The sequence below is a fragment of the Larus michahellis genome, chromosome 6 (assembly GCF_964199755.1).
Source record: "Larus michahellis chromosome 6, bLarMic1.1, whole genome shotgun sequence".
Classification (NCBI taxonomy): Eukaryota; Metazoa; Chordata; class Aves; order Charadriiformes; family Laridae; genus Larus; species Larus michahellis.
In genome coordinates, this window is record NC_133901.1 from 44,949,896 (window position 1) to 45,205,228 (window position 255,333).

At 39.5% G+C, this 255,333-nt stretch overlaps 9 protein-coding genes across 25 annotated transcripts; 4 read left to right on the top strand and 5 right to left on the bottom strand.

Moving 5' to 3' along the window:
* The first annotated feature begins 36,607 nt into the window (after positions 1 to 36,607).
* LOC141744560 (rap1 GTPase-GDP dissociation stimulator 1-like) lies at positions 36,608 to 56,834 on the top strand. Its single transcript, XM_074590786.1, has 10 exons — positions 36,608 to 36,728; positions 38,861 to 38,989; positions 40,229 to 40,354; positions 40,721 to 40,864; positions 44,917 to 45,051; positions 48,237 to 48,362; positions 52,647 to 52,786; positions 53,702 to 53,828; positions 54,897 to 55,025; positions 56,280 to 56,834. The coding sequence occupies exons 1-10, from the start codon at positions 36,608 to 36,610 to the stop codon at positions 56,411 to 56,413; spliced, it is 1,311 nt and encodes a 436-aa protein (XP_074446887.1). The 3' UTR covers positions 56,414 to 56,834.
* Positions 56,835 to 58,657: 1,823 nt separating this feature from the next.
* Positions 58,658 to 106,608, bottom strand: TSPAN14 (tetraspanin 14). The gene is made up of 9 exons (XM_074590792.1): positions 102,267 to 106,608; positions 85,112 to 85,209; positions 75,794 to 75,844; positions 70,456 to 70,602; positions 69,492 to 69,662; positions 66,678 to 66,803; positions 64,956 to 65,000; positions 64,334 to 64,453; positions 58,658 to 62,437 (listed from the first exon to the last, which is right to left on the bottom strand). Exons 2-9 carry the CDS (start codon positions 85,190 to 85,192, stop codon positions 62,366 to 62,368), a joined length of 813 nt encoding a protein of 270 aa, XP_074446893.1. The 5' UTR covers positions 85,193 to 85,209; positions 102,267 to 106,608; the 3' UTR covers positions 58,658 to 62,365.
* Positions 106,609 to 109,706: 3,098 nt separating this feature from the next.
* On the bottom strand, positions 109,707 to 115,759 carry PRXL2A (peroxiredoxin like 2A). The gene is made up of 5 exons (XM_074590793.1): positions 115,582 to 115,759; positions 115,120 to 115,211; positions 111,504 to 111,644; positions 110,327 to 110,491; positions 109,707 to 110,188 (listed from the first exon to the last, which is right to left on the bottom strand). Exons 1-5 carry the CDS (start codon positions 115,757 to 115,759, stop codon positions 110,090 to 110,092), a joined length of 675 nt encoding a protein of 224 aa, XP_074446894.1. The 3' UTR covers positions 109,707 to 110,089.
* Positions 115,582 to 133,294, bottom strand: EXOSC3 (exosome component 3). Of its 8 annotated transcripts, XR_012587502.1 has the most exons (8): positions 133,033 to 133,294; positions 132,836 to 132,925; positions 132,034 to 132,183; positions 131,040 to 131,191; positions 129,457 to 129,544; positions 124,893 to 124,972; positions 124,651 to 124,788; positions 122,007 to 123,106 (listed from the first exon to the last, which is right to left on the bottom strand). XR_012587502.1 is itself a non-coding variant. In XM_074590787.1 (6 exons), exons 1-6 carry the CDS (start codon positions 132,541 to 132,543, stop codon positions 124,704 to 124,706), a joined length of 828 nt encoding a protein of 275 aa, XP_074446888.1. In that variant the 5' UTR covers positions 132,544 to 132,585; the 3' UTR covers positions 123,114 to 124,703. The 8 variants fall into 8 exon arrangements, 4 of the variants coding, with proteins under 4 accessions (XP_074446891.1, XP_074446888.1, XP_074446890.1 ...); XR_012587499.1 differs by lacking the exons at positions 132,836 to 132,925; positions 133,033 to 133,294 and adding an exon at positions 132,271 to 132,585; XR_012587501.1 differs by lacking the exons at positions 124,651 to 124,788; positions 124,893 to 124,972; positions 132,836 to 132,925; positions 133,033 to 133,294 and adding exons at positions 121,888 to 121,992; positions 132,271 to 132,685 and having other exon boundaries at positions 123,024 to 123,106.
* DYDC1 (DPY30 domain containing 1) lies at positions 132,750 to 146,182 on the top strand. Of its 6 annotated transcripts, none has more exons than XR_012587503.1 (7): positions 133,552 to 133,796; positions 134,896 to 135,048; positions 135,147 to 135,269; positions 137,020 to 137,100; positions 138,048 to 138,140; positions 139,772 to 140,886; positions 146,108 to 146,182. XR_012587503.1 is itself a non-coding variant. In XM_074590799.1 (7 exons), the coding sequence occupies exons 2-6, from the start codon at positions 134,902 to 134,904 to the stop codon at positions 139,805 to 139,807; spliced, it is 480 nt and encodes a 159-aa protein (XP_074446900.1). In that variant the 5' UTR covers positions 133,614 to 133,796; positions 134,896 to 134,901; the 3' UTR covers positions 139,808 to 139,830; positions 140,769 to 142,021. The 6 variants fall into 6 exon arrangements, 5 of the variants coding, with proteins under 5 accessions (XP_074446897.1, XP_074446895.1, XP_074446900.1 ...); XM_074590799.1 differs by lacking the exon at positions 146,108 to 146,182 and having other exon boundaries at positions 133,614 to 133,796; positions 139,772 to 139,830; positions 140,769 to 142,021; XM_074590796.1 differs by lacking the exon at positions 146,108 to 146,182 and having other exon boundaries at positions 132,750 to 133,609; positions 139,772 to 142,021.
* Positions 146,183 to 155,300: 9,118 nt separating this feature from the next.
* On the top strand, positions 155,301 to 174,566 carry MAT1A (methionine adenosyltransferase 1A). Of its 2 annotated transcripts, XM_074590801.1 has the most exons (10): positions 156,234 to 156,327; positions 156,445 to 156,554; positions 163,818 to 163,895; positions 164,766 to 164,888; positions 166,613 to 166,725; positions 168,255 to 168,398; positions 169,081 to 169,299; positions 172,340 to 172,522; positions 173,030 to 173,163; positions 173,801 to 174,566. In XM_074590801.1, exons 2-10 carry the CDS (start codon positions 156,461 to 156,463, stop codon positions 173,901 to 173,903), a joined length of 1,191 nt encoding a protein of 396 aa, XP_074446902.1. In that variant the 5' UTR covers positions 156,234 to 156,327; positions 156,445 to 156,460; the 3' UTR covers positions 173,904 to 174,566. The 2 variants fall into 2 exon arrangements, with proteins under 2 accessions (XP_074446901.1, XP_074446902.1); XM_074590800.1 differs by having other exon boundaries at positions 155,301 to 156,554.
* Positions 174,567 to 174,683: 117 nt separating this feature from the next.
* LOC141744566 (uncharacterized) lies at positions 174,684 to 181,895 on the top strand. The gene is made up of 7 exons (XM_074590802.1): positions 174,684 to 177,010; positions 177,315 to 177,511; positions 177,834 to 177,913; positions 179,200 to 179,314; positions 179,996 to 180,102; positions 180,344 to 180,458; positions 181,270 to 181,895. Exons 1-7 carry the CDS (start codon positions 176,985 to 176,987, stop codon positions 181,455 to 181,457), a joined length of 828 nt encoding a protein of 275 aa, XP_074446903.1. The 5' UTR covers positions 174,684 to 176,984; the 3' UTR covers positions 181,458 to 181,895.
* A 1,203-nt stretch (positions 181,896 to 183,098) lies between these two features.
* Positions 183,099 to 208,552, bottom strand: LOC141744568 (pulmonary surfactant-associated protein A-like). 3 transcript variants are annotated; one of them, XM_074590807.1, is made up of 10 exons: positions 208,431 to 208,552; positions 203,263 to 203,675; positions 202,374 to 202,470; positions 200,995 to 201,008; positions 200,216 to 200,413; positions 199,500 to 199,577; positions 196,907 to 198,741; positions 195,775 to 195,998; positions 193,777 to 193,887; positions 183,099 to 185,086 (listed from the first exon to the last, which is right to left on the bottom strand). In XM_074590807.1, exons 5-7 carry the CDS (start codon positions 200,361 to 200,363, stop codon positions 198,365 to 198,367), a joined length of 603 nt encoding a protein of 200 aa, XP_074446908.1. In that variant the 5' UTR covers positions 200,364 to 200,413; positions 200,995 to 201,008; positions 202,374 to 202,470; positions 203,263 to 203,675; positions 208,431 to 208,552; the 3' UTR covers positions 183,099 to 185,086; positions 193,777 to 193,887; positions 195,775 to 195,998; positions 196,907 to 198,364. The 3 variants fall into 3 exon arrangements, with proteins under 3 accessions (XP_074446908.1, XP_074446907.1, XP_074446909.1); XM_074590806.1 differs by having other exon boundaries at positions 200,995 to 201,076; XM_074590808.1 differs by lacking the exon at positions 200,995 to 201,008.
* On the bottom strand, positions 208,074 to 226,522 carry LOC141744567 (pulmonary surfactant-associated protein A-like). Of its 2 annotated transcripts, none has more exons than XM_074590804.1 (7): positions 226,494 to 226,522; positions 219,127 to 219,212; positions 218,375 to 218,500; positions 210,977 to 211,142; positions 210,287 to 210,352; positions 209,370 to 209,447; positions 208,074 to 208,634 (listed from the first exon to the last, which is right to left on the bottom strand). In XM_074590804.1, exons 4-7 carry the CDS (start codon positions 211,125 to 211,127, stop codon positions 208,258 to 208,260), a joined length of 672 nt encoding a protein of 223 aa, XP_074446905.1. In that variant the 5' UTR covers positions 211,128 to 211,142; positions 218,375 to 218,500; positions 219,127 to 219,212; positions 226,494 to 226,522; the 3' UTR covers positions 208,074 to 208,257. The 2 variants fall into 2 exon arrangements, with proteins under 2 accessions (XP_074446905.1, XP_074446904.1); XM_074590803.1 differs by lacking the exon at positions 226,494 to 226,522 and adding an exon at positions 221,496 to 222,040.
* Between the last annotated feature and the right edge of the window lie 28,811 nt (positions 226,523 to 255,333).

Here is a 255,333-nt window from a genome sequence, read left to right on the forward strand (position 1 = left end):
ATGTTGCTCTTCAAGCAAATTGTGGCTTTTTGCTATTTAACAGAGTTTTACCAAAGTCGGTAGAATAACATTATTTCAGCAGCAGGGCCAACAGCCACTCAATTACGTAAAATAGCCCCAAGCCAACACACCAAAAACCAAACCCTCTGGATTCACTAGCCAGCTTTCATCCGGTAGGGGCCCGGCTCCTCTGGGGAGCGGTGGCACTGTGTGGGAAGGGGAGCATCTTCTGAGGAGAACGGAGATGGGGCCACTCTTGAGTCATAAGAAAACACGGATCACATCTGCAGGATAAGCTGCATCCCATTGCATGAAATGCACATCTGCATTTCCTCACAAGAAGCCTGCTTTATAGATAGGCATCTGTCAAACTCTTATACGACTTCCCTGATCCTCATATTCAAAAACTTATACTGTTAATCCCTCTATTCCTGTAACATTCTTTCAAGGTAAGCAAAATACTATCATCTTAATTTAGGCAGAAAATACATGTGATCTTAACTAAAATTCAAGAGAAGACGCTGTATCACCTAGAAGCATGAATCCAAAGATTATACTTGAATGATGTCTTCAGCTGAAACAGAACTTCAGAACCCATCATCTTTGGGCTTTACAGAGTTCAGTTCACATGCATGCTACTCTGCAATTCACAATCTCTCATGTACAGATTTTGTCTCCTAAAATAAAATGCTTTAATTGTTTCATTTTTATTTTTTTAAGAAATACAGTTTGGCAAGAAAAAAACCTAGGGTAAGAGACTTTGTTACTGCATCTTATACCCTACTTGGTCAGGTATAGAAGGGGTAGAGGCTCGGGGGGGGCTGGCCTTTGTTTGTCTGCTTTTATTCAATTATATTAGAGCTGTGTCTCCACATTTTGGCACTAATTGAAAAAGACTCGCCTTTGCAAAGGCTTCAGGGCAAGCAGTTTTGCTGTTCCACCCATTTGTCATCTTTCTTATTTTATTTTACTTGACTTCACAGAACAGAAATCAAATCCTGATCACAGAAGCTATCACAGTGCAAAGAACAAACTCTTCATCAAGGATTATGTGCATTTAAGCATGATAAGAAAAAACATTTTGGAACTGCATTTAGCTGCAGAAGTAGCTCAGGATAGAGATACAAGACAGCATACAAACATATTTTCAGGCAACTACTGGTAATGTTCAATGAGCAATCACACAACAAAAATAACAAGAGCATGGAGACGAAACAAATATTTCACAAACAACCCATTGCCTGAGAATTATTCACCAAAAATACCTGAGAATGGTAACCAAATGATCAAGTGGAATTAATCTGTGGGACTTTTTTTATTTATTTATTTTTAAAAAGTTACATGTGGAAATGCTATCTAATCACAGCAATGAATCTGATCACCTTTCTCTGTTGTAGCTTTTCTTCTATGTGTTGTAGCAACCCCAAAATAAAAAATGGGGGAAATGCATCTATCTAACAAAAGCCAACATCCAAAGAACTAGAAAGATACATCATAAAGTCTGACATTAGTTTCTTGTCAAGAGAAAAATACTCTGTCTCAGAACATTTGGTCTTTGAACTCTCACATGGGTCGAAGTGTTTGATCAACTCTCTCCCTTTGCGTTCACTGGTAGGTAAGTTTTTTTTTTTTTTTAAGGGTTACGTTCTTTATGGGGTGGAAAATCCAAGAGGATCAGTGGGAAGAATCAAGCGTTTTCACCAGTCCCTTCCTTTCCTTTACTAATTAACATTTAATTCGATAACCATTTGTGAATGGAGTGAACAGAAGGAGGGAGATGGCTACTTACCTGCAGATCCCAAATGTATAGAGAACTTCTGTCACGTACGTAAACAGTAGGTATGCTTGAGAAACCATTCGATGTTCCACTTATCAGAAAAGAGTAATGGTCTGGGGATGATGTTCCCAGAAATACAAACCTTGAATGTTTTGGGCCAATGAGGTATTTGGCCCAAACTAGGCCTAGCCTGTTGGGCTTCATCGGGAGCTAAAGCTCCTTCATCAGGAGCTGGAAACACCTAACCCATCTAATGCTGAGCCCTTCACAGGATATGAAAGAATTCGACAGCAGGTCCACCTTCTGTATACCCTCACCAGACTAGAAGTGCTAAGGAGCAATAAATAACTCAGACAATGAAGCGTAGTCACTAACCACAATTCTAGTACCTCAAATCTCTTCTGCATCTGACAAACCCTTTCAGAACCACATTTCTCCTCTCTGAATAAATACTCTTGAAGAACTATTAGGAAACAATTAAATGACCTCTCTGATACAGCAGAATGACCCCAAACATGCACTGCAAGGAATAAAAGTCCAAAACTCAAAAGGCAACCTTGAAGAAACACAAAACTTACATTAAGAACTCTTGCTGCTTCTAGGATTAGCTCATGTTTCATAATGGACAAGCTTTGCAGTTCCAGCCAACCCGGAGTCTCAACAGGAGATAACTCAGACAAAACATAAAATAAAACTTTCTACTGCAAACCCCCCAACATTCTCTGTCTTCCCTTCTTTTCCCAGACCTGATTAAGATATTGATAAATTAATGACTCAGAAGAGCAGGAAAATTTGAAGTAAGGGTGCTCACTTCCTGATTGTGGCCATTCGTCACTTCCCAGCCTTTCTGGGAAGTATTTTGAAGAGGTTACAAGAGCAATGACCATTGCCTTTCCATCTTGGTTACCCCTAGTTCTAGTTCAACAGCCCAAACTAAGATAAAATGATTACAGAAAGATATTACATCTCAACAGCCTATACACAAAATAAAAAATTACTATTAATGTAGTTCTTTGTCAGCAGTCATTACCCTACAATAACTGCCACACAACTTGATGCTCTAATTACTAGCAGTCTCTGCAAGGAGCTCAGAGCTATTTAAAATTTAAGTTTGGAGTTTCCTTTAATCTTTAACGCTATCTTCAGGAACCAGACATGCTCTGTCCCGTCTCTGGTATACCATCTTTCTAGCTAAGCAGTTCTCAGCTCTGCCTCTAGAATTCATCTGCTGGACAAAGGCAGGGGAGGGAGAGGAAAAGGCATAGAAAAACATTTTTATTTCATTTTTAAGAAAAGGGGAGTGCTTAATTGGCCGAGGCTTGCAAATTTCCTCATCCCTTTTCTTCCTAGCATGTGCATGCTCCATTCCCTGAACCAAAAAGCTCACTGGCAATGCTTATGAATGCTGAGACAGCAGAACTGCATTTTCATTTGGATTTTACGACACAGGCATATAACCTACTTTAGCCATGTCATTTACATAAAAATATTCTGCTATAACCTACATACTACAGGGGAAGAAAGGAGGGAGGTAACGCACCTCTCCCCTAAAATAAAAGGATACAATTAAGAAAAAAAAAAACAATAAACAGAAAATATGCAATCCTATGTTTTCCAGACTGTGAACTCCATAGCCTTAACCAATTTTTTGTGCTCTGTGTATTTTTTTCTATTTTTAATTTTTTAAGAGGAAGCAGCGTACAGTATCTGAGTTTATCAAGTCCTGCTGTGTCAGCGTGAAAAGAGGAACAGTGGAATCCGGAATTGAATGGTGTGGGAGGGAGCTGAAAACGTGAAAAGGGAAAGGTAAAATTTACATTTGTTTGAGCCCTTCTGCACCCTACAAATCTGTCACTAGAAAAGCAAATACATTAGGGCACTCACCACAACAAACCAGTCCTGTGTCTTATTTGCACATTGCAGTCAATTAAAAACTAGGAAAAACTAAACCAATTGAGAATCATCCCCTCCCCACCTCCTCTATCACAGACAGATGTAACAAAACCTGCCTGTTTTCCTCCATTTCTATAGTCAAGTCTGTGGCTCCCTCTAAGGGCTAAAACGAGCTCCTCAACAGCACAACCTGCAGCTGGATCAGAATCATCATTTCCCCGAAGCTGCTATTCCATTGCAAAGTATCACATAGAGCAAGAACGAGGGTACGTTCTTCCAGGCCTTCCTTTTCCATACAGCACTAATATCAGTAAATCAGACAATTAAGTGTTTTGGAGCATGGATGGACTTTGCGTGTTTGTCATCTTCTCTGTACTGGTTCAAGACTGATATTTCTACAAAGCACTGCCATAATAAAATGAAAAAAAAAAAAGAAAAAACTTGAGGTCTGTATAGCAAAATAGGAATTAAATAGATAGATTAAAACCTCATCTTTAAGAAATTAAATGCAGCAAAAGAGCTACAAACCAATTAATGAGAAAAGATGTGTTATCATCCTGTCAGTCACATAGCTGTAAGTGAAGTGATGCTAATAAGATTTTAATGGTGTAATGATGATTTACAGCGGCAGAAGCCTCATCAGATAGATAGCTGTTTTTTTCAAATTTCAAATCTGTTACTCCTCAGCCCCCCACAGAAATCAGACAATCCCAAATATACATAGCACTGACAAGAGGGTAACAAAAGGGACAGGAACTAACCCAGAGAAAGCAGTATTTGAAGTCCAGGGCTGCAGACAATAGAGCAATCTGTCATTACTCTACTCTCCCAAGGTTAATTCTGTACTCTGCAACATTACTTGCCCTTCAGAAGAAGTCACATCAGTGATTATTTTTGCCTGGTGGCGTGGCAATCCTACCCAGCAAGATTACTTTCGGTCTATCCCTTTGTGTTCTGTGCTACAGCTGTTGTACACACGATTACACTGGAGCCTCTAATGCCTTCATGGTTCAGCACAATTTATCAGAGATTTAGGAAGCTGGGTAGAAAGGGCAGCACTCCAATTTTTCCTTAAGTTGATAGTAGATATTTGAAATTCTGACCTACATTACAAAGGTCTGAGGTTAATACAAGTTTGTCAACTTTAGGTTTGGACTTGTTTTAATTTTAATACCTTTATAGTAATAAGACATGGATGCAACCCAAACTAGAACATTACACACTTGGTGTTTATTGCTATTAATACACTCACAAAAGCAAAGTACATCAAAGAGCTGGCAAGTCTCATTGTAATTCTTCGAATGGAGAATGAAACATCCACCATTAAAATAATTCAGAGTGAAAACGAGTAAACCAAACAGAAAAAAGTTAAGCTTCCTTGAGAGAGTTCAGCGAGAAAACATGGTACATAGGCTTGCAAGCAACAACTAGTGTCCCGTAAGCCAAGCACTGTCGAGAGATGGGGCAGAGGAAGGGCAGGAAAAAAAAGGCAAAACACTCACTCACACTGCAGTTAACTAAAACACCTCTCGGAACTCCACCATCCTCTCACTCAGATTGTGCTGTCTAATTCAATTGGTATATATCTTATTTACAAAACAGTAATCAAGCCCTTCAGGTCAGACCCTCAGCTACGAATGGGGTGTACTTGGTTGGCAGGCAGCAGGCTCTCCTTAGGAAGCAATTACAGCTCACTGTCTGTAGGGACATAGATTAAAAGGCCCACTGGCAACAGTCTCCAAGGAATTTCTTACTTCAAAGATATGCAGAATGCACTGCCCCCTGCTCTCCTGTTTATGCTTCCTTGCTCATGTCAGATCCTGATGTTATACCTCACTGTATTAAACACAGCGTGTGCTTACACTGCACGCTGCAGTTCAGCTTTGTGCCGTTTAAGTACAGGGTACATCATCCACCTGTTTCTCAGCAGAAGTCTCCATAGCTAAGGAAGGCCATCCAGGGTTCTTCAAAGCAGAACTGGTTGCCTTTCAACTCCTGATCTTAAGGCTCTCCACACTTTTCCTTTTTATTGATTTACCCCTCCCCGATCTTTATAATGAACTGTTAACCTAGGACAAAACTCCATGTAGGCAGCTACCTAAGGAACAGTAGTACAGTCTGCTCTTCTTCCCCTGCTCCTCAGCGCACACCTTTCCAAGACTCAGCTGTCTGCGTAATGACAGGATACATATCTTCAAGCAGGAATTCAATATTCTCCTTTATACAGATTATTTGCTTTGTGTATCTGCAAAGCCCAAGAGAACTTCGGATTCCATGACCTAATTGCTACATGAAATTATTCTAGCATTTGCTACATTTTCAATGAAATTCATTACAATAAGCTACCCAAGAGATATCACGCTCTAAATTACGTAAGTTTCTTCTCTCAGATATATATCAACTTATGAAGATGCTCAGTAAGTTCACCTTTTTCCATCTAACCGTAAGTGCATCAAAATGTATCATGTGAGAGCTAATTTTCTTTAATATACTCCCTGGTACAATTTAGCTGCATTATGTATAATGCAGCAGTCATATCCTATCAACTTCACATCATATTAGACACCGCATTATGGCAGCTAAATTGATTACTTGTGTAATTGAAGGCCACCAATAGGAAAATTTTTAATCATTTAAATGACTCATCAGCTTTATATACAAAATGTCTTGCTTTAGTGGCATCATGCAAGTGATTTTCTTTCAGGGCATAGCATTTTGCCCATTTAAGCCACTTCTTATTCTTGTCATCTTCGTTGGCAATAAAATCCTACAGATTTACAAACGGCAGAGCATATTCTGCATGCAGACTAGATAGGATTTCTTTTGACTATCAGACTCTCATTTGCAAGACCTGATCCAGCTACACAAAGCTAGTTGCCATTCTGGATTGCATCAACAAACTTTTGATGAATTTCTGTTTTGGTTTTTGTTTCTGGTGGGGTTTTTTGTGGGTTTGTTTTGTGTTTAATATTTAACTCACCATAAGAAGCCAGACTTCTCTCTGTTTTCGAGGGTCAGGTAGAAAAATCCACAAACGCTTTAGGCATCACATTGTTCTTTAAAGCCCTTTAATTTTCAGCTTCACTTGCTGTCCAGTTCCTAAGGTGGCAACGCTTCTGGCTGCAGGAGACTCCTAACTTTCTGCTGCAGATCATGTTCAGCACTTTCCATGTCTTCACACTGAGGTGCTGTTCAAAAGGTTTAAAAAGCAGTACCTAAAGTATTCTGAAAATCCCTCCCTTTTACTTCATAGCCTTTTTAAGACCTTCTCCAGTCCTGTTGTATACTGTGAGACAAAGAACAGCTCAGGACATTGTTAAGCCTTACTTGATTTATTTTTATTATTTTTTTTTTTTACTCTAATCATCTTCACAGTTTCAAACCACAAAACCTGGATTAAGCCCGCTGACTCATTTTCACAATACAAGCCTTAACGGCTTTAGCATTCACGTCTGTGCTCCGTTCGCCTGACAGAAAATCCACTCTTCAAAGCTATTTGCAAAATCATGACAGACCCAAGTTTCACAACAGGGATGTGCCTCTATCAATCCCTTATGGTGGACTCACAAAGTAAGAACAATTCTATTTCACCTCATCCTCTCTCCTCTTGTCATATACTCAGTCGTGACAGTCACCTCCTCATTTTCCAACAGTGCCACACAGTGCAGCGCTTTGTGCTTTTGTTTATTTTCTCCCTTCCTCCAAGCTTCTGTAATTTAGATTTCTAATGCTGCTTCCAGCACTAAGCCTCTACCCACAGGCAGCAGCTACCTCCTGAGAAAGAGGACCAGCTCAGTAAGTTTGTCCCCGCCCCTCTCACTGCAAGAGAGGTCTGTACTGTCCTTGTGGTATCCCACCTTTGCCCTCTCCCAACAGGAAGATTAGCTCCTCTACATTCCCAATGACTCAAATACACAGAGGTAATACACTTTATTATATGAAATACATTAGAAAATATAGCTGCAAAATGACTAAAGGACTGAGGTGATTGAGGAAGTTCTTCCCACAGAAACTCTTGCTTTGGAAAAACTGCCACTATACTATACAAGCTAGTTCCTGCAAAGAGACACCTACCATACGTTGGCCAAATTTTCTAGCCATTCTTGACTAACACTGTATTCAAGCAGGTTATGGCTATTGCTCCAGTTCTTTTCTTTTACTAAGTCATCTTATGCCACCTACACACCCTCAAAAGGATATTCAGAGATTTCCAAAAATAAGATTATCTCCAATTGCCACATAAGATTATTTTTATGTGCTCATCTTAGAATCCTAATTTAGGTACCTCTTTATCTTACCATCAGGCAGTGAGCATGCCATCCAGGCGGGAGACAGTATACTTACTACTGTTTCACATTTTTCCCCTCTCAGTGCTACCTGTAGGGATCAGCAGCAGTTCAGATCTCTTCCATTCTCTGCAAATTATTCAATGACAGAAACTGCTGCCAGCTGTCCTCAGAAATCCGGAGTAGGGCTCAGTTAGCTGCTGCACCTCAGTTATCAAAACGTGCTCCAGTCATGGGCACAGTCACACCTGTAATAGTTAGTGTCTCCATTTGAAAGTCACTAACAGGTCACTGCAGCTGCCATTACAGCTGGAATAACGAGAGCTCCTTGAAATTTGTTAGCACATCACTGGTTCAGGTCCTGTGATATTTTCAGGATTCTGATGTCTCATGCTGTAACTCCACACTAGTAGCTGCCATGCTAATAGGTCCTGTCTTCTCTTCCACAGCCCACTTGCCCTAACTGCACAACCAAGCAGCTCAGAGTAGCTCCTCCATCCCGACTGCCGTGAACTCCAGAAGCCTTAACTAAATGTTCTGCTCCAAACTACAAAGAAACTACAAAGGTTTTTTCCCTTAGCTTTCTTTCAGTCCTCTCCTCACAACTCCAATGTCGAGGCCAGGCTGGCACACAATCTTATGACCATTGTCTCCATACTAGCCACAAGGCTGGCCCTTCCATAGAAGCTGGGCTTACATTGCCCTTGAGTGTGTTGCTACCTCCCAGCTAAACCCATTAGGTAGAAAAGACCATTTATTCCTCATGAGAGCAAGCAAGTAGATCAGATCAGTTTATGGAAGTAAAGATGAGGCACCCCGGAATTTAGTCATTCCTCAGTTCTCATAGTTAGCATAATGAACTGCCACCTGGCTCAGAGTTTCAACTATGGGGGAAGACCTGGTCCCTCTGATAAGGCTGCTGAAATGCAATTTATTTACTAGAGGAGGGAATTTTTACATTAATACTGTTGTGAGTTTCATCTGAGTCATCCAGTAGGTTACATCTTATAGATACAAGCAGTTCTTTGATTAAATTATACTGATAACCATTAGTTTCACAGTGAGACTAGTTATACACTAATGTGAAGCTGAAGGCCCAGGTTCACGGCAAGTTTTTGATTTTTCTCTACTGGCACCACAACCAGTTCTTTGCAAACTAAATTAACCATCAACTCTGAGTGTGAGAGTGCTCCAGCCATCCCCATGAAGCCACTTCATTTTCTCCTATGGAATTCAGAAAAGTCATAGATCTGTTATATCCAGCCTTAAGAACAAATGGTACATGGATAACTGGGTGAAGTTCTAACGGCCTGTGATGATCAAGATGATCTAATAGTCCCTTCTGGCTTATTTACTATGAATCTATAAACTCACCCAAGAGTAAGACAGACTGCTCCCCAAGTGGAATTGTCACCAAATAGCACAAAGGAGTTAGCACTTAAACATGATAACTGCCAGAAGGCACTGGAGTAACACAGTACTTGTGTTGATAATTTTATTTAGTCTTTACTTTGATCGTATAAATTAATAATCCTTATAACCATAACTATTATAAGAAATTAAAACAAAGCAGCTTTCTATCCCTCTCCAAAATTTATTGGATTTGCTTGCAGATTTGTCACCAGCAGGGTCTCCTTCCTTTGTTGGCCCAGCTGTTAATGAAAACACAGACTGAAGGAAACACTTAACTTTATGCTGTACAGTCAACTCTAGTAAAGTCAATGGGATTAGCTAGAGTGTGTAATATTAAAAAGCTTTGAAGGTCACTGAAGAAATGGGATCAGACACTGCATCTTCCATGAAAAAAGCCCAGTAAGTCCAAGGGAGTATTATGCGATATGTAGGGGAATAAGGAAATCCCAGCCAAATTCTTATCCTCAATATAGCTCTTTGGAAGCCACAGGGACGATACAACTAGTTTAGCTACTTTCCAAAGGACTCCCCATTCCATAGGTTGTGCTGCTCCATACAATCTATAGAGCAGCTCACAAAAACAAGCAAACGTATCAGCTGAAGGGCAAGCTACAAGGCATCGGCAGGATGCTATAGAACAGATGGCTTATTTAGAGAAAAGATGCATAAATGCAGGTCCCTTTGGGCCAAGAAAAAGTAGGTAGAGCATTATAACAACCTTGAGGCTTCTCTAAGGCTACACAGGAATTTGAACTGTCGCAACTTTGCTCCAGGCCCTTCCCACAGAGCCCAAGGCTATACAAAGAGTTCAGCTCAGCTAAACCGAAGACTAAGTCCTTGAGATTGTCATTTATTGCACTTTTTCCTTTCTATTTCAGACCCTTTTCATATGATTCTACAGAAATATTCAGAGAACATATTTCTTCAGCTGTCATTGCTCCATTACAAAAATGATGCATTAAAACTTCTTATTTTCTGGAAATAAAATCATAGAATCATAGAATGGTTTGGGTAGGAAGGGACCATCTAGTTCCCCCTGCCCGGTCATGGGCAGGGACACCTTCCAATAGACCAGGCTGCTCCAAGCCCCATCCAGCCTGGCCTTGAACACTTCCAGGGATGGGGCATCCACAGCTTCTCTGGGCAGCCTGTTCCAGTGCCTCACCACCCTCACAGTAAAGAATTTCTTCACCATATCTAATCTAAATCTGCCCTCTCAGTTTAAAACTGTTGTCCCTTGTCCTATCATTACACTCCCTGATAAAGAGTCCCTCTCCAGCTTTCCTGTAAGCTCCTGTTAGGTACTGGAAAGCTGCTATAAGGTTTCCCTGGAGCCTTGTCTTCTCCAGGCTGAACAACCCCAACTCTCTCAGCCTGTCCTCGTAGCAGAGGTGCTCCAGCCCTCTCACCTTTGTGGCCTCCTCCGGACTCACTCTAACAAGTCCATGTCCTTTTTATGCTGGGGACTCCTGAGCTGGACGCAGTACTCCAGGTGGGGTCTAGTAGAGCAAGATGGGCAATATTTGCAGTCTCTAGGAGTGATACTACAGACATTCATTATGTAGAACAGGTACTAAATAGCCTATTTAGAAGAAAAAAGCAAGCTGCAGGAAGATGCAGATGGTTGATATAGGAAGTAATTTTGAAGTCAGAGTTGCATTTTAAAAAAAAAAAAGAGGGAGAAAGGAACAGCTAACAGCGCTTACGAACTAAAAGAAAATAAAGGGAACAGACTAAATCCCAGTTTAATAAAGCTAGGTACTAGATTTTAACCACAAAAATAATACTGCAATCTGGACTTGCAATCAGAAACTTCTCTACTAGAGGGATCCCTTTGTGGCTTAAGGACTACAGTGCTGGACAGGTGGAAGCTCTGAAACTGCAGCCAAGATCCAGACTTCCATGATGTTTGCTTCCCAGAAATTCATAAACTTCTAGATTTACTATGGCCTGTTTTCCATTATGAACACATTCTCTTTTTTAATTCAACAGCAGGTTGAATACAAAGGCGGTTCTCCATTACTGATATATCTTTGTATTTTGCAGCTGTTATATTTGAACAAAATAACTCTTACCATTAATGATACCTGATCTTCTCGTGAGCAAGCGTATTTTGTGGTCTTTGCTAAATGTTCAATAAGCAAAGTCATATATAAGCATATGTTTCTGCGTTTACACACTCCTTTATCATACAGGTACTGTAAAAATTTATATATACAAGTCCAGTCTAAAAGAAAAAACTCTAATCTCAACTTTTTATCTTCAATGATATACAGTCATCACCAAAGTGGAATGAGATGAAGAAAATCCGCAGCAGTCTCAGAAGAATACAAGCAGTTCTGAGCATCATAAATACTTGCACATACCCTTCCTTTGCCTTTTCTAAGTTCACATGTACCAGCAACAAATCTTTTTTGTGGATTTACAATGCATTTTACAGGCTCTTCTACACCCTATGAAGTCAACGGTTCAGGTAGTCTCAATCATTTCACATGTTTTCTTTAAAAGAAAAATATATGAATACCAATTAAATTTTTTTAAATTTCCAAGCGATTTTATAATACCATAAGCATAATGCACCAGCCCTTTTCTCTGAAAAAAACCTGCTACTGCATTGCTTTATTGCTCTTCAGATATCTATTTAAAAATAGGCAATTATTCTCTCAAATGATTTAGAAAAGTATTCCATTAACAGACTCAGGAAGATGTCACAAGGAACAAGCTTGATTTGGGTCTCTGTATCTTCTAGAGTTCCAGCAAAGGTCAGCTGGAATGATCCTCCAATATCTTTAAGGAAGGACCCTGGTCACTTTTTATACACCTGAGTTGTAGGATCTACCTGCTTCATTCCCTTGATGTTACAAGATTCACTGCCTAACAAGGCAGAGAGCTGGGATAGAGCCCCTCAAGTCAGAAATCTGTCTCTTCAGCCTCAGCTTGTGCAACTGAAGAAGAATCAGTCTAAAAAAAAAAAAAATCATCTCTTAATGAAAACTACAGGAAGCAAACCCTCAAATACTCAGAGGACCTAAGAAAAGAATTGACACCAAAAATTAATCTCATCAGCGAGGTTCTCATTTTATGATGGAGATCAGAGGAAAGAACAGCAGGATTTACACAACAATAGGTAATTAAAAAGTAGCATAGAAGATATTCAATATTTCACTAGTGTTACTTATTACAATGTTCTTTGAATTCTGGGGTCAAATATACAAGTCCTCTGAGCCTGACAGAGATAAAGTACAAACAACTGAATCTAATGGCTGCTTTTAAACCTTTTCCTTGAGCAATTAATGTACTAGTTGTAGAAAGCAGGATCTAGCTTTCCTTTTGTGCTGTACATGCTGTCACACGTGGACGGAAATAATTAGAAATTATCAGAATGGTTTTGACTAAAAAGAGTTCTGTGAAAGACCAAATATTTCAGAGACTTATCAATAAACATTTCATTAAGAAAGGGTGGTTGGGGCTAGGTCTAAGTGTGAAAGGGAGACATTCTCATTGCATCGGCCCTAATATTGAACTCGTTCACGTACCTGGATTAATTCTTATTTAAAACCTACTTTCAGCAGAGAGCAGGCAGAACAGAAGTGTACATTTGCTCATTCCCAAACCACCTTTACCAGCCTAGCTGGATATGTACCCACAGTCTTCTAATATAAATCCCAAGGTTTCAGTTCCAGAGATTACACCCCAGTGTACAGGTCTGATTGTAGAAACATAAAAATGAAGCCAAAATCTTCCCAGCGTAGAAGAAAATGAAGTGTCAAAACCTCAAAAAAACTTTTCAAAAACCAAGTTGGTGTAGCAAGCTGCTATTGTAAACTTGTTAGGAGGCAAATTATCTTTTTACTGGACCAGATGTGAAGAATGAAAAATCTATAGCTAATTTAAAACCTGCCTGGTACACACAACACCCAGAATAGTTTGCAAACGCGTAGTGGCAGAACAGTTCTCCTAAACAAGGGATTTGCTCACTTACCCTCTATATCATTAGCAATATTCCTTTAACCATTCCTTAGTCTGTAAAAAGGAATTAGAAAGTTCATCAATTTTCTCTCAGAAAGTTTCTTGACCGATGTCCTGAGGGAAAATGGATTTAAAAGTGATTTATATGGAAGGACATGACATCTTCCAGCCTCAACAAAGCTAGAGAACCTGTAGAAAAGTGAATATCCCTTCTCTCTCTCTGCTTTTTTTCCCCTTTCTTTTTTATATAAATAAACTCTCACAGTGAACCAATGACAACTAGGATTTCACCTATGCTATAAATTACAGCAAGAGAATCAAGGAATGGAAATCTGACCTGTATTTATGATAATAAAGGATTCCTAGGTAAAAGAAGGTTGCACTAGTTAGCAATTATACCTGTCCTTTGGTCACACAGTTCTTGTCTCACTAGCAGAGCTCAGGAGCATGCACATTAAGACTGCCTAGGCTTTACTACCTTAATGCAATTCACGGATTTCTAATTCACTACAAGTCAGTTTATTCACTGCCTAACTATTCCAGGGAGAGGGGAAAGTATTAGCCCTGTTTTAACCCCTTTAACTAAAAACTGCAGAGAAATAAATCTTATCACAGAGCAGGTCAGGAGCAGCTCCCTGGGTGCAAGTCTATGCAATGGACTTTCAAGCAGCCTGAGAACTTCCACTGGCAGCCCCTGTTCAAAACCACCAGACTGCCAAATAAACATATACAACAGCAAGAAACAGTATCCAATAAAGGCTTGTGCTGGTCCACTATAACAGGAGTACAAGACTACCAAATTCAAGTGAAACTCAAGAGTGTGAACAGCCTTCTGGGCTGAAATCACAGCAACCATTTTGTCCCAATACCACTCTTTAAAATGGGAGTGCAGGATAATGAATCCAAATCCAGTATGCATGGAATAGAGGAACACACAATAATTTGGCCACCATGCTGATATTAGTGGCACTTATGACTTAGAGCTAAGTTGAATTTCTTCTGTGACACTGCTACAGCACCAAATAAGGCTAGGAATAGTGTTTTGACAACTCTGAAACATTAGTATGTGGGCCTCTTAAAAGTGACTCACATAAAATAAGAAAACAGAGCATTACATCACTACCACCAACTTGAATCTTCACACGCAAGCTTCCTGACTAAACTTAAATCCAGCCAGGGTCATAAACTACCATGTCTATTCCTGTTAGTGATTTCTTTGCCTTCCAGAAGCATCTCTTTAAAAATGAGGACTGAAATGACTGGTATTTTTCATCTGTCTTTTATTAAAAAGGAGAGTTCCTTTCTGGTCCCCAAAATCACGGACTTCAATTCCTTCAGGTCTCTGTCCATAATAGAAAAACTCCAGATAAGCTGCTTTGAAATGTGAGTCAAGAGAAAGGGAGGATAATGGTGGTGGGGTGGTTTTTTCTCAGTTGAAGATACTGAGGCTAAGTGACAGGCATCTGCTGCTTTTCTATTTTCATTTGGTATATTCATTCTGCACTAAAAAGCATAAAAATCTGTGGGCGCATGTATATTTTTATTGCACCAGCACCCCACAAAACAGGAAGCAAAAAGTGGTGCATAAAAACTGTAGCAAGGGAGAACAAAGACAGACAGAACTCTTGAAAAGTGAATAGGCTTGAAGGATCTAGGTACTTCATGAATGCACAGAGAAGGACAACCCCCTGGTCCCTGAAGTACTACAGAGTGCATTCAAGTAGTAAAGAAGGAACAGTAAACAAAGACTGACTTGAGTACTAAAATCCAGCTTTTCACACTTAACACTTCATTCACTAGAAGATATCATCCTTTTCTACATCTTATTTTTAATCATTTTGGTCAAATGCTTTTCCTTGTAGAGTTCCCTGATTATTCATTGTCAAAACACAAACATTGAAAGGATTAGAGAAGAGTTGATAACATCAGCCCTTACTCTTCTCAGTAGATAGTCATAAGCAGACTTTCAAAAGTAATCTGATCTTCAGCAGAGACATTACCTAGAGGTATTCACTAAGGTTCTCAGTCAGTTTACAGCAGGTATAGACACCACCTTTTCCAAGTAAATATGATTACTAATCTGCTTAAAACTGCATGGCATTAAATGACTCCTGGACCCTGGATGATTATTTATACAAAAAGTACAGTCATACAACACAAGAAGATGAAACCGTATTACTACAAATTTATCGCCTCCACGTTTTCATATGATGGGAAGACCCTATTCCAGGGAAAAATAAAACCTACCACATGGACATGGGACACAAAAAAAAAAAAAAGAATCCACCAAAAAAAAATCCACCAAAAAGCCACCACACAACTTGAACATAACTGGAGAGAAACTTTAATGACCCAAAGTTTGAAGGGTGTATCTCTAAAGTGAGTAAGACACTTAATTACACATACAGAAGGAGAGGCAACCACCTTTTTCTTGGCAGCCAAGCAATAAAAAAGGTCCAAAGAGATTCCACGGACAGTTGAACTTGTTTACGCTGAACTGTGGCCCCAACTTAAGGCAATCCATTTTTAAGAAATTCATTTAAAATCTTTGGTAGGAGTGTCTCCATTACGAGCATAAGAGTTGCTGCTTTTAATTTTAATTAGGAATACTAACCTAATTAAGTCTGAAAGAGAAATACGAGTATTCAGATGGCCCACTGCCTCAGTTTCATAAAGCCAGGACTTTTTAATGCATAGGTAAGCTTTCAGTAGCCAAATTCTTACCATAATATTGAAGGAATATTGGTAAACACTACTTGAAAAGAAGTAGCAGTGACAGCAGCAATTCATAGACTCTTTCATTGACATGTCCTTTTTTGCCATCAGGAAATATTGTACTTAATTTCAGAACATGACTCTTAGGTATGCCCTAATACAACCCTGACCAAATTGCCAAAACTCCAAACATGGCCCCTAAATATGCACAAATTGAGTCTCCAGCATCTGCATTATGACCAGAGTGCTCCAGATACATAATATGTTTTTTCCTGGATTTAGGGATATCTGTAGTCCACTCATAGCTGGAATTACAAGAGAACTGTAAAGCACCATAAAATCCAAGACAAACAGCATGTTCAGGTCATGTCCAGCGTGCACAAGAGCATGTATAATAAATCCAGAGCACAGCAGATTGTCTGCTTCTTTCCAGGATATCTTGGACAGAACTCCAGAAACTGTGGTTACTTTTTGTTTTTACAGATAAGAATAAATAACCATTTTCATAATAAATCAAAAGTGTACCTCTAAGTTCAGTAATGGTATTTGCTAATATGGATTCCCCAAAGTACTTCAGAGTAATCTGAATTGCAGAGAGTAATAAATCTTTAATGTCCTCTACACAGCTAGAGCAGCACTGCAGCACACTGGGAGAACTGCAGCCACATCTCTCATAGCACTGTGATGTTGTGCACTACTCCCTGTGTGATGATATGCCCCCATGAAAAGAATGGGACTCACTGTGGATCTTAATGGGATGTTGTACATCAGCTTATTTCCAATTCTTTCCCCCCAGAAGTTTCCTGAAGCACAAGCAAAGGCCTTAGCTCTACCCTCCGACATTCTCACCCTCTGATTCAACTCCTCTGCTTTCCCTTCTGCTCTGTTAGGTTTATTCTCATCATAATTACAGAAATTTCATGCTGAGGAAGTAAGCTGATGATAGTTCCTTTTCTAAAAAATCTTCCAATTTTCCCCAAATAACTGCATCTACTAGACCTGTGAACCAGATTAAAATATCCTTTCACTAGCATTGAAAGGCAGAGAAGAAAAACAGTACCATATACGGAAGCACTGTGTATTCCCCAGTGTAAAGAGTACTTTCCAATAAGTCTTTTTCTGGTATTTTATGACTCGGATCAACACAGGTATCCACTGCCTACTTTTTTTTTTTCCTGAAAAGAGGTAAGTTTACTTGAAGCCGCAACCAAACAAATCACATTTCCACCTTGTAAAAAATTAAAGCAGTAAATTAACCTTCAGATGAGAGATACATCACAACTCAAAATATTCGGTTAACTTAACTTAAAGCAATCCATCAACTAAGAAAGAAACGCTCCTCCATTTACTCTAGATAATTTCTTTCACTGAAAGTTTTCTCATTGGCATCTGCAGAGAAAATAGTTTCTCCACGTCTGTCAGTCCTGGGACGTGCCTAGAAGAGGAGGCATAAACATACCTCAGGTCCCCTAGGCAGAGTCCCTGATGGCCAAGCTTTATTTTGGAAGCTGTACAGGCACACGCTCAGTCTCAGACCCAAGCACATTGTCCCTCTCAGCAGTACTGCCTACCTAATGCTTCACTAGAGCAGACCTTGGGCTTCCTTCACCTGAGGAACACTGCTGGGTCTTCTCACCACTTCTACCACTGACCCTCCACCAGGTTACTGACAAGCTATCTTCTGCTTTTTCAGTTTGTTTGTAAACTTTCCCAGCACAAAAATACTGCTCACTGTGCATTTGTACAGCACCTAGCACAGCCTTCTGCAGTGTCTCTTACAACAGGTTTGCAGGATTATATTCAAACAGAAAAAGAGCATTTTAGCTCGACAATGCTGTTCTATAAATTTGGATTCCCATACTGTCTTATTTTGCCATAACTGATTAGTTTGCGTATAAAAATCACAGTTCATTTGGCACAGGATTTCCATACCTGGCTGCTTGTCAGTGCTTTGTGCGATATTACGAACCTCTGTTTTCCCATTAGTATTCACTGCAGCAAGATGATGAATGACACTGAAGATGAGTTTATCTGATGTGATTTCTTACTTGTCTTCACCCATTTACTGTATACCTCCTTTTGTTTCCTTTGTTGTCTTCAGTCTTTTACAAAGGAAAGCTGTTAATTTTTTTTTCATTATTACCATTTTCTACACATCCATGAGCCTGATCCAGTGTTCCTTTGAAAAAAAATTCCCATTGACTTCAAAAGACACTGGAACTGGCCCCTCTGGAGGCTGAATGCTTCTGACATACCTAATACTGCAGTAATACCACCTACTCACCCCCTCTGTATTTTGTCTCTTTTGGGGCATCACAGTTTACCACGTCTGCCCATGAAATGCTAACATTTACCCCTCTTGCTTGCATTTCAGAAATGTCACAACCTCTGCCCGTGCTGACAGCATGCGGCAATCCTGTTTAAGGCTCGGTCTGCACTCTAACCTCAACCAACAGCAGTACCTTTGATATCCACAAGTGCTCAAGAACCAATTCTTCTTGTCAATCCCTAAACTGGCAGGAAGCTCTCATCATTTTGTGACATGCAGTTTAATCCATGACTGATCCTGGCCCCTTTTAAGCAAAAATACAGGCTATATTTCTCCAGTATCTGTAGAACACTTTTTTCTGAGTGTAACAATGCAAACAACTGATACACACGTAAACAATTTTCCCCATTACAAGATGTAATGTAGCAAAATCTTTACCTTAGGATTTCTATTTTCCAATTCATTTGCAATTTTGCAAAACATGTCATTATAATTGAAAAAAAAAATCCAGAAAGCATTCAGCTCACCCTCCCTCTCCATAAGCCCAGCCAAAGGGACCAGCTTTTTAATTATCTAGCAACAGAGTCAGTAAAACGTCCCAACCTCCTTAACAGGATCCTCAGGCTCCAAACTCATTATCAGATCACGTTTTATCTTTAAGAGTCAGCGATTTAAACTCCCTCCAGTGTTATAATCACCACAGTGATTATAGCTCCGTGGTGCAGTGAAGTTTTAGAAGGCTCCAGACTTGGAGCCCACTGCTACTGCCGCAAACACTGCAACACACAGCCACCGCCAGGCAGCACCACACTGGGAAGCTCAATCTGCTTGCTGGAACAATCTTTAAATAGTATTAACCAGCAGACAGTGTTTCCTCTAACTCATACTGCAGCGGCACTAGGAGGTTGTAACGCATCCTGAAGAGAACAAAGCACTTCCTTTGTAAGCCATCCTAAAAATGTCTATTTGTTACAGGTTCAACCCTCCAACAGAGTAAAGTGGGCTGACAAAGGCAACAGAAAAAAAAAGTATATTTTTGAAACTATTGTTTGAAAAACAGCATTTATTTTTTTTTCTTAACGATTACCAAAAAAAATGGAGAACATTTAAGAAAACATTCTGCTTGATCAGAAACAGTAAGCCAGAGATGACAGCTTCAGGGTCTAATGTCATCTTTGTGGAAAAGAACACTCTCATATGTTTCAACCACCCAATTTGAAAGGTGAGCATGAAGTAGGATAAGATGAGTTTGGATCAGACTTTCTCAAGTCCTTAGCACCCACCCAGTAAGATTCAGGCATTGATATAGTCTAGTTAGACTTTAGAAGTAGCTTCTAGGAGCCAAACATTTTTAAAATGTGGCTAGTGTACCTAGATGCCAATGAGGAAACCTCATTCCTTGGAAATCTGTCCCTTAGATTCAATAATCACCCTCCTGAGTGACAGTAGAGGGAAATTCAATATAAATTATTTTGAAGATCTGAAAGGTTCTCTCCCAGCATGATAATGACTGTGTTTCCATTTCTGTTAATGACATGTAAGAACTGGAAACACAAGCAGCGGTGGAGGATTAAGTAATTACGGAGTATTAGATGCATTTGAAGAGCAGGGTCACAGAAAAAGACAGAAGGAGAAGAGAGAGTGAGCGTGCTGTGGGCTGCTCATCAATCTGAAAGCTATAAAATATCCCCCCCTTATTCACTGCTTGCTAGCTGTAAAGGACAAAGGCTCCCAGTACAGATCAGCTATTCTTTATTGTCCCCATTCTGGAGAGCTACAGCTTTTATGGGTAAGTAAAGCTCTTGTTAACTATAGATAGATATGATCTCTAATACGTGGTTAATTTTCTCTCTTATATAGGAATTGTATGTGATAGAAATAGAAAACTAATTTAGGATCATTTAAATACAGAAGTGTAGTTCTGTGATAAATGCAGTACTACAGGTGACCTGAAATTCTTCTGTGTCCTATTTCAAACAAAGCTTAACACAAAGTCACATGAAAATTAAGGTTTGTTTAAAGAATACTAGAAAATTATGAGTAGCAATGAAAAATTAACTTAAAGCATTGGAACATAATGAGTTCTTATGAATTTAAGTATTTTGAAGGGAATTAAAAATTCATCGTTCTCTACTGACAGAGCAACGTACATCAAAGCCAAGCTGCTCACATATGCCTCTGTGTATTTATTCCACTTTGTCAAGCGCTACTGAAAAGACTGGCACTGCATTTAAGTGGCCTGGCCTTTGAATGTGTTTCTCTATGACTCAACTGTTAGTCTAGGTAAAGCTGGACTAAGCCTTTAGCAACGATCATTCCATGTGAAAGGAATGACATTCACACTGGATTTAACATACACCTTTAGGATTTTAATTTCCATTATTCTCCAAATCATTCAAAGGTATCAGGTAACTGGATCAAAGGGTTCAGCCTTCCACCTTCATTCACATGATGGTAACTTACGCCACAATTAGACCTCATGACATCAGTGGAACTAATCTTAGTATTACTCAACATGTTTAATGGTGAAATAATCTGTCTCTAAGTAGAATATGACAACTAAGCAGCCATTTAGAGTAATTGCCTTCCTAGTCAACTAAAGAATTATTCAACCGAAGTTAAACATCAGTTTAGGGACACTGACAAAAAAGCAGGTAAAAATTCAATTTACACACACCTTAAATAGAGAGATGGACACAAAGTGTAGGTGGACTAAACCAGTGTTACACAGGTATGTTGGCATTGCTTCTGGCTAAATCAGCTCTATTTGTACAAAATTATTCCTGTAGGATTGATTTTCTATTGTGATTCAGGTGGAGATAACTGAACTACTTCTCCTATTCTTACATTGTTTATGTGTACCTGTCCTACTTTCCAAATGATCTGTTCAGAAGGTTTATTCTTTTGAGATATTTGCTGATTGTGGCTCACACTTTATTTCCATTTTTGTTAGTGCCCTTTACAGCATGCATTTGGTCACACAGCACTGTTTCTGTTCCCCAAGTATGAAACTTTGGACAGGACAATAATAAATGACGAACAGAAACCCATACACTTCTAAGCATGGATTTGCCAATGTCTTTTACAAAAGAAACATTCATTCTCATAAAACCATGTAACAATTCAGGCAATTTTTAGATGTAAGCTGTGTTACCTTCCTTACAACTCAAAATATTAAGGCTAGCCTGGACAATATTACAAACTCCTTGCGGTTCTCTGCATTCCCCAGCATCTTGCTATTTGCTTCAACAGCATTATACCCTTAATACGTCAGTACCATAGGGAAATCCCACAGCTGCTGCTTGTAATTCAAGGTGGTTTTTTTCTTATAGATTTTTAAAGCATTGTGTCAGATGCACTTAAATAAACCGGAGTCAACAAAGCGTGTTGCTTTCCCGTACCTAATGGAAATTCAGCCACTATTGTTCTGTAGAATTAGAATCTAGACTGCTCCAAAGCCAACGAAGCTATCCTGACCTGTATGGGCTGAAGAAGGAAAGACAGTCTCAAACAGCGGGGTTTTGAGCAAACTCCTCAAAGTCTTTCTGTGTCATTTCAGCTACATGTTCTTTGTGAAACAAAGCTCTTGCATTTGAGGCAAGACACTTGTTGAAGGCCCATACCCGGTAGCACTTCACTATCTGTGTTTCCATCTTTCCTTCTTTGTTTCTGAACACTTGTTTGCATCACAAGGTCACCTACAACCTGAAAACAACCACTTTTTTTGCTCTGTGGCAATCTGAGTAACTTTTAATATCCATTCACGTAGAACTATCGTTCCCATGCTTTGGGATCCCTCCACCCTCATTTAAAAAAAGCTAAATTAAGTAAATAAAATATAGTGACACTTGGAAAGAGCTGAATTATCTTTTCATTTTTCTAATATAAAAATCTAATTTTGGGGGTGGAGCTTTTTACTAATGAAGAGCCAATTAAAAACAAAATCTATTCAGAAAAAGAGTACTTCATTCAGGACTCAGTCCAGCAAAAGTATAGTGACAGTATATTCCTATTTATAAACTGGTATGGGGACTTTGCTAGGGCCCTTTGTAGACTAGAGTGTAAAATTACTGTCCTGTTTGGTCTAAAAATATTTGGGCATAAAAGCTGCTCAGCTTTACTGAAAGACCCCTAGAAACTCCTTCAAAGACAAGAGTTCCAGAAAGAAAAAAGTAAACACTTATCCATTTAAGACAAATTAGCACATGTTACAAGTTAGAGAATATTTTACTTCTAAGACAGTAAAAAATACCAGAAATAAGTATTTGGAATCAGCACTGTCCAACCTATTTGTTGAAACATCTAGCAACCCAAAAATATTTCATCAAAAGCATTTTATCATTCTTTAACTTATCTGTGCAAGAAAAGTAAAACAGGAAGAAATCTAGTCACAAAAGTAGACCAAAATGCACAAGCTCACTACAGCAAAAGGATCTTATGACTTGTTCAAAGACACTCCCTTTCCCTCCTTTGTTAAATGTTCCTTTTTTTCCTTTCTCCAAATCCCCTCCCATACACTTTGATATACATTTTGATATTGAGATAATTTCTAATGATTGCAAGCATTTCTCCCAGGCTAATAAAGTGAGACAACCTGCAAAGACTTTTGGACCTGATAGTTCTAGGTACTCTCAAAAAATCGTGTATAGCATTATGTAAACATAAGTTTGTGCATGAAAACCTTATTGCAATATTCAGCCCAGGAAAAGATACCCAAGATAGAAGTTATTCATGTTACCTCGTACAGGCCGGAGCTATTGTAGACATTAACTCTGTCTAAAATGCTTTACAACTGAATGTGTGCTAACTGCTTTATTGAATTTTATTCATTAATACATTCAGGGTTTTCTTAAGATGTCAATCTGTAGCAGTCAGCTGCCTTTCAAAGAGAACTGTTTGATATAATCACCCTCTTACATTGGCAGCGGAGAACGGCTGCTGGGAGGTCCCAGAAGTGAGTCCTCCGCAGAACTCGGGCTGCATTCCAGTCTTCCCTGCATGCCCCTCCTTCAATGCCCAGGCAATGCCAGCCCACTTGTGCAGCAGAGCTCAAGCCTATTCATACAGCACAGGTAACTCTAGGTCAACCTAATTAAGCTAAAACAAAAAAAAATTACCAAAATCAAATTTTCAGAAGTGGTAGGACACCTGTGCCCTTCTACATACCTTTAAAGTCTGATCCTTCTCACTCCACTGGGAACGTGCACAAAAGTAACACTTTATAGGAATCAATAAAGTAATGTACCAATAAACAGATTCTGCTGAGCAACTCCAGTTTTGGAGCACAGCTCTAAAATATAGGTCATATATTACAGCAACCCATTACTTGTATTAAGCACTGACAGATCTTGTAAGGCCATAATTTTTAAAATGTGTGTCAGGCCTCAGAATGACTCTTTTTTCAGTATGAGGTATCTCATACTGCATAAAAATAGCCAAACACACTCACCCACACTAAATAGGAAAAAAATAAATCCTAGCACATCCATTATGCAACCAACTTCGAGGCTATCTTCCAAGGATCTTCACGTTCATATGAAGTTATAAAACAGATCAAATACACGTTAGGCTTGACACTATAATACTGATCACTACAAAAGATTCAGACAGTACTGTGGAATAAATACTAAATTGGCTAAAAAATACAAAAGTACAGCATTGTTCACACATTAAGGAAAAGTATAAAATCAAGAGGCTTCTGAGGTAGAAAATAGCCGCAGCTGGCATGAAGGACACAACATCTGTGGTTCCCTGATAAGCTACATGAGGTACGGGACAGGATGCAATTATTCCATGGCTTTACCTTATGATGTATAGCGGATACAGGAATGGGATGATACCATGAAACAGATAAGCTGCCAATTAACTGCCCGCTAGATGCTCAGAGCCAACATTTTGTCAAATTTTGATGAAATGCTGTCTTTTGTGCGAACTTTGCTCATTATAATGTCATTATAATACCAAAACACACCTCCATCCCGAAGGCTACCCGCCTCCAAGGTGCGACCACTCCTTCTTGAGTCTGTGCCCTGAATTTCTCGTAAACTATACCTTTAATTGTGAAGCGAGAAAAATTTCCACCAATCATGATAAAAGTATGTATGACTAAAGTCACTCAAACTCCACCTTGAAGATAACACATAGTATAAAAATAGCCCAAGAGAGGGGGGATACCCAGGGAAGACACCATCGCAAAGAATTACATCACTGACTTCTGGGATCAGTCGACGGGCTGAGCCTCTCTTCCCCCCCATAGGGACGCCTTTGGGTAAAACTTAGATTATACCGAGTGCTTCCTCGGGAAACTTAGAAACTTCTCTAGAGACTCTTTTTTCTACATTTAGAGCCAGGCTGTATCGTTTATAACTTTGTCGCGCGTTTTGTATATGTAACAATACTTTCATTTGCACGTGCTTTGCAGACAGTGTATTTATCACGGGCAATCCTAAGAACCTATATATCTGTTGTTTAAATAAACTGCACTTTTTTAAGTAGCTAGTCATTTTGGTTTCTCACTGAATGCGACCAAAGACTCAAGAGTGGCCATGCTAGTTCAGGAGCATGACTAGACTGAAGGTGCAGTCCACTATTAGTGTATCCAAATCGTAATAGTTTAATACATATTAAACGCAATTGGACTGATAGTGCTGAATTGGGCATCACTCAGAATTTAAACCTAGCCACACCTAGCCTCCCACCTCGGTGAGGAGTGTTAGAACGCAAGGGGGTTTATTTTCTGCCAAAACCGCTTTGCCCCTTTTCACACAACAAGTACCCACAGAAAAAATTGCCAGAATTTACGCAGTTTCCCATTATAGACTGCTTTATTCTGGAAACCTCTGAGATTAATAAGGAACCTCACTAACTGCACTGTAGCTCATGTGACACCCTTATTTTACTCAGCAGTGCAGAGACAAGATCCTCCTCTCTCAATGGCTTTATCCAGATCTTAAGTGAAGTCATACAAGCAATTAGCAAGGACAAGACAGGTATAGGTAGAGGATGAGCTGCAGACAAAAGCTCTGTCCTTTTGAGAACTACAGAAATATACTTTTTTGGGGGGGGGGCATTGTACCAGAGACACAAAGGAGAAAGGAATGTACTTTCAAGTCTGACAACATAGCTTTGTACTACAGCCTCCTAAATCTACGTTATTAGGTGAAGTCTAAGCATAAAAGGCCAATAATTATGTTTGCCTCATTACTTGTCACCTGTCCATGTAGTTACCACACTACTGGGCTCCCTAGTGGGGCCTTCTTGCTCCATCAGCCATGCCACGCGGCTGGGTTTCCCAATGCAGACAGTTCCTATTTAAATAGCAGTTTTTATTCTCTAGACTCTACCTGGTGCTGCTCTCTTCACTGCAGACACGCATTCTGGCTTCAGCTGTGCATTCCCATGCCCCAGCAATACCTACACACCAACTAAAAACATCTACAGCCAACCAGCTGGCTTTGCAACCAGTCCCTGTGGAGAACCAGATTACATGCGCTGCCGTGGCCAGGGATGAGACAGCAGACAGCCGGAGGTCAAGGATGGCACATCATCTTAGCTATCTCCAGCCTACTGTTCTGCGGTCTGCCTCCAACACCTGCCGACATCTTTTCTTACGACAACACATGCTGGGGTCTGGACACCACCAGCTTTCTGGTCACTGTCTCTAACATCCACCTACACTCCCAACAGACCGTTTAGCAGCAATAGTTGAGGACTGGGCTGATGCTTTGATATCAGCACAAAGGCTTATTTTTCCACAGCTGTTCTTCTACTTGGCTGAAAAACCCCTTGTAGGAGTTGTCAGCCAAAGGAAATTAGTGTTTTCTCTGCTATGGAGTCTAATTGGTTTTTCCTCCACTGACAGCTCTTCAAGCTAAATCTAGGAAGCCAGGGAAATTAAACAGAATGCTATTTGGCTGAGACTATGGCCTACTTCCCATACAAACATAATGACGAAAGCAAAGGGCTCCTTTAATTCATTTTGTGCTGCAAAACTATAGAGTGTGAGCAAGTAGCAGGCCCATCATATAAAAGATAATCTACTTAAGATGTATATTAACTGTGTGATCAAAGGTGCTTTTAGGAGACCAACATCATTCATAACAAACGCAGCAAACTAGATCTCCAGTGAGCAAGGAAGACAGAGGGATTTCATTCATTTCCATAAATGAAGTCAGTCAGTTTATATGCAGCTGCCACAATTTGTCCCATTACTAATCTGCTCACATTGTTGTAGTCAGCACGTAGCTTTGCCAACTCTGACAATTTACCCCTGTGTTTCACAATACTTGGTCAAATCAACACCTTTCGGAACTAAACTATGGAAAAAGCTGAACTTTGATTTAAACCATTAGTTCCCTGACCCCTTATTTACAAAGAAAAACTTGAAAACATGACCCAAACACAAATTGTTGTTCATGGAGAAAGTGAGTAATTTTTAAGTACATTACTCATTGCTTTTGAGCATAGTACATTTGTTGCTATTCCTGCAAGTCTGACTTCCAAACCTGAAAGCTAGTTTTCCCCTTCCCTTGAGTAAGGAATTAAAGCATCTGGGAGCTCAGGCGAAGCTGACGTATGTCAAACAGGCCTATTCCATAAGCACTATCACAGTTAAATTATCAGGCACATAAGAAGGCGCATACTCGTACACAAGATTACAACATTGATTCCTTTACACTAAAGTGAATTTTATTCCTATTCTCCATCTCTCAAAAAAAGAAGTAAGTTTAGCAGAATAAGATTAAGCAGCTTTTCATGCTACAGGTCACCTCACCAGCACATATGTTCTCCCTGACTGGACTCGGCTGGCTTTATTCTGACTTATCTCACTGACCCGTTTTAGGTTATCCTAGGATAATCACATTTTTCCTCTTATCTGTTCTCCGTCAGAGTTCTGCACCCAGTTTTCCTGTTGACTCCACAGAGCACAGCATCAGCCACAGGCCAGTAGGATCTGCTTTCTACCCCTTGCCTTCCACACACACATATTCTTTCCTGTATTCCCTCTTCGGTGGAATTCAATTATCCAAGAATAAATAGGCAAAAAAAAAAATAGTTGTTTTCCCACTCCAAATCAATCTCCATATCACAATCAATTGCCATTTTTCTCACCAGCAACAATGTATCAATTTGTGTTACGACAAGGAATAACAGTATGACCCTTTTACCAGGGTCTCTTCCTCTGAGCCTGAATTTCTCTACTAGCTTTCTGCAAATATAATCTTATGATGAGGTGAAGCACAGCAGAGTCTCTTACTGTTAACAAAGAAAAAAGTCTTTGTTCGTGACTTACCGTTTTGCACTTCAATCACTGCACTGTGAAACTCTAAGCTTCAACCACGTAATTCCCACCCAAATAATACAACATTTCTACTCTTCTTTAACTGTTTACATTTTCAAGTTCTTCACTCACTTATGTTTTGCTCAAGTTAAAACTATGCACGGGTTCTCCAAGGATAAGTGTTATCAATTAAAACCCCTTGCTGCATCAGCACACTCCCTTCTTCTTAAATCTCTCAGCCATATAATGAAGTTATCTTTCACCACTCAGGGCAGTCACACTGTTAGTAAGACCCTTGCTCATACACAAACCACTCTGGTCACCCATCTGTTCTCTGATACCCGCTCTAAACAAGCCTGGAAACATGCCTGGCATCAAAGGCCACAGGAGAACGCAGCTTTCTAGCCAAACTGCAGGCCAAACATCAGAGAAATGGTAGGAAACCCTACAGAAATAAAGGCTGAGCAGTGGTGATCAACAGCTGAGAGAGTAAGGAATAGTCCAAGGCCAGCTAATGCACGTATTGTAGACATACCAACACCATCGTAAACTCCAATACCTTCTGCTCCCCATCCCCTTTGCCATGCTCTTCTGTCTAACAGCGGTGTTCAGGCACTGAAAATTCTCTCAGTATCCACCCATAGCAACCAGATGCTGACCATTTATGTTCTATATCTATTTTCTTTTTCTACTTTACTGGTAGGTGGTTACTATTATTCTTTACCTCGTTTTTAACCATTTTCTGAAAAAAATTAATGCCACCCATGACAACATGTCAGAGAAAGAGCATTTGTGGCTGTCCTGGCTGATCTATGACAATTAAGAGAATTTTAGATGTGGATTATAGAAAGTTTTTTTTTAAATCCTTGCGATTAATAGAGAACATTTATGTAAGTACTAGACAGTCAGGCTTAAATTCCTGTTTTCATCATCCTTTCAACTTGCAGCTCAGGCTAAACAATAAAAATCTCCTTAAAACCCCGCCACATTCTCATGCTCTTTGAGTAGTAAAATGTTCAAAGGTGCATCCCACAGGATTACAGGCACTGAACAATGCTCTAAAGAGTTCAGGATGGGTCAACGCAATCCAAAAATACTGCAAAAGCAATGGGCAAAGGTTAGTTTTTGTGGACAAAACACAGTGGGCTTTCCTCTGTTTTCCAGTTATTGCCACACGTATTTTTAAAGCATGCTTAGAAACTGTATGTATTTGGCCATTAACATTGAGAATATTTACCAATAGTCTAGACAAGGAAAAAAGAATATTGGGGAAAATATGGCTCTTTTCAGAGTCTGATAGTGGGCAGAAGGAGAGACTTCAATTCACAGATAATGACATGGCTCCAGCCTTCTAGGACAACCTCTACTAACCATCCATTTCTACTCCTTTCCTCTTTGAAGAGGGTTGCTGAGGGATGCAGGGGCAAGGAAGATACAAAGGTTATATACACCCACTTGATCGTAAACTACAGGACTGCCCAGGGCTGAACAAATTTGGAGTAGTGTTGGATGCCATTCCAAACAACATCTTGGATTTCAATCCCGTGCTACCATACATACTGGATCAAGGCTTAAGCTCAGTTCAGTTTAATTAGACCAAGGACATTCCAGTGAACATCCACCAAGAGAACTGCAAATTAAAATCCTGTCTCAAGCTTTCAAAAAAGTTTCAAAGTATTTCTTCCTGCTTTTCTAATTTTAATAAAGCAGATGTGTCCACAAAGCAGAATTAATTTTTTGTCCACACTTTCTGTCAAGCAACTTCCATGCAGAAAAGTTTTAAAAACCTTAGTCAAAGGAAACCTCAAAATTAACTTTTATTGTGAATTCTTTACAGCTACAGAATAGACATGAGTAATCTAAAACACTGTGTAGAGAAACAAGAGTAAAAAAAAAAAAGCCAGGTGAAGAGTTGTTCATAATTATATCCCTGTCATCCTTAGGATATTGGTTTTAAATTCTCTCCCCAGCTCCTTTTTAATCTAATGATTTTTCTCCTGCATCTCATCACCCTTCAGTGCAGTGACAAAGACACAAACCATATCTTTTAACATGGCTGTAAGTGGCTTTTCATGGAGACATAGATAATAGCTTATCTGATTTATAGGACAATTTTCTTGCCATGGGTTTGAAAGTCTGAAGAGATGGAGGATCTGTTCCTCCAATACTTCTCTTCATGCAGTGAGATAAGATAGCTCTATTGTAAAGAATATGTCAGCCCAGTCTCAAGACGGTTGCATGCCTTTCTAGAGATGGAATATAATAATTCACCACTGAAGAAATTCAAAAACCTTTCCTCACATTGAATTACACCTTTCTCCTCCCTTCCCTGATAGGGCCACCAAAGTCAAAAGACGCAGCTTTTGCTTCCCTTGGTTACAGCAAACCTGCTATAATCATATAGCTGCACCATTAATGGGCAGCAAGAACATAAGCATTTGATCTTATAGGCTTTACTTGCTCCTAACACACACACACACACACACCCAGCCCTTCTAGATTTACAACTTTTTTATATTTAATTACGAAATAAATATAATATCACATTCCCAGACATGGAGACCTGGAGCTTTGCTTCTACAACTATTGCTGACTCTTTTACTTGGCATGCAGGCTCATTTTTTACCATAGGTTTATATGGGAGATGCCATGGAACAGGAATTAGTTTTATTATTTCAGGGAAAAGCGTTAAAAATACTGTGAGAAAACAGAGACTTAGAGCTACATTATTTTGCAGGCAGCTACGTGAGTAAGATTGCAGGTCAACACTTCATTTTTATTTTTTTTATTATTAAATTGCTAGACAGATCCAACAGCTATTTTACGGTATTATGACTTGAAATTTTAGTTTCTTCAGGACTCTTCTTATGCCTTCCAGCTAACTCGACCTGCAGAACTCCCGCAGTTTATCAACATGGACTCTTATCCCTCAGCTGTAACACATTATGTATTTAACAGAGACTTGTGTTCCCTGCCCTGGTGATACAGTATGTTTCCAGAAAACCAGAGCCAAGAGAAGGCCAGATTTCAACAGGAGAAAATAAGAATGAATTATTTTCTCTCTCTTTGTTGAGCTCATCACCAGTCTACATTCTGGAAGCTAAATTACAAACAAGATCAAAATAAATACTTTCATGAATTCAGGTGCAATTAAACAAGACGAAGCTTCCAGCAAAGAAAATCCCATAGGAGTTGATTACTAAAAGTTGAGAAAACATAGCAGGGAACAGATACGTACTGTCTTCTTTTAATGTTCTTTCATCATCTATTACCTGAGACATTACACTGAGCTGAATGGACCTCTACTGTAAACCATTACCATATCTTTATGTTCTGGAAAAACACATTAACTTGTTTTTCAGCTTTGAATAATAATAATAATAGTAACAGTCCATGGAGGAATTTTCTAAAGTACACTAAAAGTAAACAGCAGAAGAATCAATTTAGTATGTGAAATTACGGAAGGAAGAAGCAGCAGTAGACACACAAGGCCAGGCATTAAGCTGGCGTAAATTGTTTCAAAGCCCTCAAATTGGATCATACTGATTTCACACTGCTCAGGATCAGAATAGTAATAAATTATACCAAATGCAGCATTTAGTATTGTAAGAAAAAAAATAAAAAATAGTTCCTACACACGTGAAAGGCTATAAAATGACAAAAACCAAATCAGGTAAGGCATTGCCATTTTAGGGAGGGGCACAATCAGTCACTGAAAGAAAGATGTGTGGGATACCTTCTTCCTCACTCCCTGAGGGCTTTATAGGTCAAAACTTGTGCTGGGAACTGACACAGCAATGGTCCAAGGGGTCCAAAGAGCTCATGCCTCCTGGCTCTTTCCCCACTGCAGACGCCAGATGAAATCTCTGTGGTGCAGCATGTTTTCTGCATTATTGTTTCTGCTCTCATTAGGATGATCAAAAACCAACTCCCACTGCAGAAGTCTGCTTCCTATGTCTCTATTCAGTAGCTTATACACAGATTTATGCGTGACTTAATGATCTAGCCCTTCAAGCTCAGGAAAAAAGCCTTTTGTACGTCAATCTCCAGAGATTTCTAAATTCAGACCCTGCAGGTAATCAGTGAGAAAGTACCATTAGACTTTCCAGACTAGAGCCTGAGTCTGCTTCCCCTGCTTCTACAGCAATTTACTAAAGCTGATCAACAATATTCTGACAAAAATGCTGATTCAAGAGAAAGAAAAACATTCCTTGAGAACATGTTTATTCTGCTAAAACCCTCCTCAGAAGCCAGGTGGGCAGGCACTCCCCCGCTGCCCCAGCAGCTGGCGAGCCTGGCTGGCTTCTTTCCAGCTTGCCTACCAGCCAGGTGGGCAGCGGGCCAGCACGCCAGGCAGCATCCCCCTCCGGGGGAAGAACTACATTTGCAAAAAAAAAAAACCAAAACACCAAAACAAATCGTTCTGTTTTGCCTCAAATTCCACCATGTCAACATTCTGTTTCAGCATGGGATGAAACAGAGTGTCAACAACCCAGAATTTTCTACAAAACAGAAATACCCTTTTCTGGACAATTTTAGTCACAACGTGTACGCGTGCTGTTAATTATTGCCTCCCCACAAAAATAACTGGGTCTTAGAGTGTCCGCTTCAATCCCACTTCAGAAGCATGGACTTAAAGACAACGAGTATTAAGGAATCAGTCCCATGTTGTTTAAATTAATCACATTTTTATAAATAACATACATGATAAAATTCTGAGCATCTGAGAAAAGTATTCAGTATTTTAAGACTGTTACAGTTAAATACTGCCTTCTGCGAGACTTTTATAAAAATAGTCTTTAGTCAGTTACTTGGTCGATTCTGCTGCTTATAGCAATGTCTGGTTACAGACTGTAACCAGAGGGATATTTTTCAAGGACTTTGTCGTCATGCATATGGTGTTATTCTACCGATCTATTCCCTGGAGAAATAACAAAGCACCTGGATTTCTAATTACCACTATCCCAACCTAATGAGTGACCAGTAATGTAGACTGTTCCCTGCTATTTGTAAAACAACCTCCTCCAACTTAAAGAGATCCAGTTGCCTTTTCATCTTTCTATATGTCCTAACTTCATTAGAAATGTAGCTGCAAATATGACTATTGCTCTAATTAGAGGATAGAGTACTGAAAAAAAAATAATCAAATGCATTACCTCATGCCAACACATTTTGGATCTTGATAAGAATGAAGTCATAAAGTTCAGTAAATAATTCATTCTCATAGGCTCCTAATTTATTTCAGGTTGCTCTATCAGCCGTTGTAACCTTCTGCCCACTCCCACTAGATCTAGTTTAAGATCAAAGCTTATTCGACTGTCAGGTTGCTCAGGTGATTTTTTTTTTTTTTCCCACTAAGAAAATTGAATTCTACAGGTAATTCGTTCATACAAAATCATTCATTCAGCAAATTGTGGCAGGAGGACTGGACAGAAATGGAAACCAGAGATTAATGTTAACTTTTTTAAGCAGGTGAAAGGAAATCATCCTTGTACATCTATCTATTCCAGAAGTTTTCAGCCTCTTTTCATTAATAAAGAAGGCAACAAATTCAAAGTCATCTATTTTTTAGAAATACATTGATCTCCTATCAACTTTATGCCTGTGTTGCCCTTAGCACGTAATTTTGAAGAGGCCATAGTTACTTTCAACTACAAAGACTTTCCAAGAGACATCAATACATGCAGCCTCAGTTTCTTACTCAGAATAAAAAATATTGAAGCTTCCCCATATAGGTTTTTAACCTGATGAATCCAGACATTTTTCTAAAGATGGTATGTTGTTTAAAGCACAAAACCAAAATTGTCGCTGTTCTAAAATAATTGCTTTTAATTATTTAAGCCAAAGAATTTTTCTTCTCAAAGGACAGTAACAGCCTTTAATGATGTTCTACTTCCCCTCCCTTTAACTAATCCTCTCTTCAAAAGAGCTCAAGACACTTCTGGTTCTTCTGAAGTAAATTCCTGTATGCATGAAATTAATGCATTCAAATTTAAAAAAAAAATCTCCCATTAACTAATGGATGTATTAAGGAAAGAGAAAATAGTGAATCCAACAAACAACAAAAATAAATTATGCATTATCTTCAGCATCTCAGCTGAAGAATTTCTAGGTCAAGACTCACGACTCATCTTTTTCAATTAAATAGTTTGTGAAATAGAAATGCTATTTTACTATAGATTTGGTAACATAGAATCATAGGACGGTTCGAGTTGAAAGGGACCTTAAAGATCATCTAGTTCCAACCCCCCTGCCCTGGGCAGGGACACCTCCCACCAGACCAGGTTGCTCAAAGCCCCATCCAGCCTGGCCATGAACACTTCCAGGGATGGGGCATCCACAGCTTCTCTGGGCAACCTGTGCCAGTGTCTCACCACCCTCACAGTAAAGAATTTCGTCCTGATAGCCAAGCTAAATCTACCTTCTTTCAGTTTGAGGCCATTACCCCGTGTCCTGTCATTACACTCCCTGACAAAGAGTCCCTCCCCATCCTTCCTGTAGGCCCCCTTTAGGTACTGGAAGGCTGCTATATGGTCTCCTCGGAGCCTTCTCTTCTCCAGGCTGACATTATATTCTTACTTAATAATACTGTAATACTCTTCTTACATTATATTCTACTATAGATTATCCCCTTCAGCCATCAGTTTTCCATTTCTTACATTCATTTCAGCCACTTTAGGTCTTTTTGTTTTCAGGAAGTAGGTGAAGGAACCTTTAGATTAAAAGGGCAGAAGATTGATTTAGAACAAGCCAATAAAATAAATGGTAGCCAGTTGTGAGGACTGGATGTTATTCCCCAGAGTTTATATGGAATTAAAAAAATGAATTGTCAGATCATTAGCTATGACATGCAGAATGCCATTTAAATCAACTACAGGATTACCTGGGTGGAAAGCAGCAAGAGTGGCATGTGTTTACAAAAACAGTTGCAAGGAATGCGGGAAATCACAGAAATCTGATCTCTGCATAAGGAAATTGTAGGATTATAGTAAAGCAGAGAATTACTAAACACAGACGTGATTAAGGAGAGTCTATGAGACTCCTGGTGGAGGAAAGTAATACTCAGTTTCTCTCTCTTCAAACATATTTTTAAGGAGCTGGCATGAAGGTGAATAAAGGAGATACTGTTAACAATGCATTTCGATTTCTACAAACCTTTCAATAAGGTTTATTATTTAGGCTATCTCAGGATATGAGAGAAGGTTATCTCATGAAGTCTGAAGGGCAGAATAAAGATTGTTTTCACAATAAAGAGCCATAATTATTAGAGGTTACCTTTGCTGGAACCTATGTCATTCAATATATTCATAAACTATCTAGAAATAGGAGAATGGTAAAGAGGTTTTGGATTATGTGGAGTACTCAAAATTGAAACCGACTGTAGAGAGGTGCAGAAAAATTTTATCATCCTGTGTGACTTGGGCCACTATCAGAGTAGATATACAGCTAGTTGAACCGCAAGTATTATATACTTGCACACAATTATTATATGTTATTTTTTTTTTCCCAGATAGAATTTATCTCTGCATATTTATGCCTGCCCAAGAGCTATGCACTGTCTGAGAAGTGGACCAAGCCTTTGCCCTCATGCCTTTGGATTAAATGAGTTATTTGATGAGCATATTTAGATCTGGACCCTTCAGGAGATGACCTTATGGTCAGCCATTGTTACTGAAAAGAAATACCAGAAAGAACTGAAAATGTTTTCCATACTGGCTCACCACATTTTTCCATCCCATTCTTTTTAGAAACCCTGAGTCAGCACCTGGAGTACCTTGGCCTCTGTGGAGATCACATAGAAGCTGAAGAAGACCAGATCCTTGAAAGTCTGAATGGGATTCTCCTGGCTCTTACTGAAGATAGCTAAGTATCGCTCCAGATCACTTTTTAACCATTTGCACAATCCAAAAGCACTCACTAGAGGTTTTCATCCATTGTGATAATGTGTATTACAAGAAGTGATTGCTGCTGGAACTATAGCTGTCCTCAGCCTGTTTTGTTGTTTTCCTTCATATACTCACAAATCTACCTGTGACCAGATAAAGCTACTTGTCACTAAAGCACCTGAAGCTGCAGAGAAATTCCAAATTTAACATTCTATTTACTACAAAACAAACTCCTAGGATTAAACTGGAGGTGATCCTATCAGGTCAGGAATTTCAGAAGTATCTCAGTCTCCTTATAAGAAAGTCTTTAAGGTCTCTGCACATCCTCCTGAGAAGATCTGCATTTATTTGAATCTCCTGGCAGACGACAACTTACTACCTTAACGACAATTGGCTGTATTTTTGACAAAAAAAGGGAATTGATGGTTCTAATTGCTAGTCTAATAAAAGATGTTGTGCCTACCTACAAAGTTAATTGCTAGGCCATACCTCAGGAACAGAATCTTAATCCCTAACTTCCCATGCCTTACGCAAGCATCCTTTTACAGTCAGAGAAGATGAAACTGCTTTCCTCTTTGCTTTGCCGCTTGAGCTTCAATTCAGCACGAAGCAGAATAATCAGCTGGACTACACTTGCTGCAATTCAAGCAGATGACTGTTCCTATATATTTAAGGCTGAGACAGCCTTTAAGTGCCTTGTTAAATCAGAACCTTGAATCCCACAGATATCCACTCAGAACTCTAGGAAACAAAGCAACATGTAAATAATGAGTTGCAAACCAACTGCATATATTGTTAACATTCTTATCATTACAGAGCAGAGATCCTTCAGCCTACTTAAAGAGAGTGGGATCTTCCTAACTTTGGCAAAAATCCTGAAGGGCAATCCACGATGCGCAGTGAAAGCAGCCCAGGTGCTTTCAGAGATAGCCAAAAATGGTATGTTGTACCAAAGTGTTACTACAAGGCATATTACAGCACATTAGCTGTATGTTTCCACTCTTGTTTTGTTTCATGGCTACCAGCTATTGGTCTTGCACTTGCAATTGTTTTATTTAAACATGGAAAAAAAAACCCCAAAACTACCACAAGTCCCTCTTCTTTACCCACACAGAGGAAATGAAGAAGCCATGTATTGAAGCAGATTTAGTTCCAACTTTGATACCTCTGCTGGAGAGCACAGACCAAGAAATGTTGCTTCATGCTGGGAGGGCTATTGGCCGTATCTGCTATGATAATCGTAAGTATTGACTTGAGAGAATGCTATTTTCCCTAGCTGTAAAGCATTATTTCATAAAGCACTGTAACCTGTAACTCATAATAATTTTTTTATGAAACCTGAGCACACAACGCACTTCAGCCTCCAGTTAGATACACAATTCACATAGCTCACAGACACCAGGCTGAATGCATCCCAAACACCTCCTAAACTCTGGGCTTCCCCCTATGTTTTTGACTTCAAGGTGACACATCTTTGTCAGAACTGCAGCTGCAACTACAAGAGTAGCAGAGCCTCATACATATCTTAATTTTGCAGAACTGCTTTGGGCTCAAATACTGAATCGCTTTCTCTTCTTCCAAAGTACTAACAGCATCTATAAAGCAAAGCAAATATTTAAAAACTGCATCAGAAAAAACATACTCTAAAAAATAAAAAATACTGAGATACCTATCTATGTAAGAAATGGTCTTCTCTGAGGACCATTCCTTGCATACAGATCTTTGTGCTACAGATTTTTCCATAAAGCCAGTACACTAGCTTGTCTGCAGGTCTCACAAATTAAATATTTATTGCATACAGGAGATAATATGGAAGTTTTAACCCAGTATCTTGTATCCATTTCCCTCTGCCTTCCACCTACCCTCTCTTATCTTTCTAGTGTGAACCTGCGTAGCTTTATCCAGAAAGCTATGGGTTTGCCTCCCTGCGCTGTTCCTATGAAAGCCAAGCATGATAGGTACCTGGTATAGATTCTACTAGCCCCCTGCAAATTAGATGTATTTGCCAAGGAATACCACCTCATAGTGTAAAAAAACCCTTCCCCATAGGGCTACATGCAAGGCTGATACAACTACTATACAGCAGCACTACTACAGCACATGGCCATACTGCAAATCTACTTCGCTTCTCCGAGAACACAGGCCCAGCACAGATTTGACAAGATGACTGACTTTTAATAATTTCTATTACTAACACAGCAATAAATACCTCATAGAAAAATTAATTTCAGTGATTCCCTGATTGAATTACAATTGTATATGCTACAATAGCACCCAGACACTTTCTGGTATCTGTCATACATGCTGTCACCCAAGTTGCAGTCTAGCTCTAAGCAAGACACTGCTGTAAAAGCGGTGTCACTGTACTGTTAAGCAACCATCACTTGTATTTCATAGTTGGCATTCTCAAAATCATTTTCGATATTAAGCTTTCATTCATTACAAGACAAACTACAAAAAGAAAGAAAACAGTTATCAGTGTTTTCCTGGGCAATTCTGCATGCGGATGGAGACAACTGTAGTTAGTATGCTAGAACCAGGACCAAATTAATTTTTTTTACTTACTGTACTTTTTTGACTTTCCTTAAGTCGCATGAATTTACACCTGCTTGAGAACATTACTCAGCCTATAAAAATTCCAAAGATACCTTGAATTCAAGCTGCATGCTGAACAACTAACATTCAAAAAAAATGGAAGACGATGATTCCCCTAGATGAACTTTAAAGCAGTCTGTCTCTCAGTATCCTATAATAGTCCAGGTACTGGTAAATTGTCTTGTTTTACAAAGAATTTTTTAAGAAACAAACAAACAAATCATTATTCTAACATGCAAAAAGCAGGTATATGGACATTTGCTATGCAAGTCAGAACACTGTTGATCCCTGAAAGCGGAGTTGTCACTAGACTATGTTTTATCTTGGGTTTCCAGTCCCTTCCATCTACCTGCCCTTCAGAACAAAAGAAGCCATAGGATAATAAGGCTGAGACTCCAATTCCCTGAGAGAAATAAGCCAAAAGGCTGGCTATTCCTCATTCAATTTTCAGAAACATATCAAGAGATACAGTCCACCAGAACTTGCTTTAGAAGCTGCACCAGTAGTAGATATGCTTGTGCAATTGTCCATACAGGTTCTTACAGTGGCTTAATTCTTCAAGTCAAAGTAGAGCCAGGAGGTCTAGCAAAACTGTCCTGAACTAGCATTTCTCAAACACCTAATTAGCCTGAACCCACAGCACCAAAGCTGTACAAATTCTAACATTGTGAGAAACAACCAGATTATTTTTTGGCAAAGTACCTCAGTTGGATCCTTTTTACTGATTTAATTGGTCCCAATTTAATCACCTTTAACTTCTATGCTTACTATTCCCAGGGAATCTTCAAGAAGACCTGGTGAAGGTAGGAGTAATCACATCACTAGTCCGAATATTAACCGATTATGCAGAGAGTGAACCACTTGTCCATGTTGATCTATTGGCCTTATGTAATCTTGCAGAACTTGGTAAGTAAATGTTTTCGTATCTTGGAGCAAAACATCATCTTCATGCTGTCACTGCCTTTCCATGTCCATGCAGAACGCCCACATGTTTATGCGGGTTTTTTGTTTAGTTTTTTGGAAGGTTTTGTAAGGGTTTGGTTTTGTTGGGTTATTTGAGGGGGTTGAGGTTTCTGATTTGGGGTTTTTATTTGTTTGTTTGGGGTCTTGTTTTTTAAACACTACTGATACCTAATCAGGGACTGGCCACAGTACCTGTGTTAGAGAAGTAACTAGTCTTTCCTGGAGTACCAGCAATTGCTCATACTATATTAAAACAATTAACATTTAATAGACAGGTTTTGATCCAGAAAAAGGTATGGAGGCCGTAACTTCATGTGGTAAATGTACAGTTTCAACTACTTCAGATATGATACATTAAATACTTATTTATTAAAAATTTATTTCTATTTAATAATTAAGTTTATATACCTTAATGAAACAGCTTTCCTTTTCATTTACATAATTTTCAAACCAAAGCCATTTACACTGATTTAAAATACAACTGTCCTTCTTTACACGAGTCGTAAGTAGTGATAGAAGAAAAAGACCAAGTAGAAAAATATTACCACACTTTGTGTATGGTCTGACTACAATTTGGTCTACTGCTTCTTGCATTTAGCAGGAGAGGCAGGGAAGGGGGTATGGTATCACACTGTCGCATCATCCTCTAGTGAGCTCTGTCCTTTACAGATCTCTTATATTACTTAATACCATATTCCATTCAAATGTGTTTTATGTCAGACAGCAGCAAGCTTTAAAAAAAAAAATAAATAAAATTGATCTTTGTTAACATCCATCTTGTAGATGTTTAGGATTCCAGCAAGACTAGAACCATCTAATCAAGGCAGAAAATATACTACTACAGCAAACTGGAATGTGCCAATTTGATACATTAAATAATCATACTACAGATGGATTTATAAGAGCCGGTGGAATTAAGCCAGGATTAATTTGGCAGCTATTATAAGGTCATAGCTACAGGAATTACACAAAAATAGTGTTAAAAGAAAGAAGTGGGGAGGGAGAAGGGGTAGAGTTTTGCTGTCTCGGTGCTGTTGAAAGGAACAGAAGCAACTACAAAAGCAGAAAAAGCATTCAAAAACAAAGTAGTGTCTAATCACTTCAGATTATAGGGAGATATGCTTTTAACATTTAATCAGATAAAAAAAACCATTTAAAATCATGACTTTATCGTATACACAGATACAGCTAAGGAAGCTCTAAGCAAGACAAAGGTTGCTGAACAGCTGGTGAAACAACTGAGAAGAGCAGAGAACCATGAGAGGCTAGAAATTGTCTTTGAGGTCCTGCAAGCGCTTGCAGAAAATGGTAAGACTCCTTTCAGCTTGGGGGAATGAGGGGAGAAGGTGTACTGGTACTTAGCTTACGCTCTGGGTTTAGAGTTTGCCATGGGTTCCTACTAATGGAACCAGCAATCCCTTCAGTGGGAATAAGCACCGACAAGAATCTGCTGAAAATATCTACATACCTGATACAGACTTTAAAGAAATGAAAACTCATGACTGGCAACACAAGAAATGTCAAAGATCAATGCAAAAGATTTGCTCATTCTGCCTTGGTGTCATCCTAGCACCAGAATGCCTGTTATGAACAAAACCGAAAAAGGTGTCTGTACCTGAAAAAAGACTGGATTTAGCTTCCTGCTTTGAAACGCTTCAACTGTGATCTCTACAGATGCTCTGAAAGTGCAGTTGGTGGAGGCGGGCGTGCAAGAGGTGCTGTCTGAGATCCTGCTGAGGCTCCAGGGTAGTTCACAAGCTGAAGATACATGCATTGTGAAGGCTGCATCAGATCTCATTGTCTCTCTGCTTCTTGGAGGTAAAAATGGGAATACTGACAGTCCAGATACATAAAGAAACAACATCAAAAAGTCCCCTTAGCAAAGGAGTTGCCATCTGCACTGTCACTTTCATTTCCTTAACAGGGACACACCTGCAACCTGTTTCATAACCCTTAGGGGAATTCTTCTAAGACACCGCACTTTTTCTAGGAGCCTATTGCTTGCACTGCCATGCTTCCCCTTCAAGCACATTCTATGATTCTACGTACATACACTGCCTCAAGTCGTCTAGTACCACTGTGACTGCTCCTGCACAGAACATAAACAGAAGCACAGGAACTTCAGGCCATTGTAGCTGTACCTCGGGTTGTCAGTTCACACCCTGCTTCTATAACTTTACTTGCAAAGCTGGCCTAGGAGTCAGTTTAAAATTGAAAGCTAATCATCAGATTAAGTTCACATGGTATTGAACCACTCGTGTTTCCTCATTGACTATTCCAAATCTGTGTAAATAATTCAATCATTTGGATTAACAAGTGAAATATAAGAACTTTTCTTGTAATGCAAGTTCTGCATGTATCTATTAGGAACAGACTACATGCACTGCTGACCTAGATTTTTCACTAAGTCTTTAAGCTGGTTGCAGGAACCCCACAAAAAGGCTAAAGATCTAACAGCAATTTAGTTTAGTTGGGCCTGCTATGCTGTATTTCGGGCAACCGATTAAAGAATAAAACATTAAGAACTGGACACCTACACTGCATCCCACAATCCCAAACACAAAGCAATCAACAATTTAAAGGTCTTAAATTATTCACCATCACAACAATCTTTAACACTCATCATTGATTTGAATCTCCCCAAAGTCAGACAGAACAGTTCAGGGATAATTATACACAGACATGAGATGTTCTCTCTATTTATCATGCAACAGATAAGTACATGCACAATTTTTTTGCTAAAGGATGTGGCATCACCTCCCAGAATATTGGTATTTCATCATATCCAAATACATGCAGCTACAGAGACAGGAGCAGAGGCTATTGCTAATTTTACAAAAAATGGTAAGGCTGGCTATTCAATGTCCTTCAAAGATGGAAAGCCACTGCTTTTGAGTGGAGAGAAGAGCAATACTATTAGATTTCATTGCTCCCTGGCTCCAAAACATTAACATTCTTGCTTTTCTGCAGACTGAAGAAGTGCATACCTTTAAGTCACAGATGCTAATGATACTGAAGTAGTTTGAGGGACACAATTGTGAAAAAAGGGGTGGTCAGGTATGCAAGCTTTTGCACCTTTTATTTTTTGCCTAAATCACACATTATTAGAGGGGAGACTCTGGAAGTGTTTCATGGCAAATACATTTGTCACAAATATAAAAAGTAATATATGGTTATCGACATTTTAGGTTTTAAATCACTTTTAGGAAGGGAGGGTTACTCAGACGCATCAGGGGGAAAAAAATAAGTCTCAAGATAAGCCATTTTATCTTTCACACTTTCCTATTACAGAAAGCAACGAGCCTTAGTACTATGCAGAGAAAAATACAGAAAGGCTCTTATAAACAGACTCCTGGAAGGCATGCTGTGCTGAATCAGTCAGCAGAAGATAACCCACCATGTTTTCTGTCCTTTCTCATTGATAGCTACCGCACTGGGTTCAAGTTCTGTTAACAAAAAGGAGCTTCTTCAACATTGTTCAACTTTCTGCATTAATATGTGATTAATTATCATACAAGATTCCCTCACATCTGTCTGTTTAGCTAGTCAGTCTCATCTGTTTTAGGTTTTTTGTGTTGTTTTTTTTTTAAAGCAAGCTATCATGCACATACCTCTCCACCTCCCCCCACATCCTTTCTAGACTCCCTTTCTCCCTTGTCTTATACCTTGCTCTGAATCAGCCATTGTGCATCACGGTTCTAAAAAGGCTACAGAAATGCCCTCAGTGCCTTTAAACTGGCTATCTTCAATTTATTCAGCTGAATGGCTTGCTTTGTCACTCGCTCTTCTCCCTCCATTTTCCCTACAACCCCATTAGATGTGGAAAAAGTGAATAATCCCTTTCAGGCCCCAGTATGTGCCACTGATGTATGCACAGCCTTTAATCTAAGAGGAAAAAAAAATTCTATGGAAATCTGGTCTCAGCATCAAATGACTTCTGAGGCAATGAAAAGATGACAGACAGCTTTTGCAGCTATGAAAGTGGCTGTTCCTATCAGACTTTAACTACGAGCCATTAAATTGAAGGTTCTGCTGCTATCCAAGCAAAAATCCATAGGAGAGAGAACCAATTTGGAGCTCTATGACAATCAAAGCAAGGCAACCACTAATGGGTTCTCCCTATTCGCACTTCACTACAAGAGAAAAAAATGCTCTGCCATTCTTTTGTTTGAAAGGTGGGGGGAGGAGAGAAATTAAGTTCAATTAAGGTTAGTCTATACGAAGATCAAAGTATTTTGCCTGTAGAATTTTGTCAGATCAAAAAGAAATGGTCTGTTTCCAGAGAACCTATTCCCCAAAGAGGACTGGGCAATTTTCCTGATCTCCAAAGATTAGGACCAGGCAAGAGAACATTTGAAGAATCACAAGCAAAAACATCAGCTTTAGAGAATGTATGCATAAATTGGTATCAAAAGATTTTTGCATGACTAGAATTCAAACTATTTCACAGACTGACAATTCTCATGAAAATATCCACTTACATTTTATAAGTGTTTGACAAACTCTTATTTAACAAATGTAGTAATACAGGGGGAAAATATGCTACTAGCTGAAATGCTAAGAGATTAAAGAAATAGTAAGCATTGGTTCAAAAGATGACATGGAGGAGTTTCTACTACTTTGCTGTAGAAATAACATTCAAACCAGCAAAGGTGTTTAAGTGACTAGAGCATTTTTAAGTGGTATATACACAAAAATTAGAAGTTTGTACGTCTTAGGCATGCAGTTAGTACCATGAGAAGCACCTAAAGTTACTTTTGGCTAGATTCTTTATTTGTACGAAGTCTGTATAGTTCCAATGATAATTGTTTACCCCAGGTGAAAATGTGGTTTTCCTATATAGCATTCACACTCTTTTGACATGTTTTAACAAACAGCATTCACATGGTAACAGCAGAGCAATAAGGAAATGCTGACTGGTGTCAGGAATATGCTTCTCCATGTATAATAAACTGTGTAAAATAAAATACAGAAAAATATTTGCCAAATGGCATCTTCAAAACTACTCCTTCAGGAATGACGCAAACCATAATATGCAGGCTTTCCTTTTGCTCTTTAGGAGAAACACTTTCTTGTGCTTCTATCAAGGTGAGCTAAGTAGCTTCTGATACCAAAAGGGCTGTCACCTCTGCAGAGTTGTCAGACACGCACTGACAAAATATTGCAGAGCATATACTGGGCAAAATGGTAGTTCTTTGGAATGTACAAATCTGCTTTCACCAGCATTAAACAGATCAGACCTCTCTAGTTCAACTCATATTTTCCTTTCTTCATATGAGTGTAACACAATTAGACTTCTTGTTTCAGAAAGCGGGTTTCTCAAAACATGTAAGAAAAACCTAGGCCTGATTCTTTTAATAATTAACGACAAATTATTTGATTGAATACAAGGAGTAAGAGTAGTACAAAACTAGTAATCAGACTCCCCATTGCTGGACAAGATCCCTGGTCTCACAATAGCCTCTTAAATCAGTAGAATACCAAAATTGTAGTAGTGAAGATATCCCGTGGAGAAATGGCAAGTGTCACCAGTATTCCACCACACATATAGTGGAAAAATAAAGCAGCATTGAGGAAGAAATTGACTGGAGAACATGTGGGTTTGAATTTGACAGTGACTGTCTGTAAAAAGTGCTCTCAAGCTAAGCTTTACTAGAGGATGTCTCAGCATCAGTTCACAGGTGGCTGATCCCCACTTATCTCTAGAGAGCTGAAGGCTGTAAAAAACAATGCAAAAGCTACAGTCTCAATCTTATCAAGACATGAGAACAGTCACAGCAAAGACTCCCTCAATTCTCAATCTGCATGATTAATTTCTATCATTGTGCTTCTTATCTCTCTCACCTGCTTCGTTTTGCCTCTTTCTTCAGATGGCAACTGTGTACGAATGGTACAAGTGGGAGTCATACATCAGCTTCTGGATCTTTTGGAGAAACACGTAGAGAGTGGGGACGTCTCTGTTCAACATGCTGCACTCAGTGCACTTCGAAACCTCGCTATACCAGGTACAGAGTTTGAAGACGATTGACTTACTGTGATTCTTTGTAAAGATGGGTGATTTAATGGAGATCTATGCAGCTCTAAGTCACCAGTTCCTTGTATTCTGAGGGGCAATTGACCTTTTTTTTCCTCCTGCAGAGACATATATATTTGAATAATTCATCAGGACTTCTAATCTACATAAAAGGTCTAAATATAATAAAGTGTGATCTCATTGCCAGCTGCTGGAATGTTTTCATATTAACAGCATACAGCAGTTCAAGACAAAAACACAGAACAGAGTTTTAAGCTTAAAATACACAGTATGTGGTGGAGTTATCACATCACAGCTGGTAGGGATTTCATAAATCTGTTCCTCTTCTATAAAGCCAATATTCATTGCAAATTCAGCCTTTGCAACACACTTAAGAGCTACAACACTTAAAAGGGGCATACAAGGAAGATGGGGACAGACTTTTTAGAAGGCCCTGTTGCAATAGGACAAGGGGTAATGGTTTTAAACTAAAAGAGGGTAGGATTTAGACTAGATAGAAGGAAGACATTTTTTGCAATGAGGGTGGTGAAACACCGGAACAGATTGCCCAGAGAGGTGGTAGATGCCGCATTCCTGGAAACATTCAAGGTCAGGTTGGACGGGGCTCTGAGCAACCTGATCTAGTGGAAGGTGTCCCTGCCCATTGCAGGAGGTTGGACTAGACAGCCTTTAAAGGTCCCTTCCAAGCCAACCTATTCTATAATTCTACTCGTGATCTTTTGTTAATACGTTTCAGAAAATTGCACTGCTTCTCATCTCAAATTTACTGCTTCCATGTGAAAGTGCATTTCAGGCCAAAAACGCTTTGCTAGAGACTCAACACTACAGCACCCTGCAACACGGTCCTTACACTGCTATACAGTACTCCAGAGAAGAGCACGACACCAACATTACTTTCTGAAAATAAAAGAACTCGAAGTTGTCTGCCAATTTTATTATGTAAGCTAGCAAGTATGCTTGGCTTAACAGTTTTATACATATCGTTGCTTTGAACAAGTGAGAGCCCAGAATATACTAGTTGCTACTTAGCCTCCACTACTTCCTTTTAAAGCCTGATACTCCCTCATTTCTTCTTGCAGATAGCTCTCTTCAGAACTTCACCTATTTCCTTCAACTTAGTTTTGATATGCTTGCAAGTAATTTATTTATAGTTTGACTTACAGTATTATCATGCTCTCTGGATCATAATAGCCAGCCATGTCTGTCTATTCACTATTTTAATAAACATTTCACATCATAAGACCCTCACTGCTTCTAGGTATATTTTATTTCTCTGTGAAGAGATTTTCCACCACCATCCACATCAGCAGAGGCTGTGAAAATTGCTTTTTGGTACTAATAGAACATGTAATATTTCAACCATTCATGCCAGCTACCTTACATCAGTTACAGCCTAACAGAGATATTAGAAGATGATCACAGAATCATGAAAAATCATGGACAGCCAACCCGCTGAAATTAGGAGAGTAACTTACTAGGCAAAACGTAACTATCTTTATTAGAATGAAAAGGTGGATTTTTTCTATAAGCCTAGGAGCGTACCATGCTTAGTTCTCATTAACTTCACTCCTGCAATATGTACAATAGGATTTAATGATTGCAACCAGCAAAGATACCAACTAATCTCATTTGAAAGATAGCAGTTTTGACGTAGTTTCCCTTGACAAGAAGCAGAGGTGATCACATTCTAAGTCACAACAGAACCCCTTCCTCAATGAATACCAAGGCCCACTTTTTGCAATGCCAAGCCCAGGCATACCTTGGGAGTGCCTTAACAAAGCAATAAACATCCTGATCTTGCAAAGATTATAGGATCTAAAACTCCAGAAAAACATGGCTGCAATGTCCAACTTCACCCCTATATCACTGCCTGCTACGCATAGCACCAGCAGATCTTAGTGTTCTTTACAGCTGTACTTTAAAAGGCTCAACTCTGAATTATAAAATATCCATGTATCAATACAGTGTATTTTGGTTATCTGTCCTGCTCTAGTCTATTACAAACTATTTTAGATCTTTCTAAGTGCGTAGGCAATACATAGCACTTTAAATTCTATTCCTACACTGTGCTTTTCCTCATCAATTCATAAAAATATCAGAATATGGAAGCTGTAAGGCATTCCCTCATAATAATACATTACTTCCAGAAATACAAACTGTATCACTTTCAACAATACAGTCTGATACCTGGGGGAAAAAAAAAAAAGAATGAGTGCAAATCCAAATCATAAAATAAAAATTAATTAAATATAGGCCAACACTTGCAAATGGGCACAGGGGAAGTCTTCAAATAAAGCAGTGATCTTAAAAGAGAACAGGTGGTTATAAAAGAATTTGAAAAAAGTTTTATTATGCTTTAGCGAATGGAATCTGTCTATGCCACTGAAAAACAAGGACATTAAGAGCAAGCTACTTAAGTGTCTGCTTCTCAATTTGCCCAACAGAGGAAGAAATAGAACAGGTTTCTCCCTATTTCACTGTCCCGTCACATCCCACTGCCTCAAAAAAAGGTATGCAGAAGATGGGAAGAAAATTGCTCTGGAGAAAGCAACTTTTTGTAGCACAGTCAAGCAGCATTAGGACTCTTTCCAAGCCAAGAGACAAGCTTCTGATTGTTACCAGGGATTACTGCACTAACGACTGGAGCAGAGGTGCAAGAATTAGAAGAGGAATGCATAGAAACAAAGGCATGAACAAGAGGGGATTAAGTGAGCTCAAATACAAAAAGAAAATTAATTCTCAAGAAATACGGTTATGTAAGTCACTTCTGCCACCTAGTTCAGTTAAGACCAGCAAGCATAGGAAAGGCTTGCTCATGTGAGTGGGTGGGTGGATGGATAATCTATTACAACTAGAAAAAGGAAGAGAAACAACAATGCTGTGTTTATCCTTTTTTTATGTAATTCATTACAGGCAAGGCTGAGATCAAAAGTAATCAAAATCATAACAACACTTCATAGGAAGTTTTTAGCTCAAAAGATAAGTTTAAACAGTTGGGTAATCCTCACTTCATTTCAGAGTGCTCTAACAAGTTGTATCTTTTGCTAAGAGCAATATAGAGCATAAAATTCAGAACAAGTTATGTCATATCTATATTTTCAGATGTTTGTCTAGTTACTGAGCTCCACATGAACACCTTTTTTTCCTATTTTCTAGTTGTTAACAAGGTTCAAATGCTGGAGGAAGGTGTGGCAGATCGGATTCAGGCACTTCTAAGGTCAGAGATGCCTCCTGTGCAGTTTAAACTTCTTGGAACACTACGGATGTTAACAGATGGTCAAGGTAGGGAATTACTAATGTTTACTGATGACAACTATGCACCCCCCTCATCCCCTCCCCCCGCAAGAAAACGGATCTGCAAAGAGACTACAGACTAAGTGTTTTGCTAACCTAATTCCACTCAATCTGGAGAGGTTCCAACAGAGATGATGGCCAGAGGCTGCAAGCCTTCCATACTGACCCAGCCAGCCTCAGAGGTAGATGAGAAAGAAAGCAAAAGGAAGAATCTGAGAGCAGTCAGTGAGAAAAGGCAAAGGCCTAAAAGGAAGATGTTTTCCACCAGAGATATATCAACAAGGCATGAGCATGATGGAAAAGAGTTAGGCTAAGGATTTACAGTGCTAAAAATCACAGGAAAGCAAATTAATAGAAGAACTGGAGAGTATAAAAGGATCAAAGGGAGCTGGGGTGGAGAGAGGCAGGAGAAATGAGTTCCTGTCAGGCACCCCAGTCTCTCTCTACATGTTGCCACATTTACCTTGCTGGTATGGCTCAAATGTTGAATTTACTTCACATGTTGAAATATGGGATTGCACTTCATTCAGTTTTACAGAGGTGGATATACAAAGGCAACAATATCACTCTGTGCATGCGATTGCATTTTGAGAAACAAGCAAAATGTCCGAATCACGTTAAGATCTGCTATAATATCTGAATTTATCCTTGGACTTATCTAGCTTCTTACCAGAGTATAAAACAAAACAAGTGTTGTGGGGTTCATTTTTTTTAAATGATAAGTGTTCTAAATCTTTCATAACACTAGAGCAGCTGCTCTAGAGCACTAATCATTACAGACCACCATGATGTGCAATAACAATAAGAAATAGGTCAAAAACAGAATAATAAAAAAGTTATTACCATTTTGTGATGGGAACTGACAGCTGGTGTGGAACAATTACAAATCACAAATTCATTAGTTATATGGAAGGGAAAAAAACCCATACTCTCCTACACTCCATGCTGTAATCATTTACACCACTGCAGACACCCCCTTGATACGACAGCTGCTTGCATCATTCTTCAAATGAATATGCATGATATAAAATTTAGATCTAGCACTCATATTAATTTGCACTGATTCCAGTCCAGGAAAAAGCTGCTTTCACTTATATTTCACCATGGCAGGAAATGGACGTTGAAAGATATACAGAAACTTAGCCTCTTTTTCCTCTCAGGCTTTGAAGGAAGTTATTAGAAGGTCATTTAGCTGAAGTTATACCTAAATTGTGAGGGGGGAGACCACTTAGCTTTTAAAATTGAGACATAATAACACAGATCTAAGTTATCAAACACTAAATCACGTATTTTTTTTACTTTTTTTTTTTTTTACTCAATACTATTTACCAGCCCTAGTATGAAGCCAGAATTTGGCACAAAATGCTACAACTTCTGCATCTGAAACAATACAGATATGAAAGTGTAGAGTAGAAAAAGTTGTAAAAGATTATTCAATGTTTACCCATTCCTTCCTGTAAGCACACAATTCTCCCACCTTTAATTACTTTTTATCCTGTTTACCCATGAGCTAACGTTACCATTAATTAACTCAGCCTGAAACTCTTAGAATACAGGTCTAGTAAGAAGTCCACACTAAATAAGTTCATTGCATTATCTAGTATAAAATCATTACTCTGACAATCACTGGGCATGCTGAGGCCTACAGACTAGGAATAGGTAGGTTTCTTTCTACCTATAGAACACTGCAGTCAGATCTGTCAGCTTCATTACACTAAAGTGATGTTAACATTAACTCCTGGTTTTTCCACTGTTGTGCTTCAGAGGAGCAGAAGAATTTGTGCACTTCAACAGCCAAAGGACTTTCAGCTCAACTGAAAGTTCAGTCACACACACAATTTATTCAAATTTGGCATTTTGTAAATTAAAAGGTCCTCCTGTTCCTTTTAAGAATAACTAAATGGTTTTATCTCAAAGAGCTCTATTGCTGATAGATATCAGGAAGCCCCTGTCAAATTGGGTCCACACACCTTTGAACAACCCTCTTCAACTGGTTCCATTCACCACCCTCTTACAGCTTTCGGTACTAAACTGGATTACCATGATCTCCTCAGACTAACATGTAACATCTGACCTAGAAACAAAAGCCTTTCTGTTATGGGAGGTAATACGCACGTGGTTGTGCAATGATAAGTAACTCTTATCTCAAAACAAACATGTTCAACTAGGCTAGAAGCTCCCAGATTCCTTTTGGTATTTTTACATGTGGATTATTCCTTAGTGTACTAGACAAAGAAAAAAAAGGAAGAGTCTGTCCTTGCCCAAAATAGAAAGAGTATAGGTTGACTTACAGTTCCTGTAAAATATCCAGAGTAATCACGTGGTTTATTGACACAGACCTTCTGGTGCACGGTCTATTTGACACTTACCAGAATACCTCTAAACAAATGCAATGCACAGAAAAGGACAGTTAAAGAAACAGGAGCAGGGTAGTGCCCCTATAAGCCAAACCTATCCCTTCCCTTCCAGATGTTCTTCCTCAAGTCTTTGCTTCAGCAAAGCTCCAAGAGAAAAACTTCTCAGTATCTTAAAACCATGCAGACTTTTCCCCACATTATTCCCCTTTCTGAATTTGCTTCCAAAGGAACAGGGATCTGCCTGGTTCCCTTCTTTCACGTCTGGAATTATTTTAAAAGACTGGAAAAGCAGAAAAAGATTGGAAAAAGCCCACAGACCCTTTATAGCCCTTCTTAGGCAAAGTACACTTCCCACATCTTTCCTTCTTCAGAACACGCAATATGAATTTCATGCTTATCTGCTCTGGTCCAGCATCGAGGGGTGGGGGGCAGGCATGGGACAGGACTCAAGATGACCAAAATGACATCAACAAGAAAACCTCTTAATTACAAATAACTACAAGAGACTCCTAAATTTGAATTAAATCTTATAACCACAGTATATTTTTGCAAACAGAATAACTCTACACCAAAAGTGAGCATCTGTCCTGTGACTATGTTCTGTGACCTCTTGCCTCTCAGTTGCTACATCTGGTGCCCAGTTGGAAGTGCTGTGCATTTATATCCTCAGTTCATGATCAACTGGAACATGTGGAAACAGCAGTTTAGCAGCTAATAAAACACCTCTGTGCTCAAAGCCAAAAGGGTGAGCACTCAATTCCTACAAAAAGACAGCTTAAGTTGTGCACGTTACTACTTCGTCTTTCTCCTGGCACCCTTCACTTACAAGAAAATTCCAGTTGAACCAAAATGTAGAGTTTTGAAGACTTAAGTATTGAACAGAATCAACTAACAAATTACTGAAGCAGTATATACCAGGATGTTCTCAGGGTAGAACCCCTGTTTAACACACTTGGTTAAAATTGAGCATTTCACAATTCTCAGCACCCTTATATCTGCATTTTTCCTTTGCTTAGGAAATCACTTTTGACCCACAGCACTTCGAAGATGTGTTATTAAACTGCAGCTAGATTCATGTGGAATCACGTGTTTGACTGATGCAGTATTGAGAGAGCATGAGTAAAGTTCCTTTTGCTGCTGAACTTCTAAGAGCTTTGGGAGTAGTCTCCCTTAGTGGCAACAAGCCTTAAACCACAGTATATCATTATAGTTCTACTTAGGAAGAGTTATCTAGTGATGTTTTTTCCAAATGTCAACCACACGGATTAATATTTTTAGCAAATATTGAGATAGGGTTCCTGAAACACAGGGGAAGGCAAATTAAAAGGCTCCTCCAAACTGGGGGAAGTTTTGATGATGCCTAAGATACACAGTTGAGCATATAAATTCTTAAGAATTGAGTCACGCAGTTACAGATACACTGCAATTCTGTACTAAGGCTTGGCTTCCCGCATGCTACCAACCGTAATTATCACCATTACTGAGAGCACTGAAACAGCAAGAACAGTCTCTGAAGAGCCCATAATTACACTTGTGCAGGGCTCCAAGAGCAAGTGCAAGAAAACAAATGGGAAAGGGACAGCCCTCATGAAGATTTCAGTATAGCAACAGAATATTTGCTTTCAAAGATATGACGCTGCTCATTTTAAGCGTTGCTTCAACAGTCTCTTATAAATGACAGGTCTATGGGAACAGCTTACTTTGTTCTTTACCTCCGAGAGTTGCCCTAACACAACTAGCATTCCTCAGGTAAAGACTTCCAAGATCCCTTAAAAGCCCATTACTTTCGTTACAGCTCTTCAAGAGCAATGAGCTCAGTCCTGTGGTCCTGGCTACTTCTACATACACATTTATGTGACAGAAAGACTGAGAAGTCTGCTCTTGAATGTCTCCTGATGATGCTTTTTCTCCTCAGCTGATGCGGCTGAAATCTTGGGCCAAGACCCCATGCTGCTCAACAGGCTTGTGCAGTGGTGCAATGCTAACGACCACACCGGCGTTTGTGGAGAGGCGAATCGGCTGCTAGCATCAATCCTGCGTCACAACAGATCCCAAGTATGAGAGCTATTGGTCTGATATTGTTCTACTTTATCCTTCTCAAATATTTTTAAAGCTTGTTGATATAGTTAGGGGTTAAGTGTTAAACAGCACATACAGCTTTATAATGACAAACATGAAAGTTCACAGTAAAATCCCCTCTAGTCTGCCTCAATACCACTAATGGGAAGGTGAGCAGGAAAGCAGTGCTCTCTATAGCCACAGATACTGTACAGAAACAAGCAACATGGTTACTTACTGTCACTTGTCAACTTCTACCCTGCTTAAATAAGGTTTGACAAATGGTAAGTAGGTAAAGCTTTTCTATTTCCATAAATATTAGTTTCAGTTTTCAAATTAAAATGTCAAAGATAACCCAGACCTGTCCTGAACATCAGTCCTCCAGAAGCTCCAAAGAGCCCACTTATCTACCTTGTGATGTATGAATCTGGCATGATCTGTATCTGCTGGCATATTACGACTGGCTTCTGTTTCTTGTAAATCTTGCTGTTGTAACACAGGCATCCCAACCGTGCTTTACTTTGAGGTAGTGATAAAAAAAGTAGATAATATCTGCACATGCTTTGATAAAGTAAAATCAATCTTTGCTAGTTTGAGGGCTTGAAATGAAAAATTGGAATAAGGTGAAATTAAAACTCTTGAGACAAAATATATGTTTTTCTTATAGATATGCATATACATAATTGTAAGTATTGATAGTCCAAGTAAATTAGGCCAGCCCTAAGCACACCTGTATTACCACTACCAAAACAAATGTTACCGCTAGTCTTCAAGTATCATCAGTTTGCACTGCAGCAGGCAAATCATTTCCCTCTATTCAGAGGCTGAAGAGTGCAATCTCATTTGTCTCTTCATTCCACCTTACTCACAAGTCAGATTTCCATCTGTGATATTTTACCTCTGCTTTGACAGGAAGTGGTCAAAGCCATCCAGGAGGCACAAGGAGTGAAGCATCTGGTTTCCATGACAACAAGCGAACATGCTGCCACGCAGAATGAGGCTCTGAATGCCTTGGCAATAGCATCTGCAATCGATCTAGGTATTTTTCTCCTAAAAGCATTTATCTGTGTGAGATCCTCATTAAGAAACACTGTCATGCTGTTAATTCTACATAACACTTAAGCGAAAGCCTGTTTCTTATCTAGATTTAGCTCTTCAGCATTAAATAAAGGAGGTCAGCCATCCAGAAGATCACAAAAGCAACAGGCTTCAGGAAGTGCCTCAAGATTTTTTGTTTAGGGTAGAGTCAACTGATCAGGTTGTGTGGACAGGCACAGTCTGTTGAGTAGCATGGTATGATGCTAGAAACCTACAGGGGAAAAAATAAAAAACAAACACAAAAGGCAAGTAAAGGTGATGAAGGCTAGAGAAAAAGATGAGAAAGTCTAAATGAAGACAAAATCAGGGACAAATTACAGACTTCAATGGTCAATGAAGACTATAAATGGAGGAAATAATGTTCAGAAGACAGACATTTGAATGCAGGAGAGAATAAAACATAGACAACAGGGCCTTGTAGAAGCTGCAAATGAAACAAGCAAGAAAACTATAAAGGCTCTACCTGCTTTTAGTGAGCTGTTTTTCAAAGAGATCAAGTATAATTTTTTTTAGACTTTTCCTGTATGACTGATCAGATTTGAAAATGGGTCTCAATTTATCACAATAAAGACAGTCACCACAGCAATCTACATACATCAAAAGCTAAATTGAAAAGAAATAGTTGACTCGAAATTTGGAATTTCTTATACCAACAAGCACGACAATAAAGAGCCATTTTACTCCTTGTCCACCATTAAGGCTCTCAGACTCAATTGGGCAACAAATGTGAATCAATATTTCTAGCACTGATCCCTGCAAATTTTAATCTATTATGAGCTTATTTTATACAATCTATAGTATACAGGTTCTGTTTTCCAGAATGAGGCCAGTGAAGAAACACTGTACTGAAAACACAGAAATTCTCCAGTAAAGAAAACAGATAACCAAAATATCCCTGTATAGCCAATGTGAAATTAAGCCAGTCAGGAATTTTACATTTAAAAAGCAAGTATGTTAACTTTCTAGCTTCTTTTCAGGTAACTTTTAAATTTGTTTACTTATTTTTCAGAAACCCTTGAAGGATCTTTTAAGGAATCACAGCTAGTTCAAAGCTTACACAAACTTCTACAAGATGATAATACAAGTCCTGAGGTGAAATATAATTCAATGGGTCTTTTGTGCAGTCTTCTTAATTCAGGTAACTTCATTTTAACTTGTCTGTGATGAAAGGACAGATATTTGTGATGAAAACACAAACGTTTTCTCTTACTGAAGTGTGCAGTCAGTGAGTAGTAAAGGATATTAAAGAGATTCAGTCTTTATTGATCACCAAAAATCCCAGTCAAGTAGCTTCTTTCTTTATGAAAAGCTGATTAAACCATCAGTTGAATGAAAAAAGAAAGGCTTTATTCCAGTGAGTCAGTGACATAATCAAGTCCTGAAATAGAAAAATTAAAGCCTTGGAATAAAGGCATCTTTGTCCAAATTCAGCATGCACAAATGTCTGGCAGTCCCACGTCCTGTATCTACCACAGCATTTTGATGTTCAAAGAAATAAAGAGTCTGTATCATCTTCCACAGCCAGGCATACGTTTTTTCTGCCTATGCTTAAGCCAATCAGAAGCTGAGATAAACCAGCAATTTTTGCAACACTGCCTTTGCCCAGCAACTTTTAGTAAAACACATGAAGGATACAACTTCAGTTTCTCTCACTCCATGGTCAGGGAAGACTTAAAACGCTTTGAATAAGATCAGATTCATCCTGGATGTGTGGCACTAACTGTGATTGGTAGTGACTAACTGAAAACCACCACCTTGAAATCAGAAGTCCAAAGATCTTGTGCCAGTTTCTCATATCTTAATACATAAATCATGTAAATTGAAAATAATTATTGTGCTCAGACAAGGATCTGCCACAAGGGGAGCTGCGTTTCAAATTCTGGAGCCGCCCTGTATTAGCAAACAAGCTGGATTTTGCAGTATACTCTATTTTTTCCCTGTAGCCACACAGATATTGGAATAGAGATAAGCATTTGCATCCTCCAGTGCTATTACAGAGTATTGACACAACGGATGTGATCCATAAGACTTTTTTCCAGACGTGTATATACTTGGCTCGTTATAGACTAACACTAGGAGTTGAATCTTGCTAACATGAGTGGCTAACAAAAAGCATACAGGCAAAAAAATTGCTGGAACTTGTCCTGTATTACATTTTCAAAGGGCTTTTCTTCTGTTCAACCAGTTCTTGGAAGTCAAACAGGAGGAAAAAAAAATCTTAACCTGTTCAATACTTTCAGTGGCTGAAAGGGTATCTATTGAGAGAAATTTATGTAAATTAAAGCAGCTCATTTTAAACAGCAAGTACTCCAAACTTTTATCTTACAACAATTGTTGGGAGTCACTATGCCATGGCATGTCACTAAAAGTCAGCTTTTCATCTCCCATTCAGGTGATCTGAGACAAGAAATAGAAGAGGACAAGATTAAAGAAACCCTCGAACAGCTCTGCAGTCACAGTAACGCAAATGTGGTCAAGGAAGCTGTCACAACTTTGCAGGTTTTGAGAGGAGAGGCACCCCACTAATGTCCCTTCTTCCCTGTAGCAACCCTGCGCTGCTGCTGAGGCAAATGCAATAAAACACCAGCTTTGCCAACCCTATCTTGCATTTGTTATGCTGCCGCATAACCAACACTACTGAAGTCCAGATACAGCTCCTGCTTTTAAAGATGTACATACAAAAACAACCCCTCTCATTTGCTCATCTATTTGGCCTACAAATACTTGCATCACTGCTGCGCTTCACCAAGCCACTAACACACAGCAGCAGGAATAAAGTCTGTCAAGCAAGTGGTCTTAGAAAACATCCCATGAGAAGCATCAGGCAGTTACCACTTCTGTAACCCAGTTTTAAGCTGCTTGGTTTTGTAAAACCAGGATATCATTTGCAACTTTTTCTTATATCAACAGGACTTTAAAACCACTACCAAAAAATCTCAAGCTTATATCACGCAAGCTGAAACATCAGAGTTTTAGGTTACGTGAAAGCTGTAGCTTAAACAATGCAAAGGGTCCAACCGTTAACATGTTAAATCCACCAAAACTGTACCTTTAAACCACCTCCCCCTTCAACTTCTAATTTAAAGCTCATCTCTGAGTTTTTACCTCCTAGTGTCACCAGCTATATTCCTAAGTATCTGAGGTCAGTCAGATACTTAGGAATTTCAGAGTTGCAGGTATTGTGATCTGGAATGAGACTCAGTAGAAGTAAAATTTACATGAAACTGCAAAGTCCATACAATGCTTGGACAAGAAACAAATTAAAGCTAGTTAGAATGACAAGTGGGCACGCATGAATATTTGGAAACAGCAGCTGGTATTTCCTTAATTTATCTCTGGTAAGAGAGCCTAGGTTTAACTTTAGATAATGAAAAACTGTAGTAAACCAAATGTTTCTGAACATTTCTGCAGAAACCTTTCATATTTAAAAATGGTCACTTGATAAAAAAAGGTAAGAACAGGACCTATTGCACAACTTGTTCTTATGGGAACTTTTTGAAGCAGTTGTATGTCACAGAGTCACACTGTCAAGACCCAGGAGATCAAATTGTTAAACCCCTGTACTGGTAGATACCGAAGAGCTAGGGACCAATGACTTTTTTAGCCAGCAGTTGGAAAAGTATTGACCTTTAAAAAAATTGTTATAAAGCAGAAAATATTAAAGTCAACAAGGCATCCTGTTCTCAAACAATTTGAGTATAACTGGATTATGTCTGCAAACAAACGTTACAACTTTCTTCCTGCAAAAGCTTTCCCACCTGCAAAACATGTTAGCAGTATTTAGCCCACTATATTTGACACCAAATATCACTTTCAGGAGTACTCTTGAGAAAGGGCATTTCATAAAACCACCCAAACAAGTCACTTGGTGAGTAACATACAAGCAGGTTTTGACCACAGAGTAGGAAAAAAAGAAAAATCAAGAGCTGAACCACATACTGTTTTCTCTAGCTTAAAGCACGCAGTGATATGGGCATCCCACACATTTCCAATGTCAAAATGAGAAAAGAAATTGCTTCAGACAACCGTAACTTCAGAATAAGATCTGCAGTTGTACCTAAACCAGGCATTAGTATAAGATACATCAGGATCTATTTTAAGTTCTATATATACACACACCAAATAGCTACGTTCAAGTTAAGTCACTCTTACCAGAAATCATCCAACCTTAACATTCTACATTATCTAATTCCAGATACTGCATGATTTTAATATAGCCACTATTGGTTAAATGTTTCTCTGACCTTATTAAAATTAAAATCAGGTTTTAATGCATTAAAGAAATGTTAAAATGGTCAAAGCAGCAGACACAAACCTATTTCTGCAAGCCTTATCTTCAAATCTGGAAGTTACTTCCCTTCTGCACTTTGCAGTAGTTTCAGGAACCTTGCTTGGACACAACAAACCATAGACTGTGCAAATCACAAGACAACTGCGGATAGTGGCAGTCAAAGTGCAAACAGCAGTTTTAACTTTTTGGGTGTCCAGAGACTTAGTGATTTCTCTACACCATTCTGCAGCTCTTCACTTGTTCACAGCTTTCCATTAACAATGGAGGGAAAAGCAACAGTGTTATCTATTATTCAGCAGCCCAGACTGAAAAAAAAATAATCAATAATTAGTTTCAGCAAAATATACACACGAACACCAGTGGACTTTTACCATTTTTGTAGTTATCCACAAATTCCAGTCTCAGTAGCCAGTCTAAACCTTAGAGAGGGAAATACTAGCGACTAGAAGCAACAAATCTTAGAAATCAAACTCCAGGAGTACAAAACATTAAATTTTATTTAATCAAATTTAAGGCTTGAGAAAAAAAAAATATACTGAAAGTCATTCAGAAAAAGCCATCGCAGAAGAGACAGAACCTCCCCTTCCACTGGCTAAACAATGTTCAAGCTGCATGATAACTCACAGCAGCAGGGGGAAGGAAGAGGAAAGGATGAAATGGGGAGACAAAAAACAAGGCAATTCTACTTATAAGCCAATTGCCACATCAACCTCAATGGACTGAAGGTACGAGTCTATCCACATGGCACTGTATGAAGGTCACCAAAACTAAAGACCCCTTGGGAAGAAATATTCAGGTTTTCAGGAGGCAACCAAAGCTCCTTTGGTCACTGCACTTTTTTCAGTGCTTATATTCATACTCCTTTTCATGTACAGGGAAACTGTGTCCAAACGCAGGTATATTAATAGAAACAAAAGGGCAGTTGCACTGTCAACCATACTGACAAATAAATACATTGCTTCACAGAAATAAATTGCGCTTGTTTCTGCAAAATAAAAGTGATCACACTGAAAAGTTTCTTTCTCTCAGTCTAGTTATTCAAGTCTGATCTCGTATTTGACATCTTCATTAAAAACTTTATTTCCATTGTAGTGTTTGTGGAGTTGTTCCAAATGCAACCACTGAAATCTCAACATCAACAATTTATCAAACCTCTCTGTGAGATCATTGAATTGCTTCTCCTTCAAGGCTTTAGAAGCAGGCTCACACCCAACTGCTTTTGCTGACGAGACCTTTTTTAAACCATAACCTAAATCTTTAGCCATGAAGTCACTGCAGTTCCACAGAGAAGATGCTAAATATAACTACAGTAGAAAGTGGTAAGGAAGTTTTCCCATTCCAAGTCTGAAATTACACTATTCATGCGTACCACCAATGGGGGTGCACTTCAGAACGTCTAGGGGTAAAGCAGCCTAGAGCCCCAGGGTTTTAAAAATGATACTGAATAAGCACAGAGAAGTTTATCCACAGTGAAAACAAATCACTCCATGAATTTATAGATCCTGAACTTGCTCTCTTGAATTCAGTTCCAAATAACTGGAGCATTGATACAAAGCTGGTGTTAATACGGCCAAAGCCAGTAAGAACAAACTGTGGAAAGACAGCACTTCAATTAAATTCTGTTTTGCATACAAAAAGTACTTCAAAAAGAAACCAAGTATTCATTTGTCTGCAGGCAACTTGGCAAGATTTGCAGACACTGGAATCCAGATCCATGACAATGGCTCTTGTCGGCAGCTAATTTCAGTGCATGAACTCCACAGATATCTTTGACACCTCGATGATGTTCAACAACTGCTGAAATGACTTCCCAGCATCAGGAGATTTCTGTGTCAAAGAGTGGCAAAGGGAAACATACTCCCTAGATGCAATTTTCAATGCAATGTTTTACAAATAAAAAGTTACAAATAGAAAGCATCCTTCTCCAATTTTACATACATCAGATTATTACAGATAACCTTAACAGAGTAAGTTGGTCGATGAGGTGTTGTAGTTTCAAGCACCAGAATTTAAAGCCAAGATTGCTGGACACTGCTTTGCTGCTTGCAAAGTAGCAGTAACAGCAGTGAATTTTTGGCTGCTCCTAATGGACTAGATTCAACAAAATAAGTAATACAGGCCCCAAATTCAAGGTTCCACAAAAGAAATGCCTCTTGCTCTCTGCTCAATGATCTCCTGTTACTGTTTCCATGTTGTACATCAAAGCTAAAAAAAAAAATTAAAAAAAGAATCACTGCACTTCTCATGATTTTACTTTCACGTTTCTCAGATGAGTAATAGCAGGCTGTTTTCTGCTACTGTAAGGAAATCAGGCATCCTTAGACAAGCTTCCTTTTCCTGTTGTGTCTCAATCACTGGCCAGAAAAAGAACTATGAAAGCTGAACTGAAGTAGATGAGAAGTACAGCACTGTCTGTGAAGTGCTTCACAGATTAAAAGCTAGAAGGACGACTGTACAATCAATACAGACACAAAGATTCCTGCTGTTGATCAGCTTTTGCCAGTGAAATGTTTGTTAATACATGCATAATAGAAAAAGCGACATCAGAGCGCTATTTAAAATTTTGGCTTCCTAAGAAAGCCATATACTTTGGAAATACAAGTATTAAATCCTTCAGGCAGACTACATGTAGTAAAATATCATTATAAAAATATATACTTTTCTAAAATTTACACTATGTTAGGCACTGTAAATAAACCTGCTCTCCCTGAAAAAACTGGTGTCACTGGAAGCAGTAAACAATGTTAGTTATATGGCCCACAGTAAAATTGACAACTACAGCTATTTCCAAGAACTTTTTAGTCACATACTTCTATCTTAAAGCTAAAGATACTATGACAAAGTCTTTCAGAGAAGACTTTAGAGAAGAACTAAAGATCCATCTATTGAACTCCCAAGAAGGGAGGACAGGAAGAAGCGAGTTTAGTTTTCTTCCAATAAAAATAATAATAATAAAAAAAATTACTTCAGCAGGAGCAGTTCAGTTTGATGCAGAAAACTGCAGTGAAGAAATTCTGGTTCACCATATTGTGAGCGGCATTTGAACCATGTATTAGAATACAAGCAGAACTGATGATTCAATAGCTTTACAGAAGGTTTAAAAAGTCAACAACTCTAATCTTTCATTAAATGCGCATTTCCTCATTCAAAAAACAAGTTACAGGAGGGATCAATACTGAATTTAAATGTTTTTCATCAGTCTTGATATTAGCAGTTAGGACTTGTGAAGATCAATATAGCAGTTGAGAGAAACTAGAGGAAAGGCAAAAACCATCAACAGCTAGCGTAGCGTGCTTGCTACCTACTGAAACACGCTGCATTTTGGAATTTCTGCAGACAGCACTTCTTAAAGACATTACTGATCAATAAAAAGCTAAGCATTTTTAAAGAGTTTTTTTTCTTCTATAAATAAAGAATATTTACATTTTTTCAGACAGGAAACAGCACCAGGGATTCACACCCCCTTGCCCAAAATGGAGATTTCTAACATATAATGCTACAGATAGTCGGATTTTTCCCCTCTTGAGAAAAGGCTTGTGTTTTTAAAATGGCATGGGTTACTGAAGCTCTGATGCTTAGCACAAGTTCCTGCTCTTGAGACATCTACGTTATTCCCAGTCAAACAGAAATATCCCTACTTCTGCACAACTGAAAAGCAATTAAAGAACTAGACAATCTGTGACTGTTTTCTTTCCAATTTCCAATACCATGATGATTACGGTTGCTAGGTATCTTGCCAAAAAATGACTGCATGAGTCTACATGTAGAGATTAAAATGATTTCAAGATTCTGAAGAAATCAGCACACCTTCTGAAAAGATTATGTTTTGAATTGATGACAGTTGGGAGTGAAAACAGAACAATCTTCACGGTAATCCTTCAAGGAAAGATTTTACAGCAGTTTCATGTCTCCTTGCTACAATCTTTACAATCTGTTCTGCCAATGTCTTGAGAAATTCCATTTCTTCCTCAGAGATCAATGCTGGTGCACTGAGTTGTCTCATTAAAAAAAAGTAGACAGATGTGTATTTGGAGATCTTTTGTATCGGCTTCTAACAAAAAGCATGAGTGGGGTACAATCCACATAAGGCTTTTAATAACAGGAGTATTTCATGGTGCATTTCTTCCACCTTGGTGTCCAACCAATAACTGTAAAATATACTTTTTGCAACACGTCTGCTTTTATGTTCAGAAGGCAATACCTGCCTTGACAGCTTCAATATCAGAAATCAATGTCCTGGCTAGGAAAATCCCAAAAATCTAAAAAGACAAAAAAACAAACCATTTGTGAGATTAAACACTTGTAATGTACCAGTCTACAAAAAGTTTTTAAAAATTAGAGCCTATTACCATTAATCATTATTGCAGAATGAGAACCTACTTCTTATGTGTTCCTATTACACTGTATTGATGTCAGTGCAGCTACTCTTGTGAATAAACATATGCACTCATAAAGTGTTTGCAGGTTCAGATATCATTTCATAGCCAGGATCATCCATCAAAGCATGGCTATTACTAAAAAGTAATAAAGGCAAAATCTTAGAGGAAATAAAATTCATGAGAAAAAGATGTTTTCATGTAACACTTCAGGAGCATCCAAAATAATAAGCTTCTAGATGCCCTAGAGCTGGAAGAAGTCCACTTAGCCAAGCTTACTTGAGTCTTATAACACTTACACTTACCTACTGCTAAAGTTACAAGTCAGGCATTTTCATTCATTCCACAACTTTGGATAATCCAGTCAATTTTCTGATCAAGTTTTTTAAATACATTCACAGTGTACAGTTACCTGTACTAAAATGAAAATCTTGTCACAAACAGTAGTGAGAAGAATCCCAGATTATTCTGAGACATTTAAATTTTAAATTTTAACATTCACTCAAGTTCTTGGGGAAATCTTTCTTTACAAATTGAAGATAAATTCCTAACTCAGCACGTTTCCTGAAACATTCTTAGAAAAACGACGAAAGATTAGGGTGAAGTTTTAAAAGAGCCAAAAGGTTTTTAGATGTAGACAGAATACGTCTAACTCTCAGTCCCACCATGAAATAGTTTAACGCACAACAGACCTAATTTGAAAATACAAGTGATCGTGAAAGTAGTTTCCGAGAGACTCAAAACACGAATAAGAACACCACCACCAAGTTACTGTCAGTCACCACACTGCCAAAAGATTATCTTGAATACCTTCCTAACTGAAGGTGGTGTTCTCAGGACGGTATCTCTCAAAGCCATGGAAGCACTATCAGTAGGTGGTGATAAAACACCAAAAACCAAGCAACAGAGGGCAGTATTGCCATGGCTGGGAAGAGGTATTTTGCCAGCACTCTATGCTCAACTATTTTCAGTCAAATGGAAAACACATTCTGTAGCAGATTTACAAGTCTGTTATTTCCCACTGAAGTGAAGCAGTATCATAGCAAAGAAATTTTGGTAAGTGTAAACAACTGCCACAATGAAAGCAGGATCCACCTTGAAAGAAGTAATCTTATATGTTTTACTGAGAATTTTGGTTCTTTTTCTTTGATGTATCAAGCATCAACAGGGTACTAAAAGAAGTCACAGCAAGTCCTTCACCTGGGTCTGCTAATACCACGTTTGCAACTTATTCACCAATTTCCCTCCTCAACTTTTTTTTTTGAGCAGTAGGCTACACGTCACTTACAGACAGCTGAATGTTAATTTTAGCATGAAGGACAGAACTGTATTTTAGTGATTTTACATTTGTGAGAGAAGGCTGTAGTTCAGACCTACCAAGTAGATGACCAGATCTTCACTCCCTCATGGCATATTGAAATGTAGAAATATATTATTGTATCAATTATATAAAATGATCACATATTAGCATATTGCTATACTAATATATAATAATATACATCACAATCATCATATATGGTATGTATTATAATTGTATTTTTATAATGACCTTCACTACTTTGAGGAACATAATTTCAACAGAGTAAAATTATTCTATCTCAGATATTCTCACTCTGTCCCCCATCCCTGTAATTTTTTCCCATACCAGTCTTATAATTAAAAAAATGCAGTGTCAAAATATTTACTGTACCCCTCTCTCCATAAAGTCTTTTACCCTCAGCAGGTCTGTATCTGCAAACTTGAAACTTTTTTCAAAGTAGCATAACAAAAACAACTAACCTGGAGCAGTGAGATAGCTATGAAGACACCTGCAACAATGTAGATATTTCGGGGTAACCAAGCTTCAAGAGCAAGGATACATCCTTTGACAAAAATCTGATTCTCCCATTCGCTCTTGCTCTGAATGTAAAGAGGAAGAATAAGAATATTACTTTCCGCTCAAGTTTATTATAAGATCAGTCAATCACATGATACAGCTAAACTAATGATTTGTCACTTATGAAGTAATGTTTTTAACCAGGCTCCAGAAATACATATATGCCCAGATTAAAGCAAGGAATGTCGGACAATGATGTTAGTATCTTCCTGCAATTCCTGCTATTAGAATACTTTAGAATTAGCAGGTAGAAGCATTCAGAGTCAGACTATTAGAACTAATAACTGAAATGCACCTCCTACCCTTTTTTGAAGCACACCTTTCCTTTTACCTGTTCCGTCACTTGTTTTCTCCACCCTCCCACAGTACAAGTCTACTTTAAACAAAGGAAAATCTCTACTTGTGGTAGGATGTAGCACAGTCAATTAGTTCTCACAATTTTAAGCTGACATATCTATCAGCAATTCCACAATTTTGCCTATGCAGGCACAGAACGAGACAGACAACAAGATCCCAGAACCTTACCTTCTTTCTGACATCATAGCCACACTGTGTATTCACAACTTTTTGCTGCAAAGCAAAAGAGATTTAAAACAAATCAATTGAATTCTACTAATTTCTGATCACAGGAAGTTTTTCTGTCTTTTAGATTCACAGACAAACCAGGACTGCCTGAACCAACCTTTTTAAGAAGCATTTTTAGTGAAAATGAGCAAAGCACTACCAGAACACAAGAAAACTAATGACAAAGCAGAGGTGTATACTAGCAGGAAAACATCCTCCACCGGAAATCCCAGCTTCTTTTATCGCTTGGATTTTAACTAGCAAGGACTTTTAAACATGAAGTGTAGCAACTGTACTGCCAGCATACAGGTAGGACATCTGCATTTCCAAGATCGGTTTCACGTTAGCTATTTCACAGAACACCGTCATTGTTACCTCAGTGTTGAGGTATCAGGCTCATTTATTTACACCTGCTGTACAGGAGAAATATGCCTTACAACTCCATCATTTCAAGTGGTACACAGCTTGCTATCCCAATCAGTTAAAACAAGTAACAGCTGCAAGCTGCTTGACCCCCTCTCAGTCAATAGTTCCAACTCTCACACACAACCCAGCTCCAAGATATACCTAGTCTCAAAGACAAAACACTCCAGTTGCAGATTCAAGTAGGAAGACCACAAACACCTTCCAGATCACAACCCCACATAAGCCAATGACAGTATTTATCTCCAAAGATACAAAGACATTCCTTTTAAGACATTTTTTGTTTTCTCTGTATGAGACTTATGAAAACATGTATCACACAATTATAGCTTAATTTACACAATGCACAGTGAGTTATATTGAAATATTAGGAGTAGAATCTCATATCAAAAAGATTTAAACATACTTACATCTCCTAAATACAGCACCAGCAACAGAAAAAGTTGCAGTACAGGAATAGTACTGCTCCAAATTAAAGGAGAAAATAATTACTGGGGAATCTGAACATGGAGTATTTCCCTGACAGTTTTTTCTTGCCTGATTTCCGAGACAATCAAAAGCCTTAGTATAACCTACCAAGGGCTATCTGCTCTGCACAAGGATTGCTGGACTGATTTTGAGCTGTAACTATTCCCACTAATACTATAAAGCATGTTACTTCCTACCTCCATATTTTGGCTTCCACTGAAAGGGTCATATTCCTAAAGTTTAATGAACAGATTCAACCAATAAGCACCTAAATCTTGCCAAAAACAAAGAACCAACTCAAATACTTTAAACTGAGTTTGTGCACGAGCACTTCAGCTGCTGATAAACAATCAGCAAATGGAGTTACTTCTACCTGTCTGGCAGAGGGGTGGTGTAACATGAATTGTAACTGGGGCAATCACACTGCTTAGACAGTGCTCTCAGGTCCTTACAAGCTAGATAAGAGGCCAGGAACTCAATGAAACAATGTATTGGGAATAAAAAAAAAAAAAAAAATTAAAAAAAAAATCAGCTACCAATACTTGCAGACTCAAGCCATACAACAATAGCTTGAATTCCTGGTGACAAGTTTTCAGCTGTATAATAGGTTGCCATATTTGCACTCTAAAAAGGACGGAAAAGAAACATGAAAAGAGTTTGTCTGCGCAACAGTAATTTTTGATTATTTAGAAGACCTTTTAAAGCCCCAGTCATCACACGATATTCAGGAAGTACTTCCTTTCATAACTCTCCAACAATATCAGAACAATACAGAGCCAGGAAACAACTTACTGCAGGATCAGGTATACAACAGGAAAAAGGAACGCCGCACTTCTCACGACTTTTGCTTTCACTGCTGCAGTTAAAGTATATGTTAAAATCCCAGTCATCTGGACCTTGGGCACCACAGCAATGGTTCTGCAACAGATATACAAATGCTTAGCATGTGGAGGTATTTTAGAGACAACTGAACAAGTTCTCTGGAATGATATTTGTTCATCATCTTCCCTTTCTCTAAGGCTGTGCAGAATCAATGGCAACATCACAGTAAAAATATGAGTAGTCAACACTGTGGCTCTATGAAATCAAAGCAATACATTGGGCACACTGCTCCTGGAAATAGGTGTCAGCATGACAAGCAAAATCATAAAAATTACCACTTTAGGTGTAATTGCCAGATGTAATCAAGGTACGTCCATGAATGGTGTGACAAAATAGCTTATACAAATGCTTTGTACCCCATTATTTCCAAGTCAACCAAAACCAGAAAAACTATAAAAAGCGTTCCTTCGAATTTGTGACTCCATCCTTAAAATCTTCAGGTTTTCTTCTCCTTTACTGTAAAAAGTGGATCCAAACATTTGTGAATGTACTTCCTTTATTTTAAATGAGAAGGCTTTCATATCCAAATGAAATAACTGGTAAAGTCTCACTAGCTCAAAGGTCTGTTGACTCTAGAAGTGTTTCATGTAAGTTTCTTTACCTAAACAGTGTATTGTAATTACCACAACTGCAGGTTGGGGAAATCCCAACATTTCAAGGAATGTTCAATTCCTGGGACTAATGAAAGCTAGTTTCTGATTGTTATGTTTTGCAGTTTACTGGCCTAGATATTTAAATGAGCAAATCTTTCTCTATAATTTGAGTACTTGAAATGTTATACCATTGTACAGATCTTCCTGGTACCTCATGAAGTTCCATCCTCTTAGGATATCTCTACCATCTCTCCTCCGCCCACTGCCTGTCTTCACAAACCTTGTAAACCTAACTGTCTGTGAGACCACCATAACTTGAAGTCAGTAAATGGATTCAGAAGTTAAGTGGTGACAGACTGGATGTGAACAGAAAGCAGAATTGTTTACACAGTTTTCACAGGAAACATGACTGAAGAGTTGAACAGAATGGTCAGAACAGAAGACACACCAGGAAAAAAAAATGATTTAAAGTCACTAATACATTTACCATGAAAAAAGTAAGAGGTTCATTTTTGTTTTTCAAGTCCCTCCTCCCTCACATCTACACCTTTGTAATAAGCCATACCACCACTAACATGCTAATCTACCTTAGGTAAGGTACTACTTAGAGTATGAGATCACTTACACGCCTGAAAGTTCTATAATTAGCCAGAGCAAGGAGCTGCCTACAAAAAGCTCTCTGGGTCCGAAGGCACACACTGAGAACAGAGCAAGTCAGCCAAAGGAGCATGGCTCTTTAGAAGATGGGCATCAGTGAGGCATTTGAACACACTACTGCACCTTGTTATCCAACCCTTGCAGAACTACACCTGCTACCCAACATTGAATACTTCCCTCCTTCCTCAGTACTTTCAGGTATGAATCAACGACAGACGGATTCAGAGATTTTTCAGGTCTTTCCTTTTTCAGGTTTATTAGCTTGTTAATCTGTCCAGTGAACTCCTTTTAGTAAGCTCATCCTTTAATTTTCATTGAAAAGTATTTAACTGGAGTTCAACTGTAAATCAGCTTAGCGTATTAGCTTGTCTGACTGCACTGAAACTAGATGAACAGAAAGAGCAACAACAGAGTAGACAACACTGAGACAATCACTGGTGGTGATGGCCAGGAGGAGCCCTACCTTACAAAAAGGTTCCCTATAGCACCCAAAGCTAAAGCAAAAACAGCACTGAAATCCACCCAGGTAACTTAAGAGGATGCTTCCATAACAACGGACACAAGAGTGAATGAACAGGATAGCTAAGCTTGCTGGAAATATACAGTTGACCAAACTGGTATCCGCTCTAGAATGCGCTTTGCTATCAAACTGAGCTGTGAGTACTGATTTCTAAACATGATCTTCTAGAAGATGGAAGACAGACAAAAAAAACCTTCTTTCCTAAGGTGGGGGGGGGGGAGGGGGAATATACATAAAGGAGACAACCATTTTACCTCTTCATGATGTACTCTGTTTCTCACCGTATAGATTTTTAAACCACCGTCTTGGTGAAAGAAGAATCACCCTCACTGGTTGTTTCCTGGGCATGATTACAGAAGCAGCTGATCGAGTGAAAGCCACCAGGCCCTTACTAGCACAGGCCTTGTCCTCTCCTGGTGTACATCACTGTCTTCTGGACACTGAAGATTTTAGGACCACAGGAGTGTAAAATTTCAACCTTCCTTGACAACTGCCTGACTAGAGACTAGCCTTTCCCAGTTAAAAATCCTCTTTTGCTTCAAGATGAAGCACATGTCAGAAGATAAGAGGCCCTGTACTGCTTCCCCGTACAAGACTACACTGCCTCCTAAAATAAGAGTGCAGACTACCAGCTCCATTGCACAATTTTTTCAGGATAAAGACTTTTTTTGTCACTCACTTCTCACTTAAAATGGTGCAACACTGACCAGAACCTAGAAACAAGTCAAGAAGGTCAAAAGGCAGATGGATGCTTGTCAGAGCTTCCACATTTGCAGCACTGCATCCCAGAATATCCTGCCTCCCTGATGCTTTCAATGCAGAAAGAACAAAACAGCACACCTGTAACATGGCACCATTACTACAGAATGTTGTAAATCTGTAATAAAAAGGAAAACCTCCAAATCAACTTATTTTCCTAGAACACATACAAGAAGTGACAGGATATGAACTTACAATTTTCTGTAGCGAATCAATGAGGTTCTGGAGGTCAATATCGTCTCGGTAGGATTTAATGTTATTCTCAAAGAATTCCTTGACCCTGTCCCTCACCCAGTCCTGGAACAGGAAAGCCAGAACTGCAGCTGCCAGCTCCAGCAGGAATATAAACATAATTGCTCCACAGAACTGTAAAAAAAGTTCCAAATTAGAAAACATCCATTCATTTTGAATGCATCCCTACTCCAACTCCACCAGAAATGGACACAGAGAATAGGCTAAAATTCTCATTCAGTACAGACAGTGTGAGAACACAGCTTGTTAAATAAGAATACAATGTAAAGAAACTCCCAAGAGGTAGGGTTATCTTTTTGGTTTGGTCACCTGAACTCCAAAGTAAAATGAGCACCATACTACAGTCTTTATGCACAGCAGTGAAAATATTAATAAATGAGAATCTGCAAAACTGGGCTAAAGTAGTCTTGATGTTACTTCTTGGATTGTTTCCAGTTTTAGAACGCTTTGTCCAGCTTAACGGTTTTCAGATATAATGCAAAGAAGAAGCCTCAGTATAAAACCAACCGTTTAAGAGGTTGCACATCAGCCACCAAAGTCCAAGTTTTGCTTAAATTTTTAAAGGATTTTGTTCTTCTAAGTCACTATACCATCTCCTGCAGTAATTCTTGACTAATATGTTCCAGAACATACACAATATTAGATTCTGGCGTACATACTATAACAACATCACTGTATAGCAGAATGCACGAAGAAGGGAAGAAACATCTTCCAGAAAGAGGAAGAAATACATAGGTTTGAACCTATACTGCTTTTAATGTCATTACTCAGATGCTTGTCATAAGTTTACCGTATATACCGTAACAAACCAAATTCTGTAAGTTATCTGGGTTTGCTATTAGTTCTTTACCCACCATTCCCAGCTTTCACACACATAATAATCCACTCATATAATGATATTACTTACAAACTTCAGTAGGCAGATGTTTTCTCTCAGTGCTCCTACACAACCAGCAAATCCCAAAGTAAACATCACTATTCCCACCACTAAGACAAGCACCACTGGGTCCAGACCATGAAGACCAGTCACCTTTGTCAGATCAGATAACACACCCTGAAAGAGAAAAAACAGGAAAACAGAAAAAGGTGACCGCTATAAGCATATTTTTCATTTAACATTCCTTCTGGATGCCCATGATTTCCACATGATGTCAAATGAATTGGTTGCAAACCCTTGAGCTTGCCAACAGCAACCCACATGGAAAAGTCTTGTAAAATGGTTATTGACAATACCTATTCTCTTCACCCTAGCAGAGGAAGTATTAATGCAAAGTTATAGCTATTAATTTTTCTAATAAGTAAATCCAGTGCAGTCAACTTCTCAGATTACATTCTCCTAGGTCTATTTGCCAAACAATCTTCCACAAGATGGTGCCAAAAGCTTAATACTATCACTGAATCTTCATTTAGCTTCAAGGCAAAAGAATTAATGCTTTATATTAATTTGAAATACATTAATCAAAGGCACTCCAATTTTAAAGTCTTTTAAAAAATTAAGAAAATAATTTTTCCAATCCTAATGTTTAGGTGGCAGAAAGGGAGAGATATTCTAACTACAAAGCAGGTTATGGGTGACATTATAAGAGCGGGGAACAAAATCTTGGTTTGGTTTTCAAGGCAAGCAAATTTTTCCTCTCAACATTTTAGTTATACCCTTTCTAGTCCTGAATAGTCTTTGAAATGCTCCTCCAAAATCTTGCAAAAACACAGAAATATACTCTAAATATTCCCCTTTCACCACACATAAAATTCTTACACCAAAAGAAGTTATCTATTCCCTATAAGATATTTGCAGTTTGCCTAATTTAGCAGCAATATTTTCTTTTTTATTAACTATCCAGAGAAACCACTTGTCTTGATAACAATCTTACTGATTAAGCCTGTCTGCCCAGATCTTAGGACAGAATTTCTAAGTCTATGTAAATGTAATGCTAACACAGTGAAGCCCTTATTCCTAGATTAGGTTTTAAAGAAACTAAGTTTATATATCAGCTGCCATTAAAATTCCATCAAATTCTTCTTCTCATGTAATGTGCAAGAACAAGATGCAACATACAGAAGACAGAAGGGAAAAACAGCTGAAACTCTTAAAGTTAACGAGAACAATCTGTAGGGACACCCCTGCAGCCTTGCAACAGTCTCTGAATGTTCATCATACACTCATCAGCAATATGTAGGCATTTTAATAAGGAAATACTTTCCTGTTAAAACAGAGAAATAACAAAAAATCAACACAGTACAATGTCCCATAATTGTATGTTTACTGTCTTTTGGTTTTTTCTTTATAAAGTATATTCTCAAGCTAACTACGTTTAGCATAAGAGAAAGATATCAGAGAGACTTGTAAAGTAATTCACATAAGCAGTCTATTGCTGTCAAGGGAACGTAAATGACCATCTTGCTACTCAGGTATTTGTGCTAGAGTTAAGTGCAAAGAATATACATCCTAAGAGAATACCTTGGAAAAATCCATATCACTTCGTTATTTAAGTGCTCCCTTAACAAAAATGTCTTCAAAATACAGCATTAGAAGAAAAAGTGCACATGGAGAAACATCATCAGCTGATGAAAAGACACTGATTAACAGTACTATAGTGATACACAGGAGTTCACCTTCTTTCATAATGTGTTCCATAACAGATCTTGTTAGAGTTGTTAATTTGGCAACAGCAAGACAATAGAGTTGTTTTTACCAAAATTGGCTGGAGGCATGAAAAGAAAAAAAAATAATTGAACTGTAGAATTCAGAATTGCCTTGCAATAGTTGGTGACTAACAGTTGAAATAGCCTATTAAAAAGTGGTCTTGGGAAGCAATGACTTTTCTACTTAGTGTCACCAATGATACATTTCCGTTCTTACAAACTGTAAGACCTCACACCTAACTATCAAACTTGGTCTACTGGATTAATTATGGTAGTTTCACCTAATCAAACCTTGGCTCAGACCTCACAATCAACGAAGCCAAGATTAGCTAGGCTAATTCAGTCTTTGTAGAACCCATACACTATGAAAGTAAACATTGTGTGACCAGGATGTTGAAACTTTCACAACTGTTTCCAGCCATCTCCTTCCCACACCCAAACTCAAGCTTTTTTTTTTCCAGACAACCTCACTTGCTCAAGCAACATCTTTTGGAAGAAAACTTCCTCTGATCAAAGCATGTTATGAAGAAGAGTTGGCAGGAACTGGGCTCAGATGTTGCTGGTTCACAACGGTTTCTTCACATTCACATTTAATGTTTACAACATTCTCTTTCGAAAATAAGGTTGTGGGGTTTTTTTTGCCTAACAAAAGATGCTAAGTGAAAAATCCTGAAGTAAGTAAACAAGAGAATTAATTCAAGGGACTATCTCTTTCCACCTTACTCATCTCTCTAAGGATGCTTCTGCCTGTGCCATCTGCAGGATGATAAAAACTCTTTGAAGCACAGTTGCCCTTTACAACAGCACCTAGATTTCCTACAGGTATACAGAAATGAAGTCTGATAACTTAAGTCAGTGTCAAAAATCCAAGAATAAAACTCAGCCTTTAAGTTTTCCTTTCAGTCTCTTAGAACAGTGATTCAAGAATTCAACTGTACATGCTTAACTTGCTTTCCATTTTCTTTTAATGTTTGTAAGCATTATGCCATCTCAAGTGAAGTGGGTTGGCAACAGAGGGCAAACATGGATTGTCTTTAAAAAAAAAATCTCTAATACAGCTCAGTAACAAATGCCAACCCAGTTACTGTTTTGAGATACGCTAGTACAGCAACTACAAAATACACCTGACAAGGACAGAGTTGACTTCTTATAACGAAGTTCTGTAAACTGGATGTTGATTGTCACAATATCACAGTGCCACTAATTATAACATGAGTTACATGCATCTACCTTTAGGCAGTTTACCATACCTCTGTGTATAAACATAAAGAAAGATCAGCGGATTAAAGAATAAGTACACTTAATCATAGAATAAGTTAAGATTGGAAGAGACGTGTCTGACACAAAGCACCCCAAACTGGACATAATACTCCAGACGCAGCCTCAAGTGTGATTAATATTGTTGGAAGAAGCCCCTCCCTCAACCACTGGCCACATCAGTGCTAATATAGCCCAGCATGCTGTTGGCCTTGACATGAAGGCACACCTGATAGTCAACTTCCTGATCAACAGAAGCTCAAGGATTTTCCTCACAGAGCTGCTTTCTAGGCAGTCAACCCCCAGCTAATACTGACGCATGAGGTTACCGCATCTCAGGCACAGGATTTTGCATTTGCTTTTTTTTTTTTTTTAAATAAACTTTCATAAGGTTCCTGTCAAACAATTTCTCCATGCTCTTGACATGCCTCTAAATAACAGTCTTGCTTTGAAGTAGAATGACTGCTCCCTCTCCATTTGTTACTCATCATGGACTTGCTGGAATGAAGTTAGGCTGACTAGCCTTTAGTTTCCCAGATCTTCCTTTGTGTCCTTCTCAAAATGGTTTTAACAATTAATAAAATGTTTTCCTGATGAGAGGGCTCAGTGTTATTCACCTTGCTTCTATTAACAGTTTATTCACTTTCTCTTATTGATTTTTGCAGTATATCTTGGGTCACATATATTAACATCTATCCAGTTTTTATTGAAAAGACTTTATATTTTTTTTTGCAATTTAACTTTTATATGACTGTTCAGAATATAAGATAATAAGGATAGGCCAATTAGATACACCAGTTAAAGAGACTGGATTTGACTCAAACAGGGAATGCAAATCAGGATGGGTAACATTTTTACATTAAGTATTTTCAACATTTCTCACAAACCAGCGTTCTCACTTTGATATATTATCAGCTAAAAGACACAGAGGATTTACAGCCAGAAAAAAAAAGACTGCTGAGGAATCAATCTGAAGTGTAGTCCTAGTGGAAAAAGACAAAAAAAAAAATAGAGAAGTTAAAGGGACCCAATGTACTTCATTTTGCACAAAGAGACAGGATGTTCAAAACTCTTCCACCACCTGCAGTTTATCTTTGGGTTTATGGCTGCAGCACAGCTTCTGGAATATTTTTCCTCTTACTTCCCATCTATTGTTCACCAAGATGTTTATCTGTAGACAGACAGATCCATACAAGCACTATGGCTGAAGAATGGCACTAGTATTAAAGACTGCCCACATAGCACAGAACAACAGACATGAAAAACAATGTACAGCTTTCAGGAGCCATTCAGAAGTTCAAAACCACAGGAAAAGCTTTGAAGCACTTATTTGCAAGACAGGACAGAAAGCAGAAATAGTTCAGGCAAAATTTAAGAAATCAAGACAGAAAGAGTCTGGTTTTGCCTTTTAGTAAATTCAGTGTACCATAAAGTCCATTTGGCAAATGGTGGTTACAAGTTAGTCATTTCCAACCACACAGATTGTACGTCCTTCTTTACAGAAGCTAGTGTCTGAACATGACAGAATACAAATTCAAGACAAGTTTAACACCCTCCCAAAGGGCTGGAAAGAAAGTCCTTTTATAACAACAGAATAGGAGGTAAATGCATTTGTGTGTGGTACTTGTCACTTTTTCCTACTGCTTGCTGTAATATTGAAGCCATGCTTTTACATACATAATAAGGGGGTGAACCATTCATTTCTATACCTATACCATCTCTTCTCTTGTAAGAGGTGAACTCTGTAGGTACACGCCTGCACAGACTTCCTCTGACTGAGGAAGTTATTCAGCTGAAAGAAACCACTGCCAAAACCAGCTAGATCACGTTCCCCAATTTTGTTCCTCTACATGGAGGCACAATAACTTAAGCAAATCCATGTGGAATAAAGTGGAAGACAACAGATGGCCTGAAGACTAAAATACTTCAGAAAGATGATCCCAAAGATGCATGGGTTTGGGTTTTTTTTTAAATATAAAAAGAGATATCTCTTATTTTCCTCCCAAATGCTTCTTGGTTTTAATAAAAAGAGGTGGGTAGATAAGTGTATTTTAGAAAACATGCTTTCAAAAGAGAACCAGTTCATAAAGACTATTCATAAAGATTAAATTCTCCCTAGCATCCTGCTTTCACAAGTTTAAAAAAGGTCTAAACATCAAGGGCCACAGCTTAACACCTGATCAGGGATGAGAATGCAACTCCGACTGAACTCAGTTTAGATCATTTGAACATGGTCCTGGGGTCAGATACTACATTTAACCTTTGCTGCTTCCTGAGGAAGTAGTTTTACTGGAGCAGAAGAGGCAGCCACCAAACAAACTAAGATCAGACATTTCTACCCTTACCTTTTCACTCCATGCCCACAGACCAGCCGCAAGGAAGGCCACCCCAGCTAGCTAAAACAAAGAGAAAAAAAGTATATTAGATGTACTAATCAAAAAATTCTCAAATGCTTAGCCAGTAGCACTCTTGCTCAAGTAAAACCAATATTGTCTGGGATCTCAGACAATAGTAATAGGACATTCCTCCCAATGAGTCAATCTCTTGCAAAAAGGACTTACAGCACTTTTATTCCATAGCATTCTTGCATTTTAGTAACTACTTTTAAAAAGTACTTCTATTTGATTATTCATGATTACTCAAGAAGCACACAGTACTAAATTAATAATTCCACATAGTAGCACGCAAGTGGGAGTTATCTTTGTCACAATGACTTGCTCTAAACCTTCTGCCTGCACATTAATGAAGATTTCAGAATATTTAATGCATTTTGAGGTTACTCCCTATTTAGCCACTTTATAGTACCACCCCCAGACAGTAGCCATGCTTGACTCTTCATAACTTCTCAGTGTCAAGGCTCATTATATTAGCCTCTTCTCTAATTAGATACAGTTTGTCTTCTGAAGCCTTACCTTGTTTTAAGCCCTTTTGATTTAAGCTGATGTAATGTTCCACCCACTTAGCTTCAATAAGCAACAAATCTAATTGACAACGTACAAACCCTACACGAATTCATACCACGGAATCTTTCAGAGTTGGAAGGGACCTCTAGAGATCATCTAGTCCAACTCCCCTGCTAAAGCAGGATTGCCTGGAGCATGTTACTCAGGACTGTATCTAGGCGGGTCTCGAAAGTCTCCAGAGAAGGGGATTCCACAACCTCCCTGGGCAGCCTGTTCCAGTGCTCTGTCACCCTCATCGTAAAGAAGTTTTTTCTCATATTTGTTCAGAACTTCCTATGTTCCAGCTTGTGCCTGTTACCCCTCATCTTGTTACTGGGAACCACTGAAAAGAGTCTGACTCCATCCGCCTTAAACCCACCCTTTAGATACTTGTAAACGTTAATAAGGTCTCCCCTCAGCCTTCTCTTCTCCAGGCTAAAGAGTCCCAGCTCTCTCAGCCTTTCCTATGTTTTTATAATAAATATTTCTGAATTATATTCATCCATATAAAGGAAGAGATCCTTGTTCTAGTCTTTTATTGCCTTTCTCCATTCTCAGGCAGTTTGCATTTTCAATAATCAAACTAAAATGACCTCTCTACAAACTGAGGGCATCTCGCCCTCACTATCTAAAATGGTATTCTACCCTGCTATGTCCATGTGCCCTTAAAAAGACATTGAGGTGCTGGAGCATGTCCAAAGAGCAACGAAGCTGGTGAAGTGTCTAGAGCACAAGTCCTGTGAGGAACGGCTGAGGGAACTGGGGTTGTTTAGCCTGGAGAAAAGGAGGCCAAGGGGAGACCTTATCGCTCTCTACAGCTACCTGAAAGGAGGCTGTAGAGAGGTGGGTGTTGGTCTCTTCTTACAAGTAACAGGCAATAGAGGACAAGAGGAAATGGCCTCAAGTTGCATCAGGGGAGGTTTAGATTGGGTATTATGAAAAATGTCTTCATCAAAAGGGTTGTCAAGCACTGGAGTAGACTGCCCAGGGAAGTGGTTGAGTCACCATCCCTGGAGGTATTTAAAAAAATGCATAGATGTGGCACTTAGGGGCATGGTTTAGTGGCGGACTTGGCAGTGCCAGGTTTATGTTTGGACTCCATGATCTTAAAAGGTCTTTTCCAACCTAAATGCTTCTATGATTCCATATAAATGACTTAGGTTGCTTTCCCCCTAGGCCTTATACACATTGACTAGTAAATTCCAACCACTAAAAATATGCCTTGAACAAGGGGCCCTTTCCTGTAGGAAATGCAGCACCTCCCATGAACTAAACAGTCATTACAGGCAATTCCCCACACCACAGGCAAGAAGCAAAAACAGGACCCTCTTACAGTCACACAAGAAAATATACATGTAGATTTTCAGTACTGCTGGGTTCACTGCCTGCTGACCCTAAACTGCACTTGAGACAAATGAAGTTGTTCTGGGTTTACTCTGCTGGGGGGAAGTAGGGGAAAGGAAAGCCAAAAAGGGCTGCAAGTGTCATTCATATAATTTTGTAAAAATCACTCAAGTGATGTTATACACTTCTGTCTAGGCATGAAGTATTATATGCCATGTTTTAGGGCTTAAGCACACAGATTAACCAGCGAAATCCACTACTAATACATGGAAAGAGTTACAACTAGGCAAAGCAGTGCTAAATAAGTTACATTTCCAGATGTTGTTTAATACGCAACAGCACAATGACTACACATCTCAGACTCTGAATACGCTAAGTACATTTAAAGTGATGATTTGGATCAAAGCACAACTTAAAAAAAATACTATTAAAAACCACATGGATATAAACAGAATATTGACCCAGACTACCCTTAAATGTTAACTCAGTGTTTTTTCAGATGAAAAAGCAAAATAGAAAAAAAAATAATCAATAACCAAACTTGCATGTCATTAAATTACACAGTGCATGCAATTGATGCATCCTTCACCCTTTCTCATTCCAAACACTTCAGGAATGCTGGGAGACAGGTGAAGACATCTGGTATAATTTGCAGTAATCAGGGTAAATTACACAGTAGACACAGCTGGATCTTTGGGCAATTTTTCTAAAGAAATGAAGAAAAAAAAAAAGGAAGACACACATCTTCTTACACTCTATATACAAACTAATGTTAGTGTAACATTAATACTGTGCAATTGAATATACAAATAGGGTGTCCTCTTCAGACTGGCTGCCTTTCATTATAATTACCATCTAAAATTGTAATAGATTCCTGATTAAGTCAATTTTTCACACTAGTATGCTTCATTTTCACCTCTGAACACGAACATTGGTCTCATGTTTTTATAAAGTATTGTAAGAAAGGCAGGTATTGTTTTTGAAACTGAGAAAAGCAGAGTTTCTGAAGCTGAGAAACTGAGTTTCCATCAGAGGTGACATGATAAGGGAATGACTAAGACAAAGAGGCTCCAGCAAAGGCTTGTAGAACATATCTTATCACACAGACAAAAGGACAAACTGATTCATACCAGATTAGTGTCTAGAAGGGTAGTCAAACATTTAACCAGGGCTAATGACATCGAGAAATTTTACCAAAAAGGAAAGAAATAAACTAGTCAGATAATCCCTTTTGGTTTAGCATAAGGAGAAGTAAACAGAGGCAAGACATCCAGGAAGGATTTTAGGCGTTCTGGACAGACTGTGAACCCTGGAGTACCTAAGCAAAGGCAAACAGGGGAGGCAAAATTCAGCCGTGATTAGGAAATAAATAGGTGTGCTTCAAGAACCAACAGTGTGCCTACTTGCTAGGTCACCTGTTCTTGCAAGAATGTTTAAATAAAATGTGCTTCGTATCGTTCACTGCCTGAGCCATCGTTATTGGATAAGGAGCATTTCTCACAGTGTTCAGTTTCACAAAACTACACTGTTTTTGAAAAGTTATTTCTACGCACACCTATGCAAACTACCTACCAGTAAAACAGAATTTATCACCAGAAAAATAAACTTAAGTCTCATCGAATCAACATGGATAAATCTAAAACTTAAATTCAGCTAACACACAAGTGATTCATAATTCTCACTAGAAGCAGCCAAACCACACACACACACACTAGGTTTCTTTAGCAAAAAAAAAAAGTGAAGTATGATGTACTTGAAGAAACAAAGCGATCAGCCACTGCATTTACAGACACAATTACCAAGACAACCAGTTTGCAAGGAAGTACAATGACAGCTATTTAACTGAATGAGATTTCTTTGCCTTACATACCATTTGCAAGATACTTCAAAGTATCTCACGGAAAACTATTGTAAAACACACCATAGTGATAAAACCACCTCAAAAGTTAGCATGACTGAGCATACCCAATACAGAGTTCTAAAGAGAATCAGCACCAGGAAAATATCCCCTCTCTTTATCACTCTTGCACAGAGGCATTCAAGTGAGGCAGACCAGGGAACTGATCCAGCCTGAATTGAAAGAAAGGTTTTAACCTTCACCAGCTCACTGAACTATGGGGCCACGTGAATGGGAGAACAGGCAGCTGAGAAACAGCAATGCTAACCGCAAGTATTCCCAAAGGGCGAGTGAGCAAACCAGCTATTTCAGAAGAGGGGCATTTTGAAATTTGCCTTTCACCAGAATGTCTATGATGTGTAAGAAAGAACGAACTGGAGTACTCAATTCACTTCTATGCCATAGAGTCATTTAAGCCATACACTGCACAAAAGGTTAGATGGAAACATACACAGAGCAGTTCAACTGCACCCCTTTGAACAGGAAACTGAAACTAGTAACCAGCATTTGGTCATTTCCTGCTTTAGAACTGAGAAGACTACATTATTAACATATTGCATCAAGCCGCAAGCTCTGCTCAGGAGACATAGGCTACTGACACCAACCCACAGACACCATGCACAAGACCACTTAGCTTAAGCACTAGCTGTTCCCAACCACACTTTGAATTTCTTTCACTACATTATTAGCATCACCCTACTAAATGAGAAAACCATTCTAATTTGTTTCTCAAATCTAGGGTGCAGCTAAACATAATTCTTGCAAGACAACCCTTGCACACAAACTGATTTTGGGTCAGCCTGCCTCAAGGTCTGATTAGAAGCAATGGGAATGCATTCCTATTGCGCTCAGTTTTTGTAAGCACAAAATGTTACTCTTACAGAGAACATTTTTCCAACCCCCTGGACAATCCTATTTTACATCATAGCTCCACCCATGCTGGTGCAATCAGCAGCCTACAGTGCTTCCTTCCTACCCTTGTCTCTTCCCAGACTTTTCCTCTCAGGGTCAGGAAACCACCTGGTGGTGGATTCTTTCCCCTTCCTGGCACAGCCTCATGTTTTAGATGTTCCTAAAAAACAACATACACTACAAAAGCTAAGAAAATCTTATGCTAGCCTGGGTCTTCTCTTACTTCTCAAAAATGAGAAATGAGCTGAGAATTCTTTTCCAGAACTTAAGAGAATTTTTGCCTTTCATCATCACGTTCAGGGCAAAAATGACACATCTCCTATAGCATGCATGAAGTTTCTTTTTTTTTTTTTTCCTCTCCAGAAACCCTCAAGAGACACACACAAAACTACAGAGCATTAGAAGAGAAATCAAGATGACAGCAGCTAAAAGCTATTTTACACTCTCTCCTCTCAACTCATCTGAGAGACAGTGAGTTCACATGCAACCTAAAAGGCTTTGGCAGAGCACACATGCAATCCTTCACTAAAATAGCTATATCCTGGCTGAGGTGCAATTCTTGGACTACCCAAAAAAATCCTTCAACTGGAGACAAAGAAGCAAGCATCAGAGACAGGTGATTGAGACACCTCCTTTTATTCCCCGGGCCTTCCCAAGTGCAGGCTAGAAGGCACAGAGCAATGCTGCACCCCAACACAGGGCACCCCTGCACTCTCCCTGGGGTCACTCATCCACCCCCGCCTCCTTCCTCCACCAGGGCTTTCTCAGGACTCAATTGCAAAACGACTCTGAACAGAAAGGTGCTCTTCACCTTGTTATTACAGCAGCCTTTTAATTTCATTATGACAAATGAAGCTATTTGGGGGAAAAAAAAAAAAAACTTTAAAACTCAAAAGCCGGTCCAGTCTGTTAATAAGGTAATTTCACTTAAACTTCCGAGCACTCCCTGCAGGACTGTCTTAATGGTTGCAATACTGCCTCATTAAAACAAGTGTACTTTGAGAAGTTAAATCTTATTAGCATGCTTAAAAAGCAAGATGAATACAAAGTTATCCCACATTAAAATGCCTAGAAAGACACAGCCTCCTTATGACCTCCATTCCCTTTAAAAGGGAAAGCCAAGTGCAAAGAATAGAGAAATGATTTTGCTAGCCAGTCCTATAAACTAACTTAAAGTCAGCAGAACTGAACCTTCTATTGCCAAGTCATCTATCTGGGAAAAAAAGATAAACTACCTTCCAAAGAATGAAGATTTACATATTTCTAAAGGCTGATAAAACTGTGAGCTTGCCATTGTTAAAATAGTCATATTTGTCCTGAGTTCAATATTTTGTTCCACCCCAATCCATGTGAACCATATCTGAAACATGACACAAACTGAAGTAACAACTCAATAAAAAGCTTAAATATTCTGTAAACCAAGTCACCATATGCTTTAACTTTAAAGCTTATGCAGTCACTGATATTATCTTTAGAGCTACAATGGGGAAGTCAACATGCATCTTTCATAAGCATTACATAAGAACAAATGCAACTCCTTATTTACAAGCAAATTACTTGGTTGTGAATAAACTGTCATGAGTTGAGACACAGGTGGGCTAACGTAATACCTCCAGTAACAGCTTAAATGGGCAAAAGGCTGTCTGCACACTTATCTAAATATCATCCCTCATACCAATTATATAGTGGCCACCCTCACTAACACAAAACAAGCTACTAAAAAGCACCTGTCCTGCAAGCCAAGGAAAGCAAATCAAGACTAACATTCCGTCCTTAAATGCTGCTTTTTCAAGTCATGGCTACATTTCCCTTCTGGTTATTATCAGGTCAGCCTGATAATAATTTCTCAGTAGAAGCCTCAGACCATCTGTTGAGCAAGCTACCAAGACTACTAGGTACCTGTTCAGAAAACCAATTCCTTCAGCCAACACATCAGCTGACACATACAAGCTGCATTTCAAATTCTCCTCAATTTTTCTGCATCTCTTCTTTAAAAATGATTCTTTAAGGAAGAGAAAAAAATCCTTGGATCTTCATCATTAATTTCAAGAAAATACAGTAAAAAAAGAAATATGAAAAAGGTGAAATGTAATGACTCTGCAGGGGGAAAAAAAAGAAAATGATCAGAGATAAAATTAATAATTCTTGATAGTCTTCCCAGTAGAGAAAAAAAAAAGACAAACATTTTTTCAAAAGTTATTTACCCATCAAAAATTGCAATAGACCCCACTTCATGAGACACTCACTAGAAAGAAAGCAGAGTTCTAGAACAATCCTAATACATTCACAAACAAAAGAGTCTGACAGTTTCTCATGTATCCCACACACTATCTGCTGAAGAGCATCCACCCAGTTCCAAAGTGATTTCTCTGAAAACCAGAACAGCTTGATGAATATTCTTCTTATTGCACCACACTCCACTACAGGTACATGGGAGCTGTGGTATATAGAAGAAAAATAACTACAGAGCTGCTGGCCTTTAAGCACATACTTTTTCAGTCGCGAGGCCATGATGGGAAACCTCATTTGCCGGGGGGTGGGGGGGAAGTCATCACTAAAGAATATTTGCATTATGGCAATATTGTGGCCAATTAACCCTTACTGAAAAAAAGTTTCTACACAAGCCACACGCATCTTTTCTGTCCTGCTATCCACAAAAGGATAAACTCCCTTGAGGCTTAATGCTACAGTGTCATGTTAAAACATTGCACTAGTAAACAAGAAGTGGTAACAGTAGCAAAACTTCAACAGCAATACTCAGACATTGCAGTCTCAGTATTAGTTGGCCTTCTAACATTTTTATTAGACTGAAGACAGCAGAAAATTGATGAGTAATAAGCTCACAAGACTCCCAGCTCTTCTCTTTGAGCAGTGATTTCCTACCCCACAGGTCTTGCCTTCAACAGAAAATCAGGTCAGGTGACCCCCAGAAGTTCCACCAAACCTAGACTTTTTTATGATTCTAAATTAATCCAGAGTTTTGTCCATTATACATGCAGCTTTCAAAAAAGCTTGTTTACTGCCTTAAATACTGCCAAAGCATCCAAGATGTGCAGAAACACCAACCTAGTTTACCAGAAGTTTATGTGGGTTAATCAAGCAAAATACCAAGCCATTATTGACAAATACAAAAAAGATTCTGCAGCCTGCAATTTATGTTCAGACAATAAACGCCTTATTTTACTGAAGTTCAATACAGATTTGGGTAACTATTCCATATATCTTAAATTGTAGGTTGTGAAAAAATTGACATGGTTTAACGAATCACAGTAAATAAATAGAATTAATATAGTCTTCTCTAGCGAGACTACTGATCTCAGACAAGTCAAGATCAGGAGAGTCAATTTTTACTCTTAAACAAGTTCCTTCAGCCACATACCATACTACCATTCTTGCTATCTGACCTTTTCGGCCTTGAAAAAAGTCTAAAAATCTTTAGAAGCGGTTATCCATACTAAGAAATATTTCAACTCTGAATCAGAACATTAATCCAAGCTGCTCGCACCAGGCAAGTCACTGGATCTGCACTTCTCCATGACTACCCATGCCTTTCCATGACTGCAGTTTTCACGCCTTCAGGTGCAAACTCCCAACTGTTTGGTCTGCAAGTTCTGAAAAGAATCATCAAGTTTATCTGAACTGCATCCTTACCTTCACTTCTCCCTCACAGACATGTTAACTCTTTCTAATGCAATGCTATGCACTAACTTTTGCATTGCCTTCTTTTCCAAGGTAGTTAGGTGCTTCAGTGATCTTCACCATCATACACATCTAAAACCACACACCTGTTTTTGTACCCTTTTCACGTTCACAATTCTAAACAAACATTATAGGCAGGCTAGTCCCTAGCTAAGTATTTCAAGACAGTATCAGACAATTTTGTTGCCCACAGAGCATGACATTTAAGATCTTGACTATGTTGTAATGCCAGCTGTTGACACATCTCTGGAGCAGTTCCTTTCTTCTCTTCTGCATAGTGTATTTACAGCTACACCACCCCAACACAGAGACCAAAGATGATCTGAAAGGAGACATTAGAAGAGACTTCTTTTAACAGGGATCCAACTTAACATACACTTAAGTGCACTTGAGAAAGGTAGCTTTAACCTTTGCCTACACACAACCAGTATTTAATGGCCTCCATCGTTCAAAACACAAAGGCCTTGTCAGCAACAGTAGAGACTATACTGTTTTCTTTTGTCAAATCCTTCAAGCAGATCTTTCCTTTCTCCATTAAAAATAAAACAAACAAGAAAACCAGTTTTATATGCTTCAATCCTTTATCTTCACTCAGACAGTAAGATAGGAGGAAGGGACAAGGAAAGGAAAGATTGTGAGGAATTATCCATATCATTTTCAGTAATAATTACTTTCTTACTTGGGATAGGCTTGTTCAATTCCAAAACACCCGGACATACCATGAAAAGCTTTACCTGAAGACGACCACTTACCTGAAAGCTTCCTGCCTTCAAGTAAGTATTTCAGCCTATTATCTCGAAGAAACACGCAGGCACTTAATAAAACTGAGATATGCCTAAACTATTTCTGTCTCTACATTTTGTACTCACCCAGAAGACAATGTTGTAGCTGAAGAGCAGGTATTTGTACCAACAGCTGACTTCTGCATTAGAATATCGGTAATAGTGCATCTTCTATAGCACAGCGTCTGCACAGAAGAGAAATTATGAGAAGAATTAGGCAGTGAATGATTTTAAGAATAAAGGATTTTTTCCATATCTCTCTTGCTTTGTTGAGAAAGGGACTGTAGTAGCCTGTATCGTATGCCATTCAGAAGTATGTGCAAAGTCAGCTCAGAAATTTCTGCTGACCATAAACTCCCTTTAAGTATTTGTTGCTTAATAATCCTATCTTCTTTAAGCACCCTTAAGTGGCAACAGGGAGGGACACCCCAAAAGGAAACTAGCTATACAGTTAGCCTAGGAAGATCTGCATCAGCAAGTTGAATTCATCTGCCTTCTCACTCCTTCAAAACCATTTTACTTAAACTGACAGCTGCTTGGACTTATGCAAAAGTCTAAACACCCACCCTGTGGATTGCACATCCAACAACCCAGCTAGAAGTGGTTACCTGGAAAACCTACAGATTGCCAAATACAATAGGCAGTTCTACTCTGTCTTTTCCATACTTTAATGTTTCTTTACCAAATCAGTCTCCCATAAGAGGTTTTATTCCCAAGAACAAAAGCCTCACCATTAAACAGCTAATCTGCTCTGCAGAGTTTGTTTTTTTGGCTTCCTTACATACACTAGAGATAAGGTTCAATTGAAACTGTTGCTCAAATATTTCAGAGAACTACAGCTTTTCAGAGTATCATAACTAAACCACCTCTGCAGAAATGCCATGCATAGGAAAAAAACAGAGCACAAGCTGTTAAATCAAGAGCTGGAGCAGGGAAGACAAACACTCCCGCAGCCCTCGCGTTCTAGAGAACTGACCACACAAGTGCTGCCTACGACAGACAACAAGCAGTTCCACATTTCAACCCTCCGCGCACTTGAGGTAAATGTCTTCCTCCCTTAAAATGTCAGTGAAAGGCTTGCAACAGGGAAGCAAGCGTAGAGAATTTTCAAACACCTCATGACTAAGAAAAAGACTTCAAGGACTATGCTGACCCGGACAGGCACAGACAGCATTCAAAAACCAAGCCTACCCATCAAAGTCTGAAACCAAGCACCATGAGTCCCTTCTTGGTCCAGACACATCCCCTGTCCCTCTTCAGCGCCCCACAGGAAGTTTCTTTACTCCCCAACCAAACAGAAATAGTTTTCAGAAATACGGAGACCATGTAACAAATATAAGGAGGGTGTATTTTGGTAGAATACTCCATAGCTTTAAGTAGTTATGGAAAAAAACAATTGGAAAATCACATGACTTAGCACAACAAAGCAAGCCACACTGCCCAAGTCACAGAAGGCAAAGGCAGGGACTGGGAGAATGAAAAACTGCCCACTGTAGGAGAAGACCAAGTTCAAGATAATTTAAGGAACCTGAAGGCACACAAATCCGTGGCACCTGATGAGATGCACCTGTGAGTCCCAAGGAAACTGGTGGATAGTGGCTTAGCAACTTCATCCATCACATTTGAGAAGTAATGGCAGTCTAGTAAAGTTCCTGCTGACTGGAAAAGGGGAAATAATACCCTCATTTTCAAAAAGAGAAAAAACGGAAGACCTGGGGAACTACAGGCCAGTCAATCTCACCTCTGTGCCCAGCAAGATCATGGAGCAGATCCTCCTGGAAACTCTGCTAAGGTACATGGAAAATAAGGAGGTGATCGATGACAGTCAACATGGCTCCACTAAAGGCAAATTGTGTCTGACAAATCTGGTGGCCTTCTATGACGGGGTTACAGTGTTGGTGGATAAGGGAAAAGCAACTGATGTCATCTACCTGGACTTGTGCAAAGTATTTGACACTGTCCCACAGTGAGACATGGATTTGAGAGATGGACCACTTGGTGGATAAGGAATTGGCTGGATGCTAGCACTCAAAGAGCTGCAGTCAACAGCTCGATGTCCAAGTGGAGACCAGTGATGAGTGGAGTTCCTCAGGGGTCAGTACTGGGACCAGTGCTGTTTGACATCTTTGTTGGAGACATGGACAATGGGACTGAGTGCACCCTCAGCAAGTCTGCCAATGACACCAAGCTGTGTGATGCAGCTGACATGCTGGAGGGAAGGGATACAATCCAGAGGGACCTGGACAGGCTTGAGAGGTGGGCCCGTGCAAACTTCATGAAGTTCAACAAGGCCAAATGCAAGGTCCTGCAAATGGGTTAGGACAATCCCAAGCACAACTACAGACTAGGTAGGGAATGGATTGAGAGCAGACCTAAGGAGGACTTGGGGGTGGTGGTTCATGAGAAGCTCAACATGAGTCAGCAATGTGTGCTTGCAGCCTAGAAAGCCAATTGTATCCTGGGCATCAAAAGAAGCATGACCAGCAGGTCGAGGAAATATGAATACTTTATAAATACTTATAAATACTTAAAGGATGGGTGTCAGGAGGATGGGGCCAGGCTCTTTTCAGTGGTGCCCAGCGACAGGACAAGAGGTAATAGATACAAACTTGAGCATAGGAAGTTCCACTTAAACATGAGGAGGAACTTCTTTACTTTGAGGGTGGCAGAGCACTGGAACAGGCTGCCCAGAGAGGTGGTGGAGTCTCCAACTCTGGAGACATTCAAAACGCGCCTGGACGTGTTCCTGTGCAACCTGCTCTAAGGTGACCCTGCTCTGGCAGGGGGATTGGACTAGATGATCTCCAGAGGTCCCTTCCAACCCTATGATTCTATGAAGGTGATTCTACCCCTTTACTCTGCTCTGGTGAGACCCCACCTGGAGTACTGCGTCCAGCTCTGAAGCCCCGAACATAAGAAGGACATGGACCTGTCAGAGTGAGTCAAGAGGAGGACCACAAAGATGATCAGAGGTCTGGAGCGCCTCTGCTACGAGGACGGGCTGAGAGAGTTGGGGTTGTTCAGCCTGGAGAAGAGAAGGTTCCAGGGAAACCTTATAGCAGCCTTCCAGTACCTAAAGGGGGCCTACAGGAAAGATGGAGAGGGACTCTTTATCAGGGAGTGTAGCAATAGGATGAGGGGTAACGGTTTATAAACTGAAAGAGGGTAGATTTAGATTAGATATGACAAAGAAATTCTTTACTGTGAGGGCGGTGAGGCACTGGCACAGGTTGCCCAGAGAAGCTGTGGATGCCCCATTCCTGGAAGTGTTCAAGGCCAGACTGGATGGGGCTTGGAGCAACCTGATCTAGTGGGAGGTGTCCCTGCTCAGGGCAGGGGGGTTGGAAGTAGGTGATCTTTAGGGTCTCTTCCAACCCAAACCATTCTATGAATCTATAAGATCGCAAGATTTGCAGACAGAGAATAATTTCTGCTTTTTTCAAGCTAAGGTGGCTTGCATGTGCATAAGAGGAGTTTTCAGATCCTACTGAAAGTTGGTAGGTATTACACAAGTCATACTGATCCACTTGACATGAAGTAGATTAATTTGTATATAATAAAGCCTGACATCACCTAAATAGCCTTCACGCATACGCTACTTACACAGGTTGCTTAAAAACACATTACCCACAGGTGACTCTAGATTCATGCACCTGGACAGACACATTAGCAACAGAAAAATCACTAAAAAGAAGGACAAATGGAGTACAACCAAGTTAAGTCAGAACTAAAACTTTTTTTTTTCCTCAATAGCCCCAGTAAAGGGACTGAACACACAGAATGAAGTACTTAGCTGGCTTCAGAGAAATGAGAGTCTAGAAAATGATTAAAGGATATATTGCACATTCTTACAGAAACAATACCTGCAAAAAAAGTGGTGAACATTCACCACTAACACCTGAGTATATTTCCACTGTTCAGATGCTGATTTCCATACATTTTTAACCAAATATTGAAAACAAGGGGTTTTTGCCTTCCAACACCTTGTCTTACAACTAGGTTCTAATGCTCACATTTATATCAAAAATGCTCATTTATATCAAAAACAATTAATCTTTATTAAAACAGAGAAAATTGTACTTTATGGCAGTACAGGCAGTGACTGAAAAGGACTTTCCTAGATGTGACTCAGTCATATACGTAAGCTGAGTTTTGCAATGTACGTTCCTAAGATGTAGACAGTTTTGCTTCCTCTTGCTCTGGTTCAGCTTTACTTACTGACCTTTTCAACCCATCCAGCTTCACAGACAACATTCAGGAATGTTACTACAATGAGACACAGTAAAGAAAACCTGTTGAAACACCACTCTCCTGACATGCTTTTCTAAGCCTGCAGCTGAGAGAATACAAGAGAAGGAACAAATGCTTGGTTTTCCCAACTTCTTCATTTCAGTCTCTAGTTCCAAATGGCAATTTATATTTCAACAGTCAATAGTCATACACTTGTCCAAGTCAGTAACTCTGATGGGTCTAGGGAACAGACAGAAAAGAGGGGACACTAGGAGACAACAAAGGAACTCTACCAGTCTGAGCAGAGTTCAAGACTCCATTTGCATCAGTGTAAGCCTGTATTACAGCAATACACTGGCTGCCAGTGCAAACATTCTCTGGATACAGGTACACAGAGGATTCCATCACCATTCTGCCTCCCTCCCTGCGAAAATTAGGATCCTGGCAAAAGACAGGAGCGGCAACTGATGCACATACTAGTAATAAGAAACACTGCTTTTGCTGCTGCTACCACTACAAAAGAGGAGGCAGCAAGTGGCATTTAGCTAGCACATCATTAAATTCCATAAAAACGGGCTTCTACTAGACAAGGAGGCTTAAAATATAATCTGAGGCAGAAAGGCAAGCCTAACTTTCCAGGACCAAAGCCACAAACATAGTCTGAATCTTAGTTTTTGTTAGGTTGCCCTCCCTTGGTATTGGGACTTATATCCATCCTACTGTTCAAGTCCAAACTTCAGTTCAGTCCCAACATTCACAGGAATAAGAGCATCAGAAGTACCCTTACTGATAAGCACCATTCCCCACCCACCTCATTGTTTTGACAACCAGCTTGTAAGACATTTCTCCTCACTTCCCTGTACAACTGGCAAGATGCCCCAATCAATACCAATCACAGTATTTTCACAGAATGAAAAGGCAAAATGCTTTTTTATATGCTGTTGAGTGACAGGCAGTACTGGTTCCTTGTTGCAAGAAGCCGTCCTGTAACAGCACAGGGCTCCCCAGACAGATGTTGCCTTCTGAAACATCTGCCTATACTAAGAGCAGATTTGACTTACTCTCTAAGCTTATCCTCATCAGTTTTTCGTCTCTTCTTGACAGACCACTAAACACCATATGGAGTATATCACTACTGCTATGGTAGTGACATTCTGACATAATAAATCTAACGTGTAAGTATGTCTGACTTTTTACCCTAACCTTACAAATAAAGAGACCAAGCAATCCACTCAAGGCCACACAGCTACCTTTCCCGTGTTTATACTAAAAGCAGTTATGTTTCCTAACGTAGGAGGCATCTGTTACCAGTCTAGAAATCTGCTACATCAGTATTTCATTTAATTTACATCACAGGCTACATAACTATGGTTAGGCAATACTACAAAACACTCAGAAGATTAAAGTAGTATGTGGGCAGCATAGACTAGTAACTTTCTCTACTGTGTTTCAGACAAAGCAAGTCACATTATGTCAGCTGACAGTTATCACCCACTCATGACAACGGGAATTTCTAAAACTTAAATACAGAGCACTGCTGCTTTGGTAGAATATATAATTTCGTCTTGGTATTTACAGCTTTAGTGAGGGGAAAAAAAAATGTAGTTGTTTATCAAGAGGCTACTACCATTTCTGAAGCACTTCTTCACCCACAGATTCCACTCTTACCTTCAAAACGCTACAGCAGTGATATTCAGTCTATAGATTTTAACACTCATAAAACAGAAGCTGCGGTATGTTAGACAATCTAATTTGGATGTGCAGGGAAATCCTCACAGATAAGATGTTAAATCTAGAAGAACAACTGGAGCACTAATGCATGTCTCTAGATCTAGGTCACAAATTTTCTTCTCAGGGGGCATTAATGTTACACGGCAGACCTAAGTCACACGAAGTTCCAGGTTCAGCCAGCACTGATGCAGTCCTGATCCCCCTTCCTGCCCCCTCCTAAAATCCACAACCATTAATCATCCCACTCAGCAGAGCAAACAATCACACAGCAAATCTTCAGATCAATCCTGTGATGTTGTACCACACTCCAAGAAGAAAACAGTTTTAGGCCTTCCAATTTACCTCCCCAGAGCTCACACAAATGCCAGTGTGGGTGCAGTCAGGAGGTGGCAGGAGAACAAGGATGGGAGGCCAGCAGCAGCGCTAGCTTCTGAGAGTGCTCATGGAAACCCAGCACCCCTACAATGCCAGCCTACACCAGCACCACAGGCTACACCACACTCGACGCTAACACACTGCAATGGATTAAGCGGGGGAACAGGGGCAGAACTGAGTGAAGAGAAAACAAAGAAAAAAAAGATTTCATTTTGTCAGCTGTTGGCGGTTCCCTCATCATTCATCTATACGAAGCATCAAGTCTATATGAAGCTGGTAAAGCAAATCAACAAAGTCAAAAGAACAACGCACTAAGGAACAAGAAGAATTTTTAAAATACAGCAAGACATGTACTTTAGCCTATCATTTGTTTTGATACAACTACTTAATTCCATTACTCCATCAACAACAAATCTTTATCAGAAAGCATTAGTTCATTCATTTAAGACACAGTGCCATTAAAAATAATTGTCATATTCTTTGGAGGTGCTAAATCAATACAGGGGTTTTTTGTGAAGTTGAAAGTAAGACTCATTCCTGACCAGGGACAGTTCAGAGATTTTTCATAGGATGTTCTGAAAATGGAGCAACCGAGAGGATTGCTCTTTCCACATCCCAGGGAGGAGGTGACCACCGAGGGAGTCTCAGATGTTCAGTACAATACCTGGGTGCTGGGCATCAGATCTTCATGTGTAAGGACTGAGCTGGTGCAACACAAAGGCGAGGAAAACTGACAGGATTTGGAGCTCTTACAGGCCACTCTGTTCCTGGAAACAGAGATAGTAGCCCTGCAGATGATTCAGGAACTCCCTGCAAGCATGTGTCATCTTTATTTTTGTAATTTTGTCTCCAAGGAACTCTGACTGGAGCCCCACAAAGCAAATACAAGCTTCTCTTAAGGAATACGAGTATAGTGTATTTACCTCTGCTGCAGTCCATAAGACCAGAGAAATATTTGCTCATTCTTAGAGAAAACATGAGGATTATTCAACAAAAGGGTATTTTTAACCTGAACAACTCATGATGCAAGACAGATATTGCTAATCCATTGTTATCCCTGTTTTACTAGAAAAATAATGGCAGATAACAGATCTCTGAACTCAACGGAAAATGTGACCAAAGCCAGACAGATTTCTTAAGATTTCATCTTTTGGGGTTCTTATTTCTGTAGCATGCTGAAGACTAAAAGTCCTCAAAGTATTTGAAGAATATTTCAAGCACAAGTTGCTCCAATACCAACTCTACAAAACAATCCCTCAGAGCAGATCCAAGCCCCTATACATGGGAAGATTCTCAGGTTTCAGTGACCAGGCTTTATTCACCACTGCACAAATTGTAACTTAGGAAAACACACCAGTGCTCCCAAACCCAAAACAACAAAGCAGCGATTCAGAGGAGCTCCACTCAAGCTCTATAGACAGCTCACACTGAAATTATGTATGTGCTTTTGGCCAAGCCACTACTTTCACGTGGATGAGTTGCATCTGAAATACCATGTAAAAGTACTCTGAACTTAGACTACATTCAGAATATAGACACCTTAAATTCTGAAAAATAATCTACATGGGCATCAAGAAGCATCAACTCTTTACCTCTTCTGAACTGCCCACTTGACTAACTTCACCAATACTTTGGCACAAAAGCTCAATGCTGCACAACTGTAATTCAACCTATCATTCATGGGATATTTTCAGCTCCATTTGATTTCTTAAACTAACAGAAATACACTAAAGGAAGACTTGAAAAGACAAGCAGAATTGAGGATTGCTCCCACAGCATTTAAAAAAACAGTGACAGAGGACACTAGCTTAGCTGTTATAACAATTCCACTTTTCACTGTTCTTCACACCAAGCTACCAAAAGATATAGTTCGCTGGCCTTGCTTTCACATGTTAAAGTCTTTATTCCTACTTAGTTACAAAAGCTACTAGTAATGCTAAAAAAAAAAAAAAGCCAAACCACCACAAAAACAAAAGCAGCTCCAAAACCTCCTAATTTTCATTTGTACAAACTGATCAGAATAAAAACAAATGACACTGTAGAACACAAGTATTGACCATGTAAATTCAAACTGCAAATATTTTTAGTTATTGACACTGAGGAGAGGTACAACTCTACTCAGCTATGGACTGAATTTTACTAGGTTTACACTACTTCTGCTCCACTGACCTCAGGTTCACTGAAGTAATAAGTGAACAGATAGAGACTTTCTGCTCCAACATACAACAGTGCTTGACAAAGGCACCAGCTAAAAGGCACAGAACTCTTACCTAGTTCAAGAGAAATCTGCTCAAAGCAGCTGACTGCAAATAAAGTGTATACTCCATATTCTGACTCAGAGCAAGAGAGAGCGCAGGAAGCAGAAAGAAAAGGAAATGTCAGAAGTAAACTGAATTCAAACACCAGCAATTTTCCAAACATGAGCATAAGAATGAAAGACCCTAGAAGAGAGAAAGACCTTTTTGTAAGCTGTCAGGCTCTTTATTTTTATTTATTTAAGAATTGCAGGCAATAGCAGAAGCATAGGATATAGGGCCTTCACTTCACATCCTCCAAAGTACTATGGGATAACCCATGCTCATGCAAGTTAAAACTCAGACGGACTACACCAGAATAAGTGAAACCAACACTAGACATTGTCACTACAGTTCAATGGATAGCTCATTAACATCTTGGGAAAGTTTGGAAAAATCTTTCATGTCTATGAAAATTTTCTTTAAAAAAAAGCTATTGGCCAATTTCACCTGAACAAGAGTTTGCCTGCGTTTAACTTACTTAAAATAAACAACAAATCACAAGCTATGTTTTCCTTGTACTTTGCAGAAAGTTCAGGTATTGTGAAACACATAGAACTGTGTCAGTCATTCTGACCAGGAGTTTATTCACTCTAGGGAGCAAAGCCTGTTAGAACAAGTAGCCAGAATAATCTTAGCTGATCAAAACTCCTCAGCTGCTTTCTACTACCTCTCATGAGAGCAGATACATACCCACTCCCTGTGACATCAACAGTAGCAAGGCAAAACTCAAGGTCTCAAATTAAAGCAAGCATGTAATTTGACTTTTTTTTTTTTTCCTTCCAACAGAAGGTTTTGGAACCCTTACAAAGTAAATATTTTGAGGAGCCAGAACTTCCAGTTTGGGGAATAATTTTATTTCTATTTAGCGTTCAGGGAATAACTTTATTTCTATTTAGTCAACCAACAGTAACAGAACCTATTCCATACATGTTGTCTGCTCCCCCCCATACCTCCATGCAGACCAAAATGCTTCAAGAACAGAACAGGTCCCCCATTTGCAACATCACTTTATATCACAAAATAAGTCATAACTTAGAGGAAAAAAGACAGGAAGCCACCAACTTTCTTTGCTGACAAATCCACTCTTTCTTCAGAGAACATTCTGAACTTTTAGACATACTGTGGCTTTCCTCCATTTCCAGGAATGCCACTTGATCAAGTTTCTAGTTACATTTCTGTCAAAAAGGATATGCCTTTGTTTCCTTTTTTCACTAGAGGAAAAAAAGAGGAGACTGATTATAGTAATTTACACTAAAGAAATGATGAGCGTATAATTTGTTTTGGGTTTTGTCTTTTTTGTTTGTTTGTTTGGGGTTTGTTTTTTTTTTTTTCCCCCTAAAAACATTCCTTGCTTCTGGTATAACATGAAGTCTGTCCACATTCACACCATATTTCTTAGCCTCTACAGTGAACGGTCCTATATATGTGTTCGTACAATATATAAATGTATATTATGTATAATAAAATAGATATGTATTTTGACAATTTAAACCAGATCACGGTATCTCTTAAGTTGTTAAAGAATTCCAGCACTGACATCTGTTCTCTGGCAATGAGCATGCTAAGAAATGAATGCATTTGTCTGTACATGTTACATTTATCATCTGTTCTGGTTAAATAACGCTGTCTCCTTGTCATGGAGACATGATGTAGAGCTGAATCCATAACAAACCCAATTTTTTCTCCCCTCCCACCCCAAATAACAGGACCCCTGCTTGCAAACAGCAGAGGAACACTCATTCTAGATGAGGCACTCTCCCAGCACCACAGGATATTACTCACTGGGGGGACGGGGTGCTAATGTGTGTTGGGTTTGGAGACAATGCTTTCAAAGCTTGCTTTCTTTTGCTGCCCTCCACCTCATGCACCAGTTGCATTCACAACACGCTCAGAAGAACCTTATTTTACCTGCTGACCAGGACAATCACCAGTTCACAGGTCACAAGAGAAAAATAGCTCTTTGTGGCCACGAAGACAGCTCAACAACCATGTAAATATTCTTCCTACCAACTGATTTTCTGGTAAAGAAATGCACTTGTGCAACTCTCAAAAACCAACTAGCAGGTAAACCTCTAACACAACACCGGAAAACATTACAGATGTGACAAAATTACATTCACCAAATACGTCACGATCCTAACCACTGCCAGCTCTTTAGCAGACTAGACGTCTCAGCCCAAAGATATAGAAATAAGCTAACACTTCAGGAGACGCAGCAGGTAGGTTCGCAGAGCGCCCTGCGCACACTACTGCAACACAAGAAAAAAAAGAATAAAAAGAGACAGAGACCAAAGCTGATCCAGGCCGCCAAGCTCATGCTTGAACAGCTCCAGCCCTTCCCCCAAAGCCAGTGCTCAGGCAGGTCGTGAGAAACCCTCGACTGTCTCACTGGAAGACTCTGCATCCGCCTCAGGGGAAGGAGGAAAAACAGGCTTTCCACCTCTCAGGAGTATGCCAAGAACAACACCGTGTCACTAAGAGATCAGGGCAGCAAAGGCTGTGAAGTGACACCGACAGAGCTCCTTCCAACACAGATGTCAGTCTACACTAGCTAACAGCAAAAGCACCAGCAGAATCAGAAGGTTCAGAGGTTAGACACAAACACTTCCTAATCCCTGCCTTTAATAAAAGGAAAAAAACAAATACCTCCAGAGAAAAAATAAAATAAAATATGAGAACACAGGAAACTGACATCTTAACAGGCTGACAGCATGACTGGTTACACAAGCAGCACAGCTCAGAGAAAGAGAGCTGAACACCACCTTCCCTTCTCACTTGTCCCAGCTGGACAAAGTCTTCCAGTAGTACTCCCTTCTGCTGTGCAGAAGCAGACAACTGCTATGACCACTCTGTTAAAATACCCTTTGCAACCTCAGCACGCTGTACACTTTGCAAAGAAAGGCACTTTGTTGTCTTCTGTGAGTCATCTCACTAATTGCCTATCTATTAGTTTCAAGTCAGACAACTTTTTAGATGAACCTTCCTCCTCCACTGGCTTGGCGTGCAGACAGAATTAACTGAAGACGCAGGGCAGGGTAGAAAGCTTTGCTGTTTTTACCCTTTATTATATATAGCTATACCACTGCATTCATATTCCACACAACATTAAGTACTTCCCTGAGCACCATTTAATAACAAATTGTTGAGGGGAAAGAAACGTGCATCAAGAGAATCGGCTCTATATCCCAGTAGTCGGAAGCCTGCTGTCACATAGACGCCAAAGTCCAACATCTCGGGTATCTTCCTTCCCATTCAAGTCACTTGAGGCTATTCCCTTTATCGGCTATTCCAGGAGTTTCCAGATGTCACTGTACATGTTTAAGCACTGATTTTATACCCCAAAGCAAGAGTAGACAGCTCTCACCAAGCAGAACAAATCACGATTTCTTTGAGATATTAAAATTCACAGCATTCAGCTGCCTCTGAATACTCTGCTTCATTCTGCTTCCTGTAGCTGCGACTGCAGCAACTGGAAGCTGCCTTGTTACCTCCAAGTCCATCAATTATTTAGAGAAAACACCTTTCCAGAGAGACTCAAGTATCAATTATTTAGTCTTTGAGCAGGAAACAAAAACGTCTAAAACAGGAAAAAAGATTTCTGGAAAGGGCTGTTGGGCCACATGAACAAATTTGGTTTTGTACCCTAGCAACCTGTCTGAAACAGAATGAAAAAGCCAAAATAAAATAACCCATAAAAAAAAAAAAGCCGAACGCTCATATGCCCACACAAGCTCAGCAAGTACCTGACTCTATCAGAGCCCCAACTACATCAGTGGGGCTTCAGCACAGGTCTTCACATGGAAGACCTTTATCAATTTCTTATAAATGCCTGCTCTCTAGACTGGGAGTGTAAAACAGAAAAGCTCCTTTGTAACACCAGGACAAGATTCAATAACACTTACTGCAAAGATCAAGAGGAAGCAAAGCCATATGTTTGTTACATCCTTGCCTTTCACGTTCAGGTTCAAATTAAGGATGAAGACGGCCCTAAGATTTTCAGCTTTTGCACAGACTTCTAAAAACAAGGACACAGAAAACAGCTCTCAGAAGAAACACATATAAGCAGGCACTCTTGATAAGAGCAGAAAGTCATTCACTTACACATATCATTTATGAGTTTTACTACAAGAAAAGGGATAAAACACCGTTGCTTTGCTCCCAAAAAGGAAGAGAGAGACAGGAAACACTGAAGCAAAACAAGTGCTAGCTCCCCCCTTCCAAATGGGGGCTGATGCACACTTTGAACCAGAAAGGAAAATAAACTTGCTTTTAAACTCTGCTAAGAGCCCTGGGTTTGGATAAAGTTCCTCGTGCAGTCAGAATATTTTATTTTTATTTGCTATAAGTTTTTTGCATAAATGATAACAGAATTCAAGTGTGAATAATCAAGCAGAACGATACTTCTCTCTCAAAGGGCTTCAATTCCAAGATTTGTGTCCGATTGGTAAAGAAGGTCAGCAAAAGCCTGGCCATTCAGGTCAGTGGTTTCAACTGCAAACATTGCAAACCCTTATCCTGTCAATATTTGAGGATCATCATTCTCTGCAAGTTAAATCCTGTACTGTAATTCTCAACAGTGAGATGCCTAAAATAGAAGAATTTACCCAACGATCACTTTTCAGCTCACTGACCATACTGAAAACAAGTTTTGTTCAGTCATCCAGAATAAAGAGAAGCTGTTTTACAATGCAAAAAATCCAAATACAAAACGTTCAACTATATTTAAGTAATTATATTGTGGCTGTTTTCAAAACTAAGTCATCTGAACCTAGACGCTTCAGTTTGTTCCACCTCTTTTTTTTTTCTTTTGATTGCTAGATTAAAACCAGATCTCAGCCTTTTTTGCAGTGACCTAAACTATTAAACTTTAAAACCCACACATATCTAACCTTGATGAGCTTTGCTCTGATCATCTCTGACATTGTTCTTAACCTTTCCTTTATCAGATGCTTTTAGCTGAGCATGAGCCAAAGGGTCAAGGAGAAGGATCCTTTTCCTGCCCAGGCTGCGCTCAGGGCTGGAAGGCTGTGCCAGTACCCCCACAAAAGCTACCAACACTACACCTCTAGAAGAGCCATTGATTTTAGGACTGTGCAATACTAATGAGGAAGACACATGACCATCCCTTGGACGTACAATCAGAAGCCACCTGGAAAATGATCATTGCTTAATTCCCCCTTAGCCTGCAACATTTATTCTGAAGTAAAGAAAATTCTTGTTTGAGAGTTTGATTTACTTTATCTGAGGTATTTAAGCTTAAAGCAACGAGAACCATAGCACATTCATGGATTTTGCCAAAGTACATAAGTCCGTTCTACCAGAAACAGGAAGTTTTGACCCAGAAAGGCACAGCGCAAAGCAGCATGGCACAAAGCCCACAAGTAAAAACATTCTTGATTCACATGTGATTGAGGCATAAACGTCTCCTTTGTCTGGTGTCTGAAACCCACATATTTTACCATACGCCACCCAAGTGGAAATTTTTTTTTTGTAAAAGCAGAAAATGACATAAAGGGAGGACCTGTAGGAACAGTTTTGACAATAGCTCTGTGAACTCTGCTTCCCACACACACACACCTTAATGAGACTTCTCATCTAAAACAGTGAGATTAGAACAAGAATTTAATTTATTCACGCTCAGCAGTGCTCAAACTGTGACACACCTAATACACAATGGGAAACTTGATAGAAGACTATGAAAATTAATTGTAGGCGTTTGTCAGCAGAAAAATCCCCCTTCCCCACTTTCACACCCTCCAAACATCCATTTACAGGCAATGGCCAACTGGCAGCCGCACACCAAAGCTTCATAAACTAAATATAACTGCCCTTTAAGAAAAATCAGAGGTCGGCCTCAAGACAAAACAATCTATAAGGGATCAAAAAGCATACTCCTCAGTTACTCATTAGAAGTTAGCCTACAATTTAAACCTCCTCATTCAGATCATCAATACATTTGCATCCGGACATGACCAAATTCGTAACACACAATTTTCTTGCTACATGTAAGAGTAAGAAGTTCAACACCGAAGAAAGTGCCCCATTTAGATAGCATTTTAGGGCTCAGAGCAAGGGCTTTTTATGATCCTTTCATTCAGTGTTACAAGGCCTAAAGCTAGCCCAGAACATACCCCATTTTAGTCCTGTCAGATATGTTACCTATATGAAGGCTCTTGCACAGATATTGCTCCTAACAAAAGATAATTTTTTTTTCTTTTCTGTGCCCGTCCCATTCCCCCCCACCACCTTCCCCCCGCAAGGGGGCAGGGAGAAGAGGAAAGAGGCTTTAAACAGGAAATCAGCGTAAGATTTATTATTCTACAGTGCACTAAATGTCAGGAGAAGCCTATGCCCAGAAACAAGAATAAGACTCAAATGAGGTTTCTTCTGATTTGGTCTTCTTACCTGGTGACTGGAGATAATGTTTCAACACAGAAGCAGCTAACTGGATCAACTTACAATAAATAAAAGTCATACAGAGCACACCAGACAGAGAAGAGCAACTTTCCATGATTTTGATTTAGTTCTAGACCTCACCTTTCGCAAGACCATGTATGAAAAAGATCAACAAAATAAAGCAAAATGTCAACCACATAACTTCCTTGCACATTGTTTTTCAACACTATTATAAATATATTTCCAAATTTTTGGGAAGCTATTTCCAACACCTGATGTTTCAGTGACACTGTAATTTTGAACATGAAAATCTTTTAAGGACAGACAATATCACAATGTTCTTCCCTCCCCATCCCGCAGTAACAGAGATAAAAGAACATACATCACACCTTAAAAGTACCTTCTTCCAGTGTCATTAGCCAGCGGATAAAGAACACCATTCCAACAACACAGGTGTCCCGGATTTGCTTAAAATAAACAACTGAAAAACCAAAAGCTGCAAAATATTTTCCCCTACAGCTAATTCTGACTTCACATCGATGACTAGACTTGAATTCACACCTGATCCCTTCTCTCCCCACACTCTCCTCTGTCCAGCAGATATTGGTAGCATCTCAAACATCCACACCCAAGCATTTAAAGTTTTACGCTTTTATTGTAAGTGTGAAGTGGCTCAGGAAGTCATAAGAGCACGTGAATAACGATGCCTAACTTACAAATGGAAATAGACAGAAAGCTATCCCACTGAGCATATATGAACACGATATACCCTGTACTTCCATTTTCTAGCAACTGGTTTCCTTCTATTTTATCCAGATCTCTGGGTCACAAGCTTTATGCCCCTATTAAAAAAAAAAAAAAAAAAAAAAAGCAGCGCAGCAGTATTGGAAAAATCTTCCCTCCACCACCACCTTTGAAGACTTACTAAGGAAGGGAAAACCCAACACAAGTATCTTATTTTTACAGCAGGTTTTTTTTTTATTTAGAAAGGCTCGAAACTGTATCTCACATACTCAGTGGAGACTTGGTGGTTAAGTCAGACATACGCTTAACAATGTTATGCAGATAACTCTGAAAGCGTAGAGTTCTGGTTTGTTCTACACAAAAAAAAGAAAAAAAAACCAGTACAGAAGTTAGGCAGGTGTAACGCCATGGGTCCTGAATAATACCAAGCCTTTTCTAGCTTAGCTTAAACTTTCTCCCTAGAAATGCACAAGGGCCATTCCATCCTTAAAAAAGATAAAAGTTTACAAAGGGGAAAAAGTTTACAAGGGGAAAAAGGTTTCCCCGCATAAACTGTGCATAATACATATTACTTGAACTCTCCTCATTGGGTCTCTATGCAGCAGCTTCTCGGCAGCGCTCTGTAGCAGTCACAGACCAGAAATAAAACATTCACCTGAAACTATGAAGACAACCAGGTAGAAGGTAAATGGCCAAATGGGAACTGGTGATGTGTTAATTATCCACCCCGGATAAACACCCTCCCTGGGATCCCACAGGAGCCCAAAGGGGCCCGGACACCAAGCACGGCGTCACCTGAGGTGAAACGGACGGGCCTACTTCAGCGGGAAGACGAAAGGGTGTCAGAGAGGTCCCTCGCTAATGCAGGTTACACGTAATTAAAGTTACAATTAAAGAAGAGTTACAGGCCTCAGCCCTTGCACAGACGGAGCAATTACTTCTGCCAACAGCAACGCCTGGGCTGAGGGCAGACAGTGACACGGTGGAGTACAGAGCCGGCAAACACCGCCCTGCGGCTGCAACAGCCCGAAAGGCCTTTTTACTAAAAAAAAAAAAAAATATTGTTTTTTCTCCCTTGTAGCACCTCACTCAACGAAACAACTTCGCGTGAACTCCCAGAGGAAGCCTCGCCCGGTCTCTCCGGCTTCCTTTAATGGATAAGGACAATGGCAGAGGCTCGCCATAGCCGCACGTTTTCGGGAAACTTAGAAAGTCTGAGGGCTGCTGCCCGCCCCTGCCGAGGGAGGGCAGCCGGGCAGCGCTTGCTCCCCGCCCGGTTCAATGGCTGCCAGCCCCCAGGGGATGTTGCTGGGGAGAGGCGTGCTCCGGGAGGGGGGGGACACAAAATGCCGGTGCTTAAAGACGGGGAGGGGGGAAGAAAGGGCATTCCGTGCGGCGGGGAGGCGGCGCGACCCCCGGGGCGGCTGAGGAGGACGCCCGGGCCGGCAGCGGGTCGGGCAGGGACTCACCGGGGCAGCAGCCTGCTCGCCAAGTTTCACCAAGTTGGGAGGAGGGCGAGGCGGCGGTGGTCAGCGTACTCGGGAGTCCCTCCACTGCCTCGGCTAGTCCATGGACGCGGCGCTCCCGGACCTTCCCCGCCCCGAGCGCGGCTGGCCACCAGTGGCAGGGCTCCCTCTCCGCCGAGCCGCCCCGACGCTGCCGGGGGCCGAGGTAGCGCGGAAATGCCCGCCCGCCCCTCTCGGCCCCGCCCGCTCCCCGCACGCAGCCGTGCTCCACACAAAGGGGACACGCAGGAGGCCCAGCTCTCCCTCCAGACGCCCGGCCCTCCGGGCGGCTTAGCCGGCTATGGCCCCCACAAACGTCCCCCGAGCCGGCGGGGGAGCCCCGGCGCCCCACCAGTGCCCCCGAGGCCGGGCGGAGGCTGCGAGCCCCAGCGGCCCCCGCCCCGCCCCAGTGGCGGGAACGGCCGCCCCTCACAGGCCCTCCGCCCCCTCCCCGTGGGCTGCCCTCCGCGGCCCTCTTCGGCGGCCCAGCGTGGGGAGGTCTGTGGCCGCTCACTAAGGCCCTCGGCTTTTTTTTTTTTTTTTAATTCTAGACTAGTTTTCTGGTCGAGATGGCGGCGCCCCCCGCCCCGCGGAAGAGGCTGGGGAAGCCGGACGGCCCCGCCCCCGGGCCGGGCTGAGGGAGCTCGGCTGCTGCGCGCCCGGCCCCTCGCCGGCGCGTCCTGCCTCGGGGGCTCTCGGGGCGAGAACCGGCGTGTCAGGGGCAGCGCTTTGGGGGCAATGCTGAAGGCACAATCGAACTTTACCTGCAAAGCCAGAAGGCGAAGGGAAAAAAATGAAATAAAACGACCCCGAAGAGTATTTTGAGTCTTAAGGCGTCCCAGGGCTTTTAAATCTCGAGGCGCTGGGAGGATAGGCGGGAGGGGAAGGAGGGGCTGACTGGTGGTTTTTAATCCCATGTGGTGAGGAAGGCATAGCTCACACCTGAGGTGGTCACGGGCTACCAGGTGGGGAGATGGCCGCCCCTTCCCGCCCCCAGGCCTGGCCACCGGGCAGCTGCCGGAGCCCCTGCTGAGGAGTCCCCGGGCATGGCTGCAGCCTGCTGGCTACCACCGCTCCCCTAGCACCGTCCGAGTTCTGCGTCTCCACCTCCCTGTCCTCCCAAATCACAGGAGAAGGGGGCTCCAGTCACTCGTGCACAGAGCGGGAGCATTAAGGCTGACTTTGCGCACGGATTCCAGGAAGCAGGCTGGGGATACACGCTGGGTAACAGCCATAAAGCCAAGGGCACGGACAGGAAAACAAAGCTTCCCTCAGCAGTAGCTCTTTGCACCCCAGTGTCTAACTTAGCTCCTAACTTCCGTACACTGCTGCCGTTCCCTCCTTTTCCATACCTTATGATCTCCCTATGATCTCCCTTGACATAGGGAAACACTTCTGTCACCTTCATTCTCTTCCTCATACATAGAGCAAAACTGTTTTCTTCAGTGCCTCCCTAACTATGAAAATACATTTGTGTGTAGGAAGGCAAGGCCAAGGAAGGCGGCTCAACACCAGAGGCATTATCACAGGTCACCTCTGATTCTCCACGCTTCCTTCAGCTGCTCCAGGGCTTGGACTTTGGGTACTTCCTCATTCCCCCTGGGTCAGGAACACACACTGCTCACAAACACAGCAGCAATACCACTGACTGCTCAGCTAAAGGAACTGCTGAGCAACGCCTACATGCAGTTGCTCAAAGAAATGTTAAAAAAAAAAAAGGGGGGGAGGGAAGGATTTGTAGGCCTCCCTGAGCTTGATCGAGGCTTCTTAGAAACCAAAGTAAAATTGAATTGGCTGGTAAAGCTGAAAGAAAATGCTAGAAGAATAATCACCTGAATTTTAGGGAGGATCTAAGTGAGGAAGGGGAGCTAGGAAAGGACATTGGGTTATCAGGTGGTAAAAAGAGCTAGAAGAGGTCCTTTCCTCATCTCAGAAGTACTTGTCATCTTATAGAGCACTGAGTCACACCTCCAGAAAGTCCAGAGCCAAGGAAGAAATCTCCAGCACGCTGCTTCTGTAAGATATGGGAAGACGGAGGGTGCAATAGTATCTGCTAAGATTCAGCAGGGGAAATCGGATATTTCAGGGAAATCCAGCTGCTTTAGGATGTAAGGACTGTGGAATTAGGAAGGGCGTTCGTCAGTAAAATAAGGTCCTCTTGCAATTTAAAATAGTCTTGTAAAATGGTTAGTGGTAGCAGTTTGCAGAGTAGTTGAATTGACTGTGTTCACTGTTAGCACAGAGTTCGAACAACCTCTGTATGTCCCATTTATTTGCCTTTGACATTATCTCTGTTCTGTGTGCTTCACTGTGTCGCCAAGAAAATTAGGGTAAAAACCTCATCCATCACAGAAACATTAACTAAGTGCTAAAGCAAATTGGAAGACTTTTAAGACAGTCACTTCAGCAGTAAAAGGGTGTAATAATACTGCAGGAATGAAAATGGAAAATCTGATTTTTTTAGTGAATCAGATTTTAGTGAAAATCTGATTTTTTGTGCAGGCCAGCGTTCATGTATGGTTTGTCAATGCTGTTTCTCCTCTGACCACTACAAAACATTTATTGAAATTAATGAATGATCCATTATGACGAGTGTCTGGTGGAAAATGGCATGACCAGAGCTATTCACCAATTCCCCTGTATCTGCTCAGTGTTATCATTATCATCACACACAACTTTTCAGTGGAAGAAATTTCCATTTATGCAAGAAGGTTTCTGGAAATCAGAGTTAAGGTTGGCATTATCACGTGGTTTTGAGAATTATGACGTTAAAAGAGATAAGGGTGCGTGGGTAAAAAAGCCCACAGAAGCTACTGAGAGACTTCAAACAACTTCAAGTACTAAGAAATCAGTAGCTGGACCTAAAAGAGAAAGTAGAAATATTTTAGAAAAAACCTTTACAACATTTTTGAGATCAATTAGAAGAAGAATAAATTTGGATGGAACTATCCAGATATCAAATAAAATTACAGTGGATTAGACTGAATCGGTTATTTAACTTTATTCATTATAGGAGAGGGCTAGAGCACCTCTCCTACGAGGACAGACTGAGAGAGCTGGGGTTGTTCAGCCTGGAGAAGGCTCTGAGGAGACCTTATAGCAGCCTTCCAGTACCTGAAGGGAGCCTACAGGAAAGATGGGGAGGGACTCTTTGTCAGGGAATGTAGTGATAGAATGAGGGGTAACGGTTTTAAACTGAAAGGGGAGATTTAGATTAGATATGACAAATTCTTTACTGTGAGGGCCGTGAAGCACTGGCACAGGTTGCCCAAAGAAGTTGTGGATGCCCCGTTCCTGGAATTGTTCAAGGCCAGACTGGATGGGGCTTGGAGCAATCTGGTCTAGCGGGAGGTGTCCCTGCCCAGGGCAGGGGGGCTGGAGATAGATGATCTTTAACGTCCCTGCCAACCCAAACCATTCTCTCACTCATGAAAATGAAGGTCATCAGAGTTCTCCTCAGAATTTTCTCCATCTCGCCAGCTCCCTCTGCTGTTACTGAGTAGCTACTGCACCTGCCTACGCCGGCTCCACTAAATCACCTCCGACAGCCTCTGTGGGACAAAGCAAGCCACTCACACACTGGCAGTACCTAAAAGTAATATTGCTAAAACATATGACATAATAAGGATTACAGTGAGTCTGTTAATAATTTATTCCCTCCACACTTATTTAAAAATATCTATATACCTCAGACTGCATCATTCAACACAGTATATCCTCCCTTTAAGTTTCTTATTTTAAAAAGGAAAACGTCCACACAAGTAAACATATCACAGGAATAGATGTCTTTTCCAACAGCTTTCTTCTAGCCTAATAGGAATCTGCAGCGGTCTGTTCCTGGCATCTTTGTTATGCAAATCTTTTACTGCAGAAAAAAACTCGGGTTTACTGATGACCTTCATTTTGGCTGGGGTAACAGTGACATCCAGCGGTTCAGATAGAAAAAGTTGCTCATTTTTTTCTTCCTACCACAGTGCATCACAGAAAACGCATCAGAAAATGGCAGGGAACCCTTGGCATTCCCTTCTCTTTGTGGATATTTGCAAATGGCACCAACTGCAAGCTGTTTGACAGCAGTGGGAATGGATAACCCACACACGGAAACAAAAACACAGAACAGGAAATAAACAGAAAACACCCTCTGAGGCAGACCGTCTTTCTAATGGCTTTAAAAGGACACTGCAGATAGGAAACGTAATTAGTATTTTTAAAAGTTCAAGTAAAAAGCACCTTCCTAGATTACACCTACCCCACTGACTTCACAGCATTTTCCTCCTCCATTTTTTTTTTTTTTTTATTAGCCCTGGTTGTGTACTGGAAAAAAAAGATGAATATGCTTGCAAACAAGGGAAAGTTGATTGAAGAGGAATTTCTACAGCGGAGTTTTGTTTCTTAAGCCCAGAATAAACAAACTTATTAGAGTTTCCAGTAACCAGCTGGGTGTTGAACTGTGATGTGGTATTTGATGCACTGAGAAGTGATTTAGATTTTGTGTACATGTTGGGTTAAAAGAAAAACAAAAACCAAAACATTAAATGTATAAGGAACTGGGCCAGCAGAGGTAGCTGTTAGTACAACAAAAATCAACAACTATGAAAAAAATTTTTTCCAGTGAACATTCTACATTTAAAGAAGAAAACATTTTTTTAAATCAGATAGTCAGACCTTGCACTTTCCAGCATTGGAAATTCACTTAGGATTCATTTGTTCCTCCTTTACTATTTCACTGACATTTCTTGGAGACCACCCATTTCCAACTCCTATTTACTGTTCCTAGCTCCTAGGCACCGCATATTTTCTATCCTCTCCATTTGTATTTTGTCAACATGGAGTTCAGAAAGGATGAGTCAATTCCAAATAATCCCAAGATTATCTTAAAAAAAAACACAAAATCAGGTTTATCAATAATAATTCTTCAGAACATTTTCAAATACTATTTGGGCCTTTTATGGGTCCAAATTTTGACTTTATTTCTGAAATACAGGTTAGAGAATTTTGAAGTGTGGGTACGCTTACGTAACTTTTGAATCAGAAAGTACATTGTCCCGCTAGCTGTTTACAGGAACTATCACTCTCAACAGTAGGAAAACACACTTTCCAAGATCTAGGTCTGATGCAGTTACCGTATATATGCCTTTGCTGAAGCTGACAGAGAAAACTTTCAGTCTCCATGAGGATTTTAATAAACATACTCAAAAGGACTTCATGGCTCTTTCTAAAAATGTTTCTACACTAAAGGAACAATTCATCACGTTGTAGCATTAGTATGTTTAACAGCCATTATACTTTAGCTAAACATTCTAATTGCTGGACGTGACAGCTTCCTGCTTCTGTTTCCAAGATCACAAAACACAGCCCCTTTGGGTGGGCTAACAGCAGGGCTGCAACCCTGTGGCATCTTTGTCATCATCTAGGACTTTCTGCAGCCTGACTGAAAGAACCGGTGGCCAGCTCTGTCCCAGTGAGTAGGATTCAATTGCACGTACACAAATTTTAAGTACATGCTCTCCAGATCTAGCAGGTTCTAAAGGCACTTTATCTTAAATTTCTTGGAATTTATCTGGCTTCCACCCCATTCTCCAAGGACTGTTTATGCCTTTCACATTTCATGTTTATGTGAAATGCATAAACAGCCCTTGGAACAAGGCCTGAAATCCAGGTCTAAGATCAGTACCTTCTTTGCCTGTCTTTTTGTGCAAGATCTGTCCTCTGCAAATGACAAAGCTTTCCAGTTCCCACTGGAAAGAAAATTCAAAACTCTATAGGAGCCATGATCCAGAATTCTCCTCCTATTGTAAGAAAGATCTTTGTTATTAGTAGCATCTTGCAACTGTAAGAAACAGCAGCTCGCACCCATTTCTTTTAGCATCTCTTTTGTTTTTCCTACCACTTGCACTCCAAAGTAACAATATGCCTACTGCAGACAGGTGGCCACTTCCACAATGCTTTGAACTTTGCAGGTTTGTAGAGGAAGAGATTTAGGTGCCTTGTGTCAGGCAAGCACTCATGATACAGGTACTTCTTCTCAGTGATAAAACCCAAGACAAGAAGCCCTCAGGCACAATTCTTTATTTCATGGAGCAAACCCTTGGCAGCTGGCTGCCTGCTCTGGATGCCATTCAGAGGAGCTCACCTCCAGTCAGTCATTTTGTGTCTTTGAGCTCTCAACAGCATCTCAACACCATCTTACGGGCGTACTTACCCAGGCATCTCAGAACATGGACAGAGACAACACATGGTTCTCTGCACCAGTCCATGAATGCCAGGAGAGCCTTTATAAAGAAAGCCCGTATCATGTAGTCCATTTGCTGTAGACTTTGCTGCTCAACTCTCCAAACTCCTGTTCATCCCTCCATCCCCCAAAACAGTCAAACACAAATTTCAGCTGAGAGTAGCATACATGAGTCCAATTTCCATTTAGTTTTCAAATGAAACATCTTGGTGAAGATATGAATCACTCAAAATCCTCACTGCTAGTACTGTTTCAGTCTGAAGAACAGACTCTGAAAAGTTAGTTAAAATTAGTTATGCCTGAATGTTAAAAAAAAGAGTCATGATTTCATCCATAATGATGCAATTTTTAAAGCCTGCATAACATTGAACACAGACCGAGGCCCAGTTTCAGTGTTTGTGAAGTTTTAGAGTTTTTGGCGTTTAGGTTTCATACAGTCAGCATCATGTATAACCATTTCTTGCACACAGCTCAACAATACAGATGGACAGGCACTGGCATGCAGAGCAAAAATAGGCATATTACCAAAGTTTCGGAGGTGCAAAGTATCCCTGCCCTCAGTACCAATGATACATGAAGGTTTCACTAATTTGAAGGTCAGAAGAAATCAGAGTAACAGTCCAGACTGACCTGCTGCCAGGACAAAAGAATCCTTCCCTTTAATAATTCTTCTAGCCTGCACATTTTTCCAAAGGTACCTAGCCTTTTATGTACATCAGCTAATGAAGGATACCCGACACTTGATAATCTTAAGTGCAATGTTAAAATTTTGTTTAGACTTTGTTTGTTGTGTAATGTTACATCTATTTTTAGAAGTAACAACCCAGCCATTTACTGAAGAACTCAAGCCAGGATGGAAATTCTACCTAATCTGCTCTCTGATATTGTTCCCTTTTTTTTTTTTCCTTAGAATCTTAAGCACAAGAAAGAACTTACCCTCATGCCACCATTACCTTCTGAAGTGAACATTAGATGCCTTCAATCTCCCTTGCAGGGAATCACACAAAGAGCTGGGAGACCTAAAGCCAATAGTTAACTAAAAAGAAACTTACTCAGTAGCATAGTGGTGTGTCTTGAATGCAGAATCTCAGAATAATCTATATTGGCAGGATTTAGTTTTCTAGAAATACAGATGTGTTTACACGTTAATGAAAAAGCAAAAAGCAAAGGCATTTCATTTACATAAAGTTTTATTATCCTTCTACCTCAGCTGGTACTCCATTACTCCAGCCTTATCAGAGTTTTGCTCCCCTAGGTAAACAGGTTTTCAACCGACCGTCTCTGACTGAAAGCATCTAGGCTAGGTCAGATTTTAGACCCAGCCTTTCATTAATACAGTCAGACACAAAAGAGCAGTTGAAATCCTGACCACCTGAAAGGCTGCAAAGCAACAAAAGATCCAGGAGGATTTTCATCTTTTTCTATGTTTGAACAGAGAATCTTTCCTCTGTGTCGATCACTAAATAGTTAAGAAGCAATTAAACCGCACGTTCAAGAAACAGATGCTTTCTACGTTTCAAGCTGTAATCACAAACATGTGCAACTATTTTTCCGCTTATGAAGCTTGTGGTTTTATCTTCTCAGCAGCTTCAAGGACAGATGGAAGGCTGACTTTGTCTCCAAATTCTTTCTCACGATGCTCCAGTAAAACACCCTAGTCAAAGACACAAGAGAGAAATTCATACACTAGTCTACCCATGGGAGATCAACTGACCAGCAACTAAATGATTCCAGAAAAGAAACTTTTGGTCTCACAAAAGACACAAAAGCCTCCCTACATGGCCTGCAGTACCTGTCTTCCTGCCCCAATCACATAGACTCCTCCCAGGGTGAATCCTTCTCCTTCCAGGTTACCACTATATCCACTTTTCCAAGCACGGAAGAAATTTTGCCAGACCCCAAAGCGGAAGAAGCCCGACATCATCATTTTTCGTCTGCGTGGACCATAGAAGCCTTTCTGCAGGGAAACAGAAAATATCTCGGCAAACAAAGTCAAAAGGACTTTTCCTCTCAAATGAAATTCAGGAAACCAGACAACCCTGTAGCCAAGAAAGGTCACAACACGCAAAAACTAATCAGGCAGAGCTAAAACGAAATTGCACCTGAACTAACCTCTTTAACACACTACCTGACCACTTACCTCCACACAGCCAACTAGTGGTACTACCAACACTCATGTGGTTTTCAAGCTGATTCACAGGTATTTATGCCCCATGTACATCCGCATCCATATTGCTGCCAACAAGGTGCTTTGTGATAAATGTCTTTTTTCTTATTTTTGAAGTATGACAATAAAAATGCTGGTAAAGAGACAACTGGTGCTGATAACTGATAACAAACTTATCAGACATCTGTTTGGTTTGTTTCATTTTTTTGTTTTGTTCTGTTTTGTTTTAAATCAGCCTGATTTACACAGGCAGAGCAGGGAGGGAAAATAAAGGTATTGAGTTTGAGTATTACGTATTCTTTTTCTTTCAGAAGCCAAATGATTTCTAAATGCATCTTCTGGGTTAAGGAATAAGCAGGGCTGTGGTTTTGTAGGGCAGGAGACTGGCATGTGCCAGCGTACTGGGACAAGCCATATCACTGCAATTTGGGCTGTACATCATGAATTAATTATGTCCATCACCTTCAGACCTTGATTCACACAGCATAAACATCAGCAAGTCACACAGCCAGTGGAAGAAAGGAATAAATATTAACCAGCCATGTTGTTTACCTGTTAAAGGGGAGGGGAGGAATAATCCCACAACAGCATGTTATCAGTGCATAGCTACAGACCAGTTTGTAAGCTGAGCAGGATATATATATATATAGAAAAGCAAAGCTAATTAACTCCTTAAACTACAATGCTACTAAATCCTTTTTCAGTCAGACCACATCCTATCTATATTATTTCTACAAGCTCTTCAAAAAGGACATTCATAAGTTTCTTTTTAAACAAAAGGAGAACAATGACTTCACTGTACCTTTCCATCCAGAAAGATTTCTCCTTTGAAATAATGCTGAAAATCCTCCACTTCAGTCCCTATCTTCTCTTTCACAACAGCGTAGAGAGGGACACCCAGCTGAGACAGCTGGGGTTTCAGAGAGGAGAGCTCAGAAGCCTCCTAAGAAAGGGAAAAAAGGCTCAAACATTTATGGCAGGAGATGGAGACTGGAAAGCCTCACCTCGGATTTCAGAAACATACATAAATTCTAGCTTGAGGTGCAAAACAGAAACAGACCCGTAAATCAGACATTTAAACTAGTTCTACTCCTAGGCAGGTCTTCTTTATATTTACTAGAATTTTCTTCATTAAATACGGAGGAAGGAGATTTTTTGAGTATTTACTGAATAAAATATTAAAATCCTGGGTAAAACATAGTTTTAACTGAAAGCTGTAGATATACCTGGCCTGTGCCAGGGCTTCAACTATTTTTTTAAGCATTTACAGAACAGTTAAAAGACAGTGCCTGCACATCACTTAACTTTCCCAGTGAAATCAGGGAATTTTTTCATACACCTTCAGTATCCCAAAAGCAATACTGCTTTTTCTGGTGTGCAAGAGTGTTAGGTGTTGTCATCCATCTGCTGGGTTTTTTGTTCCACTGACAGACTTTCAGTTCCCACACTGTGTACAAAGGCCTTTGAGGTTTCCGACAGATCAGAGTGCGTCCTGCAAATATGTTTCTTCTCATCTCCAGTGGAGAAAGGTCATTTTTACTGGACAAGACCCCCACAAAGAACTCCACACTTCAAGAAATGGACACAGTTTACGTGAACACCCTCAGCCACCTAACCGAAATAGCGGCTTATCTAGAATTTACTGAGTATCAAGTAGCAGACAGATAGGGGTGAACAGACAGGAGGAAAGACATTAGAGAAAGCCATCAGTAGGTGAAAGGGTAAGGGCAGCTTCCCAGTTCACTACTCCGTCTTTTTCAGAGGAAATGAAAAAGGATGAATCAGTATTACAAGAAACACTGAGTAGTGAGCGTGAGAGTTAAAGGATCATAGCTTACACTTTTTAGATCTTTCTCCTCTTTTCTGTTCTTAAAGATCTGGTCATTATTTTCTGTTTTCCCTCAACAAAATGCCTTATGACCTTTCTAAAAGGGGGGTTAATGGCAATTTTAACTGGGATTTTTTATATACTTCAAAACTCTCACGATCAACTTAAGAAAACAAACAAAAAAATTGTATAGTGACCTACAATGTCCAAGAGTTGATGTTCCAAGGTAGTACAGTAGGGTCCCCTGTAAGACCAGAAATCACTGTCTCTGGAGAGATAGCGATACCATCAAACCTTGATCAGCCTTTTGGAGAAAGGCACTTCAGCAGTTTGGTGGGTTTTATTTTGTGTCTCTTTGCTTAGCTTTTGGGAGGGGAGAAAGCAGCAATATTGTGAAAGCACAGTTAAGTTTTAAAAAGAGATTAGACTTCGAGCAGCATCTTGGGACTAGACCCGACTTGCTTTTCTTTACTGCTATTTAAAAAATGATATAATAAAAGAAAACAAAGTCTATTTTTGTGGGCAAATTATAACACATGACAGCTGTACAGCCTTACTGTGGGGCTGTGACCATTTCATCTAGCCTGTGAAACTTTTCTTGGTTTTGTAAAAAGCAGACAAGCACACCCTAGCAGAATACTTCCTCTCTCCACCAAGGGAGGCATAACCCAAAAGAACAACTCCTGTTTCAGTTTGTCCCTCTGATAGTTCAATGATGGCTCTTCTGCTACTTCAGATTGCTTGAGTTGATTCCTACAATATTTAGCAAGCCCGTGGCACTTTCCCAATGACGGGAGCACTGCATCTCTACATGGCCACACCCAGACCATGAGATGTAGAAGTGTAGTCCTGTTAAACACAGTCAACCTTAAATAACAAAAAAGGCATCTGATTATTTTGGATGCAGATGATACAGATAAAAGATTCCATATTTCTTAAGTCTACATGTCTCAGTTCTCAAGGATCCAAAGGCATGATTCCAGTAGGATTTGTGACACCCTTTGCAGTGGATAATGGAAGCACATCCTCACCACTGATATCACGTCAGTGATCTATGAGGTGGAGTGGCCACTTTTCAACCCTACCACTGTGTCCAGGGAAGTACATATTCCTTCTTGGTGCTGTCAACAAGGACAAAGTTCAACTCCTTTTCAAGACATAGGATAGTGGGAAGCAAGTGTATTTTATCTCTCGCAAAAAAAAAAAGCTCTACTGCCTGCAAGTTAATAGATATAGCAAGTCATCTGCATTAAACAATTCCAGCAGCTCAGAGTCAGCGGGGAAAGAAGCACCTTTCATACAATGAAGAAACATTAATGGACAAAAAAAAAAGGGCAACTGAACTGTTCTTAGGATAAAGGCAAGAGTCAACTCACAAAACTGCTTTGAGTATACAACAATCAAAAATGACTTCAGTTTAGACAATTCAAAATCTTTTTCAAATACTTTCACAGTTAAAATACATTTAAAATACAGTTAAAATAAAATTCTTTGCCCTAATTAGCTTATCAGTAGTGTGACTGCCTCTTAAAAATTGTAAGTTTTGAAGCAAAAATAAGAATTAGAAAATGAAATATCTCTCTCCAATTTTTTCCTGAAAAAAAAAAACAAACCCACACAATTCTTTGAATTGGGCCTTTTATTTCTACTTAGGAATTTAGCATTAAAAAAACCATTAATGAATTCCTGCCTGACTGTATGCGAAAAGCACAGAGTCAAGCACATATCACGTTTTCCTGCCTACGCTACACCTGTTCAGAGAGCAAAGTACTTTAATCTTTAACCTTCCATGAATTCTACACATACTTAAGCAGTTACTAGTGATGGGAGCAGATCCCTTAATTAAGTGGTTGCAATATTAATTGCTTCATGTTATAGAGTAGTGAGTAACAACATAATAGCTATTTTTCCCCATAGCTATGAGAAAAATAATGGCCAGGGTGCAAGTTATGGCTGTTCCCAGGCATATGGTACATTCAAATCTTATTTTAAGTGTCTCCTCCCACCTCCACCCAGGGAGCCTAATGCCAACTTAAGGATCAAATTTTGTTTCCCAACCCACCTTGTTACGGAACAGTAACTCTTTGTCTTCAGACTCCTTACCTTACTGCCTCATGTTCAGCATCCAGAACAGCTAGTGACTCCCCTTTATGCACATCTTTTTTTGCTGATGGACTTTATCTGACAGCTTTCTGCCACTCCAGTCTTGGGCTGATTTTGACCAAAGACTACCTAGCTCAGAGTTTTATTTTGGACATAGGGAATACAACTAGCTCATAAAACTCATTACCAATTGGATTTTGTGTAATCTGTCTTTCTAATTACCATGGGCTAGGTCCTGGGCAGATGTAAAAATCAGGTAGCCATTGCCTTCAGAAGGAAAATGCTCAGAACCTAGACTATACAAACCAGCTACAAAGAAAACGAAGTATGCTGTTCACTGGCAACCAGTTTGGGCTAGGAAACAAGGTCTTTCAGATACCTCAGATGCATTTGATGCCTGTCCTATTCACACCCACCCTGTATTTAAAGGGAATCTATGCAAGTAGATCTCAACTCTTCCTCATTAATCCCCAAGCCCAGCAGGTACCTCTCTGCACAAAAATCATCCAGGTCTTCGCACAGCCATGATCACTGCACCATTCTTCTTCCATAGTTCACCTGCTTTGAATGTTCTTTGTTCTGTTTATATAGGAGAAACAGCATCAACAATAATATCAGCCATTCTTGTATGTAATGATCGATGCTTTAAGGACCAACACAAAACATTGCAGAGAATTCCACATTCAAATACATTTCTATCAGAAAAAAAAAAATCTATATGCATAACAGGGTATTATTGCTTTATTGATTTTTAGAAGTGTGTCGTGTTTCATCCAGAAATATCAGGTTCGGTTGCTTTTCCTTCACAAGAATTATCTGCTATCAAGCACACCCAACTACGTGTTATAATTAGGAAAGACTAAGAAAAACTCTTCTAACCCTGGCCTTACAAACATTATTATAAAAGCCAATTATTGAAGAATGTGACCTGAAACATCCAGAATCTTACCTGATCCCAACGTTTTTAGCTCTATGTCCTCTAAAAACTCCAATGTAGCCTTTTCTGGCTTGGACAAAAATAAGTCAGTGTTTGCAAGGACAATCCCTGCCACTGCTGCACCAATGGCTCCAAGACCAACAGACCACACGCCCATGGTGAAGATCCCAAAGTCAGGCAGAAAGGACATCTCTGTAAAAAGAAAAAAGCAGCTCTAACAGACAAGGAGGAACTGGATTAAAAGAACAACTCAAAGCTCACATGGACATTTTTGGTTTGCAGATGATCTGTCTATTTATTAATGTACTGAACGGGGTTTTAGAAGATCGAGATTACATTCTAGTTATGTGCCTGACCCACACAAAAACTGTTAACAAGACATTCTCACCTTTTCCCACTACTGGACTGACAAAAACATTCAGATTGAAGTGCTCAGATGCAATGGGGAGAAAGATGATTGAAGTATATGTGTATAATAAAGCGCCTCTAACAAGATGACCTCTATGTTAGCTAGTAACTTTAATTATTACAGTAAGACAGTGGCTTCTTTCAAAAAAGAAGCGTTTGTAGATTAAACGTTTGGGGTTTTTTTCCTACTAATCTATATTCAACAGTGAATTTTATAAACATATCACAGAAGACTTTAAAAAAAGTTATCTATGTCTAGTTCACTGTTAACTGGTAACCTTTCCTGTTCCTTACAGTTCCACACTATAACTAAAGTAGGAACCAAGCCAAAATTAGAGCTTATCAGTCATGCCTACAGACAGAAATATGTAGACTCGCAAACGTTTTATTAGACACAGTGATCCAACATTACAAACATGCCCTGGACAGCACCTTCTATATGCTAACCAACGTCCACTCTTGCTAAAGCAGAAATGACATCAGGAACAAACAACTTAAACTCACACCCACCAGTCAGAACTGATAACATGGCAATGAAAGCCATTCCGTGGGCCTGCTCGAGTCTTAAAGTATGAACATTGCTTGTTGTTACTGGTGACTCTAGTTTGGTGGCAATTTTATTTAACCACCATCCATTCACAACCCCCACCACAGCCCAATCTTGACCCTTGCACATGTTTCACAAGCCTGGAAAGGGCTGACAGCCACCTTCCAGTGAGGCAGTGTCAGCTCTGAGGATGCAGGAAAGCACACTTAGCCCTGCCTCATGGACAAAATTCAAGATCCAGCTCTGAGCAATAACTGGTACAAGAGTCATTGGAGTTTTGGCCGTCTAAGAAGTCACTGTACACTTACACCATAACAGTTTTGTGTTACAAAGGGCTGTAGATTTACAGTCACCCAACTTCAGCATTACACAATATGGAAAATCAAATTTTTTCCAGAGCCATCTGCAAAACCCTATTCCCTGATAGACTGTTTTGGTAAATATTGTCATCTGTATATACATTTCTATGGAAAAGTTTTTTCCCCTCTCATAAATACAGGAAAATATTACTATTTTGAACTGTGAGTGGCAATAAACCAGACAAACACATAATCTTTATCCCTACTGGTAGCTATTGCCAGAATTCAGAAAGTAAGAACTAGGAGTAGCTCCTCACTTTTGTGTCAGAGTTTTCTGGGAGAAAATCCCTTTCCATCCTTAAAACTAGCTCCAGAATACTACTGGCAAACAAACACAACTAACTGCCTACCCACAAAAATAGCTAGAAAACATTTTGAAACAAAGATTGCTTTATTCTTTTAACAGCATACTTGGTTCCAAGGAAGACAATATCGCAGTATCTAGAAACAAGTAATCCGTGATCCTGAGCAGGAAACAAGGCCAGTTTACACAAACATAATGCAGATAAGAGAACAGATTCTATCGCATTTCACCACTTATTTCTAACCAAGTGAAACCTTTGACCGTGCCTGCTTTCTCTACATACTTTTTTCAAACATAAAGTCATACTGTAATGACAATTTTTTGATATCTGCCTCTGATTCCTATTAGAGACCATCCTGACCCCTGCCTTTGGAACAACCAAAACGCAACTCAAAATACATTGCTATAATGCAGTAACGTCCTCCTGTTAAGACTTAAAATCTCTGCAGTATACCCAAAAGGCTATAACCCTGCTCCCTCCCAGCATTTGATTATCCAACTATTCTTTGGACTTGACTCTTGTCTGGTCAAGAACTGTTCTTCTCTTAATTCTTAGTTACAAGATGGCGGGGAGGGGGGAACCCGAGTATTAATCCCTTGCACATGTCATTTGCGTGCAAAAACGTTGCCAAATTTGTGGCAACTGATTAATGAGTAGTTCTCACAGCTTTTAACATTATTATTATTGTTGTTAGCATTATTAGCATCACTAAAAGCCAGCTTCCACTCAGTTGTAGTTGGTCAGAGGAGATCATTAAGCTTAGTCAACACATCTCTGGTTTAATTGGACTCCTTGGTCCAATCAGTTTTTTGTCAGTGACAAAAAACCCTATTCAAATCTGCAAAATCTTTTGCTATTTAAATAAGCAGTGGAATGGAAGAAGCAGTTCTATGTGGTGATACTGAAATTCCCTCCCTGCTAAGCAAACACCATAGTGAGCCACTTTGAAAAATAGCTACGGGAAACAGCAGCCAGGATTATTAAAACATTTGCTAACAAGACAGGCTGATGAGCCCTGACACAGCTATGTCACTGAACACCAAGTGAAGAGACTAAATGGAAAAGAGCTGGACATTTGCAACTAGCAGCTTCCTTTCTGTTTAGCTGCTGTTTATTAAGGAAATCTGAAGCTCAAAATAACTTCACAGCCCTCCACCCCACCTCAAAATACAAACGCTACCACCCTGTGATCAAACTCTATGAGTTTTTAAAACATCAAACGACAATCCACCATAAGAAGATAGAACAAAGCATCCCGTAAACCATAATCCGCGAGGAGAAAATCCAACAGAGCATCCCGTCAGCCTTTAACACTGAGGTGCACGCACTCACCAGAGCCCACACCGCCTGCACCAGCATCAACCACCACCAGCTCCCCCGAAATGCGAGCGCAGGCAGGGGAGAAGACAGACTGCGCGGCCACGGGTGGCGAGTGGGCAGGACTAGGCAGGAGTCCAGCACTGGAGCCTTTGCCTTGCGGCCAGGACCTGGCTCGCAGCGTCTTTGAGCAATACGGGCCACAGTCACCCTGTGGCAGTTACGAAAGCACAGCTGGCCAATCCACGACAAGATTGTTTTAAAGGTATCTTAATCGTTCAACCCTTTTTTTTTTTTTTTAAACTGAACACATGGTTACCCTCTTTATGGGGTGGGTGGGTACAGGGAACAGGAATTACAGAAAGCTTTTCTGAAGCTGGGAACACAGCACTGAACTTTAAGATCTGCAAGCTACGCTGCTTTTCTGTAGAACTGTGCATTTTTACAAGTAATATTTTCCCTATGTTTCAGCCTATACTACTTCCAACTCCCTGCCCTCCGTCCCCCACATGCACACTGCACACCAAAACAACACAAACAACCCTGGAAACAATTAAAAAGCCATCACGATGTACAATATTAGTAAAAAGCTTAAATATAGAGGCTATACTAGTGAATTAACCCAGCGTTTCTGTGCTCGATTACCTGCTTTAGTGGCAACATCCCTTCACTAAAGAGCATCATTTTCTCTGGAACTATCAGATCTCCAAGTTCTCAACTCTAAAAACTCCGGAAGAGAATGAGCACTTCTCTTAGGCAAAGGCCAAAAAAAAAAAAAAAAAAAAAAAACGGAAAACCATCATTTTGTGTGTTTTTATGGTGACCACAAAACATCTCCAAGATAACAGAGAGTTATTTTATGGTCTGTCAGTACTCAGCTAACCAGAATTTAAACAAGCTTAGCCTTAATCCTGTTCTAAGTGCTGGTTGATGGTCTTCACTTTGTGTCAAGAAGACCAGTTAAAACATGGTTTTCTAGATGTCTCATTTCCCTCCCACCCGCAACCAGAGAAAAAATTGTCATTAAGAGGATAGCTATCCTTAAACATTTATTTTAGCAGTGTAAACAGGACCTGTTGCAGCTGTGTCAAAAAAAAAAAGGAAAGCCCATGTTTTCAAGTTGTCAATGAAACTCAGGGTAGCACACAGATTTACTTACATACTTTTCCTAAGACAACAGCTGAGCAAAAGTGGAAACACTTAGTGGACACTCTCTCAGTCTAAAATGGCCTTGACCATTGCTTATTCTTCCCTTCCCTCCCACTCACAACCTCCCCAAGACACTCTATATTGAGCCTAAAAATCTTTCAGAGCTTTGTCACAACTTGCATACCCCAAACAAGTCGAGCTGATTACTTTTTATGAGACATTCCCCCCTGAAATGAGTCATATGATTACAAATATCTTCGTAATCTAACTCCTAAAAGAAAATTTACAATCCGCATAACCTGGTAACATGCTCATCAAGATTTCATGAGCTTTTAAATACCATTAAGGATTACAAAATACATCATCCTGACCAACTTTGAAATTAGCCCTGCTTTAAGTGGGGATTTGACTAGAGAAGCTTCAGAGGTCCCTTCCAACCTAAATTGTCCGTTAAATGCCAAAATCAATGCACAAAGAAGCCTCCCAACATTTCTGATGGCGTGAATGTAAGTAATTTTTTGCAACAATTTTTTTTTTCTTTTCACCATTGTAAAGATCCTGTAACAAACCATTCTTTGTGCTGAGAATAACAGGCTTTTTTTTCCCGGTTTCTTCCCAGTCTGCGCATGTTTCATTACTGAATTCAGTACAACACTGCGCCCGGCTCCAGCTGAAGCGAAATTTGCTGTGTCAGTGTGAAGCAAGTAAGCCATACTCCATCCTTCAAAAGGAAGTTAGCTGGCAGACCAAATAATCTCCCCCATTCTGAGACTGTTTTAAATAAACCCAACATCTCAACAACCCTTTTGAGCAAGGGAGAGCAAACAGCTCCAGCACAACACTTTGGAAATCTCTAGGTGTATTCAGAGGGGACAGGCAGCTAGTTACGGTGTACAGGGAAATTCACATCTCCGCTCAGTCAGCAAAATGGAGACACCACGGAGATGGGAGGAAGTACTTGGAGGACAGAACTGCAAAAAAGGACTTGTGTGAAGATAATACAGGCTAAACTCTGGGTCTGCTGGGGATCCAGAGCAGGAAAGCTGCAGGCTGCAGCAGTCTGCAGAGCTGGGGGATGAGGAAGGATACCAACAGACCCACTAATCATGCAAATCAGTGCTCACCACAAACGCAGGGACCCACTGGGCAGCAAGCGGTCCCTCCTGTTCCAACTCAGCCCTAACTCCTGCAAACTCAAGCTTAAATTAAGAATTATAATTATTTCACCACCTTTTGGGATTCTTAGGCCTCGCTTGTATTTTAGCTTTCACATTCCTTGCATTACACCGTTCCCAACAGCACAATTACTGGTTACTAAAAGCAAAAATACGAGATAATCAACATATGTTTCAACTCCAACCCATGGAGGGGGGGGAGGTGTGTGTGCTCTAAGCATGAATTAGTAACACATTAGCCTCAGTAGATACACCCAGCTGAGAAGTATTTCCCCCACGACCTAGTTTATCCTTTCCCTTGTCCTGCCACAAACCAGGTCGGATAAGGAAACTGTCCTCCCGGTTCCAGAAGGCTGGGAGGATTCCACCTTGATGCTCCAAGCAGCCTTGAAGGTGGCTACTTTGGAGAAACGAGGGGCTGGGGTGGCCCGGCGAGCAGCGGTACCGCTGCTCGCCGGGCCACCCCAGCCCCTCGTTTCTCCAAATTTAATAGTCGCTGCCGCCTTTCCCCCGCGGGGACCACCCCGTCCCGCCTGTCTCCCCCCGCCGTTCCCGCACTCACGCTGCCCGCACCGCGCCGCCGATCCCGGCCCGGCCGCCGTCGCGCCGCCCCCGGTGGCCTCCGCGCAGGCACCGCGGCGACCGGCGTCCCCCGGGGTGGCCTCGGGACCGACCGGCGTCCCCCGGCGGTCTGCGCCGTGCCCTCCCACCGAGCTGCCGCGCCGAGCGGGATTATCCCCGCCATTGAGGACGGGAATGAATAAACACCTTCCGTTCCCTCCCGCCACCCGTTTTCCCCTCGCTAGGATTTTACAGTTTCTGGCTAATCAAAGAAAGAAACAACGTATACTTTCAGATCCTGCACGTAAACATATTTAAGGCAAACCCTCCCCACCCCCCCACCCCAAACCATAAAGACCTAAATCTGAAAACATAATGAGATTACCATTCAAGCAGTCTGATTAACGAGGCACTTAAAATGCCTACATATATATTGCATTCAAGAACATACTTGCTCAGATAAGGCAGCCAACAACACGTCACAACGTCATGTAACGAACACGCTCTTCGGTTGCTTGTGGTCATTAGGCACCGCTCCAGCCAGAAGCTCGGAGGACTCGTCTTTGCTGCCTTGGGACTATTTCCTGAGGTCTCCTGTTAACCTGGCATTTATAATACCCAAAACCAATAAAAAAAAGAAAAGGTTGTAGGAATGACAGCAGAGTCTGGTCAGTGACACAACAGCAGCCCAGGAGAACTAGTGTAATCTCTTTGATGGTACTGGAGAGTCTGCATTCCAAGCGACCCAGAGACACTGTTTTTCAGCATGTCCCAAACTTATCTAGACCAAATGACCTTTTCTTATCTCTCTTTTAACTGGGAGTCACCAGCCACTCTGGTTAGATCTGCTCAGTTTACCCCTTATTTGCATTTTCTGTTTATCTTTAGTGTAGAGCTTGTTTTTTTGAGGAATCTCACCACAAAACAAGGCCTCCACTAATTGGAAGCAATAACAGTGCCATGGTTCTGGTTCTGACCTTGCACAGACCAAACTGGAGGCAACACGCCACGTGTGCCGGGATGCACCAGAAATCACCACCTGGAAGCCAGCCTGGGCACCCTGCAGACCCCTGTGAGCACAAGCCCATGCTGCTTCCCAAGGCTGGCTGCTCCCCAGTCACCCTGCCCTGCTCCGCTCCAACAGGAGCTCAGCTGCCCTGCACTGCTGGGCTCCCACACCAACCAGCGCTTCTGCAAGACAGAGCCTGGCTGTATGTCCTTGCTTAGTACATGCCAGAGCGGCACCGTCTCGCAGTTGCAGGGGAAAGATTTGGGGTCTTTTTGCCCAAAATTGTGGTAGCTATGCTTTTGTCTATACACGTGCTTTTAGAAATCAAATGGATTATAAGAAGCACTAAAGTTACTCAGGCTTAGCAGCAATTAAAAAACAACCTAAGGCAACTTCATAGCAGAAGCAGCATTACTGGACTACTTGAAAGCGTTGGGGAATCTGGGACCGTAGGGGCTGCTTTTTCTTTTTTTTTTTTTCCCCCCACTGGAGATACATGAAACAAAATAACCATAGAATGGTTCAGGTTAGAAGGGACGTTGAAGATCATCTAGTTCTAACCCCCCTGCCATGGGCAGGAACACTTCCCACTAGACCAGGTTGCTCAAAGCCCCTACTAAATACCTCTACTTTTTCTCCTTAACCATTGTGGGAAGGTTCTCTGTCAACACCGAAGATAATATGCTGAAGTGTCTTTCTCACTGTTTCTGAAATGAAATCAGCATTAGAACATATGTATCTTTGCCACTGTGACACACCAATCTTCAGAAAAACATTATGACAAAAAAAATGCTTGACAAATTCTGCCAGCCATCATCATGTAATTAAACCCCTAATTTCTGCAGGCCATCAACATTCCTTTCTTCTGAATTTTTTAATGGTTGTGGCTCCACCTGTCAACATCTGTCAATGGTAGAACTGGAGCTCCATTATTTTTGTTGCCATGGTAAGCACACAAAACAAAAAAACAACCTTTTTTCTTAATGATACTTCTGCACATTATACCTCTAACAATCTGGCAGCTGGCCTTTGTAATTCAAAGGTAGCCAGTATTCCTGAGAGGGGAAAAAAACCCACTGATCACAAGATGAAAACATCTTTTCCTTTATTCTTTGCTCTGAGTAGGAGTCCGTGACAAGGCATCAGGCAAGAACAATAAGCAGTTAATCACAGAAGTGATGCTGGCTTCATTTGTCCCTACTGTAAAAAGGAAAAATGCAGAAAAATGCAGCCTGCGCATCTGGATTCCATCCAAGAATATCTTCCCACTTTACAAAGCAGTGAAATCCCTTGAATGCATGCACACTTCTAGTAGAAGCAGAATGCAAAGAAAAATGTTGAAATGAAAATACTGGAATCTAACCTTCTTTGCCTATGTCTCCAGAAAGGCTGGCTTTCCATGAAAAGCTATCGTGTTGCATAAGTGGAGTTGCAGCAACAATTACTTTGTGCTTATTAGACTACCTTTGCTTTCATTGCTTCAGAAAGGTAGCGAGATTTTTGGCAGGAAAGCTGAATGGGAATTTGATTACTTTGGTTTTCTGTTTTTCCCCTCTCGATAAAATATTATGATTGATCTGCAATAGTTTAGTTTTTCTGTACACCTATTCAGATGTTGTTCCCACATTTTTCCTGTTAAAGAGAATAATAAAGTCCCTAACACACATGAAAAGAATATTTCACAGAGCAACAGGCACCAATATTTAATCTTCTAGTTCTCAGGTTTTGAATAGTCCTCTTAAAAAGCACATTGAGCCTTTCTCCTCCTGCTTTCATATTTCAGTTTTATAGCAGTTAAACTGAATGAAGAATATCAGTCTGCAAACTACATGTATATCAGTTAATTAAATTTCCCTAGCATGCCTGTGCTTAAGTCACCCAGCATGCACTGTATCAGTATCTATGCTAAAACATGATCTAGCATTACGAAATTTTCAAATCACATACAGAATGACAAAGCTGTGCGTTATTTCAGAAGTTAATTATTTCTCTTTCTTGTTGGATCATGCTTCTATAAGTCAGCTTTAGACCCAGGGCGTTGTTAGACAAATGACTTATATTAAAAAAAAAAACCAACTGTTTTTTCTGTCAGGAAACAGGAGATCTCAAAAGCAACAAGGAAACAGTGAGTGGTGGGCAAAGGCAGGGTCTAGGCCCTATGTCTGTAGAAGGATTTCCAGACTAAGATTTTCTACATTGAGCCAATAAGATTGGAAGGGGATACACAAAAAATACAGCTTGAACTTTTCACCTGTGTGCTTCTAAAGGCATATCCACACAGATGCAGACTGATGCAGGTTTCAGCTAGACCAGGCAAAAACCATCTCTTATTTGGAGACTGGACAGTGACTTGTACTCATCTGGTGGCGTTTTCAACCCCATCCTGATCCTCAGGAAATAAAAGCACAGAGTCTACAGACAGCCTGGACACAGGATCTGACATTTATCTTAAGATTAGGGTGCAGCAGTCACTGCAGAAACCAAAGGACCTACAGGTCTTTTGAAATCGTCTTCCCCCGCACAAGCAGTTCGCAGCAGAACATCAAGAAGAGATCGGTGCCAACACCCTCCATCTGGACAAGAGCAGGAAGAATTAGTAAGTCTTTTTAAAGGGTATACAGATACTAATACAAATCTCTTTTGGCAATAGCCTAATAAACACTGAATCCCAGAAAAGCCTACGACTTAGAACAATGCAATAGATAACCAAAGCCTTTGGAACGAGTAGATGAGGTCATTAGTCCTTCTCTTTGTCCTTCAGTCTTTAATAATCTCCAAGGGCCTATACTTTTTCTTTGTCCCGTTTACTGCAGTGCTACCTATACTGTTATTCTATACCAATTTTTTAGTTTTTCTCATGCTAGGTAGGACACTGAGGCCTAGTAGAGAGTTATTTCTAATGACAGTTCAAGCTACTAGAATAGCAACAAAGCTTCAGGCTCTATAAGCAAAACCAGGGTGTTGAACACCCCAAAATATCCACAGCGATATCACCAAAAAAAGGCAGTAAATGCACTGCTGCGAGATCAGGACATCAGAGGAAAACAGTCATTCTGCAGCGGTCCTGGGTAACCCCCACAACTCCTACATAGTTTCCATTAAAATCCAGGCACCAACATATTTCTAGGCTATTGCTCTTCCAAGCTGTTGGGGCAAAACTGGCATATTTAGTTCCTTACTATAGCCTTCAGCAGTAGTTATGCATCTTGCAATCTATACAAGTCATTAGTAAGGACAAGGCTGCTTGTGGTACTAATACAACTAGTGTCCTACATTGTCCTTAAGACAGCTAGTTTCTACACTCAGTCAAATAACATATTTTACCAAGTTGGTTGTATGTATCTAGAAAAACAAGTGTAGATATTTTTTTATATAAGTATGTAAAGTTTGGAGGTGACCAATTTGTAAGGTTTAAAATAATCTGATGATTTACTGGTTGATTTAGCTGTTATTGAGAATTATTTGTTCAAGCACTAAGGAAGAGAACTGAGCTTTCTTTAACAAATTTACGCTTCTCCTGTAGTAGATGAGCTGCTCTTAATATTTAAAATCTGAGATAAAAATTCCATTACCTCTTCCATTAAAAGAACACCTGGGTCAGAAAAACAAAATAACCCTGCTATTAAAAGTGTTGATGCCAATGGGGGTCATTTCAACAGAACTTGGCTGGGAATCAAATACACATGCCAGCAAACCTCAGTTGCAACCTCTGGTGGTAATGAGTAGTTGGGCACAGTAAACTTTTCATCTAGCAGAGCTACAGCCACACTCTAACCATAGCCTTAGAATTAAGCTCTTAATCCTCTTATTACACTGAACTATTTGTCTGTGCAACTTTCTCCTGCTACAGCAAAACACAGATGTTTTATTATCACACTTAATTTCAATGCTGCATATCTGTACTTTCTCGTAGCGTTTGGTCTTGGTCTTTATATGACACAAACTAGGCAGGGCCACAAACTACCTACTTCCTATTTTCAATGTTTAATTTCTGTTTAATTCTTTGTGAAAGTTCTTTTTAAGGGATTGTGCACATCTCTGGGGATACGCACCGTGTTCATGTTGACAACCACAATTTTTCTTTCTTAACTTTCATCAAAACAACTTGAAAGAAAAGCAATATAACATAGCAGCCAATGTGCAATCACCAAGTATCTGATACAAATAACTATAAATGACAACTGAAATTGATATGGGCATATACATCACGCAGATAAACACAGAAGACATTCTACTAAGCAAGACACATTTCAAGTCCACAGCATCACTGCCACAAGTTCCATTTCCTGAAACCTACGTGTTTATGTGCCTTCCATGGGAATGCAAAGGCCTTCCTCTAACATTTCCAGCAGAATACATAATTAACTCACAATCAGTCTTTCTTCCTAGAACCAAGTTACATTCTACATCACTCTCCTTGGTGATACTTGCTTTGTCACCAAGCTAGAACTAAAAGTTCACAAAGACATCATACAGATTTTGCCTGAATATTTTTGTTCTCTAGATAAAGCTTGTCAAAGCTAGTAATTGGTTTAAAGAATGTAGATAGTTTTATTTTCTTCAAGTAAAAAACAAAGCAAAACCAGCCAAAACCCAATATTGCCACCTTTTAGTAAGATGTTTAAATGTATTTGCTTTCAAGCATTTTTCCCCCCATACCCATTTTGCTAACATCCACCATGATTTTTGCCACTGCATAAATTATCAAAACAAACATAAGTCTAGTACATACTTAAAATGATTGTGTAGGGGGTAATATATACAGACTTTGTAACAAACATACTTTGTGGGTATGCCATTTTGTAAAATTAAAAACAAGCATAATCTTAATGCGTTTTGTTTCCTGCTCTTGATTTAACTAAGGTTATATGTTTGGGTGATAAGCAGTTGACAGTGGGACAGAATAATGGGTGGTGTGAAAGAGGGCACTGATGATGTGGAAAACTTTAAAGGTCACTGTTTGCTATGCTGTACCACCGAACCAGCATTTTAAAATCAGGGCCTGTTCACCTATCTTGCAGGCTAGGCTTAGAACTCAGACTTTTGGGAGGGAAGGGAGGTTGCTTAGACAGGTAAAAGGGGGAGTGGTAAGGCTAATTGCATTTCAAGCCACAACTCTTCAGGAATTGATCCACGTCATTCCCCATTCCTGTGGTTTTACTATCATGATCCAAGAACATTCACAGAAAACAAAGTTAGCACCCTGAGATGATCTGGCAAATGCTTTTCTGCATATGCCAGCTATTGTTCCAGTAACAGACAACTTGCAGAGGCTCCGATTAGCTAAAGTTGAAAAAACACTGGAGAAGAACAAAGTTAGTGAAATTCTTAAATTACAGCTTTTCATGTGTAGCAATAGATTGATTATAGGTCTAAAGGATTTATGGGATGTGAATGAAAGACTTCACAGCCAGAAGGCGGCAGGTGAAAGAAAAAAAGATGACTAAACATCTATCAAGACAGATAAGCAATACCCTAAATGCTAAATAGAGAGGCCAGTGAAACCCAGAAAAAATTCTGAATTGTAGTCATTAGACTCATATGGAAACCACTAGAGTGTGTTTTTATTGAATTAGGGGAAGCCCCAAGTAAGCATATTAAAGATAAGACAGAGGAGTGGTTCTGAATTGAAACAGTTTCTAAATGAGAGATGCCAAAGAAGCCGTATCAAATACCAAAAGCTGAACTTTGGATGAAATAAGAAATAAATAGGAAGAATTTTTGTTTCCACTTGGAATTAAGATGGTATTCAGGCTTACTCTAATTAGTCTATTTTTTCTAATTTCTTCTAACTGTTGCTATCAAACTATTCAGCTTGTTAAGAACCACAAAACATCATAGATCTAAATAACTGCTTGAACAGCTCCCACGCAGCTCATTGGTGTACAGTCAAGCCGGCATCAGTAATTCCCCTTCCATTACTCCAGGGTTCTCTTTCTCAAAAGAGCAGCAGCAATCTAATCACATATTAAATCAGACTGACAGCTTATCCTTCCTAGGATGGCATTTCTTCTATATGCATGTGAGGAACTACCACACAAGCCTAATACAGCTTTCTTCAGAAGTGCTGCTTTTGTTAAACCTGACGCAAAGCTATATGGAATCTTCATGCTGTGACTAAACAAAATAAATCTAGAATGTCTAGAATTGAGAAATGCATGACTACCACCACAGTCTTTACCTAGTCTCTTGTTAAAAAGCACTTCTGAAAAAGTTGCACATGACTTCAAATGGCATTGAGTATATTTTTTACCTCCAGTAAGCCATCAAGCTTCCTGAATGTTCATACTGAAGTTATGTCCTAATCACCACTTCCTTAAGACTACTAGCCAGATTATCTTTTAGGGAAAGTGCTAAGGTCACTGTGACCATATGCTGGGTCTTATCTGATGATTTGCCTTAACCACCCTGTGATTATTTTATGCTACACCCTATAATTATTTTCTGATATTTTCCACTTATGTTTCTATTCCCAAGTTTCATAAAATATTAAATAATCACTTCTTGTCACTGTATAAATAGAGCAGCTGACCACAATGAATGACCTGCAAGATGCTTTTTACTACTCCAAGTAAACATGTATTTGAAATTTTAATATTAATAATGACTAAAAAAGAAAAATATATGCCGTTTACAAATTGAGCAGCTTTCTTACAGAAGACTTAAGTACTTACATCTCAAAACTCACAGCTAATGGAAGCTTTTAGAGACTGTCTCCACATCAGACAGAAAATTCATGACCACAAACAGGGTTTCATAATTGCAAAAGAGATTAAAACCAAAGTTCCTAGGCAAGACAAAACAAACCGAGTGGATAAAGAAGGGAACTGAAGAACAACATAAGTCTAGTACTTCATATAAAAAAGGGCTTTTAATATAAATCTGAATACAAAAATAACCGAAACACCCGACAGTCATCTCAGATCCTCAAGGTTTTCTCTTATCGATTCCCTGACAATTTGGCAAGCGCTTGTTTTCTCTGCTCTGCAGTCATATACTCACAGGCTTCCAAAATATTTACTATAATTAAAGTCTGTTGAACTGTTTTTGCTTTTACCCATATTCTTCCATTCATTCCCAGCACCAGCTCAAACGGGTACAATTGTGACAACTCTTGAATTATTTCACATTTGGGAGCCAAGAGTCTGTAAACAAGATTAAAAAAGTCAGAGGAAGTAGTAAATTGTCTTAAAGTCAGAAGTAGTAGTAAATGGTCACATTTGATAGACACCACATTATTAGCAATTAACAACTAAACCGCAGTACTGGTGTTATGGGAACAGTTAAGGCAACACCAAAAGCTAAGATGATCAAGTTGCATATGCATCCAAAATAGCAATACAGTATCAGATTTTTAATTCTCCTCTCATATAAAATATAGGCACCTAAAAAATACAGCTCTTGTGAATTAACTTGTTTGCTAATTAGATTCAGAAGTAATACCTGACAAATTTAAAGTGAACTGATACTTTTATATTAATTCTACGAGTTAATAAATTCTAAAACTACACTGCTTGACAAAGTGACATTTTTCAAGTGCTGCTATTTGTAAATTCGACAGAGTTAAAGATGTGTCTTTAAAAACACAACTTCCCTTCTCCTTCAGGAGACAATATTAACAGCAGTAAACATAGGATGTTGCTTTTATTAGGTGACAGCACACTGAAAAATAAAAGCGTCAAGAATATTGTGATACATCAAGGATTAAATTAAGCTTCAACAGGCTTTCTCAAAGAAGGAACAAACATATCACGATTTAGCAGTTTACTTGTAATACTGTTATTTCTTTACTTGCATGCAGACAAAATTTGGAAAACAAGCAAAATGGTTGCAAAAATATTTTGCATCAGTTCTCACTGACTTCTGATGGGACATGTAAACCAGACAAATCATTACTTAAACCCAGGCATGAAACAGCTGCTCTGCATCTCCAAATTACTTTTCCAAAGAACAACACACAAAAAACCCCACCCCAAAGCAACAATAAAGTTTGACCATTATTTATCCATATAAGCTGGTATTCTTTGATAGTCACAAAAGCCTTGTATAAGTAACTCCACAGTTCACAATACATTTAAAAGCTTATGAAATGGTTCCTGGATTAACATGTCAGTTTTAAATGAAAACCCCACAAGTTTTTTTTCTCTCTATCCTTATTTCAATGCGATTTCTTTTTCTTTGGAAGTCACAAAAAAATGTGTATTGATGTGGAAAAAACCTTTAATCATCTGTCAGACAAAGTTACATCCCTTACTAGCCCCTTAAGCAGAAAAAGGACAGTATGCATCTCCAATTTTTAAGCTCCAAGGTAGTAGGTACATACCTGAAACACCAGCTTGACTATTTGATTTCCCCAGGTCAATGGTTTTGTTCTCCATACTGCTTTGGTAACCACATCACTTTTTTTTTTAAAACAGGTCACATAACACCATATAGAAGAGCATCTGAATATCTTACAGGGGAAAATACATCCTCCTTCTAGGTCAATAACCATGCTCTTATTTACTAAAACTAGTATAAATGCACTAAAACATTTACAACCTCTGATTACCAAACTGTCCCCACTGCTCAGAGGAAATAGTTGTGCAACTCCTACCCCCTATATTCCACATTAGGGTACTTACTTTTCTTAGTACTTACTTTCTTATTAGACCTAAGGAAACTTTAAAGAGGAAGCCATCTTGTCCAATTATTCCCATTCCACTTGATCTTCCACTGCTGTCTATACAGACCATCTCTGGTTCCATGTCTTTATTTGCTACAAGGAACTGACCATAAATAAGATCTCCCACCTAAAAAAAGCAATGTCAAAAAGAAAAAGTATTAGAGAAGATCATACTGCACATTTGTAAGAAATACTCAGTTGATAAAAAACAGTTTTAAAACATTGGTGATAGAAAAATAAGCTAGTCTAATAGAAATTTTCATTTTCTTTTCTTCTACAAAAGAAAACATCTGCTAGGAACAATCATCTTGTACCACTACTGGGATGTGAAAGACAAAAAGAGTATAGAATTTTATTTCATGGAGTATTCCTCTTTTCTTTAAATACCAAACAGGAATTCCTCTATTAGAAGTCTAAGCAACCTGGCTCTTGTAATCATTTATCAAGACAACTAAATAATCACACTAACCTATTTCGTTTTTCTTTACAGTCCATTTTTACATTTTGGTGAAGATATTTCAGATGAATGCACAAGCTGTGGCATGCATGTGCCACACAACTGTTTATAACAGGGCAATTAAGAACCCAACTGTTTTCTACCAGTATCAGGTGACATAAAAGTTTGTTTCTAACTTCGCAGTGCCCCCCTTTATGCATGTTACTCATGAACTGCATCTACTGCTGGCAGTATTATGTGAAAGTTAAAATGTAAGGAGTGAAGAAGCCTGCCATGTGAAAGATACCAAACCACACTCATTACATGTTCTCTGAAGAAACCTCAGGAAGCTCACAGCCTGATCACACAATAACCTCCAAGAAGGGCCACAGCAAAACCACTGCAAATAAACCTGCACTCCTCTCCTTACGTGCAACTTTTGAAATACCTTTTAGTAAGAAAGCCTACTAAAGCGTAACAGAAGCACCAAGGGACGTCGCAAAGGCGCTACCTCCAATAAACGAATGCATTACCTGCGCATTTGGCCTGTTCCTCTTCGTGGCGCCCTCGAAGGCCAGGTAGGACAGGGACGCCTGCTCGCTCCCGCCCACGTCCAGCTTAAACACGTCTCCCGCTTTGGCCGTCACGATTCCTATGACATGGTCGCCCTTCACCGGCACGTACTGCCAAGGGGGTGGGCGGACAAGCGGGTCAGGCGAGCGCCGACACGACGGGGCCCGGCTCCCTCCCGCTCCCCTCCGCGCCCCTACCCGCTTCTGCTGCGAGTCCACCCAGTAGGCGCCGCCCGCCGCCCCGCCGCCGGCCGGGCGGTGCCGCAGCAGGCCGCACTTGGTCACCAGCAGCCCGCCGGCGCACCGCCGCAGGCCCGGCCCGCACAACAGCCGGCCCCGCGGGGCCGCGCCGGCCCCCAGCCGCAGCCGCTCGCCGTCCTCCTCGGGGTGCGCGGGGAGCAGCAGCACGTCCCCGGGCAGCACCACCTGCCCCACGCAGGACTCAGCCGCCACCCCGCTCCCCGCCGCCATGGCCGCGCAGGCGCCTGACGGCCACCGGGCCCTGCGCAGGCGCGGCGGGCGCAGGAAGCCCCGCGCCTCGGGGGGAAGCTCCAGCGGGCGCTGCGGGGAAGGGCAGCCGGCCCCCGGGGTGAGCTCTGCCCTCGGCCCCGGGTGGAATGGCGGCCGCGGCGCTGCCGCCCCGTGAGGCGCGTTCGCAGAGCGCCAGCGACATCCTCCGGCCGGAGCAGCAATACCCGCTCCCGGCCCGCGTCTTCCCCACCTATCTTGTAGTGCCTACAGAATACCGAAACCAGCTCCTTACCTTTCGGAAGTCGGTTTTGTCAGCGGAGCGCTTCGTTACGCCGGGACAGCCTTTCATTCCGGAAGGGCTTCGTTCCGCAGTCTCCCATTTCTAACGCGGAAAGAACCGAGATAGCGTTCGTGCAACTGAGCTTCAGAATTAATACAGACGCTGCAGCCATTCTTTCCGCTGCAATTCTTTACGGGGGGGGTTAATACCTAATTAAAAGTTGCCAGTAGAACAAACAGCTGGCCACACGAACGTCAGCCGCGGAGCTTGCCAGCCCGGAGGAGGCGGCAGGGCTCTAGGGCCGGACGGCTGTAACCCCGGCCACGGCGGTGACAGCCCCGCTCAACGCGGTGCCCCCTGCTTGGCTACCAACCCCCAGCTCAGCGCTAGCTCAGCTTCCTCATGCTAAAATTCCGAGGACGTTTTGTTTCTTAAATTGCTTTCTAGGCTTTATCTGCGCGTGTGTATGTATCTATACGCGGACAGAAACAATCTCCAAGCTGAAGAGGAAGGCCCTGTACGTCGCCGGTGCATTGCATCAGGAGCGATTAAAGATGTTTCTCGCTTTTGCCCGAACCCCTTCTGTTCGGGACCCCTCTGCTCGCGGAGGGACGGCGCTGAACGCATCGGGCGCGAGCCCGTCCCGAGGGACACCACACCGCCCGGCCGCGGCTCCGGTGACGGCCCTGCGGCTGGCACCGCCCCCCCGCCGGGCCCTTCCTCCAACTGCGGGCCGCCTACGTAGAGGTCGCGGCGCGCTCGCGAGCGGCGTTGCATAGCAACCCGGTGCGTTCTGGCGCCGTTGCGGCCGTTAACGGCGTTGGCGCGGGCGGAGGGGCGGCTGCCGGGCCGGAGACGGGCGGTGGGTAGGAGCGAGGGGGGTGCGCGTCCGTGTGGCGGAGGCTGCCGTCCCGGTGCTGCTCTCTGAGGGAAGGCGAGAGGGAGAGCCGAGGGCGGTCACAGCGCTGGCCAGGTGATTACCTCAGCGACGGCCCCACTGAGGCGCCAAAGGCAGGGTGGTGACAGCACCGGGTCCCAGCGACAGCCCACGGGTCACCGGGAGGGTCAGGGTAACGCGCCAGGTCCACACAGGAGATCCGGATAGCGCCACAGAAGCCGGGGTAGGGACAGGCCCGCCCGGCGTGTAACTCAGGGGAGGGGTAAAGGCACCGGCCTGGCCTTAAATGGATCCCGAGGGCGGAGGACGTGGGTGGAGGCTCCAGGTGAAAATGATCTGGGCAATTAGGGCCTCCTGGTGCCCTCAGGGCGCTGACAGCTCTCTCTGGCCCCGCCGTCTCAGGAGCCGGTATGAACGTGAAGGCTGAGAGAGGTTTTACACCCGCGGCGTTTCACGGCGGGCAGTGTGACATGCCCTGCCTGGCTCTCTCTTGCTGGCCGGCCCTATGGCACAGAGCCGTGCGGCCTGCTGAGGGGGACCGGCTGCTCGGCGGCCGCCCGTCCGAGCCGGGGGTCCGCTGCCGCCTCTGGGCCAACGGTTCCGTCCCGTTGACAACAAACGCAGATGTCTCAGCACCGCAGAACCCAATTTCAGATGTGTTATGTGTTTACTGGCAAAGGGCCAGTAAAACCTCGTGTGTGCATGGAGATTTGTGCCCTGCATAGAGTGATTGCTTCAGGCCCTGGTCTTGCATATGCATCCTAAAGATAGCTTTGTTAGTTCAAACTAAAATGTATCCTTAATCATCCACAAACTACTTTCCTGTTCTTTAAATATCTGTATAGAAGTTTCCTTTGTCCTGTTGTCGTTGTGAGTTTTTTTGCCATCATGCTGACTTAGAACTATCAGCATATTTCCAAGCAGTTTCTGAATTATACGTGCCTAAACAGTAAAATGGGTTTTAAGCATTTTTTCTGCAGCGCTTGGTATAAATGATCTATCACCAGAGCTTTTAAGAACTTCATCAATATTAAATTGAAATAACTTTCTTCTATTAATTGCCAGGTTAATTAAGGAAGTAATATCATATTTGGTGCCTGGAGGCAATAATTCTTAAAAACCCTGATTTAATTCTGACATTGATGGCTAATGTTGGTCTGTTTGTTGTTAGTAGATGTGAATGGAGTCTCAGTATCTGAAGAGATGCCTGGGAAGTTGCTTGAAAAAGGGACTGGCAGAAGTTGTAGAGCATCGGCCAGCAGATCCAATAGAGTATTTGGCACATTGGATTTACAATTACAGAAGAATCTTAGATGAAGAAAAAAAGGTGGATCCATCTTGCACAAAAGATTTCATGACAATATAATTGATGCTATTTAATCTCCCTCTATTTTTTTAATTGATTCTGTGTTACCTCTGAAATAGAGAATGTTGGAGAGGACTGAGCTTGAACAAGAACGGGAGGCAGCCCTGGTAGAACTTGAAATGTTAAGAAAAATGAAGGAAGAAGAGCTAATGATCCAGCAGAAACTTGAAGAACAACATCAGGTTAATAATACTTAATAATAGATAATTGTAAATAGTATATGATGCTGTGGCATCTTGTAGCTCTCTGTACTTCTAGTTTTTGTATAATGATTTGGATAGAAGGTAGTATAAAATAATTATTTTAATCTCACTTTTCTAAATAATAACTGCAATGATTAGTCAGCACATGGGAAGGAAAACTTACATACTATGTGGTAAAATGTTATAAAAAAATAAAGAAGCCTAAGGTAAAAAGCAACCAGTTTAAGACTTACAGGAGAAGTAACTTAAAATAAGTAGACTATCTTCTATAGTTAGTTATGAATGAAAACTGGTGCAAATAAATCTAGAAATCATTGCAGAAATTTTTGACAGGCCTCCTAGGAGGCCTGGGAGTAATAACTGCTCATTGTCTCAGGCTACTTCAATGTGATATCAGTAATGCAAAAAGTAAAAAAAGATGATGAGAATGTATTCACAATTACAGAGTCCTGAAACTGGCTAGGAATTAGCGAAGGAAGAATGCATATTTAAGTAGTATGTATAGCCTGATACGATGAGGTGCCTTTTTCTTTCCTTAGCTCCTCCAGCATTCTGTTGGCATAAAGCAATTTGAATCCTACATTATATGGACTTTATGTGTGAGAAATAAAGATAATGTCTGTGTTTCTAGCTATCCTTTGAAAAGGAGTTGTGTGAATTTGACCACACATGTAACAACCCCAGTGTTGCTGTGGTATTGTTGACATTGACTGGATTTTTTTTACATGGCTGACTTTCACAATGTTAAAACCAAAAGTGTAATTTTAAATCTACGCTGATCCTGTTCTAGTGTAAGATACATTCATTCTGTTTCACTTGCACTTTTTGAATTTGGAATTTACTAATTTGCAGATGAAATGTTACATGCTTAAGGATTTAATGAGTCATTTAAGATAGTAAATGGAATCAAGAATATGAGATTGTGTCTAGAGATAATTCACAGAGAATTAAGTAAATTATTTCATGTAAACTATGGGAAAGGTGTGGAACAATACTCACATTAAACACATTTTTTAACCTAACCCACAATTTTGGCTATAGTCATGTACTCGGGCATGTTTTGATTTTACATACCAAAAAGGAGTGTGAAAACTAGTTGCTACAATATAACCATATTTGTAGTAACTACTCACAAAATGCTACAGCAAATAGTATTCTCTAGGCCCTAGTGCAGTTGAATGTGAGTACTTAGATTATGCGGTTTCTGAAGTTTTGGTGCAGTAGGATTTAGGCTTACAGAGAAAGGACACTTGGTATTAGTTATTTCCTATTGGAAATTTTGAAGGTTGACGATGAAGATGATTAATGTTAATGACATTGCTTACCAATCTTTTCTATAGATTTCATTCTGTGTGGATTCATCTGTCTGTGCTAGATACTGTGTGAAGAATCAAAGAGCTTAATCCAAAGTACAGGAGATAATGAATATAGACTGATAAAGGGCATGTGGAATGAGACAACATCTTAAGCATGTACACTAATTTCAGCTTTCTCTTTCTTTTTCCTCTTGCTAGAAAAGCCTTTCTATCCATGCGAGTCTAAAACCTATGAAAATAGTGTCAGAAGATACTGAAAGTGCTTTATGTTATTAACATTGCAGTTATGTTTTATGCTTGCTTTCTTTTTATTTTAAGGTTTCAATCATGAAATACATTGTAAGCAATGGGGTGGGTAAGATGAATGTGGGTTTTTTTCCTTCTAATTTGTCCTTTCTTAAACTGACTTGCAGGGTCAGTTGGAACAAGAACATGAAAAGTTGGAAGTGCAGAGTGAAGACAACGAAATGCTGTTACAACGGAAAGATCAAGAGGTTTAAGCTTAGTCAGTGGTTTGAAAATACTGTTAATCAGCTGTCTTTTCCAGATGCAGGCACTAAATAAGAAACACAGGGCAGAAGCCCGTGAGTGTTGAACTAACAGATTATTTTTTTAAAAAGATTGTAAAAATGGGGGAAGAATGTCTTAACACCTTGCTTTCAGTCTGTGTTTTATACTTGAATTTTGTTCTGTTCTATTATGTTTATTTAGTTTATATTCAGAACAGAACATAAATTTATTGCAAAATTTAGCGTAAGGTCAGCCTAGTTGACGCTTTCACATTCCTTGACAGTATTTATGAGAAAGTATTGTAACTTAAGCATGTCTAATTTAGGTGTCTAGACAGTAATGTTTTACTGAGTGTTAGCACAAAGTCCATTTGCTGTATCTGGAAAAGGAACTGTGGTTTGGAATTGGGATGCCTCTTGATTCTGAGATCCTCCTGATGCACAGGAATTTATACTAACAGAAGACTGCATATACAGATGTCTGTGAAAATGTATGGTCTTTTAATGCTATTTCAGTAAAAAAATACACTGATAGTTGGTATGTTTATCCCAATAAAGCTTTTAAATGTGAATATCTCTTAAATTCACGTGGAGCACATCATATTTTAGACATACGTACGGTTTTAGAGCACTCTTGTTAAAATACTGCCAGAACATAACCGTAGAAAGACAGCAGTATGAGAGTGACAGGAAAAATCAATATGTAGAAATTTAAACCAAAATTCTTGTCATTTAAAAAAACCTGATAAAAATAGTCTTAACAAGCATAAAAAGACCACATTCACGTACTAAGACATTTGTATAGCATGCATCTAAAGTATTATCTTTATATTAATACATAATGTCATTTTAACACATCTGAAATATTCTTTATTGATAATTATTCATGACATGGAATACTTTTAACTGAAAACTGGTTTTCTTTACCATAGGAAAATGAAAAGACAATAGCTGAACTTACAGATAGACCTGGAGCGCCTAATTTGACCAGAGTTGAGGAGCTAGATGAGAGTGGACAGTCTGAGGTAAGTGTTCAGAAAGAACATAGAGATTCTAAGTGATTAGTTCTTACAGATTTGGTTTTCTGTGCTGACAAATCAAAGGTTAAAACTGTTGCAGTTCAGACTGTGCTTGTTCTCTTCTGTGGTTTTAAGGGATGGTAATCTGGCCACAGCCTTCAAACTGCCCATAGCCTGTTCTCTGGTACAAGTTAGGCCATTCTAAAAGACTGTGTGGTGTTGGCTGACTAAATCCTCAAGATGTAAAATGCCTTTTTGTATTTAGATATGTTACAAATCAAAGTATGAATAATGTCAGAGAGGAGGCAGCCTTCCTTTGCCATGTGAACATGTCATATACAACATGTACTAAATCACAAAAGATGACTCATTTTTGAGCGATTGAAGTTATTTTTCTGGTTGAAGTATATTTTTTGTGCAGCAGAATGCACTCTTGTGCAGAGATGTCAGAGCAAGCATTTAACATAAAAGACCAGATACTAAGGACACACTGCTCACTAAGGCTAGAACCTGCTGAGCCCTGTGCCAACATGAAGGTACTGCTTTCAGTACCACAACTATGGCCCTATATTGTGATCCTCAGGCATCTTCTATGCCCAGCATTTTATTTATTTTTTATTTCCTCCCATTCCTTTTATGTTTGATAGTCCAGGGAAATGAAAGGCCATGAATCAGCCTTCATTTATTTTAAGGCATCGCAGTACGTTTAACAGATATTGTCAGCTCCTGCAAAATCACTCAGCTTTATGAATACATCATAAAGATATTAATATCGGTCTGACTTTTTCCAGTTGGAGTATTCCAAGTGGTGTGACTGGAAATTTTGATATACTAGTTTTCAAACATCATTATTAGAACCCTTTTTCCTTTATTAGCCTTAATAATTTGCTCACTTAATTTCTGGTGTCAGCAGTGGAATTCTAGCTCAGAATTTCTATTGTGATATTAATATGCTTAAGCTTAAGGTTACTTTAATAACAGTCTGTTTTATAAGTATTCTTTACATATATTTATGAACATATTTATGACTATTCTTAGGGGCAGGTTGTCACAAGTGTTTTTTTCACTAAGGTAAGTCAGATGAGTTCTCAAGATCTTGTGTAGCCCCAATTTTTATAATTTTCTGGTAATTACATATTAAAAAGTATTCTTAAGGCTTCAGGCATATTTTAAGTGTTCTTAAGTTAATGAATTGCAAAACCTGCAGTGAAAATGAGTAGTAAACTTACCTCCTTCTTCTTACTCGTGCCATCTTCTAAGTTTTCATGCTTAAATTTGTTTAAAGTTGGATTCTATTGGCCTTTGGTGGTGTTATTTCAGGTCTTACAGCCATATGTGTGTTGAATTAAACTAAAAATTAAGAGCACATCAATAAAATTAAAATATATAGACTTGTACTATTGAAACTATACTTCTCTCAGAATCATAATATTTCATCCATACACGCGGGATTTTATAATAAAAGTCTGGTGACAAACTTCATTGTATTTCACTGAATGGAAGAATACATAATGATATTGATGAATACCCACTTACTTGTCATGTGGGTGTTTTCTTTTTCTTTTTTCCTCTTTTTTCCTTTTTAAAAAGTTCAGTTAATGCTAGCAACTGATAGAATTTCTTTTTTTTTTTTTTAGAGTATAGCAGATCTCATGGAAGAAGCAGAACAATAAAGTTCCCAATGGTTCTGAAAGCAGTAAATATATTTTCTACTCATGACTTGCTGATCCTGAAGTGTAATATCTTAATTTATGTATTTTACACATAGAACTGATTTACATACCCGTTGTTTGAGTTTCTGTGCTTCCTGGGTATTTATATAAAGTCTGTTAACCCTGGTATGTCATGCTTCCTTTTTGTTCATAAACAATTGTAGCTAGCGTGACTGACTCAGATGATGAAATCTGCAATTAAACTTAAAGCAGTAAATATATTTTCTAATTATTGCCCATTGATTCTTGAAGTGTAACTGTAATAATTACAGATATAATTAATGAATCAAGATTATTTTGGAGTAGAGGCTGCAACATGAGAATTTGAATCAATATTAAAAGAGTAAAAAATTACTGAAAAAGGATTTTCCAAGAATTTGAATGGTTTCTAATAGAAAGAGGGAATGCTCTACATATTAGAAGATGAAGAGAGAGTTCTGCACATCAAACTCGATGCAGAAATCAAATCAGAAAATTATCCAATTTATCTGGAAGAGGTAAATTGAACTCTATAGTTCATAGACTGTAGACTCAGTAGACAGATGTACTAAAAGATCCAGTCTGTCTTTGAAATCATGAGGTGCTTTTTGTAACACTAGGTGTTTGCTCTAGGATTTATAATAACCTTTTGTGGTTATTGTGTGATATTAGGTGAGCTGTAAGTGTCTGCATATCAGTTTTGATTAGTCAAGTCTTAAAATAATCTTTTCTGCATTTGTCTTGAATTGGTAAATCAATAAATTACATCTCTGTTGTCTTTACCAAATACCATTATTAATTCTCAAAGCTTCACTTCTAAAAAAATTTGGAAGAATATTTATCTTGATCCTTATTTATCTATAAAAATAAGTTTTATAATCCTTAAATATTGCATTAATTTTTGTAAGGACAAATTTCCGTAATCAGTGATATCTTGGTACAGGTTGTCAAGAATGTTCCCTGTCTGTTCATTATAAATGGAAAAGACACCAGCACTAAAGAAATCCTGTGCTTCTTGGCTAAAACGTGCCTTTTCATCTCAGTGCCTTCTAATAATACAGGTTAGTTGGACAATTAACACTAAGTCATTGCCAACATTGTATAATGAAAATACTCTTCATTAAAAATCCAGTGCATAGTTAATGCATTCACTGCATTCTTCAGTTCTGGGATGAAAGCAATTTTGGGGATAATTTCACTTCAATTTGTTTATATTATAGCTAGCTTTAAGGGGTTTGCTATCTTTGGCAAACTGTTAAAAATATCTATATACCCAACAGGCAAAGGTCAATCATGTAATAAATATTTTTCTGCTCTAAATAACTTGTTCATACTAGGCATAATCCTATAAATTTTTAAAAAGCTAAGCAGTATTGATTTCTTATATATTAATATATTATTTTCCCCTTAAAAATAATAAAGTATGTTTATTTAAAAAATCCTGTTGCCCTCTTTATTGCCATATTGCTTTTGGGATGCTGTGAAGTGGAAAGTCTTATATGAACGTCCTTAAAATCAAAAGAGAAAAATGTCACTTTCCAGATATAAATACTTAGAAATGTTTGTGTAACTTTTTAAGTAATGAAAAATTGAACTACTTTTGTGACTAGGCGGTCCGGCTTTGTTGTCTACATTTATTCTGAATTGGTATACGTTTGCAATTTCTATGACAGTCAAGAACCTTTTCTGTGGAATGAATATGCCTTATGGTTGATATCCCAGTAAACTGATTTTGTCACAGTTTATGATAGTATTTATTAGTAACAGTTAATGTAGAATCATTTTATGGCAACATTTTAAGGTACCACAGTTCTAATAACACCTATTAACACTGTACGCACAGCAGCTTCTTGTGCCAGTCTCAAAGGGGTGGAGTAACCAGGTAAATAGATGGAGTTTCTTTTTTGAGGCAGTATGTATAAATGAATCTTGTTATTTAGATTAAAATTTTCAAAAATTGCTAAGTAACTTGTTACCATTTGCATTTTATGTCCAATTATGCTGACTATGAAAATTTCAGCCATCACACAGTTTTCATATTTAATTAGGAAATAGGTTCAAGTTATAAAACAGTATTTTAAAAACATCTTAGTAAATCATTCTAATTACTACTTCCAAGGTGTGGCTTTCATTTTCTATCTTTTTGTAACATTTGTATCTTTGTTTTATTTTGTTACATGTGTGTCCACTAGAGTGCATCCTAAATAAACACACTGGTGTCTGTCAGTTACAACCCATGAAAACTACAACTTTGTCATTTTGTTTCAGCTTATTCTTAACTGACTTTTTCTTTTTGATCCTGCAGTTTGTGTTCCCTATTCTCTTTCTAGATAGGAATTGAATTTTTGGATGGAAACTTTCATCAGAAAATTGTTTAGCCAGAGTCAAAATAAAATGGTAGATTCCAGTTTACCTATTCCTTTGCTGTTATATTAGGTACAGGAGGCGTAAGTTGTTCAAATGTTACTTATAGGAATTCCCATTTTTTCCAGTCTATGTGCATAGACCTGGTGCACTGATCACCTTCTACAACTTTATAGGAATTCTTATGTTGGATGTGGAAACAGAGGGTAAACAGTTCTTGGCTCAATGCTTGCTTAAGGTGCAAAGCAGCCTGTAGGTAACTTGGAAGTTTAGTTCACAACAAAGACGACTTCTGCTTGGTTGTCTAAGCCTGGAGGGAAATTAAGGCAGCTTAAAATAATCTTTGCCTTCTCCTTTTGAACTTTAACCTTCTTTGGAATATAGCAAGCTAGAGCCTGGAACAGGAAGAGAACAGAGGAGAAGATACTATTTTATTGTTACTGCATGAGATGCGATTTCAGAAGTGTGAATACAATTTAACCTCTGCATAAAATCTGAAGTTCTATCTTGAAAAAAAAATTATGCAACTACTTAATGTAACTTCAGCTACAGCTTACATTCCCTTTGAGTACATCTTTGTGGAATGAAGAAGATGGAAATCTGAGATGGAAAATGTTGCTGAAATAAGATGCTAAATACTGACAGAAGATTTATGAAATTGTCATTTTTCCTTTCTCCAGAATAGGAACAGACTTATTTAGGTTGCTATCAGACCCCGTGTACAGATCCTCCAAAGAACGTGCTGATAGTAATGTGCCCATTCACAGCTGTTCTCATTCCAGCAATACTGAAGCATAGGGATGAAAACAGATATGTAGCCCAGAATAGGACAAAATGAATCAAATTAACTATGAGCCTGCTTACAAAGACGGAAACTCAGCTCTGCAATGTGAGAAACTTTTCTCCTACATGGAGTAATACATGTTGCAGCAAGCATGTTTTAATGTTATCTTTTAACAGAATAGACTTTATTAAGTCTGCAGCCCCTGTTCTTATGATGGATGATTTTCCCTCATAGTCTAAAGGAACTAAATTGTCTTTTTGTGCGCAAAAGCTTTATACAGTAATTTGCTAATGGTAATGAGAGTCAGATGAATTAGTCTGGATTAAATGTAAAACTGAATTCCTCTGAACTTTGCTAATACACTTTACTCATATTTGAAGTCAGCTATTAATTGCTTTACTTCTGTGAAGTTTTTCCTGTGCTTAGGTTAGATAAAGAACAGTGTTGTCTATTGACTACAGCTAGAAAAGAGAGTCTAAACCTGTTATTTGCTGATAAGGACTGATCTACTTTTTAAAATATCTTACCAGTACACTTGTTTGACCTTTTTTTACTTTTGTTTGTTTTCTGGCATTACTATTATAAACCCTCATGCAGTCTTTGTGTGTTTTTCTTGTCTATTTGTTTCAATCCATATGATGGAAGAAGTTATACTATTATAAAAATTTATATAGGTATTATTGGGCTAATAGTAGTAGAAGAAAGGCAAGGTAGAGGAACAGGCCATTTAATCAAGCTGTCACAGTGTAGCAAACTTTTTAAGAAGTTTGCTTCTTAAAGCAAATCAGAAGACTGGTTCACAGAATTTGAGAGCTCTCACATGTATATCCAACTTAAATGCTGTGAGTCTTCCTTGTTAACCTGCACCTCGTAGAATCATTATCATAAACCAAAATCAGTGTTTAACTTGGATCAGAGATCAGAATTTTTGTCACTTATACTACTATTTTTTATTTGAAGTAAGTTACTCTAGAAGAGGCTACATCATGAAAAATTACATTCACTAGGGCCTGTGTGGAGATGCTGAGTGCTTCCATTTTTTTCTTTAGTTATATGGCACCCAAAATCAATAGCCATTTTGAAAAAAAGTGAGATGACCAGTTGCTTAGGTTAGTCTTTTGATTATATGGACATGAGTTAATTGAGGGGGAGGTAAGAAAAAAAAAAAAAAAAGAGTATGTTAAACCATTTTATTATTAATACCAAGCATGTTAGTATTATCACCTGAAAGCAAATACACAGGCAAATGGTCAAGTAATGTAATAAGTAGAGAAGGTTGCCGTTTGCTTCTTGTTGGTTAATCTTATTTGAGATATCTGTTACAAAGGCCGCATTGATGTCTCTGTACTGACACAGAAATATATACTTTACTAAAAATCAAACCTCTTCCCCATCATTTTGCATCTGGCATAATTTAAAACTACTTTAAACGATGATGTGAAGCTTGAGTTTGATTTAGAAAAAAACATTGGTAATTAGGAATATCATACCAAAGTTACCTGAATAATTTTACCTTCTCTAAGGAGTATTTAGAAGGTTCAGTAATCTTTTAACAAACTCTCCAAGGGGATTTTGCCACTTTCTGCATGTCGTCATTCATGGATCTCAACCGAAGTTGCTTTTGTAAAGGATTTCTTTTTTTTCCATAATCTTGGGAAAGTGTAAAAAATACGTGATTTCACTTTGATGCAAGAAGCCATTGGTGTTTCAGTTCAGCAAATTGTTTTCTGGACAAAAGAAATTATTTTAATCAGTGGTTCCTCTATAATTTAGGTGTAGTCTACCAGATTCCAGATAAAGAAATTAGCTTTTCTGGGGGAGGAGAAGGAGGAAGTATGTCTGAACTTGATCAGTATCTTGGTTAGTCTGTTTTTCTTAATCAACTGAATCATATTTTCAGCTCTATAATAGAGCTCATTGTAGTTGTTGCTTTGTTTTAAAAAAAAATTTGGTGCACTGAGGAAGTAGTCTTCCAAGGATCTCAGTTTTGTTCTCATTGAAGTTGCTGAAAAAGCTGTGGTTGAAATCATAAGAGGATTGGGCTCTTTACTAACATGAGTTCTACCTCTGAGAAGCCATCTCCAATTTATTAAACTTTTAATATACTTAATATTAAAACACGAGAGAATTGATTGACTCAAACCACAGGTAGGGAAAGATACTGCAGAAATAAAAAGAGATTAATTGTTGCAGGAAGAGTAGGAGAGAGGAAACATTCAGATAATAAATCATTCCCGTTGCAGCAAAGGGGCACTGCAGCTCCCTGTTTTTCAGTTTCAAGTCACATTCCTGGGAGTGTGTTGGGCTTCTCCAATCATTCTCCTTCATTTGTACTCCACCTCCTGAATGTACTTTCTTTCAGAAATGACTGGCTGCATGCAAACACACCTGTATTTGGTTCATTATTATCTTAAGCAATTGCGGTTTTGCCACTGATGTGTTTAGTAGATAAGTTTAAAAAATGCTATTTATTTAGCTGATAATTGTAACCCTGGAAACAGGATCTGTTGTTTGTTTCGTTGTAAACCTAGCTGCAATGAAAAGTTACCCTTAGGCACTGACAGCTGAAAATTTCTAGGGCTGTGAGTGCTGTGAAGTTCTGAGACAGCTGTTCTTCAACATTTTTTCAATGGACATATGTATCTAAGTGGAGCCTATAGAAAAAATGCACCACTATTTTGTTTCTCTCTCGGACTTGAGTTAAGTGTTACTGTACTTGCTTGTATTTTAAGACTATTTAGTCAGGTTTCTCAGCAAGAACTATGATCAGTCATCCCTCTGAAACACCAGCTATTCTCTTATCTCAATAGATCATGTTTTTAAAGACACTGATCTCTTAATACCTTTAGGATAAATGTTTTCACCACAGCTCAGATGTAGGCCACTGTTAACTCAAACACATATTCCCTTAAACCCTTATCCTTCTTATGTGACTTTTCTAGCTTTTTTTTTTTTAAACTATCACTTGGAAATTCAGCATAATTACATGATGTATGAATCTGTCTTAGAATTTGCTCAAGCTTTGCTTTGCACGAAAAAATCAGACCTATATATTTCTATGTACTTGGCCTGACTCTTGACATCAGAGTACTGTAAAAGCAGGTTCCCTTTTTTTTTTTTTTCCCCCCCTGCAGTTTCTTCAAATGCCTCTCCAGCAGCTACAACTGTCTCACTATTCTGCGTCTACAAGAAAGTTGCCACTTCTATGTGTGGTAAGCTCATGCAGATGGGAGCAATACACCAATATTCTTTTTCACTCTTCTTTAAACCAAATGACCAACTAACCTTTAAAAAAAAAACCCACTGACTATTCTGTGTTTTGCTTTGTTTGGTAGGATAAGTAAATTCCTAGTATGAAGTAAAATAAAATTTTATTGCTTACAGTATTTCAATAGTATAAACACTGTAAAAATGAAACCTGCAGCTTTGAATAGGTTCAAATATTTGTGAATTCAAAATCTGGAAATGCATTTTGTATTCTAGTTTTCTGTCTGTGTAGAGAATATGTTAGTTTCTAAGGAGATCGGGTCTGTGCTTACCAAACTTCCTGGCAGGATTCCCACTTGAGTCCTGGTAAAACATTCATGCCAACTGCGTGGGAATATCTGTATGTGTCTTAAAAATAATTACACATTGAAATCACTTTGCTGACCTTGCTTCTAAAGACTTACAGAATCCCACTGACATGTTTTATGGTACTGCAGAGGTGGAGAGGTAACAAAATAGAAATGATCACCCAGATGTTTTGTTCTCTGACTGTTACTGTTGGGATGCTAAGCCATTGGTAGTAATTGGGAAGTGGTTAATAATAAACTGCAGTCTAGACTTACCATTGGTTTTCTCATTAGCCAAGATTTCTAAAGACACAGAAAAGAGGATGTCTTAGAGGAGCTGGTTTCTGATGGGTGCCAATTTCAATACTTATTTTCAAAAGCAGAAAGTGTGATCTTTCGCTTCACTGTCTATACCTTCTAATATGTATGGGTCAAATGCTTTTTCTTTTAAGAGTTGATAAGAATAGTTGATACATTTTGATTATGGTAGGTCTGCACTGTTCTCTATTTTCTGCTTGATTTCTTAGCTAACTGTTGGGAGGCCAAAGGCAACACTGATGTTTAATTACAAGGAACGTGGGTTGTGAACATAACAAAGGAGCAGTAGCAGGAGCCCTGTAAGCTGTCAACCTCAGAAACAGGAAACAATCTTCTGCCTAGGAAACAGAATCAATAATTGGTATGAATTTAGGAAATTAGAGCACTCCTTAAATCCATTAGTAGGAAAAGCTGGAAGAGGGAAAAAGAAAAAGAACCAAGGGATGAGTAAATACTGGAGTGGAAGAAGAAAAAGGTATACCCTAAGAGCAGCTCTTGCACATGTTTAGCTATGAGCTACTACCTGTGAGTACCCTATGTACCTATGTAGGGTAGGGTTTAGGACGGTAAGGAGAATAGTTGGTAGTTCTGTCCTTCTCCTTCCCTGCCTAGTAGAGCTGCAGGCTTCAGTTTCCTTTTACGGGACTAAAACTATATCTGCTTTCTTGGGGAGATCTAGTGTTGCTGGTCCATTTCCTGGAGTACTGTGATTTTTGTGATGAGCATAACTTGAATACTCTGCATTGCAGAAATGACAAAATGATTGATCTTAATCCTTAAGAACCAGCTTTTGAATTCATAGTCTTAATTCATGTTGTAAACACTGATCATATTCAGGAGATTTTTTTGTTGGTGTTAGTCCTTTTTACATGTTTCAGTACAAAAGATAAGGTGTGGCATTCTTAGTCCTGACACTTCTCTTTGCAAAAAGTGTCGTTGTTGCTAAGGGTCAAAATGAGATCATTACACTTTACAAGTCCTGATTAGTTCTTAGCTAGACCTAGTGGCATTTGGCAGAAGGGCAAAAATTTGCCCTCACAGAAAAGATGAATTTGTTATACATCTACTTCTAGCAGAGCAAGCAGGCTGTCAGTCACAAAGAATATGGGAATAAGGACCCACTAGGTGCATATGTCTTTATTACTAATAATTTTGGAAGGATCATTAAAAGATTCTCTTTTTTCTATTTTTAAACTTTGATAATTCTGCATGTGACTTTTAAAAAACTGCTTTTTAAAAAAATATTATGTGCATTTCACTCTTATGATAAGCACTCTGTTGGAAAAACAATGGCATAGATAACATGACTCAGTTTTGCATGTAGCCCAGTATATATGGAAGTTTATAACAATAATTGTAATAAGCTCCGTGATACGATATTGAAAGTTTAGAGCCTAATTTTTCTAAGCACCTTGATCTATTTCATTTCAAGGTATCACCACGATTAGGTGCTTTCAAGCATCCTGTGATGCTTGTTTAGAGATGAAGAAAGTAATAGGAAAATTTCCTTATGCTGTAGAAAAAGTATGTGGACAAACATATATATATATTTACGCATATGAAAAAAATGTTTCCAGAGACCTCTTACCCGCATTGCTTCTTTCTAGTTGGTTATGAATCAATTCTTAACATAGTAATTTTAATAATTTTTGGAAAATAAAGCCAAAACAAAGATGGCAGGGGAGGAAGCATAGTGATATCCTGCACGGCACATCTTTGGAGTTTTTGCTGACATACCCCAGAATTTCCTCTGAACACAAAGTTTCAAAACTAATTCAAAAAATTGCAAGGCAGCATTTCCGGAGTGCTATTTAAAATGTCAATAGTACACAGTAATAGATGTAGGACTCTTATTTGCCTTGTTTTAAGAAACCAAATTTATCTATTTACAAATCTGGAAAAAATCATGAGACTTTTATTTGTTTCAGGGCAAAAGACTTTAAAAAATAAAAAAAAAGGTATCAAATGAAACTGTGAGATTGCAACTATGTCTAAAAGCCTGAAGATCTTTTGGTGAAATGGGAATTTTCCATTATATATTCCATCTATGAATGGGAATCTGTAGAAACGTTTGTGTGATCTGGTTACTGTATGCATTTTTGTCTAGTATCATTTATATACTTGTGTTGGTTGATGCTATGTACCCTTCATCCATTATCTAATGTCCCCTGATTATTCAGATATCTAAGAATATTTTTGGCAGTCTTTTATTTCAGACTTGCTTATCTAAAACTGCTAAATGACTAGTTGCAGTGAAATCTCTCAGACATAGATGAAAGATAATGATGTTTCCTGTTTGCTAATGTATTTGCCCAGGTGATGTATGTGAAATTGCTCCTTGGATGGCAGCCATCCCTGGCTGAACCAGCTGTGGTAACAAGGTCAGGTTGGGGGATTTCTGAAAGATGTGACCAATCAGATTACTTAGTTAGAAGTTTCCCGCAGACCTCAGAGTGCCAGTAGTGTATTTGAGCTCTGTGGTAATGATAGTGGGAACATGTCTGAGAAGGCTGTGAATAACCCATAGATAGGAATCATGACTACAAAAGTTGCTGCATGTTTGTTGTAACTTTTTTTCCAGGTAGCCATACAAACCTAAATCTGGAGCTCACAGAATTGTGCAGTCATTTTCAGTATGTATGAATGGAAAATTCTGCTATGCATTATTTACTAGATTGGTACTGAGTATGTAACTGTTTGCCTGTGTCAAGTAGTTCAAGTATGTAAATATTTTAATTGTGAGCATAAAAAAGGTACATGTGCAAATATTGGTTATTGTTTCATGTACACTATGCATATAGTGTAGACTTATGACGGTTCTTGATCACTAAATGTTTCAGAAAAGTAATTATAGTCCCGTACCTCATGAAAGAAAAGTCTCCTCTGGCATTACATATCTAGAAAAAGTCAAAAGTGTCTGAATTTAACCTAATGTTCCTTGTCAGGAAGCCAGAATTTACAAATTCCACAACTGTTTCTGCAGATAGGTTCCTGAAACCTGATTTCATGTACTAGAGTCAATATTTGTTTCGAAGTCCAAAGACCACCTGTATTGTAAACATCTATGAAACACTGCAGCAAAATCTCTTGGGTAATGGCTGATTAAATGCATCAGTCTGTTTCCTAAGGTACTGAGGAAATCCTAATGGTTTACATATATACACACTAATAATGTCACGAGACACGTGAAAGCAGCAGATCTTACAGATCCCAAGCTGCTGAAAGACAGCTGAAGTTCCCTAGCCAGATTCTTTTTGAGATACAGATCTATGGCTGTAATGGGGTTTAGTCTGGACAGGTGATCAGACCTGTTATCAACAGCATGGAGTCCTAAATATTCCCCCAGAAAGGAACCGTGGCTGTGTGTGTATCTGATGTGTGGCCACACCCCACACACTTTAAATTAATGGTTGTGCTTTGTTAAATGTCAGATGACAATCTTCCCCTAGCCAAACTGACCTTAGCAACTGGAAAAAACATCCAGGGAAAATACATAGATGGCTTTCTGTAAGGTTGAAGGGAAATTTCTAATTGAAGAATTTTCCATTCCTGTCCGAGGCATAACTTTAGTAATGGATGGGTTTGTTTATTAAATTTAGCATAATAGTTCATGAGTAAAATTCTAAATCAGTAAGTTATACACTGTTAGGTTTGCAAACTGAAAACACTTTTTGCTGTATGAGACAAAGATGGAATAGGGCACCACTCTTTCTCATCTACACCCTCATCATTTATGGAGGACCCAGGCAATGTGTGATTCTGTTGTAATAGTGCTCCACATAGGGATGTAACACAAACAAATGCTTGAATATTGCTCTGTAGAGCTTATAACTTAAACAGGAAAAACTGCCAAAGACTAAAGGCAGAACTAATTATATACCAGTATGGTTTAATGCTGTTTAAATGAAGCAATAAAAAACAATCAGCGTAACGGAAACCTTAAACTTTAACTAATCTTGCTATTTTTACACCATTTCTGGTACAGCAATGCTAATTTATGAAGACTGATTGGAAAACAGAGAATTTTTTATTTATCATTATTATGCAGGAAACCGAGGTGTCTATCTATGAGGTGTTTAAAATGCCTGTGGTTGTAAACAGGTGTCTAGTTTACAGAGCCTTGAGGAATGATCTTGGGGTTGAGGCATAAACAGCTACAACTTTTTATTAAGTGAATAAACAGAAAATTAAGTTGTATTCAATTCTGTCTACTATCCCAGTTCTGAAGAAATAATGCTCCCAATGAAATTAGTACAAAAGACTATAGCTGAGTTTAATGAAAGCAGAATTTTGTGCCCAAAGTAGCTTTAATTATTTCCTAAGAAGCAAGTTTAAGTTGCTACTTCATGTATAAGGCCCTGGCACAAGTTACTTCATGATATGGCCATGAGCAACTTGTTCAAGTTGGTCCTGCTTTGAGCAGAGGGTTGGACTAGAGACTGTCCAGCCTCAAACATTCTATGATTCAGTGATGTGTCAGAATAGAGAATTTGAGGTCAAACAGATGCAAAGAGGACAAGCGCGTGGGAGAGGAGTAAAATTAATTATTTTCTTTGATGTTAGGAATGAAAGAACCTGGAAAAACTTCTGAGGGAGTGGAAGGGAAGGCAGATGGGGGACCCAGCAGAAGATCTCTCTGAAGCTGAAGTAACTGTGGACATAGTACATAGGCTGCACACCAAGAAATAGCTGGGAGTGGAATTGGTATTAACTCAAAAAGTTATAAGAAAGCTCAAGAATGAAAGAGTTGAATTGCTTATGGTAGTGTGCAGAGGTTGCAGGAGGTCCCATACTCCAGAGAAAGAGAAAGATGATATGAAAGAACAAATGCTGGGTGATAAACACCCACGTCGGAATACACACTGCCTCCTTTCCTTCTACAATCACAACTGGTTTTTCTGTCCCACAACATTTATTTTACCCTGAATCTTGATGGGCCAGTGAAATTCTACACCTGCGCATCTGAGAGGCCTTGAGCCACTCTCATTTTCAGGTAATAATAGATAGAGGTGAGAGTTCTGAAGCAGGTGGGTGTTCTGTGTTTAGTTCCTGATGTTCAAGCTCTATGGCTCCGACCAGACTTGTCATTCTTCATGCAAAAGAAATAAACCCAGCTAAACAAGTCTTCCTTATGTTAATTTTAAAGACAAAACAAAATATCCACCTCCCCCAGACCAAAAGGTACAGGCTAAATCAAGTCTTTTCACCAGCAAACCAAAAAGCCCTCAAAGACATCCCTGTGAGACTTGCATAATTTGTTGCTTATTTCCAATAGAAAAAAGATAAACTACAGTAACTTATTGAAAACACACTATTTTTATTATATGAACTACTCCTCCTAAATAGCTCAAATGAAACTAGTATTAAAGCTGTTTTCACACACACCTGTAAAACTGTTTTATTTCCAAAGGCATAAATTAGGAGTAAATTCCTTGTATGATTTTGTAAAGTGAGAAAAAAACAGCAAGATGAGAAACTTAAGCAGTTAACTATTAAACAGTCAACTTTAATAAAATGAGGTCTTATCTGATGATAGAGAGAATAGAATAAAAGTATTTAGGAAAACACTTTCCTATGTGTTATCTGTATGCATGAAATATTTTTGTATATTGTTAAAGTTAAGCGTGTTTGGGTTCTTTAATGACAATGGAATTGTAGTTTTAAGTTATTGTGAAGTGTATGCTTTCTACAAATCAAGTCATTGTCTTTTGCATTTGAAAGTTGTGGTGAGAGAGACAAATTACATAGCTTAAGCAATGGTTTTCCTATGACTGATTCCAATCATGCAGAAGTTCTTCAGAGTTCTTGGTACGATTTCCTTCTCACTCAGAAGAAGTCACCTAAAAGTTACCATGGTGGTGAAACAGTATGAGTGAATGAGTCTAAACCTGTATCGCTTCCCACGAAAACGTGAGTCTTCTGCAGCTGAAGTGAGGATGACCAGGTCTTAAGGATACCTACTCTCTTCCTTCCCCTTCTGCTGTGATAGTTAGAAGTGTTTTATCTGTAAGCTATTAGCTCAAACTCGTTTCCTCATTTCTACGGACATGGTTCATCCATGTAGGCTCCATTCTCAGTGGTTTTTAATGTAAATTGGACATCAGTAGAGACAGGTAGGGAGACGGAAAGCAGTAAGTAGATGGAAAAAAAAGAAGAGAAATGTGTTTTAACAAAAAGGATATAAACAAAAAAAAATGAGGAAAGGGGAGTAGAGGAGAAAAGCAGATAAGGGTAAGAAAGGAGAAGGTGTAAAATGATCCAATGAGACTATGTCATGAGAGGTCTAGGGTCAAGACAATTTATCAGTCATATCTGTCTAGAGAATCAGCAGCATCAATAGCAATCACTCATAAAATTCCTTTCTCGGTTATATCTTGTTCACATCATTATTTTCAGGGCTTTCTCAAGGCTGCAGTAAAACCATGCCTCTTGACAGCTGGTAAGTGTTATATGAGCTAGATAGGGGGTAGTTTTGCAGAACTGCCGAGTAAAAGTGGTAAAACCATGGGATGGTACCAAATATGAAGACTTTTACAGTTAATAGAAAGATTCACATTGCTCTTCCAGTGTTTGGGATTGACATTATAGTCAATATGAATAACTACTTAGAGCAATACAGAAGGACAGTGTTATTTTTACATTGTAATTTTCCTGTCTTTAGCCTCATTTCAAAGCACAGGAGTCATACTGATTGAGAGGATTTTGCCATTAGAAATCTTCTGAGTAAAGGTCATAGACTATAGTCAAAAGATACTTAATACAATGATGGACACTATACAAATTATAAAGAGATTTGCAGAGAAACTGACTTTCTTAGGGCTCAGTCCCACAAAGCTGCTGAGTATGACAATGAAGTTAGCAGAAAATTTGGAAGCCTGCTACATTGACTGATGAGTCATTATCAATAAAATGTAATGGGGAAAAATGCTGATATCAATCATTATTTTACTATCATTCTCTCTCTCTTTTTTTTTTTTTTTTTTTTTTTTTTTGCATAAGCAGAAGATCTGTGCCAAAAAGACATGATGGTAGAGCACTATCTTACCTTTTTACAAATATTTAACAAGTCAAATTGTTTGGGAAGAGAAGCCAAATTAAACATTACCTAACCCTACAGTGGTTTAGAGTTGGTCACAAATGTCCTAGAAGAGAACATGCTGAGATGCTTCATGGCCATAAAGCAAACGTGTTGCCCTTGATAGTAAAACCACTACTGGAAGCAGTTCAAACTAGAGGTTTTTACACAAGTTACGTGAAATGCAGCTGTGCAGCATTTCTAGAATACTATTATCAGAGAGACTCTTTTAATGAAGGGTGACCCTCCAAAGGTCTCAAGGACCAATGCATTTAACTAGCCAGAAGTGAGCCCAAAAAGAGGAACTGTAAAAGCAAAATAAACAATGGGCCTGTAAGCTCATTACTTATGTATGTCAAATTGCTTACACTCTTCAGCATTTTAAGAATTAGTGGGTTTTTTTATTTTTATATGGAATAAGAGGATTATGTGAGAGGCCTGTTTCTGCATTCTGCTTAAGTGTAACAAAATATTCTTGTTAAAAACAAGAACGTTGATTCCCAAACTACAATTTCTGTTCTTAAGTGGTGTTGAAAACCAAGAAAAAGCAAAACCAGAAGCAAGAGAGAGTGGAACTCACAGATTGACACTAGTCAGTGTTGTCTGCTTTTGCTGGAGGATTGTTTGTAGAATTAGAATGAAAACTCTTACCTGTATGAAGAAAGTTTTTATCAGAGGTGTTTTATCCATTCCCATCATGTCTTTCTTTACTTCCGTAGAGAAAAATAATTTACATTTAAGAATGAATATTTATCACTGGTGTTATTTTGCTTTAAAAGTTAATATAGTTTTTGAATGTTACCCATTAACTAGGGTTAATGTAATTAATTACTCTTTGGTCTTCTATTTTTTTTTACAAATTCAATTTCTCTAGGTGGTGTTAATGTGTAATTTATTCAGGCTTGGATAGAATCTTCATGGTAGTGGAATGGCAGTTTACTCCAGAGACAACTATGCCTCTTAACATGTATCTGATGTGTGAATTCTGCATTTTTAAGTGCAAACAGTGCTTTTCATTCCGTGAAGTAATTTCTGTACAACAGGAAACCAAGAAAATGTCTTTGAAATGAACAATTCCATGTCAATGATGGGGATGATGCTACAGCAGATTATTGGTGAACATTCACAGGCATTGGTTATTGTTTTCAGGAATGTAGGCAGAAAGTGAAAATTCTAATGAATTCTTACATAAATATGTAGCAAAGCAGAAATTTGAATCCAAAGGTCCATATAAAGTGATCTTTATCACTGGATATCAGTGATATCAGTGGAACAAGCAGTATGTTACTCATTCAAATCCACGTATCAGGTACACTTTGAATGATTAAGAGGGTATGATTCAGTGTTCATTGAAGTAAAGGGAATTTTTTATTTTGATAGACCAATGATTTGGCCTGAGTTTGAGACTAGAACGGTTTCTGTAAAGGAATTAAGAATAATTACACTTTTTTATAATGGTGCAGTAGTGCTGGGCAGTTTCTGGATCTGGCCCATGGGTATGTTTACTTGTCTTTTGTATACTAACTTAAAGACACATATACCCAAAAATGCCACCTGTCTTCATACCTGTCATACCACCAGCATATTCCAGACGCGAGACATCTGACTAGAAGAGATTTTCAGTAGCAGAACTGAGCACAGAGTACTCAGATGTGGCAGTTACTGTTTTTCTAAGGGTTATGGAATACAATATGAGAATATCATACAAAAAGAGAATTAAGATTTATCTGAATTAATAGAAGAGAGGACCAAGGAAAAGAAAAGCAAAGGCTGAAGGGAGAGGTCTGCATAAATGAGAAGCACTTGTCATGCAAGATCTTATCAGATGTTTCGTCTCTCAAATGTGCATGAGAAATGAATGAAAATGAAAAAAAAATCATGAGAGAATTCTACTTTTCAAGAGATGAAAAAGTAAAAGGAAAACACAGTTATATCATGCAGAGCGAACTTCTTCCAGCCCCTTGCTAGGGAAGACATGCATTTACAGATTTTTTTACCTATCCCTGTAAAACCACAACAGACACTTGGAAGCACAACATAGATCCCAGAATTAGGGGAGAGACAAACTGAAGAGGCAGCTGACCTGAACTGTGAGCAGTACTCCTGTGTTACTTCATGCTCAGTTGAGTTGCTAAGATAACCAATCTTGCACGGGTCGAATGCAGAATGTTTCCAAGAACTGAGTTAATTAGTGAAATATCCTAAAGTTAACTAACTCCCCTGCCAAGAAATGGGCTCTTCCATTTTCCTCACATGATTATCTAGGCACTTTCACTTTTCCATATATAGGAGCAGCTCAGGGACTGACAGATCAGGCTAGGTAGGGATACAGACTTCAGGCACATGCATACTCCTTGCGTGTGTACACAGATGCAAGCATATGCTGATTTCACACACTGAAATTCAGGTTGGTGTAAGAGGTAGCAAGTGAAGACAGCAGTAGTCCTGCAAATAAAGAACCTTCTCCTTTAAAGCAGACACTAAAGGTAGAACTTTTCAACGACTGTTTATAACAATCCATCAGGAAAAGCATCACAATCATGAATGGGCCAGTGGACGGTTTATGTGATCACACACTGGATGATGAAGGGGCTTTCATGTTCACATCGGAGTCGGTGGGAGAAGGACATCCAGGTAAGAAACCAGCTTTGGCAAATGCATTAAAAAATAGTATTTTTATTTAAAATGTTTTAAAAGCCTGAAGAAGAAGTCATATTCTATTAATCTTATTATAGAAGTTATTTGTAACAGGGTGCTTTTTACTTTATTTCTATTGGACCTTGTCCATATAGACTACAGAACCGCTATAACTAGGGTGCTTCCAACAGGAGCTTACGTGCCTATGCAGGGTGTGTATTACACTGAGGAGGGCAGTGGGGTGTATGGTTGCTGCTCCTTCCTTTTAATCTGAATTTATTTCAGTATTGCTGTGGAGGCACAACTAGATTTCTGATAGACTCAAGTTTCACATATGGAGAAGAATGCATACCTTGCTTCTCAAGTTCCATCTCTTTACAGGCCCTCTGAAACTGTCCTGCATATATGCTATGCTCTAAAACTGTCACCCACGACAGCAATATATCTAAGCAGGCTATTTTAAAGCTTTTAAAAATCAATGGTCCCAGCAGCTGTATGTGGCACAGTTGCTGACTTTTTTCCCCCCATTCCATCATCTGATGCAATATATGGAATTGCTTAAGCAAATAGTGGACAGTTATTTGCTAAACTTTATGTATGGTCAGCAGAGCTTAGTTCAATTTTATTGAAAACAAATGTTCATCTGCCATAAACACATACCTTATGTCAACAGCAAATGTGCCCCCAAATGAGGCCGGGGCACAATAGACTGTTTGATGTCCTGAAAAGTCTATTTATTTTAGAAGCTGATTTGGTGTCCTGTACCTTTTGCTATAATAAGGCTTTTTCATGTCTGTACTCATGTTATGTGAGTAAATCATAAATGGGTGGAATGACATAGCAGAGAATAGAAAGTTCAGCAGTGAGAATTTTATGTCTATAATTCTGATACTTTTCTATAATATTAACTTATTACTGCAGATCAAACCCATGGCTGATGCAATTGAGTACGTCTCTGTCAATGTCAAGGCAGTTACATCAGGTTAAGCCAGTTGGGGTTCTTTCTGACATAACGCAATCAGAAAATCACGACAACATTCAGTCCTTAGGACATAGGTCTCATCTCAAATTTATATATAATTATATCCAGCGTCTGTCATGCAAAGTAGTTTTGTAGGATAAATAATATTATGCGATATGGTAATTTTAAATTGATAATGGTATTTCCAAAGATGACAGGTCACAATTTATGCTACTTTAATCATTATTTTTAATCCCCCTAGGGCAATAATAGATAAGTCTCAGAACAGAAAGAGTTCAACTGAGTCCCCAGGTTTAGCTTTGTCCCTTGATTTCCTTCGTTTACCAATTCTCTTTTTGTCTTGTTTTCTCTTTTAGAATTTGGGCTCTTTTTTAGTTCGTATTCAGATTCCCTTCTTTATTTCAAAAAAGTCTATTGGCCCTCAGTAGGCCTTTTTCTAAGCCCCATGAGCATTATTTCCCTCCCGCGCTGAAACACTTGCAGACCTTTGTTAAACAGTGTTACCACTTGTTAGATTTGTGTACAGCCCTTCATCTGGCAGAGGCTGCAGGTACTATGAGATGCGAAGTGGCAACCTGAGAGGCTTGAGTGAAAAACTGAAATTTTCTCAAGATGTTTTCAAGGCTGTGATGCTTATACTTTCTTAAACAGCCTAGGTCTTCATGTAGGGTACTGAAAACTCAAGCGCCTGTGACGAAGGAAAGGTACAGATTTTCCAAATCAAGGGAGGACAGGTTGACAGTAAGTAATTCTGGGTGGTCCTGCAAACTCTTGCTCCTGAACACAGCCCAGCAATAGGTCTTAATTGTCTCAGCGATAGCTTTAGTTTCTGACAGCAAATTGGCCACCTTTACATCCTGGCCAAACCCCCTTTTCCCTCTCTGTGGTTTTACACGGGCTATGTAGACTTGCTATTAGGTTTTTATCATCCAGGAAGATGTTGGCTATTTCTTAAAATGGGACCCAGTGTCTTAGGCTGTAGTTGGCCTTCTGACATTATCAGTAGCACTAGAATTTTATTGTGAGTTTTGAGTTCCCCTGTTTGATACCAAATGGATAATTTGCGTGTTTCTGATTATTTCTCTTCTGTATGTAATAGTATAATTTTGCTAGAGGGCATTATATGAAGTAAAGATCCTGAACCAGATCTTTGTCTGGTGGAAATTTGAATTGTTCTGATTATATTAGCTGAGGACTGAGTGCTTTAATGGAGACCTCCTTCTTAATAAACAAAGCAGGAGAAATTACATGCTTATTTATTTGGGTATACAGAGAACTGCCTCATACCTGTGCAATGCCTAAGAGTTGTGTGTCACTAAGAAGTCCAGATTCCACAGAAGCAAGTAATAGCTGGAAATAACATACAGGTATTACCTATGCTCCCCAAAGGCTTTATAGAAGACTTTGTTTATCCCATCTTCTCAGTCCAAATTCTTCAAAATCACTTGGGTATAAAATTTGGGACTTCCTTCCAGGTCTTTAATTTTGGCATTTAGTAGGGTAAATTCCAAACTCTCTGAAGATTTACATATGACTTCTTCATTTCAATATAATGAAAGCACATAGATAGCAGCATGGGAAAGAAAAAGATTTCAGTGGTTTTTAGATAGCTGTTTTTCGTCACTGCTCCAGTTTGCTTTGTCCAGTAGTGTCTGTCCGTGCTGCACATTGGTTTCACTGTGCTTTGAAAGGTGTTGTGTGTTTCTCTGACCCACAATGTCGTAGAGGTACCAAACTACTTAAGAACAATTCCTTCCCCTATCTGGTGTGACTTCGGGTGGAATTGCCTGCAAACAGAATGTCATTCAGTTTTCCAGTAAGTATCAAGGAATCTCTTTAAAAATATAAGAGAAAACATCTGTTAAAAGCACCCTCAGTTTTCCAACCATATTAGAAACATGTTTATCTTCTGGATATTCAGAGAAAAAAAACACAAAAGAAAACAAACGAACAGAAAATGCAGATCTTTCCAGCAAGTTGATGCTTGCATGTCTTATATCTAAAGTTATATATACTTAACAATGTCAAACATTGTATATACTTAGCAATATATATAATATTCCAGTGAACTGTGTATTGAACAAAGAGAACAGATGTACAAGATGTTTAAACAGTGTAGTGTTAATATTGAAGTACCACTGCAGTTATCAATTAGGACTCCTCAAGAGTCTTTTAAAATAGGAAAAATGTAATACAGCACAATTCAGCTATTCGAATTCAGCTATTCGAAGTCTTTCTAGTGAAACTTTTTTGGTGGAAAGCTTATTTTTTGATGAAGTGCTCATGATAAGTATCTGAGTTTGTTGACTGTTTTAATTTTTTAACAGAAAACTGAGAATTCCTCAGTTTATCATATTTTGAATATGTATTTTCACATTCTAGTTTAAAATGATTTTTTAATGTTGATATAAATAACATACCAAATTTTATTTTGATGATTACAAGTTTTTAAGAAAATCAAACTTCCCTTTTGAGATGTTCAATGTTTATTATATTTACTACACCATCAAAGCCAAAAGTGTGGTTGTACCTGTTTGTTGTGCTTCAAAGGGCGGAGATTTTTTTAACTGCAGTTGTTACTGCTGTTCATAGATTTTGTGTGTGTGTGTGGTGAATCCATGAAGCTGAATTCTTGGGGAGGTCCTGAGAACTTGCAGATGTCATGGCTCTTACATAGTCTAGATTCACATCACAAACTTATGTCCAACTATCTGGAAAACTGAAGCTCCTTCTAATTATTAGAGATCATTTTTGTTGTTGAATGCCTCCTTTACTTCAGAATTTGACAACTGGGCATTTGAGTAGGGTTTATCATCAGCTCCCGTGGACTCATTCATTCCTTTTATAGTTAGCAGGAGCTGTTTTACAGCTGATTGGCACCTCTGCCATAAGGTTGGGTCTGTGGGATGGTTGGATTTCACAAAAAGAATTCATGGTTATCTAATACTTTTCTACTCAGTCAAGAAATCCTCAGCCTAGACATCCCTTTTGCAATATTCATCCTATTGGGTAGTAATTCACTACATGAAGGTATGCATGAACTGAATTCTTACCTATTACGTCATTTTTTTAGACAATAAGGCCTCACCGGGGGGGGGGCGTGGGGGGGGGGGGGGGTTGGGGGTGTCCATTATGCTTTCCCTGTTTCCAAAAAAGAAGGAACAAAAAAAGAAAGGAAATATTGGACAAACAAGTCCTGTCACCTTTAGCAGCTAATAAGAGAAATGGGATGATTGGGATGGGAAATTTAAATAACAGAATGAAGGGTGCACGAAGCTGCTAAGCATTGCTAAAAATAGAACGCCTGGTTTTATTTTACACTAGAGACCTTTACTAATAGACGTGCCTTTAATTTAATGCATTAATCAGCCAATCATCCAGCTAGATTTCTCTTTCCAGTCTTGATAGATATGTCTGTATCTGTATTTGGATCTAGTTGTACTAGAACTGTTGGTTGTTGCAACAACGATTAGATATGACTGGCAACTGTTGTTAAACTGATTTGTCTTAGCCTATTTTAATCTGAAGATATGCTATCAGCATAGTGGATTAAATTCTTCTGATTTACTGTTTTAATTGATTAAATTCTCACATATATTTTAAAGACCAGAACAGACCTCTCATATATAATCTGGTCTGACCTCAATACACAGGTAATAACATTTCGTGCAAGAATTCTTCCAACATGCCAGTAAATTATGGTTTAATTTCATTCATACCTTTTAAAAAGATATCCAATTTTCATCTAAAGATTTGAAGGAACAAGGAATCCTTTCACTGGATTCTCACCCTTTTAAAATATTCCTTTTTGAATCTGTATCTGTCTCTCTTTAATTTCCAGCTCTCAGCTGTAGTTACATTATTGTCCATCAGGCAAAAACTTTTCTCTCAGCATATTATTTTTAGGTTCTTAGAGACTGTGATCCCAATGCCTGTAAGGATTTCCTCTGGTAGGTTGCCTTTCCTTCAGCTTTTCAAAACTAGATTGCTCTTGATTGATTTCATGCTGTAAGACAGACTTTTCTGATTTAGGGGCATTCTTCTCAGTCTATCTTAAACCTTCCTGCAGCTTCTTAATGTCATCTTTGGAATACCACCACCAAAATTCAGTATTTCTGTAGCAATGTCACAAATCCTATTGTATGGAGATAATTTCATTTCTATGGACGACTGTTCATCTGGTTTTCTATCATAATCTTTTCAGAGTAACAGTTTTGTAAGACAAATTCTCCCCTTCTGTAAATGTGGACTATGCTTTTTGTTCATGAATATTTGCTGTGTTATTTCTCTGAGAGGGATGCAAAAGAGCTGCTTTTCTATCTACCGTAGATACTAATGATACAGTTCATACAAAAGAAAAAAAAACAGCCATGAAAACATCCTGTTAAATCATCCCTTATTGATTTCACTGCCTACTATGGCTAATGCTCCCTTGAGACATTTAGTGAAAGTTTTAGTTCATTAATTGATTTCAACCCCAGCATGCAAAACCAACATAAGGTTCTTTGTACCAGATAGGAACCATGAGGAGAAATGAGGATGAATTAGTCATATGGGATTACCTGTGCCCTTCTTAAATGCTTTGGAAAGTATGTATGTAATATCCCGGTATGTGCCATACAGGGAACTTAGACAAGCATGGGACGTTGGCATCTACTGCAGGTGAGATGTGCTTCATGTGGAGCAAGGACAGGGATAAAAGTTGTTCCTGGCATAGAAACTACAGGTGGTGGAAAAAAGATTACAAAGCCATCTCAATCACTATGAGTTTACTGCAGGGCATTGGACCTGCACTAAGAAGGTCATCCTATCCCAGTTGCTCTGTTGTCCCACCCAGGTAATCAAAAATTACATATTTTCATCAATAATTTTTGCTCTTATGCTTGAAAATACAGCTATATTTACTGATAAAAATAGAAACTTTGAAGAGAGCAAACGGAGATACATTTTAATCACCCCTGCCACCTGTGTCCCCAGTCTTGCTAAACAAGGTTCATTTGGACTTCTAACTGAATTGCAAGAAAGGTGTCTGATTCCTGGTTTTGGTAATAATTGTCTCAAATTTAGTAATCCATGTACAGTTCTTGCAAGGCTGAAAGTTCCAATGCAACTTACATTTGCTAATTGTCTTTTGCGTTCGTTTTTTCTGTTTTGAAGAGTGTCAGAATCACATCGGTTCTCTAGTCTTTGATTTGTCCCTCTTAGATAAATGTACACCTTCCTCATAAAAATAAATGAGAATTTATTTTGACTTGAGGTTAAACGTATTAAAAGGCTCTAATGACATACTCGTACAAAACTTTGCTTTCCAACAGGTTGTGTTGCAAACGTCAAGGTAGGAGATTATTTTGCCACACAGCATGTTATGGCAACATCTAAACATAGTATACAATACTAGACTTTTTTTAAGAACAATAAAATAAAAATATATGAGGAAAATGTAGCATTTTCCTGTGGAAGGCATTGCTGTGGGTGCTGCCCTTCTGTGTTCATTAGATTAGCTACATTATGTGATTAAGATTCATTATTCATTAAGAAGGTAAGAAAAGAAAGAAAGAAAAAGAGAAAGATTATTATGATAAACCTGAGCTGAAACCTTAGTATTTGGGATGTAACTGAAGATATGTTCAAGATTTACCTCAGGCAAACTTCAGTTGGTAACCCCTTCTTGCTTCTGTGTGTGCTGCTCGCTCCCCTGCCTTAGGGGGGTTGGAGGGATTATTAGGAGATGGCATTGCAGGATGGTAGGAAGCGGTGGGAAGTAGCAAACCAGAAACAGGCACTTGACTCTGAGCTGTGCATTATCTGTATTAATCTGAACGCTTTCTCAGGCTTTACCAGCAGCGTTGGTCAGGTACATTCTAGCTTTCTGCTGGGGAGATGGAAGGTGATGGTGGAATACCACCTTGTTAGAATACTTCTGACGTGGAGCGTGTGCTGTGTTGGCTTGCAGTGTTAGAGAAGGAGAAGGCTGGGAGTAAAACCTCAGCCTCTCAGGTAATTCTATGCATAGCGTACTTGTTGCACACTTAAGTGCAGAAAACTACAGGTAAAGTTGTAGTCACCGTTAGTTTACAACAGTAAGCAATTCCCATTGTATCTACTGACTTTTCTTGCAGGATGTTTCATATGTCTTTCTATTTAGATAGCTTAAATACTCCAGTAATAAACCATAAAATAATTCCTTGCTGAAATACCTGCCTATTCAAAGTGATGCAAACCCTCCATGTTTTGTACTGAGTGCTATGGTTTTGAATCACAACTTTGATATCTTGCAGATAAAATCTGTGATCAAATCAGTGATGCTGTACTAGACGCCCATCTCAAACAGGACCCGAATGCCAAAGTTGCTTGCGGTAAGTTGTTTGCTGCTTTAAGTCATCAGTCAGTCACCGTTCTTTCTTTTATGATCTTCCTAAAGACCTCGGTGCTAACTCATTTTTTCTCTCAAAAAAATACATAAGAATTAGTGTCCAAGACGAGGAGAGATGGGAATGAACAGTACAAGTTTTTATAAAGACTGAAGGCTAAGCAGGCTGTATAAGGGTAGGATAGTTAATTTTGTGCGTGGACTAGATTTTCCTGGGAGAAACAGATGTTTCTTCATTACAGTGGATTTTTGAAAGAATAGTTGAATGTTTTGTTGAAAAGTTAATTTACTATATTTAATAAAGTACTGTTTTTTTCAGTCCAAGTCACCATAACTGCTTATTTTTTGAAATCTCTTCAGAAAGAGTTGTACCATCAACTCTCAGGTTCACGTATTATGTAACTAAACCCCATCTTCAGATTATTCCTCCTGGGACTGGAGGCAAGTTTTCAAAGTAGTTGGTCACTGGTGAGTTCTATTTAGCCTTAGTACGTACCTTAGAGTGATTAAGTGGATTTAGAAATCACAGTTTAATGCTATATTTCCCTAAAGTCTGTGCATATCACTGAATCATGCTCAGTGTTTGGACCTTCCCATTTGTAAATTAGACACATTAGTCCTTTCCTTACTTTCAGATTATGGTGTATATGAAAAGAATTTGTTGTTGAAGGGGCCAATAATGCTGAAAATATGGGTAGAAAGGACTTAAGCTGTATATACCCAGTACATCTGGGTATAATCTGGGTAAAACCTGGTATACATCTAGGAAAAATCACCATCATCACAAGCATAGTTATTTGTCTTATTGGGATGGGTCATTCTGCTGTTATAATTCCGTTTTCATCTCTCTTTTCAGAGACAGTATGTAAGACAGGAATGGTGTTGCTTTGTGGGGAGATCACATCTCGTGCTGTTGTGGATTATCAACGAGTTGTCCGAGATGCAATTAGACATATTGGCTATGATGATTCAGCTAAAGGTTGGTGGAAAAACTCATGAAATCCTTGAAGAGCAAGAAATAGGCAACTGCAAAACAGGTCTGTCACCATTTCCATGTATGGGCTTTAGGAAGCCTGATAAAAACTGAATATCCTGTGTGAATGCTGCTTACATGGTGCTACGTGATACGCTTTCTGGCTTTACCCAGTAAGTAGAAAAACCATCATACATTAGTTAAAACTGAAAGGGAGTTGGCAGAATGTACTTTGGACTGTGGTATTAGGCCAGAATGGTTAACTGCATCTTGAGCCACAGAATCTACCACTCCTCCAAACCTGCAAGAACTTGAATCGTGGTTATTCATTTGGCAAGCCAAATGATGCATCTTGGTGCAAAAGAGAGAGAAGAAGGAAGCTCCTTCATTTTGTTGTACCATTATATATTTGTACTGTGGTAGCATCTTGAATTCTGTGTAAGGCAGGTTCTCACTGTGCAAGGTGCTTTGTTAGCTCTGAACAACTCCTCCTACACTGCCCAGTGTGCAGCCCAAATCCAGTTTGTATGATGCACAAATGATAAAAAAGACAAAATGCTTTATATACCAGACACATTTCATTTTCTAATTTGCCATGTATCTGTTTATACATTACAAATATTCTGAGTTTACTGTTACAGTGGAGTGTATCTTTTAAGAGCTTTTGGTTAAAAAAAGTTGTTTCCTGCAGTCCTTTAATTGCTATTGAATTTACAGGGACGTTGTGGAGGGAGAGTACTATACCAGCACATCTGCAGGTTACCTCCACCATCAAGTAACAGCAGTGCTTTCAGAAAACGCTGGCAAATCTAGTAGGTCATAAATCTCCTTTTTATCCCAACTGCCAAAAATTATAAAGGGAGATGTGGTGACCCAGTGAAAAACAATTTCTATGCAGAAGTAAAACAAAAAGATAAACCAAACAATTGCACACAGAAATATAACTTTTCTTCTCCACATAGCCTACGTAAAAGAGGGTGAGGAGCATTCTTCAAGTGGATCATATGCATATGGACATGTATGTATGTTGTACTGGCTGACCATGAGTTTGGTCAGCAGCTACAGTTCTAGGAAAGGTTGGATTTGGAGAGAAGCAAGTTGCTATTAATATACCTAGGAACAGGTGGAAAATTTTGCCACGGTCTTCTGTAAGTCTTTCAATTTCTTTTTAAAACCTTCCTTTTGTTCTTTGAAAGTAATGTAGAGTAAATTTCTACTTCCAGGTTTGCTGTGAGACTTGAATCTGCTTTTTTTTTTTCTCTGTTTGTGGCTCTCCTACAAACTCCTGCAAGAGACTTAAATACACACATTGCTTTACATGTATTACAAATAATGTATCAGAGAGCAGAGCCTTCGGTTCCTGAAAACATCAGCTTTTAGAAATTTATGTAGAAGTTTTTAATACTATTTATTTAGGAGAGGTTCACGATTTACTTTTTTCACTAGTTTTCTGCAGTTAACAATTCATAATGTGAATTGGCTTGGCATAGGGTGACAATGCAAGAGAAAACAAGCAGTAACAAGCAATAAAGGCAACCCTATAACCCCCCCCCCTTCCAAAAAAGGTTTCAAGTGTTGTATTGACAAAAAATTTCACTAAAAATAGCAGTTAGGTTTTGAGTTCTGAATGCAGTATCCTTCGGAATGAAAATTTTTTCATATGGTTCCGTGTTACTTTCTTTAATTGTGACAGAAAAAGCTAATTCACCACTATTCTTTTTTCCAAATAGGCTTTGACTACAAGACTTGCAATGTTTTAGTGGCACTGGAACAGCAGTCACCTGATATTGCCCAAGGTGTTCATTTACACAGGAATGAAGAGGATGTTGGTGCTGGAGATCAGGTAGATGTAACATCACATCTAAAACATCAAAGCTATTGAATGGAAAAAATTTACCCCATCTTATTGCCCTATTTTCTAAATCAAAACCCATGTGAAGATTTCCACACTTCCATCTTGGGCTACCCCAGAATAAAACCCATGTATTTATTAAAACAGCTGGAAGTTCTTTGAGGTCAAACTTTTGCCTGGTGTTTGTTACAGCACTTCATGCAAGTTAGGAAAGCTGTGGCAGTTTGTAGTAGCTTAGGATGTGTCCTTAGAACTCAGGAAGGTTTTTTGCTTATGTATTTCATGTTTTTGTTGAGTAGCTCTAGCTTCATTAGACCATTTGTCTTGCAGCCAGACTTGTCTTGTAAGATGGAATAAACAAAGGATCTGTTTACTTTCACAGAACTCGTGAGATTTTACACAGCATAAAATTAGGCGATGTTTCAACTGTCTTCAGCATTAGTACAATGAAGGCAAATATGCCAGAGTACTTTTAGTTCTCACTTATTTCCCAGAGGCAGCTATTTTAATAGGTGTTCCACATAATTAAGGCTGTCCAAGCTGCATTTCTATGAGCTAAATAACACATGTAGATAATTATGGTATGTTCCCAAGAGAAAGATGCTAACATAAAACCACCATAATCTGACTGATGCCAATATGAGTGAGTTTAACATTTACATTAGTTATCATTAGTAGTAATATCTAGTTTATAACAACGCTGTTGAGAACCATAAGTGGAGCTATCAGAGTCCAGGAGCAAAGCTAATATTGTTCAAAAAACCCTTGAGGACTAAATTAAAATGCTTTTATGCTGTCATGGGGACATAATACTGCATAACATGAAAAGATATCTGACTTTCTTTGGCACTTTGTTGGCCTCCCTTCCCATTGTATCAAAGTACCTTCCTGTCTTTCCTTTTTTTTTGGTCACAACATACATTGGATGAAGAGAAAGAAAATGCTGGTAACTCTGTTTAACAAATGATAACCTGATGCAGGGAACATGACTGAATAAGAGCAGAAGCTGTGACTAGAAGCATGTAGCATTGAAAATCTGAGGCAGGTGCCATAAACTGTTGAATCGTATGTCCTTCATGGAGTATTCACATCTCATTCCACTGAAATTTCAGATGCAAGCTGCAGTACAAGTGTGTCTGTATTCATACATAAAAGCCTGTACAACCTTTCCAGGCTAATTATAACACCTTTCCTATGACAGAAATTTTTTTGCTCCAACATATTTTTATTTCTGTGAAATAACCTGATTTTTTCACCAAAACTTCTCCCTTTTTGTCCAGGTTTCCAGCTCAACATGGAAACCTTCAGGCTTTCAGTGAAAAATTCTAGGAACGTGGTTTGTTTCTCATTACACTGCAACATGTTGGAGCCTGACCTGAGTTTAGGCTTCTTGCACTGTAAAGTAAAACAGTAGAAAGTAAACCAGAGGGTACTGTTTACTCTTTGCTTCAGATGAAATCTTGTTGCCTTTGGTTGTGATGCTTTTAACAGTGATTGAAGCATATCTTCTCCTCCTGTAGGGTTTGATGTTTGGTTATGCAACAGACGAGACAGAAGAATGTATGCCTCTAACAATTATTCTTGCTCATAAACTGAATGCCAAGTTAGCAGAGTTGAGGCGTAATGGAGAACTTCCTTGGCTGAGACCTGACTCTAAGACACAGGTAAATACTGCTAGAGACAGTCCAGATCATTGAAAACGCAAACATTTTCTTTGCAGAAATCTTAAATATTTTTAAAAACAGCAATTGATGGTGTTCAGAGTATCGGGATAACCTACAAGTAGAAGATATATAAACTACAAGTAGCAGATATAACATTTCCACTGCTTATAATATTGTCTCCTTGACTGTTGGAAAATGGTTAACCTATATCAGAGTGCTTGGAGCACTTAAAACACCTACCAGTGAAGAAACATTTAACCCTTCAGACCTAAGTGGTCTGTACTTTTTGAAAAAGCGATGGGAGATCCAAAGGATTGATTTTGTATTTAGGGATTTGGGTTGGTCTTTTTGAAGATGTGCTGAAAACATCCATTTCTGAGGCTTGGGAGTTTTACTGGAAATCCCAATGGAACTACACATTTGGACAATTTCATAGAAAATCTGGTTGTCCATATTGAGTCTTTTTATTTATTTATTTTTCTCAGCACAGCAAAAATGACGAATGAAAAAATAGGCTTCATCTCCCATACCTTGGCAACAATGTGAGCAGTGATCACTATAACATCAGCAATGACATTTGCTACAATTTTGCTCTTTGTATAGCATGACATTTGATGTAGACCAGTAATAGGTTTTATAGCAATTTTGTTTTTTACTTCCTCCATCTCCCTGTTCTGTTCAGGTCACAGTTCAGTATATGCAGGAGAATGGAGCAGTCATCCCGGTGCGTGTTCACACCATTGTGATATCTGTGCAGCATGATGAAACCATTTCATTGGAGGATATGCGCAGAACCCTGAAGGATCGTGTGATCCAAGCTGTTGTCCCTGCAAAATACTTGGATGAGAAAACTATTTATCACCTTCAACCTAGCGGACGTTTTGTTATTGGAGGGCCTCAGGTTTGTGTTGTATCATTTTGGTGCTTTTATCAACTTGCCTTTGTCACTGGGTGTGTGTCTTAAAATAAATGCTCAGCTTTTTGGCATGCCTGTCCTAGGGAGTAAAAAGCAAGCCGCAGTTGTGGGGGAAGCACTTTGTGTGCCAAAGTAACCTCTGAGGGCATGGTTGTATCACACGTGTTGTGACTAGGCAGGCAAGTTGAGCAGAATCTTATGTTGCATGTGGAATGTACAGCTCTGGGTTTCCTTAAGCTCTCCCAACTACAGCACTGAGAGAGACATGCAATCCTTTCTCATGAAAAGCACTCTTTACAAAGAGATGGACAAGAGAAGGTTTACTTCTCTTACAGTGAACCTGGTTTTCAGGTCCGTATAGCTCACACTGTTCTGCCTGACACCAATGAGAGCTGAAGGTGTTCATCTGTTCTGAAAATCAGCCCCTAACAGGCTTCTCATGGTACAAAAATAAATGTTGCTTTTGCTTTATCTAGGCAATGGAGGACCTGGGATTTATAATTTGATCACAGAAGTCAGGCAGAACTTCCACTCTCTGTAGGATCAGGACTTCTGAGGTTTAGTTTTTGGAAAGAAATTCACCATTTCCAAAGTTTTAGTCTTCAGTTCACTATCACAGCAAAACTTCAAAGCTCCTTCCTGAAATGAAGTCAAATTTTACAGCAAATCCAAGTAGATATTGTTTTTCCTTTGCTGTTCAAGTTCATTAATTTACTGAAATTTCCCAGAATTATTTCTAAGGTGCTGTGTCTTTTTGACATTAGTGCCACGGAATAAGTAGGAAGGTGATGAGATGAATCATTATAATAATGATTATACAATCATTGACATCCTAGACTATGGACAAATGGAGAGGCAAACTTGAGCTTTAACTTGGAGCAAATAAACCAATGCAGCAATCACAGCTACGTATAAAAAGAAGGCTACACATATGAAAATTTTCAGGTGTGCACTGAACTGCACCAATTTAAAAATGTAATATAATTGCATTTGGTAAGCCAACTGTGAATACCTTTTCTACTCTTTTTGCTTTTTCTACTGTGTATTTCGTATGTTTGCACATACACAGAGGCACGTTGCAGTGTGTGTTTGCAGCTTTTTAAACCTGGGACAAGTTTACTTAGTATGGGTCAATCTGTCTGTCTGTCCATGGCCTTACAAATGCTATCATCACTTGTGCAATTTACAATAACGTTGCGGCAATCAGAAAATAACTGTTTCTTTCCTTGTCTTTTACATCTTGAACTTTCTGATTACTTTTTATGAGTATTACTCAGTTTTATTTTTAACAACGCTAGCTATAGAAGGCATTTTAATCTCCAGTTCAGTTCATCCGAGGAAGACACATGTATTTCACTCGGGACGTTCACCTTATGTTTTTGAGCACTGTAGTACCTTGAATTCTGGCTATGGCAAAATTAGCAATTCTGCTGCTATCACCATTTTTCGAACAGCAACACCCACTGGTACTATGAAGACATTACAGCTCGTTTCAAAGGTGGCTTCCACAGGCCTTACAAATGCATTTGTGCTCTTTCAGCACCTTTAAAATGAGAGGTTTTGGTGTTTGTTTGTTTGTTTTTTTCCCTTTCACCGGTCCATTTCTCTTCCTGTTACTTGGTTCTGCAGTCAAGTCATGATGGCACATGAGGCATTCTTGTTGCAATTGTCTGTGCCATCAGAAAGTTTTGATTCAAGCAGAAGAGCCTCAGGAGGACAGGATCCTTTAAATAAGCTCAGCTATCTGCAATTCAGATTTACATTTTGCTGCTTTCTTAGCAGCATGGAACAAACAGTGCCAAAGGTTTTCTTCTGTGTAGACAAGACACACAGTCTTTCTAAGAAAAACTTTGACTCTCCGCTTGTGTTTGCCATGCAAACGTTCCAGCAGTTGAATTTTACTGACATGATATTCCACAGAATTTCAAACCTGCCTGCACAGGTGGAGACTGAATTTCAAATTTGACCATGTTTCCATTCACACTGGAAAGATTAAGCATTTGGTAAATTGGGAGGGTTAGGCAATTAAACAGGTACTGATCAGCTAGCCAAGATCAAATGAAAATATGAAGTACTTGTGAGGTGCAATCAGGATAGCTGTGTAGGCAGCTAGAAGTTTATCTGCACTTCCTTATTTAATATTTTAGAATATTCACAATTTAGAATATTTAGAATATTCACAACAAGTACCTGTTATTAGAAAGAAGTAATCCTTCTTTCTCAATTACCTGTAACTGCTTACTACTCCATACCTGTTGTGTATAGTTTAAATTAGACTATAAATATTTTGGGATTGAAAATGTGGGGTTTAGTCCATATTTGTACGACAGTCTCTGTAATGATACCGCACTGGAAGTGTTGGGTGCTTGCTTCCATGTAATCATAGAATCATAGGGTTGGAAGGGACCTCTGGAGATCATCTGGTCCAACCCCCCCTGCCAGAGCAGGGTCACCTGGAGCAGGTTGCACAGGAACACGTCCAGGCGGGTTTTGAATGTCTCCAGGGTTGATAAAGTAGCACTGACATACCTTTCAATGGTAAATACAAAAAAGTCATCTACTATTTCATATTCACACAACTTCAGATTTTGACCAAAAGATATGAAAGCCTGATTATTACTTTTTTAACACTGTAAAACCTGTCAATACTTCCTATATGGCACATAAATTGTTAGCAATATTCTGTATTCAGTTTGGATGTGGTAGATATGTCACTTCTAAACCAAAGTTCCCATATTGTCTGGAATATTTACTTTTGAAATAGGCAGTGCATCTGTAGCTATCTGTGTATAAACCTGTTTACTTGATTGCAGTTGTGAATGGCTTGTCCTATGAATCTGGCTTTCAAGAACACTTATAGCCACCGTTGTAGTTTGGTGAGACAAGTTCATTCCTTCATCTTCCCCACAGCAATCCATATGTGGTGAAATTACACCTTCTTCTAGCCTTCTGAAGGATGCATAGCATTGTTTGAGACTTATAATAAAATGGATTGTAAAATGGGCGAATTCTTTTGCTGATTCAGGGAGATGCTGGTGTTACTGGTCGAAAGATCATTGTGGATACTTATGGTGGCTGGGGAGCCCATGGAGGTGGTGCCTTTTCTGGCAAAGACTATACGAAGGTGGACCGATCAGCTGCGTATGCAGCCCGTTGGGTGGCCAAGTCTCTTGTGAAAGCTGGGCTCTGTCGCCGTGTTCTGGTTCAGGTATGGTTTTGCTATGAATGTTGCTTTTCTCAAAAGGATTTTTCCTTTTCAATTTTACCTTGAACACACATTGTATGAGACACTGTAGTAGAAGCAGTCTTGATCATGACTTGGGGTTGAAGAAAGGAAGACCTTGACGTGCCTGGTTCAAGACCACTGTAATGTCACTAATAGGCTATCGCCTTCTCGAAGCTCAGCCTTTTCATTTAACTTTCATTTCATTGGCTGTTTTTCTGGACATTTATTGAGCCCTCAACCCTCTGACACCTATCATGGAAATAAACGTGGGGTAACTGGATAATGGAAAAGAAAGTTACCAGAGACGTCAGCATAAGTTTTATCTTTTTTTTTTCTGCAAATACAAATTGCACAAATATGGGAAATGGAGGAGATGATGCCTTTAGTTTTCCTAAGATGGTTCATGAATGAATTCTTTCTTCTGTTGCACACTTTTGGCGACTGGGGTACCGAGTTTATTTGCTGACTATGGTGTCTTTTTTGCCATAGGTTTCTTATGCCATTGGGGTAGCTCATCCACTATCCATTTCACTGTTCACTTATGGAACTTCCAAAATAACAGAGAAAGAGCTGCTGGACATTGTGCACAAAAACTTTGATCTTCGGCCTGGAGTCATTGTCAGGTATAGAAACACACAAAAAGGAAAATATCTTGGTGATCACATCCCAGAAATGACTTCCTGTAAAACCATTAGATGTTACAATGTAAGAGTCAGGCTCTTGAACCAGCATGGGATTGTTCCATGCAGTACAAAAGAGACTTTTCTCTCATTTTGTCATTGTCAGTCTTCACAGTTGATACTTTTTATGGATTTACCAGTGTGCCGTATCTTTTAAGACAACAGATGTACTTTTCAAGTTTCGTATGAAACATAAACATTTCATCATCTGGCCTCATATAGTATGTGGAATTTAAATAAAATAAGATAATTTTTTTTATTCCAATAATTTTAGGTTACTTTGCTGTGAAGAAAGATATGCTTTGTTTTACAAAAGGAATTGAAGGTTATTTCACCTTTTCTGTTAAAATTATTAATTCTCAATAACAACTTTTGCTGTAGCCCTAAAGTACTTCACATTTAAGTTTTGTTGTCGTTGTTACGGTTCTCCATTGGACATGTTCACTGGTATGCTTGCATCTCCACAATATGCATGCCTGACTAAGGGCATGAAATGGATATCAACGTCAGGATTTTAATTTTAGTTATCATAAAGTATCTTAATGTGAAAAATTTTCTCTTCTTTTTATTATACACACAGGGATTTGAACCTAAGAAAGCCCATTTATCAGAAGACTGCATGTTATGGTCACTTTGGAAGAGAAGAATTCTCGTGGGAGGTGCCTAAAAAGCTTGTGTTTTGACACTATTAATCACCCTTTAAAAACAGAAAGTAAGAGAAGTTCACTAATGATGAGGATGCTTCCAAAAATCAAATCTGACAGCTTTGTATTCAACAAATGGAAATTTAGATTTTAAATGGAAAGAAAGAAAAAGATATTTTTCTTGGAAATTGATTTTTTTTTTTTAACCCTCAATGTCTTTCATTATCTAAGATATAAAGGACAGTCTTTTTTAATCAATACAAGACAAAAAAAAATACAGTTTACTTTTTATTGCTGCTCTGTTGGTTCTTCTGATAAAGGCAAAGTATGACTCAGGTACGCAAACCAATGGCTGAACCTCAAACCTTTCATGGCCAAAGGCGAAGACGACTTTCCCAACTCTGACTAAGGATCAGCAGATCTCTTGCTTCTAATTAGACAATGGGAAATTCTGGGGTCCAATTTCCTTACTGGAGTTAGCATTGCATACAGCTGGGGGTTGTTTTGATGGGAGAGGGCTGAATATCACAAAACTGTATGTTAGCCTCTTTCGTAGAAGATGTTGACATATATGTAATATTTAAATTACCTTCACTGTGTGTGTGCTCTTACTATTGTGTTTCAATTACCTGTGGTTTTGAAACATAAGTGTTCTCCTATAAAACAACAATCATAGAATAAAAAGCTTTTTCCTACCATGTATGTAGAGGTGCCTCTTTTTCCATTTTTTTAATATCGCTGTGTAATGGTCCATCTCAACTCGCATTCTTATATTCTTGTAGGATTTTAATTTACCAACATAATTGAATTTCATTAGATTTTGGAATTGTGATATGATTTCATCTTTTACTACGTGTGGGATCACTCTTTAGTCCTTGTGATTAGTAGAAAAAATATTAGGTTTTTATCTTTAACACTTAGATTTTTCTTATAGAGTAGTCTCTCATAATATTTGCTCCCAAATGTTAGGTTTGATGTAATTTTGGAATAAAATAAAGTGCGTAGAAATAATTGCAAAACATCAACAAATATATATATAGCATGAGATTAAAATTTGGACCACTACCTTCTGCAGCAGTCTCTCCCGGAAGAACTAGCCGCTAGATGGCTGTGCGTCCCTCCACGGCTGTGGGAGCAAGCCTGTGCAGAAGCACGTCCCTGTTTGTGCCAGTTCTTGGCTACTGCCTCTGGGTACCGGTCCCCTGGTACTCCTGGTGGACACAGTGACAGCCGCTCCCTCTGACAGGTCGGGGGGGCTGGTGTGATGGTGGCTTGGCTGGGATCCACACTGAGGACAAGGAGGTGTCTGTGCTCACGTGCTGTATTGTCCTATAAAGTGGCAAACTGCTTTTTGCAAAGGACTGTGGATTACTCTCAGGTTTATTTAAACTGTGAGGGTTTATCCTCTGTGACCAGTTTTGTTGTCAATCAAGGATGAACTTAGTCCTGCCATACAAGGGTTACCTGGGTGTGGCCCCCAAGACTCACTTAATCCTAGCATTGTGGTTTAAGCAGCATCCTGTTATATCTTCTACACTGGAGAAATGCTGCCACCCCATGTTTCTCTCCTAACTACATTCCTTTGTACAGTGTTGTCCAAACAGATGTTGAAGTGGAAAGAGCGTGCCCAACTGTGATGATCAGCAAAGAAAAGCTGCCATTCATTCCCTTCCAAGTATGTCACAAACACGACTTCAAGCTGTTCAAGCCAGAAGTTGCTCCACTTTATTAACATGCTTAATAAAAGTGCTATTAATGGTGCTAATGTGCTACATGTACTGTGTAAATTGAGATGAACAAGCAGTAGGTTTGCACATAGCTCCTGATCTCTCAATGATTTATAGTATTAATCAATGGCCCTCCTTGGACACCTGAATACATTTTGGCAGGAAAATACGTTAAAGTCCATCCGCATCTTAAAGAATGTATTGGCAAAAAATTCCCAGGGACTATTTTCCCAGCTGCATATTGCTCATCGTACAAGGAAAAAGATTGTTGTGTGTGTCAGCCTCAAAAATGTAAACTGTTTGCAACCTGGTCCTATTGGTCTGCCCAGAAACATAAACCTTGGCCTTCATTATTAAAGACTTGTTTTGCTAATGAACTTTTACCAGCCAGTAATGTATACAAAGGCATTTTACTAACACCATTCATGCTGCCACAGAACTGTTTTGTGGAAGTGTTGCAGCCCCACACACACCTGTTTAGCAAGTCATCCCTGAGATGGCATGAGCCCGTTGTTCATGTGGTGGAGGCCTCACCGTGGGCTTCACTTCTTCAGGATCTCCTGGCCGTAATGTGTGATACTGCAACTCGCAGAAGCAAGCGAATGAAAAAAATAAATAAAAAGAAACCTGAAAAAGCACCGTATAAATATATGTCTTGCATAAGGGAACATGAAAGCAGAATGTCTCTGTCTCAACTGTCTGCAGACAAAACAAACAGTTCTGCTCTGGGGGTGGCAGTAACAGCTGTGACAGGGTTTGCTGGCAAGGGAGCATGTGTCGGGCGGGTTTGGTGGGCCGGTGAGGCCAGCGCGGGGACTTGGCAGTGGCCGGCGTGCCACAGGCTCTTGGGCCCTGACTCTGAAATCTGCAGTTTACAGGCTGAGGTCAGTCGGTCACACCCCCAGCACCTGAGCGTTATCTGGATAATTGGATTCATCTGCTTGTAAATGTATAAGGTAGAAATGGTTGAACTTTTGTGGCAATTTTCCTAGCTGTTCAGCCTCTCCCATGAATGGATATAAGCCTATGAGTTTTCTGACACCGTGAAAAAAGCGCCCCAAGACCACAAATAGAAATACTATGCAGCTGCTGATACAATATACACACAGAGAGCAGGGGGTGATAGAACCCACACGCTGAAAGCAGGTTCATGTTCTAGGACTCTTTTTTTGTGTGTGGTTTGTTGTTTTTTTTTCCTTTTCATTTTTTCCCTTTTCTGCTGCTGTTACTGCGTTGTTTATTCTGTATTTAATAACTCAGAATCTTGGAATTGGAAACTATAACTTGCTCTCCTTACCAAGTAGCAAAACTGGATGCTACAGGATGCAGAGCACATCCTCTTGGTCCAAATCTCTTTAGCCATCATTTGATGCTCTGAGGTTTCTCTTGGACCATGATGTACAGTGTCGAGCCCTGCAGGTAAGGCGTACTTATGTTTTCTGTATGAATGTATGTCTGCGTGCGAGCGAGAGACAGACAGGCAAACACAGACAGATGGGTGGGCAGGGAGAGAGCAAGAGCCTGCAGGAGTGTGCATACACCAAACATGTTTACAGTAAACCAGTTAATCTGAAAATGTCCCGGTGGGGCTGGCAGCAGCAGGGCAGCCAGACTGCCTCAGCACGATAAGGAGAAACCTCCCCTCGCCCTTCCTGAGCCATGCTGGCAAACTCTCCACTGGCTTCCCAGCAAGTTGGGCAATATGTGCATCCCCTTATCACAGCGCTGCCCCGGGACGAGGCACCCTGTCACCAACTCGCGACCCGCAGCCCGGCAGCTTCGTGCCCGACTCCAGTGCCTCAGCTCTTCGGCTCCACAAGCAAGTAACGAGCCCTTGGTCTCCTGCAGAAAAAATGCTGTTCAATCCCTGCCTGCTCTGGAAAACACTATTTTTTGTAAGTTTAGCAGTGCTTCTTGCAGGTAAGATATTGCTGTTCTTGAATAGGACTAACAATTTTTTAAAGAGTGGCTGTCTTAGAGAAATGAAGTATCCCACTTGGGAACCCAGCCCCGGGTGGACACAAACAGATGATCACATTGCTAACTGTTTAGAATAAGTCAATATTTGCCCAGTTTATTCACATTTGATCCTTGGTTGCCTCAGGGATACGAGGTAGCGCTAGGACCGCAGCATAGTGGCACAACTCCCATAAACAAGTAGCGTTATGCGGTATTTGGGGTTTGCTCATGTGTCGGGAGGGATTATTTACCAGCTATGTACCTGCTGCTCTTTGTCTTTTAGCTTTTACTGAAATCGGAGCTTTCGCCAGTCCAGACGAATGTGAAAGTGCAACCATAGATGATGTGAATGAGAGTATTGAGGTAAGAGGCTGGCCCTGCCTTGCAGGCACCTTCCGTGGTGTTGGGGTGGCCCAGCCCCATCTGCCACCGCCCCGGGGTATCGCTCTGCCAGTGCCTGGTGTCAAAGAGAAGTACATGGAGGGGAGGGGAATGAGATGGAAAGGCACAAAAAGATTAATGTCATTTGACCTGCCATGTACTTGGCCCTGCTACTGAGAGTCAAATTAAGAAAAAAACACATCCTTATAGATGTATTTTCCAGTTTTGCTTTGCCCCAACTACATAAAGTGGTTTGAACATAAACAGTTACGTCTTTTGCCTTACATGCATATTGTTGTTTTCAATCCCACTTTCAAAAATTAAGTGCTAAATGTTTTAACTACAAATAAAGAGAGTCAACTGAAAGCCTGTGTTTTACGAGTTAGTGCCCCTGTCTCCTCTATGCTCGGCATATCATAAGGGAGCGACCAGACAGTGACCCTGAACATGGCAGAAATGGTAAAGAACTACCAGGACGAAGCCTATAAAAAAATTTTGACACATGGTCGAGACAACAGCAATACAGACCTAACAGCTGGAGGTGGGTCCACTATCAACATGCGCTGTGAACTTCTGCCTGGAGCGCCGTCCTCATCACACGGGGGCAGAAAAAAAGGCTGAGGGCAGCACTTCCCGAGGAGATTTTCTCCCAGCGTTTGACATTTTTTCTCCCCCCGAGACTTGAATTACGTTATTTTCTTTGTGTGACTGATGCCCATCACCTTCAACAACGTTTCTGTAAGCTTCAGGCTGAGAAGCAGAGTTAGCCGTTGCTGGCTAGTGCTTCAGCAGCCGCCACCAAAAACTGGACTTGTTTTCTTGCACCTGTGTAAGATCAAAGTAACTGGTGTCTGTTAGGACATTGTGTTTGGTCATGGGGTTTACTACAGCTCTGCATTGTCCACACATGGTCACACACATATACACACACACAAAGTCTGCAAGATAACAATAACAAACCAATGTTCGGTATAGAAAGATGATACATACTGTTGTTTACAAAGGCATCTTTTCATATATATAGGAAAAAAAATCCCACCCCCATACCAGTCATCCCTCTTGAACTCAATATAATGGAAAAACCCTACCTAGCCACTGTTTTCAAAAACATTGTGGGGAAATTAGTGTTACGTAAAGCTATATAATTTTCAAGATGGTTCTTGTTCTGCATTTTTAAAAAGCAAAGGAAAAAATGTTTGACCACTTTCATAAATTAATTCTAAGGCCTTTTCTCTTCAACTTAGCCTTTTTCTCCCCTAACTCCATAGAAATATTCAAAATGCTTTCATGAAATGATGACCAAGGGTGAAAAAGCTTCAATCAATTTCCTTGCCTGGAGGCTGCAAGAAGCACTTGATCTCCTGCGCCCTGTTCAAGAGAAATGTGAGGCCCCTCCTGCACCGATGCTCCTCTTTGCTGGCTGTTGGACAAAGTGGCAGTGGAGAAGCTCTAAGAAAATTTCTTTAAGTGTCTGCATTTCTTGAGGCGGGGTGGGGGGGGTGGAAATAAGATAAAAGATATGTTAGCAACAAGCCAGAAAGCCAGGGCGTTTAACCACTGTGCTGGCAGGTGTCTGGGAGGCACCAGCGCCTGGGGTGCCACCATCCTGCAGCCCAGCTGCCGATGCTGAGCAGCAGCCCAGAGCCGCAGGGGGAGCAGGGCTGCTCTGCCCTCCGGCAACTGCTTCCGTGGTGTCTGCGAACAGGCACTTCAGTCATCGTCTACCAAGCAATTTGGGTAGTTTTTGACACAGTAGTACCGAGTTGGCTGTGCTGCGAATGCAAATACCACTTTTAAAGTGTAACTGAGGCTGACAGGGACTCCGTTGTCACAGTAACAAGTGATGGAAAAATTCGGTGTTGCCAAGAAAAACATAAATGGTTTTAAAGATGCTTACTTTGACCAAGTCAGCTAGTGGGGGCACTTACCACCCATGCCCAGGTCCTTGAGTATGCCTGTGGTTTGCTTGGGAAGGGGAGACTTGTATACTCACTTTCATTCTGATGTGTTGTTTTTTCTTTTTTTCTTTCTTTCTTTCTTTTTTTTTTTTAATCCACTGGGAAGTTTGCAAGCAGCTCCCTCCATGCCCGCCCCCACCAGCCCCTCGCAATGGCGGGCTGGTGTGTGTCACCATTGGCAATGCTCAGTACTGCAAACCCATGTGCAACAAGGTAATAGTCATGGTTTACTGCTGCTGTATTGCTGACACCAGTCATTAATTTACAAGTGTTTATTGTGTAATGCATAATTTTCCTTGTTATACTTTTTTCTTTTTCTTTTTTTCTTTTGGGCAGGGAGAAGTTGTAGTGTTTGTATTGACCTTCACTGGCTGAATGTTTTGTCATCTTACAGTTACCATGATGTAGCCTAAGACAGCGTGTGTTTGTTTTTTCCCTATTTGTGTTTCCCAAGGGTTATGACTTTCAGTTCCTCAGAAGAAGCAGGCTGTATGAAGTATGTGGCAATGCCACCGGGTTCTCCTGGACAACGCAGCTTGTTGGGGGAAAGGCACTGGCTGTTTGTAACCGTGAGTGTTTCTCAGACACATATGGTCGCAGGGACGGGAGGCTCAGTCTGTTAGGTTTAGAAAAAGGAGGAAAGAAAAGTTTCTCTTTTCTTGGTATATGGGACACTGTGAGAGTGGACAAACTGCCGAACCAGAAATCATGTCAGTTTTAAAATTACCACAAAGGCCTGGGCTGGTGAGCTTTCAGCTTGGCATAGCAAATATGACATGTATGCAACGTTTGTGGGAAGATGCACTTTTTAAAAAAAAAACAGTAAATAAGTATCATCTCACCACAAACCTTACCTTGCACAAGGGCTGTGTGCCCCGCTGGGAAGATCTTGCAACAGTACTTGCAGAACCTCAGCAAAATTGGCCACCACTTGCACTATTCTGTGCGCGTACATACCATGAAAGCCAGGTGCTGGCCCCCAGCCAGCGCTGCTGCCGTTTTCATGTGGCAGCCCAAGGGTTTTAAGGCTGCTCCCATTGCGCCCCGTGGACAATCAGTGACCTGAAACAGGCTGTCTGACTCCGTTGTTATTGCCTTAATTTAAAAATAAATGTGTGTATACATACACAAAAAGGCCAGCCTATCTCTCCTATGGTTAATGGAAAATATTTTACTGTTGACAGTGCCCTGTTGCTAGAGTAGTTGTTTCCCAAGGTTTACCAAAAGCAATCCTGTAGGCACTTTTACTCCAAGTTGAAGTCTTTAGTCTGGAAAACGAGAATGCCGGCGCTTGTTTAAAGATGAGGACAAAGGTATGCTAATTCAGCTGTTTTTAGTTAGTTAGTTAGTTTTTGTTGTTGTTATTTTTGATCTTTCCAGCCTCTGAGATCGCCATCAGTGGAGCTGAATCTGCCTATTTCCCTACCAACAGCACCTGTTTGCACACACTAGCCTTCACCGAAACTCAGACAGAGCAGCTAAACGTCTTCCTCAAAGAACTTGGTGAGAAAGGCATTGACGGCTCCAACCGTGACAAGGAGGCTGATTGTGTCATTTGCGGTTACTAGCACCAAAAACACTTGTGCCACCAACCAGCCATCTGCAATTTGACATGGGTATTTCGACAAGAGAAGCAGAGCAATGAAATCACTGCTAAGATGTGTAAACATAGAGCTTTTATTTAGTTAAAGGACTAGAGATCATAGTCATAATCTGGCCTCAGCTCTTGGGTACAGATATATAGGCTAACAGCTCATGGCAGAGGCGTTTCAAAGAATGAAGATCACTTTTATGGCTTAAATTTGTCTAGCTGGAATTAAATAAGAATTAGAGTTATTTAATGGATGCAGTCATTACCTAAACACAATGATTGTTATCAGAGATCATCTTCTGTCAGGGGTCATCTTTACTGAGAAAGGGCTATACTTTTAGTTGCTTTTACAGTTGCCAGCTAGTCATGATTGTTGCTCTGATGACCATTAAAGCAATGCAAGTCACAACAGTTACCAGCTGTAGGGGTATAATTCTTTATTCACACACCTGCTTGGTTGGGGATTAAATCAGGCTGTACATACAGCTGTTCAAGGTGCTGTGATTTGCATAAGCTACAAACTTGCAGTTTGTTAGTGGGACAACTCAAAGAGTTTGCCTATATTTAGCACCTTGAGGACATCCCACAGAAAGATACAGCCTTTAGGAGTCAAAAAGCGCCTTGTATGCTTGCTGCAACCAGGCGAAATGATAGGAGAAATGTGACATCTTGGTCCAGTACAAAATGTGAGAACTGGCATTGCCCTAAACTAGCAGATATTTGCATCACGTCTTCTCTGCCAAAAAGGTGAAGGAGGTGAGTGTTGAGGGACCTGGATGAGAAGCTCTCTGGTTCATGTGACAGGGATCAGCTTCAGTCTCTTCTGTTCCATCCCTGTGGGGCAATGCCACGGTGGTTCTGGAAAGAAAGTCCTATTGACACTTGTTTCGCTCTAACAGCGGTGCAGGGCTGCAAGCGCTCTTCTGCGCTCACACATCCTTGTGCTCCCTGGGTGTACGCGGCACACACACCTGCGGGGCCTCCCTTAGGCAGCGGTTGTGGCTACCACGAGCTATGACTTCACTTTGGGGCAAAGTACAAAAGTAACGGAGGTCTGGCTGTTAATAGAGTTGGGACAGGCCACATGTAGGGTAGAGCTCTAGGGCTTTGGGCTGGGCGCTGGGCTGACCAGATGAGATGTTCTGGTCTCAGCACAGTAATGCCAGGGCAGCTGCTGGTCCTAGCCCAAGCTTTCCACAGCTTCTGGCTCTTCATCCTCCCCATTTTTTCCCCCCTCTTCATTCTATTTCCAAACCTGTTCTAAACCTGTCTAAACAGGCTGTTTCTAGAGTTAGCAAAAATTTGTCATCTGATTTTGTAACAGCTTTAAACATGAACTAATACCCAAGTGATTTTTTTGTCATTGATTCTTCTCATGAAATACAAAAACTTGTCCCTGCTCCAATCCCCTTCCTTCTGTGAGCTCTCCCTCTTTCACATCCCCCCTGCACATGTATGTACTCTGGAAAACCAAAGGCACAGAGTAAGAAGTGTAAAGAGCAGAAAGCCCGGGCCACTGGCCACCTGGCACTTGGTGCAAGTGAAGACCAAAGGCCAAAGTGCTAGAGATACAGTTTATTTGTGGAGCTGTAGCTACAGAACAGACATGTACGTGAATTGTTACGAAATCTAAACAAAAAGCTTAGTTACCGCTTGCTTGGTTTTAAGTGGAATCCATGCTTGGGGTTTTGTTTTAATTTTCTTCTGTTGAGCAAACACTGATGCCGCAGATCTGAAGACAGCCAGATCATCTGTTTGTGTTTCCTTTCTCTTCTTTACTTTTTCCCTATGCCTGTGAATCTCTCAGACACAGACAGCATAGTTACACGATACATTATGTCTAATTGACCTTTACCTCATTAATCAGTTAAATGATTCAGATACAGAAAATTACACATTATTTTTCTGACTCAGAATCCAGTCATTACAGGCAAAAAACCCATGGGTTGTTTTTGGGCCCAGAACCAGTCAGTCATACGACTATGAGTGTAGCAGACAATTACACCAACAAAGGCATGAGTTGGCTGCTTTAGCTGCTCATAAACCGTGAGGCAGTAACTCAGGTCACTGTGTTGGAGACAAAGGTGCTCTAGTCTTAAAGAAAAGCAAGATTTTTCTTCAATCACTGGTGGGTTTGTTTATTTCTGCCAAACAAATAATCTCTATCAAATTAAATTATAACGTCTTTGGGTCTTTCATTTCCAGCCAATTTATTACGAGCTGATGCTCAAACAGAATATCTGAAGCACTGAGCACTTTCCATTATAATTTTTCTATTGGTGCTAAAAAACATTTTTCTTTGAGTTATATTAAGCTATTCCAGTGGCTTTCCAAACCAACCAACAAAAGAAAAGAAACCCAATATTGGATTTTATGAAGAAATCAAACCCATTGCTCTTTTAAACTAACAGAAACCGTTAAATCTGTGCATCAGAAATCCTGCTAATCTGTGTCCCATAAGGTGGAAGAATCAGGCTGGAAAGCTTTAATTTGATGTTGCATGAATTTGATATTAAGATGGAGATTGATTTTATATTTTTTTTCATAAACTTGCAGAGAAGCAGTTTTGTTGTATTTTTTATATATCAGAAAGGGAAGTTAAACCAATAAGCCTATACAACACAGCTAAAAACTAAAGGAAACTTAATCACAATATTTCCCAGAGTAAATTTGCATAACATAATTTAGGCAAATAGTTGCTGTACATATTAACGTCGACTCGGTGTCTGGCCAGGCATGTCTGAGCATCGTGCTGTCCCTCATGCTCCTGCTCTAACCCCAGGATGGGGAGGGCTTTGTGTTCTGGCACTCGGGATTTGCAGGGAGAGGAACATTCATATAGATGGAAAGAGAGGAAAAATATTTTAGGCCAGTAAGTTTTCAGATCAGACAAAAGTAGCACAAGATCCTCATTTATTGCACAATTCCCTGTTGGGTTTTTCTAGGTTTGACAGTACAATCAGAGTAAACCAGTGCCTCCCCAGAGCACACCTCTGGCTGTCGGTATGTCCACCTGCACAACTGTCAGTCACCTCAGCTGAAGGCCTTGGCAATACTTACAGCGTAACTATAGAAAGGCAGGCTTTCTTGATGTTAGTTAAGGGAATACAACGCTGCATTATGCTTGCTTCTCTTTCAGTCTTCCTTTCAGTCCATTGTAATGCAAGAGAAGAAGTCAGTCTAGGAACTAAGCCAACAACAGTAATTACAATATAGCCAAAAAATGGAAGGCAAAGTGCTGAGAACCGTAGTAAATGAAGACAAAATTATACGCAATCTCTTTTCACATAAACTTATCAGCAATAGACTGGGAAACCCATCATTTTTGGATGGATCCTACACAGTAACAGTCATCCTCAGAGATGTTATCATCCTGAACCATCCTTCACAGGGATGGGTGGTGTTACAACTTTTACCGGGGCTGGCTCACACCGAGCCATGCAGCGAGATCTGTGGCACACGCTTCATTCTCCAGATCACCACCGCAGCGGGGGGCAGAAACATGAGAAAACTCATGATCAGCACTGCAGCAAAAATGACCAGCAGTATTTCCCATGGGGCCAGGATTGTTTCCAACATGGTTTCCTCCATTTCAAGAGCCTGAAGCTGTAAAGCAAAAAATACACTGCATTACTTTCTTGCAAATAGGCATTATGGCTGTATAGGTGTGTGTGTTGCATAGGGCTGTCAGCCTCTTTCACCTATTATTTTTTCATCCTGAAGAACAAACACAGTTTCCCCGGCTGCAGGGCCTAGAGGAGCTTCTGCTCTCTCTTTCTATGTCCCCTCGAGAGCCTCTGTGGAGCATCAGCCTACCTTTCCATTTTGGCTCAGTTGCAGTCGCTGATTCTGGTGTAAGACAATATGTCCACGCTGAAACACCCTTCCTGACTCTTGGGCCAGCCTTTGTCACCTTCTCTTTAAAATTATGACTTTTAAGGCCCTTCCTTCCCACTTAGAGCATCATTACACAAAATGATGGTTACACTGACGTGTATCAAAGCCAAAGCTGAGAATAAAAGGATTCAATGGAAAGAAGGGAGAACTGTAAGTCATCTGTCATCAGAATGTGTACTTTATCTCTTTTTTTTCCTGTAAAATAGGCTTTAGAAACTTTTTGCTTGCCAGAGAGCTTCAACAGATGTTCAGTAAAAAATTACGTGCTTTGAAAATGGCTACAGATATATTTTAAAGAAACTGTTAAATCTTTTGAAAACTAATTTCTGTTTGAAATGGTTTAATCAAACAAGTATGAGCTTAAGATGCAGGGAGGTTTAGCATCCAGGCACTGGGGCATACATGCAGAGCAGAAGCAGAGATAGTAAGTCTCAAGTCTTTAGTTTTGCAAAATAGAAAAAGAAAGAGTAGACCAGCCAGGAAGGAGTGGGACATGGAGCCAGGACTGTTAACAGGTGTGTCCTAGTTAGTCAAGGGCTCAATGCAATTCCTTCAGCACAGGAGCCACACACCTGAAAGCCATAATGAAGCCATAATGAAGGTGAATAAAAGGTGGTAGCCAGGGATTAAGCAGGCTTTTTATCCCCACAACCTCTTGCCCCTGTACCCTGGCAGTAAGGAGGTTTCTTGAGGGGCTGCAGTGCTGCCTTTGGCCTGGGAATTTGGCCTAGTTTTCACCAGAGGAGATCTCAGGTTTGTCTGTCACTTTTCATAGTGGGTGCTATACTGGGTTTCTGTCACTAAATCATGATCCTTATGAGAAGGAGAAGACTGAAACAGGGTTGATATAATATGCTTATTTGGAGAGAGTAGAAGAATATGAGCATATATGGGAAACTAGTGAGCTACCAGCAATTTTGTACCTGGCTTAATGGTGTTAAAATTGCCCTCAGCTCAGAGCTTTTTTGCTGTGGCTTGTGAGGAGGAGCAGCAGATGTCTGGTCACAAATCCTAGAGGATTTAGGTAATGATATTCCTTAACGAAGGCTAGCAATCTGTTAGGCAGACTCTAGATGGAGCTTCTCTTAGCTGCCGAATTAACTGGACTCTGCTACTCAGTCAAACCTTGGCTCTCTGGTGCCTACCTTTCTTTCATATTTACCTTCTCCTCTTGCTATTGAGGTGCCAGTTCAGCTTTGTTTCTAGAGAGAGACACATAATTTGACAGTGGAAAATATGTTCTCTCTCCAGGCTCAGTTGTGCCTGCCTAGCCAGGGTCAGTGTCTGCCTTGCAACAGTACCAAGACCTTTTGAGAAACCTCAGCTCTTGCAAGGTTGTGTCAAGTTTTACAGTTCTGATTAATGTCATGTCTTGCAAACCTGGGAAAAGTATGGAGAACAGGGGTGAAGCTCCCCTAGCTCAGGGCCTGGGGCATGCTGATGGCTGTGTCCCTGCCAGCTAAGCCACATATCTGTGGCAGGATGGTTGATGGTCCTGGAATGCTGCCCACCAGGTTGGCTCCCTGCAGCCAGCTGTGCTCTGTGTCTGGTGTCACCTGAGCTACAGAATAGCTTGGTTTTCATCTGGTCAGGCCTGCGGCTCTGACTGATGGGGCTGTGCTCTGGAACTCTTTAGGCTGCGTTATATTCTGACCTATCTTGCGGCACTCTTGATATTTTTTTTATTTTCTCCTCTGTGGGTGGATGAAGGTAAGTGTGAGGCTGTTCACAACCAGGGGAGGCAGCTGTGGGAGAGGGATGTTTGTGCTCGGGGAGCTGCCTTGTGCTGCTTCATGGCTGCACGCAGCTGCTGCGCTGGGAACAACAGAGGTAGGCCTCTTGTCCTCTAATTCAGTTTTCTTTTTCCATGAATTAATTCCTTTAAATATCTTCATTTCTGACTTGCTTTGTGGTCTCTTGTTCCTGCCTTTTTCTCTGTCAGGCATTTTCTGTTAACCTCTTGCTTCTGCTACTTTTGCTTCCTTCTTCAGCTTTCCTTTCAATGCTTGCTGCTCGTTACTTCATTCTCTTCCTCGTTCTCCTCTTCCAGTCTGTTGCAACTCCCCTGTTTGGACAAGCAGTTATGCAGCCATAGTTTGCATGGGAAATCCCCTGTCCCCATTTTCTGCTCTAGTGATCCCTCACTGAGACCTGGCTAAGGGGAAAAAAAATAATCCAGTGAGAGCATCCACTGCTGGTGAGGATGAGAGCAGAGCACTGCCCCTTTCCTTAAATCCTGGCTGTGAGGGAGGGTCACACCAGTTAAACTGCCACAAAACAAACGTCCAGTGATCTTCAGCTGAACTATATACCATGTTGTGTAAGAAATAGGCATTCTTAGACACCCTGGATGCTGAGGATGAAGGAAAGCTCTGTTCTCTTCCTCTGCTGAGAAAGTAAATCCTACGGTTTGAGGTGAGGAAGGTGAGTTCACGCAGACAAGAGAGGCTCCATGGGGAAGGCACCCCTCTGTTTCATCCTTTGGTGAAGAAGACATAATGTGTCACTATGCTTGGATAAGAAACCGCTGTCCTGTTAGCTGTACCACTGTCAGTGAAACAAAGGTCAGACAAAATGGCTCTACATGTGTCTGCTGGGGGAAGCACTCCCTGGGAGGCCTTGCTGGGTTTCTGTCTGCCTTGGACCTTCTGAGGAGCCAAAATGCTCTGCAATCAGAAAATAATAGTGAGGGTGATATTGCGGAAGCAATTGGGAAGTGATGGAAAGGTCTGTGATAGCGTGGAGACAGCTTCAAGGAGTCAAGGCTGTAAAGAGCAGCAGTTCATTTGCCAAGGGCCTTGTTCACCTATTGGAGCTGTTGACTACATTTGCTTTAGCTAGAAATGCTGCTGATTGATGATATAATTATGTAATGTCCCCAGACTATTAATTTGTCCTTCACCCGCCCATTCTGTTCTTTCCCTGCACTCATGTTCTCCTGTTTTAAGGCTCTGGGCTCTCAGCTTGTGAGTGAGTGCTGCACAGCTTGGGGTGCGTATGCAGCCTGCTTTGGTCTTTTGGGGACTGAATGCATCACCAACTCTTCGTAACTATACCTGTATGATGAGAGGGTCACGTCATACATCATATATTACATAATTTTCAGTAAGATGCATCATAAATCAGGTACACTCACGACAGTGGAATCCATCCCAAACAGAAACAGGGGCACTGACAAGTGAGTCCGCTAAACTGCGGTGCTGTGCAACCAGCAGTACAGAAGCTGGAGGCCATGACTCAACGACCCTTCCCAGTGTTGCTTGCCTGGGTTTCACTCAGCACAGCTGTGAAAGAGCTGGGACTGCTGCTCAGTTAACGAGGTGTTTCTCACATTGACAGTGTTTGATGCACACAGGCTGTGTGGTTAAATAATCTTTCCAAACAGTCAGTATCCCTGCCAACTTTCTAAAACTCTAAGCTTTGATTATGGGAGGGTATGAATGAATCAAAATAGCAGTCAAGCAAACATGGCTCTAGAACTACAAAAGCAGTGGTGTTTCTCTCAGCATAAAGAAACACTGTCTTTTGCAAGTTCTTTATCTCAACTAAAATCCTCATCAGTGAACATGCGAGCATATCAAATCTGGTCTCTAAACCACAAAATATTTTGCAGTGAAGGGTGCTCTAGATCTGTCCCCTAAATTTAACAGCTGGGTAGAGGACTAAAACCTCTGCAAGGACTGGAGCGGAAGGCAATAAATGACTTTAGAGGTGTATAAAATAATGAAGGCATTTAGGGAGGGGGAAAAAAAAGCCTTTTAGAGAAGTGTGATTTCTGGTTATACCTTCCATTTCCAGTGTTTCATTTAAGATTTGCCTGAAGCTACACAAATTAAAGTTGTTTTTTTTTCTTAACTATAGTTGATGGAGGGCCTTTTTGGACCCTAAAGAAGGGGTCATCTTATCACAGAGGACAAAACCCTTCCTTAGAAAAATCACAATTCTATCCTTATACCCTCCCCAGAAAACAAAATTGTAACCTTGTTATGTAGTTCTGGAAATGAAGCTGCTATGCTTCATTAACTGCATATGTTTAATGAAATCTAAAGTAGGCCTCGTAAAACTGTATGTCTTAGATTGTGGATTGCTTCACTGCTCCCCTTATCTTAGCACAGATCTATTTATGAATTGTAGTATCTTAAAGATCATGGCACACAACTGTTGCAGAGGCCTATAAGCAGAAAATAAAAGACTTGCAGTATTTAGCTGGTGTACTTGTCTGCCAGCTCACAGCCTGCTGCTATATAGGAAAGCCAGAAAATATCGTTTGACCATTTGATTTGCAGTATTAACTCTTGATTATTAGCAAAAACCAAAACCACATATAGGCAGACAGGGTGACTTGCTCTTCGGCATGGGCTGCCCTCTTCCAGTGAAGCAGATGGGCAGGGTGCAGCCGAGACAGCTGTCTTGTGGCTTCTGCCCTGCAAGGAATCTACCCCAATCTTTCCCCACCAGCTGAAACTATTCGAGTGCTTGTCCTGCCTGCTGCAGCATTGCTGTATTGAATGTAATCTTTGATTCTAGCTGTAATGAACCTATGCTAAAAAGTCTGTGCATGAGTCTGTGCTAATCTTGCTTTTTTTTTTTTTCCCCTCCAAGTTACTCATGAATATCTTTTGATTTTAGAGAACTATCAGTAGGGAAAACCTTATGAAAACCCACATGTATTTATCCCCTATCTCAACCAGGGGGCCCTCAGTGTGTCATGAGGCTGAGTACTGAAAGTAGCAATGCTGTTATGCCAAAAAGGCTGATTTGCAGTCTATAGAAGAAGTGTAAAGCTCTAAGACGGCCTTCTGAAGCCTACAGAGGTCATTGTAACATGAGAAGGTCCCCGAGCAAGATGCTTGTGGGAGGTGGTGGCCTCCCGGTCTGTTACTTGGTCTCAGTTGTGGTTCCTCTGAAGATGTTTGGCACAGGGTAGAAAGATGATCTGAACTGGCACTTACTCGTATAATTTGTCTACCTCCAAACTTCAGAGTAGTTCACTATCATGTATTAATTTTTTTCTGCCTCCTTGGAAAGGTCACAGATCTAGTACCACCGTCTCACCTCTGGAAACAGAAAAGCAAGTTTTAAAAGTCTTTGGGACACTAGTAAATTCATAAGTGCAGCCACTAAAAGGCAGAACGGTGTGCAAGGCCTGTTTCATATCAGTGAATTGAGTTATATTTCCTCTTGTTTCCATCAGAATATTCTGATTAGTAACTACAGCATTTAATGTCAATCAAAAAGCACCTGAGAGCAAAAGAGACTCAGTTGGAAGCAAACAAGAAATGTGGGTAAAGACTATTTGCCTTTCCTCTTCAGTTCCAACAGAAAAGCTGCAATTCCTTCATCTCCCCTAACGCAGCGTTTCAGGTTTACACCCATGTTTACATGCTTTTGGAAAGAACTGGTTCTGTTTAAATCTTGTGACTCTTAAATGATTTCTGGAGTTGGAATACTTCAGGCAGGTAAGAACCTCAGTGCCTGCAACAGAACAAACTCCTCACTGGAGAACTACTCAGTGCTCTTACTGAGTAAAAACCTTGCTGCTAAATATTTGTAAAGCAAGCACAAACATGCCTCAGGCTGACACTTGCTTATAGGCTTGTGTGACTGAGTATTTATGGAAGCACATCAAGGAAATTAGACCCTTGATTAATGTCTAAACAGGTGAATTCAGTGTTTAATTTTGTGGTGGGTGGCCTGCTCTAAGATCTTTGTTTCTAGTGTTATTTGAAACTCTTGGCAACAGCATCAGGTTCTACCCCAGATGTTCTTGTAGGCAAGAAAATACTGACAAATGCAGGCATATGGATCTCAGTAAGTATCATTTGCAAACACCTGGCTGGAAGCACATATTGGGAGACTTGGTTTTGCTGCTGTCCCTGAAGCAGGTAGCGTGGTATTGGTGTTTATCATGTATTTTGTCACGTTAATCACAATTCGCTTGATGGCATCTTCCACACTCCACTTGGGGGGGGGGGAGGAGGAGGGAAGAGGAAAAACTGTTCCTACGTCAAAGAAAATGGTTGTGGCTTTAAGAAAGACCCATCAGCCAGGACAAGTTTTCTACAAGAGCTCCAGGCCTTCCATTGTACTACTTACATACAATTATATATGTACCATATATATCAGTAATATTTGAGAATCAATCCTTCCCTTTTCCACACCCAAAGGCAGGGTCTTATTCAGCATAAGCTTGGATTTTCGTTATTACTGAAACCGACTGAAGCTAGAACAGACAGTACAAAAGAACTTCTACATAATACAGTTGTATTGGGACTTTTGGGAATATCTTGGTCACAGACTTACCTCTGTGTAATCAAGTGACAGTGCTTAATCACTAGTTTGCCTGTTGGAGATTAATCTCCTGGTGGAGATGGATGCAGTTGGATTGGATGAAAAACCACAATTAATAGTACTAAGCAAAAATATATATCTGAAATGTTAAAGACTGAATGTCTGAATGAAAGACTTAGTTATCTCTTTACACAATCATTTTTGATAGTTTAGCAGGTCATCTATTCCACTAAAATATACTAATTTAGTATATCAGATAAAACCAGATATGTGATACTGAGTTTCCGGTATGTTATACAAACAGGGCTTATAGTTCTTTATGTGGGGAGGGTTTTCATTATCTAGATGTGAGAGCTGCCCAATTAGATACACAGATCGACTCCCAGTTGCTTTAGTACAACTGGAGCTGCAGAACACTTGCCATTTTGCAGATGTGCAAACACTTCTTCTCCCAGGCATGTACTTATTTTAATGGAAGAACAAGTCAAAAGGGCTAAACCGGCAACAGTAATGAACTTGTTCTGCTTCCTGTTCTGCTCAGTCAGTGATTTAAAGCTTTAGCCTTCAAGTAGGGAAAATGAGCGTTACTGTGTACTTGCTCTCTAACATAACTGCCAACTTCCTATTAATATTTAAAGATAATTATACATGTATAGACTAGTTTTCTGAAGAGGTCATCACTGCTGCAATGCCTGCAGTGTGCCTCGTAATAGTGTACAGCTGCAGAAAGGTGAATTCCTATGTCACTTCTGTGACTGTGTTTTGTAAGCAGAGGCAGCAAACAGTAGGAACGTGAAAAGTTCTGAGACCTGGATTTCTTGCACAGTAATTGACTAGAAATGAGGGTGATGATGAAGAGAGAACTATTACTGCAAGTTGAAAGTGTCACTTAAAAATCCTGTAAAAACCAGGAACCAAATTCATGAGTTTAGTACCTTAGAGAAAAGGCTGTATTTCAACTATGTAAAAACCTCAGAAAGATCTAGTAACACTGCTCTGATCCCTGGAGGGCCAAACCTTTCAAACCAGAATAGTGTTATGAAAATGTTCAGAATCATAAATTATTAAGAGATATCACTGAATTTGTTTGTATTATAAATGTATCCTCTACAAGTAACAACTGAACACAGTGATAATTATAAATATTTCAGTATTCATTTTTGAAAGGATTTCAGCCTTTATAAAGCATGCTGTACTTTTAAGCAGAACCTGTGTACGTTTAGCTTTCCATGTATCAAGTCTCCACATTCATTTCTAGCTGCAAATCTAGGACACAAATCTAGCTTAAAGAATTAAAAAAAAAAAGTTTGGATGCAGAAATCAGATGCATAAAACTTGGGAGGAGATGTTAAAAAGAAAGGTATAATGAAGATAGCATATTTAATAATGCAAAGTACTGTAGCACACTGCTGGGGTTTTGCTGATCATGCACGTAGTTGCAGTATGTTTCACCTCACTTCCAAAGTAAGCAGGTGACTACCATGAAAGTTAAGATGCAACAAAAGTGTTTCTCTGCTGCTATTAAAGTATGCATAAATCACTTTTTCTGGATATGTAAATTCTGATTTTTCTATTTCATCTAATAAGGTGTCTTTATGTGGTATCTTAAGAGTTCCTGGCATATAAGTTTCCTGACTTTTGAATGTATTGCAGAGGGGGGTGTTATACACCTGTAAGTCAAATAGACTTTTCCTGGTCTGAAATATTTAGACTTTAAACACTTTAGAATAAACTTACACAAGCTGATGGTTTGCTCAATTAAAAAAAAAAATAAAAAAAATAAAGATTGCCTTATGCAGTGCACTTGCAGACATAACTCTATAAACCATTTAACAAACTATTTTGATACTAGTGAACTTAAAATAAATTACATGAACAGCAACTCTGTATTTTCCTCTTCATCCCTTCCCTGCTGACAACCTCGTAACCAAATTAGAAATAATTTAGTTATCCCCTTATTTTTGCAGGAAGGCCAGCAAGTGGTTGAATTTGAGTTGAATGTTTGCATCTCTCTCAACTTGACTACCTGAAATAAGTAAATAAGTTCTGGCTTTCTCTAAAGCTTGCATGGTCCTGCAGTCATTCAGCTCTTTTCCATCCACTCTTACCTGCTCAGAGTCCTCAAGGTGTCTTGCAGGTAAAATGGAGTCGCTTTGTCTGGGCGTCCATCCTCTGCTGTCAGGCAGCCGGCGTCTGTGTTAGAGAAGGTGGTGTTCAACCTGCCAGACAAAGCAGGGAAGGTGAGGGCAGCGTCCCCTCGGCTCTGCGAGGCTCAGGTGAGCGCAGCAGCCTGCACAGGTACTTGTTTGTACAGTGGTGCCTCTATCACCTCCCACTTGGTGTTCTTAAAGTGGCACAAGCTTTTCCAAAGAAAGGATGAAGCCGTTCTGCCTTGACAACAGTTTGCTCAGGATCAGCAAAACAATAGCTGTCTGTTCACACATGCACAAGTTGCTTTAGGAGACAGTCACTTGTAGTGAGAAATGATGGTCCTCTTCTTGCCAGGAAACCACTTGGGCTTTCCTTGTAAATCATCTTATTTACCGAGAAGTGAATAATCTGATAATAATAACAACCAGTTAGAATCTGAGTTATTTAATGAGTAGCACATGCAGCCATCAGCACGTGAGGCCTGATACCCCTAAGGCTATTGCAAATCCAAGGGATTCATACACCCAACTCTCTTCCAACTATGTATGTTCCACAACCCACTTGCTTCTTACAAGCTTAACTTTATTTAAAAATTTGAAAAATCATGGTAATAGTCAGGCTGTTGCAGAGTCTGTTGCATCGATTAAAAAGCACATGGAAACCCTTTCAGTGGCTTTGCTAAGTCAGCTCTGGCTCCGCTCCACACTGTTGTGGAGGTGGCACCACACAGTCCCTGAGAAATTACCCTTTTATCTGTACATGGTACTGCATCTAGTATTTGTCTGATGACAAGGAAAGATGTGAAGGCCAAATTGCGGCCTGGGTTAAGAACCTCTTGGTGGGGACACTGAAATCTGTGCAACGCTCTGTCTTGCAGTGGAGATAGCCAAAGGGGTGTAAATTCAGACTTCAAGCATGTCCCTTTAGACCTCAAAGTCAACTAACTGGCAATAGATTTTTTTTAAACTCTTACAAAACACAGAAAATATGAACTAGGATATTTTTAGAGGAAATAATGATTACTAAGAATAATTTTTCGTGATGGATAATTAAACAATTTTCTGAATATTTGTTTGGGGGAAAAAATGTTTTCCCCTGTACGAGGCAGCATCAGCACACTTTCCCCCCCAAAACCAAGTTCCTTTTTAAGTTTCTTTGCGAGAATTCTGATTATCCTGTTTTTCACTAGATTTTAAGATTAATATGACTTTAATTTTACTTAATCCTGGTGTTATTGTCATTACTCACCTTTGGAAGTGATGCTCTCCATTGGCTGGAAATTGAACATCACACAGTTTGGCTTGTCAGCAAGTTGTGTGGTCCAGTACACGCACAAGTACTGGTAAATACGGGGTGAATGATGGCAGTCTTATAAGGCACAGCTAGTATTTGAAGTTAGGATAGGGTGGATTAGGCTTTTAAAATAAGTTCATAAATGTTTCAGAAAATAACTTTGAAGTAAAGAGTTGCCAGCCTTGGGGAATCCTGTCTTTCTACAAATCAGATGGTGCTGTGCTGTCCTTTTGTTTGGATTTAGGAAATAAATTAGGTGCCCAAATGCTAAACCAATCTGCTTTCCAGGCCAAGATTGCTGGTTCTGGACCTGCCTGCTGTCAGCAGGGTTGCTAGAGGGAGCAGCTTCAGGCAGGGTGAGAGAGATTTGCTTGCTTTGAGGTTTTAGGGCCTCATCTATTACCAAAAGTAGCTAGAGTGTCCAAAGCCGGCCAGCATCTGTAGCTGTGGAGTAACACACTAAGTCCTTTACCCACTTCCCTGACAGACCACAGGAGAAAGTGCCTGAACATGAGGTGGTGGGGGAACATTTCTGCTGTGTCACACATTCATTAGACTGACACCGAAGGCAGACACTTTCTTTCACACATCTGGATTTAACTCAACTTTTGAGATGACTCTCTAATCCCCTAGAGATAAGCAGGAGAAAATAAAAAACTTACCATGTCTTTAAATGTTTGAGGGGGTCCAGCTTCATTCTTAGGCTGATGTTAATCATTGTAAACTTCCTAAACTTTGTTGGAATACGATGAGTGGAAAACTACTATATGAGGCGATGTCTGTGTTCCTGTTTCCTTGTGCTCATGGCAGAGTTAGTTTCACAACAGCAGTCACGCAAGGCGGAAGACTCTGAGTGAGCCCATGGGTGCAGGCAGACACTGGTGACCTGCAAAACATTTGTAAGTAAGAGTAAAAAGAGAGTTTGAATGTGGAACAGTGCCTATGGACTCCTGAGATCCCATTTCCCCTCTGCATATCTGTTTCAATGGGTTTAACATAACAGTCTACCTAGACCTTACCTGATAAAGGATTCAGTAGTTTATATTTTGGCTATGTTGTCCAGAAATAGGGCATTAGTTAACAGCTTGTAGATCTCCTTACTTGGCAAAGAGATGCATTGGATAAACTGAGGACTTTGCTCACAAAAGCTTTCTCTTTGCATATGTCGGGATAACTTTACAGATCCTGGAACAGGGAAAACTGGTCCTATTTAGTATGTGTTATTATCAAGGCCAGGTTGGATGGGGCTTTAAGCAGCCTGGTCTAGTGGAAGGTGCCTCTGCCCATGGTAAGGGGGTTGGAACTAGATGATCTTTAAGGTCCTTTCCAGCCCAAACCATTCTGTGATTCTATTGTAATGAAGGATTTGAATATTTCTGGAGTGAATAATTAAGTAACCTGCGGAGGTAGATCACCTGCAGGCACCAAACTGTTCAAGCAGAAAGGTGTCTTGGTTTGACGTTAGCCCTGCTGCATTAATCATCCTAAGTAGACACCTGTAAGATAAATTGCCTAGTTTGCAGAGAGTAACAGCAAGAATGATTCACGGGCCATGACATCAAGCAGAGGGCTGAACAGAGGCCAGGAAGATTCATGCCATGTCACAGAGCAGGTGGTGAGAACATGCACTCAAAATATTTGAGTAATTAAATTTAAGCCACTGCAGCAATGTTGTGCATGGCCAGTTGCTGCTCTGGAATTACAGCAACGTGCACAGCTACAAGGCTCCAAGCGGTCCCTTTGGTGGCCCCTGCATTCACACCAGCTGTGAGCTCGCCTTTGCTCCCCAGTTACCTTCATACTTTGACTGTTCCATCTCCCTGTCACACAGAGGCTGAGAGGAGCTGGTCTGGCCCTGGAGCCGGGTACTTCCTTGCTCAGCTCTCCACAACCAAGCTGGAACTAACAAAGCACAAATGAGTGTGACTAATAGCCAGGCGTTTGGGTTTATGTATATGGAGGCATGCCCAGATCCTCAACCAGCTTTTCTACCATGTCAAGGAGCTTATGCAGAGCCTTCATTGCCTAAGCTATGTTGAAGTCAATGGCCCCAGAGTAAGGAAAAAGAATAATAGGCATTTCTGGATGCATGTGTTGCACTGCACATTTGTGAATCTAACCTTGTGAATACTCAACTTCAGCAGGTGACTGGACTCCAGTAAGAAAGTTGTTCAGAGAGCTTTGTCTCAATCCTTTAGCTTGAGCTGGAGGGTGCAGACTCTGAGCAGCTTCTGCAATGAGCGCAGAATATAGGCTGCTTCAGAAATATAGGCATCCACCAAGCTCAGCCCTATGGCAATACCAACGAGGGTTTGCCAAGAAGCCTGTGGTGCCCAAAAATCAGCTGTATCCGAATCCCTCTACTATCTAGCTTAACAGAATTGGCCTTGTCATGGCTCTACTGATCTTCCTAAACCCCACGGGCACTGTAACTCCTGTTGGCTCCTGTGTTTTCTTTCACACACATCCCACATGGCATTCTTGTGCTACCACTTTGAGTCAGGAGTTGCTGAGGGGCTCAGGACAGGTGGCTTCTGGCCACCAATTTTCAGGTATATGAAGGTTAAGGACCTGCTGACTCTAAAGCTTTCCTATAGGAAATGTAAGGTGGGTGAGACTCCCCTTTGTGCTCATAGCTCTGTGTAACCCTAGCAGCACTGCTTATTTCTTCTTTCAGGGGACCCGTTATGGGTGAAGATTTCTTCTTTCAGGGGACCCGTTATGGGTGAAGATTTCTTCTTTCAGGGGACCCGTTATGGGTGAAGATTTCTTCTTTCAGGGGACCCGTTATGGGTGAAGATGGCCAAAGAAATGCAGGCTGAGCAACAGCAGGGGTAATAGAAGTGTCAGTACAGATAGGTTTGGTGAGCTAAACTTAGAGAAAGGGATCAAAATACACACAACTTAGAGGCTTGTGGGTAAAGGGGTGCTGAAAGTTCTTGTGGCTGTAAGTTACTTCAGGTATGTGCCCAAGAAATCTGCTTTTTGCTCTTGTAATAAGTAGGAGCCTGCAGGTAGGAGTATGAAGAAACTCAGTGAGCAATGACTACCAGAACAGACAAAATGGCCACTGCTTTCATGATAAGTAATTTCCTCTTTATGGTTGACATTTTTTAAAAGACAGATCAGGCTAGGAAAGAGTGACTTTTCTTTTTCATGCTGCATTATCTGATTTCACTAGCTGCAAATGAAGAGGAAAGGGATAGGCAAGCGTATTCCAGGGAGCCCGCTAGACAGCAGCAAGGGGAAGCACTAAAACTGACAGACAATAAGGTGATTCTGGTTGCACTTTCTGTCATTCCAAGTGCCATCAGTGTACATCTCCACACATTCCTCTTCCCCTTTGCCAGAAGGTTCATGTAAATACCAGTTAGTATAGGTCAGCTGTGTACCATCCAGGAACTGGAATTTGCTTGGAATTAGAGATTCTTTTATCCCCAGGTAGGCATAGGTGTTAAAACTTTTCACAAAGTACAAAATGGCATCATTCTCGCCTGGGTTCCTTGGAGTGGCAATAGACCCTCCAGCCTCTTTGCATTTTTTCATTGTAGCATGGAAATCAGCTCTTTTCCCATTGGTAGCAAATATTTTTCCTCCAGATTCTGTTATCATCTTTTCCAAGTGGAGGACTGCAAGGTGAGGTAAAAGCCGTTAATATTTATGCATTGTTTTGCGGTCACCTTGCTGCCAATTGTAATTCCTGCTACTTTCCTACATAACTTCAGATTAAACCCAGGAAAAGGTAAAGGAGAGGACAATTTGAAATGAAAGATAAAAAAAAAGAAAAAAGACAACCACCAAAAGTTAGAAGAAATCTGAAAAGATGAGGGGAGGTGAAAAAGGGAAGAAACATAGGTATACAGACAATGAAATAGGACAAGAAGAAAAGAGGTTGGAGGAGTGAAGGAAATGAGGAATTCTACATTTGGAAAAAGTATATTATTATTTTCTTTGAGACACTGTATAAGCCCTCTGAGATGTTTTGCAGTATACAAGGTTGTATGTCAGTCCTTGAGTGACTAGGATCTTAGATGTGATCCGGTTGTGATTGTTTTGTTATGTTCATAGCATTCGGTTTGTTTGTCTATTAGGAGTAAGAGGTGCCCATGGAACTCTTCTGCATAGGCAGGAATTCTAATTGATAAATTTCTGGCTCTCCTGCCAGCTTCAGAGCTGTTACCTAGGTATCTCCCACTAGTTATGAAAAACTAATTCCCCCCCTTCCATTTGAGAGCTATCACTCTCCTATCTACTAATGATCAAAATAGAAATGAAATGCAATAAAATTGCAGAAAATTCTGGCTTTTTCCTAAGAAGCCATTTTGTTGTTCATCTTGTTTATGCCCACTAATCCAGCTACAGCAGAAAGTAAAGGCAGGTAAATTACCTCCTTCGAGTCTGGAAATCCGATGTTCTAATTGACGGATAACGTCTTCCACTTCATTATCAACCATCGGTAGGAAACCTATGAACAAAAGCAGTTGTTATGCACTTTGCGTTACAGTTTGAATCTTGGCTTTCAAGATAAAGCAGAAATAATCGTGTGAAATTAATATGAATTTTTTGAATGTTTATTTGACTCTATTTTAGTTTACTGCTGAGATTTAAATTGGGAATATTTTCAGGCATTGATCCTTGGAAGGATAGGGAATACATTGCTGGAAACTACCTGCAGATCAGTGATGTTTATGGAAAATTTGTATTAGCAAATTGTTGGTCTTCACTCTATAAGTGAATGAGCCACTCCAGGCAAAACACTGGCATTTGTGCAGTAGGTTTAGTTATTTTTAATTGTGTCTAGGGATTGCTGACAGAATCTTTCAGGCTGTTCAAGCACTTGCTTGCAGGTCCAACCTAATGCCTAGCAACAAGTTTCTTGTGTTATGGGAAATGATACCCTTCTTTCTGTGACTTGAACCATTGCATCATTAAGCAGGAGACATTTAAGCGTCTTACTTTATACAGGGAATTAATACAGATCTGTTGATTTTCCACCAAGTAGAACCCACATCAGATTATACAGCATAGCACTGAGTTTACAAAGCATAAAAATGGAACACAACAGTACATCTGGATGAAAATTGAGACGTTAACTGCATGTACCTGGTATAAATCCTTGATCTATCCCATCTTCAGGCAACTGTGCAAAACTGGAGAGTGGAAAACTTCCTGCTGGTTTACCTTGAGCACAGCATGGGAACAGCAAAAAAGCCACTCCTAAGATTTTGTGGAACAACCGTGGAGACCGCATTATTTAAAGCCAAGAGTAAAACAGACTGTTTTACTCTCCAGTGTAGAGTCCTGCATTTAAAAAAAAAAAAAAAGCTTCTGATTTTCGCTGTCTGGGTTTAAAGTTTTATGTATGTTAAGTTTTGCCCTCAGTGACGTGAATGTTATTGATGTAGCCGCAAAGTTAGGTTATTTCAAATAGTTAAAATATTTTCCAAAAGACTCAGTCTGCTAGTCTACAAGAGTTTAAGCTACAGAGTAAAAAACCAGAATATCAAAGCTATTTTTTGTACAGCAGATACCATCATATGCACTTTTCCCATGCAAAAAACTATGGTTTCAGCCATCATTTTTACAGGCGAGCAATAGACATGTCTGCTTCAGTAAGAGAAAGGCTGGTTAAGATAAACTGGAACATGCTGTCTTTACCAATTGGTTTAAAAGGAAAACAATTGTTAAGGCTTATTTTTCCATTTTAGCATTCATCTTTTAAAGTATCTTCCCTTCAGATGATCTCCTCTGTAAAAGTTGGTGAAAGTTTTGATAAAAATGTTGAGATAAGAAAAAAAAACTATAATGGAAAGGTTTGTGATACAGTCTAAGAGGATTCAACATAATTTAAGTGGAAACCTATTTAAAGATGTTCAACTTACCTAGCAGCTCCAATCTGAAATAAGAAAGACTCGTTAAATTGTCTAATTTATAGGGCATGTAACTTGAGATTCATCTTGTTACCTATAGGAAATACAAATAGCATGTAATATAATATGAATTTGCATATGAATAGAAAGTTAATGAACTTTAACTTGAATGATGGGGGTGTGTGTTTTCTTCAAGAGGTAAACACTTAAAATGTGAGGAAAATATTTAAGGGTACTTTCCTGATTTGTAGAAACACTTTCATGTGTTTTAAAAAACCCAGCCCTGGAGCAGAACAAAGCAATTTCTCAATACATATTTGAAATACGCAACATTTCCACAGAATGGCTGTGTAAATGTTACATTGTGAATGCCACTGAAGATAAGCCAAAACAAGGAGTTCACCTGAAATATAATATGCACAAGGAACACCACCATCATTTTCATTACAGACCGAGGACTTATCAGTGATAATGACTTGATGTCTTATAACTAAATAGAATATCATATTTGTGGCAGCAAAGCCAAAAGACAACGGTACCTCTGCAGCATATGTAGATGTAACAGCCACAGAAGCACATACTTAAATAATTCACAGAATACTCCAGGGGAAGTTTATAAATCATAAATAATAACAGTTTTATCCAACAGAACAATGAACTTCCAGTAAAGCAAGAAGCTTCTCTAAGTGAGTCCTGTAAGTACAGAAGCCTCAAGACGCAGAACATTGCTGAACTAGAAATGCATTGCCATTCACCTTTAAGTTATTCTCACCTGAGAGTTGTTTCTATCTGATGAAGACTTTTAGGAAAGGAGTTTGAGGCTCTGCTCCAGTTCAAACGAACAAGATGCGGGCACATCATCCTTGTGGTGTCAGGCCAGCATCCTGATGTTACAGCGAGACTAACAACCGAGTTCGCTGAGGAATAGGTGCTTTGAGATTAAATGTGGAACATGAGCAACATCCATATTAGTCTAAGATGCTACTGGATCTAAGCAAGCCTAGATGGCCTCCATAGGCACTTTGCACCTGTGCCCTGCACCTTCATACTTAGTTCAACAACTGATGTAGAGTCCTTTGTCGTTGGCATTGTGCCCACAGAAGCCTGATTAATTCCTGCAGCATGTTTATTAAGTGCCCTGGAAAAGGCACCAATCCTGTGAAAAATAAATAAGCGGTACCCAGGTGCATGTACCTTGACAGAGGAGGGCTCTTTTAAATTTGCACGCATAACCTTTATTTAAAGTTTCTTGTTAAATTTCAAGGTTCTTAGCTTTTGAGTGTTTGACCTAATGCTTGTAACATTCTTTTGGCTGAGGTTTTCTAATTGTTTTATGGAAAAAAAAAACCCCAAACCAAACAGCCAACAGAGAACATGAGACAAGCCATTACCTGGGAGGTCCAGATGAGCCCTAGAAAAGGTCATTGGCAGAACCTGGGCCTTTGCATCTGTGGTGAGAACTAGCACTTCAACTGCATCTGGAAGAAACTGCAGGTTAGGCGAGTGTGAGAAGAGGATGAGGCTTGGCCTCCATTACTGGGTTTCACATGCTGACTTATGGCCTGGGAAACCAGCAGGGAGACAAAAGTTTTCTTTGTATAATAGACTGGTGAGAAGAGCTGATGTAGATTTGAAAAATTCTAAACTAAGAGGCTAGAAATTAAGCTAAAATAGATACTTAAAAATACTTACTTTTTTTCTACGCTTGTTTGATTGCCTAATAGAATATTCTATAAAGCTATCATGATTTATAAACTACTTTCTGATCTTGCTTTGAGAAGCATATCACAGAGGCTCAACACGATTCAAGGATACGGATCTGATAATGAACGAACAGTTTTTGAGTATTGAGGCAACTTTTCTTCTGTTTCCACATCTATCATTAAGAGGTTTTATAATTTAGTGCTAGTGAAACAAGTGAAGGATATTTTGAGAGTAGATTATGTTACACAATGTAGGCAGTAGGTAAATGCAAAACATACTAAGGACAAAAGTTGGTCAACACTGCTTTCTTAGCTGCTTCAAGAAATACAGGCACAAGAGTTGAATTTCAGTTTATGAAAGTGGGTGTGTGTTCCGTCCCTCAGCCTGTTAGCCCTTCCTTTGTATACTTATCCTCCTGAAAGTTGTTGTTTTTTTCCTTCATGGTGCTAGTCACACTGCAGATAACCTTGAAAATTCTTTTCTTATTATCTCAGTTTGTATTTAAGTGGCCTCAACCCCACTTATGTTTTCTGTTTATGTTGATTTTGTGCTGTTCTGCTATTGTTTCCATCCTACCTTGCTACCACCTTGTCCTGTGCTTTCTGCATTTGCTTTTCTCTTCCAAAGAATTCTCAGACTGGCCCCAGCAGCTCCCTTATGCCTGGGAATACCAGGAAGAGCACAGAGCATGCAGGACCCGGTGTCTTCCTTTCTCAGAGGAGGCTGAGGCTATTTTTGCTGAGCTTTAAAAACAGGAAGCAAAGAATACAGCAAGATATGGACACCTGTGATGGCAAACTTCAATATGGCTTTTTTTTTTTTTAATTATGAGCAGCATTTTAGAGCAGAAAGTCTTAATTTTACCTGTAGACAGTGTGATCAATGCTTGTAAATGCTATCACCACCTTGCTCCACTGACTTAAATCATGCATGAAGGATCCAAGTGGAGGTCACTAGATTTCTCTGATATGTCACCTGCTGCAACTCAGCTGAAAAACACAGAAAGAAATAGTTTTGTGTTTCTAACAAATAGAAAGCAAGACAACGTCTTGTCTTTTGAATAGTTGTTAGTAGCAAAATAGTGGGAGAGAGAAAAAAAACCCTCATATGAACCAGATGAAACTATTATTTCATATATTCTGCAGTTATTCTCCATTACCTGCAGAAGGAGGTTAAATTGTTCACTACGGTCTTTACTACCATAATTACCATTGCTGCAGCCTCCTCAAGGGTTAAGGTTGCTGTACAGTTCCTTTTGGCTTCTGAGTCACAAGGGCAGAGATGGGTGAAAGTTTCATTCCAGATTTTACCTGGCATCACACCTGGCTTATCACCCTTGAGCCAAATTCTACAAAATCCTGGTTTTCTAACAGGGACTTCAAATCAAATCCAAGTCTCCTTATTGTTTTTAAAGGTGCTATTCTAACTTCCAAGCATCCTGTATTGATTGTGTTTTAAACCCAGGTATGTTTGTATAACTGCAGGTTAATATGATTTTATAACTGTACATTTCAACTCCTGATAACGAAAATCACTTGCAATCTGACACTCTTTGAGGTCCAGACAGACATGTCGTACCATTACACAACACTCCTAAGAACATTGTTTTCCTCTGGTTCATAAGAATTGTAATAGGGCCATTAGTCTTTCTACCGCTTCTCAGTGTGGTTTCAAAGCCAGCTAACAAATTTCCTGGTGGAAAATATTTCTTCTCCTATTTGTTCTTACTGTTCTTCTAAAGAAAAGCTGCAAATACATGTAAAATGTATGGTTAACCTTTACCCTGCTTTGTATTTGCAGCACTGCTAGGACATTGTGGCAGCAAGTACTGGTATTTTTCCGCCATGTATGTTTTTTTTCTCTCAAAGAGAACAGAGAAATAAATCATTCTTCTTTAAATTTGGCTTTGAAGTTAAAAGAAATAAATAAAGGAGGCACTGGTCCCAATTTATACAAGATAAGGTAGCCCTGCCAGTTACTATGTTCACATAGGGTTGAATTTGAACTCCATTTTCCCAAGAACCATGGGGCTTAGGTTTTTAAATCAAATTTCTACAAAATCTGGAAGCCAGAGAAAAATACTTAGTTCCTGTAATTGAAGGTCAATTTCTTTACATGTGGTAGGCATTGACAGGGGCAGGGGAGAGGTTTCTGAGTGCTCAAAATTGCTAATAGTATTTCTAAGCTAAACACCTAATTAAATTATACAGTTATAAAAGAGGATATCACCCTAGACCAGAGAGAATTATCTCTGAAATCAATATCCATAATTTTTATGGCCAGACAAAACTCTCACTGTTAAATATACTGTAATAACAATTGTAGTAAATTTCTCCTATGTGACATGCAATCCATTTTCCTTCAGGAGGGACTGAATTTTTATGACCTTTTAACTTGTACTAAGATCTTAATTCTCAAAATTTGCTTTTATAGCATTTGAGAAGTAAGTTATTTTCTGAAGTAAAGACCTTACTGGTAGATTGCTTTTCTGTAGCAAAGTATTATAAATTAAGAAAAAAAGACAAACTTGGATTTTTTCCTGGTTTGGTCATTATGCACCAGGGATTATTTTTACTCATTGCATTTTTAAGGAAAGATTTTTATCAAAAATTATTTATCTTATTATAACAGAACAGAGAAACAATTTATTCTGTTTCTTCTTGCGCCTGACCTCTCTGTCCAATAAAAAAAATAAAATCCATTAACACATTAAATGCAGAATATGGATCTTTCACAAAAAATAGACTGAAATGCTTGTAAGTGTCTTAAACAGCATTTGAGGGTTTAAATTGATAGGGTTATACACACTAAAAAAAGCCATCTAAAAGAACAAAATAACAATTTCTGGATACTTTTCTATTCCTCTCTGGAACTGCAAAGAATAATCAAGTAACATTCTACTGAGTACGTACCTTCACCAGGATTTTAATTACCACATATGAATCCCATGAGATACAAGTGCATCTCAAACCTGTCTGTAGAATATTGCATTTATTAGGGAATTTTATTTCTTCCACATATGATGGTTGACATTGGACTTTTTTTTTTTCTCTGAAGTTCAAATTTAGGACATAAAAGTCCACGCAAAAGAAGGCAGACAGAGTTGTTTTTTTTTTTTATAAAGAAGCTAGGAAACTGGCAGATGTCCCCTTGATATCTTCAGTTTTATATGCGAGGCATAGTCAAGAGTTCTAATGCAGAACAAGGAGTGCTGCTTCAAAATGGTCTAAGGGGAAGGCTGGAGCATAGCAAGAGAAGAGCTGAGTAGGATGCTATGTGGAGATATTTTGTGAAAATAACTGAGGAGTTTCATTCAATTACTTGAAATGTTACAGATTTCAGTGCGAACCATAGAGGGGAAGGTGCTGCCTAGCAGTTCTTTGACTGGATCCAAGGAGTTTTTATTTTCAAGGAGTTTTTATTTTTAAGCAGCATGTGTGTTTGATTTGTTTTGGTTTTTTTTCTAATGGTAATGGCTTAAGCAGAAAGAAATTGGACTCTTAGACCTACCTTAGATGTTTTGCTTATTGATGTAATAAAAATCAGCTTTTGATTGAGAAAATAATCTTATTTTCTTAATTGGGCAAAAAGCACCCAAGCGTCTTGAAGTCTAAATCTGTTTAGAGATTGGTGATACATTGTGTTAAGCCACTTGTAAGACTTTACATATTAAGGATTTTAACAAGAGATTTGTATAGTCATTTTGTAAACACAAATGTGGTGGAAATACACTGTTGATTAACTAAAGAAATAGGATGCTCTAAACCTAGGTGGAGATCTATGTAAATGAATATGTGAATTTGGTTCAGATAATAAAAGTTCATGTTATTTTTTTTGGTCTTTCTCCAGCATGATGCCTTCTTGTGCCAGGTAATCATCTTGCTCTAACAAAGAATCCGTACAGTTGAAAAATTCAAAAATTGCTAACAAGGTTTACTCATTAAAATACTAATAATTACAACACAAGAGGCAGAGGTAGTTTTAAGCAAACCTTCAACTCTTTCTAGCAGATTTAGTGCAGCTGGTCAGAGCTAAGCCTCGGAAAATTAAAAGGTATCAGTTTAGCCTTATCTTTTCTCAAAGTAACCTGAGAGTCAGAATTTTTGTCATGGCATGTTCTATTTGAACATGGTCACATTTGAAATTTTTGGCTAAAACGGGATCATTGTCATAGGTTTCCAAGGAAGCTATTCTGTAAAGTGGGTTCACACTTTAGAATCTATCCAATGTGGTACTGGGTCTACTTTTCCCATTTCAAAGTCCCTGTCCACTCTCAGATCAGCTGGAGTGCTGTATGCGATGCTGGACACAAATCCTCCACTGCCAAAAGTATCCCCTTATGTCCTCTGTCTGAAGACAGTAAAGCTTTCCTACTTGACAGGCCTTGTGGGACAAGGGACAACACTGCTCAGAGTCAAGTCCAGGTTCCTATGGGCTCCCTGCACAGAGCCAAATGTAGGGGTGGAGGAGAAGATGAAGCAAAACTGTTTCTGCATGTATTTTAATGACACTGCTTCCTTTTTTTTTTCTTCTCCCCCCCCCCCCCCCGTCAGGTGGTGTGAAAATGATAATGGATGGACCCAGGACTTCCTCACTGTAAGGTATGTGTGTGAGAATTGGCTACTTATGGTACATTACTGAGCACCCACTGCTTGCCAGCTTCCCAAACTGAGTAGCGGTGAAAATACTTTGTGAAAAGATGCTTCTTGCTTCTAGCAGCTTTGAGTCATGGTCTGACTGTGCGGTTGCTTGGCATGACATCAGCAGAGAAATAGTTTGTGTTTGAACTGATTGAACTTCCAATCTTACCTGCTCCCCAAAATAGTATGGCATTGTTTAGTGGTTTAGGAGAAGACAGGTGGCCTTCTACACTGCAATAGTCATAGTTTTATGAAAGAATGCAGTGTTCTAGCAACAAAATAGAATCTTTAGTATTTTATACATGTATTTCTATGTCTACATGGATCTAATGCAATGTTTATCTGTTTTATAGAGAGTAGCTTCTGAAACTAAGAAAATTAATTGTAGCTGGTACTGTTAATATTTTTATAAAACAAAAGTGAAATATGGATGCCGAATGACTCTGTGCATGCTTCAATATGAGACAATACAAGCCAGATAGTACAAAGAGACATACAGAACCTGAGATCATAATTGCTTCAGTGAAGTCAACCTCTGCACATCTCTTTTAAGGCAGATACTATTAAACGCTTGGAAATGCATCCAATATGAAGCCATGGGCAATTTTAACTGCAGGCTTTTCTAATATCCCAAATCAAACCTTGGAATTCTCCTCAAATCTTCAGAAAAGCACAGTGCACAGAGACGGTTTGCCATGAAAAATTGATCCTGAGCTATTTCCAATCCTCCAAAAGAGATAAACACGTCAGATGAGGCACATTTTAATTAAGTTAATCACCTACTACATTTGGCATTTTCTTAACAATAAAAAATACCATACTATGATTAATTTTAGGTTTTCTGACATAGAATAATTGCAGATATTGCATAAACTTGAGACACAAGATATTTCATTGTCTCCGTACTCTGAGGTGGCTGAAAGGCCATTCTTTAAAATTCACAAATTGTGAGGCGATACAGGTTGCATTTTTTGTCATTCCAGCTCCCATCAGTATACATCTCCACACATTTTTCTGTCCCTTTGCCGTTAGGCTCATATTGGTGCCACTTGGTATAATTCAGAGGCATGCCATTTATATACTTAAATTGACCTGAAGTCTCACCCTCTTTAATGCCCAAGTAAGCATATTGGTTATACTGTTGCACAATGCTCAAAATAGCTTTATTCTCCTCTTCATTCATGGGACTTGCAATAGTTCCTCCAGCCTCTTCACAGGATTTTACTGCAGATCCAAAATCCACTTTCTTCCCATTGCTGGCAAATATTTTCTCTCCTACTTCTCTTATTTTCCCATTCAAAGCAAGCACTGAAACATGGAAAGAAAAAGCCTAGTTAGCTTTTTTAATTTCTTATGGCATATATTGATGAGGATGCAAAGCAAGAGGAATCAAGAGATGTGGAGAAAATTAAAAGTTGTAGGAGGAACAGAGGTCAAGAATGAGAGTAAAGAATGAAGAGGAATAAAGATCTTCAAAATTTTACCAGTTCATGAAGTATATTGTTGTGCTGTTTGTGACCATCTGTTATCATCTTCTCCAAGACAAGGATGCCCCACTAACATTTGCTACATACACTGTCAGCCCTGTTATATTAAGTGTAGTCTCTAAAGAGGATCAATCTGCTCCAAATTTGAGCAAGTGAAACAGAAAAATGATAACTTTTGTGAATTCCTTCTCAGTACAAAAACAATTTACCGCCTTTAACAATCTGGCTGCTGATAGATAAAAATGCTAGCATAGTGGTGCAAAGCTGAGGAATTCCCAAGAATCCATGTGGAAAGCGCAACATCAGTTAGAACAATTTTTTTTTTTTAATAACTCAAATTTAAATAAATGCATATTAGTGATCCTGTGAGAAATATGCTTCTCCAGGAAAAGTGAGCCCTGACGCTCCCCTGCTTTGGATGAGAAAATGGAGTTTTGGGATATAGTACCACTTTCAAGTGAGATTTCTTTCCTGCAAGTCATGACTCTATATTTAATTTTGCCTAGTGCACTTAAAACTGATTGTGAGCTGAAAAAGTAAAAATGGGAAAAATTACCGCCTTCAAGTCTGCAAAGTCGGTGTTTCAAATTTACTAAAACATTGTGGAGTTCAGTGTCCAGCGAATCAGGCAGACCTACAGAGATAAAAACAAAAGTTATACAATCAAGCAAAACTAGGCTGTGTCGATAGGAATAACTCCTTGGATAAAACTAATAATTTTCCAAAACTAACTAGCATGCAATCTATTTTTTTAAGATCATCTGGTGTAAAATAAGTATTTTCGCAGTATTTTTCCACACTATTGTTAACCTATATTAAAGCAAACAAACAAAAAACTCCAACCCTCTGAAATGCTGACAATGACCCTCTGCACAGAAGAAAATGATTTTTTCTAGTTTGTAGCCTTATGTTTATCATGTCTGTGAAAGCAGCTTTGCCACAAAGAATTTGTTTCATTCTAATATTGTTAGTGAAAAGGCACAAGGGAGATTTTGGGGAGGGAACAGTTTTATGGCACCATGCCATTTTCATTTTTATCTTCTGGGTGGATGCTTTGTGTTTTTTAGTGGGATCTGATTTTAACAGAAACCATAAACACTGGGATAGGAGGGTTTCTGCATAGATTGTGTGTAATAGAGTCCAGCCAGCTCTGCTTGGTAAAGATGTGAACGCACTGTAAATGTAGATGCTTTTTTCATACTAATTTCCATGAGTAACAAAGTCCCACATGTAGAATAAAGTTACTAGTGTGTTCCCATTATTTACAACTAAAACAAATGGCAATGTAGGAGCACAAAATATCACTGCATCTCCCTTTCTCCAAGTTGCAATGTTGCAACTCTTACTGCACTTCACAGTCATTAAAATACACATTTGACTCAATAGAGAGAGTCTATTTGACTGACAGAACATTACATGGACATCAGCCTCTTTCACATGGTGGTCCAATATCCCCTTTTTCTCCTTTCTCACCTGGCAGATAAGGGAGAATATCTCTTCCAGGAGGCCCCAACAGGCTTCCAGAGGGTCCTATGAGACCTGGAAAAGATAAGCATAATTTCCTTTCAAATGTATGCATATTCTGGGAGCTTCAGGATGAAACAGAACTTAATCTCAAACTGGAACGTGTTGTATCTGTGGATAATTTTAGCTGTGCTTTAGCCTTGGTAATGGACCTGGAGAAAGCATTTCTACATTGAAAGAAAATTACATAGGGCAAAGTGTGTTCCTCACCAGAATAATTTTTCAGATACCATCTTTGAATACTAGAGGAATGTGCCAGAAGCCTTTTAATTACACTTGTAAATACTGGAATAACATTTTCTTCGTACTAAAGAGAAAGAAAAGCTTCTGCTGTGAAAGCAGCAATTCTCTTTGGAAAGTCAATGGAATAGCACAACAAAGATATATATATATATATATATATATATAAAAATAAAAATATTTATACGTTTAAGTATTGATAACCTGTTAATTTCCCCTCTTCTCCCAGAGGAGAGAGGAAGCCTATCTTTTAGGAAAAAAAATTAAAGCTACTATTTCCTCCATTCAGTTTTCCCTCCTCTGCTTAATGCAGAGGGCACATGTCCTTCTGTGTTAATTGTTTTTATTCATGCAGCCTTCATGAAAAGGATCTGTTGCAAAATAGGGAAGTTGAATTACCCGGTAGGCGTGCTTGTCCTTTCAGATCATCTCTTCCAGGCAGTCCAGGGACACCAGGGAGCCCAGGAACTTCTGGACATTTAGGCAGCGCATGGCAAGTCACTAGCAAAGCAGCTACTGCCATGAGCATGTAGGATGAGTAAGACAACATGATTGCTCAGGCCAGCTGTAAGAAAACCCACGTATTTGTCAGTTAGTGATTCTGTAAGAAGTTGTAGGTGTTGGCTTATATAATTGAACAACTTCCCCCCTTTCCCTTCTTGTAATTTACATTCTTGTTTAAATAAAGTCTATAGTTTAGGTCTAAGAGATTTCCCAGATTTATTCTGCTACAGTTGCATAGCTTATACACAAAACTGCTTCGACTGATAGAGATTGGTATGCTCGTTACAGAATGACAGCTACACATTTGGGAGTAGTGAAGACAAATCATCCTTTTTGCTATCACTGACTATTTGTTGGATTAATCCTGGAGAAGTGATGGGCTCAGATGTAACTGATCACGCTTAAGCCATTAGTTGTCTGTAAGGGCTATAATCACTCCATGAAACATAGATGCATATGCTACCAACCTGAAAGGCACAATCTGTTACAGTGGCTGTTGTGATGGTTTGGAGCTAGTTAGCAATCTCTATAAGCACACTACTATTTAAGTACATTTATTTCAAATAAGCAGACTAATAGAGTGTTTTACACATGGGCAAATTTCTATAGCTCAATTGACCTTCCTATCTTGTTTTGAACAGAGTTCTACAAGCTTGAAAATGTCAGAGTTAGTCTTGTAGAAAACGCATTTTTGATGGTTGGCAATAGGCCTATTCATCTTATTTTATCTGTTCAGATACAACATTAAGTAGGGTTATAATCTCAATGCCGAGATATCATGACTAAAAAGCACTCTGAAACTATAGATCATGGGTTTATGGGTTTACAAAGCAGCTAGTGGGTATGAAGCATTGGTAACGCAGTGGGGTTATAAAACCTGAACTCATGGACCATAAAACACTATGGCATGGAGATATCCAGTTATTGGCATCATTCACTTAAAATAATCAGAGAGATAAAGAAAGCTTCAAGATGCCAGAATGGGTATCCCTTTCTAATGAGATGACCCTGATGGGTTGACTCTCATACGAAGCATACAACTTCATACCCATGACTTCACTTTTCTTTTGGCATGAATTAGAGAGGATCACGTGCTGTACTCTCTTAAAAATGTCCATCCTTAAAAAAAATTCAGAACTGACAAGATCATTTAATTGACACATAATGATACCAGTTTATTATTATTACCATTTATTAAATGGATACACTAAAACTGGTCTGAGCTTTAAAAAAAAAAAGTATTGTTTACATCTTTGAGACTGACTATCATAGGAGGCTTTTAATATTCTTCTAAATCTGCATCAATACCAACTATTTTTAAGGGCAAAGTTCACCTGTTTTCCTAGAGGAATGTCTCATCAAAATCATTCAATGGTACATACCTTTGAACATAAGAATATTCAATTATGTCATAAATTTCAGCATTTTGCTGCATATAGAATCTGTTTAAGTAATAGCATTGTCTGTTCCTCAGGGTCGAGAACTTCCATTTTAACAAGTGGAAATTTCAAATGTGCCTGAGAACACACATGCTGTATTAAAAGTGCTGTTGAGTTTCGTGTGTGAATCTGAATTGTCTAAGGTTGTTTACCTTTTACTATATTGAAGGCTAGCAGACACCTCTGACAATGCTGGCCAATGACTCAGAGAGCAGATTGTTAAAGTCTCTAACAGAAACCTACCTTAGGTAGCTAGCAATATGTACGTCCCTGAGATAAGGCAATGCAATTACAACAGGTATTCTTCGTCTGGTACTGATCATTCAGGGAATTACATTTGAATGGACTACTGCATCCAGCTCATAATTGGATTATGATGCAGAGTCAGAGTCCTGATCAGTTATATAGCAAAATGGAAAAAACGGCTCTTCACTTTTAATCCACTTTTAATGACCTTCATCAGTCATTACAATCTGGTGTCCTTCAGGCGTCTCCTCATCTACTAAAATTGCTAATATAAGCACAGTAAAAAAAATACTAATAAAGGAAAACTTAATTTTAAAATGTAAATATGACCACGGAAATGAAAAGGAACAGGTTTGCCTTCTAGCTGAAGTTCCTTATGATTTATTAAAAGGAAATTCAACTTACCCTTCTGCTTCAAAGCGAAATGAAAGAGCAGGTCACACAAGTCCCCTTTATACAGTGTCGTGTTTGTTAAATGACACCGCTGAAGTGGAGACTGGATAATGAGGGCATGAATGAGCGTTTTTAGTTTTGCTTACACACTTGTTATGCAAATACTGAGAACAATTCTAGGAGCTGAGAAATTTCTTTTTCTTTTATAGGAATAGAAAGCCAAAGTTGGAGAAAAAACAATCTAGAACTAACAGATAACTCCAGATTTGTAGACACATACAAAATGTATAAAAATTTAAAGAAACTTGCGGTGATTCCAAGTGATGTAACAATTTTTTCTTGTTTTAAAAAACAAAACTGGCCTATGACCACAAGTGGCTTTTGTAGAAGGAAAGGTGCTCTTGTTCATTACAGAAGCATGTTACCTTCCATATAGAGTCTGACCTGATAATCAGAATTATTTTTTCCCATCTCTGTATCTGATGTATTTACCTTACCTTAATATAATTTTCTAGCTGTGTGCACAATCAATGTTTCTGGGAGCATCTGGTCTCTTTTGCGTGTAGAGTATAGCTCTATAGCTCCTCACTTGGTCAGAGATGGATCCTCGAAAAATCCGTATACGTGCACAAAATATTCAAGGGGACGACATTTTCAAGTAAAAAAGAAAACAGAGGTTTTGGTCCTCTGATTTCCCAGCAATAAAGATTGGGATCTCGTGAGTAAACTCTTCCTGGTTCTGATGCCTTCTACTGTAAGGACATTTATGTTTGATCCTAGCTGAGGTTTGTTTTCTGAACCTCAGCAAGCCAATACATCAGTCCCTCACACGTAAGACAGCAATACCTCTGCTTCACAGCTTTTCTTTGTTTTGCCAGTTTACACCGTGGTCTCTTAAGGACAGAATTGTTTCTACTTTTCATTTGCATTTTACCAAAACTACCTAAGGTTTGTCATGATCCCTAACTGTAGCATCTTTCTACCTAGCAAAATTCACAGCTGCAAGCTAACATATTTAGGCTCCTTGCTCAACAGAGAGAGATGTCTAATACCAACTGTCTGACCTAGCCAAAATAAAATACCAAAAGAGAAGATATATCTAGGATCCCCTTTAGAAATAACTTAGTCACTTAAATCCACCTCCATTCACAACTGCGAGCCTTGTCCTGCAGTTAAAACCACTCAACATGGTCTGTCCTCCCTTGCACACACACAAAAATATGGCAAATTGAAGAGATATCAGTGTCCTTTTTAGCAAATAACCAATTAACACTCACAAATGTATGTTATAAACAAACTATCTTCAAGTCCTTCCTCTAGCTGATATGCAGCAAAGCTTTGAACACAGGTTAGCCATTTTACAAAACCTCTATCCCACTAGTTGAAGCTATTTCCTTCTGTAGTCCAAATGAGGTAGATAAAAAGAACTGGTGTTAAATGTATAAGATGTGGATTAGATAGTACCTGGTAGGTAAAATACCAGGCAATTCAACACAATCAAGACATGAATAATACTGTTTCTGAATGGCAACAGACCTCTGGGGTACCCACAGCTCTAAGAAATTTCTGCAGTTGCAACATAAAATGGAACTTAATGGATCCAGATTTTGGGAAGCAACATTTAAAATCATTAGGTGCTCAAGTTCTTGGGAATCTAACTTGCTGGAACATAATCTTATACAGATTCGGTTTCTAGGCCACTCTACAACAGTTGTAATGGTTAATACTGTTCTGTGATATCACTACCCATATGCATCCTCCCCACACACGCGCATGCAACTTTAATACAAGAGTAACACTATGAATCTTTGCAGATTTGTACTATTTCTTCCACCTAACACAGTTCATACTTAAAAATAAATAAATACATAATTAAATGGAAAGAGTAACCAGAGAAGTCAGTAAAGCCCCACTAGCTACACACTATCTCTGTCCAATTCAGGAAAGTGTGACATGAGCAAAACATGGCTGATAAAGGCTTAAGATGTATAAAAGTTTTATAAATTATTATCTGTTACCAAACTTTCAAAGAAACATACATTTGATAGCAGTTATTCTCCCATGACTCAGATTATACTTACACAATGGAAGCTGATAAGAAATTTAAAACGTGGTCCAACATGAGAGATTACTTAGTCATTAGATTTACTTTCCTTAGTTAAGTGGCAGATAATTAGGGAAAACAAATATACTAGAATAAGAAAGAAAGTAAGTAAATATTTTTTCTGCAACCTGGCGTCGCTGTAGAATAGCTATCAGGCTTGGTATTCTGAGATTTACAGGTAAACTTGTGTGGTAATGGCTGAAGATCTTTAGCTGGGCTACACGCACAAAACCCAGCCAGGGAACTCTAATGGTTTCAGTGGGCCCCAGATACTGCATTCTTCTTTCTGTCCTTAAGCAGAACAAAAACATTCCTTCTGATGTCCCCTAATGTATTAAATATGTTGTGTCGTTAATGCCAGCAAATTAAACCCAAACCCCACAATGGCCTGCTCAAGTATCAGCAAAGGAGAACTTGGAAAAAAAACAGAATCTGATTTTCAAAGATGCCATGTACCCATAAAGACTGCTTCTTTATATAGCAGCTGTGCACGCTACCCTCAAAAAAGTCATTTGAAAACTAATAACTGCCAAGGTGGTTTCAAAACCAGAACCGATTTTATATAGCCTTCAAAGCTCTATTTTTCAGAAACAAGGTGAACTCTCCATTTTGCTCAGCACACTGTTTTGAAATGAGCTGATTACGAAAAACCTTAACATAGCCCAAACTGCATAAAGCTATTTCACTCTTTCACGTAAAATGCAGTGCTATACAGCCACATTAGTTTATTTTAGCAATCTGTGAGACATTAATCTTAAATGTGTCACTGTGCTGCAAGTTCCTGATATCAGCTCTCTGAGCTTGTCCTTGGCACAGCATCTGTGTGGTAAGCAGGTGTGGTAAATTCTCCATCTTTACCTTGTTCAAAACAACATTATTTTTTTTATATTTGCCTAGTATTTCCACTGTAATCCATTTGCTCTGCTGCTACAGATCTTCAAATCACCCAAACTTAGGTGCCTATAGTCAGTTCTAAGAAGACTCATTGGCATCAGCTTAAGCCCTCATCAGAAATACAGGGAACAAAACATACGTCACCTATTAAGTAATGAAACGATACAATGGGTAAAGTGCTGCCTCCTCCCCACCTGTGGTTTAACTTTATTGAGACAAATCCAAACAATAAATGTGGGAAGGTCAACGGTTCCCCTGCCTCTGTAAAAGAAGAAACACTGAAAAAAAATCATTTTTATGCTAGTTTACTGTGCATTGATGCAGGAATAGGATGAAAAATATAGAGAGTATGGTACCTTACTACACTGCTAATACTGAAATGATACAAGTTCTGCTGTGGGTAGGTCTTAAAATTTGTATTATTGCTGTAAGTACAGCACACTAGACTTATGCCACTTTAACTTGAGGATAAGCATACTGCAGGAAGAACGTAATTGCTTATGAGACATATTTATGAACAAACATGGTATCAGTGACATGCTGTCAGCTCAATAATACACTGTTATTTAGGGGAATGGATCAGGGCAGAGATTTCTAGGTTTAAGTGTAAACAGGTAGATGGAGGAGAAGAAGGAATGCTGAACGTAGATGACAAGGTTCCTAAAGAGAGGGCAGCAGAGATAGGGAACAGAGCTTGGAGTAGCGTATTTTAAACAGCTGGCTCCACCAGACGGTACTGAACAGCCCTTGCATAGAATTGTGCTTGCAAAGTACAAAAACCACAAGCTTAGGGGAAAAAAAAAATAAGGAAAAAGGGCCCTTATGCAATGAAATAATAATAAAAAAAACCCTCACATCCCTTTCAATCTATATTCCATTCTAGGAAAAACAAATGCAAACTATACTATCAAGAAAAGGGGTGATCAGTTTTTTCAGAGCTTTTGTTAAAAAAACAGGCATAAGTCTCTCCCACCAAAGACTTATAACCTTAGAACTATGTTAACAGAAGAACTACTTGTCCTTTGTTTTCAGATTATATCTGATTTCCTCTTTCTCATAAACTTGAAGTAACTGAATTCAATTACAGATCTGTACTCAGCATACTACAGGACATCAGCAAAGCATCCCCTTGGATTATATGAAAATGGTGACAAATGACTTGACAAGTCATTTTGACTAAGCCATTATTTCTATGTCTTGAAAAAAAAAATGAGAGAAAAATGAACTAGAGCACATTAAAATAAAGGCAGGAAGCAGCTCCTGCTTTGACGTAACATGGCAGATTTTTACACACCGCCTTCTTCCTTCAGGCAGGACAAGTATTCTCATTTCCTCCCTTCCCATATTCTCTGTCCAGGTTTAGTAAAAATTTAACCATACCGTAGTCAGCTTCTGTCTTCTCCTTTTAGAAACAAACGGAAACCCATAAATAATCTCATTCTAATCTCACAACCTAAGAATGATTTCCAGAAGGTCTGTATCTTACCTGTTTCACAGCTAGAGAAACTAAAGTTTAGAGAGATGCTATCCCTAGGATCATTGCGGAAGCCCGTTTTTTTCCAAAGCATCTATTCACTTTTCTGTCCTGTAGGCCTGTATCGACTCTGTAATTCCTCCTTGTACCTCCCACACTAAGCACGTAGCCCTCTATGGGAATACTACACAGCAGTATGGGAGATGATTCCTAATTCTTGGTCAACAACACAACAAAATCACCCACTGCAGCATCAATTAGTGGTATCATAATGGAGAAAATATTACTTTTTTTTTTACTGGAAATAGTGCAAAGAGTAATCATTGAGGTGTCCTGCTGCATTGTGTTCCCATGGAGATGAACTGTACTGTGTGCCTCCTATCAAAAGTGGTAATAGGAAGCAATTTATGCTTGAACAGCCACTGGCCAACATTGCCTTGGAAACATATGCTTGTAATTTCTATCTTGCCCTTATAAACAGCCACCTGGCCCTTGTTATCAATTTAAAATAAAGATAATCTAGCCTGCAGACAGCAAAAAAAAATCCTGCTGAACTGCAATTACGTTGTTATTGCTGGGAAATGGCCCATCTAATGTCTCACTGATAAGTGTTACAACATATACATCCAAAAAGCATTGTCAACATTTTATTTGCAACTGAAATTCAAAGTCCTTGGGATAAACTTGCTATTGAAAACACATGGCAGAAAATACAACGTTACAGATGAAAATAATAAACTCACCAAGCTGCTGTTAAGGTCTGGTGGTCACAGTAGAATGAAGCTGCTTTGCATCTTACTGAAGGGACCCCAATTGGCAATGAATTCCCACGAAACACCACATAGCGTGGTTGTCATTGCTGTTATGAGCTGAAAATTAAGACAATAGGTATTACAGAATTTCATTTTGCACAGAACTTTTCAGAAGATTGAACACACAATTCTGCATGTTTTAGCTGGTTGTGTTGTTTGAAGCATATGGTATTTAATATACTGAATCTGTTTCTTTTGTAAAGGCACATTTTTAGATTCTAATTAGTGCAAAAGTTTAGGGTAACACTTTATATCTCTTTGGTAGCAGATAAGATATTAAGGTACTTTATTATTTCAGTTTCCGTGCAAAGCAGAGCTCCTGAGCAGCTGAGTGGGCTGGTGCAGCGCATCCATCCAGCTCCTGCAACTCAGCGTGGTGCCTTTGTGCTTCCCCTCCAGAGGGGAGGATCTCGCTCCCCAGGGGCAGGGGGGATTGGGCAGCAGCAAGCGGTGCTGCGGGGCCCCAGCCCTCCCTGTGCTCCGCGGCTGCATCCCGCTCTTCCTTACAGCAGCAGCCTAACGCAGCGCAGGCATGTGGCCCTTCCTACAGCCACTGCAGCCCGTAAATCCCCGTCAGCGTCAAACCAGCCATGGCGGGCATTGCCGGCAGGACAGCAGAGCGCTGAGATGCCAAGGAAAGGCCATAGGCTGAAGTGCCCAAGAAAGTAGATTAATCTCCTTACCTTTTGTTGATACCTGAGCTGACGTGACACTATACAAGGTGCAGTTATTGCAGAGGCTTCAGTGTAGAAATGTTCTTGGAAGATTCCTGTAAGGGCCAAAGAGGAAAAAAAAGGCTCAGCTACATACATATATTTATTAAAACCCTTTTCCTTTTAGCCTGAGCATTCCCTGACTGCAGCTGGGCATCCAGAACAGAATATTCTGGAGTCTTAATGCTAAAGAGAGTTATTTTTTAGTTTTCTGCAGTAGATTTGTTTATTACTAGGTTAAAGTGATATTTTGAAAGATACTTATAGTTTTACTTTTTAATTTACTCTTTAATTACAAACCAGTTTCCTTGCTGAGTTCTCTGGAAGACTTTGCAAGAAAATAAACACAGCTTGTCAAAATTGTTTGGATTTTTATATATAGTGAGACACAACCAAAACTATTCATCTACTAACGGAGATAATAAAGAGGAATTGGAGGTAAATTTTACTTCATAATTAGCAATTGGGTAAATAGACAGGTTAAAATTGAGAGGATTCTCTCAACAGAAGTATAACTCACATCAAACCAAAATGGCTTTATTTGCAACACTTGTTGTATTGATTCAGCATATACTTTTTTGAGATTCTCCCTGAGGAATAAGGACTCATGTTTTCATCATCTTGATATAGTAAAAATGGCAAGATTTGAGCACAGAAATTCTTCGCATACAAAATAAAAGCTTAAAGCCTATGTCTGGTGCCCTAATTAAAAGTATGACCTCTCCCTGCAAACATGTGGCATGTTTATATCCTTAGATTATCATTGCTAAAACTACACCCCTGTTATACCATTTTGCTTGTTATTATTACAATTTGGGCTAAACAAGTCTCTCTTGTTCTGATTATAAGATATGAAAACCGATACCCAGAACTGGAAAGATTAGCACAATAAACCACATATATTAATTCATTTGTGAGGATTAGAAGACTGCTACAATGTAACTGAAATTGAAGCAGCTGAATCTGTGGCATTTTAAAAAGCACTGCAATACCCAATAGTAATTTTTCCTTGTTTCTTTCTTCGAAGTAAAATATCCACATGGAACAGAACAGAACAGCAGCAAGTTCTTTAATTTTTTACTTTTTAACCAGTAGAGTTTTTTTGTTCTGAACAGAATGATTCAGGGAACACTACATATTAAGGTAGGAATATGCAACTCCCTTTGAGTCTAAAACATAACACCTGCACTTCTAAAAACTAATTTCCAGTGACCTTCAAAGGGAATTTGGTACTTAATTTCCCTTTGGAAACTTTCTTAGGCGCATAAAATGTTGAGGAGAAAGATGAAAACCAGTGAGGAATGGGAGAACTTGGAGAAAGAAGGTCTGGGATATCCCTGGGAGGAAATTCTTCCCTCTAATTGGATATCGAGAGGCAAAAAGCTGGGCAATTCAGGCTTTAGTTAGGATAACAGCGCTGGTAGCGTTTTCCTTATGCCAAGGCACCAGACACTGCAACCTGTAGTGCAAGTTGCACAAAGAAACACACTCACATCTGTTTCCTTTCAACTCCGCAGTGCGTTTCCTTTTTTAGCTAGCTAATTAAAGCCCCTTGGAGTTCATCTAGTAGATTAAAAAAAAAAAAAAAAAAAAGGAACAGATGAAGACCCAGAGAAATAGAATGAAAACAGAAGGCAATGAACAGAGAGCCCTCCAACCTGAGTCTCTCTGGAGAGACTGGGAGATCTTGAATATTGCTTGAGGCCAGAATGATTCAAACTAAAACTGTTTAGTAGGTTATTAAAACACAGCAGACTCAGTTTGCATGACAAATCAGCGAGAATGTTTAATAACCCTGGGAAATGTAATAACCGTGGATGTCAACTACTTAACTAATAAAATATAAATTTGTTATTCCATGGGGGTCGCTCCTTACAGCCTTTATAGCAGCTTTATATGCAGTTTTGAAGCTGAAACATTATTTTTCTTAGTAAGACAAGAGAAACTTGAAAAAATTATAAATAACCATTTTAGCTACCTGATGAATTTTTATTTATTTATTTATTTATTTATTTATGTATACTTACATTTGGTTTGGCATTCACTACTCTGATTCAAGGAACCATTCTTGGGGGTTGGTATGCAGAAATCTAGCCCTTGTACGCTCAAGCAGCTCACTGCCTAGTTATTCCTGATTAAGGAGCAGCTGTCCTGTTCTTAGTGAGGCAATCTGGACTACAGCCTGGCCTGGAGATTTCAGATCCATTCTGCTAAATATGGCAAATATATGCATAGCTGTACAGTGGCTATGTGTGTCTCCATATCTTTTCCACCCAAAATGCAAAAGCACAAACAGCAACTTCTGTTCATTTTGTCTTGGTCCCACCGTATGTACGTACCATGCAACTACATAGCCATTGTCTCGTTCAAATATTGTCTTCACAGAAGTGACTATGCAAGCTGGTACAGATCGCTGGCCTATCCATACTATTCTGGAAATATAAACAGCAGCACATCTATGGGGGTGCCCAACAAAATGTTGACTGTTTTTTTATTTTTCATTTTAGCAGGGACACAAACTTCCAAACAAATACTGAACTAGAACAAGCCTTTTCACAGTGGTGTAGCTCACATGACACAGGTACAGTGAAGTTTACCTAAAGGTCTAGACCAATAGCCTCAGATAAGTATGCAAGTATGCTAAATCACTGCAGCAGCTGCTGTGCTGCTAATAACATTTTCCTTTTCCTGCCTTTCTCCCATCTCCCAAGTCCCCCAGTGGTTTCTCACATATATCACCAGTCACATACTTACCTGTTCTCTGAATATTCCTATCTATGTTCATGAGACGGAAGAAGATTGTAGCATTCCCTCTATAAAAGCGGGCTGTGATACCTTATAAACTTCTACTTTGTGAGGGAATGGACTGTGACAGAGACCCGCCTGCAACATCAGCAGCTGGCAGGCAGGAATACGCTTGTTCATCAGGAGTGGGAATCGACACAAGAGCGCTTCGAATATGCTTATTTTTTAAGCGATCTCATTACTTGTCTGTCTTACCAGACTGTCTCAGGGGTTCAAGCTAGAAAATAAGTGTAGCACAGGTTTTTCCTAACTGTGCCTTTTCAGAGGTGTGCTCAGCCCTGTGCAGAGCCCATCCTGCTGAGCACACGGAATGCCCCTTTCACAAGGTCACTCCATATCCACTGTTATCTTGGACAATCCTCTAAAGCTGAAATGGATTTTAAGTATTAACTTCTAAAAATTATTTTTCAAAACCTGCAGAGAACAACTGTGCTCCTAACTTTTGCAGTACCAGTGTTACCATGCAAATGGTACATTGCATTTCTCTAGCATCTATTTCCCCCCAGCTATGTTTCCACACAAATGGGGTTCAACTGCCTAATAACTTCCATCTTTTATGTTCTTTTACCTTTCCAGAGTAACATACTGTGCCACTGTAACAGAGATAAATGATGTAAACTGTTATACTTTCCAACGACTCACACAATTTGCCAGAATAAAGGCCAAATTCAGACCCGTTCTGAGAGCACTTGACAAAGATAAACTTCAGGGCAGCAGCATTCAAAACCACTGGAGAGCTCCCAGTAACTCAAGACGGACTGTAGTATACAATTTTCAGTGAAGTGATATATAATACACTTAAGCATCATAGACAGCATTTGAAACATTTCTTAAATAGCTTTTATAACTGCTATTGGGTGATGAGCTTGCAGCTTTTCTTGCCATACAGAGTCCTGCCATACTGTTGCTAACACTTAATCCCCATTTGTTAAAAATACAGGTTCTGCTTTAAAATAGACTTCAAAGCATGAGATTAAAAGGAAACAAATATTTTCACTTTGTTTGTAGAACTTTCCAATTGAAAGGCTTTTAAGCTTTTTTCACCATTAGTCATAAAAGCTTAGAAATGCACTTTAGTCTTGGAAATGAAAGCTGAGGTTCTCCAGATGCTGCAATTGCAACTTTAAGCTAAATCCCAGGTACTACAAAATAATAGCACATAGAGGGCAATCCGAGGCTTCAAGGTAATATTCACTTTACTAGTTTTTGATGCACAAATAAAAGATCAACTTAGCAGGCTTAGGAAGTACCATTAATACCCCACCTTTTTTTCAGTTTAGCCGTAACTATCTATAAAAGGTAAAGAGGTAGAAAGGTTTAAAAAGTGCGTCACTCCTTCCTCATGCCTTTCTCTTTTCCTATCTTTACCCTCTTTACCTTGCTTCCATGAATGCATATAGCTGCTTAAGCAGGTTGGAGAGGGCAGAAGAGGATAGAGGGATTAAAAGGTTGTGATCTGTAAGCAAAGTAGCATTGGTCAAATCACTTCTGAGTAGGACACTCTTGCACAGGTGTCATTAGATGTGTCAAGTGCACAGGTGTCAAATGCAAGGTGGGAGATAATCAAGAGAGTCACCCATGTATTCATTATGATGTTGCTTAAGAGGTTTCAGGATTTGCAACTAAATTTGGTGAAGTGCAGTGCCCACCTCAGCTAAAGCAGCTTGTAGTAGTTTAGCTTCCCTTGTGGTACCAAAACAAAAGTTTTGATGCAGGCCCATTCCCATGAAGCCCAACGTTAGCACACTCAGACCCTCTGAAATCAGAGACGTAAACGTGGGTTGACTACTGCTCTTACATTCTGTATACTTAGTCCAGCTGCTTGAAGTTTTGTCTGTATTTAAAAACCCTGGAAGGGGATGCTAACCAGCTAGACACTGTAGAGTCTTCCTCCCACTGCAAAGCTGCCAGAAGCTTCTTGCAGGATTAACGCACAAGCTCAGCCCCGTGGGACAAACTGTGCCACTAGTTGAAGGCATAAACAAACCAGAACACACAGCCAGCCAGGAAAAAGCTCGCACAACTGTCTACCCTGAAGCACTGATCTAAACAGCTCAAGCTACCCATGTCTGAAACATCACTAAGGTCACAGAGCGTAAAAAGAGATATTAACTGTAGGTGCCTCAGGATAAATTCATTCCCTAGAGATAACACAGAGGATCCAGTCATACTGCTACTGCTGAGAGGTTTGGCAGAGAGCTTAAGAGAGAGATGAGACTGCACACCTAGGTTTCCAGGCTCTTCTGCATTATTTCTTCTCCTGGGCACTCTTGGCCAAACTACAATCCAGGAATTATTTTTCTTTCCTTCTGTCTCCAGGTGCGAGGCCAAAGGGTAGAACCACTTTGGTAGCACTAAAGCCACAGACTTCCCTGCATAACACTTCTCCTCTGCATGTTTCACACAGGAGGGTGATGCCTTCTTCCATAACAGGAAAGACGCCAGAGCAAAGGGCATGTTTCTCCTCTGCTCTGAGCATAAGTTAACCACCCCTTCCCCCATATTTATGCGGTATAATTAAAAAATAAAGCAGTAAGTACAAGTTGCTATTGATTGAAATAGCTTCCTGTTTCCACCTTGTAGTTCCCGTGGAAAATTGCCACTTGAAAAATAAAGAGAAGGAAAAGAGCTTTTCAGAGATTGTGTTTTTCACATGTGACAGGATAGCTCTTCCCAAGCCTGGGCTTAGCCTGAAATTGTACTGTTTTAAAAAGATAAACCCAGCAGCTGATTAATAAATGCAGCTCTCATCCTGAATTACTCAGGAGCTCTGCGGAGGTCATATTAGCACCAAATGAGATGGTGCTAATCAGGAGTATAACAGCAAATACAGATTAGTTTATAATTAATGCAAAATTAAGTGGTCAGGGATGCTGATTTAAGCCTCTTGGAAGATAACAGAATACAATTTCAAACTATTTCTCTCTTTCAGCACCTACTGAAGAAAGGTGTCCCTACCATGCAAAGTCAGAAAGGTCAGAACTTAGGGCACATCTAATAGTACCTCAATGAGTTTAAAAGTTTCAAGTAATGACTTAATAAAAGCTCATTTTCTATTTCCAGGACTTGTTCCCGCCCTATGGTCTGAGAAGATCAGCCTGCTCCCAAGCAATGCCCTGCCAAAGCTCACAGATTTCAGCACTGCTATTCTGCTCCTTCAAGCAATGGTTCAGGACAGGACATTTTGCTGGGTAAGCCCAGACTAATAGAGCTATACTTTCACTTACACAGCTGCATTCCTTGGGCAGCTCTGTCAGAGGTGGATTTTCATCACTGTAATACAAAGCAGAATTTGGTTTTCTACAAAGGAAGGGAGGTTACCATCTTCCCTTCTGCACAGAAGGTGTTTCAGCTGGGGCACCATTTTCCTTGAGATGGTTTACACCAGGGTAAACTTACAAGACGGGGAATGCTAGGAACAGGAGAAAGGATACCAGACTGAAGCCTGAGATATCTTAAGGGCCCGAGAGATGAGCTGACCGGGTGTTTATTTCAAGCAGATTCAAGAAATGCAGCTTGAATTTGCTACATACGCTATCCTTGCTGGGGCCAAATACAATTTTCATGTACACAGCCTGATAAAAAATTTAGTTACCTGATAACTTTGGACTGTATAAAACCGAGCATACAATATGAATGTTCTCCCATTGTGCTTCCATGAACTCCCAGTGTCTTAAGCTTAAGAATATTTTTGCACTTACCTGCAGAGTTTTGCAGTTTGTGTACATCCCATTTCAATGATGTATAGTGGTCTTCACACACAAACAATCTTAACATAAGGTTACAAGAAGCTTCATAAATTTCTAACAACCATATTGGAGATTTGCTGGGCAAAATCATGTAAAAATTAGTTTAAATTACGTTTCAGTGCTAGACTCGAGAGGGTGACTGACACGGCATGACATGGCAATTAGGAATAGTATTTCTAAAAAAAAAAATCAGTTGAAAGAACACAATCATTCACGTCTAAAAAATATTACTCCAAATCTTTTTCAGATCAGCAGTTTAGTCACAATTCATGTATACTCACAGAAAACTATCTATAACTGAGGCAGTAAGAGAAATGTAATGCAACCTCTTCACCAAAAGGGTTGTCAAGCATTGGAACAGGCTGCCCAGGGAAGTGTTTGAGTCACCATCCCATGAAGTATTTAAAAGACACGTAAATGTGGTGCTGAGGGACATGGTTTAGTCCATGTTTAGTCCATCTCGACTTGGCAGTGCGAGATTAACAGTTGGACTTAACGATCTTAAAGTTCTTCTCCAACCTAAGTGATTCTATGATCCCGCAAGTCCACGTAACAAAGCCCCTGCCCTGTATGTTGGCAAAATGATCCTTAAAGTTTGGCAGGTCAGTTCAGGAAGGGTGTATTCAGTGGGACAGCATTTAATTAATGACCATCTCCCATGAGCAACACAAGAGAAATTTGAAATATTTGTTTCAATCTACTGTTTTGAGTCCCTTCTCCAGCACAAGCACGTCCATCATTTTACCAGGCCAAAAGGAAAATTAATCAATGACTGGACCTTACCTTCTTTGTATCTGTTTAGTTCAGCCTCCAAAACCTGTACTTTTGTCTCCAAAGCAGTTACTTGTCTCCGCAGGTCATTGGTTACTACAACTAGGAATTAAGCGTGTTATTTAGTAATTTATACTAAAATGACTACACAACAACTGTCTCTGAGATGCTTAGCTCTCCTGTAACCTGATGCCATGTGAGAGAGCTATTTGGTTTCCAGAGCAGAAACCACAGGCCGCATTGCTGTTTTGATCCATGGGAATTTGTCCCACTGGGAGAACCTTATCCCTGACGGGGATGAATACTTGGGTGGGCTTTGAATTCTCAAGGCTGCTGAAGTCATCTTTTACTCAGAGGGAAAAGCCCAGTTCTCAAAGGCAAAACACACATTTAAACACTTTTATATTAATTAAAATTGAAGTCAAAAAATACATGAACAGGCAAGGAATGAAAGAAAAAATGCTGTTTATAATATGCGATAGAGGGTTTGTTATTTCAGTCACAGACAACAGTAAACTCGTGATTCATTCCAAACAATTTTTCCCCCTAGTTATGTTGGTCAGCTCATCTCCTGTGTAACAGATGGTTTAAGTTTCTGCTCCTCACACTTCAGGAAATCACACCGTTCTTCAAATGATGTTATAAGAATACTGGACATTAACTTAAATATTTTTTTTGAAAATACACTAAAAGGTTGAAAACCAGATTATAGAAACTTGAGAAACTTACTTCTTACTTTCATGTTCTCCTTCTCCTTTCTTTCCTTGTGGTCCTAAATCTCCTTTTATTCCCAGAGGTCCTGTTTTTCCAGGGAAACCCTGTAGACCTCCCAAACCTTCTCCTAGAGATTGATTTAAAATAAAATCATTTGAATGTTTTTTAAGTTTTTCTCCCTGTATGTTTTCTTAATGCTCAGAAAGAGTACCAAACACTCCCCCACCCCGTCACTGGACAACAAAAACAACTCAAAAAAATGAGTTGCTCCCACGGAAAGCTTCATTTGCTAGGAAATTCATTACTTTGATGAAAAATTCTCACTACACCTACTTATGGCACTGAAAATCCAATGAAATAAATGCTCTATCTCATGTTATTGCAGAGGTACACATGCTCTAAAACCAGAAAGCCAATATACTTCAGCTGTAATCCAATCACACACATCACAGTACATGACCTAGAAAATGAGCTAAATCATCAGATTAAGGATACTTCTGAAGCAGTTTGGTGAAACAGATAGTGGTGGTTTTACTTATTTCAACCAAAAAATTGCAGAGCCATACTGAGGGTATGTGGACCAGAAAATGTCTATACAGAATACCAATATATGCCACTGAAATTTTATATCGAGTGGTATTGATAATGTGAGTTTGCTTGGAGGTTGAAACGCAATTATCTAACTCCAACATGTGTGATATAGACATGATAATACAGACAGGATACAGCAAGAAAGTATAAAATTCTCTATGTACTTATTAAGTGTTTGGACAGAAACTATGATTTGGCAACTTGGGAGAGCAGGTGACTTGGTTCTACCACATGACAGAAAGCACTTGCTGATCTATTTGCTGGTTGCAGCGATGCATGAAAAAAGTTACCTAACTGGCAAAACATGCCTTGGGGGAATTCTGTTGTTGGGACTTAGTGAGTGTGAAGCAATCAAGTTATGACCATCAGATTAGTAGCCAACTCTAGCAAGCATGATTTCTGGTTTTGAGTGCTGGCCCCTGGAAAGAAAAAGCAATAATCATTTAGTAGAGTATCATAGGAAACTCTGTAAGTGATTCAGAGTACAAATGGTACAATCAGATTAGAATCTCATTATATCTCTGTTTTATGGGCTGCTGTGAAAGCGTATTGTACTTTTTTATTTATTAAAAGTCAAGTATCTATAGTAGTATTATAAATGCAGAAAACATTTTCAGCATCCTGAAACTGTGCAGAGCCTACAAAAGGTTAATGGGGCAGAAGAAAAAGAGAGAAGTAAAAGGACAAAATGAAAGAATGAAGGAGGCATGGAACAAGACTAAAGGGATGATAAGGAGTGTCAAAAATACAATATTGCTAAGTGGTCATAGTTCTGTTCCTGGTTCTCCCTTTTCACCTTTGGGATCATCTCTTCCACCTCTGCCTGGTAAGCCATTGACTGCAGGAGCACTGCACTGAATTATCAGTCAGGAATAAATTTTCTCTTCAGGTTTATCTTTGTTAACTGAACTTATTACCATCAACTGTGAAAGCCAAAGTACCAAGGCATTGAAAGGCTGAAGAAGAGTCATTGCTACTTCCACAGATCTGTGACAAATCAAGCAGATTAATTTCATTAATTTCTTTGATTACATCGTTTTAAAGGATTGCCTAGGAAAGAGTTGCCTACATTGCCTAAGAAATACACTCCCATCTTCAGCCAAAAGACCAAGGACAAGGGATGGCGTCTGAACCATTTCATCTAGCCTCTGATTGTATCTTTATGCATGGAAACCAGAAAAGAAACCACCAAGCTTATAAGAATCTGAAAATCTCCAGGTGCAATGAGAATACCTAATATAGCAACAGTCATCAATCTCACTGTGCTGCAAATCCATTTCAGCGTTTTGCTCATTGTATGTCTAAATTTAAAGCATTTCTCTTTGTGCCAAAGAGCCATACAGTATTCCAGTTTGGGATGAATCCTGAACTCTTCAGCTACTCTATTTCATTTCTATTCTATTCTATCCTATACTATCCGTATTCTGACTCTTTCCACAGCTATCAGGATTGCTGTATGTCTGAACTTAGAGTGATTAAGCTGTTTCTCTTGATAGCATCTCCACTACTAGCAAACACCCATAGATTAAAGGACAAAAAGCCTAAGTGCCTTTGAGTAGTACTGATCTGATTGCCTCCCAATTCCTCCTTTCAGACCTTGTATATTAATAAGATACATTTCCTCCTCAGTATTACATCTCAAAGCTAAAGTCCTCTTGGATCTCAGATCTGCAATACTTTGCTGCCCTCTCTGAGCAGAACAGCAGCAGGCAGTAACATCATAAGGTAAAGCTCTGCATGACGTTCTGATGAGTTGCACCACAGTAATTGTCCTTGATTTTAACATGAGGGTCAAATTTGAGGCAATCATGTCCCATGTATTCTGTGTTTAACTGAAAAAATAAAATTAAACTACGACAAGCATGAGCTTACAAACTTTTATAGTAAAAAAGCCACATACTAAAGTCAACTGGCCTTATTTTCTCCCAGTTAAAATGAAAAACAAGACTAAGAAAGCACCGTTTGGTTGACAGGTTGGGGTAAGGAGAGAAAATAAAATCCAGCGTGAATTTTGCTAGTCACCTGAATTATTTCTCTTTATTCTAAGCCTCAGAAAAGACTACCCACAGAGAGCAGCTTCTCCTGTCATGTTTCATCTAATAAAGTACAATATAAAGTATAATCACTAGCATATTACTGTGAGAACATTATCCTCAGGATAAAAAGCGGAGTTTAAGAAGCACCATTTTTCTATACGCTCCTTTGTGCTTTCTCCATTAGGCTCACATCAAAATCTGGGGCAATGGCATACACTAAAATAAAATAAGGAAAGGTATTTAGCTAACTAGTATAACAGAAGTTGAATCCTGGTTTATATTTCTTATCCAGTTTCATGGACTCAAGCCAGTTCTTACCTTCAGCGCTAAGGACTTCCTTCTGCTGAAATTTTATACTATGTCAATTATCCAATACCAGGGAAGTTGACATTGCTGCAGTCTCCCATGAAGGCAGCAAGACAAAGCTCAAAATAACATCACAACAGAAGAAAACTTGAAAACAAAGTGGTAAGCTTTCAGAGGAGTTCTCTGCCAACACAGATTCAACCTCACACAAACCTTCCTTGGTTTTGCCTGCGATAAGCTGAGATCTTTTTACCTGCGAAGTTTTCCAAGTTGGCCACCCCAATCCTTCATTCTAGAAGAGCTGAAGTGCCTGTTTACCTTTGGCAAACGGGTGGCAGGGGTTCCTAGCAATGAAATCACTTTCCAAAGAGACTAATCATAATTTGCACCAACAATGGTGCAAAATTAAAAAAAAAAAAAAAAAAGATAAAAAAGCAAAATGTTCCAAATTTCTCAAAAAAATGGAGTAAATCTTAGGGACCTGAAATAGAAAAAACAGGTTTTGCAATCCATATTTATATTTATAGAAGATGGAGAATCCCACAAAGCATGGATGTAATGACAATCCTCAGGTCCCAAGGCTTACACAGTTGAAGACTTTCTCAGCAGGGAGATCAGAATTAGACCTTGAAAGATGCCATGAAACTTTTATATTTAGGAGGTAGCTAGTTCTGGAGGTCCTATTTAAAGACAGAGATCTCAGGTAATTCTTTTGTTCTTCCATAAAATGTGCTTTATGACATGATTCACCCAATGCAGGTAGAGCAGGGAAGGGATCCTGGAAGAGGCAGGAGGAAGTCCCTGTTCCAGACCTAGTCTGTCACCAGAGCTCTGACATCTCTGAGTCATTAGCCCAAAACCCAAGAGTCTGACAGAACAGGACAACCCTGTTGAAGCCAAATACTAGGGAAACTGCTCCTCAAAAGCAGATATTACATTTATACAGAGAGTACTCAGGGACAAAATGCTATTAAACTGTCAGATTACATCCTGCTAACAGTCCTCCTCATCAGCTTGCCATGCTCCGGTAGAGCAGCCTACGAAAGTCCTTTCGAACTGGCACGTCAGCACCCGCAAGGGTTGCACGGCCTCAGTATGGTCAAATACTTATCACAGCAAAAGAGATCTTTACTTAAAAACACCTTTGCTTGATCAGTACACAGTGAAACTCTTATCGCACCACTGGCTTCCCTGACAGCCAGCGCAACAGAATGCAGTAGAGAAGAAATGGAACAGAAACCAGCTGGATTTTTACCATGAGGACAAGCCTGCCAAGAGAAAAAAAATAAAAAAATCTCCTACTGTTCTACTAAAAGCTGTAATTTTGTGCTCTACTTTGGAAAGAGGTTGCTTACTGACTTATCTCTGTCTTGCATAATCCTAATGATTGCCTACCTCAATCCTACCACCCCTATTTACAGGTACTGCACATGACATTCTGGGAGTGAGCCCTTTGCTCTTTGCCTGGCCTTGGACACACATTGGCTTTGTCTCGGTACAAATGACTTCTCCAGCTGCAAAAAACAGCTTCAACTCTCTATCCCTGCAGCAGTGTCAGGAGTGATTTTGTTCCCAAGATCTCATTTCTGGGGCTGTTGTTCTTTGATGTGGTGGCATTAGATAGAGATGTTGTAGGCTGTCAGGCTGCCTTTGTACAATTCCTGTTCAGCAGCTAGAATAAATTTAGGCTCAGTAAAAATAAAATGAAAACATCAGTTCAGAGCAGTGCTATTTGGCAACCGTGATTTCATCAAAACTTGTAGAGCCAACATCATTAAACAGAGATTTGGAATTAGAGATCTATTTTTTTAAATAGGAAGCTGAATTTTCCACACTGACCTTTACTATTGTGGCCAAGAACAAAACATGGTATCTATATGGTCTCAACACAATGCATCCAAGGCTCATCTTGTAACCTTGTAACCCACAAAAATGTCTGTTTTGTTGCATGTCTGTTGAACTTCCCTGAAGGCTGATTGCCCACAAAAGCAGAACTACGAAGCAGATAGAATTCTCAGCAATTTCCCCAGCTCTAGGTCCTCGCCAGGTCAGGACACCATCTTGCTGAAACATATTTTATCACACTGTAGAAATTTTACTAAGCTGTGACAAACCCAGCATGTTTTATGCGGTATCCAAACCTACAAGACTATTGTAAATTCCCGCATAAAGTGACAAATAAAAATCATAAGGGCAGGTAGCTTAGTATTCATAAATTATTAGACACCTGTTGTCTTCACTGGATTTGTAATTTTATTTTCTATCTCCTTATTTCTATACAGCCTTCCCTTCCTCCAGAATTATTTGGTTCTCCTGATTCCCAGTTTGAGTACTGAGTTCCTTACTATTTAGATCCTTGAATGTACCTCCTTTCTGCATATCATTCATTTGGGGAATGGTCTTATTCCTGGCTGCTCTTTGATATATGGTGCAGCTCTCTGCAGATTTCCTTGGAGAAGCAAGTAGTTCAGCACATGAGAACACTTGGCTTTTGAAGTTTGAAACTTACCTTTGGAGCCATCAGTTTTGAGTATTCTTCACCAGAAGCAATATCATATGGGAATAACAGAAGTGGGAACTATATCCCAATTATTTTCATCACAGCATAGCAGGGTGACAGTTTCTAGACACTTGCAAAAGAATATACGGCTACAGCAGTGGATAGAAATGCACAGCTAGCTCATTGATTCACTTTGATGTCAGACCAAACAGAGTGCTCTTATCCCCAAAAACCAGGTGCTTACAAAGTATTTCAAGCTCTTCATTGCAACAACTACAGTCAGGATTAAAGACTTTTGAAGAACAAAACCCTAGGAATAACCTTGTTTCAGAAAAACCTCAGACCAGGCATTATGGACCACCATTCTTAATAGGTGCTCATACAGTGAGTTTAATTAGAGCTCTTAGAAAGATATAAAGTGGAGGCTGTCCTATGCAGGATCTTTTTCTTCTGAATTAATAGTGATTTCTCCCTTGCCTGTGTAACCTACCATGCATCCGTATCTCTACACAGTAAGAAGGATGGAGCAGAGCTGAAGCTCTTTATCTCTTTCTTTTCACTTGTCAGGCTGCCACAGAGACTACGCGGATGAACAGTTGCTTCCTGTTTTAGGCTTGCACACTGAGTCAACCCCAATCTTTGAACGCCCTCTGTCCACTCTGTATATTAAGAGCAAGGTAAAAGTATCAACTGCTTGTGAGAGAGGAGGGAACTTACGTAGTGGGAACAATACCATACCAATAACGCAGATAAGTAGGAATAGGAATTACAGTGTTATTACTATTACAGAGTCTCACCCTTCATTCACGGTAGAAACGCTCTGAGTTCATGTCTATGTATAAAAATAAAGACCTAAACAAGCAGATCCCAGCAAGTTTCCAGTGGACACTAATAAGAGTCAGATATTCTTTAAATTATTTTTCTGTTCTGGGCCAGAAAGCTGACAAACTAGGAAAAAAGTGGAATTTTGTACCACCTTCCCCTCCCTCAAACTTCAAATGACTGCATATTAGTCTGGACCTAAGATTATAAACCAAAACTGATTCCTGTTCCTTATTTAAAACAGACTTTGCAGAGGTGCTGAGTCTGTACTTTGGAGTTTGCAAGATTGACCATATAATCTTTACAGAAGCTGTAAGATACTGAGACAGTTCTGAAGCAGACCAGACCAAAAAACTCCAACCAACCTGCTTAACTCAGAGGAATTTCAGTTTGAGATTCAGATAAAGTTCACAATTCACACAGGATCCCTCACTGGGGCTACTGACTATTAAGAACACACATACCGAGTTTCTCCTTTTGAAAATTTGCTGACTGAGCTTCCTGTCACCTGAGCTAAAAAAGATCTGAGTTTTAAAAGCATGAGATTCAGAAAGAAGATAACATCAAGATGTTATTCTTACCATCCCTAGTCAGCTGTTCTGCTTTACCTACATTGTAAAAGTTTGACTATAAAGTCAAACAACTTCTGTATTCACCTACATAGAGATATAAGGGAACTTACCTTGTAAATTTGTAATGTATCTGTGCGTTGACCACCCATCACTCAAGAAAAGTTTTTACCCCGCCACCAGGTCACTTTTCACCCAGCTTTCTGGTTGACTTCTGCGAAGAACACACTGCTTAGTGCAATTGGAAAACTAAGCACAGTGTAAAATCATGACATATTTACACCTTCATATTTGAGAGCAGCTACAATCTTGTCCCAATATCAGAAGAATTAGGGAGATAGAGAGACAGAGGATTTTACAGTGGTTTTTTCTGCTCTAGCATACCCACATACAAAGATAAATTACAGTGCTTCATGATAAAACCACAGTTTACACTTTGATATTTAATAAACTGAATAAAAAAAAAATATGCTGATGCTTACATGGGTGTACGGCGCCAAACTGTTCAGTGCTATGTTGCTCTCTGCAAGAAGTGGTTAAATCTTGCCATCAAAAAGTAACAAAACAAAAATAAATGCCATTCATACAAAGTTCAGAGCACATAATCTAACCATTGGGCTAATGGGGTCTAACACTAATGGAGAATTTCTGGCCTTCATTCATCTTGGAGGAAGAAGAACTTTCTTGGTCTTTCCCTTTGCTTTTCCTCTTCTTTCATCCGCTGTGAATGAAACATGAATGAAACGGGGTTATCTTCTGTTCAGACTGCTTCAAACACAGGCCTTTTCTTGATGCCTAAGGGCTCGTAAAACACCACGTCTGATTTCCAGCTTTTCACTCTAGCCACAATAGAAGATGCAGAATGGCATCTTTTGCCTAAATTGGATGATTTGTTCACATTTGACAACTAATTGGTCAAGTAAAGACTTCTCAGGGGTTTTCTTCATGTTGCAACAAAAAATTGTGAAGCAAAGGCCTCCGCAAGCACACAACAGCTGAGATTCACATACAGTTGAAGTATGAGAAGTTGTAAACACATTTTGCTACTCAATTTAAATGCACATTGAAAGATGTTTTGTGAAGATTGAGCAGATAAGAATTCAGATAAGAATTTAGTAATACAGGATAGAGTCTGTTCACACTGAAAATTCTTCAGTATGTACAGCAAAGTTTGTGAAGCACGGTGTAGTTACTGAGATTACCTACTGAGATTATGGGATCAATGAAATCCTCACAGTTTTTCATGATTTTTCTTACATTTTAGCAGGATTTTGCTTTCCTGTTTCTTAATGTTAACGATTCTAGAAAAGATTCAAAGTCATTAGTAGGGTCTTCAGGACCTGCATTTGCACAGCTGATCCAGAAGTACTTATTATGTGAAGCAACAGATGCTAACTAGGCAAGTGAAAGCACAGCCAGTAACGAATAAAGTGGCCTGTAAGTGACCTCTGGTGGACAACAACAACAGTGTTAAATTTGCTTTGTATTTCTTGGGGGAACAGTTTATCCATTTAACCAGCTTACAACCATTCAGTTGACTATTGTCTAATATTATACAATAATCAAAGATATTTTCCACTTGAACCAAAAGTATTTCATGCAAAAAAACTGGAAACTAATACAGGAGTGGTTAAGTTTTGAATCATAAACTTTAAAAACCTCTGTAACAAGAGGCATTCTTGACTGTTGCATATATACCATTAACAAAGTGAAACTAAGGCAATCTTTCAGGTGATATAAAATTCACAAGCAATTTCAAAGGGAACAGAGTGGTCCTTTGAGGGCATGTCAGTCGTTCCAAAAAACACCAGCATTTCCCAGGTCAGGTGAGGTGGTGGAATCTGTTGCTTCCAGCATATGCAGGCTGTAGATCACAACCACTGTACTCAATCATAAGAACTTTTATAGCTATGCACTATGATACAGCATATCCCCAAGGACCTTATCCTATTCCCAACTAAATATTTTTAAAGAGAATTGTAAGGTTGGGAATTCATTTTGATCTCACGAGGCTTCCAATGCTGGGTCTTGGGGCCCATGTTTGCAGAGTGCACGCACAGTCTTGACAGACCACGAACTTGGTGCAGATCTATGTAGGACTGTAAACTCCCTTTTGGTAATTAGACTTGTTTTCCCTTCCTACCGTTTCCTAATTTCCACCTGTAGCTAAAACTCCGACAGCTTCTCGCTTGGGTCGAACAATAGACATGGGAGATGGTTCACTGTACAGAAATAACACACTAAAATTGTTCCCAAGGAAAACCAGTCTGTCTTGGCAACAGTTGTCCTGGCAACTAAGTCTCTTCACAGAAGATGATGGCCACTGATCCATGGAAACTGAACTGTAAGTCATTTTTCTCAGAGACTGGAGGAGCTAGGGAATCGAGCTGCAGAGCCCCCAACATTTGGCTCTTCCCTCTCACTTGCATTGAGAGGAAACTCCCACCAGCCAAAGAGGTTAACTGAAATTCTGCCTCTTGAACATAGATTCAGGATGTAATAATTATGAGGCATATTAATAGGCAGCACCCTTACAGACACTTTTTTTTTTTTTAGCTAGTCATGTTAAGGACCGGCTTAACTCTCCAAGAGAGGAAAATTGCACTGGAGAAATCACAGCAGAATGTAAGTCAACACAGCCGTGACAGTACTAAGCAGAGCACAGATAAAAATGGCAGAGCACATTTCTGTCTAAGTAGCTTTTCAGAAGACAGTGTGAAAGTTTCAAAAAGCTGTACAGCTTTGGGTTTCGTATCTTACATGGAGAGTGACGCAGGTGCTCATCAGAGCTAGCACTGCTCCAGGAAGGCTGTGCTGCACTTAAACAGCACAGCCCCAGACCTGAGCCTAAATGAAGCCTAAGGCTCATAACAAGGAGCTCAAATGGTGGTCTTTTTCCCTTAGACAGTGTTCCCATGTTCGTCTCTCCCTGATTGCCTGTTATGACTTGATTGCTCTTTCTGCTAAAGCAGCAGTACTGCAAGTTACCATCACTCTGGGACAAAGCACATGCTGTATTAATTGCTGCTCCTTCCCTTGTACAGCATACGCCTAGCACCCACCGACTGAAATGGACAGAATCACAAAAGTAAAACTGCCTCCTTTTCAGCACCGTTTGCACACACAGGTGTAAAAGCACAACATATGAAGCTTCACTTCCCAGCCAAAGCCTGCTGTTCCCTTTTTCCGCTCACACTCCCTCCTCCGAGAGGCCCAAGTACAGTTTGCCTCAACACCTCCTGGAAATGTCTGAAGTCTCCCGCAAGGTGAGCCTCACTGGGCCACAGCCACGGGGCCCTCACGCCAGGGCAGGGGCTGCAGGGATGGCAACTCTCCTTCCTGGGGAGGACGAGCAGCCTTTTGGCTGCAGAGCTGATGGTGCGCATCCGACCTGCAGACCTGCGCTGCCTTGAAATTCTGCTGCCCAGACAAAGCAACGAAACAGAAAATAGCCATTTCATTTTCAAGGGCTTGTTATCCCTGACCTCTCAGGGGATCTGTGTGACTGGAGACTCTGGGTGACTGAATAACAAGCAAAGGGCTGGGAGGCAAGCAGAAACTTAAGCTATCGCAATTTGAAACAGATCAGTTAGACGAAACAAGAGATGTACCTGAGGCCATTCCAGCTCAAAAGGGCCTGCGTGAGGGTGAGCAGGGCTGCACACCAGGACATCTGGGTCCAGAAACAGCAGCCATTCCAGCAGTTTCTCAGAAACTGATCTGAAAGAAACATTCCTATTTCAGAAAACATGACTTTGCAATAAAATTATTTCCTCCTGGAATATTTCTCATGGTTTATTCTGCTTCTTCAATCTGAATGATGCCAATCTATGCATACATTTATTTAGTCATAAATATTTGGACATGTGCATTATCATATAGGAGGAACGCAAGAGCATTTAATTAGATGATAGCACAACCATTGCATGAACTAATATTTGCACAAGAAACAGAAATGTTTTTCATCAGTTTACACATCTGTTTCCATTACCTGCATGGCAAACAAACACAGTAAATGTTTCAGGAGGCTGTTAGGCAGGTGGACTCCCAGAGACTTTCAAGCAGAGGAAAAAAGCACCTCAAGCAATAAATCATACACCCTGAAAATCGCATAGTAAATACTTGGAGATATGTAAAATTCCACTTCTAACACAAACGAGTAAACAACTTGAAAGAATGAGCTCAGACATAAAAATTATGAACTGACTACAAATCAACTGCAAACACATTAAAGGCCTGTATTTGTTAAAATACATTATTCATAAGAAATAATTTGAGCTGTAGTTGTATGCAATTTATGTTGCGTAAACTTAAGCAAATTCTTGTAACCAAAAGCTGATTTAAAGAATTAATGAGCAATCTGTAAATAAAATTCTATCACTAAATAAATTCCTCCCTGATCTGCAAAGCCATATGCTTCCTTTAGTATATATTCCAATACTTCTATTAACAGCTGAGCCCTATAATGTTGGGATAGTGACAAACAGTTTAGGCCCGATCAAGCTTTTGCTAAAACAGGGCTGGTGTGAGGTACGGGAGGAGAAACCACTGTTTTTTAAATGTTCTTCAAGTATTTAAGGTTCAACAGCAACACGGCCAATCATATGTTTATGCTAAAGAGCTACGTTTCTTCTCTAGAACCAATACTTTCAGACTTTTTAGTAAACAAAGGAAGCGAAGGAGGAATGCACTTTTTCACCTTTAGTAAAGCACTTCCATTGTCCATTGCTGCATTCCTTTGGACATAAATTTAGCAACGAACATCTCAGGCGAAGAGGTATTGCAATATAATGTGGTACATCTGCACAGTTTGAATTGATGTACCATACTGGGAGCGCTATCATGCCTTTTAGTAACTATAAGCAATTGGAAAATTCAGATTCTACGTGCCTTTTATACAGCTGTCTCAAAACCTTTTTCCACTTGCTCTACCAGAACTATGTAATTTTCAGTAAAAAAATCTTTCAACAAGAAAATAGTTAGGCATTGTTACCAGTTGGAAGGATGTGCAAACAATATGTACAACCTCAAGAAGGAATTTTATTTTTTAAATACCTGGGATCTCCTTTTCCTCAACTCCTCCTTCTCTTCTCTGCTGGCAAAATATCTCCAATATGGGCACAGAAAAACATGGCCAGACACTCAGGTGCCTGAGTGACTCTGTGTGTGTCTCAGTCTTACGGCTTCTCTGAACTTGGTGCTAGCCATGGAAGAGCATGAAGAGCAGGCTTGATTTGCACTAGCTGCGCTGCACTAACTCCACACTCGTCTGTGTTAACTCTGAACTACACACTTGTATTACGCTGAAGCAATATCGAAGGAACCGAAGACTAATTTAATGAATAAATAATACACATTTACGCATCTTGAATAAAACAAATGCAATAAAACAGTAGTAGCATCTCTCTCAGTTTTGTGTGACCTTTTGCACTGAATTTAAATTGCTTGATCTTTACAGACTTTAAAGTAGATTTCAAATATATGTATTCCCATGCCAAATCCATTCCCATGCCATTCCAGTCATCACTCCCTCACTATTTTCTGGTGTTAGGATGTTTTCTTGTTAACTATTCTGCAATTTCTCATATTATGTAGAAGCCTTAGTAAACCAGATGCTTTTGAACTAGAGATAATGGGGAATGTCTACAAATGAACACCTCCTCCAATTATTACCCCCCAAAATTATTACCCAAACAGAGGAAAGAACTAGTCTGGCTTCAAAAGTGAGCTGACTTAAAATCTGAATTTAATTAAAGTACATATGGTGCTTGACCAACAGCTGAGACACTGTTAAGCTTTCCATTGACTTTTCGGACTGTGGATTAAGCACATATCAGGGATAATGCTGAACTAAATAAAAAAATCAAACATCTAATAGTTGCAAATAAATTAAATACTTACAATAACTACTCTAATACAGTAGCTCCTATCCCCCTACTTTCCACAAATATTTTACCAGTTCTCTTATATTCACTTTGTTGCACACAAACACAAACTGTACAAATAACTTCCTATTATGTTTTCACTTACTCATCCTCTTTATTTCAAAACCTTTTAAGGTTCTGAATGGTTTTGGAGTAGTTTCACAGCTTGGTCACGGGGCAGATGCTGTTTTGCATCTGAGCCTGGTTAGAGGTATGCTCTGAGCCTTACTTGCTCCTTTTGAGATGCATCCGTAGGCTGTTACATAGTGGACAGACAGTAATGCAGAACAAGTTGTTTCTCCCCAGTGCCTTCTCTGGACCTGACTCTTCGAATACAAGGACAACAGAGATGAAGTTTTGCATTTTGTAAATGTCATAGACAATCTCCCCACATTATGGACTAAAATCAAAATGGGCCCTCTTTTTTATTTTTGCTTTTTTGTTTTAAACCCCCTCCACACAGTTTGGTTAATTTACGGCACCAACCAAACAACTAGCTGTTGTCATTAATCTTTCATAGCATTAGTACTTATTAGAAATCAAAGCTGTTGCATTTGTAGAGTATCTTTCCACAAGATGTGTCTTGGTATTTGAAATACATTAGGGAATGAATCCTAACTGCTCTTAAAATGCAGTTGCCAAAAATACACAAGTTATCAAGATTTTCCAGACCCAGGATTTCGAAACACTAGATCTTTCCAAAGAAAGTGAGCCAAAGATGTCTATATATGATGACAGAAATGCAAAGCCAGGTTTTTGTTAATGTGTTCTGACAGCGTCCCTTAGCTCTCAAATACCTGTCAGTCATATCCCATCCAAAGGGGGTTTTGCAGCTCCAGTGCAATAAGAATAACTGTTACTCTGTTAGTCACTTCACTCCTATAGTCCAAATAATTTTTATGTGACCACTAGTTTGAATATAATCTTTAATACAAAGTGAAGTATATAATAGAACAAGATCTTCAGGCACAGACTATTTTCTGTTAGTAATTGCTCTAGTAGATAAGCAATGTCTACACCACTAAGTCTCTGGAGCCCCTCTCACTACAGCCCAAAGACATTTGTCATACTTTTGAAAAGGCTGGTACCCCAAAGTTTTCATTGACCTCAATGAGAGTTGTGAGTTTCCAGAATTTTTTAAAACCTACCCGCTTTTTTTTGAGAAGCCTAATTTTAATATGTTGGTTTAGATTGCTTGTCTAAATACTGACATAATTCTGAAAAATATAGAATAGATCCCCAACAGCTTTCATACGTAAAAAAGAAGCCCTAAAAAACAACCATAATTTTCTCCCAATGTTTTCTAACCTGTTTTTAGATACTCATAGGGTACATCACAGGTTTTCACACATAACTGTGAATTGACTAGCAAATGATAGATAAATAAGGTCATGGGAGAATTTATTGTCGCTAATATCACCTTGCAGTAAGAAGGAATGTTCATATCCTTTCAGTGAGTCACTACCCAGCAGACGGTTTCTGTTTGCCTAAAAGGATAAGAAAGGTAGAACACAAGAAAATTAATTTTCACTGATGACAAAATGAATGAAGGAAGAAAGCCATGTAGCTGACAAACTTCAATATAGAATCCAAGCAGGAATGCTAAAATAGTAAATTTGTTACTGTGATACAGTACAGCCATAATGGTGACATCATTTATGCAATATAGTCCAAAATGTTACTTAAATATGATACACTGACAACCTATAAAGGAACATGCATATTTAAAACAAGTGACAAATAACCCAGGGACCGGCAGATGAAAGAGCCAGAAATTACTAATAGGATCCATCTTTTCACTTACATATTTGTCCATTGTTTTCTTTTTATCACTCTGTTTCTATTGTATTCCAGTTCGAGTTGTAGGATTTTATTACTAATATGCCTAAGCATTTCTCCTGCTTGTATATCATCTATTTCAGGTAATGGTTATGCCGAGTTGCTATTTATTCTACAGCACTGCTCGCTGCTGACTTCCTTAGAGAAGCAAGCTGCCAGCAGCTTGGCAACGAAGAGCTTTTGAAGTCTCAAGTCACCTTCAAAAACATCAGTTTTGAATATTTTTCCACCAGCAATCATGCCTTTTGGGAACAGGAGAATGAGGAGGACCCAGAAGCACAATATATCTAAATTACTTTCAGCACAGCATAGCAGAGTGGCAGCTTCTAGGAGCCTGCTGAGCAAGGCCACGTTATTTCCCTGAGTGACCCACGTGTGAGAGCACTGCATACAAATGCATAGCTAATTTGCCAATTTACTTTGATGTCAGTTCAGCCAAGTACTGCTACTCCAAATGAAAAGTTTAAATGGGTTTCCAGCTCTGTGGCTCTTTGAAAGATCTAGGGGGTTCAGGATCAAAGGCGTCCTGCAACAAGGAACCCTTTGAGATGGCCTTTACATTGCGCTGGTGTTACTAAGATCCTGGAGAATTACTCCAGTCAGATCTCAAGGAAGCTGCAGTAACTCTGGGAAATGTTTTTTCTTGGAGGAATATTGTATTTCTTATACACACTAATTTGCCATTGTTTAGGTCATCTATGTGTCACCACCAGCCATGCAGCAGCTTGGCTGTATCTCTCAGCTAGGGACAAAACAAAACCTGCAACCCCACAGGTGTCCAAACCACTTGCAAAGCCAATCTCATTCTGATTCACCATTCAAAATGTACCTGTATGAGGGAAGTGGCTAACAGAAGCTGCCGTACCTAAGCTACACCAGCTTCTCCTACCTAAACAAGGACCCTTTCTCACCCTGAAAAGAGGAAGTGGACCTTTATTCCCTGTTTTTGTAACATTTTTTTTTACATTACAAGGCTTCTTTCTATAATGGTAGGCTACTCTTTTTATGTGTCTCTCTTTCCTTCAAGAAAAGGCTAAACTATGCCACCTAGCTCTTCTAATGTCTTAGAAGATTGTCCTTTTTGGTCCACACAGTCTATTTTTTCCAAGAACATTCTCAACACTTCATGATCCAATGAGTTGAATCAGAGAAGCTGAAGAGAATGAGTTGAAGAGAAACAGTGCAAATAAAGCAAATAATTACTTTAGTCTCGCAGCTTTGTAAACATTTGCAGATTGCTCTATAAAACTAGACACAGGCTGTAACAACTAAAAGGAAACCCTAATCTTTTACTACAAATGCAAAATACAAGATTTGATCCTTATGGACCTTAACTGGAATTCCAGAACTGAAAATATTTTAAAAGTTCAGATGTTTGCATTTATGTCCTTCTTAAATAAATTCCTATAATTGCCTGAGTAATGGCTTTATAAGCCTTCCTTTTGGCCTTAGTAAAATCATTTAAGTGGAAAAGAGGCATTGTTTTCTGTGCAAGTTTGCCCAAACAGGCTTTGTCAAGTTACCTGGTGGGAGGAGGTACAATAGTGAAAAGAATTCAGTGATACACAGTGGATTTCTTCTTTCATCATGGAGTAATGAACACAGTAGTCAATTTTCTACATACACCAAACAACTGCACTGACCTAGATATACTGGAAATATATAAATTATAATTTCAGAAGAAAATTCTGTCTCTCTTCTGAAATTAAAATCAGCACTAACCCCTAACACTGCATTCATTACGAGGGGTTTCTGTGGTAAATAGCAATTGCTATGTGTTACTGTGTGGAATCACAAATTCTACTACCTTACTTAATTTCAGAATGTATTGAATTTGTTAGATAATGTCAAGTGATGATATTCTATTTATAGCAGTGCCATGATGATGAATTAGCATTACTGTAAGGTAAAGTAATTACGGTGAGTTAATACTGGCCTTATTAGAAGCATGTCTTGACTTTAGTCTCTATTATTAGCTAAGCTGGGAGACTCCTCCGTCTGAAAATGGCTGCTGTTTTATCTTGTTTGCCTGTCTTTCTTTAGTATCCTCCTCACCATTTCTGCTGCTCTCAGGAACTCTGCAATGAACAAAACTGCAAAAATTTATTTCCTTTTTCCTTATATTTGCATAGAATGGCATTGAGTGCTCTTGTCAATGACATTTCCAAATAGGAAAATGTGGAAAGCAAAAGAAAAATATATTACCCAAACACCTGCCCTGAGAGGACAATGACAAGATAAGAATTATGTGCAAGTATAGCATATTTGAGAGACATTTCTGCCATCCTTTCCAGGCTGCTTACAGGGAAAGCACAAGTACAAATGCAAAGCCATAGAGAAACTCTAGATATCTGGTAGCAAAGTAAATTAGAAAATAACTGGAGAAAACCCTGATGACATTCAGAGACGGTAATAAAAAGTTTTGGAAGAACTGAGGTAGAGTATATAATTACAGAAGATTCTTTTGGGGAGGACTAACGAAGTGACTGATTTGCTAGAGAGAGGGGCAAACCTGCCTCCTCTTCTGCCAGTGAAGATTCTACTGATGCACAAGGCTCCTTGTCCGTGACCAGATATTGTGGCTTCCTTATTTTCCATGTTGTCCTCTTCAGCTGCCTGCTAGCACAGACGAGCAGATAAGCCACCATCAGTGTCAAAAAAGCTGAGGAAGGGGTGGAAAGTCTTGCTTGCTTGAACCACAGAGGTTTACATTTTTCTGCCTAACTAGCTTCAGTGAAAATGTAAAGCATCCTTCCTTAAGGTTTGCTCTAAAGGCACTATTTCTTCTATCCTTCCTTCAGGGAGAGAGATGGATTACATGACCTTTCACAACCCTCAGCAGCCCTCTCTCTATACGGTTTTTCCTTTTCATTGGTTTAATGCCTTAAAAGTATTTTCTTGCAAGCAGCTTCATCTTACGAGCACTCAATCTTTTATGACACATACATTTGCATTACAGTTATATTTTTTTGTTAACTTGGTAGTGGGAAATTTTCAGACCTTCTCTGAAGTTGAATTTCTTTCCTTTAAGCCCTCTAGAAGCATCAGATTTCCACAGAATTTAACAGGAGTCAGAACAATAGTTCCAATGGGTCCAGAGAGCTTTAACTCTTCATATTAACTCTTAGTTTTAACAAAAGCATTTTTAATTGCATTAATAGTGAATAGAAATTATTCAACTTCAGGTCATTTTGAGCATGTTTGTAAGGAAGTTGGCTGAGCATTCAGAGACAGGTAATGAATTCCTCGTTATTAGCAACAACCTATATTGGAAGGAGTTCTTAAGTCTACCGAATTTCCCTTATGTTGGTCTTTCATTTCCTTATTGTAGGTATTATGGAAAAAAATTTTGACAAGTTTATAAATGCTTCCAGCTTTAGCGTAAAATATTGAACTGGGCTATATACTATACAGCGTCATATTTTCCTTAAAAAAAATGCATTAAGAATTCTGCTTCAAAAACTTCCTGAAACAAGTCCACCAGGAACAGATTTAATTCACCACCAGACCCGAGCAGATTTAAATATGATAACCTAGAATCAAAAGAATCATAGAAAAATACTCGTGGAATATTCCACTCACATTTTGCATGGTGCTCTCGTGTTCATCTAGCCTTTCATCACATAATCACATGAGATCAGAAGGTTTTATAAATCTCCAGATCAGCTATGCTCACCTAACTTTCAGCTCAGCTAAACCTTCTATCTATACTTGGCAGCATGATGAGGACTGTACTAAACATCATTTCAAAGAAGAGTAGTTAAACATAGTTACCAGTGAGACAATTTGGAGAAAGACATTTTTCTGTACATTACAAGGCTTCTTTCTATAATGGTAGGCTACTCTTTTTATGTGTCTCTCTTTCCTTCAAGAAAAGGCTAAACTATGCCACCTAGCTCTTCTAATGTCTTAGAAGATTGTCCTTTTTGGTCCACACAGTCTATTTTTTCCAAGAACATTCTCAACACTTCATGATCCAATGAGTTGAATCAGAGAAGCTGAAGAGAATGAGTTGAAGAGAAACAGTGCAAATAAAGCAAATAATTACTTTAGTCTCGCAGCTTTGTAAACATTTGCAGATTGCTCTATAAAACTAGACACAGGCTGTAACAACTAAAAGGAAACCCTAATCTTTTACTACAAATGCAAAATACAAGATTTGATCCTTATGGACCTTAACTGGATCCCTTTTTACCCCCGTTTCCTTTCTATTCCTGCTGTCTTTGCTTGGCTTTCCATCCTGAGCGGGGCCACAGGCTGGCGTGGGTTTGCAGTGGTGGAGCTGTCACCAGGTGCGCTCGTTCCTGGGATTGATGTGCTCAGCGTTGGATGCAGCAGCATTGCTCAGTCCTCTGCTCTGGAGGAGTTAACGACAAGAGTTACTGTCAGAGCTATTGACTCTCTTTAGCTGCTCATGGTCCATAAGGTAACTATACCAAATCAAGATGGGTTGATTACCACTTTTCATTCTGATTTGCTCCTGGACAGCTCTTGAATAACCCCCTTAATAAAGAAGCCCTTAAGGAAAAAAAAAAACAAACCTTAATTTTAAAAATCTACTAAAATTTGGAAACCCAAAGTGGTAAACTAAGGTTTCATCACATTACACTGTAAGAGCCTTGGCATGTAAGTACTCCCAGATGCATTTCCTCTTGCTCATAGTTAAGGGTCTGTAATGTCCCCTGAGCATAAGAGGACTTCAGAAATGGGGCAGGTGTCCAACACACTTGGAAGCCTTTATTCTTTGAGTTTAAGGCGATGACCTTGGCGAGGGCTTTAACTGATAATTATGGGGGTATTTCTGCAAAACCATTAAAATTCCTCCTTGAAAGCAAAAATAAGTCCTTATAACCCTGTCTCTCAATATCCCTTTTTGCTGTTTTACTCATTAGCTATAGCTAACGTCAAATTGCATCTGAGCTCACAGTTGCTCTGGATTCACTGAGCTTGTTCAAACAGAACTGCACTAAAATCCAATTTACTAACCTTAGGGTTTTGTAATCAGCAGCCAAAACCCATACAAACTGGATTTATCAAATATACATTTATCTTCCCAACCACGAAAAGAGGTAGATACACACAGATAAGCCGCTTTCTATGAAAGACACCAATGTAAGTTAAGTCCAGAATTATAAACTCTCAATAAGTAGATGATGCACATCAACATATCTTCTGTAAAACAGGAGGCCAGAAATATGAATTACTGTAGACACATTTAACGGGTGCCACATGTTGTGTTACATTCAGCATTATTACACTAGATATGTCATCAGAATATCATCTACATAAATACAGACTCTGAATAAAAAAAAAATAAAGAAGTTTCACCTTTTCTGAATGCAGCTTCATTGAAAAAAGACAAAATGAAAACCAGAGGCAGAGACAGCACTCAGTTACTTGCTCTGTAATTTTTGTTGCTTTGCATAAGTTTTAAGCAGAAGTAATTTTGGAGTTCAATCTTCCATTAGCTTACTAAGCAATTAGTAGAATGATCTCAAATTTATCCCCTATGCCACTTTATTTTAGGTACATTTAAATAATTAATATAAGCTAATAATCTAATTTTTTTCATGGTAAACAATTACATTGCACAAACAAAGGAATTGCAAAAAATAGCTGATAGCTAATTAACTGATATGCCTACTTCATGGCATAATAGAGACCAAATGTATATCATAATCAGGCTTCCAGAGTATTTGATAATACCAGAAACAATGTCTAAGTTACTGCAAACTATTCCTTAAGCCCTTCCAAATTCCGCATTTAGGACTGATCAAGAGTCTAATAAAAGCAAGGAAAACATTTCCGTGGACTGTAACAACTCTGAATCATACCTCTGTCAGAGTCAATTTGCATGATGCTGAACTTAGCAGTAAAGCCAAAATCTGAAATACAAACAGAAAAGATTTTTCTTCTGGAACATATTCACCTCAGTTCATATTCTTCAGAGCACATCTGGAAGTTCTAGTGGTTTTTCCCCACTATCAGCTGTCATTTTATCATCTATTATATAAAATTAATATCTAATTATAGGCTGCTGTGGAAACCATTCCACAGAGATGCCCATATCTACAGGAGAGATGTGAAAGAACTGATGATGCTTCTTTTCAGTTTCACACGTGAATTTTTTCCCCTGTAATCAAAACATCGGTTTTTATGATTTCACTAATTTATAGCCCAGCACTCAAAAACTAACAGAGCTGAATAATCAAAATATTATTAGAACTTCATAAGGCTGTCTACCACAGATAGTCATTCAAGGACTTGTGCAGTGTCTTCTAGATGAGTGTTTCCATGTACTTCTAAATGGCAATGACTTATTCCTTGAGCTCTGATAAGCAAAAGCAGCCATGCTAAGTTACTAGCTGGGTTTCAATAATAATGTGGCCTAAGATCAAGGTTTTGAAAAGTGACAGAGAAGCTAATTTTCCTTAAAACAGTCTAAAAGGAATAAAAATCTTGGCACTATATGAAGACAGAGCCACTCAAGTACCCAAAAGTCAGGTCTTACACTGTTTCTCAGAGGAGAATATTGACCCCAAGTCATTCCCTGTGACCTCAGGGGAGCTAGTGCTTTAAAGGTTGTCCTCATATATCTGGTTATGGAAAGTCTAAATACAATACCTTCTACCTTCTAAAATACGATCTAAATGATAACCCTGAATGTATTTTTAACACGTTTGTTAGATTTAGGTGTAGATCAGATCTTAAACTCCTATTCATTCCTCATATTACTCTCATATCTGATTTAGATTTAAAATTATTTTCTTGTCAGGGACCATATTTTCAATGAAACTGAAGTTTCTGGTCCGGCTTTCAAATGATGAAAGACACTTTGCAGGAGTAGGCTAGTGTTTCAATAAAAATGGAGTGCGCTCTGAATTTATGACCTATGTTATGCCACTTATGAATTCACTGACATCAAAGAAACACTGAGGAGACTCTAGTTTAAAGAAATGTACTCTGGCATCTAAGCAGATACACCACCACCATGATGACAAGGTTGAAGACTAGTGCTTACCGTAGTTTTGTAGCAGGTTGGCAGGCACTACAATTCTGGCAGCCAGCTTTGCATTAGTCAGAAAAGGTTCTCAAATAAAAGTCTGCAAAAAATTTCCAGACACAAAAAAGAATATTTATAACGATGAGAAAAGAAACATCCCAACTACGTATTTTAATTTCTACATATTATGCCTGCTAGATCTACATGAATGTGGCCCTTCTAACCCTTCTCATGGTTCGATTCAAAATCATCCTTTTTTTACTAGTGTTTCATGGGCTTATGGTGCAACTAAGTTTAACTGCTCTGATTTTGACAATACAGAATCGCTCTTCTTCTGGATTCTTCTTTGCATATCAAAAGAAAACAAACAAAAAAAGGAGCAGTACTGTTGCACCTAATCTAAATACTTCAAATAGCAGCATCTCTTTTTGTTTTTATAATTTGCTCAGCAAGATTTCCTTCCAGTTATCACTGCCTTTCCTGCCTAAATGCCGGCACCGAGGTGCTTCTAAAGCATTATCTCATCAAATCCTGTCGCAGCTGCAACCAGCTCTTCCCTTGAGGATGTCATACAGCTATAGCAGGACCAGGAACACTGGTTACACTCTCACTCCCTGGCCTGGCACAAAGGTCAGCCTCAGGCCTCTTTCCCATGTATTCATCCCATGCTTGGAGATATTGGTATGAGGTTCAACAAGGCCAAATGCCGGGTCCTGCACTTGGGACACAACAACCCCATGCAGCGCTACAGGATTGGGGCAGAGTGGCTTGAAAGCAGCCCGGCAGAAAAGGACCTGGGGGTGTTGGTTGACAGCCGGCTGAATATGAGCCAGCAGTGTGCCCAGGTGGCCAAGAAGGCCAACAGCATCCTAGCCTGTATCAGGAATAGTGTGGTGAGCCGGACTAGGGAAGTGATCATTCCCCTGTACTCGGCACTGGTGAGGCCCCACCTCGAGTACTGCGTTCAGTTTTGGGCCCCTCGCTACAAGAGGGACATTGAGGTGTTGGAGCGTGTCCAGAGAAGGGCTACAAAGCTGGTGAGGGGTCTGGAGGACAAACCTTATGAAGAACGACTGAGGGAGCTGGGGTTGTTTAGCCTGGAGAAGAGGAGGCTGAGGGGAGACCTTATCGCCCTCTACAACTACCTGAAAGGAGGTTGTAGAGAGATGGGGGCTGACCTCTTCTCCCTGGTGACAAGTGATAGGACGAGGGGAAACGGGTTCAAGTTACGTCAGGGGAGGTTTAGATTAGATATTAGGAGACATTTTTTCACTGAAAGGGTTATTAAACATTGGAATAGGCTGCCCAGGGAGGTGGTGGATTCACCATCCCCAGAGGTGTTTAAAAAAAGGGTAGATGGGGCACTTAGGGACATGGTTTAGAAGTGGCTCTTGTCAGGGTAGGCTAAAGGTTGGACTCGATGATCTTAAAGGTCCCTTCCAACCTCAACAATTCTATGATTCTATATTACCTCTATAACGCAACGCCTGCCCTCACCCTCTCCAAGCATATCATCAGCCGCAGCCCCTTGCGTGAGCCCAGCTCCCCACCAGGCTCCCTGGGCTGAGCAGGGCTCTGCTGGAGTCCCACCTCGGCAGCCCTCGTTCCCCTAAGCCACCTCTAGTGCTATGCCGCAGGTATCCTGGCCTGTAACGTACCTAGTTTCTATCCAGATTTTGAAAGTTGCTTTTCCTTTTTTGTTCTAAAAGTTTAATGAGTATCACAGCTTAAGGATATCCAAATCTTTTGTTCTTGAGTAATAATTTAAAACAGATTTCTAGCACTACAGGATATAAAATAGTAATCCTTTGGATCAACTTGAAGAGAAGTTAGAGCCATGAATAAACATAAAATAAATAATTGCACATCCTGATCTATCTTTTCTCCTTTCAGGCCATCTGTCCCACTTTTTCATTTTTTAATTAGAACACAAACATTTGGTTCCTGTTTTTGGAAAGTCAGAGCCGGACTAGAGCTGGCAGTTATCACTTAGGGATTGCACCAGGACAGGAGGATGTGAAACTAGTGATAGCAGTTATCATTCAACTGTTTACTTGCAATCAGGGTATCTTGATGCTAAGAAAGGTACACGTGTTTCAGTACTACAAAAAACTTAAAGGCATGCTAAATATCTTCAATAGGAATTATTTGCATAAACACATAGAAACAAAAGTTTCAGTACTCAGACTTTTTTTTCTTTGGTCTTTCAGACAGGTCCTGTTAAATCATAAATGTTTGAGCATTCCTTACTTCATGTCTGTACAAAAAGTCACCTTGTTGAACTTGCCCTCTAAGGCATCTATAATTTGTAGTTAAATGGCCGCACACTTTTAACATTTGAATGCTCCTACTCATGTCCTGTCATTTCTGCACTACAGAGCTATTTGTGCAACCACAACCTTTAGGTAGGCAGTTATTTTTAAGAAAATTAATTGCTGTATTTGGAGCCTCATGCACATGCTTTAAAATCACGTTTTTTTGCAATATTTACGCTCTGCAGTCACTACTGCATGCTTATCACACTGATAAGTTTGCACCAGCCCCGACAGTCATTTATGTCTCAAGTTTTCTGTATTAACAGCATAAATTTATAGCTGCACTTTGTACTGCTGTCAGGAAAGGAGAAGAATTAAAATCAAGTGCTAGTGTTCAAAATAAGATACGAGCACATACTGTAACGGCTGCATAAAAAGAGCTCCAAGTTTAATAAATAAAATGCAAATGCTTCAAGGAAACAAAACTTTGGCAAATTATGTACTGCTTCATCTTCAAAGAACATAATTAAGGGAGACATTAAAGACATAAGTCATTTTGAAATTGTGTTTTAGAACATCCTTAACATCAACCTTTCCCTTAGAATCTGGCTCTTTATACATATACATGTGTATATACATATATATATACTATGGATTAAGTGACAGGAGCTTTGGTTTCTCAGCTGTGCCAGTTTACAGTAAGCAGGAATGGCACCTACCATACCTGAAGCTATGACCACAAGGGAGATCACAAACTACAGAAAGTTTAGTGCTGACACAGTAAAGAAGGAAAAAGGATGCTGAACTGACTGCTGCTTCATCTGCTGCAGGTTGTCCTGATGATTCACTTTATGTCACCTTTACACCTGGCTTTTCAGTAATGAAGACCAATTCTTTACAAAGGTCACAGAATCTTCTAAAAATTGCCCTCAGTACAATGCATGTCAATAGATGTGTTTTTGCTATTCTCCATTTAAACTAGTTCTTTTGTTAACACCCTCTTTCTCCGTAAAACATAGACTACTCTGGGATTGATGAAGGTGACCCCCTGCCTGTCCCCGCCTTCCCTTCACACCCCACTCTAAAGATGCACAAAGATTAAGAAAAGATTAAAATTATGCATATATGTATAAATATATACACACATGTATATAGATGCTAAAGTAAGTTGCTAGAAGGTTTATGCTTTCACAGAATCTCATTACTCTGGGATATCACAAGGGCTGACCCATAAGAACAGACGTTAGCACCATTCTGGTCAAATGTGCCCCTGCTATACTTTTCAGTCTCTGACAGCCATTAGGAAGCCTTAATTCTATACCTTTCCAAATAACAAACCAACCTACAACCTGACCTTACTAAGAGAAGTAATTAGGAATTGGGAAAGTTGAGCTTAGGGTAACAGGAATTACTTCAGAAAATACATTTCAGATGGAACACAGGTGGATAAATGTTAATATCAAGAGTTAATCTAGGGAGCCCAGCACCTTTTCTTAAGCTTTAAGACAAAGACGATCAAATTCCTATTTCCAGTTACCAATAGATTTCAAATAGTGATTACAGGATTGTTGCTACCTGTTCCATGGAAAGAACACTGCTTTTCAATTCTTTATTTTCCCTTACAGCAGAGATTGCCAAAAGATCACATAGGGCAACTAAAAGATTGTTCGTTCTTCCAGGCAGAGAATGAGAGAGAAAGACAGAGATATCTGTCGATCATAGTTCATCCTACTGATCCACCGATGTTGGCTCACCAAGCCATATGAGGCCAAGAACTTTTGGGCAGGGCCTATACTTCTTGAGTCATTCACCGGCTTTATCTCCCACAGCTTATAAACTCTCTCTTGATCCCCTTCTCTTCAATCAAGGCCTCAGACTCAATGACACCCTTTCCATCAAACCCTTTCCATTGTTTCTTTTCCCCCCTCACGTTTGCCCGAAATTCCCCCTTACCCTACAGAGCCTGCACAGGCCTTTTTTCAAGTTCAACCTTCTTCAAGCATTGCACATGATATTGCTGACTTTATTCAAAGTTACGTGTGCTCAGTTATTCAAGGTCATGCTTCCTACAGGTATTTTGGCAGTTAGCGAAACATTTGTTATGACTCAGTCAGTTCTAGCCTCAGGGTTTTACTTACAGGACAGACAGTATTTCGCTCAATACTTCTGTAACACTCTATCAGATGCAGCTTTTTATCTAAAAAAAGGACAGAATTCATATTTTGATCTTAACACATCATTTTTTTTCCCCATGGCTGCAAGTTAAGGGAAGTCCTAGTGACATCTGATGGACCATTAAGTATAAAAGTCATCACCAGTGTTCCATTTCAAGCCAAAACAGAAGAGATCAAGTGGATAAAGTAATCCCCCAGGTGAAACACTTCAGTACAAATGACTAGAAGCAGGGCATTCTGCTGCTCAAACATCTGATGACTGTAGCTTCCATCTGTGCCTTGCTGAATTCTGGCAGCAGGCAGGATTGCTTCGTCTATTATCGTTCAGCCAGCAGGATGACTTTGTTACAGCAGATGTGGGACAGCTTTCTCAAATCAAGGCAGCTATCAGAACAAATTGGTAACTGAAGAAACAGGACTCCACTTGAATGAGCTTATGACCTGCTTATCTACAGGCAGAAAAGACATCAAATGGGAATTGGAGTAATTTGTGCTGTAGGATATTTAGATTTTGATTCAGCACATATCACTGCCTCTTCAATCACTTGTGGGTTGTTACCCTGGTGTACTGGTAAAATTAAGCCTTTTCTGATTAATAAACAGGAAAGATGTTTCTAGTGTCGCATGACAATAGATGAATTAAACGTTAGGCCTTTAGTGAAGCATATTCCAGCCAAAGCATAATATACAACACAATAGTCGTGCTTACCTGGTATGTCGTGGACGAGCAGCTGTTAAGTCCCCCTTTTGAAAACACTAGCTTACGCTTTGCTACTTCAAGCGAAATATGCTTTTAGATGTACTTTAATGGTTGAAGATTGTACATGCCACTTCAGCGTAAGCAAGCCAGAATTTCATTATTTAACTATGTCCTTTAATTATAGGATTAATCTTCAAAGGATTATGGAGTACATTTGCAAAGTCACAGAGAGAATAAAAGGATTATAGAGGATAAAAACCACACAGAGCATAATAGGTACCAATAGTATAAGTGAGTGGTGATAATGAAAAGATGCACGTATGCTAAGGCTATATTTATACACCAAGATTAAACAGCATATGAATGAAGGAACCATGATTCTTCTGTGCCTTTACACCTGCAAAATATTTGAGCCAGCTGTTTATACTAGGCTATTCTAATATTCTATAATTAGCTCTTTCCTAAAACTGCGTGTTATGTATCAGTTGTGGTTATTCTCAGTAGGGGAGCTTTAATACACTACAAGCCTTCTCAATTACAGTTCTTTATTCAATGGAGTCAGAAGGTGGAAACTTCTGATTTACTGTAGCATCCCCCACAATATTATTAGACTATTAAATTAAAATATTTTCCTTTTCACTTACTCTTTTAATGAGATCTCCCAGATGACCACTATGGAGAGGTGTGTCCTTGCTTCAGCTTTGTATAAGCTTAAAGAAGTTCCATGCAATTAAGTCCTTGCTCCTCTTGGCCTTTGGAAACTGCCAGATGTACTCCAGAATCACTTATTAAATGAACATCACAGAAGGAGACATTAAAGGTGTGAAAGTACTTAAAAACGCATTTTTACTAGCAAGTGAAAGAGGTACACCAAACCAGAGTGTCTGAACTTCCATTTCTTCCCTAATTTTCCACTTTTTATACCTACCCTGATAGAGCTAGCCACCCTTAATCAGTGTTTTGTTCCCAAAATATTTAGGATAGGGATAGTATCTGCATGCTATTTTGACCCCTGAGAAACTATGATGAAATGCATATAAATGCACAATCCTTGCAACTTAAAGATATATTTTGGGTTAAAAAAAATGTACAAAGATTATTCAGATATTTTCTTAGTTGAGGAGATGCGATCCTATTTCTATTTAGAAGTTTTATTGAAGAGATTTATTGAATTAGATCTCTTAAAACTAACAGTGTCTTGCTGAATTCTCTAAAGAATATGTAATGTGGACTTTATCACATTACTTATACTTTACTATTTCATTTACATCTGAGAGGGAAATGAGGAAGAAATTATTTCTATAATCTATTGACTTGTGTTTACGTTTTCAGCATAAATAACAGCAATGCAGGAAACTCAGCTGTCTCTATAACAAATCCCAAGGAGAGAGCAGTACGTTGCACCACTCACGAGGAGTT

Bases quoted from the DNA above. Each gene is read 5' to 3' on its own strand.
- LOC141744567 (XM_074590804.1), bottom strand. From the start codon at position 211,127: ATGTTGTCTTACTCATCCTACATGCTCATGGCAGTAGCTGCTTTGCTA. The intron at 210,353-210,976 runs GTAATTCAACTT...TATCTTTTCCAG, and splicing joins AGGACAAGCACGCCTACCGG to GTCTCATAGGACCCTCTGGA. The intron at 208,635-209,369 runs GTAATTTTTCCC...TCCATGTTTCAG, and splicing joins ACTTTGCAGACTTGAAGGCG to TGCTTGCTTTGAATGGGAAA.
- LOC141744566 (XM_074590802.1), top strand. From the start codon at position 176,985: ATGATGTACAGTGTCGAGCCCTGCAG. The intron at 177,914-179,199 runs GTAAGAGGCTGG...CTAACTCCATAG, and splicing joins ATGTGAATGAGAGTATTGAG to AAATATTCAAAATGCTTTCA. The intron at 180,103-180,343 runs GTAATAGTCATG...GTGTTTCCCAAG, and splicing joins GCAAACCCATGTGCAACAAG to GGTTATGACTTTCAGTTCCT.
- MAT1A (XM_074590800.1), top strand. From the start codon at position 156,461: ATGAATGGGCCAGTGGACGGTTTATGTGATCACACACTGGATGATGAA. The intron at 166,726-168,254 runs GTAGATGTAACA...CTCCTCCTGTAG, and splicing joins ATGTTGGTGCTGGAGATCAG to GGTTTGATGTTTGGTTATGC. The intron at 169,300-172,339 runs GTTTGTGTTGTA...TTGCTGATTCAG, and splicing joins TTGTTATTGGAGGGCCTCAG to GGAGATGCTGGTGTTACTGG.
- LOC141744568 (XM_074590808.1), bottom strand. From the start codon at position 200,363: ATGCGGTCTCCACGGTTGTTCCACAAAATCTTAGGAGTGGCTTTTTTG. The intron at 199,578-200,215 runs GTACATGCAGTT...TTTTGTTCATAG, and splicing joins AGATCAAGGATTTATACCAG to GTTTCCTACCGATGGTTGAT. The intron at 198,742-199,499 runs GTAATTTACCTG...CTCACCTTGCAG, and splicing joins GATTTCCAGACTCGAAGGAG to TCCTCCACTTGGAAAAGATG.
- LOC141744560 (XM_074590786.1), top strand. From the start codon at position 36,608: ATGAAGAAGCCATGTATTGAAGCAGATTTAGTTCCAACTTTGATACCT. The intron at 52,787-53,701 runs GTATGAGAGCTA...CTGCTTTGACAG, and splicing joins TGCGTCACAACAGATCCCAA to GAAGTGGTCAAAGCCATCCA. The intron at 55,026-56,279 runs GTAACTTCATTT...TCTCCCATTCAG, and splicing joins GTGCAGTCTTCTTAATTCAG to GTGATCTGAGACAAGAAATA.
- EXOSC3 (XM_074590787.1), bottom strand. From the start codon at position 132,543: ATGGCGGCGGGGAGCGGGGTGGCGGCTGAGTCCTGCGTGGGGCAGGTG. The intron at 132,184-132,270 runs GTAGGGGCGCGG...CCCCCTTGGCAG, and splicing joins TGGACTCGCAGCAGAAGCGG to TACGTGCCGGTGAAGGGCGA. The intron at 124,973-129,456 runs GTAAAAGCAAAA...GCTCTTGTCCAG, and splicing joins GAATGAATGGAAGAATATGG to ATGGAGGGTGTTGGCACCGA.
- DYDC1 (XM_074590796.1), top strand. From the start codon at position 134,902: ATGGAGTCTCAGTATCTGAAGAGATGCCTGGGAAGTTGCTTGAAAAAG. The intron at 135,270-137,019 runs GTTAATAATACT...ACTGACTTGCAG, and splicing joins AACTTGAAGAACAACATCAG to GGTCAGTTGGAACAAGAACA. The intron at 138,141-139,771 runs GTAAGTGTTCAG...TTTTTTTTTTAG, and splicing joins ATGAGAGTGGACAGTCTGAG to AGTATAGCAGATCTCATGGA.
- TSPAN14 (XM_074590792.1), bottom strand. From the start codon at position 85,192: ATGCACTATTACCGATATTCTAATGCAGAAGTCAGCTGTTGGTACAAA. The intron at 70,603-75,793 runs GTAAGGGTAGAA...TTTCTCTTTCAG, and splicing joins TGTGGGCATGGAGTGAAAAG to GGTGTGTTATCTGATCTGAC. The intron at 65,001-66,677 runs GTAAGTTGTTTC...TTTGCTTTGCAG, and splicing joins GTTGTATACCTGATCCTGCA to CAAAAAGTTGTGAATACACA.